The sequence below is a fragment of the Pseudopodoces humilis genome, chromosome 6 (genome assembly GCF_049639895.1).
Source record: "Pseudopodoces humilis isolate 2021_Gansu_Grassland_sample_001 chromosome 6, ASM4963989v1, whole genome shotgun sequence".
Taxonomy (NCBI): Eukaryota; Metazoa; Chordata; class Aves; order Passeriformes; family Paridae; genus Pseudopodoces; species Pseudopodoces humilis.
In genome coordinates this window covers 43,210,465-43,498,822 of record NC_142205.1, presented here as the reverse complement: position 1 = coordinate 43,498,822, position 288,358 = coordinate 43,210,465, and the positions used below count along the sequence as shown (strand labels likewise).

Below are 288,358 nucleotides of genomic sequence, written 5' to 3'. Positions count from 1 at the left end.
GAATCCTGTAAAATGAATTCTTTTATATTGAAAATATTCATTGAAATGCCTCCCAGTTGTCATAGTTCCTCTGTCTGGCTAATACACACATGCTATTTGAGAGTTTATTTCAAGCAGGAAATTCTGAGGCTAGCAGAAGTATTACTTTCATTAAAGGCTAGTGAGAAATCAGGAGAAATTGTAGAATCAGAAATGAGGATTCAGGAAAAATTATAGAATCAGAAACCATCTAGGTGAACTGTCTTGTATAACCAGTGAAGGGCTATGACATACACAATGAGGAAAAGCAGTTTTAAGGAACAATGAGTTGGAAGGGAGAGAGACAGAAAGCAAGGGGTGGCAGTAGAAAAGTGAGGATCAGAACAAACTATATAAAGCTGTACATTCTAGTTTATTTCTGGCTTCTAAATGCCCCAAGCATCTCCTGATCATTCACATGTTAATTCAGGAAATTAAAATAATGAAAAAGACACACTGAAATGCTACTTCACAGAAATTCTGGCCTTATATTTGATATCATAGTTCTCTGTGCCACCAACTATATATTTGAATAATTTCTTACTTTTCTCCTGGTTACATTACCTCTTTTTGCTGTCTACAATAAAAAGTTGTGTTTGTGTATTTGTTCTTTGTATAATAAATATTCTTGCACATTTATGATGAACCCACATGGTCCACAATAACCCAGACTCTGATCTTAAGAAGCTCTGTGTAGGTTTTACGACAGCCTCCAGTTTCATGTTTTCTCCATTTCTCCTGTTGCTCTTGGGAGCAAGTTCAGTGATGCACAAGCACAGAGACCACAGAGATATATCAGCACAGTGCTTCCAGGTGAGTGAGCCTCACTGAAATACTTTAGGGCATTGCAATAATATTGAAGTAATTCTTCTGCACTTTAAATATCTTCAACTTTTTTAATGAGCACTTTATGCTCATTATGATAGCTGGAGTGTTCTGCAATGGGAGGAGGTATAAGGAATAGAAAGGCTGTTTATCCAAAGGCCTCATGGAAAACAAGAGCTGTCAGACCCAGAATCTCAGCTCCAGTGGCAAGCCAGTTCAGACTGCTGAGCAACCCAGAATCTGAGGAGTACAAAGATGGTTTAAAGGCAGTCTTGCTTATCCTCCCCTAAGGCTGTGAATTCAGTTCTCCTACATATGCAGTGTAAAATTTCTCTGTAGCCCTGCTGTATTGTTTATTTAATTTATCAGGATCTTTTCTACATCAGAATTACAGAATCAGAATACATCCTCATATTATCCACAAAACATATACAATGTTGAAGTAACTCAATGGAAAACTACTGGTATTTTCCAGACCTGCAGATTGATTTGTTGTGATCACAGGTGTGGGGCAAAAGGGCCATTCTATTTCAGTCCTTTGCCTCTCTTCTAGCAAAGAACAGGGCTGGCAATTTCTGCCAGCTATGGGAAATTCTGTGATATGAATATTTATCCATTGGGATGTGAAATGAGAGTAATAAAGGGTGGTGCTTCAAAAAGCTGTATTTTGAACAGAAAGAGAAAAAAACACCCACATAATTTTGTAGCAATTTTTAAAATATAAGTCTGAGGAAAAGTCCAACCAGTTTCTTGAAGCTGGCGCTGGCTAGCTTTTTGAGATTTATATTTAATATACTGCTCACAGAATTTATCACATCCAATTCTTTTATGACAGCCAGTATAACTTCATGTTTGTGTGTGATTGAGAGCTATATCAAAATGTGTTCCTGAAGTGTTGCATTGTATTGAGCCATTTTTCTCTTTATACTTCAATAAATTTACTACTGTGTGTACGGTGTCCCCAAAATATCTTTTATAAATAATAGTATAGGAGATTCACCACTGCCTGCAAATTGTGCTAGACTCTATGCATATTCAGGATAAGAGTTTTGCAGTCAAGCCAACAGGAAAAGGAATGGTAGCCTTATAGACATAACATGAAAAGAAATAGTACAAACAGTACAGATAATTAAACAAAGCAGGAAAATCAGGGCTGAAGATTATTTCAATGCAAAACTTGATCTGAGGTAAGAGAGAGAGCAGAGCACTGGGCAGCTCAAGGGGATACTACCTTCGGTATCTCTTAGGGTTGTGCTCTTGATTGGATTGGACAGTGACTTCCACGGTTTTGCAAGGGTGGTAGCAGGTGTCCAGCAGGCTCATTTTAATCTGATCATCCCCACTAAAACAGAGTATTAGTAAGAAGGAAGTGCTGTGAGGAACTGTGTCCAGTGAAATAAAGTGAGCTAGAGTAGCTGAGCTAAAGAATTTATTAGTGTGATTATTCTGACACAAAGAGCTTCCAACTCATACTGGACAGTTTAGAATGGACAGTTTAGCACTGTTCCTACATTGAATAGTTTATTATACAAACAAATATGTAAAAAAACAAACAAAAAGCCTAAGCAACAACACCAAAAAGCAAACAAATAAACAAACAAACAAATGAGAAAAGAGACAAGAAGAAGGAAATATAATGGATGAGGAAATTGAAATACAGAAAAGTGAAACAGCATTTCACCAGGAATGGGAGAAGCAGGTAATTAACTCAGCCTCCCCAGGGCTCTACCCCTTGCTAGTTCAATGATGCTACCCAACAGCTTTTGTGGCAAAGGTCAGGAAGACTGGGAAATCTACTTTTGGGTCCTCTAGGCACTTTCTGTGTTGCCACAACAAGATTCTGGATATAACTAAATCACGTGGACACTGTGATAAATACACTGAATCTGTTTAACTGACTAATTTCTAGTAAACAGAACAAGAGAAAAAAAATGTAAGGTAAAAGCTGTTATTTATATTTTCATGTCTTGACAATAATGTTAATTTGGTTTTACAGGCCTTTTCTCCTTTTGATTAATTTTGATGCACTGGGAAGACAAAGTCCCTTTCTAAGACATTTTTACATTTTCAAAATATTGAGGGCATATTATTTTGTTTTAAAAAAACCATATCAGTGTGGGCTACGTATGGTCTCAGAAGCAGAGCCAAACCAGACAGGTGAAAAGTATGCAATTAAATACAGGTTTTTTATGTGATGCCATTGTAAAACCATAGAAACTGGCATTCTGAGAATAGGCATGGCTCATATTTGGAATTCAGAAGAATAAATAATCTTCTATAGAGTCCTGTTGCAGCCCTATTGCAGCCATATCTGGAATACAGTGCAATGACATTTCCAACCATTTAGGAATAATGCGGGAGAAAAATTATGGTAATTGGTGACAAAGTTTTCCAAAAGTTTCAGGGGTAAAGATACAACACTTTGTACAAGATGGACATTTTTAGGAGCTCCATGTGAAGGAAATAGTTCAGTTTATTACAGCAGCTCAAAAACAGTGTTGGCTGTTACAGGACCAGGTTTGGTTTGCAGTTCAATTCACCTTCATGAACCAACAGTTAAATTAATTATTGCAAATGATAGTTAACCTGGCTTTTGCTAGCTCTGTGTCTCTGCATATGTATTTTGATGTGCATCTGCCTGACAGAGTGCCAACAGAAAATGTGTTGATATTTTTTCACTGTCTACTGCTCTAATTCTCACTCTTTAGCCTGGCTGGTAGATTTGAGCATTTCAGCTGCATGTGTTAAGTGTTAGAGACTGCAGCACTGCAGCACTTTGTAGATTTTTATGTGGCACCAATGGTAGCTGGGGACCTTGGTGCTTCTGCTGCAACAAATAAACTACAGAGAGAGATCTTGTGCTGCCTGCATCGTGCTTCAGGCAAACTCACTTTCTTTTGCATTCTAGCCTCTAGCTATTTGGTCAACATCCCTGTTCTTTGAAAATGCTTTAATTATCTTTCAATATTGTCACTTGGACCTTCAGCATATGGTTTTAAGTCACACTTATGTTGCTCTTGCTTGCACTGACTGCTGTAGAAATACTTTAGAAAATGAAGTAATCTTGTATGTCCTTTTATACTCATTTATTTCCTATATCCATTATGTTTCTTGTCCAACTTTTTCCTGAGCTCCTAATATATATATATATATTTTATCTTCCCCTATTTCTTAATCTCCTGCTCATAGTAAAATTTTCTTGTAATATTCCTAAATGGGGGCATTGAGAGCCTCTTAATATATATAACAGTTTGGATTGTTAGGACATAGGCACTATTACCTTCTTGGCAGATCTAATTACCACTTTTAACAGCTGGCTCTGTTTAGAAACCAAAGTTGCATTATGGCCAAAGATCCTGGAAAATATTATTCTAAGAAGATTTTTCCCTTCTTATAATATTAACCTACATTAACAAAATATATTAAAATGCTGTAGAGAGTGTCTGGAACAATGTTACTAACATGGGCAAAGGTCAGCACCTGTTTTAGTTTAAATCAATGGAAATTGTACAATGGATTTTTATTTTAGTAAGAGAAAGCTGTTTAATTTTTAACAAGCCTTCTTCCTGTCTGCCCTCCAGCAAATCTAGGAGTGCGTACAGGAGAATATTCAAAGCAAAACACATATTAAAACTTCTGAGCTGCTTTTCCATCTACTGGGCTTCTCTGGCCAATAAGACCTCTTTTATTCATTCACATGAATGAATTTGCTTTGGGCTCAATTTTTCAGGTCACTCTCAAACAGTAGGTATTATTTATACAGAAAATAGTATAATTTTGAAGCACTTACAATATTTTAGGTAGAAACTGATGGTCACCAATAAGCTGTAGCCAGGGACTCTGTTCTTTAGAAGTTAACATCTCCAAGAAATTAGATCTCCATCAACCTTGGAGTTTTCCTCTTAACTTGGGTGTGCTAAAAATGAAGGCAGGAACACATCTCAAGTTTGCTTTTGTTCCACTTTCTGAATGGAAACATGAAAAATTGCCTAAGGATGGGAAATAATAGTACACACATATAGAGTGCCACTCCCACTCTCCTAAACATGACTTTTGGCTATGAAAGGTCTTGACTCTATAAGGACTCAAGTAAAGGTGCTTACAGGCAGACAAATCTACAGCTTTCTAACAGTACTCCAGAAGGCAGATCTGGTAAATTTCAATCCTTTCAATTTTCAGATGCAGATATGAAAACACTGACTTATATAATAAGTTACTAGGCAGCATATTCTAACCTTGTGTAAGTGAAAACACTCTTAAGAAAAGTTTAATGCCCCTTTAACCCATTTATAAACCACTGTGTATGGCTACACAGAAATGTCTACTCTTAAAACACTTGATTCACTTTGTGATTTAGTTATTGCACAGACTCAAAATAATCAAAACTTCATACTTATGAAGGATACCAGGCATGAGTCAGTCTAACTGTTTACATGATTTCCTGGCCAGAATATTTTGAAAGCATTATCCTTTTGCTTTCCTTTGAAAATCTAACTCAAATTAGCATTATTTTAGACAAGCCAGGTCAAGCAGGGTCCATGTTAGTGCACTGCAGTATGTGCATTATTAATGATCAAAAAATTTGGTGTAACGTATTTGAGATGGTAGGTGCCTAAACATGATATGGTAGATATTTCCTTCATCCCCTTTTAAGGTATTCATATTCGAGTTGTAGGACATGAAGTCCAGATATTCTCTCACTCATTCCCAGAAACTCCAGTACAACTTGCTCCAGTGGAACTAAAGCTGTAGTTTATGTGCACGGCCATAGAGTGGCAGCCTAGTAACAAAAAAAAAAATGCACTTGAAGTCGCAAGAAGTGGGTGTTTCCTAACGGTTTAACATTTCAGAGGGGTTTCTAAACACTAGAGAGAAAAATGCAGGAGGTATGACTACTTCGTGGAGGGGGGAGTAGTGGGGAAGGGAGGGGGAAATCTGGCCTTGATGAAAGCTCAATACTAAGGGGAGGGAGGGGAAAGAGGTTGAAAATTGGATAGCAAAGGGCGTCAAATTACCTGCCCGCATAAGCAAAGCTGATCAAAGGGTAAGAAATGAAGTATTTGATTTAGGTCTTAAAAATCAAATGCTTTTTCTTCCCTTTGGTACTGGCAGTTAAGCACTTCCATCATCCGTGGAAACTAGTGGACAAGCTAGCATTAACACAAGCTAATTTTTAGTTAAGCAGTTTCACAGATTTTCATTGAAAAAAATACAGCTTGAAAAGTCTCTGAATGTTCACCCAGCATTGCAAATCTAAAATGTCAAAGAACAGTATTTCATTGTTCTGTTGTTTGCCATAGAGTTTTATGTGTGAAATAAGAACAATTACATCTCTCTGCACTGAGCTTTATTTTTATGTGGAATTAAGTGGGTTTAGCAATTTCAAGCACCCTTGAAACAGTATGTAAAAAATCATTGAGGCTGAGCTTTATTTGCATTTATGTAAATGAAAACTAGGGTTAACTCCATTAATGCTGGTGGAGTTTCAACAGCATGAAATTAGTGTGAGAAAAGCATTAGCCACAGCTACTTTTAAAGAAGTTAGTTCCCAGTGCTACTAAATTATACAGCTCATTATCCTTAAAACCGAAATTATTTTATATGAACCATTTATAATTTTACTTCAAATAGCTGCAATTATCAAATTTAGTTGTTACACAATAAATATCTTCATGCTACTATTGCTGGTATTTGAATCTGTGATGTCCACAGATATTACTTATGACCTCTGGACACCAGGAGTAATACAAAATTGACAAAAGTGGAGAGATAAATGCCAACCAATTAGTAATCAAATATTGGCTGCACTATACTTTAAAGTTAACAACTTTGACTTCAGCAAGACTGAAGATTACCTAGTAGACTGAGATACAAATTGAAAACTAAAGAGTACCCTCACACAAAGTTGAGGCAGCCTTTGCTGGCAAACTCATGTTCCTTCAAATTACCACATATCCCTTTTACCCACACACATCCATCTGACTTACTTGGCTGATATTCAATGATTAAAGTTCAAAGAACTGCTAAATACAATACTTTCTAGAACTGTAACAGCTATTTGCAAAAAATTGATGTTTCTAAAGAATTAAAAAGATAGTGGGAACCCCCAACTGTCTCAATATTCTTCTAGTTATCAACACAAAGCCAACATCCTCTTTTCTCCAGCTTCTACATCACTACCTCTTAGCTTCTTGATACTTTCTTGTTTTTAATGTGAAAAGAGATGAAAGTCAAGTAAGCAATAATGGCTCACAAAGTGAGCCACAGATGAGTCTGTCCATCTGATATCCCATCTTCTGCAATAGCTATTAGTCCATACTTCGAGAAAAAGCATGAAAATATCTTGAGTAACCTCTCTCTTTGGCACTATGGTGTTCAGAAATTTTCTGAGCCAAGGAAGTGCCAGAAGTACTTTATTCCATATCAATTTTAATCAGTGAGACTTCTCCTCCATTTTATTTCCTCCCGTTTGATCCTGAGACCTCCTCCTAGGCTTTGGTTACTATCCCCCACACTACCACTGCCTGCTGCTTACTCACTTGCTTTAAACCTGCAACCAGATCTCTTCATTGGTAGCACTCTAGTGCTTATATTACAATAATAATGGTGTCACAGACTCTACTGACTGAAGTTAAGGGAATAAAATCAAAAGGCCTCAGGAAACTCTCTAGGACCAATGGTACAAAATCCAGATAGCTGTGACTTACTACCAGGGCCTTCAGGTAGAGTTGGATACTAGGGTCAATACTGTATAACATCTTTAATAAAGACCCAGGTGATGAGATGGATTGTATGTACAGCATGTTTGTAAGTGATACCAAACTGGAGGGCATAGCTAGAGAGCAGTGCTGCTACTCAGAAGGACCTCTGTATCCTGGATGAATGGGCTGATGGTGCCCTCATAAAATTTAAGTAGGGCAAATGCAAAGTCCTGTGTCAGGGATGGAATAACTTCATGCAATTGGACAGGCTAGAAGCCAGATGGGTAAAGAGCAGCTCTGCATAAAAGGATTTGGAGATACTGCTGGAGTTTGTTTGAAACTGAGTTGAGTTTGAGCTGGCAGCATGCCCTTATCTTTTACTGAAGGTGCAGAGTGATAGAGCAAGCAGCAATGGGAATAGGTTAGAAAACAGAAATTCCTACAGGGTATCAGAAACAACTTTGTTATCATGAGGACAGCGCAATACTCAAACAATGGCCCAGAGAAGTTGTGGAATCTCCATGCTGACAAACTTTTGAAGCATTTGAATCTGGGCTGGAAAAAACCCTGAGCAATCTGGTTTAATTGGTCCTGCTCTAGAGCAAGGTCTTGACCAAGGTGGCTTCCAGAGATCTCTTCCAACATGAAAGATTCTGTGTTTCTATGAGTCTGGTTGACAAAAAGGTGACAAATAAAGTGGGGAACACAAGAAGGATGTGGGTGGACCTGTTGGAACGAGTCCAGAGGAATGCCATGGAATGATCAGATGGCTGGAGCACTACTTCTAGGAAGAAAGGCTGAGAAAGAGTTTGGGTTCTTTGACTTGGGGAAGTGGAGAAGAGAAGACTCCATGGAGACTTTCTAGCAGCCTTCCAGTACCTAAGGAAGGCCTGCAAGAGATCTGGAGAGGAACTTTTTATCTGGGCATCTACAGGACAAGGGGAAAAGACTTTAAACTGAAAGAAGGTAAATTGAGATTAGATTAGATTAGACATTAGGAAGAAATTCTTTACTGTGAGGGTGGTGATGCAATGGAACAGGTTTCCCAGAGCAGCTGTGGCTGCCCTCCCCGCCAGAAGTGTTCAAGACTGTCACTGTCGGACACAAAATGATTTACACAGACACTGCTCAATGTGTGGTAGAGGAAGAAGAAGCTTTTTTCTGTCGTTTCAGTATTTATAGATTCTCGACAACAAGCAGGGATTGGATAGTTAGGTCACTTTCCTAAACACACTGGTTGTAAGAAACGTCCATCAAAAGACATATCTTTAATGGAATGTATAAACATCTATGTTTGTAGTTACTTTCCTGGGAAAGTGTTTAGAAACTATGAAAACAATGTCAGAAAGCTTGATTTTCAGGGTGACACAAGACTGTTGGGTGTGGCTCTGAGAAACCTGGTCTAGTGGAAGGCGTCACTGCCCATGGCAGAGGGGCTGGAACTGGATGACTTTTAAGGCCCCTTCCCACACGAAGCACTCTATGGTTCCATGATTCCCAGAAGAGAGCAATTTCTATCAAAAGAAGCCTGCTTGTGAGTTCCAGGTAAGAACAAATTAACTACCAGAAATTATATTTTACTTCGAAGTGTTTCGAATTCAGTATAGAACTAGTTTAAAATAAATCTGGTTCTGCCATTTGAAATAACAGTGCACTATACAACTTTAGCCCTTTAGCAGCCCAATCATCTTCAGAAGAAGTCTATAAACTTCAATTCTGTTTTAATTCCTATTTTATTATTTATTATTATCATGTATTCCTGGATACATTTGCAAACCCAGTAAGCAACTTCCATTTGACTTTCCAGATTACAATCAAAAAGTGAAGCATTCTAGTTCATTCTGCCCCTTTTTTCCTACATATATACAACTTTCCCAGGTTATTTTCATGAAATTGGCAAGTTACATGTGTCCAGCTGATGAATAATTTATTTTGCATCCTCTTGAAAATTGTACCAGAGCTTTGATTAATTTATGTAGGAATACCAGTATAAAAATAATTGCAGAGGAATACCCATTTTGTCTGCTCTCTCAGATTTATTGAGATATTCATGGTATTGGAATTCTGAGGCATTATTAGAGTGTCTTTTCTTACTTTCTGTGCATGACAACTATCCAGTGCACTCACACACAAAAAAAATTATGTGTATAGTCATATATATATATATGCATATATATACACACACTCACACATTTATACTCTTCTCACACATGTATGGAGTAAGGTATCCTGGATCCAATAATAATGAACTAAAAGAAAAAACTTACAAGCTTAGGTTCTCAACTATGCCACAGATTTTTCTTTTAATAAGATACAGACTGAGACTGTGCTAGCTCTTTGAATATAATGGGATTTCTACTCATATGAATAATGCAGAATAGATGCTAGAGGACTTCAAACTTTAACACTAGTTAGTGTCATCATTTGGCAGGTGAGATATTTCCCACAGGTCACACAATTCTACATATTTATTCCTACTGATTTCACTAATCTCTGCTCTGGAAAGCCAAGCTCCTGTACTAAAGCGTCTCCTCCCATGTGATGCAGATAACTCCAGCAGTAAGCCTCTAGTGACTGGAACAGATGTTTCTGTTTATTTAATTTATTTATTTTACTAATACACAGCTGCCAGGGCCAACAAAGAAAAAACGTTTAATTCTATCAGGACTGTGATTTCCAGTGACTACATCTTAAAGGACAGAGTCCCTAAAATTGTTGTTTTTTTTAAAACAAGGGGGTCAAGCTTGAAATTAAATAATTATTTTGATTACAAATCTCAAGATACTGGTATCTGGCAACTTACATTCTAAATATATGAGTTCTTGGTCATGCAACTTTATTTCTCAGAAACAAGTATATACAACTCATGCTGTATATTTAGGGCACATTTCTTGAATTGTAACAGTCCAAGTTCAAAATTAATAACATCTTAATATATCACCCAAATTATTTAGGATAGTAACTATGCATTGTTTTCATTTGTATTGGTAAATGGCAAAAACATGCAAGTTTCCCTTAATGTAAGTAAAATACTACAGAATCTCATCTTGGGGAGAGAAATGTAAGGAAAAGAGCAAAAGGAGAAAAAAAAATCAACAGAAGTACTCAGAAAGGTAGCTGTAAGACAAATTCCCTTGAATTGTGCATATTTCTGGCTCTATTTTGCCCTCAGCAAGATGGTTAATGGCGAGACCAGATTTCCACCCGCAGTGGCAGTGCCTAACTTTCAGGGGCTGGAGTGAGATTCACCCCTGAGCTATGTGTCCCTTGTGGAGGGTGTGGGGAGAGCCAAGCCCCTACACAGGCCATCCAACAAATGCCACTGAGCAGGGAGCTGCTTTGGGCCAGCTAAAGGGCTGTGTCATACAGAGCAGTGGAACTGCAATTCTGTACTCCATGGAGATTAAGGGTACAAATTAGGGCTGAAAATTAATTTTTTTTTATTTAGAGAGCACCCAGAGTCTAGAAACTGCTCTCAGAAAGAAAAGAGGGGAGCTTCCTTCAGAACATATCTGCTGAGGAGCTGCTGTTGGCTCTAGATATAGTACATTAATAGATCCTTTGCCTGCAATATAAAAGATCGGAACTTAATTTTAATTCAGACAAAAAAACCCTCACCTTTCCTTCTTTGCATCAGTATTTCTTACCCATCAATTTATGCAAATTGGGAAATTAGGGAGTCTTTTAGAGCCGGACTACTATATTGCAAAGAGCACAAGCCTGGAAGAGCAAGAAAGAGGAGGATGATTGTACCAGCTGGCAACTAGGAACTAACTCTCAAAGTGTGAGAAAGAGACTTGGAGCTTGGTCTCTGAAATTTATGCAATGATTTTAAAATGCAAAAATCATTGTGAGTGCTTCTTACCTGCTAGACGCTTTTGAAAAAATCCCAGCAGGATTTCATTTCAAATCATTTAGGCACCTACCAATGCAGATATTTGACCCCCAAATTTCCAACAGCCACTGACCTCTAATTCAGCAAATTCATGAGAATTTCAGTAAAACTTCCTATTGAATACCTTGCAGAACAAGGAGAGACCTTAAAATGCGGGGTATTACATGTATGATTTGGCTGGTAGTCATTCTGGAGGTTTTGTTTCTCTCCAGCTGTCTACTCTGAGACTCTAAAGTGTCTAACCACACACCAAGATAGGTGCTCATCTTTTCTCTTGAACTAAGCATTTATTTGGCATAAATCAAATTATTGGAAAAAAGTTGAAAACAATTTTTCAAAAGATTAAGTAAAAACTATTATCAATTAAGTACTTTATACTTAAGACTCTTAACAGTCACCTACAAACTCTGAAGACAACTTAACCTACAATGCAAAACATTACAACCAACTCAGTTTCAAGGAAATAAACTTTTATTTTTTGTACATCCTATGCAAGAAATGCAAAGCAAAGCTTTCTTTCTTGACAAGTCTTACTTCTGTCTCTTATTTTGTCTGTAGAAAGTAACAGCTACTGGCTATGCAAAGTATCTGAAAATGGTGAAGAATCACTTTATTCCAGACCAAAGCAAGGAACAAAAAAGTCCTTGCAGAGAAACAAAACATTACTAACAACTGCTCTCTGATTTTTAGATTTTTTTGCCTTGCAGCTGAATGGTTCATCTCCTGTCTAGCATTAGCCTATTCATAGAGAAAATCAGCATTCATATACTCACAGAAGGATCCTACTTAATAATATTTCATTGTATTTCAAGTAATGTAAGAGAGACATGCCAGCTTATATGAACTTCCATTGCCTGTTTGTCTCTGCATCTCCCCAGGCATGCAGCTGCACAGTCATATTCAGAGAGCAGGGGGCTGGTACAACAGTATATTTTATTTTTCCTTTCCTCAGTTTCCAGGAGATGAAAAACTATATTAGCTCAGGAAAAAAAAAATTTAAAAAAATAAAATCCCGAGATTCCAGTATGTCTGATTTCACATTTGGTAGACAGGCTTTGTGTAATTCAGACTGGAGTGGGATTTGGCATTTTCCCATATCACAGGTAACTTATTCCCCATTGGCAGTAGCTCAGTAATTAGAGTCTACCAAAAGGTCTATCAGGAGGACAAACTAGAAGGTTTTATGAAAGCAGAGAGAGGTGTGATTTTGAAAGGGCAATATAATGGTGAATACTAAGGGAGATGTTATGGAAACAGAGAACACTGTGTAGGTATTAATAAGCAAGTGCTTCTCTAGGCAATCTCCATGGATTGCATTGTAATTAGCTAGGAAGAGGCTTTGTATTTGCCCCAGTGTGCAGCACTGCTGTCATGGTCTACTAAAGTTTTCCCACTGGTGAACCGTCAAGATTCCTTTTTTTTTTATTATTTAATTCAGGTTTTTAAAGATGGCTTTTGAGGGGGTAGTATTAGAAAACATGGATCTTTTTCACTATTGATTTTGATATGACACAGTTATAGAGAAGTAGCTTTGGCTCTCTTTGCTCAAATACCTTTGCTATAATGTTTACTATAATCACAGCTTTTATAACCAGAACAACAGAATAATGCTGATAGCCTAATTTTCACTAAGAAATGTGTTATGTAGTTCTGTGGACAAATCTCCCACTGGACTTGGAGTACAACTTGTAATTAGAAAAGGAGGACTGAGCCATATTTGTCTACTGCTACTCAGCCTCTAGGGATATATTTTTGTTAAATATCCTCCAGCTGTATTCTTAAGGTAAGGGATTTGCTACAGTCCAGACATAAATCTTCCCTGGCAAAGATGATTTAGCAAATTTCAAAGAAATCTAGATCTAAATCTAAGAGACAGAAAAATTTTCTATCCTGCAAAACTAGCAGCCTGTGGAGAAGGAAGGATGTCTTGACTTGTTTCTGCCAGAAGGGAAGATTTTTTCCTAAGTTGTCAGTTGCTTTCCTCTTCCCCAAAGACACAGCTTGAAGGATTTACAGCACAAGCCCAGGGTTCATCTCTGTGTCTTTAAAGCATGAAGAGAAAAGGTGAGCACCTAAAGAGGACATAGGCAAGTTCTCAGATAATGGAGTGGCAATATTGCATTGTATGCTTTGGGCACATAATCTCAAACAAAAAAACCCACAAAACCTCACAAGCAATAGAATAGAGTACAATTGTTTCTAGATGCCTATCTGTTAAAAGCTATTTTTTAAATCATACTTTCAGCCTTATATATTCTCTTGTGCTAATTTATGGTGCCCCAGTTCATTCTTGCCCTCACGCCGCTCCCTCTCTTGTGCCAGAGTAAGGATTTATGTGGTGGCAGGTGAAGCATATCAAAAAACTGATCCATGTTAAATTTAAGCACAAAAAAAAGGGGGGGGGGGGTGTATTTTTAACCTGGATCGTGGAACTGATCTCATTTATTAAACAGCTGTATAGATCAGGGAAGATGGAAATGTAGGGAGGAACAGAATGGGTGGAGGAAGGCAAGATTACTTCTTTTGATAGCAGTGCTGACCTGTTACATTTTACAGAGCATGAGAAATTACAGACTGTGAGTGGACTGACTTTTGGAGAACAGTGTATTAACGTATTCTCAAAATTACTGTCAGGCCCTTACAATGTATCATAGATAACTAAATCTGGTTTTAAAGAGGAAAAATAATTTTATTAAAGGGGCAGTGAACTTACTTTGGTTTGTCTCATAAATCACTAATTTACAATAGTCATAGGTAAATCCCTTCAACTAAATCCTGTTATATAACTTTTTAAACAAATCTTCCTTTATTTAAAGAGTTGTCTTGAAGCAGGTAAATCAATACATACTAATTAAGATAGATTATGAAATCTTTAACATTTTTTCTGTTCATCAAAGTACAAACACTTAAAGGTAGTGTAGTAATTTCCAATCTATTTACATATTTGCACTAGTTACCAATCCAGACAAATGTCTATCCATGTAAATGCAACGTTTATCTTTCCTGTACTAATGATTTTAGAATGGTACTACATTGTAAATTGTGTGTTGCAGCAAAATATCTGCAAGACCATATCTCAAAAAAAGCTTGGGAACATCTTTTAACGTTAAGGGATGAATGCGGCCTATACCATTCAGATGAAATATTATTTAGGTAGAAGTGACCAAAGGTTTTTCATAGGCATTTAGAGTGCTTTCTTTTCTTAGTATGAAGGTTTTAAGGTGTGCATAGAGAAAACTCTGAAGTACCTTTCTGAAGATTTAAAGCAAACTTTGTTTTTTACTGTTGCTCAGAGAAGATAAGGAACAATGGCTGTAGCAAAGCACATAACATGATTTGGAAAATGCCTGTATTTCTTTTTACTCTTAAATGGGAAATGTTTATCTTCTAACACCTTTCCTGGAAATCAGATCCCTTGCTAAGAAGCAAATGTGGTATAGGTTTGTTTTAAAGAGGTGATATCTAGATAAAATCTAAGAAAAATCTGTGTTAAATGGGGTAGTTCAGGGGTCACTTAATTTACAGTGAGCATTCTGGTTTGTTGTCAGTAACTTGGGTTTCTTTAACCATAACTATTTCTATCTCAGGGATCTTCTCTTTGTAGTACAACTGTGACTAGTAATTGGAGAGTGTAATTTAATTCTTTGCATAAATTTCTTTATGGACGAATGGGTAAAATATGTAACATGAAAGAATGGCCTAGAAATCTATTGTAAGAGAGCTCTTCTAAAAGCTATCTGGTTTACCTAAATAGATATACTTGATCGTTTTTTTTGTCTGCAACAATAGATATCTTTCTGATGCTGCAGGCATGCCCTAGGTCACAGAAAGCAGGAACTTTCTGGAATTTCATTAGAAATGTGAAGAGTAAAGTTTCTAGAGTTTCTGTACAGTAAAACTGGTGACCAAAAGTATGAGCATATATGTTGCTGTGTTCTTTAACTACTGTAAACACAAACTACAAATTAGTTGTAATTATTAGTAACTTCACTAGAGGTACTGCACAATTATATCAATGACACAACTTTGAAGACTGGCAATTGCTGGTCATGAAAGCTCATGTTACCTTTACTACTTGCAATTATGCTGTCCGTCAGTTGTGTTTGGGTTCACGTGTTATGCCTCTAACTCTCACACTTGGATGAAGTATTTCTCAGTAGCTAAGAATGCCTTCAGAACAAAGAGGGTGAATAGGAGGATTAGTGTGAGCTTGTGATAAGCCATCTTTACACTTCCATCTCTTCTAACTCTCTGTGATAGAACAGCTTATCAAATGATTAAGAGATAGGGATGTAAAAGGATGGCTATCTTGCATTCAACCTAATTATCACAGTAAAAATAATTATGGAGTGCTTTAAAAATGCTTAGAGCAGCAATAGAAAGAAGCAAAACAGATTCTGCTGGCATCTGTGAGAGGCAGTGCTCCATGTGCTGCCTGACAGTTTCCGTGCTTCTGAGAGCAAACAATTTAAACAGAAGTATCCTCTCAGCTTCTCCTAAGTCCTCTAGACAATTCTACCAAATTCCTAAGCTGGCTTCTGCTCTGCTGTCCTAGACAGCAGACATATGCCATCCATCTCTGCACCCAGGCTCAACAGCAGCACTTGGAAGCTGCTTCCTGAATTTATGTAATGAAATACCAGATCTAATGCTAGAAAACAGCTCTCCAAAGAGAGACATGCATGCTCAGACATCTAGGCAATAGATTCTGGATTCAGACTATGAGGGAATGATGTTACTAGCTCTGCTGAGCACCAAGCACCTTTGCCATAGCATTTTTCAATAAATAATTATACGGCCTTACTATTTCATCTTGCAGTTCCAAAACCAATAAACAACAGCATGTGAGGGAGGAATTATAGTCCCTAGAAATGGCAGTACTCCCTGCTCTTTAAAGTTTAGATTTAGTTTCAATGTGTGCCAAAATATAGTACAAGAACCAATGATTCTTCCAGTCTTCCTAAGTGGAGGAGCGCAGGAACCTCAGTTATGTTATATCAGTTTTATTTCTTAGTGGATTTTTGGATGACGGTTTTATCCTGGGTTGGGAAACCTTAACTTTGGCATACCTAGGTGTGAGTTAGTTTGTGTGAGTCAAGTTAGTTAGAAATCTCAGTAAACTATCCTTTAATTACATAGAGCTTTGGAAAGAACGCTTCCTGAGCTCAGAGACAACACCGTTACACTGGTAGATTATACTATACATTTCTTTAAATGAGCTGTTACTCTAATAGGCCAGCATCTATTCCTATTTTGAGTCTTCAGTGAAACCATAAGAAGAACACTTACAATCTATTTAATTTATCTGAAGCTTTAAAAAAAAAAAAAGAGACAAAAACATAGTGGCATATTGAACTATGCTTAACTATTCACTACAGCAATCTATCACAGTTACAGTGACATATTTAAAAATAAGAAGTATATAGTATCACAGTTACAGTGAGGTATTTAAAAAGAAGAACTATATAGTATCACAGAACCACAGAAAGGTTTGGGCTGGAAGAGACCTTAAAGACTATCCAGTTCCAACCTCTTGCCATGGGTAAGGATGCCACTCACTAGATCAGGTTGATCAAAGCCACATCCAACTTAGCCTTGAACACTTCCATAGATGGAATACCTAGAGCTGAGAAGAGTGCCTTACCACCCTCTGAATATGGATTTTTTACTAATATCTCATTTAAAGCTCTCTTAGTTTAAAACCATTACCACTTGTCCTATCACTATGTGCCCACCCAAAAGGTCCCTCTCACTCTTTTTTATGAGCCTACTTCAAGTACCACAGAATTGACAGGGTTGGAAGGGGCCTCTGGAAATCATCTAGTCAAACTCTCGTGCCAAGGCAGGTTCACCTCCAGCAGATGATACAGGAATTCCTCCAAATGGGTTTTGAAGGTCTCCAGAGAGGGAGACTCCACCACCTCTGTTCTAGTGCTCTACCACACTCAACATAGAGAAGTTCTTCCTCATGCTGAGGTGAAACTTCTTGTGTCTTAGTTTATGCCCATTGCTCCTCGTCCTGTTGTTGTGCACCACTGAAAAGAGTCTGGCACCATCCCCTTGGCATCTGCCTTTGACATATTCTTATGTATTAATGAGATTTTCTCCCAGTCTTTTCTTCTCTGGACTTAACAGGCCCAGCTCCTGCAGTCTTTCCTCATGAGAGATGCTCCCAAATACTGGAAGGCCACAACAAGGTTTCCCCAGACCTTGTTCTCTTCTCCAGGCTGAACAACCTCAGCTTTCCCAGCTTCTCTTCAGAGGAGAGGTGCTCCAGCCCACCGTGCAGCTTGTATCATTAGGGAACTACCTCTAATTTTCATTTGTAAGATCGGGATAGATTTAAAGTGGTACTTCTGGCTCGCGGGTTTTCCATGTAGGCAGGCAGAGATGGGAGGAAGCTTTCTTAATTGCAGGGTTATTGTTTCCAAAGTCGGGCTCTATCCCCCGCACCGTCTCCCGGCGGGCGCCCGCCCGGCAGGGGCCGCCTTGGGCCGGGCCTCCCCCGGCAGGTCGCGGCTCCTCCCCGCCGCTCTGACTCACGGCCCGGCCCCACTTGCACAAACCCGGCGGCCGGTGCCGAGCTGGGGCCGCCCGCTGTGAGGGAGCGGGGGGGGACCCGGGGCAAGATGCCCGCCCTGAGGGGACGGAGCCTTCGGGGCGGGCGGCCGTGAGGGCGCTCCCGTCCGAGGGAGTAACGACGGCCCCGCCGTCCCGTCGCGGACGGCGATTTACCTGGGTGCCCACCTCCCTCCCTCTTTCCCTCCTTGTTTTCTTTCTTCCTTCCTTCCCGGAGCCGGTGGTTTCGGCGGAGAGGGAGTGGAGCCCGCCTGGCCCCTCCCCGGAGAAACTTTCCTCCGCCACCCGCGCCAGGTAGGGGCTGGTCCCGCTGGGGCGGGAGCCGTGAGGGGACGGCGGCGGCTGGGACGGGCCCCGCACCGGGTTTCGGGGGTGTCGCGCCGCCGCTCGGCCTCGTCGGCGGGCGGGGCGAGCTGTCAGGACGGTGTCACCCCCGGCCGAGCAGCTGCCGTCTGCCGCATGGGCCGCCGCGGGCTGAGGGCAGTATATAGGTCAGTGGAAGTAATGCCCGCCTAATCCCCTTTATCTTTTTTGGCTTGGCTTTTCCGCTGCTGGTTTGTAGGGCGACCCTTGGGCAGCGTTGGTCGCAAACTTCTTCTGGGGGAGAGAGGACCCAGGCTTCGCGCAGGGCTGTGTGAGCGGGCGAGTGCCGAGGTGAGAGCATGGGATACGTGCTTTTATTTTCCGGAAGGCTTTTCCTCCCAAGTGCGACGCCTGACGGAGTGCCAGGTATTCCTGCGTAGGGCTGTCACCCGCGTGACCCTCTGCATGTGCGCTCAGTTTGGGTTCGGACTTCTGTTTTAACAGGTTAGTTAACACTGATTATTTCTTTCTCCTTGCGTCACTCGCCGAATCACCGAAGGCTGTTTTGGCGTTTGCTGTGGATGCCAAAGGAAAGTAGAGGTCTCGGCAACTTCGGGGCCCGGGTAACGGGAGAAGGCAGTGTTCCCTGACAAAGTGATTGCTGTGTTGCTCTCTCTGACCTTTAAGGAACTATTAGCAAGGTCATGTGAACCTTTCTGTTGCACAAGGGTGTAGGTAGCAGCTGGGCATGGTTGAATTGCTCCATGTGGACAAATACATAGGTGCTGGCAGATGCCCACTGTCTGCTGAGATGTCGTACATAAGGCGAGCCTTGCCAGTATAGGAGTTTGCCAGGTTGGGGCATGTGGTTTCTTGTAACTGAGAAAGGCTAAGGCATACTTGATTTGGAGATTTTTATTTCAGTCTGATTTTTCTCTTCCCTTGGCTGTTTGATTGGTTTTGTGATTAGCATTAACATATCTCATACAATGACAATAAGAAGAAAAAATGCATAAAAATGATTGTATAATTTTGTATGCCACCCTATTACTTGTGACTGAACTAAATGTGACTTCAGATTCTGCCAGTGCCCTCTCTGCCTAGGTATTTTCTGTTGATTGATATGAAACTGATACTGTGCAAGAGTTTATAGTTGCCTTTTACTTTAGTACAACAGTGCTTTTATTCTCCCATATAGCAGTAAGAAGGATCTAGGGCCTCATCCTAGTGGGGAAGCATGAGGTTTTAATTTTGTTTTCATTTTTGGAGAGAAGAGGTAGTGATAATGAATTGTCCATTCAAAGAGCTCTCTCATAGACCAAAAAGGTAATAAGTAGTGTTAGGTTCTGCAGTATAGACCCATGTCTCTGCCCATGTGCTTTATTTATATTGTAATTTCTAGAAGTAAACATTTTGGAAGAAGTGTTGATTGGAAAGATTTGTTATACCTGAATGAGTGATGTCAAATTACAGTTTTCACATTATCTGTGGTGCTTTACTTCTGCTGGGGTATATGTGTACAAGAGTCTACCTGATCTGAAACTAATCTAAGAATTAGGACCTAATACTGTAATTCGTTTCTTCCTCTCTTGCTCTGCTTTAATGAACATGGAAGGCAAAGGGAGAAGGACAAGAAAAAAGACAGAAAAATTTACAATCTGTAAGGTGAAGTATAAATAATTGTAGAGGGCAGGATTGTACCAGTGAGATACTGATGTGAGGATGGCACTGTTGAAACTCATGGAACATCCAGATACCTTTTCCTCTTATCTGTCTCAATCAAAACAAATGTTTTCAATTGACTTTTGCTAACAGTTGTTTTAGTCTGTTTATTGACCCATGGTGATTGACAATATGTGCTTTGAAAAGGAAGCAAATCCTATTAGAACAATGAAAAATGTGTGGGCAAAGTGCGTGGAAGAAACTTAGCTTTATGTACATAGTTCCCTTTTTTCTTTTTTAACCTTTACTGTGTGTAAACTATATGGTGGTGCTGGTAAAAACTGGATTGTCCTCTGTAAGGGTTTTGGCTTTGAGTTGTTTTTGTTTTATTTTTGTGGTTTTATTCCCCTAAATAGGATACAAACCTTCATAGAATATGAAGCCAAGACAATCAAAACTGGAGAAACTGCTGCTAATGTGGTTTTACTTGATCCTGGCATGAAACTGAGTTTTAGAAATTTATAGCTATGTTTTCTCTTCAAAAAGATCATAATGATGCATTGATACCTGTCAAGCTTAAGTCTTGAGATTTACAGACTCTCAGTACTATCTGAAGCATCAGTTTCTCTGTTAAATTGTACATTGTAGGATTAAGATTACTTTGATATGCATCGTTTTAAGACTTCTTTTTAACAAAGAATTTATTCATAAGTGCTGCTGTTGCTCCTTGCGTATCTTTATTTATTATATATGGATGCTGCTTTTTGATGCCTGCAGAGGGTTTCATTGCAAAGATCTCCAAATTTTAATTAGTCTGATGGGAATCTTGTTTAGTTCTATAATGTTTGAGTAGCATACTTGACTCCAAAGATGCAGCTCTCCACATCCTGATCTGATGTTACTGATGTGAGCAGTAGTTTCCATCAGACATGAGAGAGATGTGTTCTCTCTCTCTCTGTCCCATAGCATGTTTAGTGTAGTTGGTATGTTCATGGTGTTTGTGCTGCTGAGCACAAGACTTTTTTGACCTCTCATTCCAGTCATCATTTTTGTTAACAAATTTATATTTTGGTTTAGAGACAAACACTCAGGCTGTTCTACTCAGACATGCTGGCTTGGCATTGCTACCTTACTTACGGTCACTTCTCAGTCTAATGGGATAGGTCAGTTTTATATTAAATAGCTTCCACCCCAACAAAATAGTCATGTGCTGTGTCTGCATCAGAATAAGCACCAGGAAAGAGGACGTCAAGGAAGGCTCTTAGCAGAATAGTGCTTTTGGATGCGTTTCTGGTAATGCAATACACAACAGCAGATGCCTGTATTTTTGGTATGTTGTGGTTGCACTTTTAATGCTCTGATAATATTGAGTAGACACAAGAAACCTTGGGGTGCTTCCAGAAGAGACTACAAAGGTCTACACTAGTCAAAAGTTGGGGTATGAATGACCTAGGAGTTCTGAATTTTTTTCCAGTTGTTTTTGCAATACATTATAGTGGCCAAATAAAGACTTGTAAGTAGATGAAGGTATGGCTGCTCTGTAAGAATGTCTGCATTTTTAAAAACTCATGCAAACAGCTTTCTGGAATTTCATTAGAAAGCCTGAGCTTTCTGTAGAGTAAAACTGGTGAAGAAATAGTGCCTTTTCCTGATCTGATTAATTTATTTAGAAAATAGAGCTAGGACTTCATTGTGTCATGGGTAGCAGGTCAGCTAGACCTGGATCAAGCTGCTGAGGCTGCATCTCAGGTCCTGGGTCCAGTTCTTGGCCCCTCACAAGGACATTGAGGTTCTGGAGCTTGTCCAGAGAAGGACAGTGAAGCTTGTGAGGAGTTTAGAGAGTGAGTCCTGGGAGGGGTGGCTGAGGGATCAGGCAGTGTGTAACCTGGAGAAAAGAAGGCTCAGGGGAGATCTCATCACTCTCTACAACTGCCTGAAAGGAGCTTGTAACCAGGCGGGTGTTGATCCCTTCTCCCAGGCAACCAGTAACAGAAGAAATGGCTTCAAGCTGTGCCAGAGGAGGTTCAGGCTGGACATCAGGAAGAATTTCTTCTCTTCAGAGGTGGTTAAGCATTGGCATGGGCTGCGCAGGGAAGGGATGGAGCCACCATCCCTGTGAGTGTTCAGGAAGTGAAATCATGTGGCATTTGATGCTATGGTTTAGTTGCCATAGTGGTGTTCAATCACAGGTTGGACTTGCTGATCTTGAAGGTCTTTTCCATCCTTAATAATTCTGTGATTCTGTTGAATTAAAAAAGCAGTTTTGAATGCCCTTGTGAATGTGTACAATAAGTGCTTCTGGTTTAATATCACTCCATTGTAATAGATGTGTACACACACCAGTACATTTTAAAGAGTCAGCTTTAACTGTGGAGTTGCTGTGATGGTAAGGAAGCACTCACCAGCTGAAGTTAGTGTTTTGAACATTGAGAAGCTTTGGGAATGCATCTTCCCGTACTTTCTGTTGTAGGTATTGATCATGAGACTTCCTGTTAGTACAGGTGGGTATCTCTCAGTCAAGTATGGTATGTTAAGAATGCTTTGTGTGTTAAACCATGTGGCCAAAAAATTCTGGTCTAAGGTGATCCTGAAGGGCATATCCAGGTGAGGCAATTCCATGTGGAATTGAAACAGAGCAGGTAAGATAAGAGCTGGTGACAGTGGTGAGAGGCTTAAGGCATGTGAAGGCCTAATCTATGTTACCTATGATATCAAGTGGGATTACTTTTAATTTGCAAAGGAAAGTTTGGAAACATGACACAAGCATAGCTGTCTGCATGCAGGAGGTCCAGCATGTAGCTGGGATTTTGACTCATGTAGCACCTTTTTCTAGCAATTGGAAAATTGCCCTGAAGTTTTTTCTGTTTCAAACTGTGGTGCCTTCCCATGGGTGGTGAGTTACTGGGAAATCAATGACTTCTTTTTCTTTTCTTTACAAAGAAAAAGGTCAAATTTTGATGCAGTACTGAATTGCCTATGTGTACAGTAATGTTAGACTGTGACCGTTAATTCTGATCTAAACATAATGAGCATGGTGTTACCTACGTTTTGTGTGAGAACATACATAACATAGCTAGATTAGTGCTAAAAGTACAAGGCAAATTCTTATCATGTAGTTTTTGCCATTTAGCTTTAGAAGCACAGTCAAATATTTTCTCCCCTTGTACCTCTACTGTAGTCTTCAAGCATATGACAGACATAGTTTTGTTTATTTAAACATTTGCGTGCCTTAGAAGAACTTGTCTTTTTTTTATTTTAAGACAGGAAAGCTGTGTGGTAATAAAAATGAGCTAGATTCTTTGTGTTAGTAACTATTACTGAAAGACAATTGTGCCCATTGTCCTTCTGATTCTAGCTCATTTTTGCAAGTTGCCTGTATTGTACATTGGTGAAGGGCAGGATTTCTTTCTGTGAAAATTTTTATATAAGAAGACTATTCTAGCAGTAGTGGAGTTTGCCTGCAGAACTGATCAAATGATGGCCTTGAACAAGCTCACAGTTGGAAGGATTTCCTAGTGCATGTGAAAAAAATAAAACTTTTAAAGTATTGACAGTCTTTATATTCCAGTAAATCTTTGGACTGTAACTTAAATTTAGCTGTTGGCTAACAGTTAAAGGGGTAAATTGATGAAGAATCAATCCCATTTGCATTCACAAAATCTTTTGTTAAACCTCAGATACCCCTGAGCAGGAGGGAAGAGAATATTACACTTTTGAGTTAGTTTTATTAACAATTAACAGTTAATATTATTGTAATAACTAAATTATTTTCAGATGTTTAGGTTTTTTACACACTAGTCAGAGAGCTGTAGTTAAAAAGTTGTTACTGTGCAGCCAAGTCCAAAAAATAGCATGGGCTGTTACTGAATTGTGTTAACTCATTTTGCTGTGGCAGGCTTCTGCCCTAGTGCAGCAAACCTGAGAGGGAGAGATAACTTGGGTTTCTGCTTCATCACTGTACTGGCATTACATTGATGAGTGCTTTTGTAAGCATACCTTAAGTATGTCTAGCTTAAACATACAAGGGAGTAAGGAGGTATGCCTTTCATAATTACAAGTTGAAGGTGGAACATCAGTAAATTGCTACACTAGGCCCGCGGCTCTTAGTAAACACAACTGTGCTGCTTCCTCTTTGCACGTTTGTGGCATTTTTACACTTCACTTGCGGCATAAATATGTTTTAGTTCAGTGTTATGAATTCTGTATTCCTGTAAGAAAAGTTATGGAAGTCAAAAGTTTATCTCCCCTTTTGAGGAACTCGCCGATTTCCAGTGCTGGACTTTGCAAGAAGTGCATACCCCGAACCACAGCGTGATGTGGATTTGATTTGGAAGTGAGGGCTCTGTTCCTCTCTGTGAGTGGAATTAGAATTGTGCTGGTTTCTCTGCCTTGTGTGCCTTACCAAGGTAAAAGTGACAACAGGTGCTAAGCAGCCAAAAATTTTACAGCAAACCATAAAGATCTTCAGAAAAGTGTATGTTTCTCCTTTTTTTTTTCTTTTTTTTTGGTTCTGATGTTGTTCTCAAATCACCTAAAGTCCTTGGAATGCCTTTAGTATGGATAGGGATTTTTTTTTTTTTTTTCTTTTAATTGGCAATTTTGCCATTCAGTACACGGAAGCAGAGAACACATAAGAACACATAGTCAGCAATAGGTGTAACAGGATAATTTCCTTTCTGAATTGCTGACTTGCATTAAGATTAATTATGCTTGCCTGCTTGGAGTGGTTTCAGGTAAACAATTAGAAAGTTCTTTATCAGCTTCTTGAAACATATTCATAGGATGAGAAGCCTGTAAAGTGAGAGTGCATTTTGAACGGAGGAAAAGCATGGAGGGCAGAAACTGATTTGCCTTTGCAGTGATTCTGTTCTTAATATTTTGGTCCCCGTAGTGTGAACAACACTAAAAGATATTTCCCTAAACTTGCTGCCAGATAAGACTGAGGTTTTTATGGCTGTCAGTGGTTGCATCCGCTTTCAGCATATTTTGTTGGCATGATTTTTACAGATGTGATGTTTGCCAGCAGCAGCTCAGTGCTTATGGGTTCCTGACTTGATAGTGTTGATAAAAGCAGAACACAAAAGTAGAATTGAGATTATTTTTAAAAATTTCCTTCAGCTAGATAGTTTGTTTTGCTTGGATGCCATTGGAATCCTTGGACTCGGAGAACTTTTTTTTCTTCTTGCAAGAACCTTTACTGTTGGAAAAAATAAAATTAAATGTTCAGAGAGCAACAACTAAGGCAGTTTAGAAGACTCTGCATTTATAATCCATGCTTATTTACAAATGATATCTCCTGCTAGTAGTGTTTTTAGCAACTTACATTCAATAGCTGAAATGCTACTGTTTGATTTTAAAGTAGCAGCAAGTGATGAAGATAAAATTTCATTGTATTGGCAGCAAACCATCTTCTCTTACTAGTGTACATTTGTTTTGCAAACATTTAAAGTAACAACAGTTCAGATTTAAAAGAGGCATCAAATCAACAGCAGCATTTCAGGAGCACTTGGCATTGGGCTCAGTGTCAGGAGACAATGTGGTCTAATCAGTTATAATTTAAAGTACATTTAAATATTCTGAGATAAAATTATGATTTATTCAGAAGCAGGAATATTGGAGTTTGTGGCATATGCTAATGCAGAAATTGAAACTATTCTTCCACAGGGGGAAAATATCAAAAGTAGTGAGAGGCTGGCTTGGCTAATAGTGGGCTCTTCAACATCAAACACAAAGAGGGAAAGGAATACCAAGCTGGATTGCCAAGGACAAGTGTAAAAATAAAACACACACATATATAATTAAGATGCAACATTCAGAATGGCCCAACTCAAAGAATGAGAAATCATTATAGAAATATAAAGTTAGTAAAAAGAAAGAGGAGTTTTACTCCTGTTTGATAAATGGAGCTGTGGACAGATAATACATAGCAGGCTGAGGTATTTTTTTGTTTGTTTCTTCACCTCAGGTCTAATAAAAGATACTGAGACTTGGAGGTGAACATGACGTCCAAGGCAAGTGCTAAAACCCTAAGCTGGTGTGAGGAAAGAGTGAGTTTTAGAGCAGTTAGGTAAGTTTAAGTTTCAAGTGTTTACAAAAACACTGTTGAAAGGGTAAGGGCTGGCTGATGTAATCCTTGAGCTGCTGCAGTTACTTAACGCATGGAGGGTATGTGTAATACTGTGCCACTGAGAAGAGGGGTTGTAGTGTCTGTCTGTACGGGTGTCAGGGGCAAGGGGCAAGTGGAAATGAGCAACTGTAGACTCGGTTGTTTATCTTTATTTGTTCTAGTATGTTTCTTAGGAATTAAACCCTCCCAAAGCAGTAGAAGATGACAAAAAAAACCCCCAAAAACCAGTAGTCCATATGATTCTATTTTTAATATTAACACCGCTAGGCTGATAGAATTTATTTTTCCAAAATGCTAACAGAAGAGGAGTAGTAGATCTCTGGTAGCTTGACTCTGTGATAGAAACTGTCAACATTTCATTCTTATTAAAGAATGTCTGGGGAAATTGACTGTGGGCAAGTTCTAAACTGCTTGAAAAACATTGTTTTCCCTAGAAATGGAGTCATGAAGTAGTGTTCTTGTTAGGGGTGAGAGGTTTGTTTTAGATATATACATAAAGGATTTATATATTTTAGTAGACAACAAAAATAACAGAAGTCAACATTGCTATGGAATTGTAAAATTAGAGAATGTCATATGAAGATACTGTCCAAAAATGATTGAATTCTGCTCTTAGAAGGTTTTGGGTTATTTTAAATAGAGCTGGTTCTTAGGTTGGGATTGAAGTTTGCATTGCAAAACCCTATAGCACAGTTCCTTATTTCAAACACAGCAAGGCCTCTTTAAAGTAATTCCTGGTTGATGGGAGCAATTGGAGAAGGCCAGAAGGACCAAATGCTTCTCCCTGAGGCCTGCTTCAGTTAACCTTAAGGACCTTTCCAGTTCTTATTGTGGGATCCTGTGTCTGCATCACATATGTGTAAATAGAATTATGTTCTACAAGTTACATGAAGTAATCTTTCCAGCCAATATTGATGTAGTGTTATGTTTTGAAGATGGAATTCATTAAAATTAATTTAAAAGGAAAAAAAAGAAGGTAATATGAACCCACTGTAGGGAGTCTGGAGAAGAGCAGTAAGAATACCTGGATGTCTGGAGGAATGACTGAATGAGCTGGGAGCTATTATTTTAGCTTCAAAGAAGTGAAGAAGATAGTGGAAAACTGAGAAAGTGAGGGTTTGTCTAAGTGTATGAGATAAATGTTTTTCAAAGTGATCTGTTTTTTTCCTTACTTGGTAAGACATTGTTGCATTAGAATATATTACCAAGAAAAGTTGTGTATGATTTTAAGAACAAGTAAGGAAAGCAGTTGTTAGTTGTGACAGGAACATGATGTTATCATGGCACAGGGGGAAGGACTAGATGACTTTGAGGTGATTTTTTTTATCCTTTGAGGGCAAAAAGGAGATGGGTACTGTGGTACAGCACGATGTGTAAAATCCAGGGAGAGCACAGTACTGAGAATTCATTTTCTTGGTACCACTACTCTTATATTACAACTCACAAGGAGGATCCAGAATATATCAAAACATTATGCCTCTTTCTCTGTTTTTTTTTTTTTTTTTTTTCCCTTTTCACCCGGAGGAGATGAGGGACACTTGTAACTTCACAGTGCTGTGGCTGTTGAAAACTAGCTAGAACTCCCTGTTAGAGGTAGCGATCTCTAAAAAATGACTGTGAGCATGGCCATACCCAGACTGGCTCTGCAGGAGCAAATCCTAGAACAGGGAGTGCAAGGAAATGTGGTGTGAAGATGGCTGGATTAGCTTTGGAAACAATTTTGTCATATTTGTGTGGTGTTGCATCCAAGCCTCTGGGGTTTTACTGCTTCCAGACCTGTGCAAGTCTGCTCTCTGCCACACAGACTTAATCAGCTTGTACAAGTGAAAATTTGGAAAACTCTTTCATATAATCTGCTGTATGTTGTAAACAACCCTCTATTGTGCTGCCCTTGTAGCCTGTGTTTACTTGAATAAACTAATTCTTCTTTAATTATTTGTCCAGTAACAGCCCAAAACAGAAAGAGGCTCTTCACTTCATAGTTCTTGTCCAAATGATAGGGATAACAACAGTGACATTAAACAAAGGTTTTAATTTCAGCTGCATGTTATTGGACAAAACTGTGAATAGCAGAAGGAAAGCAAAGATTTGAGGAAGTCCTGCAGTGTCAACTGATCTTTAAATCAAAAGAAAATAGGCAGATTTTTATGTAAAATTAGCAGTTTAGAAGATTTCTGGTTTGTTATTCACAGAGGGAGATTTCCCAGGAGGTATCACCTCTATGATGTGTTTGTTATCTTAATTAATGCACATATGAAACTGGAACGTACTTACCTCGTAATGTTTTAAAGTCCATCTGCTTTTTTGAATGGCATCTGTTGGTATTGGGAGTTTGTATTGATTCATATATCTGTGTACTGTGGTTTCTAGGATTATTTTCTTGGGCTCTCACATGAAGGGGAAAGATAAGGAAAGCAATTTGAATTTCCCAAACCACAAAGCTATGCATCTTTCATAATATCCAGCTTGGGTAGTGGTGTAGGTTAAGATGCATGGGATGCGATACAGTCTCCAAGGACAACTTTCCTCTCAAATAACATGCAGTATAACCCTGAGCTCAAAATTAATTGTGTTTAAAAAAAAAAAAAAAGAGGAGAGAGAATGTATAAATCCTTGAAAAGGGTTTTGCCATTCTGAGAATGTCCTGGTGACCTGCCTGTTAAAAGAAAGTTTTACAGTCTGCTCTGCTGTGAACAGAAGAAACATTGAAAACTGCTGTCTGTTATGATTTGATGATCTCAAGATACAAAGTAGAGCATCCCAATTCATGAAGGGTATTACTAAGAATTGATTATGTTCTAAAGCTTTTTAATATGCATGCCTCACCACACCCATTTTAGGACAGAATTTCAGGCTATCCAAGCAATGTGAGCTGAAATATAATATTTTTTCTTATATTCCTATAATTATGAATCATATGACTTGTATGAATACTGTGATCCATAAAATACATAAAATTCATATCAATCATATGAGACAGAAAATATTAGATAAAATATAACATTTTTGTGTCTGATTCAAAGTTTTTAAGCAGTTCTTCTACCATTTCATGGTTTCCTCACCTGTCTCAGTTTTCAGAAATGAGAAGGCAGAAGTTTTTTTATCTCTTCTCTCTCTCTGTTTTCCCTCCTTACCTTCTTGGATACAGAATGCAAGCATGTATTTTTTTTTTTACCTGGTGCCTGGTGTTGCCCGCTTTTAAAAAGTGGTGTATTTGATGCAAAAGCAAAATATTTGCTCTTCCAAGAATGTTACATAAGGCAAGACTGTGCTTGGCAGTAATGGTTTGTCAGTGCCTACAAAGAGATCCCAGTGTCAGTGCTCTCTGGAGATAAGGATGTATTATTTCCTATCTGGCAATACTGAACTGATGATACTGTGTGATTAATATGACTCTCCTGGGCCACAACTACAGGAAGCTTGCCGTTCAATTATCACCATGCTGCTTTTATTTAATTACAGCTTTAAAAAATAATATTAAAAAGGATGATTCAAAATTGGAACTTTCTAAATTACTCAAATGTTTGTTTTTTCATAGTCTTCTTTTGCACTCTAACCTAAGGGGTGTCTGTGTAGGTTTGGTTTTATGTGGGTTTTTGGTTTGTTTGGTTTTTTTTTTTTTCCCAAATTATTTGGGAAGCTAAAAGCACTTAGGTTCTGGACATTTTCCATAGCTTGGTGGTAAGGTTTCAGATTCAGATTTTTTTACATATGTTTGATCAGGGAATTTTTCTATGTTCTGAATGCCTTCTCTCTAAAACTTGAACATTAACTGCATATCATAGAGAAATTTTTTGTAGCCTACAAAAGAACAGACCTTTTCTTTACTGCCTCTGATTTTCTTTACTGCCACTATAGTAGTAACAAAGATTCATTGAGTGAGTCTTGCAGGACTTTGAAGCTGAAACACTGAATAAATTTGGATAATATAGTACCACTATAATATTTTATTAAGCATATATTTGAAAACATGCACTAGCCTTATCAGAAATGGGATTGTCCCTCATGTGACTTTTCTTCATTTGCTCTGGTTTCAGTCTCTTGTACTAATTTTCAATCTCAGGCTTGTGGTTCTAGATAAAAGATGATATTTAGATGGAAGCATGCTGGAGTTTTTAAAACAAATGTGCTGAGAGGTTTTTTCCCCTCCCCCAATGCCCTCTTCATTATGATCACTTGAAGCCCCTCCACAGGTGCTTATGGCATGCTCCTTTCCCACATCTACTGGAAAGAATGATTTCTAGAGAGGCTGTGGGTTACCTTTAGGACTTTAGTTTGGACTCTGGGTAGGGGCAATTTCTCTTTTAAGTATATTTTTTCTGTTCCTCTTTTCTGTTCCCTCTGATGGATTATTTCATGTGTAGTAAAAGGAAATAAAAATACCAGGCTGATAAACTTGTAAACCTCAAACATGAGGATGTAATTTAGACGACACCTATTTTGTTATGTATATGACAATAGTTTTTAAGCTGTGCTGCAAATTAAAGAATAAAATCCCAGGGAGAAAATAATTGTTTAAGCTAAAAGACAGTCCGGTCAAGAACATAATTATAGGCTCCACTTGAAAAATTACCCTGATAAATGGTACAGAAAAACAAAAATAGAGAGAATGTATTTAACAAATTAAACTTGGAACCTTATTTTTATGACCAGATGCAATGGATATATAAAGCAGACAGGAGGAAAGTTAGTATTAATTACAAATTACGGAGAAATCTCCTTTCTTTAGGGCCCTCACTTGCAATTTTTTTGAGTAACAAGAAAATATATTAAAAATAGCATGGTTTAGTGAGGTAGAATTTTATGAACAGTATTTTACTACAGGAAACATATTAGAGATGATCTGGAAGACAGAGAGATTGTCCTGTTACCATTTCACTGGGAAACTGGCTAATTTTTGGGACAAATGTCTTTGTTGTAGTTGAGGAGGAAAATGATGCTGAAAGTCTCTTATGAAATTTCTGGTTACATCTGTGGAGGAACTTGATATAATCATCCCTGAAATTCAGGAGCATGAAATGTGAAGGAATCTCTGGGGTCATCTAGTCTAGCATATACTGAAACTATGTTATATTTGCAATATAAAAACAGTGTCTTCCCATACGCCCTTAGTTTTTGGCTGTTTTGTCCATGCTCTCCTGATGGGAAAGCTGTTTAGGAACCTCTTTTAAACTATGAGTTCTTGGTCAAAAATTATGTTTATTAAATTTTTTTTTTGTCTTGATGTATATACTTTTTAAACTTTTGCAGGCTTTCTTTCAGCAAATTGAAAGCTTTCAGAGTTTTGCCTGCTTGCTTATAAGACACAGAAAAATGACAGTCTCCTTATTTTGAGTTAATTTGTGTAGTCTGGAGGAATTTCTGTCAGACAGGTTAGCAGGATGTCTGTAAAATCAATTTGGAATGCTAAGCACTGTGTAAATGAATAGACATTCTTTTCATACTTGCATTTTTCTGTATGTGTGCAGTCTTGTTACATGTCAAATATAAATTTAATATGAATTACTTCAGTGTTGACAGAAAGGTGTGGGTTTCTCTTTCTCCCTTGCATGTGTTTAGCTTGTTTAACAAGATGCTGTTATGACGCATTTCTTGTCTGAAAAGTGAGTTTTGTAATCAGTTTTTTGGCAGTGTAGCCAGCTTTAGAATTCAGTGTAATGCCACTTTTTTCTACTTCTGTGTTTTATGTTTTTTCCCCAGCGGTTACTTTTTAGCCAGAACAGTTTCTTAATTGCTTCAAACTTATTCAGTGTGTTATGCACGATTGTTTTTGAGTTGCAGCAGTGAACAGAAGGCAGCAAGGAAGGCAAATATGGATTGTTTCTGCTGTGGTGTGGGCTCTTAGTGGCTGATGCCCTCGGTCTTTTCAAGGGCTTCTCACTAAGGTATTGCTGAAAGGCCTGGAAACTCTGACCTTGTTTGTGTGGGTGTGTCTCTTGCTGTGACATAAGCTCTCTTACACCTACTCCTGCATATTGGAGAGTTTATTATCTTGTTCTCTTTAAGATGGAGCTTTTTTTCCTTTTCAGTTTTTAAGCTGTCAGATTTCTGTTAATAGAGAATGATAATTTTTACTTTTCTACTTTCTCTGCCTTTCCTTTTCTCTAGTGGAAAGCTGAATGCTGCTGAAAGCTGAAGAAACTAAGTCTAGATTCTTGACCAAATGGAAGAGCTGCCAGAGCCAATTTTTCCTTGCTGACCTGTTGACATTGCTTTAATTGCAGGTAAGATACGTGTGTGTCTGTGTGTGTGTAATAGGTAGTTCAGAGAAGTCTGTTTGCTGAGCCATGAACTTTGCAGTGCTGGGTGTCACAATCAATTTTTGTGGTATGGACAATGAAAAGTGAGTTTGGGACTTCAGTCTTATTTCAGATGTCTGATGGAGTCTCCAGTAGCATTCAGCTACATTTAGACACGATGGGCTCTGGAGCATCCTGCCAGTGTTTTGTGTTTCACTTTTGTTTGTGTTCACACTTGTACAGTGTAACTGTTGCGCAGTATTCCTGTGGCAATCACAGAAATTGCTTACATGCGAAAAGAATACACAGCAATTATCAAAGGTGCTTTAGCTGTCTTTTAGTGCTCTGTAACCTCTGGAGAACAATAAATACACTGTTATATATTATATATCTACATACCCTGTATGTCAAAAGTAGGTTACCAGTGGCATTTGATGAGAATCCAGCAGCCTGTACACCAGGATTTTCTTGAGTTGCCAAGACTCCCCTTTTTTTTGTTTGTTTGTTTCAGAATATCTCCACATTATTTGGCTTATGGGATAGGAAGTAATTTAAATGCTTGTCATCTGAAGAATGTATGTTTTTTACTCCTGTTTCTAACAGGTACAATGTAGGATACAAAAAGGGTTGATGGAAGAAACGCTAGTATTCTCTATCTGAGCTTAAAAATTGAACAGAAACTTTAGAAAAGTTTTACAACAAAAGTTGAATAAGGGGCAGAGGTCCTAGGCTTTGGCTTGTCATTGGATCATCTTACTTTATCTTACTCTGCAGTGGAACTAGTTAGCTGACAGATGAAAATTCAGATAAGTCTTTCCCCACCCTGATCTACAAGCATGAATATAATTTGGTTCTTGATGCAGCATTATACATGTGTTTTGTTTTATTAGATGAGCTGTTTTACAACGTGAAAAGGGCTGAACACTTATGAGTCACCTCCCCAAGAGATGCTTATTCTCAGTTTGGAAAAAGGGCTGATGAAAGAGCATGAAAGGGGGTGTGGTTTTCATAGCCTGAATGTTTCATAGAAGAGTTGTCATCATTTGGGGAGGAGATGTGGGTGTTAATTGCAATATTGTCATAAGGAAGCTGTGTACAGAAGAGAAGCCCAAGCTAACTAGGGAGGGAGCCTGATATGTGGGTGTGAAATGAGACTGGGATTAGTACAGACAAGCTTAAAATCACAGGAAACCTGACAATGTGTTTGGTTTCCCAAGATGTGTTTGTTGTATCAGGTGGAGTATTTATATCAATCAAACAACTTTAGAAAGGGAAAGAAATACGAAATGATACTTTATAATACCACTAGTTCCTGGTTTTTATATAACCAGATTTTCTTTCAAATTGATTAGAAAAAGTACAAATAGCTGGTAGATTATAATTAATATTAGTCTTCTGGTAAACACTTGTGCTTTCTTTGTTATTTTTGAACCACCAAACACTTGCTTTATGAAAATGAGCACCATCTCTCAGCAGCCTTTCATACAGCATGTGTCTGGTCTTATCCTTCCCTGCGGTGCTTCCACCTCTTTTTTGATGCAGTTTGTTGCAATTCTTGATAGTGATGGGAGGCTGTTTAGTCAAGGGGGAAGCAAGGATCTTGTTCTTCTCATCCTAACCTGTGCTGCTCTGTAAAGGTTAGGGAGGCGTCTGGTTTCTCTGTAATAGCTTGTAAAAGGTTCCAAAGTATCATATCGAAGTATTTTTAGGAAACGGAGGGGTTGTAGATAGTCTTATGCTTGCCAAATGTTCAGTATGTTACTGTTTCCACTCTCTGAATGAATTGGCAACTCTGACAATGTTACAAACCTGTTTTATTAAACTCAGATCATTAGAATATTTCAGAGTATCAAGCCTTGTGTAAAAGCTCACATAGCAGGGTGTTTGGAAGGACTACGTATTCCCAAGACTAATGGCACCTTTCCCAAAATTTAGAGTGTAAGCTTTTACATGTACTGACCTACAGCTAATCCATGATTCTGTGGCTCTATGGAAGTAGCTTTGGTTGCCAAAGTGACTATTTGTCACAGTTGCTGTAGGTAAGAGTTCTTGAGATGGTTTGTAACATTAGAATATCTTGCACAATAAAGACAGGTGTATTTCCTTCTCCAGAGAGAAAACTAAAGAACAATTCTTCATTTAAACTAGAGTCTGGTCTTATTCTATAACTTTATTTCTAGTAGTGTAAAGCTTTCAGTTGGCTGTTTCTTCTTTCCCTGACTTAAAATCTAGTTATGTTCATGGGAAGGCAGTACAGTCATTGATGGCAGGAAGTAACATGAACCAACACAATAATGTGGAGTCTTTCTATAGTTCTCATGTCTTCCTGTTCTCTGTGTAACTCCTTAGTTTTACTAGTATGTTTGAATTCCTGTTGGTTTAGCTAACAGCAGTAATGAAAGGAACCCCTAATTCCTTAACACAAGAGTTTTAGTATCTAGTCTAAGATTGTTAAGTATCTGTGATTACCAAATCTAGTCTCAACTGGTATTAAATCCTTAGAGTTTTTTATTGGAAAATATTAATGCATCTGGAACAAATGTGTTCCCATATATTTTGTTTTCAATAAAAAATTTCAAAGTAAGACTTTAATGGATTCAAGTTGGAATGTCAGAATGACAAAAGATGCAAAGTCAAAAAATTCCTTTAGTTTATATGCAGTACCTTAGGATCATGCTTCCTTTCAGCTGTATTCTTCCTGTGTTGTGGTCTGGGGTTGTTTGATTTTGTGTTAGTGGCTTTTGTTGCTTTTTTTTCCTCCTGATGTCAGTTTGTAGAGTTTTGAGTTTGTTGTCATTATAAAAATTGTGAAAACTCAGACTTGTGAGGAGGAAAATGTCTTCTTCATTCAGCAGGGAGTTTGATCTTAGGAGCAAGCCAATAAAGTCTTGGTTACTGACAGTTATCTGAAATTAATATTTTAGAGAAAGATCCCATTTTACTGAGGTAGGTAATTTTTAAACTGCCTTGAATTTCACAAAATGTTAATAGAAAATAGCTATTACATGATTTTATTCTTTCATAGGATTCCTTGGTCCAGTTGCAGGCTACTTTGCATGGCCTTTTTGGGGAATCAGTGATGTTCTATAAATAATTTAAGTGGTTCTGATTTCTAATCTTTCCTCACTATACACTAGCATACAAATTTGCTCTCCCTGTGATGCCGAGGGAGAGGTCTGTAAATAACACCTGACAATTCACAGAATATAAAGATGTATACATGGCTTTCATAATGCATAAGGTGTTTTTTTTCTTTCTCAGCTCAAGATAAACAAGGAAAGAACTTGTGTATGTATGACACAATGTGAGCTATTCATTGTAAAGGTCCAGGGTATGTCATAAAGAATGTTTTGTCTAACCATCTTGATTTACTTGTCATTGCTTGTGTCTTGAGTTTAATTAGGTGTGTATTTTGCCCTGAAGAACTAAGCACAGTGCAGGGAAGTTAGAAATGTGTAATGGTAGATAGAGGCCACTGACATGAGGAAATGGGAAAGTATGACTGGTTTTCTGATCATAGGGACAAGTGTTTTTCTTAACTTTGGTCTCATGGAAATAACATGGTAAGTAGGTATTGTTCCAAAACTGGCTACACCTTAGCACTAAATCTGGGTAAATTGTCCTTGGTAGTGGCTCTATAAAACCTAAGGGAATATGTAAGCATTCTGAATAAAGGAGATTTGGTTAATGTGATGTTAGAAATTCAGAGATTTTATGGTAGACATAAGGAAGCCGCAAAAAGCAAACCAGGAAAAAAAGTGATAATGTTTTTCATAGTAAAACTGATTATTATCAACATAGTGTTAATGGCCATCATTGTGGTGACAGCTATCTTAGAAGGAGAAAGATTAATACAAAAAAAGAATGTACAACAAAATCTTGAAAGATCAAACTCTCATGTGTTTACACGTTTTCCTGTGCATCATTGTTCTTTAGATCCCAATATTTTCTAAGAAAAAGAGGATTTTCAGGTAAAGCTGGTAGGGATTAGTTAAATAATTTTAAAGTATGCATTATTATTTCAAAATATAAACTTGGAATAAACAAAAGAGAAGAAGAGTTAGATTAGGCCTGCAAGAATGGATTGAATTGGAAGACTAAGTGTTCATTAGATTTTGATTTGGTTTTGCAGTGCTAGAATCTGTTTGGTTGAACACATATCTTACAAACCTCTCTGTAGCTCTTGTTAGACAAGCTGCTTGTTCATGAGCCAAGCAGTGGAGATGTTCAATGTATTTGTTGTGTACAGAGCAGTGGGGATCATTGAGTATTTTGAAGTTGAACTGTCCTCGGAGTAGGAATTGATGGGACAGAAGGGGGCAGGACAACATGTGCCAAGTGTATGGCAGTGTTCCTGGCCATGTGCAGTCTATGGTATTACTTAGTAGTCTTTCCATTCCATAAATTCAGTGGGTTTTGTCTTTTGCTTTCAAAATTGTTTAAAAAATCATCACTGCTTTTGGTAGCTCTTATGGCCGTAACAATGAGTTCCATAATTTGTCACAAATTATTACTTGCTCAGGAACAGAGATGGGAAGAAGAGCTATGCAGTGGGAGGAGAATACAAGATCCAAGTTCTGGATGTCTAAATCATGTATTACATACTAATTTGAATTTTTTTAAGGACTCTGCCTATTGTATGCTTCAGAGCTATGAAAGTGTATTGTCATTTAACTTTCTGGAGTCACAGCCATTTTTTAAAACTCTGGTTTGCTTCAAGTAGAATTGGATTAATGAAAAACTTTTCTGTCACCTACTGCAAGTGTAGTGTTGGACTTTTTGAAGCAGTGTTTGTGGCCTTTGTTTCATATTAAATTCAATGTTGCGAAATGCGCATTGAGTACTTCTGTTGAAAGTCTTTTAAAACAAGGATTTGTACACTGTAAGTATAACATTATTGAAAAAGAAATTTGGAAAAACCTTTTTGCTATCCAGATTAGATAAAGGAAATTTTCTGGCAGTGCTTGAGATTTAAAGTAAAGAAATTGTGTGGGAGTAAAGTAATTGATTCCATTGCAGTATGCATGCTTAAGTTTGAAAAATGCGAGCTAAGCAGAATAATTGTTTCATCCTACTTTGTGGTTCTATTAACTAAAATAAACTGTAGCTTATCTTAACCAACAAAAGATTGAAGTGATTTTTAAAATATAATGCATTCCTGAAGGACATTGTTTCTTGAAACTAGCATGTAGTTGGCAGTATGATTTATTGTAGTATTCTTTTAATGTCCATTCAATTTGAAAGCTTCCCATTTCTTCCAGTGAAGTGCTACAGTGCATTTTGTACACAGGCTGTTCTGTTGTAGGCTGTTTCATGTATTCCAAAGGTGTGCAGCTGACTGCTAGTCTCATTTGAAGATTTTTTTGTTTTGCATCTTGCACAGAAACTGCTTTATGGAACATATGGGATTTTTGCCTCTCTCCTAGTAGGAACATAATATTCAAGAGGAAGGGAAAGTCTCACTGTATTCTAGGTGTGGCACAGAGTCAGTGTGTGTGACAATATGTGAATGTCTTTGCTTGAATCTTTTGCTAAGGGGAAATCTTTGGTAACTACCCTACCACAGAAGGAGGCTAATCTGAAATTATATTGAAACTTTGACCAAAGGTGTTCTTCTAGATAAAATTCCTGTAACTTGTTGACTTGATTGGTGCTACTCTGGGGTTTAGTTCACCAACATCAATATTTTGTTTCAGTGAAGAGCTGTTGGTGTTAGTCAGTTTAATCACTATATCAATTAAAATCTGAGTGCTTTCTGAAGAAGTTTGTGATCCTTCAGATATAAAAAGGGATACTAGAAACTAACTTGGCCTAAGTACCACTTAATATTGATTTTGTTCAACAGCATTTTTTTCACATTATAGCTGTTGCTCACACTTAATGGCTACCCTCTTATACTGAAAAGACATGTAACAACATAATTTCAAAAAACCTTACCCCTCAATCCTATCTCAGGATGTTGATATTTAATCTGTTTTGCTGATTGCTTTTACCTCGTAATGAGCTTTGCTTGAGTTGAGAGTTTGTTCTCTCTGTGTTGAAATTACATTGCTGATCTGTAAAATGTTTTGGACTCTTAAGTGACCTATGCAAAATATACCTTCTACACACCAGCAGCAGAGTATTACTGTTGTAGGAAGTGCTGGAGAGAGGGACCTTCATTTCAGCCTCATGATATAATTGTTCAGGTACACCCTTGAGCAACCAGTTGGAACTGAAAAGGAGAATCTTTTAAAGAGGCTTTGGTAGTAAAGTTTTTACATGTGAATTCAATAACTCTAACATTTAAGTTGCAGTAGAGTCATTAAATATCTAATTACTTACCTTCTAATTTAAAAAACAGACTCCTAAAACACAGACTATAATCTCATTCTATGGGTGATTCAGTGAGTAAGTAGGCTACAATGTGATACTGGGCAAAAAGTGTGTGGACTAATAGTTCACAGCTTTGGAAATGTCATACTATATTCAGTGAATGCAGGAGAATATTAAAAAGCTGGAGCCTCATCAATTTCTGAAGGATTATGAATTATGATAACAGATGAGGAGTACTTGATAACCAAGGAAATCTCTCAGTTCCAAGTCCTAATGAAGGTCACGACACAGGGAAAATCTTTCAAAAACCAAAGTACCTGAAGTAGAAGTAGTATTTCTCTTCTGAAAACACCTTAGAAACTTCAGCATAAATTTTTGCTATTTATGAATTGTAAGACAGAAACTTCATTTTGCTGGGATTAAGGAAGTAATGCTAGGCATCATTCCAGGAGCAAGTCAGAAAATTATTGTGCCTCAGAGAAACAACTTACTTTTCTGTTCCTCCACTTATTTTAAGGCTTCAACATTATCAGTCTGTTTTCCTTTTCAAATCTGTGTCAAGATTTGTCTATAAGTCTGTGTAGACCAAAGTGCATTTTAAGATGGAGCTAGTCTATTTACTGGTGCCACAGTAGATGTGTTTTGGAATTGGTTCCCTCCATGCCAAGGACCTTTGAGGGTGGGATAGAATAGATAAAGAGTTGCTTTCTCCAAGATTATTTTTCTTTTTGGCCAGGTAGGGAGAGGCACACTCCTACTTTTAGCTGCAGAGATACTAAAAGATGCAAGAAGAGATGCAAGATGATCTGCTGGCCTCCAAGGGTCACATTTAGCTTGGAATTGGCTCAATGCAGAGTTGAAGGTTTAATTTTGGAGAAATGAAACAGGAAAGCAATCTTTGAGAAACTAGAACACTTTCAATTCCAGAGGAAAGGATGTGAAAAGTTTACTCTAGAAAAATCATGATTTTTTATTGATTTATTTGCAAAAAGAGATTAATCTCTGGGAATGTGTTCCTTAGTGGTCATATTCAGTATAGCAAATGAATTTTTGTCCAGTTCTGCAAGTGTTTAATATAATGTTTCCTTACATCTCCTTTATCAGTTTGTGTCCCTTACCAGTGGCTACTAGGGCAGAGAATATTGCTCTTACATTAGTCAGTTCAGAATTAGATGAGACCTGGAGTCTGGTGGTTCTTCTGACATGTTGAACATGTTTGCTGCTAATAAGTTTGAATTATTCTAACATTATTGCAGAAGAACTAACACAGCATTAATTACTGTCCTCTAAGTCTTCAGAATCTGGCTTGCTGACTCTAAATATGCAGTTACGGTAATAAAAATCAGGAAATAATTCTAGGAGCGGCAGAGCTGATGGGATCTCTGTCCAGGGTGGGAGCTGCACAGCCTCCCCAGCCTCTGTTCCCAGTTTGCAGTGGGCTCACTCCCTTCTGTTTTACTCTTCATGGAGCTGCTGCTGAACTGACTTGTTTGTGAACTAAGCAGGAGCTACAGCGTGAATGTGCCAGGGCTGTCGGGCGTAATACAGGACCTCTTTCTTGTGTGAGCCATGAACTGTTCTGCTGTTTCGCCACAGCTGTTGAAGCAATGTTTTTAGTAAAAACCTATCAGGGTTTCTCTAAACCATTTTGTCTTAGAAGGACACAGCTGAAAACTAAGATGAATTGCTAATCTCTGAGTATTAATATTCATAGCCTAGAAATCTTTGTTGCCTCTTAAAGTTTAAGACCATGCAACTGCATTCTGTTTTCCTTTCATTGGTGTAAATCTACCTTCATTTCACTGAAAGTCAGCCTAGCATGCAGCTGGAAAGAAAAATTCAGGCTGTTTAATGAGATGCAGTTAAAGAAATCCAGTGAGTCAAACTAAGATGAATGAACATGTATGAAGCAACTACAGTCAAAGTGAGTAATATGCTGCATTTTGAGAAATATAAACAAGTAGGAGGGTAGGAATAAAGTGCTTGCACAGAGTAAGCCAAGTACCTAGAGCTGGGTATCCAACGATAGTTAATTTGGGATCTGAAGTTACTGTCCCATTGCATTGCTTTCCTAAAAGAAATGAGGTAAAACTGGTCTAGCACTTCTGAAAGGCAAGGCAGCAGCTGAATCAGTATCATGAATGACCCTGCTCAGAACTTGAGGCTTTTTCTGAAACACTTCCTGGGTGTGGAGCAGGGAAGAAAACAAAAAATCTCAACCAAACAATAAAAAACCACCTTAAACAAAAAGCAAAACCAAACCAAAACCAACAAATCTGGAGCAGAATTGCCTATTCTCTTTTATGAATGCTTTGTTTTTTTCTATTATTATGGAAATTTTTTTTGTGTTTGCATGATTATCTTACAAATATGTACTCCAGAAAAACATCTGAACTGATATAGGGCAGTGTATCTTATATCTGTGTCTTCTAAAATGCAAAGTAAGTGTAGTTGTTGTAAGTGCAGTTTTTGAAGTATGTGGTGTTCTTTTTGTATTGCCTGGCATGTTACTAATGATAAGACAATGTTCTGTGTCAGCATGTTACATTTACCATGTCACTATTAGCTTCCACAGACATTCTTAAGTGTTCTGAAACAATTTGGGCTTTGAATCTAATTGAGGCAAGCCTAGTCTGGATACTTCTGGAGGATATAGATCCCATTCCCCTTCTCCTGACAAGTTAGAGAATTTGTGTAGGATGATATTTTTTTTATATCTTACCTTTTAAACCTGTATGGTATATCATCTTAGTTGAGTCTCTTAATAAAATTTGCTGTAGTAGCATACAAAAGCAGTAAGCATCTCATGATGCTTATGATGCTCAGAATAATTGTCTTCAAATTATCTATAGGGGAGTGGTTGGAACAACTGATCCCTGCAAGTGGGATTCCCACTTAGGTTTGTCAGGTAAATGCACGTCTGTTATGGTTAAATATTTTAGTTGCCACAAGTTGACTCTGCATCTTTTCCAGACCCTGACTCCTGCACAGTTATTAGCACGAGGGTGTTCACTGAAAAGGAATCTGTCCCTGGGGCTGTGCTATGTTTGTCTGTGGAATATAGGTAATTATTTTCTTGCTCATACACTTACATGTATATTCAAAGCACTCTTTAAGCTGCTTGTACTCCTAAGTGTCACTACTTTTAATCTATCACCATTCTATTTCCATTCACTTATCACCATTTATCTTCATGATGCATAGCATGGATAGATGACAAAAAGATTGAAAGTGTATCTTGGGTTTATAGAAAGAAGAAATTAGTTTTTCATTTTGATAAAAATACCACTGATTTACTATGCTTATACTAGTATCTCTGTATGTTTCAATTTTTATTTTCGTTTTTGGCTTATTTGGTGAGAATCACTCAGAGCTCATTCTGTCTGTATCTGGTATTCAAGGACTTATGCACTTTTCATTAAACTGCATACATGATTTTGACTTGTGGATGATAGAAAATGAAAGGTGAAATGAAATGGCTACAGAGGTTTTTAGAGCTGAATAATTCCCCAACCAAGTTATGCAGTTACTTCAAGTGAAAAATTAACAACCTAATGTGCTTGGCATTTTAATAATGTATAGTAAGCTGGTCCCATGTCTGGGGGTTTTGTTAGTTTATTTGCTTTTTATTCTGTGGGGGATTTGTTGGATTTCTTATTTAATGTTTTGGCACACGAAGAATGAAGGACATTTATGGTGTAAGGTTTATTTGATGCATATGTAATTGTTCATTTTTTTTTTTTTTAGTAGAAAGATGTCTGCATCTCAAATTGCAGTTTTTTATGTTCAAGTTGTAGATATGCAGGACTTGATATTCTTTTTGGGTATGGCACTTAGAGAGTTTGAACGTGGATTTTGAAATACCTGTTCAATAAATCTGCCTCCATATTAAGTATGCAGCAGCTCAACTCCTAACAGCAAGATGCATTGGCTTGGGTGTGTATTGCTCTGTGTGTGCAGGGTGGTGGTGGGGGCTTTAACACTGCTATACAGTTCAGAAGAGGCTGATTAGTGTTTTAATCACTGTAAGTCATATAAGTCTATATTCTGGTTTTCGTTTTTGTTTTTCTTTACTTTTTCCTATCACTTTTTGCCTGGGGGAAAAAAAAAAAGGTTGGTTTTGTTTTCTGCATTAATTCTGTTTGCTGAGTCTGGATAGGAAGTTTCTGCCAGAGGACACAGCAATGATACTTCTTCATTGTGGAGGCTGGAGGGAAGGGGAAAAGGACATAGTTCATTGCACTAGGGAGTCGTTTGAATTGTTGTGGTATGCAAAGTGGGAAAAGACTATTCTGTGCAGAGTACTGAGCTTGAGGGACTAATACTAAGCTTTGCTCTACCTCTTCAGTATCCCTGCTGTGTATAAAAGCAGTTGCCAGGTTGAGAGAGGCCACTGACTGAGCTAAGCCTGACAAAGGTTTCCATTCCCATCCTGGCTGAGAAGGACAGGAGAATGTGGAAGTAGGATTTTTGGGTTTCTAGTAAAAACAGGTCTCAGACCCCTGCTGAAGTTAGAGTGTGTTTGCTCTGGTTGTTTCCTGTGGATTTTGAAGAGTCATTTGAACACATGGGATGTTTTTGCAAGTTGTATTTACCCAGATAGTGCAACACCTCAAAAACAAACAAAACCTCAGTATCAGCACTTAACTCTGATTTGTATAAAGTTACTTGGTTCTTTGACAAAGTGCTCTGCAGGTCTAGGATTTCCATACTGTGCTGGTTTGGGCTCAGGTATAGTTAGTGACAAATATGAGGTTGTGTTTTGGATTTGTGCTGGATGATAGTAGAGATGTTTTTGTTATTGTTGAGCAGGACTTAGAGCCAAGGCCTTTTCTGTTTTTTGAACTGTCTTGTTGGTGAGGGGACATTATCGAGCAACATGCAGAAATATAGACTTGGTTTGTGAATGGTACCACATCTGATACATGAAAGATTCCTGTGGAGCTGAGTGCTTTGTGTTTCTGCTCCTTGAATTGTTCTGTAGAAAACAGTTTGGATTCAATTGTAGTGATGCTGAGCCAAACCTAATGAAATTCAGCCACTGTTTCTCTATTCATTGCTTTTTGGGTTCATCTACTCACTGTTGGCTTGAAAACAAAACACAGGGTTTGTGTTCAGGATTAATTGTGGTTTATGTAGCAGGATTGACTTTCCTAGTGCTCTCAGTTATAAGCTTGTAAGATACAAGTTGTGAGAGAAAATTCTGCCTAAGTGGATTTAAAGGTTAGTGTTTGGATACCTCTATTAATTGCTTAGCGTTTCTTATCTAGAATTGTCAAGGCTTATCTCAGCCACTTTAGCTGAATGCTCAATTGTCATAGAATCATTTCAAGTATTAGTGCACATTTTAAATTGTTCCAACAACTAAGCAGATATCCCCCCTGGCTCCATTATAAATGTGCTTTAAGGTGCTGAATACTTGAAGGTGACTTCCTATTTCCAGCTTGCACTTCATCAGCAAGGTGATTTGTAACATGCAAATGTAATTGATAGCTCTGCCTGGAATCTGGAGGCTTTGCATAATTCTATTCCTTACTGCTAATTAGTCCACTAGTCAGTTGCTTTTCATATGATCCTTTATATTTTGACAGTCCTAAGAAGCAGTATTCATCTTTCACAGACATTTCTCTAAAACCAGCAGATGTTCTGGTAAATTCACAGTCTCAAGTGGGGTACTGAGTGAGGACTCCAAACAGGTTCACAGCCTAAATATCTCTGGTAGATGACCTGACCTCTGTAAGCATATATATAAGCAATACCTTTTGGTATTCATCACACCTGTGCTCTCCAGCACCTATATTTGAGGTACCCTCACTGGTCTGGCTGTTGGGTTCCATGAGGCTGCTTTCTAAAACAGCTTTCAAAGCAAGGTCCCATTCTTTGTACTTTCTGGACATTCTGTGGAGGATGAAGTAATTTCTTGAACAATTCTTAATTAAAGTAACTTGCTTAAGGAAAGCAGACTCTTATTATTTAAGCAGTATTCTATCTGAAGAAGATTATGTTCCAAACACTTCATTATTTTGAGAATTCTGTCTCTGAAGTTCAAATTCTACATGAGTCCCTGTTACAGTAATCTATGGGTTTGAGATTTGATTTGATTATTTCTAGTACCATGAAAATGTCTTTAAGTAGGACTTAGTGGCATTTCAGTGCAAATGAATAATAACATATGGGTGTATGCCAGGCTTACTTTCTTAAAAATGTAGTAGAAGAAATTACTTAAAGCTTTCTCTTGCATTGACATACTGTAAATTGAGCCTATGAAGAACTAAAAAAATCAGAGAGAACAGGAATTGGTTAGAGCTGGGCTGGGTTAATTTTGTGCCTGGATCTTTGTGTTATTCTTCTTAGGTGGTTTCTTTATTATTTTGAATTCAAAGAAAAATGTGAAAAAAGCATTATTTGTGTCCAACAAAATAAGGGACAATAGCTGATAAAAATTAGGAAGAAATCCATCTGGTTGCAAGAGTTGACCTGAGCTGTCATTTGTTTTCACTGTCATTGATTCTGCTATTGCATGTGATGAGGAGAAAATATCTTCAGTGCAGGAAGTGCTTGAGTATTCCAAAAGCTTTAACTCAGGATGAGAATAGTGGCTTACACAAAGATCCTTGCCATCATCTACTGCTTGAGGGAGTGGCACACCATCATCCAAAGTATTGCACCTTTCTCCTCATCATAAATCTGCCAACTGTTGAAGAACAACCATGTTCTGAAGATGTGTCATAGTTATTTCTATTTTCTGTGCATTAGTTCTTGCAACCCCACAATGTAGAAAAATATTTTGGTGATACAAAATGCAAATTAAACAAGTTTAATGACTATCCCAAAAATGTGGTTTGGGACGTAACTCAAATCTCAGTTTGTTCTGGTCACCTTATGTCCTGTGAGATTATTGTTTGTGCTGCTTTGCACAGGGATGCAGATGTGAATGTGTTTTTTAGATGAAGATTTTCAAGGTGTGTTGTTCTGCTTCAGGCTGGAGCCTTCCTCTATACCACTCTGCTTTTTTTTTTTTTCTGAATATTGGTGCTGTTGTTTTTTTCCTAGCAATAAATATGGCTGTCTAACATTCAGTTTTTCAGAACATACCCTGCTCTTAATGAATGTGATCATTTACACAGTGTCACTGTAGTACTGGCATGCTAAATAATTTAGAGAGCTGTGGCAGGTAGATAGCTCTGTGGTGTCTATGTTACTATGGCAATACATTTGCTTAATGTAAATATTAGTCATTCTGACCGTATGAATCTCAGAGCTTCTGACATTATTAGCTGTGTCTTGGAGGTGGGAGTCTGCATATCTAAAAGAAAAGTAGTTCTGGCAATATTAATAGTTTAAAGATTACTTTCTTTTTCATAATTCCTTCTGCTTTGTGACCGAGCTGAATAATCTATTGATTGTAATGAGCAGAGCAGAACATTTCTCCCATTTCTTTATCATGGTTTTAATGCAGCTCTGTTATAAAGGAATGTATAACTGTATTCTGATCCTCCAAAAGTTCAGCTGACTGAAGTGATAGGAAATAAGATCTTGAGGTCCATCAACTTTGCTCCTGATCACACAGTCAAAGCAGTTTAGGAACACAAGAAATAAAATCAAATTTGGAAGAAAAATTTCAGGGGTATTATACTGAGTTCCCTGACTTGAAGAGGAAGCTAAGCCTATGAGGGTTTTTCATTCTCTCTGTGGGTACCATCAGGTCTAGAATTGCTTAAGAAACACCCAGTTTGTCTGAAAATCAATGTAGAAGCAATATGTTAATGAAGTTTGTTTCTTAAATAGTTTTTTATATTTTTTAGTCCATTTTTGGAACCATTTCCAGGGAAAATGAATTACCTTCTGTGAAATCTTCTCTTTATTGCTGACTTATTCTTGATTGTATGAACTATGATTTTGTTATGATTTTGTTATGAGGCAACAAACAGAAGTGGAAAAATAATTAGATCACAGTTGTTAGACTATGTAAAAGCTCAGTCACTTCAAGCCATGAATACTGAATATACACTGGTAGTATTTATAACATTTTATGAACTTTTTGAAACCTCGATGTGTTAAACTGCTAAGCTTAAGATCAATTTTTAAAAGATTTGTCAGGTATGTGCTGCCCTTTCCCTGTGTTTAGAATTGTCCCCACCAAACATCTGTAATGCAGAAAAAAGAAAGCATAGTAAGCAGCGAACTATGCCTTTAATTATTTGTAGGGTGGATTATACTGGAGGTTTCTGTGTGCTGCAGTCTGACATCAGAGCTCAGCATCTATCTGTGTTTGGCCCATTATATGTCAAAGAAGGAAATAATTAAAAAAACAATAGTAGCCAAGCAAAGACTTCTGATTTCTTTGAATTTCACAGAAGAGATTTTGCTGGACTTGTATAAGTGTTCTTTACTTTTTCTATCTCTGAGATGATAAAACTTTCACTGTCAGTGTTTGCACGTAAGGCAAAGCTCTGTGCTGGACAGGAATACAAACTAGAGTTGTTAGTTGCCTTTCCATGGTACTGATGTTCACAAATGCTAGTCTGGAACTCAAGTTAACCTAGGAAAATTAATTATTTACCACATACCTTTTCCTGACAACCCTGCCTGTGGGAATACTGTGCTGTTGGCTGTCTCTTCTTTAAAAATATAGTATGCTTTAGGTGTATCTGTTGATAGTAGATGCAGAGAAGTATTGAAACATTTAGATTCAGAATGCATACCAAATATTAGTGTAGTTGAAATAGTAATTGGAGGAGCTTCTCTGATTATGCTTTTAGTAAACAAACCATACTCATAAAATGGCTTGGGAAAAGCCACATCCAGCACAATGTATTGCAGGAAAAAGACTGCAGAGACACTTTCTACTCTGTGGGAAGACCCTGTTTAAAAGAGAGTTGCTCCTGTGGAATCAGGCTTGCAGGGTTTTTTTCCCTTAGGGAAAGAGACTTGATGGTTACAAGTCTTGATGGACTTTTCAAAGTTACAAGTATCAATTTTCAGTACACATTTCTGTGAGGGATACTTTGAGCCCTCAACAAACATTCTTTTCTAGGTTTGGCTTCAGGACCTGATGTGTGCCACAGGATCCATGTGAAGAGCATGGTAGAGAGGGAGGGAGGGACTGAAGGACATGGTCTGTGTTCCCTTGGTATAACTCATACTAAAGGACTCTGGTGGAGAGGCTCAGCTGGCCTGGTGAGCTTGTGGCTGGCTTGATGAGTGTGTGGCATCTAGAATCTACTACTGAAGTCGATTGCTGGTTTATTTGTTTGTTTGTTTGTTTTTGCTCAGCTGCAGCACAGGCTTGGGGATGCTGGGCGGTACTCACAGCTTCCTGCAAGCAGGGATGCAGTGGAATGCTCCTCAGAAAGCCAAATCTTTTTTTATACTGCTCCACAGTGTACCAAATCTTTTCTTTTTGACCTCCACAGCATTTCGTTGCTCCTGTTGCTGAAACATGGCATGCCTGTATTTTAAAGCTGGGCTGAAGAAAATGGAATGGATTGTGTTACAACCTAAATGTTTAAACTGGGTGATAAATTGAAAGGAACAGAAGTGTGTTCAAAAAAGCAGTTGCATTTAATGTTTCACACATGATTTGCTCAGCTAGTTTCTTTTACTGTCACAGTGCAAGTGCTTTTCCACTTTTCCCCACAGAAGAAAAAAATCTAATTGTTCTGCAGTGCCTTTTTTACACGTGTAATGAATGTCTGCTTTTGAGTATTACCTTACAAGTAAAAAGTGGATATTTTATCTATAGTGTTTTTATGCTTTCTGTTGTCATTCTGTATATTCTACTTTGAAAAGGTAGTGATGGTTAGTATGCAGTCCTGTGTCTGACTCTCCTACAGGAAGGAGAGCTGGCACCACTGTTGTGTTGGGATGGGGGGATCCCAGAGGAACTGTGTATTTCAAGCTTGTGCGGACTATAAATTGTTTTTGGACATGCACATGTGAGTCGTCACACTGGGTACTGTTGATCCACGGATAGCTGGCACTTAATTATCCTATCTCATTTTCTTTCCATTGCTGTCACAGGACAAATACATTGTGGAGATTAAAATGGAAAAAATATTATGGCCTTAGTCCTCTTACATTATCCTTAAAAATATTTTCTGTCAATTCAAGTGCTTGCATAGATGTGGCATAAAAATACATAGGCTAAAGTGTATTTCCAGTACCTTTTCCAGTAAATAGAGGTGTTTTTATAGTTATATTTGTAGTTTTGACAGAAGATGGCGAAATAGGTGAGAAAAAAACAACAGGTTTTGTTGTTAATTTTGTTAGTATCTCAGTTTCTGGTTTTGAGCAAGTGCTTTCTTTTTATGTTAAGGATTAAAGAGTATATGTCAAGTGTAATTTAATATGTTGTAGATACAAAAGTATTTGTCATTTAATGCTTGATGTTACTGCAATAAGACAGACAGACACTGTTGAAATCATAGTAATGAGCGATGTTTATGTTGATGTAGCATTTTTAGAAGAATGTGGCTTTGGGGTCTCAGAAGGATGAGGAAGAAGGCACAGAAGGCTTGTGCTTTCTCACAGCATGACATCAACAGGTGTTTATTTCCAGGTGCAGAACACTTAACTTCAGAGCTACAGTAATACTAAAGGATGTGATTCTAACATCCTGCTTGGGTATTATAGTTTAATGCCACTCAGCATTATAATTAGCTTTACTAGACATTAATAAGTGGGTTTAATATTCAAACCATGGTGTTGGAGTTAAGTGTGCCAATGAACCTTATCAGTGGAGCAAAATGTAAATTTTAACTCATTTATCTCATTAGTCTTTAATAAGGCTGTGCTTCGCAAATCATGGCTGCATCATCTGCTGATTATACCCTCTGATCTGCTAAGCAAAATAGCAATCTAATAATAGCCATACATTGCATGAAATTCTCCCACTGGTGTTCTGAAATGCTTCATGTATCTATTTTTTTTCATTTAGGGGGCCTTGATTGTGTCTTATCTCTTCTGCACAGTGCCAAAATATAAAAATAAAGGTAAGATGAGAAGTCATTACTTGTAGGCCCTGGATTTAAAAGTGTTTTGCCAAATAGGAGTTTATGAGGGTCTGTAAGTGTAAGTGTGTAGTCTGTAAGTCTAAGAGTGTGGTGCATTGGGATTCTGAGGGGTTTTGGGACAGGTAAATGGCCAGACAGCCAACTGAATAATGTTGACTTGCTGCTTTACTAATAATCAGAACTCTCCAGAAATGTGTGGCTCTTGTATTAAAGGAGAAACGGACCTGAGTGGTTTGCCTCAGGCCATGTGAAAGGGAACAGAACTGGAGGAGAAAGTAAAGTCTCATGGCTTGAGCACTTGTATGCAAGGAGTTGCCATTGTAGCTTGTGATGATGATTGCTATGTGCCCTGCGTGTTACTCAGAGCAAGTAAGTGGAAGGTGAACACACTTGAAGTAATTATTCTATCAAGTCCAGTTTTGATGCTTTTCCCCAGAAAGCAACTTTCTGGGGAAAGTATACTTTCCCCAGAAAGTATAGCATTGTCTAAGTCTAAAGAAAGTTGCTCAGTTCTTCTGGAGACTTTGAAGTTTTGAAGGTTTCTCAATAAATGTTGGTAAGATGCACTAACTGTGAGCAGGGATGATTCTGATGTCTGAGGCAGCAAAACTCAGATATTCCACTTGTAAACTGATTTGGTTTGGGTTTGCTTCCATGTGGTCTTTTATTTTGAAAAATTCATACTAGCATTCTCAGGTTGAATTTTTTAATGTTTGCATCTCTTTTTAGAGCAACATTAAAGCAGTATTTCAGATACATATAGTCTGTCATGACAGAATCTGTTTAAATGGTTTCTAGGGGTACAAAGGGGAATCTCTTTTCATACCATAGTGTGTTAAACTGATATTTAAACTTCTTTCTAGTGTTCTGAGGGATGTTAGCAGTGTATTGTAATAGCAACAGATGTTGCCCTCGCAGGGACACAGAGGCTGTTGACTACTTTTGGGGATAGATGGACTATTCTAGTACTCATCCTTCACAGTACTGGGTTGTATTTTCTATGTTGATCTTACTGATGGTTTTGTAGAATACATTGTCACAGAGAAAACTCAGTTTTTTCCCTATTTAGAGAAAACCACGGATTTGTCTCCCAGTCCTACTGAGTTAGAGGATGGAGGGACATTGGCACAACCCCATATGTACAAATGGAATCCAGTGGTTTTCATTTTAAAGTGCTGGCAACCTTGAGGACTGATTCTTTCTAATTAGACTGATTATTGTAGTATCCATAATTGCAGCTGTATGTGCCTTTGGTACTGGCACTCCTGAAGAGAGGCTTTCATAGGATCATAGAATGGCTTGAGTTGGAAGGAACATGAAAGATTTTCCAGTTTCAGTCCTGCCACCATGGGCAGGGACATCTTTCACTAGACAAGGTTACTCAGGGCCACATCTAACTTGGCCTTGAATACTTCAGGGATTGGGCATCCACAGCTTGTCTGGGAAACCTATTCCACTGTCTCACTACCCTCTGAGTAAAAAAGTTCCTACCGCCTAATCTAAACCCCTCTTCTTGTAGTTCAAAAACATTTCCCCTTGTCCTATCCCTGTCTGTCCATGTAAAAAAAATTGCTCTCCCTCCTTTTTGTAAACTCCCTTAAAGTACTGGAAAGCTTTAGTGAGGTCTCCCTGGAGCCTTCTCCATGCTGAACAACTCCAGCTCTCTAAGCCTGTCTTTGTAGGAGAGGTGCTCCAGCCTTCAGGTCATCTCTGTGGCCCTCCTCTGGACCTGTCCTAACAGGTCCATGTCTTTCTTGTGCTGAGGACTGTCGACCTGGGTGCAGTATTCCAGGTGTGGTCTCACAAGGGCAGGGTTTTCTTCTATCCTTCATTAATTTATCATTAGTCATGTATATTTGGTTTTGTGCTGACTTACTAGTAACACCATTTATTTTCAGTTAGTTTTTTCAGCACAGACACTTGGTTGTATGCAAATACTTCATAAAGTCACCGGAGGGCTTCCTGAGACATTCTGTGACTCTCAGGACTGAGGGTAATATATTTCAGAGTAAAAGTCTGCTTGAGATCAGCAGGAATGTCTGAACTGCCTGACAGTTCTGAAACAGCAGGGAAGGGCTTTATTATTGCAGTGGCTTGGGCATTCTGTGCAAGAATAATGTTATCTGTGGGGCAAGGTGAAGATAAAACAGAAAGGAGATGGCAGCATAAGTGGTGATAGTAGAAATACTGTGAGTTTTGTTTTAGCAGAGGGATAGCTGGTAAATGATGTAACAGCTTTGCATATTCTACAATAGTTTCATACCTGATGCATCAAAACAAAAAATTGGTTTGACATATGCTTTCTACAATTCAGAGGTTGGAAAAACAATCATAAATTTTTTAATTCAGTGTCAAGAACCATGTCCTCAGGAATAAAGTTGGAGGTTTCACTTCCAAATGTGCTGTGGTTGCAGCTGACAGCTGTTCAAGGTCTGTGCATACAGACGGACTTTCTTGTGTCTCTTTGAACTCCTTCTGTCTTCAGCTTGGAAGCTCTCTGAGGACTGTTGTGTCAGACCTGACTGTGGGATACTGTAGCTTCTGCAGCTCTGACAGCCTTACATGGTAGGACAGAAGAGGAGGTGAGAAGCCACAGGGCTCTCCCAGGCATACACAGACACTCCTCACTTTCAGAACTGTGCAGGCAGGAATGAACAGCCTGGTGATGGGTGGAACCTGTGCTTTCCCACGCCAGTAGAAGCCTCCATAGGTGTTACAAAATTAGATGGGAGAGGCTGTGGTTTGGCTTTTGGTTATCTATGCCAAGAAGCATTCCTGCCAGGGCTGACATCCATCTCTCTGATTTACTAGGCTTTCAGTAGTGGTGATTCCAAGCGTTAAAAAAGTTTAATTAGTAATTAGATTTTATTTTCACTTGAACCTGATACTTGCTTCACCTTTTAGTAGATACATTTGTGCGGTTCTTTGTTTTTGAGCATGCCTTTTATAAGATGAATTATTTTCCCTTGCAATTTGTTAGGTTATTTGACATCTTTTACTCTCCAGGGTGTGACAGTTGCTAGTTTATCTGCATTCCTTCCTAGACTAGAAAGACACCTGTGTTTCTGTTCATGGTTTCTCAAAGGTTCAAAGGCAAGACTGAAAAAAAAAATTAGACAGAATTATTATCAAAGTGTCAGATTACGTGGACTTTTTTTTAATTGTTCCTCTGATTGTTTATCAGTTTATTTTTTTTTGCATGCTGGCAACATGTCTGAGACAGGTGTTGTATAGGCTATATGTGTTGCATTTTTGGCCAATGCATTCATATGTTTCATTATCCAGGGAAAGGCATTCACAGGAATGGGAGATGCTGTAATGATATTCAGTTTTCAGTTGCAGAAGACTAGGTGGTGTAAGAGTGTAAAATATTTTCATAGTAGAGTAGCCTTATGTTCGGAGATCAGAGATGCTGAATTAATTTGCACTCTGTGTAATGGAAACTTAACACTGTTTACATGACATAAATAATTTTATTCCTAGGAGAGCTGGAGAAGCTTCAAGGGAAAAACATCTGCCACCTGTATAAAATGCAATGTAACTAAATAGAAATGGAAATATAAATAACATGTATATTTTTCTTTGATCTGACTTTTTATGCAGTAAACATCATAAAAATACCAACACTCAATTTTGGATTTTCTTGTTTAATACCATATATATTAGAAGCAAAAAATTTAACCTACATATAGAAAGCTATAATCTGCCAAAGTCCACCCAACATGCAAATCTGTACCAATACTTTTAAATAAGAGTGTCACTGCAGGAGGCGAGGTTGTTTTTTCATGGAACTGTGTTCACAGATGTGTTATTTTATTGAGGTTCTTGACTTTGTTATAGGAATTAATATAACATGAATCTTCAACTTCTGCTTGTCTGCTCTGAGTTGGAATAGAAAGGGAGAAGAGGGAAAGCAGTGTTTTCTGTGCAGTTTCCTATGACACAGATACCTGGGGTTTTGTGCCTTGGGAATGGGGAGCTGGAGAAGTATGATAGGATTTTGTAAGGAAGTGTTCATTTTGCCATTTTTTTCCCAAGTTTGACAATTGCAAATCATAAAAATAATTTTGCAAGGGGCTTTCTCTTTGTCAGACTTGAACATAATTTAGGACAAAGGAGGTTCACCAGTTTCTGGAGCTTTCTCCAAGCTAAATTTGAAATGTCTGATGCAAACAATACTGGTTCACAGAGTTCTGTTGTTTCAATCTTTCTTTTAATTCTTTTAAGGAAGGAAAGGAAACTGACAAAAATACATTTATGTTTAGAAGTATCAATCCACTAAATATAACATTTTGCCACAAGGCCTACCTAATATGAGGCAGTAGAGGTACACAGGGAGAGGTAGGACAATAACCTTTCAGATTTTAGTAGCTCATTAAGTTCACTAGGTTTGAGGAGTAATTTGTGATGGGCTTTTGCCATCCTACAGTGCACTGAAACAGTTGTCCTGAAGCTCTGTAACAAGATGCTTTTGCTCATTCTCTTTGTTCATTAGTTCATCATGTCACTAACATGCTATTTTTTTTAGAGTGTAGGAAATAATGTTGACTTGGTGGATAAGCAGCTTGGGGTGGTAATTATCTCTAAAATGAGTAGTTTCAGTAACTGTGTACAGAAGATAAATGACAGATTCAAGTTATCTAGTCAATTATTATAGTCCATGTACTATAATGAACATATTGAGAGGTATAGAAGGGTTTTACTGTGTTAGCGACTTAAATTTAGATAGAGTTATAAACTGATTTTTTCCAGGAAAAAGAGAACTTTATATTGTGAATGAAGTTTTGGAGGAGAAATAAATATGCTTTTAGATTGAGTATTATGTTAACAACTATGCAATAACTATTCTATACATAACAGTTCTGATTTTATGAAATATTCTGTCCTTTTCTGGGGCTTTTAGTTTGAAAGAGAAACATAAAGAGAAGCATCATGTGCGTGTGAGCAAGACAGCAATTCCATCTGCAGAGTGGAAGTTCTTTTCTCAGTGCAAATTTGGCAACAATCCTCTTGGGAAGCTTGTAGTTTGGTTTCTTTGTTTATTGGTCAAATAATCAGGGTAGGCTTAATGGTGTTTTACTGCTGATTCTTGTGTTTGAACTATATTTAGAACCCACAGAATCAACTCAGAGTGTGGAAATTAAAAAAAAAAAGTTTGTGGCTTTTCTATCATGGAACATAATATTTAGAATACATGTGTATTTGCATTTTATTGTGATTAGTGCTGAAAGCACACATGTCTTCTTCAATGTTACTCAGTACGCTTGAGAACATTATTCTTGGACTTTTTACGCTTATTATAATGAGTAATTTGACATGTTGTACAAATCACTTGAAAAATTGTCTTACATATTACTGCTGTAGCCATAAAATATATAGCTTAATCTTGTTTTCTGTAATCTACGTATGATAATTACAGGTATATTGATAACATTTTTCTAGACCATTTTTCTCTTGGGAAGGTAGTATTTCCTGTTCTGTCTGCTAGTGTTCTGAAAATAGTTTTAAATCTTCAGAGTATGGTGTCTTCTAACACTTTGCTGGTCTCATTCATCTTCCTGTCAGGAAGGCTTTCTAGAAAGGAAACTTAATAATTTCCTATTAATTTATTTTATACTTTTAGCTACAGAAACTGTTTTACCTTTCTCAAAAACAATCTAAACAGCAAAAAATGTTCCATCACTCCAGCATCACAACTTCAGGAAGCCTGTGGTTTCTCTAAATTACAAGCTGGGGCTGGGTTTGTGCATCACACAGGTGTCAGAATTATCTTGGAAAGCAAAATTGATGTGCAGAGTCACTTTGACTTCTTTCTTCCACTAGCATAGTCAGAACATAAAGTAGGTTTTGTCAAATGTCTGCTTTCTGATGTGTTGCTCCCTCCCACTCCTGGATAGCAATGAATTTTGAAATAAACCCTGTACAGATTCTCAGTAAAGATGAGGACTTTGGCTACAACTTTTTAGCAATAATTCACTTCAGTTATGGAAAAATGCTACTAGTCTAGACATAGCATGGGATATTTGTAATTCACTAGATGTGAAGTAATGGAAAATAGATTCTTTCACTCAGTGAGGTGTGCTGTGCCCTCTGGGGTTGTTATGTTTCTCTTTGAAACTTGGTATGGAAACATTTGCAGTACAAAGTTTTAAACTGAGGTTTGTTTTGTTTGTAAGATCTGTCTCACGCAGTACAACACTAAATGCTTACATCTGTGTGCCTTGGACATTTTTATGACTTGGTTTTCTGTGGAAGCTGTCTTTTCTGGGGTCATCAGTTTTGTTAGTGATGTGGGAATGAACCAGCAAAGCTAAAGCCTTTGAGCTGATTTCAGTTCAATGACACCTGCATTCTTTAGTGTGCAGGTAGAAAAGAGCTTTCCTGAACTGCTATTTTTAAGGCCTTTTTTCAAAGTTCAGTTTTAATATCCTTTTGTCTAGTAGCAGACTGGATACCTCAGTCATACTGTGCCAGAATGCTATTGGGAATAGAGAGGTATCTATCTTGGATTTTAAGAACCCTAGCTGCTATTTTATTATTATGTTTTTAACCAATGTAATCTGTGTTTTGAACCACTAATTGTTACTGCATTGTTGCCTTTCTGTATTTGGCTAAGAGGACATAAAATACAGCAGAGAAACAGGTTTATTATATTCCTTATCTCCCATAAAAAGGATCAAGTCATACCATTAGAATAACAACCATATTTTTTTTCTTTCTCTAGCTAGAATTATGACCTAGGGATATGAATGTGTAGTTCATTCCTCCTGGGACTTTGCAAACATGGCTTCAGTAATTGTATGCTCTCAAGTTCCAGTGAAGTTGCCTATGTGCAAATGAGTGTGGTAGATGAACATAGCCTGTGGTGTAACAGGTAAATCAGGCCTTTCCTGAGCAGGTCAAGGTTTCTGTCAAGTATTCTATGTTGCTTAATTCCTGTTTTCTTGAGCAGTCAGTACCATTTCTCAGCTTTGGTAATATGACCTTTGATGGACCATCTTTGCTGATTAGCTGTTTACCTTCCTTGGTACACTGTGTGTAATTTTAGCCTAACCCATCAATGCATTTTGGACCATACTAACTGGCATCTCTGTTTTTTCATTTTGGCTGACCCATGTAGCAAGAGTCTCTGAGGGCCTGGGATGTAGCTTGGCCTGTGTCCCAGTGCATAGTTGATGCACAGTCCCAGTGCAGGAGTTGATGCTGTTTCTTGCCCTTGAAGCAAGCCTGTTTATGCCGGTGTAGCACTGCTGGGCTGAGGCTGTCAGCTAGGCCTTGGAATTTGACTGCTGCTTGCTGCTGTGGGAGAATTGCCTGTTCATGTGTCTGGAGAACCACGGAGTTATTTAATGCTGGAACCTGGGCCTCCTAATGTATAATACCATAGGATTATACAGATCACATGAAGAGCTTAGTGGTAGCCCAATTGAGTTAATGTGAATCTACAATAAATATGTGAGTAGTTTAGCTCCCCAGACATCTGATAAAAGATGAATTGTAGTTTTTAACTAAAGCAGACTGACTGTAGATGGGACAGGAAGATTTTTTTGTCTCATTATAAAATATACTGTGTGTACTTTCTCTCATGAGAGAGATCGTTAGGCAGTCTCTGTGGGGACAAGGCACAAGACATTCTTACCTTCATGTTAGCAGGTTGGATTAAATTGTGCTTGATGAGAACAGATTGATACTTTGGTTAACTACATTACTTTGCAATTTGTGGTGACTTGCTCTCTGTTAGGCTTTTAAGCAGATAGCTTTATCAGTGTAAAACACATCTACACATCCTACCTACACATGGAAATCTTAGCATCTTTGCAAATACTGGGTAGAAAAGCTGGATTGAAGAAAGCTGCCTAAATGTGAAATGCTTGCTTGAGGCAGACAAAGGACAGGAGAAATTGGCACCGTGGCACTGAGATGTGAAAGGACAAAAAAAGAAGTAAGATAATTGTTCACACAGTTTAAATTATTCCTCTAGTAATCTGCTTCAGCTTTCTTGCTAGTAGAGCTTCTGAAGGTGAGTAGGACTTAATGAAAATGAGGATTCCTTGATGCAGTGACTTTTAACTACTGACAGTTTTAGTTGTCTACAACAGACCTACTGCTCTCCAGTGAACAAGCTGCAATCCTTCTATACTCTTGTGGTGATTGTATAGGATCATTAAGGGTGGGGATGTGGCTGTTCCTCATAGGCTTTGCTTTTGCAGCAAAACTTTGCCACAAGCACTATGAATCCTTTTCTTTGGAAGGATTGATGTCTTCCTTTGAAACACTGTTGTTAATAAGATTTAAACCCTCTCCCTGATCATAGTCCCTAAAGAAAATCTGACAAATTCATGCAGAAGGCTTTCTTTTCAATCAAAAGTGAAGAAATCCTGAACAAGGTCCCTTTTAAGTTGAAACTAAGTTGAGGCATGCAAAAATTTGCCACTCGTTTTTTCTCTTACCTTCCCTTATCCACTTATCGGAGACTGCAGAGGTGTGATTGCATAGCTATGAGCATTTCCCTCTGCTTCTTTGAAGTGGTCTAATTTCAAGACCCTTTATGCTACACTGATCCATGAAAAAGTTTTGATATGTGCTGTTTCTTTCACTGCATTCGAGGCTTCTCTGTTGCCTCTGTGGACCTGGACTGACAGGGCTGAAAGCTTTGGCCTGTAGAGAGCAAAACTCTGCAATAATCTGGTAACAGAGGTTTGCTTGTGTTCGTGAATTGTTGAGCATGGCATCTTAATGTCCCTACAGAAGACAACTTTGATAAATTGCACAGCCTTGCAGCATATTTTATGCCTTCTTTACTGTGTTACTGTATTAGGCTGCATATCTTTTGTCTTTGTTATGCATTGCCTGGGAAACCCCAATCCTGCAAACTTTTGTGCTGGTATGTTTTTGTTTTTAATGCAAAAGTGAAATTTTTAAGAAGAGACACTCTACTGTGAGAAGATTTTACAAAGGATTCTCTGCTAGGCTGTTCTTCCTAGTGTACTTTGCAGTAAAATCAGTACTTCTTTTGATTGAGGTGTTTAGCACTGTAATCAGCTGTGTGAAAGGAGCTGATGGCTTCCAGGCTTCTGAAGGAAAACTAAATGCAGATATCCTCCCATCAGCTCAATGACTGAGTCTTGTGGACTGCTGCTTTTCTTCAGCTGAAAATAAGCTGAGTTTTACTAAAGCTTTCTGAAATACCTCTAGAAGGCATATGTAAGTGGGCCTGACCTTGTGATGGGTTTAAACAACTGATAGATAAGATATGAAAGACTTACCTGATAAGAAGGTTCTGTTACTGTATGGCAGAAACAAAGTATTAAACTGAGAAGTGGCTTTTGGAAATAGAATTTTGAATGGACTGCATGAGAGGTATATTCACACTTGTCAGGGTTATCAAATGGTGGAGTAATAACTTGATCAGGACTTAGCAGAGACAAAAGGCTAAATTACTGTAAAATTTTAATCATGAACTGATTAAAATAAATGGTTACTCTTGTTCTTAGTGGCCCCTGAGTTCACTTCTACTGTTTCCTCCATGAATTGGTGTTTCATAAATTAATTTACTTCCTCACCTTTGGACTCATTATGTTCAGGTTATTTGTCTTGTTTAATTGGAGTGAGATTTAATTCACAGGGAATGATGTGATGTTACATTTAGTGTTGCACATTTGGTCTTACAAAATAATCAAGAAAACCTAATCCAGTAACAAAATCTGCTTACAATGAATGTAGTCTGTCTGCTACTGCTATAGCTACAGCATGCAGTTAGATTGAAATGTATCTTACTAGATAGACTCTCTTCCAATGCAATTACCTTTTTTTTAAATAGGGACTCTGTTTTTAGGATCTATTCTGTGACCACTTAAGTTGTCAAAAGCTTTTTGAAACACTATTACAGAGTTTGAAGTCTTTGAAGCCTACACAATGTATTAGTGTTTTGTATTACTAAGGAAATCCCAACATCCCAAGACGCTTTTGAAACTGGAAATATTTGCTTCCTTAGGGGAATTGATTTGAACTTAGAAATATTATTGCACATTGCAGTCTGCAATGCTGTCTTGTTACTTTTAGATTAGAGATGATTAAAAAGCCATAGTTGGGCGGCTGTGAGGATAATGTCTGTGTTCTTCAACTGCTCTGAGATTTCAGATCCAGAAGCTGGGATAAAGGCAAGTGAACTATGCCCTTGTCAACAATGTTTGCTGCAGACAAGTTGTTTTCCACTAATTATTTAAATTTGCTATTTTTGTTCTTCATTTGATGCTCTGTATAGTCTGTTTATGATGGTTTTTGTGAAGTAGGAGTAAACATTCAGAGTGAAACATTAGAGATGTTATTGTTTGTCACTACAGGACAAATTTTTTTTTGATAATTATTTCTTATTAAAGAGGTAAGTGGCTTTAATGTTGGGATTGTATGTATGTGTAGGATATTGCTAGGTGCAGGTGTTAGTTATAGAACATAAATGCTGGAGATGAATTTTCTATTTTGCTGTTGGTCACATATTCTCAAAGATCTTTACCAAGCAATGGGGTGGTGTTTGTGTCTATAGTAACAAATACAGTAAACAGACCAGGCAGGATGCATGAAACATCAGCTTGAGGGTACCTTCCTAAAAGGTTTCTGTGATTGATAGCATAGACATTTCCAGAGCTGGCAACACTGAAAGCCCTTGCTGTTCTGATCTAGACTGATCTGACAAAGATGCAATTTGAACCAGAATGCTGGCAGTTTTTGGTGACCTGTGTATCTGAGAATTTGCTGTGTTGTCATTTGAGTGTGCCCAAACTGGGCCTTGGAAATTGTAAGAAGCTCTTAAGTATCTTGGATAAATAGGACCTTAGGGGTTGTTATGCTGGAGATGAGGGGAAATCTGCTTGTCTTGATGGCTTCTTTCCTTGGGGCTCTATCTGTTCTTTCTATGTGGAAGCTGGACTTAGGATATCTTTGTGTAGGACAAATGTCCATTCTCCAAGTGCAGGCTGTAGCAGTCATCTGCCTAGGCAGTAAGCTGTTAGCAGAGGCAGGACTTGAATGAATGTTCAGTCCCACCATGATGGTTATAAATTCTTACACAAACATTGATAACTAAATAGCATTGTTGTGGAAAGTGAGCTTTCCTACTGGACACACAAAAACATAACAGTGGTTCTATCACTGGACCTCTTGGATCTTGGTGGATTTTGAATGGGTGTCAAGGTATGTACCATTTCTGTTCACTTGAGGTCTTTTCATAGCTGCAGAGAACCAGGTAATATTTCATTAATCTGAAGCACCAATATGGAACTATCCCAAAGCAGTCTGCTTAGAGAGCTAAAAGATAGGGCAGGGTTTGTCTGGCAGTGAGAGACAGAATCCTGTCTTAATGTTTGTGGAGCAGCACCTGAGGCTGGGATAGGAAAGATGCATGAAGAAAAAAAGATGAAGACATGCATGAAAATGCATGAAGAAAATTGCAAAGGTAGGACGGACAGAGAATTAAAAGGGATTAGAAGAGAGGGTAATGAGTTAAAATAGGGTTGGGTTGCCTGTGTGTGGTAGCATCCTAGAGCTTTGCGTGTGTCTGGAGAGTGCATCATCTTCACTGATTTTTATCATAATTTGTGAAGAAAGCTGTAGTCTCCCTTGTTTATTATCTTAAGTACTGGAGGCGGATCTGAATTTTCTGATTTGTCACCTGATAGGTAGATGTGGAATATCAGTTTCTTTTAGTTAAATTCTTAAACAACATGCAATGGCTACATTGAAACAACCTCTAAGTTGTCAAATGAAGGCACTTACAAATTCCAGAATGGAGCTTGCCTCTGCTTGGTTAATTAAGTTCTCTTACTGCACCTTCTGATACCATCTTTAATTACATGATCATATTAGTTTTTCCAAAGCTGCTTGCTTCATGCACAGGAGAGATCTGCTAAAAGGGTGAATTAGGGTTGTAAAGCGAAGGACACTTTTGCCTGGAGGAGTCTGCTGGACTTCTACCAACATGGAAAGATTCTGTTTGCAGGAGAATGCTGGCAAAGAGGAACTACCAAGAAGAGGGCAGGTGATCTGAAGTTTAAATATTCCTTGGATTATTAGCTATGGTATTAGGCAAAGTACTTAAAGCAGTCTTTTTCTACATGGTGTGTAAGCATGGGTTGTGTTTTTTCAGTGTTTCTTGGTGGAAATGTTGAGTACTCAGAATAGTGATATCTACTTAAGTAAGTAATGACAAAAGCACCCAGATCCTGGGTCTCTCAAGTTGGCTTCTCAAATCCGCTTGCTACTCTGATTATTTTTGTGGGTTTTTTTTTTTTTTTGTTGGGTTTGGGGCTTTTTTTATTATTATTATTTATTTTTATTTTCTTCTGCAGGAACATCAGTGATGTAGAACTAGGACATACAATTCATTTTCACAGGGCTGTTTAAGAAGTAGTTGTGTACCGGCAGATACCTTCAAGTAAATGAGCAGATGAGCTAGTTCTTACTGGTTATGTGCAGTCCTCTCCACTGCATCTGGTTCCAGGTGGTTTATAACCTGGAAAGTAGTTTGTATGGAGTGCCAGCTTCATTCTGGAAGTGGAACAGATAAAAGTGTGCAGGATTTATGCTGGTTATGCTGGCTTCTCCACACATGGAATATGTTATCTACAAAAAGGATGGGCTAGATTGTGTTACTTGTATTGTGTGAGAGTGCTTAGCAAATGCATAGGCAATGCATTGTAAATGCTGAAAGAAGTAGGGCTAGGATGGAGGGGGGAGGCTGATCATGCGATTGAATCCTGAACATGTGAATATGTGTGTGTACATATATACAGTGTGGCATGCATAACCTATTTTCTTGCCTCAGAAATCTTAACAGTTGTACCCTGTATATTTTTGGACTCTTTTAAAATGGCAAAAGTTGCTGCTACTTTTGAGACAGGCTGGATGTTTTCCTGTGCTAGCAGTTTCAAGAATATCAACAGAGCACAGATACAGGGAGCAGAGATGTTCACTACAGAGAAATTTTTCATCTTTTAAGATATGCACAGAGAAATCCCTTCTATACTGGCAAAGAATTGCTGTATGGGATTTGGCAGCTTATGCTACAAAAAAATTCTCTTTGTTGTTGGGTGCTTTTGGTTGGGCTTTTTTCACTATGGTCCCAAACCAAAATGAATTAAATGCCTAGTTGGTTTGAAAAAATGAGAATAAAAATTAAAACTTTATAAAAAGAAAAAGGGGGGGGTGGGTGCATGAGGGGTAATATGTTCTCTTAAGTCTCTCAAATATCTGCAGGATATCAATCATTATTTAATTTTAACTTTCCCCTGCAGGTGTGCAACTACTTTGATACTCAGATATCTAGGATATTAAATAATGGATGAGAGGAATGTTTCAATGCTGGATCCTATTCTCAGTCCTTTAATATGACAACTCAATTTATTTAGCTTTGGATACATAAAGATTTTATCTTTTGTTCTTTTTTTTCCTTTGGTATTGATACAGATGCACCCTTCCATGTGAATATGGTGCTCTAGAGATGTTTTCAACTGTTTATATGGTTTCTGGCAGAACACTTCTAAGAACTTGTAATTATATCTATTACTAGAAGATATGAAAAAAAAATACAGAACTGCTATTTTTTTTACCTGTTCAGTCTATGCAACATTAGTTACTAAGCAACTCTGAAGAGACATGGTCAGATGGCAAAAGTGTCATAATGAGAAACTGAAAATGCAGTGATATGCATAAAATGTTTATTGCACAAGCTTTTGTTGGGCTTGTTTATTTCAGTAGCACCTTATTTCAGTCACTGGTCTCCAAAGTTTGAGCATTATAAGCTATTATTGTGAGCAAAATTCTAAGGGGATTACATAAAACATGCTTTAGAAATTCTGTCCTCAAAGTGAATTAAAAGAAGAAAAGTTTGTGTTCTCTTTAAGTATGTTCTTTTCTGTTACACACTAATTTGATGTGCACTGGTATATTTATGTTTCTTTTTGGTTTTTCTTTTTAACAGATATCTGTGGATATGAAAGCTCAGGACACAGTATCAATCTCATAATGATGCTTGAACATCTGTAGCTCACTGGAGGATTTAAAAAAGAAATTCAGCATGACCTAGTTGGCTTGACCTGTGGAAATTTTATAATGTCCTCTGGAACACGTATCAGCAGAAATAGGCAGGCTCCCAGCCTGCAGGGTGTTGACCCAGAAACATGTATGATAGTGTTTAGAACACACTGGGCACAGGTAAAGTTAATTAGTTTTATTGATTGAAGTAAGCTGCATTGATACAAATTTGCTTCATTCTTTTTTTTTTTTTTTTTTTTTTTGGATAGTCCTGAATTGCTCAGGAACAAATGTCTTTCATGTAGAATGTAGTAGATGACACTGAACTATTTCTAAAATGCAGTTGACCTTTGAAGATATGGTTAGCCTTTCCTAATCACACTCGGAACTCTGGATTTGCATCTAAATGGGAAGTGGTAGGACATGGTAATATCTTATTGAAGGCCTAGATCTTCTTACTGGCTTTCCTATTGATTCATTGTGACTTGCACTCTCTTGCAGATTTCTGTGCTTCTTTTCCTTGTGCTGTTTAAGTCTTGTCTATCCTTTGGAAAGTAAATTAGATGCACAGTGCAAAGCTGTATGCACTCTTGTTTACTATGGATAGATGTAGATTATATACTTCAGCATATTCTAAAAAATGTTTGCATGTCATCAGGATTGTAATTGCTTCTGAGCAAAGATGTTTTGCGGTGAGCACCATAATATAAGTTCTTGTTTGCTGCAGTAATATAAATAACCTAACAATTTAGATAAAATTGATTTCTGTACTGCTGTTCCTGTTGTTCTTTGGCTCTCCCAAGAAGCCACCCAGACAAATGGTGGTGTTTCTAAGATGTTTCCTGAGTCACAGGAGCTGTCATTCAAGAGTCACCTTTTCTCACCTAACTAGTGATGTGTTGTGTTAGGGGAGCCACTGTTCCTTTATGGTTTTGTGGCAATTATCCTCCACAGAAAGGCTAAAGACAATGTGTTTTTTGCAGACAGTGAGCTTTATTGTTTGCATGCACAACAGAATGTAGTTCAGGGTTAGAAGTGCTGATATAACTATTATTACTATATTGAAAATTGCAAGAGTATGTGGGCATCAGTGGCCATTGGGTATCATGTAAAAGGTGTCAGGCAAAGAGCAGCACTGTGGGCTGCTGCTATTCTTACTACTGCAAATCATCCCATGATATTGATACTCCTGAGCACAGTTGCTCTGGCTGGAGAACGGGCCCTTGGATTTCAGTCCTCTGTGACAAACTTGTTTTAAACATCGTGAAAACTCAATTTCTGAACGCTAAGGAAACCTAGTTTATCCCTATTTGAGAGAACTCCTGGTTATCAGGAGTAGGAGATACAACAAATTTAGGTGCTTATTAAAAAAGGTAAACAACAGCAGTATATTTTTGCCTTGTACATGCCAAATGTGAAACTTTCAGATTTTGTCTGTCAAACTTCCTGAATTTGAAAACATAGAAAGACTTAATGCTTTTTGTGTTAAATAATTTTGTTAATTTGTTTTCCTCGTAGTGGTAGGTATAGCCTGCTTTTTATGATGCATTCAAGTGCATTAAAACTGGTCTGTCTTTGTTTTTTTCTCCTTAGGTTCTGAAAATCTTAGAGAAGCATGATCCTTTGAAAAATACTCAGGCAAAGTATGGAGCAATCTCACCTGATGAGGCCAGCACTGTCCAGAATTATGTGGAGCACATGCTTTTCTTATTAATTGAGGAGCAAGCAAAAGATGCCTCGATGGGACCTATTCTGGAGTTTGTGGTCTCAGAAAACATCATGGAGAAGCTTTTCCTTTGGAGCCTACGACGAGAGTTCACTGATGAAACAAAAATTGAGCAACTCAAAATGTATGAAATGCTCGTAACCCAGTCTCATCAGCCTTTGCTGCATCACAAGCCCATTTTGAAGCCTTTGATGATGTTGTTGAGTTCCTGCTCAGGAACAACCACTCCAACAGTGGAAACAGAGTTGGTTGTCCTCTTGAACCAGCTCTGCTCTATAATAGCCAAAGATCCCTCCATTTTAGAACTGTTTTTCCACACTAGTGAGGACCAAGGAGCTGCCAATTTCCTCATTTTTTCCCTGCTCATCCCCTTCATCCATCGAGAAGGAACAGTAGGCCAACAGGCCCGGGATGCACTGCTTTTCATAATGTCTTTGTCTGCAGAAAACAACCTTGTTGCAAACCACATAGCAGAAAACACCTATTTTTGCCCAGTAAGTTGTTCTTATTTTACATGATCTTCAGCACTAAACTAACTGTCTTTCCTGCATTATTTCCTCCTTTTCTGTCATTTCTGGTAAAGAAGTATTGTAACACATTTGTTTCTGCTAACACCTATTTCACAAATGGTAATGCTGTTTTAAACCATCCGCGGTGCCAAACATAGTCTTGCTTCCTGTTTCCAGACCAGTGTCTTGTGCTTTTGGGCCAGCACAAGTGTTTTTGCAGTCACACAACAAATTGGATTGGAAAAACTGATGGAAGTTGTAGCAGAACATAGTGGGAGGGAAATCTGTTCTGTCTCACTGTGAGGCACCTTTAAGATTCTGCGGCTGAAGGGAGAAAGGGGGGTAAGGTGTCCTGAGGTGATTGTTTCAGGTGCCAGCACAAGCTTAAGCTGTCTGTGCTTCCCATGCTGACATCAGTTCAACAGTTCAAAAAATTAGTGTGAGATTAGTGAGAGTGTTACAGAAATGTTGTAAATTTTGCAAGCTTAAAGGGAGATTTGCTCGTTGTCACAAAATTGGGTATTTCTATGTCTGTCTCAGGCTAACCACCATCTTGCTATGTTTTTCTCTGTTATGAAACTTGGTAGCACTGTTGCATTGGTACACCTGGCAAATTGATCTTACTATATGAATAGAAAACCTTAACTTACCTTGCTGTTAAGTAAGTAATCTGATTTAACTAACAAAGCTGTGCTACTGCAGTTTTAAAGTTAAAGCAGACTGGAATAACAACACCTGCTTCTTTATGTCTTATTTGTCTGAGATCTGCAGTGGGTGTGTTCAAACCCAAGTATCATGCTGTACAGAAGTTTTCTTGCGGGTCAGTTTTTGAACGGATTCTTTTATATTCTGCATGGCTTGTGTTTTAATTTAATAAATCCTGGAAAAATGAAGTGAAGGAGAGTCTTACATGGCTACTAAAACAGACAGCTGTAGAAGAGAGTGCACTAGAATCCTTGATGCTGCTCAACAGCTACTCCAGCCTTAGGTTTCCATGTATTCTGACATTGCTTTGAACAGTAGGGCACATTTGCAGGGTAGGTGAGGCCTACAAATTCCACAACAAAACTTTTAAATTATTTCTTTTGTCAGTTGTAAATATTGCATCAATTTGAGGCTCCAGTATGACCTTGTTTAATAGGTGCTGCCAAAGAATATGATATTGATTCTCAAACTGTCCCCAAGACAGATACCATTATTGGATCTATGCTATAACTTCCGTAATTACATTTTCCAATTAGTTAAAAAGAAAAAAAATAACCAGCCTTATTACATTGAAGATAAAAGCCAGCTTTCAACAGCAGGGAGCCATGATCGACAATCATTCCAATTAGGAAGGCTTCTTGTCAAAATGTGCTAAAATCAGACTTTTCTGAACAGTAATGAGGTTGGCCTAAGTCTATAATAAACCTTCAATGTAATGCCATATATTTAGCTTACTAGCACAATATCTTTCTTGAATTTGAGTTCTGATGAGCTGAAAAACAGATTTTGTTCTGAATGAGTGTTTTGTAGGTGTCAGTGACATTGCTGTGTATCACTGAAATAAGTGCAAATGTTGCCTCAGGTACTCTGCAAAACAGCTAATGCAGTCCTGTGTTGATTGCAGAGACATTTTAGGTGGCACTGTGTTGATGTGATGTGATCTCTGTTTCTGGGGACAGATTGGCATGTAGGATTTTCTTTACCATGCCTTATTGCATAATATAGGCAACCCCTAGGGTGAGGTCTGGCCTTAAGTCTCAGCTGCCTCTTGTACCCAGATCAGTGTTAGATCTGTGCCAAGGTGAACTTGAAGGTTTTCTTGTTACTGTTTTTTGTCTTTGGTTAACAGCTTTTTAAAAACTGGATTGTCCATAGATCTGCAGTATTCAAAACTTCGGATGAAAAAACTAGAAGGAAAGAAGGAGACTGTTTGCAGTGGGATGCATCACTTATAAATGTTTTTAACACGAAATGTGTGGGCAAACTATTTGGTAAAGTTTTCTTAGTTTACACCAAATAATTTTTATCATGTTTTGACATGAAAGTTTTCTGGATATGATTGAAGATATTATGTGTTCAGCAACGGAATAAGAAGAAAAATGTTTCAAACGAATTTTGAGCAGGGTAACATCTCAAAGTCCCTCACAAAACTTTGTAAATATGTTGCAGCTTAGGAGAGCAACTGTTACAGCAGGAGGAGCGATGGCTCTACAGTGCCCTTAAAAATTGCTGCTGCATAGAGATAGAAAGACAGACTATGGATGTGGGAGGAGAGAAAATTATTAAAAGGAAGTAATTGTCCAGGTAGCAATTGATTATGCATTAACAACACATTATAATCACATAATCTGCCTGGGATTACAAATCATGTAGTCAGTGTCTTCTCTGAGTCAAGAGAAAATAAATAAATCAAAGAAACTGGTTTGTAGAGAAACTCATGATTCAATGGTCAGAAAGAAACGGCTGGAAATGCTTGTAAAAGTATATGAGAATGTAGGGCTGACATGATAAATTCTTCATGAAGTTTAAAAGGACACTGCTTTGCGTAAAACAAAATATAAAACAAATCTTGCTTTTTTTCCTTCCCTTTCAGATTATTTTTTTCATTAATGTTTCATTACTGATTAAAAATCTATTTTGTTGGTAATTTCAGCTTGTAGCCCTATTTATACCTTATACTTCATGAACATTTTAAAATACTTTTTATCTAAAGAGATGAACTTGCTTCCTGTGGCTACTCTGTCTCAGTGCTTAAGAAACATAATTCCATAGAGCCATTTCTGTTGTACTTCATTGCAAAAATAAGAGCTTCCTAAACTTCACAGATTTTAGCATCTGCATGTGTCACTTCTTACTTCAGTAAGTTTGACAAACTCAAGAATTCAGACATTGATTGATTGTGAGTTCACTGCTCCTTTTAGTGGAGAGTAGTATGTTTTGTTCAAGGTCAGCTTCTTGTGCTTAAGAGCTAATACCCATATGAAGGAGAAATGTGGATGGGACAGCTCTGAGAATCAGATGGCATACTGAGAGGGTGCATTTGTGTTTATGAATAGCATTTAAATTTTAAGCAGACAATGGAAAATTGAGTGTGCATTAATTAAAAGTTCACAAGACAAACAAATGTCAAATCCTCTCACTGTTGTAACCTTGGGTTTGTGAGAATAAGTGCTTGTGTTATGTACAGATTATGTACAGGTAGTTCTATAAGAGCTTTTTTCTGAGCTCTTCTACTGTGAGAAGGAATAAATCCCAAAGAGATTCTGGTTGGAGAAGAATGAGATTGTACGAATAAAGCTTTGCTCAATTGCTTTAACTCCTCATTTTTTTAATGTATGTCCAGCTTTGTCCTTTATCTATCTATGCATATAATACTGCACATATATCACTGTACTAAAGCAGTCAATTTCCACAGTTTTCTCCCTCCCCTTTAATATTTGGCTTCCTTACCTATGCCAGAATAAATCCATATTCAAAATTGTGTGAATTAGGAATAAAAGGTATTCAGAAAGACAGCCTTTGGTTGTATGGGTTAACAGTTACAATTGCTTGTGCTTGTGCATGATCAAAACCTGATCACCTTCTGTGAACCCTCGGTCTTTGATATGGACATTTTCAGCTGTTTGTTTTCCAGTGTTTTCTAGCAGATAAGAGCAGTTTCATCTGATCTTTGGCAGTCTAGCCCTGTAGATGTCAAGTAGCCATTTGTAAGAGGAAATAATCTAAGAAGAATCTGATGAATGAAAGCTAAAAAGACTACCATCTGGCTGAGTTATAGTGTTCCCATTAAAATGAGAATCATCTTAAAAAGTTATTGTGAAGTTGTATGAAATCATCTCAGAAAGATTAGAGTCCTGAGTAATACTTAGAAAGTTTCTGGCTTTGAATAACTTTAATAATTAAAAAGTACAGCTGAAAATACAATACTCTAGATACATTCAGCAAAATTTTAAAACCTTTTTGGAAATATGCTTTCTAAATTGTAACTAAAAATGCTCTCAATCTTCAGTGATACATTCTACATGAATCATCTGTGAGGCTTAAAATTACTGGAAACATTGTTTAAATAATAACCAATTTCAGACTTTTTTTAAATTTTTTTGCTTCCCTCCTTCAGATAAATAAGGATGGAAAAAGGGAAATTATGAACAGTTAAATTTACTTTTTTTAAAGTGGATTCAGCTGAGTTTAAGTGCCTGGCAATCAAAGACATCATGTATCTGTGGTCTAAATGGGGCTGAACTTCATTTTTGTTGATGGGGCAGTTTCCCCCTCCATTTCTGATGTTTCATGTTTCTGAGTGAAGTGACTTCATACATGTTTGAGCAGTGACATTTGAATCAGCAGCACAAGACAAGCTGCAGATAATTGCACTGATGCCTGTTTCTAAATGGGACTGAAGGAAAGCACGAAATAAGTTTAGAAAAATTTAAAAATAAATTAAAACTTCGGATTACAAACAAAAAATCACAATAACCTTATTTTCTCCATCACCTTCTCCTAAATACCAGATCTTGAAAGAAGAATATTATATGGTAGGCTTTTTAAAATATTTATGTCTTTCTGCCACAGGACTTTTTTTGAAAGGAATTTAAATTAATCTTAACATTCTCTTTTATTACTAAAACTAATAGGAGAAACCATTTGGGGTACTGCCATTCAGGCAGATGGACAGTTGGAAAGTTAACTTATTTCCTCTTCTGTTTCTGAAATACAGGTGCTAGCAACAGGACTGAGTGGCCTCTATTCCTCTTTGCCTACAAAGCTGGAAGAAAAAGGAGAAGAATGGCACTGTCTGATGAAAGATGACTGGCTTTTGTCACCAGCCCTTGTACAATTCATGAATTCCCTTGAATTTTGCAATGCTGTGATACAGGTAATTGAATGGAGTTAGACTGTTTTTTAGAAGTAGTAGTAAGTTACATCTCCTGCAGAAGTTTGTAAGTTACAGAGTTTATTTATTTTTGTTAATAGCATAAACTATTAAAGTTAGACTAAAACAAGCTGCTTGTAAACACAACCTTGTGCTGGTTATAAGGACGAACTAATATATTTGTGGTTTTCAGGTGCCAAGTGTTTCAAATGAAAGCTTGATATTGCATTATGTAATTGGGACCATCTCCATTTAGGAGGAAAAAAAAAATATTTATTGCATTTTATTACTACTGTTGATCCTAGAAGTAAATTGAATGCCTTTACATGTGGGAAAATGTAGGGTTTATATCTGTATCTGTGTAAGCTCTTGTAATGGCGTCCAAAAGAAAATAGCAAGAATAGTCTGTTTTGCCTTTTGGTGAGTACAACGTAAAAAAAGCCTTCCAAGCAGAATTATTTAGGTCTCCTCTTAGAAGTGTAAATTCATTTTGGATTGGCTTGTTTTGAGTCTATTCTGTTCATCCAAGGCTCATTTTTAGTGCTTTGCTCCCTTATTGTTTTTTTCTGATTTAAATGTAAAATAAAATTCTTGTCTTTATATATTGTTTTTCTTCAATACTCAGTAGAACCCAAATCCAGTATTCCATTAAAACAGGATAAAAATTCTACAGAAACTGTGGATTTTTATTATTTGTACTGACTTGTGCTGGATAGGATTTAAAATTTAGTCACATTTACTGTTAAATAAAAGATATGTTTCAGTGCAATGCATGCTAAGTACAGTAAAAGAACTGATTGACTATTAAAGTCTTGAACAAGCAAAAATAATAGTAGCTGTCATTGTTCAAATGCACTATACAAGATTTTTAGCACGCATGTTTAAACATGAAGAGGAGAAAATATTAATTTTGGTGTCTAACCAGAGTTATTATACAGATCTACATTTGCAGGAGATCATAATTGATACCTTTATTGTAAAAAAATTATAAAGGACACTGCAGAAAAATTAAAGAATGAATTATTTTAAAAATACTGTTCAAATAGATGCAAAATGGTTAACCATATCAGCTGACATGCAGAAAGAGTAGTTTTTGACTGCTGCTTGATTGTGTCTGTATAGTTTTCAGCTAACTTGAAAGATCAGTTACTGTAGAATTTTTGCTTTGCACGTGGAGTGGTCCGTGTTCACCCAAAAATTTTGGCCAGAGATTAAAAAGGAACAGTGTAGCCTAGACCACTTTCCATTTACTACTTTTTCCCTGGACCACAGTGTAGGAAGGGCCACTCTTTTTCTTCCTCTTACCAAATTAAGAGTTACAAGTTAAAGGAAGTCTGGTAAGAATTGCAGGTTGGAGAATATTGGAGGCCACATATAGGCTGTGACACTCCAGTCTCTGTGAACTTCAAACATAGTATATTGGCTTTGAAAGCTTCTGAATGGAATTTTATTTTGCTTTTATATACATGAATTGATGTGTTTTTGTTGCAAAGACAAAATGAATATTTAATTATAAAAGTAAGTTTTTGGCTTCTAATAATATTTTGGGGGTGTTAGTTTGTTTGTTTTAAAGCTCTTAACCATCCCATTGAATAAATTATACAGGTTTTGTTTTAATTTCTGTTTGTCTTACAGTGGCTGGGAGAAGGGCATGTAAATAGTGTATTCTTACCCCATAGCTAGAGAGTGCTTTGGTTAACCTACTCTTGAACTATAAGAAAGCAGCTGTTCTGCTTTTCTTTATTGTAGAAGGACAAGTTAACAAATCCACCTTCAAGTTAGCCCAACAAGGTTGCAGGAGCTGAATTTAGAATTTCAGATCTTGCTTTGATATGTGGCTATATACACTTATCCATTCATCCATCTATCCATTCATCTTTGTCAGCATGCAGGAAGATTGAAAAGCCATGTCTAAGTTTGGCAGACTTACTGTAATGTAATTAAACATGATGTGTGTATTTCTTTGTAAAAGAAACAGTTGTTAAGAACCCAGATCATATCAAATGCTGGTGAGAAGGACAAACCAATGTCTTGTTAAATGGGAAAGGGTTTTGGTAGCGGCATTCTGTGCCCTGTCTTTGAAATCTCACTGAACTGTTCTGTGTCTTTCTCTCCCCCACCCTCTTAGGTGGCACATCCCTTAATACGCAGCCAGCTTGTGAATTACATTTACAATGGATTTTTGGTGCCAGTAATGGCTCCTGCACTCCATAAGGTCAGTGATGTCTGCAAGCTTGGCACAAAAGAATAATGGGGAAAAAGTATTACGGAAATTTCTGTGTAAAGATACTATCAGACATATTGTCAGTAGTGAGTTCCATGCAATTCAATATGTTTCTAGACTAACTTTCCTTCTTTTCATTCTATATGCTTTCTTAAGCAACATATAGGTATTTCTGAAAATGCTTAAAATCCTTAAGTGTAATGAAAAACCAAAATGTTTCTGTTTTTCTAGATTCACATATCATCAAAAAAGCAGTGACATTTTAGACATTTCATCATGGCAGACATGTTTCCATGAGCACTTTTTTCCTAAATGAATATTTTTCTAAAGGAAGATGTCTACAAGGGAAATTTTTAGTCAAGAAATATTATGCTAGTATTAGCAAAAATGTTATTGATCTGTAATTCCTTACCATTTTGTGTAGAGTTATTTTCCTAAAGTAGAGTTTGGTATCAGTTTTCTGATATATTAGAGTGCAATTTATGTTACTTTGAAGAAAAAAATCCATTTTTTCATTGAATTTTAGGGCTTATCCCTTGCAAAACGTGTCACCAATGTTAGTGAATTATGGTTTTTTTTTTTTTTTTTGGTTAGGCTGCAAAAAGCTGCATTTCCAACTGTTGCAGAATATGTCAATTATGTCAATTCCCTATCCCTGAAAGTGTTCAAGGCTAAGTTGGATGGGATTTTGAGCAACCTGGTGTAGTGGTATGTGTTCCTACCATCAGTAGGGGAGTTAGAACTAAATGATTTTTAAGGTCCCTTCCAACCCAGGTCATCATATGGTCCTGTGATTTTATGAGTCGACAGTCTTCATTGCTTTGTAAAAGAGCACCTCTTTTGAGGAGATATGTAGGAACAGCTGAGTGTAAAAATCCACAAAAGACTTGCAGAAGCAAACTAAAAAATTACTTTTGTAAGGTTTCCTAAATCTCACAAAACCTACCAAGCACAAAGCATTGCAGCTGTTCCATTTTCTGGAGGACAGTGAAACAGTGTGCCCTGCTTTCTTGTTCACCATTTGTTTTGGTAGCACACGGAATTCTTCATGGTAAGTAGTCACCAAGAAAGTCATCAGCAATGTAGAGTCTTTTTCAATGATTTAGCAGACCTCAAACACTTGGCAGTTGGGTGAGGGTTGAAGTAAAATTTGACTGTGATCCAGATCAAGGCTGTAGTCTGTCCTGAGGCAGTTCACCTCTTTACCTGGCAGTAATTTTTTCTATTCCTGTATCTGGACTTAATCCCTTACCAAGACTAGGAATTAGAAGTGAAAAGCCTAACCAGTTTTAGGTCAAGGTTATGGATAATGAGGGAGCTATCAGAATGGATTCTAGTCTTAGTGAGTACTATTTTATCTCTGAAGTATTCAACACTAATCTTAGATTGTTTTGAATACTTTCATGCCTCTGAAAGCCATTCTTATCAGTCAGTAAATCTCCTGATGTCCTATTGGGTTGATTACTTCCCTGTTGATGTTAAATAATTTAAAGATGGCTGTTGTGATTCCTTTTTTCCTTTGATGAAAATTCTGTTTCTATGCTCTGAAAGTGCATAAAATCATATTTCTCTTGAAAATGGGGATGTTGGCTGGTAACATAGGTGACTTTCAAAGCCTAGATCTTTCTTGAACCCTGATATTTTGTTTGGTGTCTTGTTCTTCCAATAATAAACCTTTTCTTGATTAGCATTAAAATTGACTTCTTCCTCATTAAAAATGAACTTCTTGTGTATAACCTTCAAATGATTTTAATGGAGAAGATGGATTGCACCATCTAGTGGATCTGATACAAGGCTCTCACTGTCTGTGAGACCAAAACTCTATAGCAAAAGGAATTAAGTAAGTTGAGGCACATTTGACCTCTTCAGTCTTTCTATCCTGTGCTTCATGTTAATAATAGAAAATAAATCTTTTGCCTTTTTGCTTTTGGAACATATGTCTATGCATTATGATAATTATGCTGCAACACCTCTTTCACACATTGAAATAATTTCTAGTTGCCATTGAAGGCATTGATGCTAAGGGGAAGAGTGGGCTTTGAAAACTGTATCTCCCATTTGGGGACTTAATATTGTAATTAACCTTGAGGTTAATAAAAAATTGGAAAGGGCCGAAATGAGAGGCCAGATGTATCATGACTGTTTTTAAAACAGAAATTCTTTCATTTAGTACAATACTAAATGGATCTTGATTTTTTTTTTTTCTTTTAAACTGACTGAAGTTGGTTTGGTGTCATAAAGTCTACTTGTGGCTGCAGATTTTAGTTTTAATTCAGTCATTCAGTTCAGATTGTTCTGCTTCATTCTGGCTTGAGTTCAAATGCAGTGTGTAATGGAGCATGGTATAAATACCTGATCAGGAAGAGAGATCAGTGCAAGGTTAAAGGATGCTAAGAAGAGATGATAATAATTACTGGTACATTTTCCTAAGGTGTTTCTATAAGTCTTGTTTCTAGAATTTAACTGGTGTGGAACAGCTGCTTCTGATAATTCATGGTGATAGGAAGGAATTCAGTCAGTCAGTCTAGACCTCATGTGGCATACTAGTCTTAACATCTCACATCCAATCTCACTCATGGTTCAGTCTTAATGTAAAAATTGGGAGGGAGATGAGCTCCTGGCTCTGCCTTTGAATGGCTTGGGCACACAGACTACTTACAAACCTGTTCTTTTTGTACTATATTCTGGTTTTTCTATATGAAGTATGTTCTTAGGAAAAAAAATTGCTGTGCAGCAAGGCACAGACTAGCATTAATTGTTTTTGCAAAGACAGTTCCAGTCAAGAATGGGATGGGACTAGGTATCTCAAAGGTTCCTTCCAATCCTATCTATTCTGTGATTGAGTACTGTGATGTCTTTAATGTACTTTGTCACCAGGTGCCCATCCCCATTCAGCAGTGAGCATGCATTTTTCATGGTCTTTCTTTTACTGTTGAAGCTCTTCAGCTCCAGCTGGGGTTTGGCTTTCCTAATCCTTTCTCTGCATACTCGGGCACTTTTTCCTTATTCCTCTTGGGTCACCTTTCTATGCTTCTGTCTCTTCATGTTTCAGACCTTTTAGGACCTCTCAATTCATCCACACAGACCTCTTACCTACTTTCTTTGATTTTCTTCTCATCTCCCAACTTAGAACATCTGACTATCAAACAAAACTTTTGGTTAAAGTAGCATAAGAATTTCAGTAAGTAGAATTTAATTAAAAATTGTTTAGAGTTTCAATATGTGGTTCAAAACTTTAAGATATGTTTATGTGTGATCATGAAATGTTTGTAACATTTATGGAACCATGTAGTAAGCTCTGCCTTTTTAAAATTTTTGCAGATTGTCTCCCTATAAATACTTACTATGTACACAGTTCACTGTGTGAATGAAACAGTACAAGACTGTTGAGGATGGAGATGTGTTTCTATGAAAAAGTCAGGGGGTGGGGAGACCAATATATTTTTCTTGGTGTGATCTTTCTGGTTTTATCTTGGGAAGCTAGTATGGAGTTGAAAGAAAGAGTTCTCTAGTTCAGGCTTTTTTCCAGTTAAGGAAGTTTCAAATTGATTGGGCAGGCTAGCTAGCTTGAAATAACCTGTTTTTCGCAGTGAGCTCTGTGAAGGTTATTTTTGGAGCAGATTAACTGTGATGTGCTTAAATAACCAAAACATTCTCAAGCTTATGACTCCCTAACTTCATTTCTCAAAGATAAGTATCCTAAATATAGCATGTTCTTGTAGCCTAATTTATACCTTATCTGTCCTAGTCTTGTCACTTTGTGTAGGTTATCCCACCTACATGTGTAATGAGCGATTGACAAATGTGTTCCTATCTCCAAAGCTGCACACTGCTGAATGGGTAGTCAGAGCCCAGATTTGTATTATGTAGCTGGGGATGTGCATTAACTGACTGTGCTGGTGAGCCCTGCCTTGTTTTTTGGTTATCTGGATGTTATTGTACTTTTTACAGAAGAGTCACCTCCTTTGCTTCCGACATAGGAGTTGTTTGAGCCATCAAAAAGAGTGATTCAGTGAAACTGTTTGCGGAGCAGGGGGGAGAGCGTGTCTTTGTGCAAGGTCACAAATTCATTTGAAAACAGGATAAAATGGTTTGTCTGTAAAGATACAGAGCTAAAGAAAATGTTACTTTGGTAGGTTTTTTCCATTATTTAAATTTTTGCCCAAACCATCTTTTATTCTTTCTGGTGTGAGTGTCTGGGATTTAGAAAAATTAGGACTATCTGACAGAAACTGTTCTTAAATTAAGACTAGTAACTTTTGATGGCATGTCAGTTACAACTTGAAATTATGCAGCTCTGTATGTTCTCCCCTATATTTTGATATGTAAGAAGAAATTACTCATGAGAAGGTGTAGTTCTGTTCAGAGAATGGTACAGAGCCATTGGATTCTGTGATATTTCACTGGCTATTTCCTGCTGCACTTTCAAAACTAACATTGAGCTCTATCAATAAAATACAAGGTCTTCTGGGGCCAGATTATATAAGGGTCTAAGTAATCGAATAAGACTAATTTTCTCCTCGGCTGAAACCTCATTGAAATCCCAGAGTGAATCCAGAATAACCCTGTTGAAGTAATTTTTACTGGTCTGTTAGAGGCTGTATTGTCTTATTTTGGTCTCAATGTTTTTGTTAGTAGACTGTGTTTATTTACCTTATTCTTTTACGTAGTTACAGCACTTCTGTAGAAATCTAAGTGAAAGCCTTTTCAGAAGGTCTTGAATATGTATTTATTTTGCAGTCAAAAACATGTGCTAGATAATTAGGAGCCACACTTTGGTATTTATAAATATTTTGTTTCCTTTGATACAATTCAGATTGGTTATATACATCCTTTCACTGTAAACACTTGTGATTTCATCTTAGGTTGGCATTCAGAGAATTTGGTTGACAAAGGCAGCTATTCAGACCATCTTGTATGTTTATGCAGTTTGCGGTACTTCAATTTATTGAAGAAAGCACTAAAATCTGACAAATTATACGATAAAAGCAAATTTTTAATGTCAGCATTTACTCCTCTACTACATGGTAATTAATTCCTTACTATGATCTAATTATTTTTATACTTGGAAAGCTTGTTTTAATCTGAATAGGCTTGGTTTAGTCTGAATAATGGAAAATTGTACCAGCTTTTTAATATAAAATGTTGCTGTTGGCCAAGTGAACAAAATTGCTCTGCAGAGGTGCTGGCATGGTCCTGTCAAATAAGCTCTATCAAATGGACCTCAAGTCTACTGCACACTAACCCATCCAAAAAAAAGCCTCTGACATGGTGTACTACTGTGATAATTCAATAATACTTGCTTGATGATTACACAGCTCAGCTAGGGGGAAATGACCTGTAAATTATACTCCGCAGATTAGAATGAGCATCTTTATAAATATCCTACAAGACTGTCAGTTCCCATTTAGGAATAATACCATCCTTCACCGTACTGGAAAGCATTTGGACAGCTGCTATAAAAACGTGTAAACCAAGTGTCAATGGAAAACTTTGAATAGCCTTGTGCTTTGCAGAAGCCCATTAATAGCTACAAAACTTAATTTTATCAGCTGTGAGGTGGATTTATGTAAAGATGCCTCTCACTTCTTGCTTCAGCCATGCAGTTCAGTTGAATTTTAGCCTGGTATAAACTGAAGCAGTTTATAAACGTAAGCTTAAGGAAGCTGAAACAGTTTGGGTTTTTTGGGTTTTGGGCTTTTTTTTTTTTTTTTTGACCAGTGGGCAAACATCCTCTGTCTCTGATCCTGCTTGTCCCTCTCTTTTGCCTGGACAGTTGTTCATACTTTAAACTGATTGAGGTTAAAACTCACCTTTACTTGTGGGTAGTTTTAATCTGAATCAATTTCTTGATCCAATTCATTGTGCTACATGAACCCTTCTGCCTATATAAGCAGGGGGCAAGAAGTTGAAAATTAATAGAAGAGGCTGGAAATGGTTGTATTTTTTTTATCAGTGAGGTGAACTTACTCAGGTTAAAACTGCTTGTGGATGGATCTAGAGAATAAGTTCAAATAAGAACATGTGTGGTCTTTTCATGGGCAGTATGAAGTCCTTGTAAGAAGGGATATGTGATGGAAAGGAGGAATCATGTAGGCATATTCCTATAAGTGGGTATAAAGCTGTAAATTAGAAAATACATTGTGTGATTCCCAAGGGAAAATGGCCAATAGTAAAGAATCCATGTGATTGGTCTAACACAGTGAGTATAATACATTAAACTGGACTTTCAATGACAGTAATTTCTAGCTCTTTGCTATTACTTGGCACAGTAACTTATAAAAGCTGGATCTCTTTACAGTGTTCTGCCTCACCATCCAATCAGTCATCAGAGGAGGCAAGAAAAGATTTGCTGAAAATTATTACATAATTATAGAAGGGTATTACATGGCTAAAAGTGGCCTTCTTTTTTCAATAGTCTCCAGACAAGTATCTGTCTGGCCATGAAAACTATCAGCTAGTCCTTTTTATTGCAGTTTACATCTCAAAAAATATCTGTAACAGCTGATTTTGAACAGAAAAACATGGGATGAGGCTTTTTTAATGGTATTTTTAGATAGACACTTTACATACATATTGAAAAAAAATCCAGTGACTTTTAATTGTTAAATTGGTGGATAATCAAACTAAAAATGGTGGAGTAGTGGTGTGATTAATACAATAGACATAATTTTTTTTTTCCTGTTTTTCAGCAAATCCTATAGTTTTATTTTAAGAGCAGAGATATCCCTGGTCTCTGCCATTAACAGAAAGGATCTAATGCAAGGGATGCTACTGGTGGGTTTCTATTTTTGCTGTTGAGGAAGTGGTGGAATTTAGTATTGCTGAAATGACTTTATCAAAAAGGTATTATCAGAACATAGCTTGAAATTTAATCAACATTTTATCAAAAATTTTATCAAAAACAAACTTGAAATTTAATTAATTAAAAAAGGTTTTCTCTAGAAAACTATCATGTCTTGATTTTATTAGTCTCCCTTTGTTACAGTATTTTTCTTGACATTTGAATTATCAAAGGTGAAGAATTTTCAAATTAAATGTCAGATTTTTGTAAGTTTTGGCTTGCTATTTTATCATCTTTTCAAAGATTTTCAATTCTGAGGGCTAGTAGCTAAGAGCTTACTTGGAGAAATGATACTGTAATCAATGTTTACAAGAACAGTTTTTGTAGAACTGCCTCAGGATTTGACTGTAGTGGGCATACTTGACATAGGTAGCACCTGTTTAGTTCTCTGGGAAGATTTGTTCTTTTGTTGTTTATCTAAGTACTGATTTGAATTTATTAGAAATGATTTCCCTCTTCCCCCAAATCTGTCTCACGAGACATTTGTTTAAGAAGAGACAGCCAGCAGGTAGTCTGAATGAAGCTTAATAGCATGGCTTTGGTATCATAGAAAACAGAGATCTTCAATAATAACTGCACAAATTGAATCAGTCTTACTTTCAACACTCCATGTTTTATGTATGATGCAGTCTGTAGAGAAGGTGTGCAGAGTTAAAAGGATTTTTGCCAGGGCTGGGTTTAGCCTCGTCTAACTGATTTCTCCAGTGTCCTTCTCTAGTTAATTGCAAAAAGAGTCAGTTCTCCAGAGGCTCAATCAGAGCAGACTAATGTATCCCATAGAGTAAAAGGAAAATTAGCCTTGTGGAGTTAAAATTGGCTTTCTGAATGCTTCTCTAGGTGCCTTGAATCTTCAGAAGTTACACTTTCCATCAGATATATTAAAAGGGAGAAGCAAACACAGAATGCAAGATGGCAAAATAAGATACAGTAATTGTAAAAGTACAGACATCTGCTTGCCAGGTTAATCGATCTTCTTTCTAAGCTGCATACCTGGCTTGCATTTAAGTGCCCAACAGCAGTATATTTGTTTGACTTGACCTGGCAATGAAGCAGTTTCGTCTCCTTGCCGGTTTGTAGGGACAAGTTACACACAAAGGCACACTGAGAGAACACTAGAACTTCTAGAACATGATAGCATAAAAATTGCTTGTGCAACTTTAACATGCCTGCTTTGAGTGTTGCACAGTGGCCCTGCAAAATAGACCCTAAGTTCATTTATTGAGGAAATTTGAAGGAGTGTTATGTTGTGTTGTGGATAAGGTTTTCACTGAAAATTGAAAAAGATTCTGACAAATCCATTTAAATCTTGACAAAAGTTAGTCATTTTGTCTCTTTCTTGGAAAATGGTTAATCAGGTTCACCAACTTTTTTCCCAAGAAAAAATAAAAATTAAGTGTAACATGGTACCCTTCACAAAACTGCCTAATTTCAAAAAATCAGGTTTTAACAAGATTACAGGTAACTTCTTTGTGAACTATTAGGACTTCATTAATCATCGGTAGGTTCTTCTAGCTCTGCCTAGTGGTACCAGTGAAGTGTTGTCTATTAAATATGATTTCGTTTTTTGTCTAGTGCCCAAACTGTTAGGAGCACTGGACACACTCTCAGAATTTATCATTTCTTTTCTAAGCAGCTCTCTGGCTGGCTTTCTTCTGCTGCTGTTCATTGTTTCGTTCATGATACATACTTTGAAAAGCATGTAGGTTTCTCTCACTGATAGAAATTGTAGGGTGAGTTGTCCAAAGAGTGTGGGTTTTAGAAAAAGGTCACTGCCCTTGTGAATCTGCTGGCTTTTCTTGCTTTCATGTCCAGCTGCAGTATTTGATACATGTACATTCTGTCAGCAAACATTGGTGAAACTGGCAGCCAGGAGCACATTCCCTTTTCTCCATAAAAGATGAAGAAGTGACGTGGAGGCGTAACGATGTATTACTGCTGTCTGGCCTTTCCTTGGCAAAGAGTTTAAACTTGTCCATGAACTGTATGGTGTCATAATGATGTCACATGATGGATTTCTTGGAATTTGCTTTTTACCACTCACTGCTATAAAAAAGGGGGAGAAAAAAAGCACAAGAAAATAGTTCTTAGTTCCCAAAACCTATTCCAAGAAAAAAAAGTTTCTGATTGGAGCCGGGCTGTTTCTATTTCCTGATGAAAAATTTGACTGTTGCTACTTCACTGGTGATTTGTTTCTAATGCCAAAATGAGTTAGTATCCCACTGTATTAATGGTGGTGTAGCTGAGTATTACCATAAAGCCTCGAACTGGGAGTGATTCAATGACCTTAGCTTTAGAGCGTCTCTCTCCGTAAGGTCTGCAGGCTGCGTACCCCATTCCTATGCTCTGTGTAACCACCCAGAAGCAGCTTGTGATCTTAAATGCTTTAAAGAGAATGTTTGCATCATGACATTACTGTGTACATGGTTAACATGCAGCATAATGGAACAGGGATTTTAATATTTACAGCATGTTACGTAAATGTTGCCCTTCTGAGTATTTTCTAAATCCTCTTATGTCTTAAGTGACAGCTTTTATTTTTTTTTTTTAATAAAATCAGTCTTTTCATTTATCCAGCCAAGTTTGGTAAACAAAAGATGTTTAATACTTCCTTTCATATGGACAGATTCTTGTATTTAAGGGTTTATCTTTGTCCACTTAAGCTTATTAGATTCCTGGGTAACTATTTAAAAAATGCTGACTTTGCAAGAGCAGTACATGGTGCAGAGGTGGGCTTTGGAATTTTCTGTGCTTTGCCAGTCTGTTCTGTGAATAGATAATCTCCAAGGGATTGCAATAAGCAGAGCAGTGTGGGTTATGGTATGCAAATGTCACATGGATTGTGAATTCTATTTTGATCTACTTCGGTTGGGCTTTATGTGTGAATATTTCTGTATATATACTCCTTCTAAAAATTGAGTAAAATGAGAAATTGTGCTGTGGCAAAATAAAGAGTAGGAAAATCACGACAAAATTCTGGACATCTATGGGAATTTTCTCTTTAAAGCTTCATGACCATGACTTTGTACTGTGCTTTGATTCTGCTCTGACGTTTATTTTTAATTAAGTGGTAGATGCAGGCATTCACAACATCTGAAAATGCTTCTGAGGGACAACAGAAGTGTGATGCAAAGGAGATGACATGGGCAGAAAGGGGATCTTCTAGCATGATTTGGTCCTTTGCTTTTCACTATGTGTGAGAGGTTTGAGGGAGGATGTTTTTTTCTGGGGATGAAAGACAGGTAGGAAATATGTTCAAAATGCCTGTGAGGCAAATTTAAGAGTGAATACTCAGTGTTTTTGTGGCAGTGTTATGGATGGAGAGCTTTGCTGGATATACCATTGCAGAGGATAGGTGGGTGGGTATTTTGTGTATGCAATATGGTTGTGTTTGCAGTATTTACATTACTTTTGCTTACAGGTGACTGTGGAGGAAGTGATGACTACAACTGCATACCTGGATCTCTTCTTGCGCAGTGTTTCAGAGCCAGCCCTCCTCAAGATTTTCCTCCGCTTTATTTTGCTGCACCGACATGAGAATGTTCATATCCTGGATACACTTACCAGCAGAATCAACACACCATTCCGGGTAAGACAAGCAGAAAGGAAGTCCAGGTACTCAGCATGGATGTAGGTTCAGTGTTTAAGTGGGAGATTTCATATATTACAGTTGGGTTCTTGTTTAACTAGGAATTTTCTCCCCTCCACACACAATGGTGTGATTTCTCCACCCTCTTAATTTTTTGTGTGCATGTTTTGACATTTAGCAACTGCTATACAAAGCTAATAAACCTGTGAGGTAGTTTCACATATGTAGGAAATGGGATAGAGGTAATGAGAGCTTCTGTAAGTCTGAATCCTATTGGAAGATAAAAGGTAAATTTGGAAGCCTTTTTATTCTGAACAGTGCTGGATTAGTGCTATCATAGATAACTCTCCCTGGGACTTACAAATATACTTGTGGTGAGGAGCATTTTTGATCTTTAGAATTTTGCCAAGCAACAAGCATTTTCAAACGGTCCATCTGGGGAAACAATGGGAGCCCTCTAAGGATGACTCCAAATGAATCCCAGTTGTTAACGGCAATCTTGCTGATGTATTTCTCAGGAATCTGTAGTCTGTATTACTGTAGCATGTTTACTTAACTATGATGTTGCCTTCTTTATTTGATTAAAAGAACATGCTTTCTTGCTCAGGTGATGAGGCTGCTGCCTCCTTCTCTTTGCCTTCACTCCCTTGTACAGTAGGGTTTATCTCAGGTTTGTGCTGAGCCCCTTCTCAGTCTAGGCACAGTGCAGCATGGTGGCTGGAGAGCTGCCTGCCAGAGAGAGTAGTTACCTTTGCCAGCAGTTGGATCTTCTGGATGAGAAAATGACTACTTGTTGCACTGGACTACCTTGAGTGAGCCTTGCTTGACTAGCAGCCTTGGCTGACTCTTGGGTGATGCAGAGCTGCATGGATGAAGTCAAGAATACTGTTTTAGTGCACGGGAATGCTTAGAATGTGCAGTAATATTTTAGAGAAGCCAGAACACCAGCATGTGCATTAAATTTGTGTATTAGGGACAGTAGCTTCATCTGAAAATTGTTCTGAAGTGCATGCGAATACCAATGTATGCTGCTGTTAGTGCATTTCTAAGATGGATTACCTCTGAAAACTGAAACAGTTCTGTCAACAAAAATGCAAATGCTGTTGTCTCTGCTAATCATTAATTACTGTTCCATAGGCAAACAAGATGGGAATTGTAAAGAATTCTGCAGCCCTGAGCAACTCAGGATCCCTGCCAGAGTGGTTCTCTGATGCTGAAGGAGTTTTCTGCAGTATAGCTCAGCCAAGTGCAAACATAGCACAAAAGCTGTGTACATTACTATTGATGAAAATACTGATTAATAATTCACAGAGTTAAACTTATTTAGAGACAGGTGCTTGAAAGAACTTGTAGAAATACTATCCTCTTTGTTTCTAGAGTGTATTTTAAATCTTCTATTTTTACACAGTACAAAAAATAGACTTGGATTTAGTTATTCAGAAGATTCCAGATTTGAAAGTAGTTGCAAAGACTAATGATTACTATTTCCCTGTAATTGAAAATTCCCTGTAACTGAAATTTCTTAAATACAGGATAATTTGAGGCAGCAGCATGTGTTTTTGAAGTTTCGCATAATGAAGAAGTTATACTTGACTCCCTGTAAATTTTACAGAGGAAAGGAAATTTCCTGGTTTTCTCATATGTCCCTCCCCCAGTTAAAACACACCTTTCATGCAAGAATCTGACTTCTTCCAAAGGCTTGTTGGGAAGCTCTTCAGCCATTCAGCTTCTTAGTGTGCAGAACACTAATAATTCCTTATACCTAAAGCAACAGAAACCTAAAGTTTATAATTTTCCTTTCAGAAAAGACCTTTAGTTGGTTCAAGTTCTGTGTCAGAGGTAAAAACTAAAACACTGTATTGGAAGTTACAGGGTTCAGTTCATGCTAAGTCAAATGAATACATTTGAATAATATTTAAGACTGCCTTTTTTAATAGCTTATTTGAAGGAAAATTCTGTTTAGGATTGCATTTTGTTAAAATGTAACATATCACATGTATAGCTCTAGACAACTTGAAAAAAAATCTCATAGGGTGCTGACTAAATGAAATATCATTCTAAGAGTGTCTTATAAATCATGATGTTCTGGCAGAGCCCTGTTGTAATGTAGTATGCAGGGAAGATTGGAAAGATACAACTTCCAAATCAAAAGCTGACAATGTTTATCATTTTCCAGCTCTGTGTTGTCTCCTTGGCGTTGTTCAGAACACTCATTGGCTTGCATTGTGAAGATGTGATGTTGCAGCTAGTTTTAAGGTAAAGCCCAAACTCTTCCCATTCTTCATCCTAACTCTGGGACATATGGTCTCTGTCTGTGGATGCAGAGCTGGGTGGGAGTTCTTCAAGAGAGCAGAAGTCCAAGTAACTACAGAGATAAGAATATTTATGGTCCCGACAAAAGTCTACCAGTCCTGACAAAGTATGATTTACGTCCTGCGATGTCCAGAGCAAGAGATTTTTCTTGTGATTTATTTCTATAAAAGTGAGAGAAGCTAAGAATATATTTATCACCTCCGAAGTCCTTATTCCCTGCTTCTGAATGCATAATTCTTCCCTCCTGCATGTTTTCTCTAGTGTATTGTGCACTGTGAGACAGACCTATATACTGTTTGCAGCTTCCACCGTTCTTGTTGTTTTCCACCTCTTTGATTCCTCGCTCAGTGAGAACACTTCAGGTTCCTGCACTATTGTATGTGGATTAGGTGATATACTAAATGCAGTGATAATCTTTGGTTTTAATTTGTGATTCTATACATTGCTTCAAAATACTTATAATTTGGGTACGTTTATTAGATGAGAACTGGTTATTTATTTGGAAATACTGCCGTAACTGACTTTGGCTTTTAGCATTGCAGATCACATGACTATTCCAGATAGTGTCTGTTCCTCCCCACACAGGCATTAAGGTGAAATTCCCCATAGATATGGCAATGGTGCCTGGAAATACTGCTAGGACCTCGTGAACACAAGTGCATCACCACTCTGGCATTAGAGTGCTGTGATTGATCTTTTTTGTTTATTCAGGGAATCCTTTAGAATTTATTTGCATTTTAAGTGGCAGATCATTGGTGCAGTTAACACTGAGGCTCTTATAAAAGTGCTTTTAAAAAGTAAAACAAAAGTGCTCTAAAGAAGTTCAGCATGAGACTGTGCTTTCTCTGTTCCTTAGCTTCCTCTAGCTTCTTCTCTCCTCTGCCTAAGAGCTCAGTGTTGATCTACTGCAGTAAAATTATTGGATGACCCTTCCCGCCTTTTTTTTTCTGGCTGCTTGCCTGACAAACTGCCTCTCTCTGGATTTCCCAGGAAAACAAATAAATTGAGGATTCTGAGACAGAATGTATTCATAGTCAGACCAAACCATTCTGCTGGCCTTTGACATCTGCCTGTCCCACACTCCCTCCATGCTTTTTTACAACCGATTTGCTCTGACCTGCAAAAGGATTCCCTGTTCTGATGCAGCTGTCTCCTATCTCTGTGCATCTGGACAGTTCCTCATCAGTATAAGTATCACAATATAAAGAGTCATGGTTTCATGCTCTTGAGAGGTTTAGAAATGGATCAGAGGGAATATTATTATTGCTGTTTCTTTTCATTTGAGAAGGCAAGAAGGTGGGAAGGGAGTTCTGTGTGTTGTTGCTTTCTCTAACATCAAAGAATGGTAAGTGATGCTGGGCACTGTTGTTTAGGTATCTGATCCCCTGCAACCACATGATGCTGAGCCAGCGGCGTGCTGTGAAAGAGAGAGACTGTTACTCTGTATCTGCTGCAAAACTGCTGGCCCTGACACCCCTCTGCTGCTCCACTGGAATCACTTTGACACTTGAAAGCCAAGGGAAAGACTATATTCTCTGGACAAAAACAGCACAATCTAAAGGTAATTGGTGCTCAGGGAAAGACCAAATCATTAATTGAGTTTGACCTGGTAGCACCTTATGGGAGGAACTGGATAAAAATAGAAGGGGAAGGAAATGTGGTGGGCAGCAATAAACCAGGCAAGCCTGGACTAGAAAGTTTGTTGAATTCCTTCTGTATGTCCAGGTCTATCAAAACCTTACTTTAACAGCTATCCAGCCTGAATATGCATTCAAGACAATATGTACTGATACACGGCAGCAACTCTGGCTACTTCAGAGTGGTTGCTGCATTAAGTAGCTGTTGGTTGCTGCATAATGTAGGCTGCTGTCATAGGAATCTTGAGTTACAGCTCTGTCTTTGCAATAGTGGAAAGTGTGTTTATGAGCAAATCTCACTTGTTGTGCTTTGGTCTGCATTTTTGGTTGGTTAGGATTAAAGACTCTCCCTGCAATGTTGTTGTGGATGCTTTGCTGGAGAAAATTTGATATACTACTCTTGATATGAGTCATCTTTACTTCCAGATCCTGGTAGATGCTCTTCTGAATCTGCTTGCATTGTGGAATATGGAAGGGCTGTGGACATCAGCTACTTGCAGTACCTGGCAGAAGCTCAAGAAGCCATCATCCAGTGCATGAAAGATTGTAAGGTTTGGTCTGCCTTGTATGATGGAGTAAATCCTGATCCAGACACCTTTATCCAGACGCTTGCAGAGGAGAACAGTACAGATGTGGAACACCCCATGTTTCGGCTCCAGCAAAGGACACCTAGCTCATGTAGTTCTGCTCAAGCAACTCCTTTCAGTGAGAAGATACAGCTAGAGCTAGAATGGGATGATAGCTATGACACAGGGATTTCTCCTGGTTCTAATGTGAGCTCACCACAATCATATGATGATCTGGGAAGCACAGAAATGCAGCCACCTGCAGAGCCACCGAAACACATTCAAGAAATGAAAAAAAATGCCATTATGCTCATCAAAGGCTCTTACATAGAAGAGTCAGACTTTCAGGATGATGTTATGGTTTACAGGTTATGTGCCCAGAAGGATACTCAAGATGATGACAGCTCTAAGGAGAAAGCTTTAAATGTAGCCAGAGAACACAAGGTGCAGAGCCAGACCATAGTCAATGGGTCTCTTGCAAAGACTCAGCTGGAAATGGACTTGGATGAGCACAGTAAGAGAAATTCAAGCTCAGCTAAAGGTGTAATGAGAGAACAAATAAACCAGAAAATGACTGAGATTGATCCACAGCCAGACTTAGAGTTAAAGATTTCTTCTCAGGAGGCAGATTGTAACTTAAGTGTAAAACTGCTGAGCACAGATGGTGAGGATTTCATTGCACAGTATGACAGAATTATTAAGGAACTGGATCCAAACAGTGCGAGCTTGGAGGAGCAGAAGTTGGATGTTCCTGATCCTGTCTCTCCAGCAGAAGAAGAGGAGGACTTTGAGAATTTCTCAGCAGATACCCCTTCTGCAGAGAGCATATCATCTCCCTTTGGACCAAAAGAGGATGTCTCTCCCAAGCTCTCTCCCAAGCACTCTCCAAGGAGCCAGAGTGCTCCATTTACAGGTGGAATGTCCTGTTAATTACATACGTAACAAATATAGGAAGGCATGGTGATTAAAGCTGGTCAAATGAGATCACACTGTGTGGCACACAAGCATAGAGCAAGGAAGAGTCCTGGCACTAAACAGGGTATAGCCTAAATACAGCTGAAACCATCACTGTGGTGAAAGCAAAGGGTAGTGTTTCAGGGTTTTTTTCTTGGTAATTGTTTAAAGCATTGAGCAGGGTTTATGTTGTTTGTATGTGAGAACTCTGTCACTCCAGAGGAAGCTTTTTCAGTTGAAAGGTGTTGAGAGTAGCTGTTTTAATATCCAGAGCCCGGGTATATAATTTGTTTTTCTGGCAACTTTGATGGGATGGATGCAGCATCACGGTGCCATTTTTCCTCTCTCTGCTATTCCACATTGTAGCAGAAGGTGTCAGCACTGGTGCCCTGTCTGTACATGCCTGTCTCCCTGCTCTGCCCTGGCATCTTGTTCTCCAGTGTCAGGTCTGCCCTCGCTGTTGGCATGCTTTTCTGTCTAGTGCCAGGCAGCAATTTAAGATTGATCTCTGCTGACTGTCCAAGCTATTCAGGAATGGCATTACTACTGGAGGTCATAGTGGACTTTTGATCTGTATTTGTGCAGCTCCTTGCACTGCAGGCTCCTGGTCTTTAATTAGGTCTCCTAGATACAGGAGTAATGCAAATAATAAAAAATAATCATGTACTAGGCTTCCTCACCCAATGCAAAACCTCTGTAAGATGGCTTCATATTCATCTGGAGGAAGAAAACGTGTTTATTGAAAAGCAGCCCTTTTAGGTCAGCTGTGGCCAGAATGCTTGGCACTGTTTCTTAATTGAAAAATCCAGTCTGTTTTTCAACTAATTTGCTATTTTTGCTGTGGTGGCAATTTCCTTGTACTGGAATCTAATTGTATCCAAATCTCTGTTTCCCATTATCTGCTGTCAGATGTAGCTCAAAAATATTCTCTTTGTCTCTCATTCTTTATGTAGTCACTCTCTCTCCATTTGCTCATTTTCAAAAACTCACCCCTCATCCAAACCCATGAAAACCTCAAAACTGAGGAAAATGTAGATAAAAAGCTAAACACAGTAAGCTTAGATGTTTGCTACCTGTCTACAGTGTGTTTTATTCTTAGACTCCTTACCTTGCTTTAATGGAGATCTTAGTGATTGCATGTAAAGAGGTACTTGCAACAACACCTTGAAAATGTTAAAATTGCAGGGCCTTTCAAAGATAGCAACCTTGTCTAATGGAAGGTATTCCTGCCCAGGACAAGGAGCTTGGAACTAGATGGTCTTTGAGGTCCCTTCCAACCCAAACCACTCTGTGATTCTGTATCTAATTTGAGGTGCTGTATTATGTTTGTAGATGTGTTCTTAAAAGTTTTTAGGTTGCTTTACTGTTTTGGGAGGGCATTAAGGGATGGGGCCTCTCTCTGACAGAAGTTTCCCACAGCCAGTGTCAGCAATGCGAAGATGCTCCCTTCAGGTCTATGGATCTGTTAAGAAAAATGCACTCTCAGTGTCTTATATCTACTGTAACAGCATTAAATGCTCTCATCCCTATTTTTTTCACTTGTGGTGTTCAGGAACAGGAGTTTATATTTTGCTTCCTCTCTCTCCGTTTATCAGTACTTGACTTCATGGCCATGAAAAGAGTAATTTTTTGACTTCTCATCTAGTTACCCTGTTTCTTACAAGGCTCCTAAGTTCTGTTTACATCATCTGATTCCCATTTCAATAAATTCTTGGGGGTAAAAGTCATGCTATCACTTTAAAAAAAAAAAAAGTATGTATTTGGTAACCTTTCTTGCAGTGGCAAGCAGCATTTGTTACACATACCTAGCTGCAGCTTTACCTACTGAGCTTTGAAGTGTTACCTAGAGAAGAGAAACAGTGACACATCTGAGCTCCTTCTGCCATCCGTTTTGATACAATAAGGCTCCCATCGGGAGCTATGTGAAGATGTCACCCTGAACAGGATAGGTTATTTTGGGACAGAAGAAACTGTATCTCAGCCAAAGTGTTTGGGGCTGCTCCACTGGGGACGGGGGTTCTGATGGCTGTTGTAGTGGTTGAAAGGCAGCAGCCACATAAAGCCTTGTCAACAGTGGCCCTCCCACCTTTCCTCTTGTGAGCAGAGCTGTGCCAGCATTAGCCCTGAGAGATGAGTCTGGAAGGAGTGCTTGCTTTGTGCTCACAGTTGCTGTAAAGCATGATAGATTCCAGCCTTCAGAGGAGCTCTGTTAAGTGGAATGGCAACAGGGGCACTCCTCATTTGATCCTTCCTGTTGCTCTGGCCCAGAAGTGCCTTAGCCTCTGCCACAGTTTCCAGTAGGCACATTGAACTGGGCTGCACTGTACCCAGCCAGCTTGGATGGCAGCCATGTGCAAGCTGAGGGGAGCTGGAATGGTGTGGGATTATGGCCACCTGCTTGACCCTAGAAATGCCCATGGCATTCATCTTTTGCCAGATTTGAGGGTGGGATATTCAAAGATAGCAGTGCTAATCATCCAGGGATTCTTCTGCATGGTTTTCCTAGCTCTTACGCAACCGGAATAGTGTGGTAGGACTGTGGGTGGGACAAGGGACATTTCTAAGACTTTACTTGTGAGTAGGTCCCTTGTAGTGGCTGCCTCGAGTGTCTCCCCAGCTGTGTAGTCTAACAGAGTAGTATTCGGGTAAAGTCATTCTCAGCCTTGCAAAGGTTTCTTAAGCTTGAGCACTAAGGGTTTATGTACTTCATGGTAAATGCTTCTGTATTTCAGTGGCTGTCCTTCAGCATGAATACACAAACTAAAGCTATTATTTATTGGTGACATTAGTATGATAACGCCTATGTCTACCCACAATTATGCTTATAAATCTATTTTAATGTCTTCCCTGCTTTGTGTGACTGGTGTACTGAAGATGCCTTTTCTTGTGATGGGGACTATCACAGCTTGATCTTTATGTTTAGAATAGCATTTTCATATTTTCTTTAGAACACCAGTTTTTTGATAGAACAAGAAAGCTAGCAATAATTCACTTCGTCCAGTCCTTACATAGAAATAAGGCACAGGAAGAGTAAAAAGAACAGATTCTATTTGCCTTAAAACTAGTAGTATCCTTGCAATTTATTCAAGGGGAATAGAGTGGTAGACTGTAATGTCCTACTCTAAATCCTTATTGGCACATGCAAGTGGAATAGTCATGCATGTTAAATATGTTATTAATGTAAACTGATTGGCTAGGTAGCAAATGTGCTGCTAACCACAAAAGCTTTCAACACATCTGTTAAGTCTGCTTTCTCTGTTCATCTACAGTTTGGGTTTTCTCCCTGCTGTCTTTAATTAGTGTGTGGGAGGGCTAATTTGCTTGGTTATGATGGTCAAAACTCCCTTTAAATGCTTTTTTCCTGGATCTTAGCGTTTTTCTTCTGTGAAAACAAAAGCATTGATTCCTTCTTATTTTCCTGCAGGACCATTCATCAGCGTAGTGTTGTCGAAGCTGGAGAACATGCTGGAGAATTCCTTGCATGTAAATTTGCTGCTTATTGGGATTATTACTCAGCTGGCAAGTTATCCACAGCCGCTTCTTCGCTCCTTTCTGCTCAACACCAACATGGTGTTTCAGCCTAGTGTGCGCTCACTCTATCAGGTATTTATCACAGGAGTTAGCCGTGCCTACTGGAGCAGTGTCTTTAGTGTCCCCATAAGCCTTACATTAGCTCCTTTCAGTTTCACATGAAGCTTTCTTACCTGTCTGAGATCTTCTTATTTAATTTCCACATTTTAATTACATTTGTGCAAAGAACTGGAAACTGTGTGACCATAGCTTTTGTCAGAACTCTAATGCAAGTAGAGAAAGCTTGAACATTCAGTCTGTGGCTACACTGGGAACAAAGGAGAAAGAAGTAATTGTTACTGTTTTTTTGGCAGGTGCTGGCATCTGTGAAAAATAAGATTGAACATTTTGCTTCCATTGAAAAAGACTTCCCAGGTCTTCTCCTGGAGGCCCAACAGTACCTGCTTTTTCGTGTGGACATGTCTGATGCTGCGGAAGAATTGCTCACCAAAGGTAAATGATAACCACACTCAGAGGAGAGCCAGTTACCCCTGTCCTTTTCTCCAGGTTATTAAAAGGTGTGGTATGTTGTGAATGTCATTAGCCAGCTGTATCCTTCTGACTTTAAAGTGATGATGCTCACTGTGTAGACCACAGTATATGTGTCTATTTGGATATTCTCTGCTGTTTAGAAATTTTTATTTGGTATATAAAACGTCTGTTTAAAGAAGTAACAAAATAAGTTCTTGGCTTGCTATCAGTAAACAAACTCACTTTCAAAGCATGAGGTGAGGTGGCATATGTGCATGATTTTCATTTTATTTTTAGCCTGACCTTCAGCTAGTCATTGGTTCTTTTTTGATAAATGTTAGAGAGGACAGAAGTCCAGGATGAATTGGTTTCTGCAACAGTTGAATAAGGCTTGGTATCATGGTTTGGGCTACCACTGAGGGAGATAAGACACTGAAAGTTTTCTGGCTAGTGTCTTTCTTGTATGACAAATAAAGCAAAAGAAACAGAAAAAACCAAAAGGTGTGTGTCTAAGAGCAGTGGGGAGTTAGACAGGTATCATCCCACCAAGCCAGCTTTGCAGGGGACTCTGTAACATCTGCTGCCTCTCAAGCACAGTGCACACTGCAGCTGTCTTTACAGTTACCTGTACTTGTTTGTACCACTGTGGGTCAAGCTAGTAAAAATAAACAAAATGAAATCTTAGCTGCCAATTAAGAACCTTCCAGACACAGGCAGGCAATGGGTAGAACTGAAGCCCTGTCCTGAGGACATGCTTGTTCTCAGCTTGCTGCTAAGTGGGCAATGTTGGATGCAGACTTCTCTTAAAAGCCAACTTGCCACATGATGGGAATGTGTCAAATTTGGTGAGTCATGAAGAGCTGACTCTGCTAGAGGGTTCAAGAGAGGCTGCATTTACAGGTGTATGCTTACTCTTTGAGAGTCATTAATAATCACCCACTCTGCCCACACTTCTGTGAAGATGTTGATGCTTTTCTTCGATTTCCAGAGGTGTGGAAACCAGGACTCTTTATGTGCCATTTTAATTGTGTTTTCATTTTTCAAGGCTCTGAAGAATAATCTACCTAGTTTCTAGTCAGCATAGTATGTGTTTCTAAGGTTTGCAGTACATCTAGTCTGTAAAATTATAATCTTGCTAAGGCTGCTTCCCAAAGAATTGGTCTGTGGAAGGTGCCTGCTGTAAAAAAGCTGTGTATTGCACATGTCAGTAGTGTTTTAGGCTCTGCATTTTGGTGCCATAGAATAGAAAGCCTTGCAATTAAATGGCATTGTAGCTAGCATGTGGGAGATGAGATTAGGAGGCAACATTCAGAGTCCTTTTTTTTCTCAGATGCTGGCAATAAGAACTTTTACATAATGCATTCCCAATGACATTTATTTATACTTCCTGTTTTACGTCAGTTTTCTTCTGTGGGCTTCAGAATTTGCCAGGTTGACTCATGCTGGTCATTATTTAGGAATTTGAAACAAGGCTGCTTAGTCACCCTGTTAGTACACTTTCTTCCGCATAGTGGCAACTCCTGCAAAGAAAGCTTCTCTTGACGAGTAAGTGGGGAGTAAGTAAATGTCAGGATAAAATGCAGACTTGATTCCCTACAGGACTAGTGATGCAAGTCATCAAAGCTGTAATCCTGGGGGAGTGTTGGCTCAGTAGCCCATCAACCATTCATTATATTGATTAAGAAGCTGCAAGGTAGGAACTGCTGCAGTAATGGTAAATGAAAAAAAAACAACGAAAATACAAAACCAAACAACAAATTAGGAACCTCTCCATGAACTTTTTTGCATTAGCTTGACCACCACCTCTGACTGTCATATATATTGGTTGCTCTCTGAGGGATTTTTCCCCTGAACAGAAGTGGTGAATAAACCCCAGAGTTCTCTGCAGATCTGAGCATAGCCAGCCTCCTACAGAATTCACATATGAAAACCTGAAGCCAGAGTTAGTGAGGAAGGCAAATGTAAAGCCAAAACATTATGGAGTGTTTTCTCTCTCTTTACAGGGTAGGTCTCTGAAGGTTTTTGAACAGAAATGGTACAATTTGTTCTTTTTTGCTTGCAGTAGTGTGTGGTTTCTTCCACAGCAGCTTGGGCTCTGGTTACACATCTTGAGCTGTCACGATGTAGTTCCATGTGCAAGCTGCCCCTCTTTCAGTGTGTTGGTAACAATCTTCAGAGTACTCATTTGCTCGGTTTTCAATTGTATGACTCGGATTGCATCCTGACCCTAGAGAGAAGTGAACAATCCTGATCAAAGACAATAAAATCAAATCTCTGGTTCCTAGATCAGCTTTCTATGCTTTTCTGGTATTTTGAGGGTTTTTTTCTCCCAAACAACCAGTTGAATCAAAACCAAAATTATTTTTAGAAATGTATCAGTTTTGATTATTTTTAAAAGTAAGAGTATAAACAAAAGCAAAGCTTTAGCAGTATACTAGCATTCTGGTTATATTGCCTAAACTATTTTAAAAACTTAAAATCTTAATTATGAAACTTATTGACATTAGAAAATCTGGAAAAAATCTTCAGGGGAAGCTTAAAACTTTATCTTTTCATTGTAATCTATAATTTAAGTTGTTTTTCCTCCCACAGTCAGATTTTCCCACAGAACAGAAATTCCTGTACTCTGTCTCTAGTAGGTAGAAATTTGTAGAATAACAACATGAATGATTGATAAGTCTGGAGTTGGAAAGGAGTTTTAAACTCAAGAAAAGTACAAGTCTGTTAAATGATTGAGATGAAATTTTCTTTTTTCAAATGTTTGGAAGAGTAGAGTAGTTCCACAGTGCCTTGGGTGAAGTACAGGCAAGGAATGAAAGTGCAGAGCTGTTGAACAGAGGGATTGCTGTGCAGCATCGAGTGAGGCCTTCATCTACAGCTCCCCCTGTTTGCTACTTGGAGAGGTTTCAGAGCAAGTCTGGCGTCACTTGAGACTTACTTTAACATTAACTGTGTGTGCTGTAGGGGAAACCCCTTCTGAAGTCAGTGATGCAGTGTTGGGCTTGTCTGCAGTATCTGAGTTAACATAACAGCCCTTTTATTTCTTTTTAATGATTTACTTACACATCTCAGGAGAACATCCTACTTCTAAGTTAGAGAGGATTTTATCTGTCTCTGCTGTTGGCCTCAATGATACCTTGTAGCAGAGAGTTCTACAGGTTAATTTTTCTTTGTAGAGTATTTAGTTCCATCAGCATTAAATTTTGTCACCTTTTTAGTTTCACTAAATTAATTATCATCTAATTAAAGGGCAGTTCTTCTTCAGGTTGAAACAAGGAGCAATTGATTGAAATTTAAGTGCTCTGTCACTGTAATTCCATGCATTCTGATACTTGAGCTCTGATCCTCTGAACTCTGGCAGCAGAGATCATATAGCAGAGCACACAGGGGCTTTCACTTGCTCTCTTTTAAAGGTTAGTTGCTTTACAGGGAAGTAAGTATAGTTAGTGGGGCCTATAGCTGCAGAAAAATCTGATTTTTAAAATTTTTTTCCCTTAGTTTTTAACTTGCTTCAAACTCATGCGGTGAGGTGATAGTTCGGCCTTGAACCCATTGACATGGTAATTCACAGGGTGAGGATAGAGAAAGAGAAGTAAAATGAAAACAGCAGTGTGATCTGGAGGAGGGATAGAGCATAATATTGTTGAAATGGAGACAGCCATGCTGGCTCTAGATGGGTAGATATTATCTGCTGTTTCAGAAGGTAAATCCATATGACTCTTTCCCTTGAGTCCTCTTCTGCCCACGTATTTCTCTCATCAGAGCTGGAACTGAATGATATATAACCTGGGGAAAGACAGGTAATAAAAAATGCAATAGAACCAGGTCACGTAGAACTTTAAAATGCTGGATTAGTGGAGTATCTGCCTGCACAATCTGGGTACTGCAAATTACAGCTCTGAACACAATCCTCGTAAACTGGGTTTGGATACTGTACAAATACTCTGTGTGCTTAATATAGAGAGTCTTTTCTCTTTCCTCTCCCTCTCCTATTGTTTTTAGGTAATGTCCAGCACAGCAGCAACACAGGGAAAGGAAGGAATCTCCCGGAAGCTTACCCGGCTGTACTGCAGCCCTTCCTGGCACAGAAAGGAAAGAAAGGCCTGGCTCATCCCAGCGTTCCTGCGCACGTGAGGAACGCCGTACTTGCAGCTGCCCTTTTCCCAGAGTTCCTGAAGGAGCTGGCAGCTCTAGCCCAGGAGCATTCCATTTTATGTTACAAAATACTGGGGGATTTTGAAGATTATTATTAATGGGTTTTTTAAATGTGTTTTGAAAAAGCTTTTGGAGTTTAAACAGATTTTTAATGCAAAGCTGCTTTCAAAAGAAGGTTGTACTTCAATATTTCCTGAAAATACTTGATTTGGAGGGGGAAAAAGGAGGCAAAATATTATTCCAGTTAGGCCTTATAATTTCCCTCAGTGCTACATAACTTATTTGAGATTTCTGATACTGCTCATACTGCAGCTTCCTTCTTCATGCCTTCCTCTTTACAGAGCCACCCTTCTTCAGTGTCACTAATTCCTGTTGAATTTCTGCAATAGACACTTGTTGGCTGGCTGAGAGACACAAACACGTTGGCTTTTTCTGTTCCAGAAATACTCTTCTGGGTAACTTGTTAGGAGACAAGTTTGCTTGAAGAAACATTGCCCCATGGGAAAAGTTCACAGTATAAAAAGATATGCAGAATCTGCAGAATACCCTTTTATGTGAAGGACTGTCGTTCTCGATGTCATTGTCCTCTTTGCCTCTTCCTTTGCTTCACCCTGAAGCCAGGTTCTTACCAATCCACATCCAAAACCCCTTTTTTAAATATTGGCTCAGGTTTTCTGAATTCAAGTGATCTTATGTGTAGTAAACCCATGAGTAGCTGAAAGCAGGTGCTGGGCCCTACAAATACCATATTGCCTTATGTCGAAGACAGATCTGCAGCTATCAGCTGTTGGGCTTTGAAGTCCAATGAAGTGTGTAAGTGGATGTGGATTGCAGACTGCCTGGAATTTTCCTTGCGGTTCCTCAACATTCCTTGATAACTCTTGCATTGCTACCTAAGCCTGCAAGCATGCCTTATTTAGTAAGATTTGCACAAAGTACAAAACAAAATGTTTCTATGCAAGCTGTTATTAGAGTCTAGTTTATTTGTATGCTTGTTTTAATAAGCTAAAGAAAGATACTCAGTATCTTTCTGTAGTGTTAAATGGACAGCAGGCTGTTTTTGTCTTTTTGTCTGTTTTTTTTAATTAAATGAAAAATGTTTGCTTGCTTATGAAAGGTGTACTGTTTTATTGTTAATTTGTTTTGGTTAAAGGAAAATTAAGTTACTCTTTGTTTACTTTTAGTTTAGGTGTTGACTTTTCCTAATATTGCACTTCTGGGATGGTGAGGGGAGGACCAGGCTATTCACCATCTGCAGAAAAGGAAGGAGTAATGGGGAAATCTGTCTGCTGGTGACTAACTGCTTGAGAAAATTCTCTTCTGTGAGTAATGGGCTTCATTAGAAGAACCCAAACATGATGAATTGGCGCATCACCACTGCATTTTGTCTTATCTTAGCTGCATAATTGTGATTCCACTGTGTTGTAGTTGGCTACATAAAGAGGTGCTTAGTTCAAGAAAGCCATAAACCCTTTTGTCCAGGATACAAACTAACAGTGACTCCAAAAAATGTGAAGAAACAGAAATAGCACTTGCATACATTAGTTCTCCTGCTCATTGTAATTCCATAACGTGGAATTCTGGTTAGTCACATCCTGAATTTGAAACACACTTTCTCAGAGATTTCAAGGAAAAAAACAGTTTAAAAATAAGAACCAAAGACACTCCAGAACAGTCTAATTAATTGCACGTCAAATTCCTCTGGAATGTGCAGTGCAGTTTAAGCTCCTAAATCCTTTAGATAGTTCTGAAAAGTTCTGCCTTTAATCTACAAGGTATAGATTGAAGTGTCTGCATTCATTGTGTCAGCTTGCTGTAGGCTATTCCAAGAAAAAAAATAAAAATCCCCAAGTCTACCTTCAACAAAATCACCTCCAGAACTTCTCTGGGTCCATCTTTATTTGTTTACTGCACAGTCTTCACTTCCATGATGGCTGGGCACCCTGTTGCTTTCTAGCTGACTCTCTGGCTTGCTTACATTTGTGACCTGTTTAGTTTGTCAGGTGCCACTGCATCACTATTGTGTAAATCACCTACTGACCTCCACATGGCCCTCTCTCACCTCACCAGCTTTCTTGGAAGCTGAAGCCAAAGTTGTGGGGTTTTTCCTTAAGTATTATTTGTCCAGGTTGAAGAGAGCTCTTTCTTTTTCAGTTTCACCCACCCCTGCATTGTTGTTGTAAATGGGTAATGAGATGGAGTGATTTATTTTTAAAAAATTTTTTATCTTTTAAACTTGTCCTACAGCACCATGGGTCATTTCCAGCTCTCCCATTTCTGCTGCCTTCCATGCTGTGCTCATAGGCCTGGCCTGAGGGGATTCAGTGTGTGTAAGGGTTTTAGCATTATGGTTGTAGGGTCAGTGCTTGCTCTGCTTCTCACCTCTTCTGCAAGAACTGCATGTGAGCAAAAGGAAAGTTTGATCAGCTGACTTTTAGTGGTTCAGAAACTAGTGCTAAAATGCAGAAGCAATCTAATCCTTTTTTTTCTTTTTTGAGGAATGTTTAGAAAGGAATTATATTATTTCACTTTTTTAAAAATAAAGAACTCTGCAGACAGTGCTCAAGGCAGTAAATTACTACGTGAACACTCCTTTCCTTTCTTTGTATTCTAAACTAAAAATCCTTATTTGCTGGGTAGAAGGGATTCCTTTTGAGATTATTAACTGGAGTTTTCAAAAAACATACAAAATCACTGCAGTTTCATTTTGGCAGGTCTGTTAAGCTACACGAGGATTTCAAAATGTGGACTGCTCATAAAAGCATCTGTAAATTTGAGGAAGGAGAGGATTTTCCTCATAAGTTTTGGTACAGCTTATGTTCTACATCCAGTAGGATAAAGTCAGCCTTTGAAATCTGGAGTTGTGTGGAAGGCTTCTTGCTGAAATGTCAGAGCTGTGTTTGTGCTCAGTGTCCTCTCACAAACAGGAAATGTCCATCAGCTCCCCAAAAGGAAGAGGTGGATGAGTGCAGTGACCCTGGCTTAGAATGTAAAAATGCAGATCATACATGTACCTTTACACTGCTTGGTTTCTGAGTGGGATCAGATTTGCAGCTGTGTCTCAGATGTAATAGCAGTATAATGTCTGGCAGCCAGCACAAAAAACTATTGATGGGAATTGCCTCTTCCTGCCTTCAAAATGCAGAACCTGTGATTTAGCTTGAAAATGTTGATCTTTTCAGATGAATCACATCTGTGTGCATAAGCTCTTCAGCCAAATGCTTCTCTAATAAGCTTCTTCCCTCTAGTTAGATAATGTGTTATCCTGTCTCTCACCAATGACACATCCTTTCCCAAAAAAACCCTGTGCCTGTGGTCCTAGCTGTGGTCCTGCCTATAGGTCCCTGGAGGATAACAGCTTTATGCTGCTCTTACCAAGAACAAGGAAGTGCTTTTTGATCTGGTTTTCCCCACACATTGGGTGGGTGTGTGACTGGAGCAGTCCTTCATTGGTACATTGGCTCAGCATCAGTCCCAAATGAAGTGCCTTGGCAGATCTCTCCCAAAGACTGCAGGTGGTGGCTCAGTGATACCAAAGTGAATTTCCAGCCTCCTACTAGATGTTTCAAACTGTGAATGCCACATTTCCAATTATGTAGCCTTGGAGTGTGTTTATAAGCTGTTCTGCTATAGCAAGGAATCTTTCCAGCATTTTAAACTTGCTTTTTTGTGTGTGTGTGTGTTTTTGGTTTGGTTTGGTTTTTGTTTATTTTGTTTTTGCAACCTACCTATAAAGTGAGCACTTTGTCTTAAAAAATTTGTAGTCATTCTCTTTTACCTTTGGCCATTTTTGGATGCTTTCTGGGTTAGTCTCAGTAAACATACACATGGTTTGTGTTAATTGGACTGAAGCACTCAGCAGTTTCATTGATGCTTGTGCACCAACACACTGGATCTTTGGACATGTATAGTCAGGTGCAGTCCCTAGTGTTGCTGTCTGTGCTTACTACCTTTATTATTGTATTCTAGGCATTTTTCTTAAATTTGATCTTTTTCATGTGTGCCCTAAAGAATATTATGGTATTTTGAATGAGATCAAGTTGTTAGTGTTGCAGTTCTGGGTGTGAAAAATGCATCGTCTTTTTTTTTTGACCTGGTAACTTCTGACCTTGGTTTGGAAGAACAGAAACGAGAACTTCTGTTTTCAGATGTATTCTGTGGAGATGAGAAAATTCCAGTATCAGGCATGGACTGTCCCTCCCACCAGCAGGCCCAGGTACATGCTTCCAAGCATCCAGTTCATAAATTACTTGTTTCCTCTTTCTTTGGGCTTTGTCAGTTTGCAAAAAGTCTGAATTCAGTGGTGTCATGCTGCGGTACAGAACACTTGCCTTTCAGGTGTGATTTGGTATTTTTAGTAAGATTGGTAAGTTTCCTAGGATGGGAGAAAACAAAGTATGATTGAGTGGACCTTGGACATCAGTAGGGGGCCATGATTTGGAATGGCAGCAGGACTGGATAGACAGGAAGCCTAAGCAGCATTCCTGCCACCAACACCGCTCATTGGCCCGTGCGTAAAGCCCGAGTGGTCTGTTCAGTCCTTCAGAGAAAAACATTTGCAAACAAACTTGCAGCATCCTGCAGAGTCCAAGGGTTTAAGTTCAAGAGGTTAAGTTCTATTTACCAAGAGAAGTTCACCATCCAGCACAGCGTGTACACACTCACTACCCTTTTGTGCACTCTGCTTAAGACTCTCAGAAGGTTTTGTGCTTCAGGAAGGTTTTTTAGCTCCCCTAAGATGCTCTAAAATCTCTGGGTTGGAAAGAAAAGGATGGGAGCAGTGTTATTTGTTGCAGTTAAATTATGTCATTGTATCATTTGAATTTGTAGCCACAGCTACTGTTTGAGGATGGCTTGATTTAATAAGCAATTTACTCTGCCGTATTTACTGAAATTGCTATGTCATGCCTGCAGTTCTTATGACAGCTCCCATTACATTTGTAACATTTAAATTGCATCTGTGTTTATGAGTAGAATACAGGGATTTTCCTCTTTCTTTTCTTTTAATTCAGCTCTGGCACTGTACAGTAACGATACTGCAGATCCGATTTAGATAATTAGAGTATGTTCCTCCTTGCACTCTTTGAGCATTATCAGCAGAAATGGAGGATACATGGCACTTGGGCTGGTTACATTAATGAACAAAACAAAGGTAAAATGCCACAGATTAGCAGGGGGCACTTCCCTCTGTGTGAACTGCAGAATTTACATTTGTGTTGCTCTGATTTATCAGGTACCAGAAAGAAAAAGCTCAAACTTGAAAAATGAATATGACCATGTCCTACAGTACCTGTCAAAGTGGACAGCAGTTTTGGGATGATGTTTTGGGACAGAAATGTGCAAAGGAGAGTAAAAATTTCTTCTTGTGAAGGTGGTGTCAGACTTGCATAAATAGGTGTAATCTTGGGTAAGATGATGGTGCCAGCTGTCTGACCGCAGACAGCCACAGAATGCAGCACTATTTCTGTGACTATGTTGGTGGTCAAAGCCCTGCTCTGACTAAATGCACTTTAATTTTCAGTGGCCCCCAGCTTTTCTAAACATGTTGTGGCCCAGCATCAATGTATTTTATTTGTTATATGCTCAGTTGGAAGCCTCTATGAAAAGGAGCATGTTGCTGACTGTGCAAATCTTCTTTTTGTTCATTGATTATAATGGTTCTTGTGTGGCAGCTGGATTAAATTAAGACTGAAGTCTCTGGGCTAAAAGCCCTGATGGAACTTTTGTGCAAAGGCTGCATTTCTCAACTTTGGCACCTCAGCAGACTGCCCGCATACAATTACGTATTGTGGACTAAATACCTGCAAACCTACGTCTCTGATGAAGCCAATTCCACAGCAGCTGTATTTTATTGCAGTCTACTTTAAAAATAACTAGCTTGGATTTAGACCAAAAAATAACGTGGGCGATTCAAATCCGAGACGACTAAACCATGTCCAGCTCAGTGCTGCTGTGTCAGTTTGGCCAGAGCTCAGACGAAATGCCAGCTCGTCCTCAAAGGAGAGGGAGTGGCTCTGGGTCTCAGTATTCCTTGCTGCAGCTTGAGCCAACAACTCATGTCTCGTGGTGTCCAAGCACAGCTTGGTGTTTAGAAACACTGATCAGTGCCTTTTGTAAATCTGTGGGGTCATAGCATTGGTTTCTGAGCTTCAGTGTGAAAACATCTAGCAGCCTCTAAGCCCAGCCTGAAAGTGTGGCCTCTTGAGCAGCTAAAATACAACTTACTGATGGTTATGCCTGCTTAGGGGGTCAGACAATTACAGCTGTGGCTGATGCAGCCATACATTGGGAGAACTTTTGCTTTGTGCTTTCACAGAAGGCTGTGCATGGAGGGAACATTCCCTACAGTGAAGCTGTTGGCTCTTTTGAGGATCACAGCAGTACAGCTCTGCATCTCCAAGTACTGGACTCAGATGGAGGCCTTTCTCCAACAGCTGCAGTGACAAGGCAGGGAATGTTGCATGGGTTACTCTGCTGCCTGTGTATGAGGTGGGATAATGTGGGATCTGCCACAGTCACCAATCTTTTTCTTGGGCAAAGCCAGCAGGCAAGATGGGAATCGTTCACAGAGTCATGAATTGGAACCCCCACAGATAAAGGGGAGAAACCAAAGGCCAAGATCCCTCACCACATATTTCTGCAGCTGGTCAGCAAGTGCTGCAGACAGTTGTGAAATGCCTATACGCCCTACCAGAGATCTTAAGGATCTGAACTAGGATGGTCCTAGAGGGAAGGCTCAGTTCCAGTGGGAGCATGCTCAGCTGTGTTGCTCACTAAACTACCTTCTTTCTGCAGCTTTATTCCCTCATGGTGGCACCTGAAAATTTCTATAGTTTGCTTTATTGCAGTTAAAATTCAGTCTGTCTAGCCTAATGTGGGATGTGGGCTCAAGTACTGTCAGGAGAGAAGTGGTTCCCAGTGGTTTTGTGTTTCCACTGCAATCATCCCTAGTTACTGACGTGGCTTGGCACAGGGGCTCTTGAAGATGGGAGTCTAAATTTTCCATCACAATGGGCAGAAAAATGTGCAGCAAATTACAGATCATGACAACTTGGGATTTTGTATTTTACTGCATTCCTCATACTGTTTAGCAATAGAATCCTCTCTGTCTTGTGTACTACCTACACATTTGCAGCTTCTGCGGGGATGGGAAAACTTGCACTTGAAGTCAACCCAGTGCAGGCAAGCTTCTGAGAATTTAGGTTGATAAATGTGGACCTCCTGTCTGCTGCAACTTGGTTTTAAGTGACCACTGTCTCATTCAGAATCTAATGTGTGTGTATGAGTATGTATAAATAGCATTTTAAGAAGATGCCAGCAACGAGGGTGAACCAACCAGGAGCGTGCTATTCCTTCTTCTGCCTCGTGCAGTTAGAGAACAGAGAGCTGACTGAAAACCCGATTTGTTTTTCTTTGTGTGAAAAAACAAACACTCTCCAGGTTGAGCATGCACACAAGGCCATAAATCCCTGGGAGGGTGCTGCTGAGGTCAGTGGTTGTGTAGGTGTAGGTAGAGGGTGCTCAGAAGAGACATGAGAGCATCCCAGAACCCCGATGTCACACTGCAAAGCAGGGTGGAAAGGGGCCACACTGAAATCACAGCTGAATGCTCCGCTGTAATTTTGTAGTTAAGGTTCCTATCGTGTGCTTCTATTTTTAACAAAGTTAAAATTAAACTCTGCAGCCAAGGCTGAGTGTTAGAAATTCTTTCTTCACTACTTAGAGCATTGCCAGCATCTTTTCAGACAACTTTCTTCTCTTCTTCTGCAGCCTCAGATACAGGATACCTCAGCTATATGAGATAGTAAGTATCAGCTCCCCACCCTCAGGCCTGACCTCCTAAAAGACTTCCAGCAATGAGTAGATGAGACGGTTGTGTCAGTGTCTGGTGTCAGCTTTTATTTGTGAGCATTTTCCTTGGTCCTCTGTTTGTGGATAGTAACTGCTGAAAATCTGCATGAAACTGTCCTTAATTCACCCTGCCTGATGCTGTTGCACAGATGGCATCTACAATCATTAGATCAGAGAGCACTAGAGAAGCTAAATGAGACTTCCAAGTTGGGGTCAAAGCCTCAATCTTCATTCTGGAGTTCCAGCCTCGATACAGCCACACTTGGAACAGCAGGATGTCTGCAGGATGTTCTATGTCCAGCACTTCAGAGTCAGGCTCTGCCTTCTATGCCTGCAGACCCACCTTTCCTGTAGGGTTGTTTTATTTGTCTTTACAATAGCAGACACTAAATTCCTTGAAGCTGCTGCTTCTGCTTTTTTTATGTGCTCATCAACTACTACTAAGCACATAGAAACCAAAGGTCTTTGTTTTGCTCAGTACAGTGCTCCACTTGTTGAGTATTTAGAATTTGCCTTGAGCTCCATTTAGGGAAATGGGAAGGTGGTGGTCCTATTTAGGTTGCTGTCTCAGGCTCTTGGCAGGCAAAAAGGATCCCATGTTTTGGCTGTATTGGTTCAGTCGAAAGGGTATGAGGTGGCTGATGAGCCCCTTAATGTAGGCTGGGATAGTGGGAGCAATGTGAACTGGCCCTACTGAGCTTTCCCATCACTAGGTCTGAGCACTGCCAGCTACCAGTGCTTTGAAGTTGGTAGCTGGTATCTCCACAAATGTTAAAAAGCTTCATTATCTTGATCTCAATTGACTCAAACCACTTTTTTTTCCCTATCAAAAAGAAATTTACATTTTGTGTGTGTCTGCAAAAGAGTTCTTTAAAAATTTTATAAGTGACTGTTTCATATTATAGTGCAAAATTTATAGATTATGGCTGCTCTTCCCTTCCCTGGAAGGGAAGAACATTACAATTATCCCTTTTTAATCTTGCTATCCATTGTGTCTGGCAGGTGGAGATGAAAATAGATTGAGACCTAAAGTAAATCACAGAATGATTTGGCTAGGAATGGACCTTAATCTAGTTCTAACCTCTCCCCACCACCCACCATGGGCAGGGACATCTTCCACTAGGCCAGGTTGCCCAAAGACCCATCCAACCTGGCCTTGAACACTTCTAGTGATGGGGCATATGCAGCTTTCATGGGCAGCCTGTTCCAGTGTTTCATAGTAGAGACTTTTTTTCTAATATCCAATCTAAACCTGCCTGCTCTCATCTTAAAGCTATTCCCCCTCACCCTACCACTACATGCCCTTGTTCTTTTCCAGCTCTCTTGCTGGCCCCCTTGAGGTACTGGAAGGTCTCTCCAGAGCCTTCTCCAAGCTGAACAACCTCAACTCTTCCAGCCTGTCCTCACAGGTCACCTTCATGGCCTCCTCTGGAGGTGCTCCAACAGGTCCCTGTCCTTCCTGTGGTGGGACTCTAGAGCTAAACGCAGCACTGCAGGTGCTCACCAGAGCAGAGGGGCAGAATCCTCTCCCTCACCCTGCTGCCCACAGGATTTTGGATGCAGCCCAGGACATATTTGGCCTTCTGGGCTGCAAGTGCACACTGCCAGGTCTTGACAAGTCTGTCATCCCCCAGCAGCCTCAAGTCCCACTTTGCACAGCCCCGCTTCTCAAGCCTCTCTCCCCTGTAGTGTGCCAACCATACCATGCTTGGTTTTCTGCTTCAGGAAGGTTTTTTAGCTCCCCTAAGATGCTCTAAAATCTCAAAAGTTTGTTGTTATCAGAGAACTTGCTCATGGATGAGGGAGCACTCGATCCCACTGTGCATGTCACCAGCCGAGATGTGAACCAGAGCCAGGCCCAGTGACAACCCACGGACAACCCCACTCATCACTGGCCTATGCCTGGACATAAAGATACTGACTGCAGCTCTTTGAGTGCAACCAGCCAACCAATTCCTTATCCCCTGAGTGGTCCACCCATCAAATCCATGTTGTTTCCAGTTGAGAGATAACGATGCCATGCAGGACAGTGTCCAGTGCTTTGTGCAGGCCTGGGTGCATGATGTACTCACACAGACTCAGACAGAACCTGGCTGGTGATTTTTAACAGATTTTTGCATCATATTAGCAAAGCATAATTCTGTAGTGAAAGAGTGGCTAAGAAGAAGTAGCACAAAGAATTATCAGCAGTAGCCTTGCTACATTAGTTGAGATCCTTCCTTCCTTTACATCACCTATGTAACTATTACTAAGAGTAAATATTACTCTTCTAAATACATTGTTGTTTTCTCTTTTTAAAAGGCACCCACAACAGCAGTGGGGAACTCAGCACAGCAGCATCCATCTGTGCCACAATAAACACTAACCTTGGAGGACCACCTCTGGGAAACAACTGTTTTTCTAAACTGAGGGAGGATCTCTAAGATTCAAGATTTCCTGAAGAAACCCTTGTGCCTTCTTGTTTCTTGCTGCCATGGCAAGAGTTGAACAGAATTAAAGTATTTTGTTGTATAATCTAAACCTTTATTGACTGAACACTTACCTGAAAACTCACAACACTCTAAGTAAAAATGGTAGGTTTTGCTCATGATGTGAAAAGTGATAGTAGACATCTTAGTGTGAAGGTCAAATTACATGAAAATCCTGAGCGTGGTGTAAGTTGGGGAGTTTTGGGAGGTTTAGGCTTTTTGTTTGTTCAACTGGTTTTTGAAGGGTCACAGTTTTTGACTTGCAATCATTTTACTGCTTTTTGTAAGCTGTATGATGATGTTTGAATTGTAAAGGTACTTTTTTTTTTGAATAATGGCTATACATTTTATTCATTAAATGTATTGAAAACCAAAGGGTTTTTTTCCTTCTAATTAAGGAGTTTGCAGTTGAACCTCAGCCAGTTTGTACAGTAGTGTCCTCCTCAAGACATAACATCAGCTGCAACTCAGGGGGAGGAACTGCCATCAGCCTACTTTGAACTGCTGCAAGCATTACATTTGCCAAAGATGACCTAAGTCCCAGGGCCACACCTGCTGCACTCCTGTGACAATGTTGCCCTGCAGGCACATCCTAAAGAACAATTCTGAAGAAGTAGCTATGAGGCCTGAGGTAGGTGTGATCTTTAAAAAGTATGGCTTAGCAGTCTCCAGGAGGGATTTAAAAACTTCAAGCATCTGGTACTAAATGGGAGTTATCTCCCTATTACATGACAATTTGACAGGCTCCTTCTTGTTGCATTTCCTGTTAATGGCTCAATCAACTAAAGCTGGTTGGGATGGGGAAGTTTATTTCAGATCCCTGCATTTCAGTGAATACTGAATGCCAGGAACTGAAAAACAAATATAAAAACTACCAGCACAAAACACCCCTTAGAATCAAGTAGTGGAGAAGGACTGAACCCCAGCTGAATCCAGCTCAGTTTTGATAAGCCAACTGCATGTTCCATTCCTTCCTCAAAGCAGTGAAGTTCCAGGTGACAGGAGAAAACCACATACCAGAGAAGCAAAAGCCCTGGGCACTGGGCATTCGTAACATGGGGCCAAGTTCTTGCCTGCAGAATAAAAAAAAAACAAACTGGAGCTGGGGCTGTCCAGCTGCAGGGCCAGCAGCTGAACTCCATAGATCTTTCTCGGTCCCTTCCAACTCCAGCTATTCTGTGATTCTACTTGTTCTGCTGTAGATTGTACAGGGCTGGCAGAAGCACATCTGCTGTGTTCTGAACTTCTGAAGCCATAATGGGATGTGACCCTCAGAAGGGCACAGGCACACACCCCTCAGGCATTCCTCAGAACTAAGAGCAGGCACAGCAGGTATGTGGGTGCAGAACTGGGAGAAGGCGAGCAAACAATCTGACAGGGTGACATGCCAGCACTTCTGTCTATGGCACTACTCCTAGGCACACAGTTAAGTGGCTCATGGCTTCATCCTTTCCCCTTTCCTCAGAAAACAGGAAGAATGGTAGCAGTGAACTTTTTTTTCCCTCCTGTTAGGCATCGAGGCACACATGGTCTCCTCAGTTACTTCTGGGTGTTTTAATCATTGGTACTGTTGTGCTCACACCACAGTGAGTTACAGAGTGTACACCCAGACTGAGTGTTTGAGATTGTGAATGTCCCTTCTCACAAACAGGCAGACAGAAAAGCTGAGTTTGTACCTGCTTTATTAGAAAACTAACCCATGCAGTTTCAGCTCTCTGCATACTCACAGACACCTCTGGGAGCTTGTTTCCCAGGGCTGTGTGGAAATCACATTTCCTAGTGCCACATCAAAGCGTGGGAGATGCAAATGGCTGTATCCTGCTTTTCTCTGGCCCATCTGCCTTTGGCTGATGTATTCAGGGAAGACTGGGACTTCAAGCTGCTTGAAGTATAACCAACAAGCACGATGCTGCACAAGGAGACACCGAAGTTCATTTGCAGACAGAATGAAGCACGTTTCTTTATGTATTTCATGCTTCTTTGTGTGCTTTTTCTCTTGTGGCTACTCTGATAGCTTCTTCTCTAATAATTGCTTCACCAGAACAGGATTGGACCGTCCTTGTGTTTTCCTTTGTACCAGACCAATTAACTTATTTAGAACTTTTCGATTTCCTGTCTTTATTGCCATAACCTTTAAAGAAAAAAAATGCAACAGACACAGTTGTTACAGGAAAACCGAACATCTTCACTTATTCCCAACCAAGGTATGAATATTTTTGCTCTTTGGACTATTGTCATAAAAGACTGCATTTTGGGCTAAAGTGTTATTTATAAAAACTGCCTTCAGCCTTGCAATAAGCTCCTGCTCTGCTCCCATGAGAGAACAGCAAGTCACTACAGCAGCAAGGCCTTATAACTAATAGGAAGAGCTCCTCTTATTGAAAGAGTCAGAAAACACTTTTGGATTTTGCAGTGTCTGCAGCTTAAACAGCAACTTCCTGGAAAAGAGCCAGAGAAATGAGATGGACTTTCCTTGCTAATAGGATCTACCATTTCCACTGAATATAATGTCCTGTTATAACAGATAATTTGCATCAAATCAAAATCTATTTGATAATATTGGTGAGGTCCTGCACAGACGTAGGTGTTTCTTACTTCCTTTAAGTGCAAAAGCTTTGCAACATGATGATTAATTAACTGGTCAAATATGACCTCCTATCAGACAGCCTTTGATGCACAATCTCCTGGTACATTGTAAGGGCCATGTTTAAAAGCTGAAAAGATCAGAAATTTCACCTTTGGGCCTTCCTAAAGGAGATGCTACTGTTGAAAGACAAGCATCTGGCCTTCCTACTGTTTGTGTGGCAGGGAAGGCATTCTCTACCTTGTCAGAGTTACTGGGCAGAACACAATAAATGCAATGCAATGCTACAGGATGACAGAGTTGCAGATATTCAGGGAAGGGTTGCAAACATAGGATCTGCACACTGCCAATACCAAATCCATATGCAAATACTGCTTCTCATTACAGTATCTGAATTACTGTCAGTCTAAAGTCTTCTCTGTTATGTTGCACAGTGGAAAGGACTCATTACTCTGGATCTGCTAGAAATTACCTATGTGGGGCAGAGTGCAGTACAGTCCTGGTCCTGCATTGTCATGAAGTGCTCAGTGTTGGTTTGAGCAGCTGTTAAGAAGCTATTTCATTCTGAAGAAAGTTACTCTCAAAACACATTGAAATGGGAGTGTGGTTATGGACCTTCAGCTGTTGTACTTCCCAGTCAGTTCTAATGTTCTTTCCCTCCCTGCCTTTGCTTTCATACCAGCCTGGAAATACAGCAGCACTTTTATCAGGCTCTGCAAATGAGTCAAGTCGGATGGAGGTCACGCCGACCTACTGCAAGCTCATTTTATCAAAAGCTCTTGCAGAGCTGTTAGCATCCCCCAATGAGATCTGGAGTGGGTGGTATTGTTCTCAAAAGATGTTAATGTTTTTTTCCAAATGGCAAATGGAGCTAGACATTGTTTATATTAGAAGTAAGCTATTCACTTCTGCTTTTACATTTTTGCTCCAGAGAACATATAAGCACTTGTTTTCATTTTGCTTTTTATAAAGCAGATTATATAGACTCTGTCAAGATCCCTTCCCACTCCTCCCTTTCATGATCAACAAGGGTTTTTTCCCTTTTTTTCCAGCTCAGACCTTGTTAGACTGAGCCACACTGGTTGCTGTGTGTCTTTCCAAGGAGATGGGGAAGAGCCAATCATCCCCCACGGGGAAGTGTTTGTGTTGCTGCCACAGCCCAGCAGAACAGCAGAGTGGGCAGCAGCTGTGGAGCTGCTGCTGCTGCCAGAGGGCTCTGGCTCCTCCCCACCCCACAGCCACTGTCAGGCAGCAGCCAGTGAGGCTCCTCTCTTTGGCAGTGGATGGAGACAGGGACATGGCAAAAAGTCAGATGCAAGTAGAATTTCTGCCTTGCCAGCTCTGATACAGTCTCTAATTCCATAACTAATATATGCCTTGCTGGCAGGTAACTTCAATCTCCAGCTTCAGAACAGTTTAACAGTGTTGCCCCAATATCACAACAGATGACATAAAAATCAGAATTATGTGGCTGGGTGGCAGGGTCAGGTTAATGGCAGTACAGCTGGAGAGGGACAGGGCCCTGCAGTTTTGCTTTCCTGCATTAAAGTTTTATAGGCTCTCAGAATGACTTAGCACATTAGCCAGACTGGTAATTTGTTTTGCAGATCATTTTGCGTAAGCTTCAGTTTCAAAAAACCCACTTAGTAAAATAAGAAAGGAGAAGAAAAGCCTGATAATATCTTGGCAGCAGCTTTACTGCTCTGGCCCTAGAGCTCAAATGCCATCGAAAGGGAAAAAAAGAGAGGTTATTTTAACCCCCTTTCAGTGCCACAGTGCAGAAGGTTCCCAGCACCATCATAATCACCTCATTTTCTTGTCCATCAATCACTGCCTGACAGATCTGTTCAAGCTCTTTTTGATCCTGTAACAGTTCAAGTTTCTGTTCTTTAACAATTTCAAGGGGAGTCTTCCCTTCTCCCTTCCACAATTCTGCAAGCACCTGAAAATCACAATAAAAGGCATCAAAGGTCAGTGGCTTGACTTACCAACATTGTTTACATGCAATATTTCAGTTATGAATCCAAGAAACCCTATTTTCACTAAGAGCAGACTGCCTAAACATGAACAAGCCAGAGATTTAATCATGTGCCTCTCTGAAAGTGCCCTTGTACCTCTTTCCTTTTCTGCCACCTGTACTGAGACAAAGCATTGCCAGTTCCTGCACAAGTCCAGGTTAATGGTTTGCAGCAGGTGCCGTGCAGCCTCCTGCAGCCCAGGCCCTGCCCACTCCCCCATGCCAGGAGCTCTCCAGAGGGGTTTGCTGAGCACAGCCCCCTGTTCCTCATGCCCAGAGCTGCCACTCCCTGTCTGGGAGAGGAGTCTCCACAGCAGGGATGGCTGCAAGGCTGCTCCTCTGCCAGTACACTCCTGCTCTTCTCACATCATTCACAGAACTGCCTGGGAGCAGCAAGGAAATGCATCTCCATGAGCAATGGCTCTGCCCGGGAACTGACGATTAGCTGACTATTGTACCAAGTCCAATCCCAGGTAACTCATCCCATTACCAGTCCTCGCCAGCAGGCTGTAATGAGGATACGTATGACAAAGCAGAAGAAAAATGGTGCCAAGCAGAATGAATGCATGAGGCCCCAGCCCACCTATGCATCATCTCCAAGTACTGGACTGCTGGGCAAACCCAGGCCTGTGGAATAATCACTTGTTAATGCTAGTGTTTTCCTACACTGCAGCAGGGCTATTGCCCTGGAATACACTTGAGAGGAGAGAACATTTATAAAAAACCAATTTCCTTGGGCAGTCATTTTCTGTATTCCCTTTGCTTTTATTTCAGGGCTGTGGGAGGAGAGTAAGAAAACCCTTATTAAAACAGCTCGTTGTGCTCCATCCTGAGCTGAAGATATAATTGTATGTTTGGGCCATTGCTGTGTCCCAATATGGAAATGAATGTCATGTCAAAGTTTCAGTATTAAATATTCCCTGTAGGATGAAGAAGAGGCTGGGATGGGAAGACAAGGAGGGGCATTCAAACTGCATGTTAAATAATTTGTAGGGCAGCCAGAGACCACAGAATGAAGCACATGTGATGGGATTTAAACTACCCCAGTAATTTGCTTCAGCATGACAAATTTTTGGGTCCAAACCCAAACCAAAAGAAGTTTGGTTAAAGGTCTTTAGTCACAGCAAGTATTTACGAACTGTGCATTCATACAGCTGCTGCAAGAGGATATTTGTTTGCCAGTGGCACTCTGAAGCTTTTTATGGGATCTTATCAACTCTTCTGGAGATCTTGTGAGAGGGTAATGACACATGGCTATATTGTGGCAGCTACATCTTAATTTTTCCCTGTGAGAGGGCCAGAGGGCCAAAACTTCACAATATTGAAGTTACTGATAATCAGACAAAGTTACAATAGCTGTAAGTAAATCTTTCAGATCTTTATACTGAATAAATCAGCGCTGCATATGATGTCTTCTACAAGATCTTTGTTCTAGTGTGATATTTAAGAATCATCATGCCAGTGTTACCTGGAATAACCCTAGAAATAAATACATCACATCCTACAGAGATTCAGCCTGTCTGCAGCTGCTTGCCTTTTTTTGTGGTGGTGTTTTTGTTTTTGGGTTTTTTTTTTGTTGTTGCACTCCATTGCTACTCCAGGCAGCCCTTCTGCTTTTCTTCCCTGAGGGATGAAGCAGGAAAGTTTCTGTCCTGGAGGCCTCCCAAGGCACCCAGACTGTATGTCACCCCTCAGAATGAGCCCTGTCCTTGCCAGGCACAGCACAGCCTCTAGCAGAACACCCTGGACAGTCTACAGTGGACAAAGAATAAGCCCTTTAACTCTCCTGGAAAAAGGCAAATGGGATTTTTAGGACTGGTACGTATTCAAGCAGGATGCCATAGGCTGGAGGAAGGGGAAATCTGTAACGAGCAAAATCTATGCAGCCAACCATGGCAGAGTTACCCAGGAGCAACATGTACATCAGGCTGACTTAGATCAGGGGCAGGACAGCTTTACACTCAGAGATCCAGCTCTGATTCCCTGTTATGCACATGCCAAATATTTCCTGGCACAGAGGAAAGCTTGCCCATTAGAAACCTTGAAGGCACCAGATTTTCTCTGTGACAGCTGCATCATGTATCCCTTCCCATTTGGTAACAAGCATCTCCACTTAGTAGAGCAACAATGTTATCAAGGCCCTTGCTTGTTTACAGGTATGTAGGAAAGCAGAAAGAAATGTGGCCAAGACCTGTCAAAGATGCACTTTTAAAAAATGTGTTTCTCCACTTGGCAAGGAGTACAAATCTAAAGAAAGCAGTTTAAAAAACGATTTCAACTCATTTACACAAACTGCCTGTACCAGCACAGGAGGATCAAATTATGAAGTCTTCAGAGCCAAAAAGGGAATCTCAAGCCTCATTTCCATTACTGAAATCTCAGTAGCTTCTACTATTGATTCTTGCCTGAGCATGATTAGATTTTAATGATGTTCTGTGGTCTTCACCTATGCAGGCATAGCAGCATTGGTCAAGATGAATTAATCAGGACTTGCACGTCTGGCTGTTGTGGGCATCATCAAACATTTTGCAGCTGGTGACCATGCCAGCTGACTGCTGTGCCTAAGAATGCTCCAACTGGAAACCCTATCTGCAGTGATTTGCTGCCAAGGGCAGGATGAAAGCAGCAGGCAGCACCACTCTAGCAAGTCCTGTGGGCACCTCTCCTTTCCAGTGACGGAAGCCTTAATGTCTGGCAGGTGTCCCTCAGCCTCTCAGAGAACTGGGGGACAGGTTGGGTCCAGTCCCCCAGATGGTGTAGTCATAATTGTCAAAGCAGATGGTTCTGTTTAGATATGGGTACTGTACTAATTTTCCTGCTACCTTCTTTAAAATAGGGATGCCAAGCAGGTCTGTTGAAGTTATTCTTATGTGGATGACCTAAGCAACTGCAGCAGCCAGCAATACCCAAGGTCTGCTCTGTTCCATGGCCTGCTGGGCATGGATCCCCCATGAACCAGTGACCAAGATGTCCACACGGAGTTGCTCCAGCACGGCTCATGGCAGCAGGGACGAATTTCCACTTCCCTGGCCCAGGAACCAGCCTCCTCCCATAATGCTCACTCCCATAAAACTCACAGGCAGGTCTGTTATGCCTGACATAGACCTGCTGCCAGCCTGGCAACTTGAGGAGCAAGGCCCCATTGCAGGCACACTCCCCATCAGACTGATTTCAGCCCTGGATGAGCAGCACTGACTCCTTGCACTGTGAGCTTCAAAACGGTGCCTCTGGGCTGGGCCACAGGCAGTGTGTGTGATCCAGGATGCGTTTGCCCACAGCCCCGCACGCCAGCAGAGCTGGAAGCTTCTCCCTCCTTTGCACAGGCATTCCAGCCTGGAACTGCTTTGGACACCTCTGGAGTGGGACGCTATGTTTGATGGCAAGTTGGGCATGAGCTCTTTAATTACCTACATGGTAATTATGTGAGCACACAGTGCCCTTAGCTTGGCACTGCATCCCACCACACAATGCTCGGTGTGTACAGCCAGTGCTCACGGCTTTTATCTGCCTGTTTTACTGCCTTAGACAGCAGAGCCCAAACACAAAACCTTTTAAATAATTTAAGTGGTTAACAGCTTCCCGCAGCGAGCACGTATGTGTACACATGTCTGTATGCTTACCCCATCGAACCCTTCCATCCCTCCACATTGGATCAGTGTCTGCCACTGCAGATCATGTTCCCCTCCCCAAGAGCTGCAATTCATCTGCTGCTGTGTATATATAGCCCTTTCTGCCCTCGGGCCATCCAGCTCCTCTGCCTACTGCTGAGAATTGTTATAAACATTTGTTACTCTTCTGACATCCAGGCAACCAAAATACTTTTCTAAATGTGGCAAGGTCTCTGCAGTTTGATAGCATCATCACTCGGTGAGGGCAAACAGTACTGCGATTTCTGGGTCCAGTTTCAGATCACTGAGGACAACATGCACGTTACAAGGAGTTAGTAATTAAACAACAAATGCATTTCTGAAATTCTTGATGCTTCACAACCTGTCAGAAGTGCCTGGCACACAAATATATCACAAAGCAGAAAATGCCATAGAAGAACATTAGTACCCTGTCCCTACCTCCACAAGGAAGAGACTTCAGACTGGAGTTCTGAAGCTTCCTTTTCAAACGCAGACACCAAACTGATGGGTGTGCCACAGCCCTGCAGGCACAGAGCTGCTCTGCATTCCAGTGCTTTTCCTATTAATACTTTATCTCCTTTTTGAAGCTTTTACTTTCCCAATACAAAATTTCCAAATACACATGCCTGAAACCAGGCACTTAAATCCCTATTTATGATGCCTGTCTTATGCAGCTGGCTATCCACAGACACAGACCAAATTAATTAAGAACCACATGCATATCCAAAAAAAGAAAACAAACCAGAAAGTTCATTCATAGTTCATTAACAGTTTCACTGTTAATGATAAACACTGAAACAGTCACCTAATGCACTTATCTAGAGTATAATAATTAGTCTGAAAAGACAAATCATTCCATATAAATAAGCTTGCAGCAATTTAAGGTGAATGACTGATTATGGCCCATCACAAAAAAGCCTCTAAATTTTGTTTACAAACAAATCAGTACTGTTCCCATCATATCCAGTTCACAGTTTTAGATATAAATCATCAAGAGATGATTTTTCAGACTGTCCTAGGCAAGATGAAAAATAAACCCCAGCTTTACTTGCTTGAGAGCTTCATGACAGCACTTGCTCAAAGAAGCAAGGTTAAAAGAAAGGCCAGACCTCTCCCCGTTTTGAGTCAGGTACACCAATGCAGAACTCTTTTTGTGACTACACTTGGATGAATTCTATCCTTTCCCATGTGCTAATGCTTGGGAATGTAGACCTTACTGTCCCTAGGAATCTAGTAACCGATACTCTGATCTTAACTGCAAGCCATGGATTAGCTCCCACTGACCTTTCACGCAGACCTGACTAGAATAGTGAAATTGAGATCTACTGTCTGCTCTGTCCAGAAGCAGGATTTATTTAAGTTCACATTGTTTAAGTCTCCTATTTGGCTTCTGCCCTCTTCTAAAAGTGAATATGCAGATATATCTCTAAGATTATATATGAACGTAAGGCATTTGCATCTATTATAATTATATAGTATAGATACAGAAGTTGTCCTTTATCAACACTGTAAATAATTTCCCTTTAAAGCAACCATTGTACTGGTACACAATGATTATAAAATCCCTACACACCTGAAGTAAGCAGACACAGATGCAGAGTACAGCAAAATCAAAAAAGTACTTACCCGCTTTGCTGCTGTAGAAGAAATTTCTTTTTTTTCTAGAAGGTTCAAGAGGTCAGCCAGGAGAGAAGAACTGACTGGGCTAAAGGAAAAGTGGGCAGAAGTTACCTCAGAGAATAAGGTGGTGTAATGTATCTGTGCTACTGCTGCTTGCATAAAGATCACACAGTTCAGTGTGACAAGCTATTTTTCCTCATGTTCAGTACAAACGGCCTGACCATGCCTTACCATCATCACACTCTAAAGACTAACTGCTACTCTTAACTACATGATCCTCTTCTCTGCCACATATTTGTCGAACTCCATTCAGCAGGACAGAGCCAAGGCCTGTGCACGACTGCCTGGAGTAACAAACTTCACAGGTAGCAACTAAAGCAGCCCTGAGCAATGGAGTGACAGGGTGCCAATCATGAGAAACTTTGTGTCACCACTGTAACAATGAAGAAGACTTACCTTTCCTTTACTGTAAGGGAATGTTGTTTCAAGTAACTAAGCAGGTCATTTAAAATCCAGCCGATCACCTTCTTTGGCTTCATCTGGGTCTGTTTTACCACACTTTCAAAGAATTCTGCTAGTCCGTCTTCATTCTGTTTAAGAAAAGTTAAATGTATCAATACTGGAGTGCAAACATGATCACAGAATCACAGAATCGTTACGGTTGGAAGGGACCTCTGGAGATCATCCAGTCCAACCCCTCTGTCAAGGCAGGGTCACCTGGAACAGGTGACATGGGTTACAGGTTACAATTAATTATACAATTACACTCAGCATATAAATGCTCAGTCCTAAAGTAAACATCAGTTGTGAATTCATTGCAAAGTCACGAGACTTTGGAGCAATTTTATTAACATAACAGCAAACAATCTTACGCCTAGAGCAGGAACATACAGTTTATCTGTCAGCCTGCCTGTTTCAGTGGAACTTCCAACAAATGAGCGATCATTTTTCTCTTAATGCCTCCCTAAATTAGCATTTGGACAGAAGCTTTCTCATCTTTGCACGTGTATTATGTATAATGCTATAAAATACAATGCTGCCATCTCACAACTGTCATGCTACCTTTTACCAAGAAGAGGCTTTTCCTGAAATTGTCTGCAGCTACTTGCCTCTTGATCTTGAAATCACTTCTGTTTATTTTGGATTGAATTAGTAAGTTTAGCTTGCATTTACCCTTCAGTGATATAGAAAGGTCATATGTAAGAAGCAGTTTTATTTTTCCTTTTTTTTTTCCTGAGAAGCTATGGTAAACTTTTACACAGCACACTAAAAGCTCAGAAGATATGACAGTGGGAGATTCAATTTATAGCCTAAGTGAAATCTGAGATTGTTTTTAGAAGAACAGATACTGCACAGTCTGTTGAATGCTGTGGTGTTTGTCATCAAGGCATTGATGGACCTTTAAATACAGCACAGAACTCATTAGGTTTACTGGAGGCTGAAGAGGTATGAAGTGACAGCTCCTACCTTTTAAAGGACGCATCAAAATTCAGCATGCCACTGAACTTCTGCAGTATGTGCCATAAACACACAGGAGGACAAGCCAGCTCACAGAAGTCAGGAGGTAACAGCTTAGAGATAGCCAAGGAGCTATTCTAAGTATACAGTCATCACAGCAAAAACATTTCTCAAGCAGATACCGCCTGCAGCCAGATCTCTGAACAGTTATGAACAAAAAGAAAGCAGGGTAACTAAAAAACAAAGCCTGAGTTCTCCACTCAGATCCCATCAAAACAGTCTCATTTGTCCTTTTTTTAAAAGCCATTTTCTGCCATAGCCATACAGAATTTTAGACTTTCCTTCTCTGCAGTTTCATAGCACAAACTTCCAAAAGCTCCGGATACCACATTTTTCATTGATAATGATGTATGGCTTTTGAGAAGACTGCAAACTACTGATCTCTGTTCTGTGAAACCGAACAAAATGTACCTAGATTAATGTCTGTGCTGTAAAACTGGTGTGACAAAAATCAGACCCATTCCCTTCACCTTGAGACCATGACCAAAGAAGCCAAGTTCTCAGCCTGGGAAACCACTTTTGTGAACCAAGGTAAACCTTTTAACTCCCACTAGTTATCTATCTAATACACATAGACATTATTCTCTCCTTCTCCGGTGTTCTATTTTAACTAGCAGTTACTCTCTAATCAAATTATGCAAAACTAAGGCTAAATAGACTAAAGGAACAAATTTGACTTAAAAAAAAAAAAAGTAAAGGAATGACATGATTACCAAAGCACAGTAAACTTGATTAAAAACTGTGTGTGTTAAGCAGAATTCCTGGAATGATGTATTGCCAAGTACTGTACTTTCTAATTCACCTCAGGATTCAATAGCACAAACAAACACTCATTATTTAAATGGTGGGTTCCTTTACACAGCAACAATTGTCCAATCTACGTAGGAAAAAGTGAGCATCTCTGAATGCTGGTTTCTCTACACATGCTGCAGAAGGTTTTACAAACATTCCAGGCAGAGAAGGTCTAGCTACAACATTATGCACAGGCAAATAATATCTGCAGATGCCACATGTCTGAATGCAGCTACACAGCTCAGATGCAGCACATCCAGCACTTCCATCATGTACACGCTACAGAGCATATCCCTAGCAGTGGGCACATCCAGATTTCCGGATACTTACAGCCTGGCTGGAGTTACAGTTCTGATCCTGCTGCCAGACCTTTGAAAAATCAAGGACAAACATACGCAGCCTTCGCATTTTAATCAGATGATTTCTAGGCAGCAAGTGCAGAACAGCCCAGGAAAACTCAGGGAGACAGACTTACATATGCTACCAAGTCTCTGAACCCCATACTCACTACTTGTGCACACATAACCAGACACATTCCCCAAAATTCCTTTGTACTTCGTTTTGGGTTTTTTAAAGTGACTGTCATTTTCTGTAGCCAAAGAGAAGGAAAACCCAGTAATGCTAGACTGAAATGAATAAGGCAGTGTGTCAAAACATCAGAATGACTGACAGAAATTAAACATTTTCCTTATTTTCTTGTCACATTAAAAAAAATGTAGGCATAACTTGATTAGTTTCAATTTCTAGATACTGCACTACTTGACTTTAATTAGGTTTACATTTTGGTAAACTCTCTTCCTGCCAAATTCCCTCCAACTACCAACACACTCACAGACCTGTCCCTTGCGGCAAATCTGAGCTGAAAACCACTCCATGCTCCAACATGCTGGATTTACAGGAATGCTGACTGCCTGTTCTCGCTTCATTCTGAATACTCTACTCTAAACTTCATTGAAACAAAACCAGAAACCTGGAATAGTAGCATCATGTTTGTGATCCAGGCCACACCATGCTCCCCTTACACACCAAATATGCTGTAATTTATTCATGCAAGTCTCACTGGCATGAAACTTGACATACCAATATTTCAATCAGATGCAAATTTCTTTCTTAAACATGGTTTAAAATGATCATTTCATAGCACTGAGATATAAAAAAACCCAGTGGTGTACTGGTTTCAGGTTCCTTTTAAACAAGTTTAAAACAATATTTTACAGAATACCATGGGTACAATCTTTAGGGACATTTGGAATGTAATGCAAACTTATTTTTTAAAAGATCTGAAATGTTTCCCAAAGAACTAAGGAAGAAAACTGCTTCAATGTTCACAAATAAAATGTCATTTGCTGCTTTGTTATTCCTGTTTTTACCATCACAACTCCTACAATAACCATCTGTGAGGTAATAAGTGCTGCAAAAATGTACAAAATTGTCAGGGGAAAAAAACTCAGAACATCCAGTAGACAAGAAGATCAGTCAAAGAAAGTTCAAACTTTTTCCTATAGCTTCTTGTAAAATTATTTTAATTCTAAAAATAAGCATAAGTTCACCTGCACACTAACATGTATGACAATGGCATGGCATAAAACAAAATGGTCAAAACCAACTTCTCCAGCAACCCACTTTTACTGTTGGAAGGAGTTGCCAATGTGATTGTTCCACTAGGGCAATCAGCCCAAGTGGAACAGCCACTTTTAGTAAGCAGAGGAACAGCAGATGCATGGGAAGACTTGGAATTCACATGACAAAGGAATTGATCAAACTGGTTTTTTCTCATGCTGTACTGTGTCAATCAATGTATTTTCTGGTTGAACCTCCCTGGGTGTCAGCATGCATTTTGAAAATGAAGTGTTGCATTAACACATTAATGTCTATGCCAATATATCTTATTTTTTTACTCAACAGATAGCAAAATGAAAATACTGTAGTACCATAACTGGCAAAGTTGTCAGAGATCCTTCTTGACTGATATATTTGCCAGCTTACCAGTTTACAGAGCAAAGTAGAAATTACATGAAGAAATTAAGTACTCAAATACCATGGAGTCTACAAGGCTCAAAGAATTATATTCTTATGAGAAGAGTAGTTCTGCATGAAGAAAAATCAGAAACATCATTTATTTCTGCAATTTATATAAAACTGCCAAAAATGAAGCCGTTTACACTTAAGGCATTTTGGACACCAAGATATTAATAGAGTACTTCTTCCCTTTCAGTACATCCTGTAATGAGGCAAAGGAGGAATCTCAGTTTCTCAACACCACAGTATGCACAAGCAGCTCCTGTGTAAGAGGACAAAGCTCTGGAAGCAAGCTCAGGAGGTACCCTGCATGCTGAAGTATGTATGTTTGTTTGTAACTTCGGCACAAAATGCTTTCTCTATCAAGTTGGTGCAGAACAGACTTTGCATTTTAGAGCCATTCTGCTACAACTGCCATTTATTTAACGAGTACTCCTGGGCACTCTAACCTGAAAGAATGCTCATTAGATGTGTGCATCTGGCCCTATCAGCATTCCTGTGCAGCCTCTGATGCAAGCTGAACGCAGCCACGGACACGGCGCTTCCCCATGAATTAAGGTTAACGGGTGTCCCAGTGCACAGGCAAGCAGCTCTGGTGGAGAGTGTACAGGCTGACATTCTAATGCACAATAAAAGGAGACCCGCAACGAAGAGCGTGCTTGCTTCATGCATTCAAATGGATGCATTAGCTTATTATAAGCTGAATCCCAAATTTCAGCTTGGAGCTCGTTAATTGCTTACACGTCACAAAAAGGAAAAATAAGGAAAAGGGGAAAAGCAAAGGCAATAAAAGATTTGAGAGAACAGCTGAAAGAAAGGTCAGATGAGGCAAATATATAGGGCTAGTTGGCACAGATGACAGAAGTCACCTGTACCAGCAACTTGATACACACTAAAGGTGGGCTGATACCAAGTGAAATGAGTGGATGCCCTGGGTGTGGCTGCCACAGAGTTTATGTTCTAAAGACGGTGCTGTGGTTTGGATTTGTGACCACAGCAATGCCGACAACACACAGGTGTTTTGGCTGATGCTGAGCAGCACTTTTCTTTCTCCACTCTGTCCCCCAGAGCAAACAGGCCAAGGATGAGCACAAAACCAGGTGTGGACATAGTCTAACAGCCAATCCAAACTGGTTATATTCCATGCCCTGCTCAACAAGGAAAACCAAGGCAAGGGCATTTTGGAGGATGTAGTCAGTGTCACTGGCTGCAGACTGGCAGCACATCAGTCTACTTGTGGCAGTGGTGAGTGATTGTATTTGCATCATTTTTAGGTTTTCCCCTACTCTGTTCCTTCACTTAGGTGTTTCTCTCAAAACACCAGCCTTACTTTTGCTTTTCCTAATCTCCTCCCTGTACTACTGGCTTGGAAAATGAGCAAGCAGCTGTAGTACTTAGCAGCTGGCAGGACCAATGTACTACAGAGAAGAACTAGAAAAATTCAGAAAAAAAGGATGCAGGACCTATCTACCCTTTCTACTATTATTTTTATTTTAATATGTTAGAAATATGTGAACAAATGAATGCATGAACAGGAATACTGGCTGTAAAAGCGTATTTTGCAGCTTATACAATGAAACAGAAAGGTAAGAACTGCTGACACCTCTCAATACTATGACTGCAGTCTTGTGACTTTGATGAGAATTATGACTCACCTGCCCACCAAACAGTCTGCAACTCACTAAAATGGCACAGCAGCATAAAAGCAGTTTTCCTAACAGCTTTCCTCAGAACACAGAATCATTTTCTTCCTGTAGAATCAGCCTCTGTACAAGTGTATTAAATTACAGACATACAAAGAAGGGATATGAGGTAGTTATCTGCACTGCTTTCCCTTAATTTATAGTCAAAGGAAAGGATCTCCTCCAGAGGACAATTTAAAGTACTTACAGTTCTGCTCTGAATTTCACTCTGAAAAAGTCCTTTTCCTTCTGTCTCCACTAATGATAGTGCTAACCAAAGCAGGACATTCTCCTAGCTTCACTGGGTATGTGAAATGTCTAATCTGAGTATAGCAAGTCCCTCCCCAGATTTACCACTGGCAAAGAGAGATGACATTTTGCATTTAAGAAGCTTGTAGTCCTCTAGAATAATTTTGGGAGTTACGAGATTTTGCTGTCACTTCCCTATTTATAAGTGTATTTGCCACATCATTTCCCTTCTCATCCCCTCTTCTGACGGGACAGTTTACCCCATCCCTGGTAAACTGCACTATGAGGTCCAAGATGACACTGTACAACCATTTGGTATATTACCCTAAAAATAAAGGGAAAGAAGGGGGGAAGAAGGGGGAGTGTTTCCAATAATGTGGAAGGTAGGAGCACATGAAGCTGAAAGATTTAGACTTTGGATTTTGATTTGCATTCATTAAATACAGTCAATGTGCCCAGCCCTGCAGCAGGCCCAAAGCTGAAGAGCAGACACTTGCACACAAGGGTCTGCATCCACAAGCTGTACATTTGTTGCAGTCAGTCAGGGGTACATCAGTGTCTAGACAGACTAGATCAATATTAAGTACCAGTTATTTGACTGCACTTTGCGTGAGAAACACTTCTTGGCACACTGTGTCTGGTTCATTTTTTCCACCATTTTATGTGTATGGCTCCATGGTACAAAGTATGAATTGGACACACTTCCAAGTTAGAATATTTATAAGGACTGACAGCCAGTTAATATGACATTTGTAAATCTTTTCAAGAACTGTGCAACTTTGAAGTTTCTAGGCTTATTTTAGCACTTGATCAATAGACCTACCAATAAGGTGAAGCTGTGTTCAGGAAGAATCCCATACTGTTCAACAAGCTTTTCTCTCTTCACACTGGGGAGGTCAGGCAGTCTCTCATGAATCCAATCTATATTTATCACTTGCTGATGGTTCATATTAGCTGGCAAAGATTTTGCATCGTACAGAATCAATGGGGGAAGGTTTGGCTCTGGCATGAACCTAGTAAAAAATGAAGAAAAACTCCGTTATAATTATTTTCACTCAGAAGCTAAACAAGGAATGAAATTTATATCACAAGTTTATACTTCCCTTAAAGTTCCATCACCCTTTCAACTAAACATAATATTAAAAATTAATGACTTGCTATATCACTGGTAAGTAGTAAGAGATCAGGCCCCAAACTGTTGCAAAGCCTCTATTTTTTTTCTTCAGGAATTTTCTACCAATTGTTAAAGAGTTCATAATACAAAAGGGGTAATTCAAACAATTCTGCACCAAAAAATAATAATAAGTCCCAATAGCACCAGTAAAAGATACTGAAACAGCCCACTCTTTTTGACATCAAGCATGAATTACAGATCTGGACAAAAATGAGAGTGGGCTGGCAGGGAAGAACTTGGATTGACAGCCAACTGCCAGGAGTGATCTGGGCAGGTTGTAACCTTTTCCAGCCAAACTTAAAAAATCTTGATGAAATCTCATGCTGGGCTAAAAGCAAAGTTACTGTGCTCAGCAGGGTGCTATCACAGAACAAAAGGCTCCCTTAAAGAGAAGGCCAATTCAAATGACTCAAATAACTGCGATTGAAGCAGAAACTTCACTCCTACATGATCAAACGAGGGGTTCAAAACCACCAGAATAAAGGGCATTAGGCTATAATGATTTCTATTTAAAATCTACCTAAACATAGATTTTAAGATTAATGCATAATGTGCAGCACTAAGTTACAAAAAAAACTAAAAACCAGTTTACAGTTCAATACTGTTCACAATTGTAACACCAGTAATAATCTTTACGGTCTTTTTTTGAAATATCTTAGACTCATCAGTTCTGTCTAGGTTTTAATTAAGCTTCTTTTGCATTTTTTCAATGTCGTCTTTTTAAATAAGTGTCATGCCCGCCCCTACCATAACAAGGAATTCACAAAATGATCACTGCTGCATTTCTACAAAAACAATCTAAAAAGCAGATTTGAATTCAAAGTTTGTGGGATGTTTTCAAAATTGTTGCTCTGCTGTAGCAAGTGGTAGAAAAGAAGATCTAACAGGAGCACAGAGCTGACCAAGCTAAGTGGCTCTGAATATTGCCCTGCAGAACTACAAGTCTCCTGCTGGAAAGTGAACTCTGGAGTACCAGGAAGCTCTCTCTGGGATCCAAAGCTCGGAACTACTGGAAGGATTGGCACTATGATGGCCCTAAGCAGCTGTGCTGCTGCCTTTCAGTATTCCCTCAGAACTCATTCCCAGCAGCACTGCTTCCCAACAAGGCTCATGCCTTGTCCCCTCAGCCCTACAGCTAAATCCCTTCCTGGGTGACTTTATGGTTCAGTGACTGTCATCTTACACTTAGGGAAGGCAAAGTACTTAGCAAGGTAACACCTTCACTAGGTCTGCGAAGAACTTCAAGGCAGAAATCTGCCCATGAAATGCTGACACCTTTCAATAGCAGCTAGGATTTTCAAACAGCATTTGTGATCTGTGATCACAGAATCTAAGCATGAAGAGGCAGGACCTGGTAGCTGAAAACCATTTCCCTCTGTATTTACTTAAAGCAGGTGCAATGCTGAACTCAGAATATTCTGATGTTTTATGTCAGGCACTCTTAAGAATACACTTATACTGGCCACACAGTAAACCTTCAACTTTCCCACTTTGAGCTGAAATACTCTCACAGCCTAGGTGTGAAAGGTCCAAGGGTTTCACCAGAAATGAGACACAAATCCAGATCTCAACTGTGCAGACAAGCACTGATTTTGACAGGTCTCTGCCCCTTCCAGTAGAAGGTAAACTTCCAACACAGACTCACTGTTCTGACTGACTTTACATCCTTATTACATTGGATACACTTCAGAAATTTAGTAAATTCTCAGTTTGTGAAATGTTAAGTCTATTTAAAAAACGTACCGGTAATCCTGTTTTCCTTCTTTGTCTCTCATTGGTACTGTGCACCTAAAATAAAAACAGAACAAGATGTGGTAAGAGAGACACCACAGAATCAGTTTTATGGCAAAACCACAACCCAGAACCTCTGCCTCATGAAGGTTAGGAGAGCCTCTTAAAACCACTTCAAAGAATAAGTGCATGTAAGAGGGCAGTCATTTTCACAGACACTGCTTGATGCAGCACACAATCTGTTGTGAAAAAGCCTCAGCCATCAATTACTCCCTATGAGAAGACTATACTTGTGAACATTACCTTTAGAAGACACAAGTTGAGCAACATTGTATTACAGTTCCTGATCATGTCACTATGTATATGTGGGCACTCTAAAGCAGCTATTCCTACGTTCCTCCGAAATAAAAACTCACCCAAGCTTGGAATCAAAGGCTCTTGTTTCATTCAAAATTGTCCCTCCATTTTCAAGTTCTTCTATTTGCCTCTGTATTTCATAGTCTAACAGTAATAAAAGAAAAAAGAGTAAGCTTGTTAGACTACACTATTAGCTTTACTGCACTCCACTATTTCATTTTTCACTGCCATGCCATAATGGAAGACTTTGTTGTTTTAACCTTAATGAAATCAACAGCAGTAGTTATAGGCAGAATTATCAGTCACTGTCTCTCTCCAGCACGGTTTCTTTCTTTGTGTGTTTTCCTCATCTGCTTTCATTTCCTTTAAGTGGAAACCATTTTCTGCCAGGCACTGCAGTCAAGCCATACATTCCTGGTGACCTTGTAGTCATCCAGTTCAGTTTTCTTTTGGAGTTGTAACAATCAGCATTTTTTTCCTCATACCCAAGCTGCATCTGAACTTCACACACATCACACACCATGCTCAGTGGAAAGCAATCATCTCCACTGGAGGACACAAAACCACTGCTACCATATTTTAGTACATGCTAGGCACTTAACCACCTGCTTTGTCCTTCTTGTAGGCAGAGGCTTTACTGCAAAAAACTTGCAAACTAACATACCTGCTTTTTCCAGAACTTTTCACACTAAGATTTATTCTGTCAGAGAGCAACACGAGTGGGGCTGCTCCATAAAGAGGGATAAGCCAGGAGTGAAGGGTGACCAGAACCGAGGCCATGCCCTGATGTTCTGGTGCAGTCCCACTAGTCTGAGTGGGCAGGGGCAGGTGCTACTAAGAGTCCTCTGACAGTACCAGTTGAGGTGAGGGGATGAGCTGAGTCCAGGGTTCATTCAGGGAGCTCAGGGAGAAGCAGAAGAAGATAAGTCCTGAGATGGGACTGGGAACAAGGCTACAGAACAGGTCCAAGGTCCTTCAGAAGACAGGACTAAAACTGGCACACCTGTGACACAGCCACTCAGGCAAGGTCTGAAGGTCCCAGCCTGAGCCTAAATGGGACTCCTGTACCCACAGGCAAGGCACATGGAGGAGTCACTCAGGTGAAGATCATCAGGCCACTTAAGGCCAATTACTGCACTCAGGAACCTGCCATCTTTCAGCTCAGCAATGCTCTTGTAATGAAGCAACCGTTTACCTACTGCTTTTGCCAGAAATCGTATGCTATTGATATTCTTCACTTCAGTCCTCACTCCATAAGGCTCTCCAGGGTGATGCACAGAAACATTGGCATCCACTCTCAGCTGACCCTCTGTAAAAGGAAATTTTATTAAGAGAACACTGTACACTAGAGTTAAAAACCATGTCATGCATTAATAAACTGCATGTTATGTGCAGAGCCTTAATAGTAGACTTCTCTATGTTCAGAAAGGAGTAACAACCATTTCATCATAGCTTTCTGTTTGTGATTCCATCTCAAGGCACTGCCTTGAATCATTCAAAATACTTTTAAATCATTGCTCATAATTCCTCTCAGAAAACTGCGTGGTGCAGTGCAGCAGAGATCCTCTAAGCCATACAGTGAAAAGAGCTTCTGATTCACAGCTCTTTAATAAAGGGCAGAATTAGACAAGCAAAGTGGTGGATTGTAAGCTTCCATTCCTCTCAAAGCAGCACAAAAATACCTTTTGGAATTACAATTTGATGGATATATGCTACCCTAGCATGGAATACAAGAACTTAAGGTTATGTTGAACAGATTTACTAAGGTGTTCTTGGAAATTTACAGCTCAAGGACAAAATGTGAGAAGCAGTGGATTTTTTTGGTAATTTTCTTCCTCTCCTTCAAGAAATTGCAATCTTACCCTCCGAAATGTGCCTGGCTGCCAAAAACTGTACAAAGTTTTATATAAAAGCATCATGCACTCTCAGTCCAAAATGGACTAATGTCCTTAAAAATTTTTAATTACTCAACCACAAGGAAATCATAATTGTATCTTTCTAAGTATTGTCTGTCTAAAGACATCTCTTCCAATAAGAAAAGGCTTGCCACATTATCAGCTGCTGGGAATACACAAAGAGGAGAGGTTGTATTACATCCTGGAATGTTAAGAAACATTATTTTCCCCATATTACACAGTGAACATCTGTAGCCTTTCCCTGTATTTTTTTTAAATTCATTTTTTATTTCAGATACAGATAAAGAACAAATGCCTACTGATTGCATACATTATAATATTATAGAATTATAAATGAGAGTGCAAAATGGCTCAGAGTTAAAACTGAAGATGCTAGGGCTTCAGAACCCATTCCGGTCAATGGATTTGAATTGACCGGCAAGGCCTTGGTACAATTTGTAAAAGCAGGCTGGATGACAGCACACTAATTTCCTCTGTCTTCATAGAGCCTTGCCAGCCATGCAAATGAGACAAAGATGCTGGAATGACCCAGTATCCCTTTCACGGGAAGTGTTTTGCATGTGCACCCTCTTTGGGGTGAGACTTGTACTTGTTCCAAATGAGGAATAGTCTTGTCCTGCCCTTGCTTCATTTGAGACATGACCTGTTTCTACTTGGATGTAGGTGTCACGGTGACCAGACAATGAATTTAATCAGGCATAAGCAAAAGACCCAGGCTGCAAAAGTTCCTAAAAGAAACAAAAAAGACCAAGCCAAACAAAACAAAAAAACCACCACCAACAAAAAACCAAAACCAACCAAACAAAAAAAATAAACAAAAAAGGGCTTTTTTTTCTTTGAACCCAGCTTAGTTTTCTTTCATTTTACAATAAAAGCATCTTTTCATGTATTTGTTGTTAATTAAATAACATCTGACAAATCTGGGCACAAGTCTTCAGTGTACATGCAAAAGCCCCAAAAACCTTCACTTAGAAAAAAAAAAAATCCAAATACTTTTATAGCTAACTATCCTGGAAGAAAAATATTTCCAATACTGGGATTCTCATATAAAGTCAGAAATGTCCCTGCGATAAAAGATACCACAATGTAATTCCAATGGCAATCTTAGGCCCAAATTCAGTAGTGAAAAATGATTGTAGAGAGGTATGCCCATGAAGGCCCTTGAAGAAGCATCCAAACTGGCTGCTTAATATTGACAAGTGTGCCTTATTTGACATGTGGGACACTTGTATGAGAAAAGATTCAGAGAAACAGATAATGTCTAGCTATTATTATTTCCCGCTACATTAAATTAAAGCTGCATCAGTAGCCAACATTTATTGGATCCCATTTATTGTGTGATGCATGGAGCACTCTGACTCAGTTTTCCAGGAGACATCCACTTGTATAATGGACTGAATTTGTTGCCAGACACTGAGGCCAACTGTCACAGGCAAAAATATATCTTACACTGTGAACATTAATAAGCAGCTGATAATTGTGGATATGTATGGACAGAATGAATGCCTGAAACCACTTTTAAATTCTTAAGCAGATGTCTGCTATATGCTACCTGTAACCACGGGCTGGCTGTAAATTTTGGTAACATTAAGACTGAGGAAAAAGGGCATGATCTGAATCTTAAAATTAATGAGACACAATCCCCAGTTAGGAGGCTGAATGTAGTCTATGCTTCTGCACACCACCTAGTGTGAAAATCAGGGCCTTAAAATTACAGAAAGAGCTGGTACCAGAAGCAATGCTTCCTGCAAGAGGAAGTGGTCACAGAAAGATAGGTAATCTTGGCTAAAATCAACCCCAGCACCCATTTCTGTACATGCTGTTGTTTACTCCATCTCATCCATGACACCAGCACAAGTTTACTGCCTACATCAATTTTATGACTGAGTCCTGACATTTAGAAGATGATCCATGCTCCCACTACTTTGTCCCTTTGATACTCTACAATTAATCCTTGCTACAGATCTTCTGTGCTGCAGCGCTGTAGCAAGCAAGATGGAAAGAGATGGGGAGAAGCACCACAAGAACCCTGGGGACATTTCTTCCTGCCTAGCTTTATCCTGTAAAATTATTGTGTGAGGAAACATAACATCTAGCACAGCAAAGTTCTGCAGACAAAGGCAGGCCTATAAGCATGGCAGGCATCAGGACAGACTCTGAGGATCGTAAAAATAACAGCTAGAAAGGGCTATGCATTATAAGCAACCACAGAGCAAAATAACCAGAAGCTGTAAAACTCCTGCAAATGCAGAGAATTACTGGTGACAAGGGAACATGCCTTTCTCCCCTCAGTACCTGCCATGACTGCTTGGCTGCTCCCAAGTGTTTGCAGAATAAGCTGAAGCTCTCTGACTGCTGCAGCTGCTTCTTCCCCACAGCACATATCAGGCTCCATGACAACCTCCATGAGACCGACTCCTATGAAGGAAAGAGACAGGATTCAAAAATAGCTTTTGATCTTGGCACATGAGAGTGCAACTGGCTAACACATGAAAGAGCTTGGGCTTCTTAAAAAAAAACCCAAAAAACCATAAACCCCCGTGTATTATTTAGTAACTGTCACAAAGGGCCTAGCTGCTATAAAAAATTTTTGTGTATTTTTTTAAAGTAACGAACTGCACACAACCCTCCACCCTTTGAGGACATGCAGATCGGAAGGACCCATTCCTCTTCTGCCTTTCTCTAGAAGGACTTTCATTTAAAGCCAGTGGGATTCCAGATGCAAATTTACTTTATCTTAAACTAATTTTGGAGCAGGCAGAACTGTTAACAGATGTGGTCTAGTTTTTAGCTTCAGGACATAGCTTTCAAGGTATCTGAGCAGCCACAGCCCTCAGCCTCAATAGACACCAGAGTACTTCATCCCAATCAGTCTAGGCCAGCCATGCTGTACACTCCTTTGGATCGCTCCATCTACAATTTCCAAGTTAAAAGAGAAAATCTACATTTCTTCACAGCTAATAATTAAAAGAAATGTCTGACTCATGCACCAAGAGATTCCAACAGCTGCTCTTTCTATATACAAATTTGATTCACTTGATCTGTTACATCTTATTTTTTATAACAATACATAAGTACAGAGCTTAAATAGCTGAGTGGCTCTATGACTGACACAGTTTTGAGCAAACTGAAGCCAAGAGATTTCTAACATGCTACTGCCAATTGCCAACAACCAAGAGCAAATGGGAAAGGTTTACTGACCATTAAAAAAACCAAGTATTCATCTGTTTCAAGCGTAACAGTAATTTTCATAAATGATTTTTTCAAGGAGAAAGCCATAAAGCTGTTTTTATTTTTTGCCTGTTTCCTGTCATCTATTTACCTTTAAAGACCCATCTTAACCCAAAAGGAAGAGAAAAATAGGGAAGTAATCCAAGCCTACCAGCCCTGTTCAAGTCCACAAGTGTTTGACTCCTTGTGTCATCATGGAGACTTTTTCCACTGTCTTGCTCCAACTGAATTTGTTTAATCCTCACAGTTTTGGTCACCATCTGGCTCATCTTGTTGTCTTTGCAGAGACTGTATGACAGACTTCCATTTACTGCAATAGGAACTCTTTGCTGAGTGATTTGATAGCCAGCCTGTCAACAAAATTAGCTTTATAATCAATTGAAACATTCACTTTTCAGAAAGCAGACCAAGCGCAAATATAATTGACCAAGGACAAAACTGAAAATGCAACATCTTTCATAGCAGCCTACACAAGAGAATACATGCACGTGTAAATTCAAAAGTTACTTTGCTTAGATGGAAAGGAAGCAAGCTAGAAGATGAGTCTAGAATTCAACATAACTGTAAGAAGCTGGAAGTCTTGAAAAAATACAAGGACTTCTCAATAATAGACAAATATAGGACACCATACTAATGCTGAAATAATCAACTCCACAATCTCTTGCCAATTCTCCGATACTGCCCTGGGGCAGGAAATGGACTAGAGGAGGTTCTTCCACGCCTTTAGTTCCATGACCTTGTTACATCTTGTTTGAAGCCAGTTACTGTATTTCCATCCCCAATCTGGGGCTATCACTCATCCTCCCAACAGTCTGCATATCCCTCTCTGTCTGTTCCAAATTGTTCTCATTAGAGGGGAAGAGAGGGAAGGGGTGGAGGTCTGGAAATCAAGAAAATGAGAAAGCTCCATTCCATTAATGTAGCAATTTAAAAGATAAGACACTGCCAGCCCACATGAGGCACATGGCTGATAAATGCCACCTCACGCCTGGGACTCCACTCAAAGGGGAAACTGCTGGCCAAAACAGTGGCTGACAGTGACAAGGTATTGGAATAACTGCAGTGACGTAAAAATAGAGAAGGGAATCAATGGCAGCTGAGGTGGGGTCCCCCTTTGCTTCCTCCTTCCTCACCTACCTATGGCAAATTAAAAAATTTTAAAAAAATTAAAAAAAGTCTGCCAGACACAAATTAATTGGGAGGAGTATTTGTATATTTTGTAGGGAAGATGAGGTTACTCTAAAATGCAGAGATGGTGAATTCCAGGGCACTGGAATGGAGAACAGTGGTCTGGCCCTGTCAACACCCCAATTTATATATGCAGTGAAGTGCATGACCTACTAGACATGATCACTGTAAGAAAAATAATAACTGACTCTGCAGCCTATGCTAATCACAGGCTCTTCTCAACTCCTAAAAGTTCTCATTAAAATGATTTTTTAAAAGGCTGATATATTGAGTGACAATAAATAATACGAATCCCATTTCCCATCCAAAGCCCTGTTTTCAGGAGTAACAATAATCCCATTGTCAAATGACCCTAAGAGCTGGATTTATCGGTTCTATTCAGCTCATTAGCCTAAACTCTGCATCTTATTACAGGGTTCCTGACTAGACTGCTCACTATGAAATGCAGGTCGGGCAGTTTATTGTCAGCGCTTAAACTGCAGAAGTCAGTCAGTAAAAAGCCAGAACAACATGTTTCAAGCTAATAAAATGTGTCAGCATCTCCCTGACTAAATCTCCATGCTTATGTGACCAGATGATTCTGTAATTCATGTCTGCAGAGTCCCACAGTTTCTTCCATCTCAACTGCTCTCTTGGACACATGGATGTGGATTCTTTCCCAGGACAACATTCACCCATATAGCTGCTATCAGTAAGCTGACAGCAGCAGACATCACAAGAATATGAGTGATTTCAGTTTAACAGAGTAAGTGCTAAAGGTAATTTGCAAACAATTTGTCTATGATGTTTTTGATGTTTCTTTACGACATGTAAAGGAATTTCGAAAGTCATATTTATTTCCCACTATTTCACCTTTTTACCCTTCAGGTCTTGAAATGGGTTTTAAGATAGTTCTATATGCTTAAAAAAAAGTATTGGCAATTCAAACCGCTAAGTTCGCTTTTCACATTCCCAGCAGGTCACTGCATAGCTCCCAGTAAAAGGGCTTCTAAATGACTTACAAATATTTGCAACATTATCCCCAGAAACCAAATCAAAATTATAGCAGCTTCACAGAAGAGCCAAAAGTTCCCAACCCAGAAGAGAATAAAACAAATCTCTTCTGAGATCCAGGTCTCCAGTGGACAACTCTAATACAATTCTGTTTCTAAGGTGGGAAGCAATTGTATTTGAAAATGTTTTCTTTAATCTCAAAATATTTTCAGTGCCTGAACAAGAGTGGGAAAGAAAGTAATTTGGTTAATAATACAGCACCTCTACAGATTCACCTGGGATCTGAGAGGTTTCCCTTCTGCTTCTCTGGATGTCTGAGACTCCTCACCTAAAGAGAGGACAAGCTAACATGCCTGATTTTTCCTCAATAAAATAAATGCACATATTTTTCTTTTAATGTCATCAAATCTTCACCCCCAAAACACCAAAACTAAAAATAGCTTCCTCCCTTCGACAGATCAGTGTTAAACTGAACATTCAGTACAAATAAGCTCATGCAAAAAAGAAGTTAAAAATCAGCAAGGTTTAATACCATTACAGAGAAAAAAAAGGCTCAAACACTGCTGCATCCTGTTGCAAGGACTGAACTCAGGTTCTTAAACTATTTCAATATTTCTGCATCCATATCAAATGCAGCAAAATACATCCGACTTACCTTCTACACAATATGAAATCAACCAAAAAAACCACACTGCAAAGATTCAACTTCTCAATAGCTTTGGTTTTTTCATTTATTGGAATCATGACCGGGAAAGTTTTGAAGGGAAATTAAATATTTTTAGGTCCCTAAGCACACACAATAAAGACACTACTGTGTTTATTCTACTGGAGCCTGTGTTACTTATACATTCACTTTAAATGAAGGACTTTTATCAGATTGCTTTTACCCTAACAGACTATTAGTACAAAACACCAGGAATGGACAACTTAAGGCACAAAGCAGCTCCAGCTCCCAATCTAATTACATTAGGCTACTGGAATTGTGCAGCTAAGAAAGGAGTCAGCAATCAGAGCAATCATATTCAATCAGTGAGCACCAGGGTACAGCTGCCTATTCCATCAGGGCACAGTGCAGCATCCTGTTGGGGTGAGCAGAGCACTGACTGAAAACAGAAAAAGCATCTCTGCACTCCTCCCCTACTGCCATCCCTACTCCAGACTTGTCCCTCCTACAGCCCAGGAGGGACCAGCCATGCTGCATACTTACAGGCAGATCTGCATAGAAGTAGTGCTTTCTGTCAAACAAGGACTTCTTGTTTATGCTGCAGTTGAGAGCCAGGCCTGTCATCACTGCTGCTTCTACACATCTCCTGTTGAGAACCTAAGGAAACATGACACATGGTTTTGCTCAGATACTCAGTATGTTACAAATGTGTCTCCCACACACTGCCTTATAAGGAGCATATATTCAATTTCACTTGCCTTCAGTCATCATTAGATCTCTTTCTTTGTGTAGGTAGTTCTTATTCATCATTAAAGTTGTGGTAGCTATAAATCTGCAAAGCTTTAAGATGAAAAAACAAGCTATTCAGTCATTTTGTCATACCACATATGGAGGTGTGCACTGTTCTGGCTTGCTACTTTTGCAAACACTCAGTGCTTTTGAATCTTTGAGGGTACAGGAGACAAATCACAGCCCATGATAACTGACTTGTAACCAGCTGTCAGCTCATACTGGGAATTTGAAACACAGGGGATTTGCATTAGGGACTGCAGTGCTGTTACAATAGAACACTTCAGAACACCTGTAACCACAGAACCACAGTGAATTTATGAGTAGCTACACATAGCATAGATTTTAATGCTTTGCTTAACCAGGATAAAATGATGCACACTTACACCTTTGCTAAAACAGAACCCAAAAGATAGCAACTGACCCATGGCTGCAAGTATACACATTTCCAGCACCCTAGAAACCCATGTCATTAAGGTTTTTTGCAGAATGCCATGTGATCTAAAGATCCAGCAAGGTCTTCACAAAGAAATAAAGAGTTAAATGCAGTTTTTCACCATGGGCTCATGATTCTCAGCACTACACCCTTCCATCTTCTCAGCAGGGTCAGGATCCAGAGGAGAAAGAAAATTTCACTCCAAAAACTACTGACAAATGATGTTTTTTTCAGATGTGCTCTCATTAATTTAACAGTTCGTTTAACTAACATCAAATAGATGAAACTGAAAAGGAAAAAAGACTGAATTTGTCTTAGTACAATTCTGACATGCTCACACTTACAGCATTTTGAAACAGGAACAGAACTTTATCCATCTTGTTCTGCACTGTACAGCTGCCAAGAAGTCTATTTCCAGCAGGACCATTAAAGGAGCACATTATGTAAAAGAATGTACATGACTTCATCTGCATTGACCAGAACATAAAAGGCTTAAATAATGTTTTCTTCCATGTTTCTGACAGTATTTACTTTTTATATTCTCCAGCCTGATTTCTGAAAACATATTAAGCAGCTGTACATTTCCCATCATCCCACATCTTCAGCCAGAAAACGGATCTCTTTATTTTACTCATTTAGTTTTCAAAAATCAAAATAGTACGAGAGGATATGGGCAACTCTTCATGTAACAAAAACTTTAAAATTGCTTATACAGAAAAGAAATTAAATATTTAAGACATTTAACAAGGGAACTTTCAGATCTTTAGTGTAGCTATATACGGCTAACTAGAACACATCATCTGTTCAGGCATATTTTACTTATTAAAAAATTTAAGAGATACATAAAGCAAATTCTAGACAAGCAAAAAGAAAGAACAATCTCCCTTTGAAATACCAATCCACAGCAAAATGCACACAATTAGTCTTGACTCTAAAGAAAATTGGTAACTACAAAGTAATAATTTATTTTAGTAGCATAACTGCAGTTCATTGTATAGTAGATACTCCTGTTTTCAATAATTAAATGCTTCCAGACAGTACAGACACTTTTTTTTTTACTGTTTAAGGAATTCTGTAACAGTGGTAGTCAAACTGTTCAATGTTTAAAATATCTTCATATTTCTAAATACACAGGCAAATTTCCTCTTACTAAAGCCTTATGGCACAATCCAGTTCAGCTTTACAAATTAGTGAGGCCCTTGCCAGTCAGTCCTTTAAAAACTGGCCACCAGAAACCCATTAAGCTTCCATAAGGAGTGGGAGACTCAAAACATCACTGCTTCAAAGCAGTGAACAAATACCTTGCTACAGTTCCTGATGGCGTGGGGGTTGTGAGTGACTGCAATCAGCGAACAAGACAAAACCCAACTCCCGAGTCACAATTAGTGAAAGCTTCGATAGCACTTCACTGCTCTTCAATTTTTACTTCCAACAGGGTAGTGTGGATCTTATTCATTGTCCTAAGGGATAACACTGTTTTGAGGTGAAAAGAAATAATCCCCACATATATATATTACTTAAACCAGAGAGAATCTTTTGCTCTACTGCTGATGAAACATTTTGGTGGCTCTGGGGAAAAACTGGCATAAAAACATGAAGTACTGATTATTTTTTATGTAGTATTACTAAGCATTTAGGTGACTCTGATGTGTAAGTGTCCCCAGTGTACCAGATCATAGTAGCCAAATCATTGTTTATGCACCATTACTCATTCAACTTCCCGTGCTATTCCTTCACTGATGTCAGTGGTGAGAGAAGGCTTTGCAAAGCAGATCTTTCCTGCTATGGCACACTGAGATGGCTGCCATGCCAATCCGCTTCCTCTGCCCTGTTTGCCTTTAAAAAAACAACCCAAACCCAACCAGATGACCTTCTTCTTCAAAAATCAAAACCTATCTAATACTGCTTCATATCTGAAGTGACTTTTACTACCCACTGCCACGACCAAGGCTGTAAGCACAAAGCAGAATTGCTTAAGCAAACTACTACCTTTCCTTCAAACAAGCCTTGCTTTTCAAATAATCTCCAGTGATAAACATCAATTCAGTTCATGAAACTTCCCATACTAATGACCCAGAGTAAGTCCTCCAGCTTGTTTATGCAGTAAGCTGTTATTAAGTTGACAGCTTTGACTAGCACCAAAGATTTAAATTACTGGCTTGAACTGACAAGCTGCCTGTCTGCTATGTTAGCAAAGTGCTGGCCTTGAAAGCAAGCTTTTTAGTTCCTGCAGTAGCTATGGACAAAACACAATAGTCCATAAAGACTTCTTCATAATTTCTGCTCTTCTAAATTGGAAGCATCCCTCCTAGTATTTGAAGAAAATCCTAGAGAGCTATTACAAAAGGAAATGTAGATTGTTTGTATTGGAAACTCATTAGAAACCTTAACAATGGCATCACAACACCAGCACCATTTCCCTTGTAGCTATGGTCTCCTGCCACAGCACCATGGTAACTGAGCACTAAAGGAATGAAAGAACAGTCCAACCAAGATCTCTCTATTCCTGCTACTTGTCTATTCTTTACATCTAGACCACAAGTGGAAAGGCTCCTTTTAAAAATTTATCTTTACTTTCAAGATCAGTTTAGTCAAGACCTTAGTTTTAAATACAATATTCAATAGCTATTCAAAACTATACATAATACCTTCAGCAGAAAAAATTCCCACCAAAATCAATTTTCTAACATCTTTTTCTTTAACAACAGGTTTAATCCTTATAGAAATATATTAAAGAAAGCTGGCACCTTTTTACATAAATATGTATGTTTCTATATTTAATAAATTAGCATGTTTAGATTTTATAGAGGGTAGGTAGGATAACTGGGAAAAAGAAAGAAAAAATATCTAAATTACTCTCCTGGAAAAAGTTTATTTTTGCTACCTTTTGCAAAAAAAACCCCAATAATCTCTGCAGTAACATTTGCACCCAGGAAGCCTATCTTACAGAAGAAAATATTCCTTGTACTAAAAACGACAAAATCAAAATAATTCCCCCAAAATTTGTGAAGTTTTTGATTCTAGGTCACACATTTTAATAAAATAGACTTAATATTCACTGGCTATCTTAAGACCTTCAATCCTACTTACAATCATGAAAAAAATCAGCATTAATCAGATTACCTACAGGACTGTTTATCTAAGAAACATTTAATTTTAGCTCCTTTTCATTCAAAATAATATCTGAAGGAAGGAAGTAGTACAATGTACTCAGCCAGCTCTCTGTAGACCAGACAGTAATCTTTAGAAACCTCAACAGATATATCTAATCACATTTTCAAGTACTTCTATTTCATCTCACTCTGATTTTTATTTGCTTCTACTAATGGATATACTCAGTCTTACTATTCTAGCTGAGTTAAAAGTACCAAATTGCTGCAATATATGGTTCTTTGAAGTGCAATCATAAGTTAAACTTCAAAATAGAATACCCTTATATGTACTTAGTCCCAGTGTAATTGTGGCTGTTCAGTCTGACACTGTAGATGAGTACTTACTGCTCTGCAGCATTCTGCCTTGGCATCCTCCCACACACAGAGAAGGGACCAACTGGAGCTATGCATGTACAGAATGTACATAAAATAAAACAAGAGCTGACTATTTCTTAAATTTACTTCAATAGGTTACAACCAGACTCCCTCCCCCAAAGCATGCAATAAAAAATTAAAAATCAAGATAACTTAAGTCCTGTCATTTGTTAGGTGTTTAAAGAACCTACATTCCAAAACTTGAGGAATCAAATTTCAGAGAAATTTTTAAAAGCTTCAGTTTAGTGTCCTCTGCACTTAGTCCAGTATGCTACTTCATAGCATGTTTGCTGCCCTAGTATGAGCATTATGTTATTTCCCCCAAGGAAGGGGTTAAGACAGAAGGGGAAGAGGCACCAGACATTTTAAACTGAGATCTTAGCTTTATCAAAAGAGATTCCAGCTTAAGAGAACAAAATGGCAGCTCAGAAACTGAAACAACGAAAGTGAGGAGGGGCATTAAACATACTTATTGCACTTTGTAACTTTACTTTTCCATAATCCGGTACCAAAGCTATACATTGCTATACAAAACATATTATTGCTAACCTTGTCCAGTGGCAAAGTTGCCTTGTGGTGAAGCAGCACACAATGATTCCAGTCATATCTAAAAACCAAGCAATTCTGCCATCAAGAAGTACTCAACTGCCAAACACACTACTTCAGGTGTACTCAACAGAATAAGAGGGCACACTTTCTCAAAGCTGAAGAGCTTGGCTGAAAGCTTGTTTCACAAGGCTTAGGATGAAGGAAGCACCTTCCAGTGTTAGCGATGACCAGAAAAATGCAGCAGCAGTAGGGAAAAATGCTGACCCCCTGGGAGCAAGAAAAACAGAAGGTAACACCAGATACAAACATATTTCAATAATGACAGACTTTAAGGTTTCTCAGCCCAACAGGAGTTGCTAGAAGAAACACAGAAGGAAAAGCCCATTCAGACCACTGAGTGGGCAAAGTGCTCAATGGTGTCAATAGAATATATTTGTTTTCTGGGTAGCAGCCAATCCAGATCATATTCTGATGTTTTCTGATCAGCAACATCTAAAAACAAATAAAATTCTACCCTGCAGAACCAGTTCCAAGGAGAGCCCACAGAGAAGACAGGACAATGCAATGGTGATATAGTGGTTCATGAAACTCATAACTAAATGCTATGCTTATGTGGTGTTTCCATAAAGAATTCCAGGACCTCTCTAACATCCATGCTCTCCCTTGTTGATATTAGTCTTCTGCATCTGCCACATGGCATTTTCTGACTGCTCATAAGGATGCTCCCTCTCTAATGCCAGCTGTAATTTAAATCACTGCTAATGCTATATGATCCAGGGCACATTTAATGCAGGAAGATCCAGTGATAACATTTCACTGCTGCTGGAGGTAGGAAACTGAGCAATGGCTAAAACTTAAATTACAGACTATGAAGAAATCCAAAGGGAAGAAGATGTTTAAGGAGAACCATCTCAGACCTTTCTTCCTACACTGAGTTTCAGGAAAAAAAGGCTTTTGAATGTGCATATCATCTGCCTTCTCCAACATAACATAGATTTTTTTAATTTCTTAAATGAAGACAGAGCATTTAGGACAAAATAGCTTGTAAACCAACTCCTACCCTGTTTCTCTTTGCAGATGGTCCTTTGCTCGTAGGCTTGGTGAGAGCTAACTCCATGGTTTTCTGAGTCGTAACAAATTCTGGTCTTTGATACCCATTTACTGTCATTTTCTATTATTTCTAAGTCTTGGCTATCTGCCCTCTGCTCCTTCTTGCAATTTTTGTGTGTCTGAGAGCCCACACTAAATGCACATTAAACTCTCAGCCGTTTGCTCCGACTCTCTCATTCCTTTTTTCTCCAACAGCTATCTCCCAAAACATGCTTATTTGTTCTCAGCCATCAGGCTGACCCAGATCTCTTAAGAGAGCACAATATACAAATTTGGAATAAACCACTAGTGGTATTTTACACATAGGTAAAAGATTCTACTAATTCAGGAAAACATAATGCAACAAGTCTTGCCAAAAGCTATTAAGAAATTATTTGAGAGAAATTGTAACAGAGAAAATGGTAATTATTTGCTTTTAATAAAAGTTGTTTTGCAACAGCAGAACCAACAGAGATTAATTTCCTTTAAATAATATCCCTAGTTTTTTTTACCTAAGCAGTGACTCCAAAACTCTCCTGTGACTCACCCATCTTCTCATTTCATCAAAATCCCAAAATGAGTATAAAGTGTCACAAGTATCTGAAGAGCAGCAGCCCAAAATAAACTGAGATCACAGGGGAGACTAAATTGATAATTTCTTCTTTATATCCTTGCTATAATATTCATAACAACTCTCTACAAGCCTAAAATTTTTTTGAGGAAGATTTGGCAGAACTTGGCAGCAAAACTGCGTAACAAGCATTTCTGTGTAGAAATTAACAGCCCTTCCTTGTGGCGAAATCTGCATATGTAACTAATAAACATCACTTGCAGAAGTTTACACAATACTCTCAAAATCAAATACACTCATATTTAAGGTGGCAAGGTAACTGATAATCAGAGAGAACACAAAGAAATTAATTTTACCCCAGGAACCAATTACAGTCTAATTGTGCCAATATAAGTTTCAAACAAAATACAAAAACCTGACAGTTATGCAACATTACTCACCAGACAGCTAACCAGGAAGATAACAAAGGCCCAGTCTACAATTATCCGTCATTACTGTTGGACAATGCTTCCCTAAACACCTTTTAATGAAAAACTCTTCAAAGAAATAATTGCTAAGAAGAAGAATGAAGTATCAAGAGGTCCATTTGCAAAGTTAAAATGCTAAGAAATTGGTAGAACCTCAAAACTTTTGCTTAAGAGAGGGCTGTTTACATACACATATAGGCAACATAGCACCTCGGATTTCCTCAAATGGAGTCATCTCTAGATTCAGACTGTCTACATACTGGGAGAAAATGAAATAAAATCAGTATCTTAAGGATGCCAGAACACCTATAGTGACTGATAACAGAGGTAATAGAAATTTGCAAAAATAAATCCCCTCTCAGGTCCAACTTAAAGAAATTCCCAGCCCAATGAGAAAAGCTAATGCAAAAAGCTAATGTGCATTTCAGCAGCCATTTCCAAATGAATTCAGAAAGCGGGTACATTGATATGTCATGCAGGGGTTGTGCTGTCCAAAAGTGTCAAAGATGGCAGAACAACTGCAGTAATAGGACTGTGTGAAATAAAGGAAACAAGATACTGCCAACTCCTGCTCCCACATGAAGAAGTAGAAAAATACCTGTGTAAAACAAAAGGTAAAGCAATTAAAAAGAAACAACACAAGAGGTAAAAGAAAATACACAGGCAACATCACTGGTGCATTGAAGGATCTGCTGAAATAGGTGATAGCTAGATGTTGTATCAACTTCATGCCATTCTAACTGGCAAGTTTGCATCAGCCACAGGGACCTGTTAAGGATGAAGAGTAAAGCCAACAAGAACAGAGAGCTCAACACTTACTGAGGTGCTAAGGAAACAGCCCAACCTGAATTGTTAGCCTTGACAAAAAGATTAAAACACCCAGAATGAGGGTCAGAAATACTCATAAATATATAAGACATAGCAAAAAGTGAGAGAAAATGTTACAAGAGACTCCTTCAAAGCTTGACAGAGAAGAAACAAATGTCACAAAATACTTCAATACACAGCAGAGCAGAGACATCTCCAGAAAAAATGGCCTAAGTATGATATCAAGTTGAGCTAAGCAGCTGCAGCAATGGAGGAAATATAATATTTCTCAGACCCCAGTGAAGAAGTTTGGTTTCAGAGGTAAACCTGGGGCTGTGAATGATCCTATGGAACACAAAGAAATAGAATGAGAAACAACCTGCACCATAACCCAGTCCTGAAAGTCACCTGAAGCCATCTAATGATCTTTCAAAGGCCTCTTCTGACCAATACAACAGCTTTGAACTGATTAATAGTTTGAAATTATGTAGGCAGACTTAAACTCATCATGAACTTGGACATTTAAGGGTCTGTGAACCACAAAGGCATCCTCAGGGAGGATGGTTTAAAAGGCTAATTCACTCCTCTAGTCTCTTTCTAAATTATTTGGGATTTTCTTTATAGAAGCTTTCTGGACTGAAAGCCCAGCAAGCTGGGACTGTGTGAGCAAGAAAAGGCTCTCAAGCACTGACCATACAATGCATGTTGCAAACCCAAATATTATCAGGAAAGAAAGGACTGCAACAGAAAAGTACCATCAAATTCTATTAAAAAAAAGTACTCTTTTTTCTCCTAAGTACAATTACAACAGTTTTAGTAAAATAAGTAATGAGGAGTTTAAATGAATCTAGACATAGGTAAATGGCTAAAACAAGCATGAACTCACTTTTTTCATCGGGCATTGACACTAATTTATTTTTAGAGGAGAGCTCATGGATACAAAAACCTAGCCATCATATGATTTCAAAGAAAAGAAGAAAATGTATGTAATGGAAGCTAAAAATCATCCATACAATGATCAGAAGATTGTTCAGTTCCCCATGAAAAGTGCATGCAATTAAAACTGTAGTTATCAAAATCAAGATATGAAGCAGGCTTTTTTTTCAAAACAGAGTAGTACAAGAAGGTAGTAAATTCACATGCATGCCAGCAAAAATGTCAAAACAAAACTGAAACCACAAGTTGGTAAAGCAGCTGTTGCAATCACCAGACTTAACAGGCACAGGATATATATAAAAAAAAATAAATCTAGTTTCAAGCTGTAAAATATAAATTCTGGTCTCAAATGCTGTTTCTGTTCCAGTATGAATAGCTGACAGACAGATCCACCAAAATCTCACACAAACCTCTCAGAGCCTTTGAAAGCAAATGCATCAGATAAATCCGATATATTCTGATGAACTGTAGATGTTATTTAAGTCTGGTAATCCATCACCCAAAACATCTGGAAAAACACTGGGTACCTGCCACTGCTAAGAACAGATGGAAACACCCTCTATAATCCCAAACTGGGTATTAATCCTGTCACATGCCTGGGCAGCCCCCTCAGCAGCCCTGCACTGCAAGGCAACAGCCTGATCCAGGTGCTCTCAGTGACTGTGCAGTGCTGCGCCAGCTTCGGACAAGCCCGAGCCTGGAGCTGAAAGTGCCAGAAGTGCAATGCCAGAAGGAACAAGGGCTGATAGCTGCTCTAGCACTGCTCTTTTCCATGAAAAGGAGTGATTTGATTGCCCAAGTGTTTCTGAAAAGCCTATTGTAAAAAAAAAAAACCAAAAAGATAAAACAGATGCTGTTCACACTAAGAGGAGAATGAAATTCAAATGCGTGAGAAGATACAAAAAAATTCAAAGTATTTAAGACTGTAGGTCTAATATTCATTCAAATCTTATTAATTTAAACTTGGGTTATGTAAATCCTAGATTATTTCTTTATATTCTTGCATACAAAGGATTGCCTACAATAGGATCATGGTTTCACTTCAGTCATGCAGGAGACAAACGTGAAATGTGCGACAAAGACTAAACACTGACAAAAAGGTTTCAGCCTTTAGCTGCTAGATCTACTATTTTATTTCTCTGGCTGAGCTATAATTAACTTTTAGTCAACCACCTTCATCATGAAAATAGATAATCATGGATTCTTTCTCTGTGAGCCCAGTTTTAGCTTTAAAAAGCTTTCTAAAGCCTCTCAGAATTTTCATATTGGGAGGGCAACCACCTTTATGGATTCTCAGAAGAATTTTAGTCCAGTCTGCAGTCTAGTGCACTATTTGCTAGCATGTATAGAATAGGTTTTCTGAAGATACCACACCAAGATCATTGTCAAGTCCATTCACAAGGTAAAAACCCCAAGCTTTTGCAAATTTCATTACATGAAATGAAATGAAATATACATAGTCAGATGTAGCCCAAACTGTCAGTGAACAAGGAATTGGCTGGATGGTGGCACTAAAAGAACTGTGGTCAACAGTTCAATGTCCAAGTGGAGACCAGGGAAGAGTGGTGCTCAGGAGTTACTTTAGGGACTGGAGCTGTTTAATGTCTTTGTCAGCGACAGGGACAGTGCGATCAGGTGCATTCTCAGCAAGTTGGCTGATGACAACAAGCTGTGTGATGTGGTCAACATGCTGGGGGGCAGGGATGCCATCCAGAGAGATCTGGGCAGGCTTGAGAAATGGGGCTGTGCAAACCTCATGAAGTTCAACAAGGTTAAGTGAAAAGTCCTGCACCTGGATTGGGGCAATCCCAAGCACCAATATAGGCTGGGCAGAGAGCCCCAAGGAGAAGGACTTGGGGGGGTTGGTTGAGGAAATGTTCAGCATAAGCCAGCAAAGCAAACTTGTAGTCCAGAAAGCAAACCATTCTCTGGGCTACATCCAAAGCAATGCAGGCAGCAGGTCAAGGGAGAGGATTCTGCCCCTCTGCTCCACTCTTGTGAGCTCCCACCTGGAGTGCTACATCCTCCTCTGGGACTCCCAACATAAGAGGAACATGGACCTACTGGAGAGGGCCTGAGGAGGAAGATGACCAGAGGGCTTGAACACCTCTCCTGTGAAGATAGGCTGAGAGTTGCAGTTCTTCAGTATTGAGAAAACTCCAGAAAGACCTTACAGCACTTTCTAGTACCTAAAGAGGGCCTACAAGAGAGCCAGAGGGACATTTTACAAGGACTTGTAATGATAGGACATAGTTTTAAATTGACACAGGTTAAGTTTAGATTAGATGTTACAAATAAATTCTTTACTGTGAGGGTGTTGAGGCACAGGCTGCCCAGAGAAGCTGTGGCTGCCCCATCCCTGGAAGGGTTCAAGGCCATGCTGGATGGATCTCTGAGCAGCCTGGTCTAGTGGAAAGAGTCCCTGCCCATGGCAGGGGGACTGGAACCAGATGAGGTGTAAGGTCCCTGGCACTCAAACCATCCCATGATTCTATAATCATTTTTTTCCTTCTCATGCCAAATAGGAGGGCACCTGCATAGCTCCTCTTGCCTGTAGCTGTCTCTCAGAGGCACTTTATGAGAATAACACAGTGAAATGGCCACTGTGATGAGCATCCCAAGGCCTACTGGCAGCAGAAGCATAAAATAAGCTGTAACCTTACAGGAAGCAAATATAAAAAGGAAAGCAGGAGGAGAGGAGAAACACATTCTTCTAGTTTCACCTCTCCTGTGTAAAGCACAGCAAAGGCTCTCACCAACACTGTGACCCAGAAATGCACAGCAACATGAAAAGCTCCCTTCAGCACCATCACTTCTGGTCCCACTGTGAAGGAGCAAATACTAGGACAGCTCTCTATCACAACCATCTTGTTGTCACACAGTAAATTTAAATCCCTGTGACACTGAAATTTCAGCATAGTTGTCAGGTTAAAATAGCAGTCATTCCCTTCTAGAGACAGCACAACTACGGTATAAAAACTTTGCTGCTTTTTTTTTTTTCATTTTTCAACAAAATGGAGTCCGAAGGAAAGGCCAAATATTTATCTTCTAAGCAGTCTTATTAGGCTATAATTTAACATTTATTAGAATTGCTTTTGTTGTTTTGTTTTTATTCTACAAGTACTCTGAATTTTCAAATATTCAATCTTTCAAAATTTACCAAAATCCAATTCTGCTTCAGACACTATTGCCATGTACAAATTTACACAAAGAAAGCAAACCCATCTGATTCCAGAACAAATGCTGGTCTCTCAGCAGCAGCAGGTACAATGGGAAAATAAAGCTATGACTACTGACTGGATTTTGCATCACATTCTAACATGCAGGAACATGTATTTTGTAACATCCACTTTCAACTCTATTTTCACCAGTAAAAAAGAAAAATCTTTTCTTTGTATAGATAAAAGCAGCTAGAAGAACCTAACATAGAATCACTACTTTAAAATTAAGCCAACCGTTCTGGATTTTTTCTTCTGAAGTACAGTTATTTTCTCTACCAAAGCCCACATGTACTGGGGTCTTCTTACAAAGGTCATACCGAGCCACATTTTAAAGCCTCATTAATAAAGAAAAAAGACACACAAATACTCTGCACCCTTGATACACAGTAACATACAGAAAAATTAAACTCCTCACAAATGCTCATTTTTGTTCACTCAAGATCAGTTTTTCTACTTGACTGAAGATAAGCATTAGACAATTTAAGAGAGTTTCTGTGCATTAACAGAAGGTTAAGTAGAAGGTCCGAAACCAGAATCTTGAACTCTTTTGGATTTTCTGACTAACCTAGCTGTGTCCCCAAATGAAAGGAACTAATTTTCTGTCTTAAAGTCTAGCTAGACTCTTCTAAAACCAAATTATTGCATAAGATTCCCATTATCTCTGCAAAGTTTTCAGAATTTCCATATAGTTAGATCTGAAACTCAGCTCTGAACTGCCACTGCAACCAGAGAGAAGTCCCAATTTTATCAGCATCTAAACTGCACTTCCTTAGTTTTCAATACCTTTGCAAATACAGAAATAAAAATAAAATAATAATAACAACGTAATTTTTCTTTTAAAGGATCATAACATATATCAAGACCCTAGGAATACAGCCACAAATTAGTTCTCAATTTTAGATTATCTGAGGCTGTTTTATGGTGATGAAAAGCTTCAATTAGATTTAAATACATCTCTGTAACTGAAATTCAAATCTGCACTTTAATGAATATAGTCAGTACTTTAAATAATTAGTCTCTATTATAGGCTCTGCAGAGTTGTTGCATGTGGCAATGCTAAGTCTATTAAATATTTATTTCCAATGTATTGTAAGAGCTTATGTTATAACTTCTTAACTTTTATTTTTATATTAAACTTGTTAGATACTCAAGAGAATTCTACAGCAGTACTGTCATAGCCATCAGTTATAATTAAGCTGTGAATTCAAACACTTATTAAGTTTTCACTAATAAACCTTATTGCTAAGTGCTAGCTAGTTATTCTGACCTATTAATCCCCAATGTCTCACACAGATTACTTTTTTTTAATAATTGCTTTGCTCTGGAAATAGGAATGGTTAACACTTTCCTAAATTGGAGACTTTCTACTCAGGAAGCAATGTAACTCCTCAGTGAGACATTCCAAATGGCAAATGACAGCTACATAAACAAACATGTGGCAAAATAACATCAAATAGCCACTCAGAAATCTAAGATGGTCTTCTCTCACTGGGCTTTAGGCATCTCTCCTATTTAAGGAATTTCCTGTGTGGCATACTAACTAAACACACCCACTCTAGCCTCAAAGAAATACCACAATCTATTTCACTGCATTGAAGAGACACTCCTGATTTTTTCTCCTTTGCAGGGGATATAAAGTATCTGAGGCAATAACTAGGGAGTGAGGAAATTGAAAAGAAACAGTTCTAGGCATCTCATGTTATGAAACAATCAGAAATTAGATAAGTAAGGAAAAGTAGTCATATATATGAATTTCGTCAAGTCCTGGGAAGAATAAAATATTAATTAGAAACATATGCAAAAGTTGTCTGACATTAATACTGACATAAATGAAACTGCAGCTGAACTTACTGGTAAAGTCCCTGGTAAAGAAGCATCAAAGAAAGATACCAAAGAGTTGGGAGGTGCTGCAAACTGGACTTGGGAACCAGAGAAGAGTTTTGAGTTGGAACTGATCTGTGCATGAATTTCCAGACCCACAACTGGTATCCATAGAGCAAGGCTGAAAAGGAAAGAGAAGAAGGGAGAAACAATTTAAATACAGATGACATTAAAACCCATGAAAACCTAGAAACAGAAGAATTAGGAATGCTTAATTTATTAAAAAAAACCCAAAACTGTAATTGTAAAAGCACTGTAAACAATGTTGCAAATACATCTACACTGTAATGGGAAAAGCTGTGCTGTGATACTGGAGAGGCTACAGGGACTACATGGCAGTGTTCATTATATGCAAAAAAGAATGTCATAAAAAAATGTAATGGTTTAAAACTTTTAACTTTTCCTTACACAAGAAATCTCAGAGAAATTAATGAGGCACACTTGCATGCTGGATGAACCCTAATTTGGTGCCTTGTGAAAATCCCCAAATCATCATAAATATGAATTACTTCTCAGGTAGTTTGATAAATCTCCAACAGACAGGTGGCACAATAAATTATGTATTCTCTGTCAGATAGACACTTGCATGCTGGGAAAGGTGGCTCTCCAGAGCAGCATTAGTAGAATATTAGCATAAACATTAGTAATGTGGTAATAGAGAAATCATCATTTCAACTAGAGAGCTACTGTTCTCTGAATGTATTCCACAGAATAAAGCTTCTCCATATCATCTAAAAAGTAATTGCAATTCTCACATCCATAACCTTTATATGGACAAGAGAAAAAGGTCACCTTTACAGTATGAATTGCTTGACAGTTTCTGTAAGTAATTATCTGGCCTTGTACAAATGAACTGGCACAAATAATATTTCACTGATTAAATCACATTTCTGTGGCAGAAACTTCAGCAGTATGAGTAGCCAGATAGCTATGGGAGATAAGCAAGCAACGGAAAAACATGAAATAAATATATCAAGTACAGCATTCCTTCCAAAGGTGAACATTCTACATTGCCAAGATTTTACTTCTCCATGTGCCCTCCAACAGCTCCAACAGGAGGACATCCCTACAAACATCAAACTAGTGATGCAGATGACACTTGTACTGATGCTTTAGGAAGAAGAATGTTATCATGAAAGATTAAGGTTCAGATGTTTAAACATTCAGATGTTTACACATTTTCTTTCACTGAAATAATATTATTCTTCGGTGTTTTCAACTGATCATACAAATGCTTCAAGGTTTAAGAAATAATGTGAGCTTTCTTTTACATTTTGGTGGAAAAATGTATTCCATTGTTTCCTGTACTCTTCAGAAATGCCTTTCTGTCATATCATGGCATTAAAAATTACACCAGGCTTTCCTTAATCAGTGTATTGGCTTACACTCAGAGAGAAAGATACTTGCACCAGTCACTCCTTCAATCCTACTAACAACACTGATGAGGCACCTGGAGCTTCTTGCCGTTTGTTCAAGGATTTATGTTTATCTGTGTTTCTAAAGAACCAGCAGCACACTTCTGCCGGTGTCTGCACAACTTTCTTGAAGTGATCAGCTGTGCAGAAACTCGTGGGACACCAGAGAACAGGAGAACTTGTTCAGCCCGTGACTTTCAGTAGCAGCAGAAATAAAATGCTCTGTTTCAGGCACACCGCCCGGATCTCACAATACTCCACTCCAAGAGAAAGCCTCTTCTGGACTAGACTAACCCTCGAAAACACGCTCATGGAAGCTGGTGCGGCCCTCGCTGTTGATTCTCGGCACACGTGAGCGCACACGCCTCCCGAGCTGCGGGCCCTTATCGCAGCCAAGCGAGTCAGAGGGTCACGGCCCCGCGATTACCGTCAGCGCTTGGGGAGGGCTGCGAGATAAACGCGTGCTGAGCAGGCGCTGCCAGCAAGCCGTGCATGCCTTACGCCGCTCAGAAGCCGGAATTTACACCGGGCCCCGCTGCTCTCACCGCCGCTGCCCTGCCCAAGCCCCGAGCCCCAGACGCGGCCCCAAGGCGGGATTACCCCGGGGCAGAACTAGCTCCACCGGCCCCTCTCCCCGCGCTGTGCCGGCACCGTACCCGCTCTTCCCCGCCGGCACCGCCCCGCCTTTCGCGATACAGGCGACAGCCCTCTGCCCGCGGGGGAAAGGACCGGGCCCGGGCCCGGGCGCCGGCCGCCCCGCGCCGCGCTGCCGCGCCCGGCGCCAGGCCCCGCCGCCCCCCCGCGCCGCCATGGCCGCCTTTGCCCTGCTGGCGGCTGCAGGCGGCCGCAGCGCCCCCTGGGAAATGCAGTCCGGGCTGGCTGCGCGGAGCGCGGGCTATGCGGGCGGACTACAACTCCCATCAGGCCGCTCGCCGTGGCGCTGGGTCCGCATGTCCTCTCCTTATCCCGGGAATGCTGGAGCCAGGGATGGGGATCGCTGCTTTGCTGTTGTTTAAAACGCATTTGGTGGCTCATGTCCTCCAAGTGGGTTGTATGTGGCTTCCTTCTGGGCTTACGCTGACACAAAAACAGCTGCTGTTTTACTGGCGGCCGTTTGCAAGCCTTGGGCATCAAACGATGCAGTACCATGCGGCTGAGATCTTGGGGCTTAACTTCTCCTATGTGGAGCAACAAGGTTCAGTCTCGGCAGGGCCTGGGGATGTTCTGTGGTAATAAAGGGTCTTGTCCAGGGCATATGCAAACATCTTTAATGTTTACATAGCTACATTGCACAGATAACAGATTTAATGACATTCCGTTCCAAGCCGCAGGCGTGTGGAGCCTAAATGGGAATGAACATGAGCTGCTGTTGCTTATGTCATCTGTGCACTATGTCAGCACCTGCCAACAGAAGCTGATCCGTCACACACACATCAGTGAGGCTGATTTCTTCCAGCAGAGGATACTGGTGCACACAGGCACTTCAAACTGTCTTAGAACATTTATGGCCTCTTGTCTTCCCAAGATCCCGTATGAGATGCTGAATGGCTCTGAATCATGCCCAAGATAATAAGATGTCTTATAGACAATGTTTTGTAGCACTAATTTTCTGATATGTTAATATTTTAAATAAATTGCCTGGAAGTGCTATAAAAGAAGAAGCAGTTGAGAGATCCCATCAGCAGGCACTGACCTATAGTTACTTGTACAATATATCTTGTTTCAGTTAGTTTGTCACATTCCTTTTCTTGGGAAATATCCTTCCCTTGTACAACAAAGAGTGACCAAGAAAAAAAATCCCTTTCTAATAGAGAAGAACTGACCACGGGTCATCTTGTACATGTTGCAGAGATGGAAAACATTAAAGTGGCCTTTTTCCTTCTCTCCTGAAGAAAACTTCACATAGGAGGTAAACTAAGATAAAGCCTGTGTAGTAGTCTTTAAGCCAATGAAATATTTAAGAATTTTGATAGTTCTGATTTGAGGAAAATCCCATTTTCATTTGGACTTAGCAGGGGCCATGCAATGTCTTGTGATGAAAAATGTTTTTCAGAGTGAAGCTACAGCACATGGTTTTTATTTCTGAAACAAATTTATTCTCTTTACAATTGTCTTCCATGAACTCTGGATTTAGGTATTATTTGATCCTGTGTAGGGATTGGCAGGTCATTTCTACCCAGCTGTCAGGATAGGTTCTAAATATAGCTCTGAAGTGTCTCTACTGCTGTAAAAGTGGTAAATTTCAGATTATTATATTTCTTTTAATCCTGTTATCCTGATGTTATAGAAGATTTCATAAATAGTCGCTAAGAAGTTAAAACCTAATGAATTTTAAAATCATGTTACTTAAAGCCTTACTCTGCCTTGATTGCACAGACTTCTGCCCTTTGCACATATTATTTAGAAGGGAGTAGACAGCACAAAAGGATTGAAATCCATCCCAAACAATTCCTCTGGAACTTTTAGCTGTATTAGGGTTGTCTTACAGAGAGAGGAAGACTGGGAAGTGTCATTGTTTGTGATTTAAATTGTCTCAATGTTATTTTAATTCCTTTCTCAGGAAAAAATCCCGTCAGAAGAACATTTGCAGCCTTTTACCAGTAGCCGAGTAGGTAATAAATGAAAGCCCACATCCATATACAGGAAGCTGGGAATAATTGCCTTTCTCAGCAGCTTACTTTGAGGTGGGAAAGGCTACATATTTATTCCTTATTGCAGTGTGTTTATAGATCATGCTGAGGCTTGGAATAGGAAAATAGCACTGCATAAAGATTTGTGCTCTGATAGTTCAGTACTATGTAGACTCATATCTTAGAGAGGGTAGACCCAGGGGGCAGTTTGCTCTGAGTCTCTTGTTACTGTAGGAATTTAACCAATGTCTGAGAGGAAACTGGAATTTTATTGAGAGCAAAAACCCAACAGCATATAATTTAGTCCATAAACAATCAGTCTATTCCATTTATTTGAAAGAAGACCCCTCTGAATTTTAGTTTCTAGGGTTTGAGCTCTAAAATCTGATTTTTTGCAAGTCATGCTTAGCAGGCATACTTACTCCTTTTGTGGACTGTGAGGTCTCCTTTTGGTATAGCAGGGAATGGGTTATTCAGACTGGGGTGTTTGTTAGATACTTCACAGGCTGCCTGCAGTGTCTTGTTTCAGCATGTGAAATAAGGAACAGATAAGAATCTCTGCTAGATTTTGAAGCAGGAGTTGTGACTTTTGGAAGAGCAGATCCATAGTCTATCAAAAAATCACACATTGGCCTACAGGGAAGAGTAATGAAGCCAATTGCTAAATTTGGAAACAAATATGGTAAGGGGTGTTTTCAAACTTCTAGGCCCCTAGGATCACCTGTATACCTTGGAACCCTTTTTTTTCTTTTTTTTTTTTCTCTGCAGGTATAAAGAGAGAATTTTTTCCTGCGACTTTGAACTAATAGTGACAGTGAACTATTTTAGTCTGGAATATGGATTCAACTTGCTATCTACCAGTAATGGGACATGGCAAATACAAAAATGTGTACTTGATCTTGAGGATTGGGAAAGGATATTTCTATTGACCACAGGAAAGAGTATTTAAGGACCTAATAGAGCTGCCTTGTATGATCTGCTGATCATGTGTGTATGCATGCATGCAGTGATAGATTGGGTAGTATGAACAGCCTCATGATTTGAGGGTTCTTGTGTCAAAGTGCCATCAATTTCCTAATTGGAACATAGTGCCATTTTACTTTATTTACCAAAATTGTAACAACTCAAGGGTTGAAAAATAAGGGCCAAACTTGGCTAGGAAATAAAACACCACAAGAAATATGTATGTACAAGCAATTTCTATAAACAGTAATGAAAACATGTAAGTTACATCTAAGTCCTGGTGTAGAAGGTGAATTGTTATTCCTCAGAGGCTGTGTTGTTGAAGAGAACCAGTATCCTTGGTTCAGCCACGAGGAACCTGTGTGTTACCACCTTTCTGTACTGGTTTCACCTGGTGTGCCTTGCCTGGGAGTGAGCATTGGCTACACCTGTGATTTGAATCAGGTGCTGGCAATCCTGAAAACTCGCTTAGGAGCTGGAAGTGAGGTGGTTTCTGGGCTTGTTTTAGCTGAGGCTTGTTTAGGTCTGGGTAAACCCATTTGGCAGAGGCAGTGTTTGAAGAAGGCTAGTGCCACTAACCTTGTCTGAGGGCAAGTACCATCCTAATTTTATTATTTAATAAATTAAATCCTTATTTTTCCTATGTGAAGTTCCACTGTTATAGGCATAAGAGGATTTCCTAGCATATCACTGCTGTCTTGGTATTGCATCTTGATTAAGTTGGAAAATCTACATTATGAGCTTATGCTACCTTTAGTATGACTCCTAGTTGCCTAAAGATTTGTTTCATTTAGTTGAAAATCAGTATGATCTACCTACAGGCTGATCACTCCATTAGACTTGGACCTGCTATACTGCACAATGTTTTCTAAATGTTGGAGTTGTAATTCTGGAACAGTGTCAGGTTTATACTCAGATATAGTTCAGTCTATAAGGAATATGTTATAGTGGTTTGCTTTTATAGTGTATTTTCCAAGCAATGGAAACTGCATGTGGGAACAGCAGAGGCTAAGCTAGATCATCTATAATAAAGTTAAATAAACTTACTGTGCAGAATGTCTGTAATGATTATGCAGAAGGAAGTGATTGATAATATTTCCGCTGATCTAAATTTTGCTAGTGTGTTCTCTCTATTCATACTGGTATCTGCAAGAAAACCTTTAAAAGGTCTTTGTAGCTTTTGGTTTTTTTTTAACTTTGGTCCATTTAGAACCAAAGAAAGAACAGAGGGAAAAGCAGAGAGAGTAGAAGTGAGACTAATTTATTCTTGTATTTCATTTGCATTGCATTTCTGTGTAATGTTCTTCTTCTGATTATAATTTTCAGCTTGAAATTTTCAAGGAGCTGTTATGTCTGAGGCCTGTTATTTCCTAAATTAAGAGCCATAACTCTTGTTGCAGGCTGTCTGTGACTTTATATATATATATAAAAGTCATGGATCTAACATTTAAGCAGCATATAGTTTCACATAACTGATACTCAAACAAGAACTGTCATATTCTCAGTTATAAGATTCCAGCTGATGGCCCAACCTAGGAAAAAATAGACACAAAGATCTATGCTAAATTTGTTAAAGAACAAAAATTTTAGCTGAACAGTCAAATTAGGAATACACATCAAAGTGTTTTGCCCTTACTAAGAGACAGTATTAGGAATCAACAAAACCTTCAATTATTATTGACTTCTCTGTCATGAATAAGGTGAAGGAATAGTTTGAAGGAGTTGTCAAGCAACATAATGCTGGGAGTAAGCTGGTTATAATAATGTCATTAGTTTAGTCTAAAATTAATTTTTTAAATCAAAACCAATCTAAAGATAGTCTGAAATGTTAAATTCTGTCAAGCTGCTGCTTGTAAGAGAGGGATTTCTTTAAAACATGAGATTACGAGTAGGTTGAAGCCAATTTGAAAAGGCGATATTTAAAAAAAAATTATTCCACAACTTAGCACGATGCTTCTAAGGGCTGCTTTTATTGTTCTTAACACTAAGGATTGATTTTAATTGTCTAGAGCAATAAGGATGCAAACTAAAACTGTTGCCCAGATGGAACTTTGTGATTTATTACTTCACTGAAAGCACAGTAGAAATGTAAATGAAGGAAAATACTACAGATAAGTGTTCAAAAGCTTTGAATAAAGTTGCAGATCCTGAAGTGAGACAGCCCTATCTTTTCCCTCTGTAGGAACACAGACTTCTGTTTTACTTATTTAGGATTGATTTACGAGTTAGCTAGTTATTTTCAATTTTTTGCATATTCTTTGCCTTCAAATGTATACAACTATACATTGAGTTATATATAACCCAGGTGGGCTTGAAGAACTCATGTTGAAACCTTTGTCCTGCTGGATATAATGTTTTCACTCTGGAGCATAAATTTTTCTCTCTTTAATTGCATAGTTGCACTGCTGTCTTCATCTTAACACAGTGCCTTTGGCATTCAAAGCAAAATCTGGTTTATGTTCTGCTTTTTAGTAATAAGTGACAAGAATGTTTATGATGTGTCTTTGGCTTTTTTTCCCCCTTGTACTGTATTTATGCCATACCTATGCGCTTGGTAACTTTTCTTAGAGCGAAATAAAAAATGTAAACATTGATTCTTCCTGAGAATGAAAGGAGAATGGCAGCACGCTTGAAATTAAACATCCATCTCACAATTTGATGTGGTTTTGGGGTTTTTATGTGTTTTGGGTTGGTTTTTTTTTTTCTTTTCCTGCAGACTCATTGCTTTTGCATCCAGATTATGATTTCTCCATGGATTTGGTAAAGATAGTGTGTTAATCACAGGCAATAACTGAGAGCGTGCAAGTGGAGACAGATTGTGACAACCTGGAGGAATGAGAGCCTTTGGGTATAAAACAGGCCAGAACATACAAAAACAGTGCAAACATATTTTTTTTTTCTTTTGTTACTTGCGTATCTAGTTTCCTAATGGAAAGTTCTGCCAAAAAATTTCAATCAAGGGTTTCCTCTTGAGTCGTTTATTCTGTCCTTGGGCTTTCTGTGGTGCCATCAGTTCTTGCTGACTGGTGTGAATTGCTACCCACCAGTAACCACAGCTAATATGAAATAGGCTGGTAACTAACCAGAGCCCTTTTATTTTATTATGAACTTCACCTGGGAGTTGTACCTTCTGTTGAACTTGACCTGAGTTATTCCTTGCTCATGGGATAACTTGGCCCATTGAAGACTCTTGGTGTTTCGTACATATTGTATCACAGAGTTTGTTTTCCAACTTATTCTTTGCAAAAAGTATGAATGATTGTGCAGTCTTGTGGCCAACAGACATTTTAAAGTCCTGTGCCGGTGTATAAAATACATTGATAGTGGAATACTTAATTTAATATTATTTTAAAGGTAAGGAAAATAAATTAACTGCTGGTATTTGGTTTGGTTTTGTTCAGGCATTTTTTGGGGGGGAAGAAGTTGGGGCTTGGGATCTTTTTATTTTACGTGAAGTTTGTCCTGTATGTAGAGTTGTTTTTTCTTGTTTGGGGGTTGAGGTGGGTTTCTTTTTTTGTGTGTGTGGCTTTTCTTTTTTTTTTATTTTTTTTACATCACCTTAGATTAGATGAGATCAGATTCTTCCATTGTGGAAGTGAAATTTTCTCTACAGAAACTTTTATTAACTGGTTAATCAGTAACTACTTTGGGACTGAAGTGCTTGAGCAAGTGATTTCATCATCTCAGATTAGATGAAATTCTTCTGTTATGGAAGTGAAATTCTCTCTATAGGAGCTTCTGTTAACCAATCAGTCAGTAACTGCTTTGGGACTGAGGTGCTTCAGTAGCTGATCACTAAGTTGCAGTCTGAAGCCAGACTGTAAGAGGTGTTATGTGCTTTGCACATACTGGGGCAATGGCTCATTAGGTTTTAATACATTGGATAATCTTTGAAGTTTGTGTTTCCTCCTTGCTTTGTCCAGGATAGCAGCACGTGCAGGCAAGTCACAGCAGCACAGGATACTCAGACTGTGTCAAAGGGCTGGTTCTACAGGACTTGTTCAAGCAGAACTCTGGGGATTTGAGTAAGAGTTTGGGTTTGACTCCCCAAACCTTTGATAAAGGAGGCAGCATGTATTAGATAACTGCAATAACAACTTTGCCAAAGGGACTTCAGAGACTAACCTTTCCAGCTTTGCTGTGTGTCCTTCTCTTTCCTTTCTAGATGCTAACATTTATAGTATGGTAGCATAGCTTTCTCTTTAGAAGTGTTTGCTTTCTGCTGATGCTCACAGTAGTGGCCAAAAGTAGTGGTAATGGCATAGGAATACATTGCTGGCTTTTGTTCTAACAATGCTTTTGATCTCTCTCCTGTCATTTTCTGCTACAGTGTAGATTAAGGCAATGCATGAGTGATGGCATAGGAAGCCTTTTTCATCAGGGTGGTATCTGTGGGAGAAAGGATGCTCTGCCAAGTCATGAGACTTCTTTACATGCAGTAAAAACACAAGAATTATCTTCCTGCTGGGCCAGGCCTGCAGTAGCAACTATATCTGGAGGTTACAAGATGTACCTGGCCTCAAAGGCACACTTGGATTAAGGCTTCCTGGGCTACTGAGGTGGAAATTCAACACCTTATTTTGATTAGATATGCAGCTACCTTAGCTGGCTGGAAGAAATACATCTGTGTATCAAAACATTTTTTTTCCAGATCTCCTGTCTCATGGTACTAGATGGAAACTGTCTAGTTCAGGAAGCATTTTATTTACTTCTATGTGGGTTATGCAAAGATTGCTGTTTCTTTTAGGTCCTGAGAGGGAGAGATATTTACTTCCTCTTGGACTCTTCTTTCAGCATGTCTGGTTTTGCTTTGTTTTGTTTTTTTCTTCTTTTGAAATATGGACACTTATTTTTGTGTCTTACTTGTGATTGTTTACTTGGTCTTTCCCAGTCTCCATCTGTTTAATTTTAAATCAATTTTTATTGTTACATACAGAAAACAAACATATACCTGTAGCCAGGATGATTTTTCTCTAACATAAGGAGAAAGAAGAATGAGAATTTTCATAAAAATATAGTCAGTGTATCTGCTAACCTCTTCAGAACTGAACAAAATTGAATTTTTTTGTCTCCTGTTACCACAATGCTTGAGAAGTTTTCAAATGCATGATAGCAGCTTGGTAAATAATCAGCATATTGTAAATGTATCTTTTAAAGGCCAAGGAATAGCATAAATACTCTTTCAACTTGTGGATGATATAAAACATTTCCAGTTGGATCATGTATAGAGTAATTACTTTTGACAAGTTAATTTTGCAAGTGTCCAATTAAGCTATTCATTCATAGCTTATCTCTTCACAGTGTGGCTGTATTCACTTAGCTGTTCTGGCTTGAATTTCTATTGTGCCTTTAAATATGGATCCAAATTCATGGGATGTGAATTCATTTATAGGGCAATTCTTAGTGTTGAGAGTTTGAACCCCCTCAAATCACATCACAAGACTGACTTTAAATCAAGAGGGATGTAAGGCTATGTTTTTTCTTTTTCTTTTTTTTTTTTAAGTAGTAGTGAATGTTTGTTAATTACTTGGCTTCTATTTTCCTAAAACTGTTAAGATTTATAGTCTCAGTTTTTCTTTAAACTCACTTTAATTCACAATTTGAAGTCAATTTTAGGGGTACCAAACTCCCAGTTAAAGTCTCAAAGCTGTGACTTTAAAGTAAAACACCAAATATTGAAAGGTAGCTGAGAATGATAAGATACTGAACTAGCTCTTATGAATGTTACAAAGTAGGTATGATGAGAGTATGGAGAATTGAATATTTGAGATCCCAGGATGGCACTAGGTATTTTCAGTTGATAATGGAAGCTGTTGATTTAATGCTCTTGATAGAAGTGGAAATAAACCAAGTTGAGAGCATACTGTGATTATTCAAAGAGTTCAAGGGCATCTGTAACCTGCTTCAATCAGCCAGATGTTTGGATTTTAGGAATGAAGTAGTAAACTGCATTAATGATGGACTTGGGCCTCTAGAAGCTTCTTTAAAAAAAAAAGCATCTTAAAATATTAGTATCTAATGCTTGTTCTGTGTGTGAACAGAGCAGGATTAGGGAACTGCTACATGATTAATCAAGCTTGAGTTTATATCAAACTGTAAACTCTAGGGACCAAATTTACTAGGCAGATAATTTACACAATGTGCCCTGGTATCAGTGAAGCAAACTCAACAAGTTGTGTGATAGTGGTAGATAGTGTTTCTTCTCTGCCATCCATCCTGTTTTTCACTTGCACAGAAATGCCTCTAGCAGTAATTGGCCTAGGTCAGAGCATAGCTGAACCTTTAAAGTTCTTTGCAGCTACACAGAAGTCTGTAGGTTGCTATCCTAAATCCATCTAAGGAGGGATAGGGAGGCATGATCATCGTAGTAATGATGAAAACCTGGAATAATTGCACTAGATTTCCTTCCTTATCCATTTTTGCAAGTCAGCGGTCCCAAACTGAGAGCACTGATTGAGCGATACATGCATGCACATCCCCTCAAACTCCCTTGGCTGAAGTTCACATGGACACTCAGACTTGAGTACTTCTGAGTTCTTTCAGTTCCTTTGTCTATGTTGACACTTTAGCTGTAAATGGATTATGACTGTGGGTTTCACACAGAGTTCTAGATACCAGGCTGTCTCATCCCACACTTATTTGGGTTAATTACATATCTGTTCTACACCTCTCACACTGACACCTGGTTGGACATGAAAGAAGTCCAGCTTTCCTCTGCAACGGCTGGAAGCCACTAATATGAGATAGAGGGCAGGCCAAGCTAGGCCAGAAAAGTACACTTTGGGATAGAAAATTGAAAGCTCTTAATACTACCTGGATTTTTAGGATGGAAGAGTGAGCCCAGCAGATTTCCATCACCAATCTTCATTACTGCCACTCAACAATGCAGTCTGTAAGCAGCAGCAGTTCTTTTTCCCAGACTGTGTAACTTCACTTTCTCAAAAATTCTGCACGCTGGAGAACACCCTCCACTATAACTTACCAAGTGGCTCAGGAGACCAAGAAATACTGTCTTCTCTAAGATGTCCGAGTCTGTCTATCCAGCACACCACACTGCTTCTTAAATACTGTTGACTTAGGTTTCCTAAACAAGGCTTTTCTAATGCTGTTAATCTACCTGCTTATTTAACAAAAAAAAAAAAAAAAAAAAGACCTTCTGTATTGGTAAATTTCTCTGAGATTAATTTTGTAGAGATAGCTGAAATTCACTTAATATTTTGGCTTTCATATCCCACTGTGGAATTATCTAGAGGATAATAGTAATATAAATCTTCCACCCAGATGTTATGGAATTGTCTCTCCTTTTTTTTTGATTGTTTTTTCATCACAGTTACACTAGGTCTGGGTTCAGACTCACATTGTTTCCAGTAGCCTATATTTCAGTAGCATTAACAATGCAAAAGAAATATATTGAGGGCCTGGAGTGGGGCCTTCAGAAAAGCACTCAATCTATGAGGATTTTCCAGTTAGGAAAGCCTGTTCAGATATTGCAGTTGTAAGCAGATTGTCACAAAGTTGGTGTGAGAAAGCTGAAGAGGTGGTGTGGTATGGTTTTGACTAAAGAAATAAAGCATTATTGTTCTTCCTTTGAGTGTTGATAACCCTGGACTTCAGTAAAACTGGTTAAGTCCTATTGCAGGAATGGAACTGGTGCTGCTTCTCAACAGTTCTTTGTGCCAGTCAAGTGTGGAAGTGGAAGAATGTTTGCTTCCCATGATCAGTGACAGTGAACAGAACTGTGGTGTGGTTGGAGCTAGGTGAATGTAGTCAAGGTGGAGATTCAGTCCAGAAGGTTTGTTTATTGGACAGAGGATTTTATGAATGGACTGCATCGGCTCTGCTGCCTGGAAGTAAACTGGTGAAAGCAGTGCTTGATGTCCTATGGCTTGGGCTGATCCTGCTTGGATTGCTGACTTGCCTCAGCAATTACTACTGGTGCTGTGCAGTCATTTGGTATTGCATGTTGTGTATTTATTTTTGCATATTTTGATTTTTGCATATTTTGATTTTGGTCAAGATTCAAAGATGTTTTAACCTTCAGTTTCAATTTGTCCACGTTTCATAAATACATCGTTAGTAAACCTTAGAACTCTCATTGTGTTTCCTACCTCATGTCACTGCACTAGTACTAGAAATCTTCATTTCATTGTTATGTATTTATTAGTATAGGCAAACACTCAGGTATGGGGTAATGTAATATGTAGTAAAATTATTTAAATATAGAAAAAATATCACTCTAGGGAATTAAAGTAAAGGGGGGAAGTCTAATTTACATATTGGCACAAGTCAGGGTTAGCCAGTGACTGACAACCCATTCAACTAGGCTGAAATGGAAATAGGGAGAAAATGTAGTCAGCAGAGCAAATGTGGTTTATTGAAATGTGTATACATTTATATATGTCTATAGGCCCTTAGGGAAATTCCTTATGAGTAGGGAAGTGAGTGCCCTGTCTCTTCTTCCCTTTACACACAAGAGAAAAAGAAATAGTCTGACCCACAGTCTGACTCAATCTGAATACAGTCACCTAATGAGTGTCTGGTTGGTAATATAAACATTGTCACCTCTGCTGCAGCTCCTGGGGAGGTACCTTTTGCTGTATCAGCCCTGTTCTCCACCAGTGTGCCAGGCGTGGGCACCACCTGCCCTGCAGCAGGGAACGAGGCACGTGTCCGTGCTGTGCCGTATTGGCACATGCCATGGCATAGGGTAGGTTTGTGCTCATGTGCTGGAGGGCTGCCTGAGATACGGTCATGGTTCTGCCATCCTGTCTGATTCCACTTGTGCTGCTTCTCCATTTGCTCTAGCAGTAGAATTACGCTATTCACTTATTCCATGCCTCACTCTGATCCCTTAAATCGGTGAGACTGAGGTGTAAATTACTATTCTTTATGACTGTGTTATTCGACCCTGTCCTTCACAAAAGTAGATGAAATTTCATATTTCATAATAGTATTGGACTAGAATTGTTACCTCATTCCACAATTCATCTCAAAAATGGAGGAAAAAATATTTTTGGATGAAGCCTTCAGTCTTTTCTACCCTGGATAATTCCTTGACTGCACAGAGTCCCATAAGATTTCACGTTCATAGAGACTATTTAATCAAGTGGACATATGCATCTTGAAACATTAAATAAAACTATGCTTAAAATGTAGCAATATTTTAACATAAAATAATATTGATTCTCTTGCAAGTTGTGTTGTGCCTAGCTGCCTGAAACTTTGTACTGTTCATCCTACTGGAGCCCCTAGGAATCCTGTTGTTTTTTAGTTCTTACTGAAAGGTGGAAACATAATTGAAGTAAGTGGTTAATCAGTGCAGTGGTGCATGAGCTTTTTTTATAGAGACCCCCAGAGACTTCTTGCCTGTGTGTGCAATGCTTCAAATAATTATTATTTATTACCAAAGTATTTGCACCATCTGCCCCACACTTATTAGTGCAACTGTGCTATCCATTGATAAACCTTTTCTTTAACTCCTGTTTCTCTGCCACCAGGTCCTTCCACAAATAAATGGTAGAGCTGGTAAATAATGTGCAAGGGATGAAAAAAATTCTTAAATGCTTTGAGAAGGGAGTCAGATTATCTGCTTGATGTAGTGATTTATTTGACAAATGAAGCCAGAGAAGGATAGGGCATACAAATATTGTTGTGTTCTTGCTTTGTCACTTTCAAAATTTCTCTTTCTTAACTTCCTTTATTTCAGTCAATTGAGTAAAATTAGTAAGTGCATGTGTCAGGTGCCAGATGCTGTATATCTCTTTCTGGAATTCACATGGCTTTTCAAATTTTTTGAAAGATAAATAAAATACAGTATACTGTATAAGTTGACAAGTCTGATGTATTGTATCTCTGCTGTAGTATGCATATGTTTGGTTTAGCAAGAATATTCTCAGGCTTTTACTAGCCCTCAAGAAATCTCATAGTGGATTGTACTTCCTAAGTTATTACTTAATTTTTTGTATTACATTTTTCCCCTCCCAAATTCAGGTATTTTATATATATATATATATTTTTTTTAATCCAATAGGCTCTGTTTCAGCTAAAACTAGGCATGGTTTTTCAGTCCTCAAACCTAGTGGTTCTCCCTGCTACAGCTTTCAGTGGAATGAACACTTGTATTACCCTAGACCAAAAAGCGGAGGTGGGCTAAAATACATAACTCCTACATTCTGCAAAACACTTTGAACAGGAAAAAGAGTATGCAGGAAATCAGGAGATTCTGTTGAATCACGTAAAGTCATCTGTGTCTTGGCCTGTTCTCTGATGGTGTTACTGGCATAGGTATTTCCTACATTTTTTTAGTCCTTCTCTATATTCACTAATGCAAAATTTTGTTTACCACAAACTTCTTTCTTTTTTTTTTTAACCCCTGTGATTTAAGACAGCTTCTTGTTGTCCTGTCCATAATGGATAAGCAGATAAATTAATCCCTTCCTCTTTGCAGCAGTCCTGTATAATCCGGTAAGACTCTCACTAGTACATTTCCATTGATCTCTTCAAGTTAAATAGTCCTGTGTCTTTCTTCATATCTGGTATTTTTTAGGTTCCTGATCTCTGTTCTTCTCTGAACTCTCTCCAGGTGGCCTAGGTTTTTCTTGAAATGTCATACCTTTATGGGAATTCTAGCTTAACTGGTGCTGAGTAGAGATACTTCACTTTTCTTTCAGCTTATATTTATGGCTTTAAATGGCATAAACATCTATGCTTTTTATTTTATGGTACTGAAACAAAGAAACAATTATTAAATTAATATTTGTGATCTGATGTAACTAACAGATTCTTCCAACAGAAGTGATATCTAGTAAGATATCCTCCACTGTGTGCTTTGAGCAGTTAATTATTCCTGCCTAAGTGTATAAACCATTGCTATTGGAATTTATGTAGGTTTTCTGAATGGACTAATTGTTCTGCTTGAGAGAAGGCAGATTCTATTAATTTCCATGTAAGAGAAATACTTGCAATACAGATATAACTTTAATGATGGCAATAAAAAAAAAAAAAGAAGGTAAGTCAGGCTTCTCTAGGGAATTCTCCTGGTATTTAAGTCAAAAGGACTTTTCAGTAGCACAGTAGGATTTCTCTTTTGAATAGTGTGTTTTTTCCTTTTTCCCCCCACCCCCTCATACTCTTAAATAGTTGAAAGAGGAGACTTGTTTTGAAAATCTGTGCAAGCTTACAATGGACTCCCAGGCAGCAGTAGTGCCTGCAAAATTTCCTGGAGCAACCACAACATGGGTTGTCCTGTCAGGTACATAACTGTCTATTAGAATTTCAGAAGCAAATAGAATTTTAGGGATATGATGACCTTTTCAACTAATTTTTTTTTTTCTGCTGTTTCATTTTCAGAATGTTCCCTTGTAGGATTGAAATACAAGTGTAGATTTGAGTGTTAGAAAATGTGTGTATTTAAAAAGCTAGTTTTAGAGAGAATAAATTCTTCATGGAAAACAAGAGAGGGATGAAAATGATTAGCAAAGAGGATTGTAGTGAACCCAAGTTTTTGTAGCTCACCTGGCTGGGGCACTTGAACTGCATATGATAAATAGATTGTAAGGCCTCCTGTGCCCAAAGTACTTGAGAAACCCATGCAGTGCAAACTTGATTGATTTGATAGAAAGAACATAACCTCCTCTCAGATCATAGCATACATAGATTTTGTTCAGAGGCTTGACTTTAAAAAGAACAGCAGCAAGTTTTTACATCCTCTAAGCAGGGTATTAAAAAAAACCAAAACAGCACCACAAGCAAACAGCAAAACTGAAGAGAAAAGCCTGAAGTGGACCCAGTTGACCCAGGAGTCTAGCAGCTGTCCAAAACCTTAAGTACTTTCTTCTCTCTCAGTAACTTGGGTGTTTCCATCAGCATACTTCATCAATAAAAGATGCTATTTTGAGCCCTCCATAGGGACCAAGATGTCTGACATATTGACTTGCACTGCCCAACTGATCTCTGATCTGAGGAGGTGTTGCAGGCTCAAGAGACAATGTTGTGGATTATTAATCTTTTATTATTATGATTGTGATCCCATGGATTTTGTGGAAAAGGACTTTAGCTATTGTAAAATTCAGTGACAGATTTGCATAAATTATTGCATAATTGCAAAAATAAAGATTGAGGTGAGATGCAACAAATTGCCCTAGTAATGATTTTTAAAGCACCATCTGTGGCCTGATACTTCTGGCTCTCTAAAAGTGGTATTGTTCAGAAATCTGTTGTGTGGCATACAGGTGGCTCATTCTGCGCTTGCCTGCTATCAGCAGTAGCCTGTGTTGGTGGGGGATACCTCCACAATGAAAGACAATAGTATTTATCATATTTTTGGAGCAGAAACACTCCCCACAGGCTATAACATGGTGTTTTGTTTTGGTTGTCAATTTCCCATGACACCAAGTTTCCTGAAAAGGATGAACAATAAGCCAAATGCTCATTATTTGGCTTCATGTGTTTGAGCACAACACAGCATCTGATATAATTGATTCAATTCCGCTAAGCAGCATATGATGATGTTGTTATTTTAGGTGAACTGTACAGGGAAAACAGCAGGAAGAAAAACACTCTAGTGTCATGTCCTTATCTAGTGACCTTCAAAGCTGACTGCTCTGTGTCACTGACTCTTAACTCAGAAAAACCAACAATAGAGTAATCAGGCACAAATAGCATCCCTCTCCACTAAACCCCTCAAACAAACAAAACCCCTCCAAGCCTTAATCCCTTAGGAGTAAGTCTTGAGTCCCCTGAATACATTAGTGAAAGTTAATGTCAAGTAATCCATATTTAATTTGTATACCCTTCTCCTCTCAGCTCCTTCTGCTAGCTGTCGCTCCTTTATTGGGCCCATATCGGCATAAATTATATTGCCTGCTCTATGCCATTTTTACAAACAGAATCTTAAAGGGTGGTAGCAGATTAGAGGGGGAAATAAGTTCTATTCCAAGGAATTCGGAAGAGTTGTTAGCATTTGTCCAATTATCCTTAAAGGGCATGGTTTAGAGTGAGTTTTGCAATCAGTCGTTGTCCTTGCTGTGGTAGTGAGAGGTATGTTTTGCTGTCAGCCAAACCTTCCAGCACCTTAAATTATCATGTGCCCCCATGGGAAGCCTATCACTTGGAAAACAGAGATTACCACATGGGGAAAGCAAAATAAAAATGTTAATTTTACTGTGTTGCTGTGCAGTGGCAGGACTTGGCAGTCAAGCTAGCACCCTGTTGTACTTCAATGTGTTGTTTTACATGCACCGAAGCATCAGACTGGAAAGTGTGAGTAGAAGATAGGGGCACAGTGTGGTCAGAGCAGAACTTGCAATTAGTGTATGTTACAGTGTGGCATGTGACTATACTATCTCTGATAACCCCAGATCTCAGTAGTTTTCAGTTTAGGCATTTGCTGTGGTTTTCACTTAGAAAAAGCAATGCTTACTTCTATTGATACCTCACTTATTACTGCTGGACACTAACTAAACTGTAGTATTAGTTACAACAGTATTTCTATCATATGTTAATGAGGTGGAATTTTATAGCAATTAACAGAAGAGGAGTATTGATATGAGCTTTGAAAAAGTTTCTTTCAGTTTGGATAAGTTTTCTAATTCACAAGGAATGCATTAAAAAAAAAAAAAATAAAAGCTCATGTAGTATTTGCCCAGAGCCTATCACCAACCAATTGAAAACAACTTTCAAGATGCTTCGTTAACGTTAGTTAGAATTCCTGTTGAGTAGTGCTGGTCAGTTAGAACTTGGTTACTGAAGAACTAGATTCTCTCCCCTTTCCCCTGTACATTCTGACAGTAAACTCTGAGATCTATAAAAAAGAAGGATTTTAGTAGAAGGTATTTGTTCACCTGTATAATTTGAACTCCATTGAACTACTTGCAACAGCTTTCCTTCAGACACAAAAGCTAACCCTGTGTCAGTTTTATTTTGAAAATATTTTGGATGTCACTGCTTTCTGCCCTCCAGTTACACTTTGACTTGTTTATGCCAAAGCTTGTTTCAGTAGTTTCTGAAATTAGTATGCTGTTAAAAAGGATAGATGAGACTGAAGTCTCTGAACAAAATCTGGTGGAAAAGGTTAAGGATTTGCAAAAGCAGGGTGAAATGTCTTACAGAAATCTTTATTGCTGATAATCTTAGTTCATTGCAGAATAGAAACTATAGAAAATAGCATTAAATCCTACAAGGATGAGCAGTAAGTGCTGGAGATTCTGTATTGTATAATAATCTGTCTTAAATCTTAAGATATGTTTTATCTTATTTCAAGCGTTCTTGCGTTGCTTCACTTCGTGTCTTTTGCTATAAGCTTGAGTCAAAACCCTTTAAAGTCAATGAGAAAATATTTCACCTTGACATCAGTCGGCTTTGTATCCAATACTGTGACTCATGAAGATCTGTGGAGTTCTTATTATACTTGGCTGATAATACTGTGGCCATTGAAGTAGCCAGGAATTGAAACAGATTTTAAAAAATAAAACTCTCCTCAGCTTGCACACAATAAAAAAAATCCATATTGTTTTCTAAGTGTTTTGCATTTCTTTATAAAGATGTTCTTTGGGCATGATTGTACCATTGTGGATAATAGAAATGTAGTGTCAGGCAGCACTTCAGTACCTGCCTGAATTATTTTATGTGAAGATCAAATCCTTAGCTTTCTTGCCCAGACTTGTTTTTGATTTTGGTTTTTCTTAGCTCACTGTAAGTCAAGCAAAATAAAAAATGGTTGAAGGAGAAAGAGATGATTTTGGAAATACTCAAATGTGTTTAAGGCCTCTTTTCAGAACCATTCTGTCATGTTCAGGAATGGCTACATCTTGTGCATATGTTCTTTCGTAGACACCTCCATAGTGCATGGCTCCTGTGCCTGAGAGTGTTCTGACATCCAGCAGATTCATGGGGAAAGCAAGAAATTATTTTATGGGAGGAATGTCACTCACCATCGGATCAAGCTTCAGGACGCTAACAACCTGACTTTATATGCAAAGGACAAATGAATGAAAACCAGGCTGTGGCAACATTCCTACTACTTTCAGGAATTTGTTGTTCTTTTTTACCACAGCAGAAGCAGGTGTTCCTTTCCTTTTGTTTGTTCATATTTTCTTTTGTAATATCAGTGGTGAAGAATGCTGATGAGATATGTGTTGCCAGTCTACTGTCCGGTGTTTTGTGGGTTTTGGTGTGGGCTTTTATTCTTTATTTTTTCTTTTTCTCTCTTTATTTTTCTTTTTTTTTCTCTCTTTTTTCTTTTTCTCTCTTTTTTCTTTTTCTCTCTTTTTTCTTTTTCTCTCTTTTTTCTTTTTCTCTCTTTTTTCTTTTTCTCTCTTTTTTCTTTTTCTCTCTTTTTTTTCTTTTTCTCTCTTTTTTCTTTTTCTCTCTTTTTTCTTTTTCTCTCTTTTTTCCATTTCTCTCTTTTTTCCATTTCTCTCTTTTTTCCTTTTCTCTCTTTTTCCTTTCTCTCTTTTTTTTTTTTCCTTTTCTCTCTTTTTTTTTTCCTTTTCTCTCTTTTTTTTTTTTCTCTCTTTTTTCCTTTTCTTTCTTTTTTTTTTTTCTCTTTTTTTTTTTTTTTCCTTTTCTCTCTTTTTTCCTTTTCTCTCTTTTTTTTTTTTTTTTTTTTTTTTCTTTTTCTCTTTTTTTCCTTTTCTCTCTTTTTTTTCCTTTTCTCTCTTTTTTCCTTTTCTCTCTTTTTTTTTTTCTCTTTTTTCCTTTTCTCTCTTTTTTTTTTCTCTCTTTTTTCCTTTTCTCTCTTTTTTCCTTTTCTCTCTTTTTTCCTTTTCTCTCTTTTTCCTTTTCTCTCTTTTTTTTCTCTCTTTTTTTCTCTTTTTTCCTTTTCTCTCTTTTTTTTTTTTCCTTTTCTCTCTTTTTTTTCCTTTTCTCTCTTTTTTCCTTTTCTCTCTTTTTTCTTTTTTTCCTTTTCTCTCTTTTTTCCTTTTCTCTCTTTTTTCCTTTTCTCTCTTTTTTTCCTTTTCTCTCTTTTTTCCTTTTCTCTCTTTTTTTTTCCTTTTCTCTCTTTTTTCCTTTTCTCTCTTTTTTTCCTTTTCTCTCTTTTTTTTTTTTCCTTTTCTCTCTTTTTTTTCCTTTTCTCTCTTTTTTTTTTCTTTTTTTTTTTTTTTTCCTTTTCTCTCTTTTTTCCTTTTCTCTCTTTTTTCCTTTTCTCTCTTTTTTCCTTTTCTCTCTTTTTTCCTTTTCTCTCTTTTTTCCTTTTCTCTCTTTTTTCCTTTTCTCTCTTTTTTCCTTTTCTCTCTTTTTTCCTTTTCTCTCTTTTTTCCTTTTCTCTCTTTTTTACTTTTCTCTCTTTTTTCCTTTTCTCTCTTTTTTTTTTTTTTTTTTTTTTTCCTTTTCTCTCTTTTTTCCTTTTCTCTCTTTTTTCCTTTTTCTCTTTTTTTTTCCTTTTCTCTCTTTTTTCCTTTTTTCTCTTTTTTCCTTTTCTCTCTTTTTTCCTTTTCTCTCTTTTTTCCTTTTCTCTCTTTTTTCCTTTTCTCTCTTTTTTTTTTTTTTTTTTCTTTTTTTTTTCCTTTTCTGTCTTTTTTTTTTTTTTTTGCTTTCTCTCTTTTTTTTTTTTTTTTTTTCTTTTTTCCTTTTCTCTCTTTCTTTTTTTTTTTTTTCCTTTTCTCTCTTTTTTCCTTTTCTCTCTTTTTTCCTTTTCTCTCTTTTTTTTTTTAGTTTTTATTTTTTTTTTTTTTTTTTTTTTTCCTTTTCTCTCTTTTTTCCTTTTCTCTCTTTTTTCCTTTTCTCTCTTTTTTCCTTTTCTCTCTTTTTTCCTTTTCTCTCTTTTTTCCTTTTCTCTCTTTTTTCCGCTATTTCTCCTTTTTTTTTCCACTTTTTTGCTTCTTTCTTTTGTTTTTTTGCTTCTTGCTTCTTTGCTTTTGTTTTGTTGGGTTGTTTCTTTTTTCTTCATTTTGATTGCTGGTTAGTACTTCAAGCTTCACTCTCCCAGCAGCTGTGATTCAAGCACTAGTATATAATCCCATGGGTCACTGACTATTGCTGCTGCTGGCTTGTGAGGTGCACCTGAAGGAAGTGAAAGCTCCTCTACTTTCTTCTGCTGGAGAGATGCTGTGAACTGCCTTCATGCAGCATTTTGTATACACTCTAAATCTGCATCAATTCAACTTTCAATCTGCAGCACTCAAGTTCAGTACAAATTACACGAGAAAAACTGTTATTTAGAAAGGTTTATGTTTGTAAGGTTTTTAATGTTGGGATCTTCTGAGTGCTTGTATCTGAGTAGAAACCCACAAAGCTTGGGGAACACAGAAATCCCCACATGATACCATCCAGCCCTTGCTCAGACACACTGCACACCCTGCACATGGACACCGTCCTTCTAAGCCACTGTATAATGCTTGCACCAAGCTCTTCCTTTGTTCTTTGAAGAAAAAATTAAGTTCACCTTGCTTGCTCGAATGAGAAGATGATGCTTCAGTCTTATGAAGGAATTTTTCCCATGTGGGGTAATGGTTTAACTTGACTAGTTTTTCAGAGCTAAGCAGAAGAGTTGCTTTGGACAGGTGGATATTAAGATGAGTTTACAATCCTGATCACAAAGCCGTCTCCAGACTGCATCACACCAGCTACCTAGAAGAACAGTGTTTCCTGTTATGAATACTGTAGTGATTTGAGGGAAACCATAGAACTTTCTTTGTTCCTTTGGCATAAAAAGGAACCTGTTGTTCTAACAGTTGCTTTGTTTCACTAGGAGGAGAGTTGGACTGGAGTGATGCTGAAGTTTCTGCCTGCGTTAGACTTTCATGACAGTATTATGTAAGCAGTTATATCTCCCCTGAGCTGTCAGTAGCTCAGAGTCTTCTACTTTGATTAGACCCGTGACTAAAAAAATTACAATAATCCACTGACAGGCATGAAGAAAGCCATAATAAGACTGATAACAATGTGTCAGTTAAGAGGCTATTATATTTTACTGCCTTACTACAGCAGACTAGAAAACCATTCAAACTTACTATTGATATAACTAAAGCCTTTTAAAAATCTGATGTCTGCCCTCATCTGAATAATACTTATTATGCCTGTGAGACAAAGAATTAAAATATGTACCTGTTTACATGAGTGTTTAGATGTTGACAGTTTGACTGCAGGCATAGTGTGTAGTTACAAACAGAGGGCCTTGGGTTTTCCTTCTGAGTGGGAGACTTACAGATCTGGGCAAGAAGGGAATCAGAGAAAGACTGTGGCTTTGAAATGTTATGCAATGACAGCTCAGGCCTGCAAATCCTTCTTTGTGGTAACTTCACAGGATATTATGTATGTAGAAAGGGTGACATGCTCCCTATTTCAGTCTCTACTCCTTTTTCCTGTGATCCCCTTCACAAAAACATTTTCAGAGTAAATCAATACAGGTTTTGGGGGCCTTAAGCAGATTGAACTTTATGTAATTCCTTCTTTAGAAAGGTATTTCAGTTGGAGATGTTTGGCCTATTGAATCTAATCCTCAGATAGAAGCTCAGTTTTAACAGAAGGGCTGGTGGCATCAGTGTCTGCACTTTGTACAGGGTGGTTGACTGGGAAATCTGTTGATCCTCTAGCATAAATTTAGGAGCTCTAGGACACAAATTTGTAATGTGCTTTTCCTCATGTCCAGTTGGAATCTCCAAAGCTGCAGACTGTGGTCAAGACAGTTGGTTACTTCATCTGCTACTGTCAAGGAGAATTTTACTTCATTGGCATTGTACTTCTAGCAATCATTAGCCTCCTCATCTACCTACAGAAGCCCAGCTGCCTCAGTTGATTCTTAGGAATCATGTTCTGTAAGGCCATGACCATCTTGGTGATCATCCTCTGTGTGTTCTCAAATTCTCCACGTCAACCTGGAAATGGGCACAGATTCCTGAAGCGTTGCCAACACCATGTAGAGGAGGATAATAACTCCCATTATTTTTCTGACCATGCCGCTGATACAGTCAAGTATTCAGTTTGCCTTGGTCATTGTGAGTGAGCACTCGTAGCATGTGTTCAGGGTGGTGTCTGCTGTATCTCATGGATTCTTTTCTACTGAGCTGAAACTTACCCATCTGCTTCCCAGCATGGGTTTACTCTGCCCCAGGTACAAAGCTTTGCACTGTTCTGGAGGCTCATTGTTATTGCCCAGGTGTTATTAGACAATACAGATCTCAGTACCAATCACTGGCAAATATTTCTCACTTTTGACTGCCAGACATGATCAGTTGGTGCCCAGCAGTTTTCTTTGAGCCTAGCAGTCCAGCCTATTTTCAGCCTACCTAAGAGTCTGTTCTTCCAGCCCATACTTGTTCAGCTTCCAAAAACTTTACTAAACTCTAGAGATTATTTTCACTACTCTCTCCAGGTAGTTAGTCTGTAGGTTGGCTAAGTGTGGCTTAAGCTTAATAATTCAATGCTGATTTTCCTGTTTCCCTTCCTGGGGAATATGTGTGTTTGGAAATACAAGAAGAGGTGGTCCATGATTTCCAGGACTTCAGGTGAGATTGTTCATTGGATTCTATTCCTTACTTTTTTTAAAGATCAGCATAGCACACTTAAAACAGTTGTTTTATCAGTGGCCTGATCACAATAAATTTTCATAATTATAATAACAGTGTTGTTATCAGATTGGCTGGCTCAGCTGCCTCAGGGCTTCAGGTTCTGTCTGACTTTGTGGACATGAAAAAAATCCTGCTTCTCTAAGTAGTCACAGGCTGTTATGGAGCTATCAAATCTTCAGCAGCTCTTGCATTGTCCACTGCTACATTCCAAAGGATTTGTGATGCAAAACCCAAAAAACTGCCTGTGGTTCTAAAATAAGGTCAATTTAGATTAGATATAATGAAGCTTTTTTTTACAATGATGGTGGTAAAACATGGAAATACGTTGCCTGGAGGTGATGGATGCCCCATGCCCTTTCATGCAAAGTCACACTGTGATTCTGTAAAGCTCATGTAAGAGATACAGGATGTAGGAAACTGGTGACATTTGAGAGTTTCCTTTTTTTAAAAAAAAATTTCTTTTACTAATCATTTTTAGAAAACAGTTTCAGTATTGACAAGCAGGTTACATTCTCTGTGGTCTGGTTTGTTAAAGTTCTTTTGCTTTCCCTGTGTTGTTTACCAGGTTCCTTTTTTCAGTCAAGAGTTAGCAGTCTGTTAGTTGAGATTCCACTTTCTCTCTGGTTGTTAATGCATGCACACACAAGCATGCAGAGTGATAGTGAGGCTCACACAGACTGAGAATTAATAAGGATAACTGCTATTTCCTTTAAGTGTATTGTCTTGGCTCTTACATAGAATGCACTGAATTCTTGTCTTGTACTTCCTGAATCCTCATTTTGTCCACCCCTCAAAACCATCATAATTCATAATTGGATATTCATATCCAAAAGCTTCCCTCATATTAGTCATCTGTCTTCTAGAATTTTCAGAATAGAAATGCACACACTTTAGTTTTGTGTCTTGTCACCATCCAGGTTCTACAACTTCCATGATGAAGCTGAAGTCTTGTCCTGTCTGATCTTTGCTTGGGCCTGTATGTTCACCTCTTGAAGCTCTGCGTAGCTGGAACAGAGCCCTTAGCCTTCCTGGCCGTTCTCATAGCTTTCTCTTGTATACCTTGATTATGCCAACAACACTCCTAGTTTTGGAAATGCAGGTTTGATCCACTTCTGTCAGTGATAATTGCTGCTCTAAAGAGAATTTCCTTAGCTCTCAGTTTGACCTCTGTCACTTCTTTCCTTGACTTCATCAGCTATCTCCACCTAACCTGTCATATTAAATGTAGGATGTTTTTCTTTTGTTTTCAAGGCTCTTTATTCTCTCCTACATATCTCATCTCCTGCATTATTAAAACATTTATTTCTGCCTTCAGTTGGTAATCTCCATAAACCATTTAAGTATTTTACATTTTTTAATGCTATAATTCTGCAATTTCATAAACAGTTGCAGAACTGCCTACAAAATCTCCCCCGAAGCCTTTCTAGAAAGTTTCTATATTTCTTGTGCCTGCAAAAGTTACCTACCATGTAAGCAACAGGCCACTGTTATTCCACTGTTTTCTTGGGGTTTACCCTTTTGCTACCTGCTGTCTTGTTCAGGTTGTGATAGTGGACTAATATTTCCTTCTTCATCTTTGTTCATACAATGCTTAAGAGAATGGCCTCTGTTGCACACAGACTATGGTAACTTTTGCTATTAGGGGCAGTATTTACAACTACAGCTTTCTTTTCCATCCATAAGCTGCCACTTTGTGTGCTGAGTTTGCAAACCTCCCAGAGGACACAGGCTGCAGAAGAGAAGTTCACCTGATTGTTTTTTCTCTCTTAGCATTCCAGCAGTAAATTCATGGCTGTAGCATGTGCACAACTTGGGCTCCATGGTCCCCTTAGGAGCTTTGCTACAGCACTGTCTTCAAACAGGTCAGATTGCTGGAAAAACTTAGAGATCACTTTTCCAATGACTCCCACTGAAAGAAATTCAATTTGCTTGTACCTATTGCCTTTTGGGCTTTGTCTTTTATTTGCAAGGCAGAACTTTAACATCTCTGCTTCTGTATATGAGCACAAATGAGAAATAGCTAATGATTTTGGTTGTGGTATGTCAGTTAGCATTATCCCATTTTGCAGGCCATGTGAGAAAGTACAAGTGTGTGGCAGATGTGCCACTCAATGAAGCACTACGAGATGGAGCACTTCCAGAAAGGATATTCCTTAGTTGTTGTCTTCTCATGCTCTTCTGAAAGCTCAGAATGTTAAATATGTCAGATGCCTTGATTTCATGGCGATGCATAGTGAGAGCTCAGAGCCACTCAGTAGAGCCTCATTGGAAGCATAGGAAATCGGAGGCAGTTCTCATTTCCTCCACATGCAGTTCTTTAAAGGGGGACATTTATGAAAACATGATAGATTTTCACCAAGCCTGCGATTATGTGAGTTTTGTACCAGGTAGGTACACCTCACAGGCAGGTGTCACTTTTTTGTCTGGATAGATTGCTGGTGGAAGAAGCCGACGCTTGATGTGCTTTAATATTTTCCCATTTCTCTTGTGTATGCTGCTTGCTATTTTAGATTCTGAATCCTCTGAAGCACTGATAGAATCTCTGGAAATTATCCTCTGGACAATGGGTGCAATTGTAATTCAAATGAAATAATGGAAATAATAAGAAGACTTGATATATTCTGACTGTATGTAATGCAGCAGACAATAGCTTGATATGTTTGTTACATTTGTGCAAATTAAAGATTTCATTTTTCCTGTAGTGGGCTGCATTTTGCTTTAGCTGTATTTGGAATTTCACACGTATCAAAGCTTAATGTGAACAAATTACAATGTTTTAAATACAGTGCAATTTCCAATTCTCTTCATTTTTTTCTTCATGGTCTTTTCCTTTGTTCCTCTGAATAAGGGTGTTTTTTCCTTTCTCTCTCACTGATTACTTTTGGATCCAAGCATAAAAATTCTTTCTTTTCCATTTCAAATGAAAGTACCTGAACTTACCTGGGTCTTTTGTACTCAGTCTGTATCCTTCAGTGGACATTATTCATGTATTGAAATGAAAATAAAATTCAAAACAGAATTCTGTTTTGGCTGGGATGCACAGTGTCATTATTACATTCTAGTTTTCATACTTACTTGTGATTTTTAGGGGCTGTGACAAGCTGCATATTAGCTGCAAGAAATTTATACTGCTATTATCATAACTTTTCTCTGCTTTAAGCTACTGCTTTATTTTTCAGATTTTTTTCTTGCACCATATGTGCTCCTGGAACAGCTTTATTTTGTCCTTCTCTCTACCACAGTGAAAAAAGCTCCCAACATCTTAACATTCTTGACTCTACCATTAGCTAGATCCTTGAAAAGTGGTGGAAATACCTTACTGTCCCTAACCCCACCAAAATCACAAGTCTAAACTGATTCACGTCTTGTGTTTTAGCTGAAGGATGTCATTCAAGACAGATGGAGGTAGAGATCCTACAAGCAAAAAACAACAATGAGGAAAAATATGACTACTGTCTGTGTAGAGATTAGGCTTTGTTTTCTTGAGGTAAATCACAGCCCAGGAGGAGCATATATATTAGCTATAGAGCATGGGTGTATTTTTCAGAACGAGATGGGAAATACGAACCTTTTCTGTGCCATCATATGACCTCTGGGGTACCAGCTGGGCTCAGCAATCCCTGTGTGTTCTGCCACTGCACATCCTTTCTTGTGAAGTCCCATGAGTTTTCCGCCTCTTCATTTCTTTGATAGATTCCTTGAGCCAGCTCTTTGGATTCTTCCAGCCGCCCAATAGCATGCTTGCCATGGCAGGTGCTCCAGCTTCATTCTTTAACACATATTCCACATGCTTCCATCTTCTGCTTTGGAGATAAAAGTTGTCAAACACCCCACTAAGCTTCAACCTTTATTGACAGTTAATTCAGTTTGATTGAGTACCTTTGATGAATGTTTGCAGTCTGGTCTGTAAATAAAGCCCATGCTAGGAACAGCTATGGGTTTAGCTGTCTGTTTTTGACTTCATTACATTATTTCCTCTGGTCATTTTCAGTGTTTTCCACTATACATGCATGGGGGTAACTGATCTTTTGTATTCCTTTGTCTCCTACTTTCTGAGAGGCAGTAGGACACCTCAGTTTCTGCTGTTGATTCCATGGTGTTACATGAACTACGTGAGGGAAGGGGGCGTGGTGGTGGTAGATTTGACTCTTTTTTCCTTAAGATTTTAATTTCTTAAGAAATTTCCCGATTTATTTTTGAGATGTTAAGAGGCAGGTGTGCTACTAACCTGGGGCATTGAGTGTGATAAATAAGCTTCTGGAATGTGTTTCTGCTGCATTAAGTCAGCTGTCTTCGTGGTGGTCTGCCTGTCACTATGCTGTCACTTTGCCATTGCATGTGGCTTCCCTGGGTGTTTCAAGCAGACAAATGAGAACTTGCTGGCGTGTTTTAGTCTCTGAGCTGTGTCTGCAGTGCCCTTCTCTAATGGCTGCTTCGGTGTCTGGCGGACGGTGCATGTTACTGCAAATGGGAATGACATTCCGTACATGTGTGGTGGCAGCTGGAGCATGCCACAGCTTTACAGAGGTAAGGCAGCCTGGCATGCACCCGGAGGGAAAGCAGTTTCAAATCCAAGTGCATTTTGAGGTCATTAACTTGTCCCTGGCAGCACTATAGTTAGGGGGGCTGTTTAATTAACACTAATTGCTCATCGCTCGTTTTGCGGCTCATAAAGGATTTGCTGAAAAGCACCTCCTAAGATACACACAGCTTTGAGGGAAGCATATCATCTCTCATGTACTCAAGCTCAATTTATGTGCGTTTTTCCATGCATGAGGAGGTGGTATCGATGTTATTTTTATTTGCATAATATTTATGGAATGTTTGAGGTATTTTAAGTACATGGTATGGCAGAATAAAGAAGAGCCATGGGCAAAAGCCATATCTAGCATACATTGTGTGTTAGTGTTGTGGGTTTATTTATTTATTAATTTCTAATGGCAGGAGAGTAGAATGTCCTTTGCAGAGAGGGTGAGCAGATTTATCAATCTCTTATCTCTCTCTCTTCACCTTCCCTTCTTTGTTCAGGTGCTCCTTTCAGCTCATTTTTGTACGTGTGGTTTTATTCCCTGACGGAGACTGCATTTTTTTCCCTTCTTACAGCTTGTTGGCTACAAAGAGGAGGAACTGACAGGTTTGAAATAAAAATAATGATAGGTAATGGTTCATATAACTGCCAGTGCAATCAGAGAAAAGCACTCAAAGCACTTTCATATGATAGTGCCAGCACAAAATAAAGTTAGCAGGTTCAGGTGAGAAGGAATTTAATGGTGTAAGGGAAGAATTTTGCCATTTTATTACAAGAAATAATAATAATAATTTGGAATTAGAAATGTGGAGTTTAATATTTGAAACTTTAATCCCACCTGTCTGCTTTTTACAGACTTTCTGCTGTTCTGTAAATTCCAACTTTTGACTTGAAACCTGTTCCAGTTCTGCGGACCTGTGAATATGCCTGATGGCACAAACAAGATTGACTTTTTTTTAATTGCATATTTTTGCCTTTTAGTGTGTGAAAAAATAACAAACAAAAGGCCATAGTTGTGACTAAATAGGGATTTTTTTCATATATCCATGCCATCTTTTCCAGTGAGAATGGGCAATGGCTACCTGTACTTGTCTGCATTAGTTTCATTGTCCTGAAATGTCAGTGATCATATGTAGTGACATCCTTTAGGTGTAGCTATTTGTAAGTGTACCACAAATCCCTCTTTTTAACTTAGCCTCTCATCTTCACATTTGTATTGTATCCATTTTTAAGAGGACCACTTTGTACCAGGACTGGCAGCCTTGCAATACTTTTTACAGTGCTGGAACACAGAATTGACTGCTTTCTTTGCTATCCTGATCTGTCTTTTTAGGACAAGACAGTGCTTGTAACCAAGCATCTATTCCCACATGAATTTTTTTTGTACTTTGGTGATCCTTGATGTTTATAACTAGAGAAAATGGGTGTAAATTTTCAAGGCTTTCTGAAAAAAATTAAATTTACAACCTTTCAAATGACATTTATGTTAAGAAAAGGGACCTTTGCTTTAGAACAGAATTGGGAAACTCACTCTGGAACAACTGATCTTATGGTCATTAGGACTATGTTTAGAGTCCTTGATCTGCCTAGTTTAGATGAGGACCCTGCATTTTTGGTGTCATATACAAACACACTCCTAAGTTATTACTTCATTGGGATATTGAATATTAATCAGGTACGTTAGTGTTTCTTATTTCATCTTGGCTTGTTTTTGTTCGTGGTTTCAAACTTCAAAAGGTCTTAGTTATATCCTACTGCACTTGATCTTCAAAGAACTTTACTGACTTCAGAATTAATACTATGTGATGCCAAATATGTCCTGTTAGGTGTTGAATGGTTCTGCTTATACTTGCACTTTCACACTAGTTGGTTCTGTTACCTAATTATATAATTTCCTGACTGAATCCCTTGATTGGAAAAAATGGTTCACATGCATTATACCTTGTAGTTCCTAATAAATTCTTTTTACCAAATCCTTTTAACATTTTTTTTTAATTAGCTAATATATTGATGTCTTGGTTTTAGCTGGGATAAGATTAATTTCTCCTTGGTAGCTGAAGCAGTGCTGAGTTTTGGATTCGGTATGAGAATAATGCTCACGATGAGCTGATGTTTTGGTTGTTGCTGAGTAGTGCTGCTCCTAGGACAAGGACTTTCAGTTTCCCATGATGGCTGATGAGGAAGTAGCAGGGTAGCATGGCCAGGACATCTGACCAAAACTGACCAAAGGGTTTTATTCCATACTGTTAAATGTGCTCATAATCCAGGAGGAGTTGGCTGACAGGGTCCAATTGCTGCTGGGCAGGAGCTGGGCATTGGTCAGCTGGTGGTGAGCAATTGTATTGTGTATAACTTGTGGGGTTTTTTTGAGGATATGGGGCATTTTGGTTTGGTTTTGGGTTTTGTTTTTGTGTTGTTGTTGGTTGGTTGGTTGGTTTGGTTTTTTGAATTTGTTTGTTTATTTTGGGGTTTTTGTTTTGTTTGAGGTTTTTTTCATTACTACTCTTATTATTCCTAGAATAGTTTGGGTTTGAAGTGACATGTAAAGATCACCTAGTTCAATGCCTCTGCAATGTCCAGGAACATTTTCAATCATGTCAGGTTGCTCAGAGCCCTGCCCAACCTAACCTTGGATGTTTCAAGTGATGGGGCATCCATCTCAGCAGCCTGTTCCAGCGTTTCACCACCTTCACTATAAAAAAAATCCCTCATATCTGATCTAAATTGACCCATTTTAGAATCATAAAGTTGTCAAAATTGGGAAAAACCTCTAAGATCATTAAGTTCAGTTCTTAACCTAACAAATACTGACATCTTGACCACTAAACAAGGTCCCCAGTACCACATCTATGCATTTTCTGAGCACTTCCAGGGATGGTGTTTCCATCACTTCCATGGGCAGCCTATTCCAACACCTGACCACCCTTCACAGAAGAAATTGTCTTGACCTCCCCTGGTGCAACTTGAGGTCATCTCCTCTTGCCGTGTGGGAGAAGAGCCTGACTCCCATTTGCTACAACCTCATTTCATGTAGTTGTAGAGAGCGCTAGGGTCCCTCCTTAAGGCTTCTTTTCTCTAGGCTGAACACTCCAGATCCTTCAGCTGCTCCTCAGGTGATTTAGCCTCTTGACCATCTTCTTTGCCTTTCTTTGGACACGCTCCAGCACCATTATCCCTCCTCCCAGGGCAGGTGAGGTGTGGAGTGAGCAAGTGCATGGTACTTAGTTCCTGCGTGCGGCTAAACCACACCTTTCTCCACAGCCTCTTTCCCTCTTGCTCTGGTTTATTTCCCACTCCCCCCAAAAAACAATGCTTTTTCTTATGTGATTGTTCTCAGCACATGTTCCCAGACCAATTATTTTATGTTTTTCTATATTCAACTGCATTTGCCATCTGCTAGCCTTATTACCAAAATGGTCCAAATGAAATCTGATTGTGCTACTCTTCATTATTCAATCTAACTCTAATTTTAGTATAATTTAAAAATCTGGAGATCTTACTGTGATTACAATTATGTAAACCAGTGACATGATGATTTGACTAGTATTAATATTTCCCTTCTAAGTTTTGAAGGTAAACTTTGCCTTCAGATTTAATTTGGTCACTATGTATCTGATCTTCAAGGAGCTTAACAGGTGTGATCCTGCAAGGTACTAGCATTATTAAGTGCTGGAAATCTTCCACATATTTTGGTACTCTCTAGATTACACAAGGCTTATAAATTGATTCAGTTTCACAGTGCTTTGTGAGGTGAGTAGATATTTCCCTTCTGGGGACACTGAGGCAGAGAGATGTGACATATCACAGGATGTGGTAGAAAGTATTAGAAAAATAAAGATCTCACATTGAGAATTTGATTTGTCATTCAAAATCATCTGTCATAGCATTAACCATAAAATCTTGTAACAGTGCTTTCCCTCTGACTTGTCAATACTCACAGAAAAGACACATGCCAGCTATCTGTTTAAGGAATATAAATGTCAAGTACGTTAACTTTCATATGATGAATGTGTGATTTTATCTATGGTTTGTTATTGATTTGAGAATTAATTTTGTGATGGACCTAACTGCAGTTGGCAGTTTTGCCAGTTAAATTAACTGAAGGTACCTCACAATTTGGAATCATAGAATATCCTTAGTTGGAAGAGATCCACAAGGATCATTCTGGGTATATTACAATTTTTCATGTAGTGACACTATCAAGTTGAACAACAGGAAAGGTAACTGTTCATACCAGTTGTTTTTTTCAATAGGATGGCTTCTGCAGACTGGAAATGGGATATCCAAACAAGTCCTGTTTTTTTCATGTAAATAGGAAGCAGAAATGTGCAATAGAAGTGCTGGGCATCCCTGTTAACACAGACTCTTAGCCACAGGGGGTTCCTTATGATTAGCTATGTGATTCTGGCTTCTGCATTGATTGACAGCCAAAGGAGCTATTTCCAGCCCCAAATTCAAGGACCTCATTCTCCATTGTTCCACTGCATACTGAAATATAAGGGAATTGTTGTGTATGGGAGAACAAGGGATCATGGCTCATGATCTGGATGTGCACTTCCTCTTAAAAGCAGTGTGGCATTTGATACCCCTCCACATTTTTTTTCCTCTCTAGAAGAGCAATTTGTAGTTTCTGAGGTGATGTGTAGGCACATAACTGCAGATTTATGGAAGAAAGAAAGAAAGAAAATACAGCCTAGATAGGGCTTTTCAGGTGACCTTCTGTTAAGACCTAAAATGGCTCAATTAAAGAAATACTTCGGCTTTATTTGAAACTTGAGCATATTCAAATATGCCAATTTAAAAAAAATAATGAAAGTCTGCAGGATGAAGCACTCACCAGTTCTTCTCCTCATCATTTTCTAAAATTCAATAATGTGATATACATCAGCAAATAAGAAATGAAAAAGGGATTGTGATGAAGAGAATTTACATTGTGTTTTCCTCACTCCTGGATATAAGTCATCAAGAAGACAAATGGCCCTTATTAGATTTAAATTTAATTTAAGGTTCTTCTGAATGAACATTTTTGTCATGTTTTATCTATTGATATATAGTAGATTGAAGAACTCTTGAACTGATTTTTATTTTTTTAAAGCAATTTTGCATATAGTTATTCATTACTGGACATAAAGTTGTTTTTCATTGTTTTGGGCTGTGTTCTTTTTCTAAATCTTTCCTGCTGCATAGAATAAAAATAAAGGAAAGAAGACCTTAAACATGCGTAGGAGTTTATTTTCAGAACCATTTCCCCATAAATAATAATGTTCCTGTTAAACAGTGTTTGTTAAGAATGCCAGCTCTGATGCATTGTAGGTTTTGTTGCAATCTTAAATTTCATTTAATTGCTTGAGTACAAACCCCTACTCAAACAGATAAGCCTTATTACAGTCATTAAGAAAAAAAAGAGTTAAAGGAAATTAAATGTGCTGTAGCTGTGGTGTGATGGGAAGCTTCAGGTGCTGTACAAAATGAGGTGAGCTGAGGTCACTGCATGCTTTAATATCAGGTGGGCTAAAGAAGTAAGACTTAGTTTGCAAGGTGCTCAGCATCTGCCTCTGCATGATGCAGAGATGATGTTTTTATTGTTTCCCAGGGGGAACTGAAAGCAGTGACTGTTTCACAGGAATAATTCCCTCCCCTCTTGAAATGCACACATTCCCTTCTCTCTCAACCATAACCCTTTAAAATGTAGTTATGTGACGTATATGAATCCCTGGCTCTAGGCAAGTTGAATCTGGCATTTTAGGAAGAGAACAAGGCATTATAAACTCCTGACCTTTGCTGCCCATAGTTATTGTAGCTGAGGTCATCAAGCCAGTCAAGCAGCAAGTGCACATCCCAATTGAGGCTAACAGTCAAACAAACTCAGCAAACAGATGAAGCTGCTGATAAGAGACACCACTGAAGAAAATAATCACTCTCCTGAAGGCTCTGACACAATTTCATTAAGGAAGTGAACACTGTTCTTCATTCTTTTTCACTTTCTTCAAGCACTGCTTTTACAAAGAATTCATCCATTTCATCATCTCTCTAACAACACTGCTGAGATTATTTGGATACATTCAATGGATATTGTACCTGGAGTTTTATTTTACCAAAGGTCAAAGAATGACACGGGCATTGCATGATTCTCTCTGATCTTAAAGGAAAGGTCTTGGTCTTTTATACAGGAATTTGTTTGATAAAGAAATATGTGTGTCTGTATGACATGCTCACTCCTCTCAGAATCAAGTATGATTTGACTGTATAGGTACAGGACTATGAGGAAAAAGACCCATATCTTTCTAGCTCTTCCAAGTCAACAGTTTGCTTCCTCCTAGTTTGCAGTAAATGCTAGCCTGATTGCTTCTTTCACACCCTGATTTTGTGGGTCTTTTTGTTCCCCACAAGGTGCTACAGTGTTCAGCTCCATTGCATACAATGCAGAGCTGTGTCTGCATGGCATGACTTTCAAAAAATCTCTTCCTGTAAGAACCCAGTTTTTTGTCAGGACTCCTTGAGCTGTGTGTGGTTACCACGTGTGCCCTCACAACACTGATATACAACATTGGATATATAATATCCAACCTATATAGGTTTGATATTAGGAAAAATTTTTCATGGAAAGAGTGATGAAGTACTGGAATGGTCTGCCCAGGGAGGTGCTGGAATCACCATCCCTGGATGTGTTTAAAAAAATCTTGGTGCCATGGGTACAGTTGAGGCGTTAGGACTGGGTTGGACTTGATGTTCTTGAAGGTCTCTTCCAACCTAGTGATTCTGTGAAAGTTATATAATAGAAGAGGTTTCAGTTATTGTGAGAATAAGTGTTTCAATTTGTCTACCTGCCTCGTTTGTATGGCCTGAAATAGAGCAAATGATAAAAGCCGCTATTGGGGAAACGTGGAGGAAGATCTCTCTTAACAATGTAGTAATATTTCCTCAGGTGCAGGGAGGGGCAGGTATCTGAGTAGTCAGTTTTCTGTCTTTGTTATTCTTACTGTTTTAATCTCACTTTGGAAGCAGCAGGTTGGTTGTGTTGCTGCTCTGTGCTTTACTTGCTCAAGGAAACCTGAGTATCATGATCAACAAGGGCAGAAGAAAATTCTGTAGTGTCTTCCCACTCTGCTCTTCCAGGATTGAAGGAACAGCAAAGATTCAGGTGGAGGTTTCTCAATGATCAAAGAAACTAAGTTGCTATGGCATCTGAATGTAATAGTAGTCATCACTTCATGGGTTGAAAAAGAGGCAAGAGAGGGATCATCAGGAATCACTGTCAGTGAATAAGAGGAGATAAACACTGAAGTCTCCAAGCCTGTAGTCACTAAGTTTGTTTCAGAAGTCAGATGGGGTATGCTAAGGGGGAGGAATTCCAGCAGAACCTCAGGAAGTGCAGGGGTGGAGGCAGGGGCAGTAGGGGAGGAAGGCAGCTGATCAAACTTCAGAACAGATTAAAGTGATCTAATGGATCTACTTAAGTCACCCAAACCATTCCCACACAATGCCCACGCAGAATGAGCAATTGCAACACAAGAGGAATATCTGAGTCAGTTGAGAGATTGCTGAAATTGCTGGCTGAATGTGCAGCAGCCAAAAGAACCAGCAAAATGGGGTCATTAGAATAAGACATAGGGCAGGATCTTGGCAGTATATGAAGGCCTGGCATTTTACACAGCAGGCAGTGAACTTGTACAAGCTCCTTTCAGCATGTTCCAGAAGCAGACAATTTCAGCAAATTTGCAAGAGATTAGATTAAATGAGATACAACAGGTCTATAAATGGATACCAAAGGGTTAGGCAGTGATGTATCCTTTAACCTATGTTATGCAACCCTTTCTGATGTTGAAAAAATATTAGAGGAATGAGTTGCAGGCAGTGTTACTCTTTGTCGTGTTTTCTAAATAGCATTCCTTACAGTCATGCTCAGGGACAGGATCATGGGTGAAATGGACAACTGGAAAGGTGCTCCGCTGAGAGTTGAAAAGGATGAGTAACAGGATGCTGTTAGGAAGCACAAATGTCATGATGGGCACAGTGGTAGGGAATGAGAGTACTGTTTTGTGAGTTTGGAGGATGGAAGCAGTGAAAGGAGAGATAGGCCAAAAATGTGAATGCGTGCAGTGGAAAATGTGCTGTTAACAAATTTGCCATCCTTAATAACCTGTGCACACTTAACAGTGCTGATTGTCCCTCTGAACACAAAAAAGGGTCCAATAAGGTCCAAAATGAGAGAAAGAATAAAGATAAATGTAATAAATCTCTAAGCTAATATACAACTTTAATTTACCATGGTAATACTTGGGTTTCTCTAGAAATGGAAAAAAGTAATTTTTAAAGTTGCATTGCTACTGCAATATTAGGACTCATAAGTTATTCAGTCAGTTACTATAGCTTAAAATGTACTTTTTATAAACGTTCATAAGTGACAGTTGCTGTGCCATCTGACTGATGCAAAGGTGAGGAAATAGATCAGAGGCGTAAGCTTCCATATAAATGATATAAAAGCTGCCATGACTGAAGATTTTTGAGAAGCCTAAATGCTAGTAAGTGCAGAAAAACAAAAAACAAAATGGTAGCTTAATGAGCTTGATGGAGCTGGCTCTTCTGTATCTGCTCAGCTTGAGGTGTGAGGGAAATATTGTAACATTCAGAAAACAGGTCCATGAAACAGAAGATCAGATTGTTCAGAAACAGGATGTAATAAATAAATAGCCTTCTATCTGGGCCCCAAGCAAGCCTAATGAACCTCCTAATAGCATTTGCCTATGCTAAGGCACACCTGCAGTGTTACAACTCCCAAGGTCAGTGATGTTTAGTGCCAGAGTATTTGGAGAGATTCACAAGTAGCTGTCAATAATAGGATTGTCAGTCGCCTGCATTCACAGGCACAACATTGACTGGCATGGTGCTTTAAGCTGATACTTGTGCTAATAATATGAAATGAAACTTTCTCCATTTTTGAACTCCTGGCTTCCCCTAAGTTAGCTAATGCTATTGGCTGTCAGATTGATGCCGTGATGTGCTTTTGATGCTTATAGGAGCCCTCTCTGGACTATGTAACTGATAGCTCACACATTCACGTGTTGTTGCCATATGCAGCTTGGAGCTTCACTTAGGTTCTGAGGCTGTAATTTTCTTTTCCTGCCTCTGTTTACTAACTTTATTTCACAGGCCCCCCCCTTGGTTTAACTGGTTTTCTTTGATTTTTTTTATGTTCCTTGCACTATTGTAACTTGTATAGGCAACTATGGGCCATTGCTTCTCCTGGAGGCCAGAGAGAGAAGCAAGAATACCAGCATTCTATATTTTCTCTGAGACAAAGCTGTTGTGAAAATGGTGTGAGCAGCTCCCCAGTCAACACCACCTTATCTGGACAGGCAGAAAGGAGAACATCCTTAATAATTTTATCGGTTCTACCTTGCCCTGTTAACAGCTCTGACTGATTTCTCTGCTTCCAAAGGAAAAGGAACTGTCAGAAGGAGAGGCTGTACAAACATCTATACACAGTGTTTTTCAGTAGGGCTTTAAATTCAAAAGAGCCTGCAGTAGATTTGTCCTTTTCTGAGTCATACCAGAGCTCTACGTGGTCAGCATAGTTTTCTAGATGTTTCAGTCTGAATTCTCTGCTTACCATCAGCATTGGGGATGAAATTTGTTCTGAGACCTTGGACCAGATCCCCAGTATATGTTGGAGAATTTTGAGGTTTGCTCTCATAGTTTTGAGGCCACCTGGGGAAGGGTCTTTAAGATCTAGAACATGATTGAGCTTTGGACATGTCTCCAGTATCAAATATATTATGCCATGACATACCAGAGCCATGCTGTGCTATTACTTGGTATTATTCTATTCCATTCCATTCCATTCCATTCCATTCCATTTAGAACTCCTATGTGTGTAGCAGCTAGAGACTGCCAATCAAAGTAATTGTTATTATTCTAATCACTAGTATTGTTGAGTCAAAATTTGGTTGAATTTAAGTGATGCAGTGGCTGAAGTCCTAAAACTCAGTCCTTCGCTTCTGCCAATATTTCTGTACAAGGAGCTTTTCTGGGGTTATACTCAGTGGGAGATAAAAAATGAAATGCTGAGATATTGTGTAAATAAAACTACAAACTAAGGCTATACATGAAGAAGAGACTATTTCTCTACCTGTGTCTTGTATATGTATTTTAATAATTGCAGAAGTATATGACATGCTAGTAAATATAAGTGGGTTCTATTTAAAAATATATTGGCTAATAATGTTGTTGTCATGCTGTAAGAGAGTATTTTCCAGCTGTATTTTGAGGAAGTCTTGAAGAACTAAATGTTCCTATATTCCCTTTATCTAGATTCCTAGACATGGTATGGAGAAGATGGCATGCATTTCTCCTGTACACCATGAGGTCCCTACTCTTCTTTTAGATGAGTGGAGGGAACAGGGAAAAGCTCCTGCAAGGACAGACAATTAAACCTGCTAAAAGTAGAAGGTTGTGTGCAAGGGATCTTTTTATTTCTTGGCCTTTTTTAACTGCTAATGGTAGATTCTGTGGGTGTACAACCACTGACAGCCACATATAAACACTGCTGCAGAATTTCACTACCCCTGCTGCAAATTTTCGGCCTGTGCTGTAATTTTAGAGCTTCTGTTTTTATATATCCAATTTTAGTTCTTATTTTGGTGTTGAAGTTTCAGCAGGTGGCTATAGTAAGCACAGATCTAGCTAATTTTTATATATGGAATCATAAAACCAAGTGACAGAGACAAAGCTTGGTTGTAAACACTGTGATTTAGTCTGTTTTCCTATTTAAAAGAAAAGGCTTACAAACCCTTATACATTTGGACCCCTCTGAACAAAGGTTAGAATTATATGCAAACAATCTGTGCTCCACACATAGACAAACATTGGAGGTATATAAGAAATGATAAACAAGTTAATTGTGTTGTAACTGTACATAATCTCATGAACTGTTCTCCACTGAAGTCGTAATTAAGTGACTGCATGCTCAGAGCTGCCCAGTGGTGTTTCCTAGCAGCACTTATCATTAAGGACTTGGCATTAGGTGAGAACAGTTTACACAGAGCCAGTTAGGAATTGTAATTTTCATCAAATAGTACAGTACTTTTATCTGTTCTGATTAAGAACCACACATATTTTCTAGCTTAAGATTCAGGGACAAGTGTCAAAGCAATTTTTTCATTTAACAACATATTGAAGTATCAGCATTACCCAGTGCAAACAGGAAAATCATAATCCTAATGCAGCAAATGACAATTATATCTATTCTTTATGTCCCTAACCTGGGAATTTTGGACAGTAAATTTGAAAGCTATGTAAATTGAATAGCTGAATGATCTTTTTTCTGTCTCTAATACCACTCCTATTTGAAGGGAAAATGATCTCTAGTTTTGTGTTGCATATTATTTTAGCTAACTAGTGAAGGGAAGTAAATGGTAAGAAATAATATTGAATTTTCCAGTGCCACATGCTAATTCAGAGACAGAACAAAGGCATTTAAACATTTTTGTAAGTAGTTCAAAGGTAATCTCTCTAGTGATCATGTAAAATTTAGACTTCAGCATGAGTATGCTTATGAAATGCCTTCAGATATCAGCCCACATTACAATCTGCTATTTTGTTTTGAATGAATGTGTCGTGACTAGAAGTTTAAGTGGTAACTACAGATAAGATTGAATTCAGTGCTTTAATGATATCCCTTTTCAAGTCAGCTGCTGGAAATATTTTCATTTAATTTGCTGAAGTCCATTGAGAATATAATTTTATTTTGCTTTACATAAAATTAACAAACTTGTGATGTTCAAAAGCCAGTGCCAAAATCTTAATTAAAACAGGCTTTTTTTTTTCTTTTATTTTTTATTTTTTATTCTTTTTATTTAGTCTTAAGCATGTTGCCTGGAAAAGAAGCATCCTGTTTGAAATAATTTTATCTTTGATCTTTAAATACTGAGACAAATTCAGTTGGAATATTTTGCATGTGTTTCAATTGGGTGGAGTATTTGGGTTTCTTGCTACTGTTCTAATATGTTATACCATAACACCATTTATTTAGAAGAGTGCCCTTGCTGGGTTTTGTCCCAGAACATCAATTCTTATTTTCCCTAGTGGGATGGAACTGGGTTTCATTTGTTCTCAAAAGTTTTAGTAAATCTGGTATGGAATACTGTATTTGTCTTGCTACTACTAAGATCAGTTCAGCATCAGTATTTTAACCTTTATGAAATGCATATCTAGTTTCTGGTCTGTAGGAGTACAAAAGTCTTCTGAGTGGTATTGGCATGGTTTCACCACGCAGAAACGGAGTGTGTGGGAGGACAGGAACTGAAAGTTATAATCCAAAGAGATCAAAAAGAAGGATATACATATCTTTTTGTCAAATCTGAAATAGCATCTTTTTGATCCTGTAAAGGACAGGAGGAAGGCAGTGAAGTGAGACTGGGGGAGCTGGCACAGCATTTCTTCTGATCCTTTCTCTGCCATCCTCTGGGACAGATGTAAGGTACAAACGGACTTAGGTTTGCCCTGCTCATTGTCACAGCTGGCCACACATGAGCTTGGTTTAGTTTAAAATTAAGGTTTTAATTAAAATTAAGACTCTTAGTCTTTTTGGAAGAGTTTACATAGGTCTACATGCTTTTTTTGTAAACAGGTTCAAAAAACAGAACCTGCACATTTTGTTTTTAACCATGAACAGAGCTACCTATGTATGATGGAGCTGTGAAGGGGAGCTGAGGCTGAAACACAAATCTTGTAGTTTTTGTTCTTAATGTAGATTTTTTAATAGGAGTTTTGTGTATGGTTTTCAGATAAAATCCTTTCAAGAAGTTTGTCTCTTAAATCTAGACGCTACCTTGCTTTGAGGGCCATATAGCAGTGGTATTTCCCAAATTTCATTTTGTTTGATACTTCATACAGTACTCTTAAGTATTTTTGAAATGAGGAATAAGGGTCCACTAATTTGCAGTCCTCGCTGGGACAGCTTCTTTGGACTGCTGCCTCCAAATAATCCAAGTAGCAGTTGACATATGAACCTAGTTGGCAAGGATGCCAGTGCAGCTATTTCTTGACTGTGATGCTAAGACAGTGAAAGCATTTCCTTACTGCCAGCTTTTCATTATTTGCCCTAGAGTCACATTCAAGTAGCTTTCCAAAAACATGTAAAAAAAAACTTATTGGGTTAAAACCAGGTCTGTCCCTTAGTTCTTGTTTTTTCCCAGGCTACTTCTAGATACGTAACAATAAACACTAAAAGAGGAAGTATGTTGATGTTTTGCCCATGAAAATCCTGTAAGACCCCTTGAAACTGCATTTTGCCACTCAGAGAAGCAAGATGTGTGTGTGAAAACCGTTTTAAGAGCCCATGTGGGGCAGAGTGCAAGGGGGGAGGCATGAGGTCACACCATGAGCAATGAAAGGCACGAAGTGGCAATATTGGTGTTGCCTGACTGGAGATATTGGCTGCGGGTACAAAACTTTACTGATGAGTACAGAATTTATATGGGGTTGGCATATGCATGTTACTATTGAACTGGGAAAAAGACATGTACTATATTAGGGCAGAGAGGCTGTAGTTAAGATTTTGGGGGAAAAAACTGAGAGGTAACATATGCTCTTCATAGAAATATGTGTGCTGTCATCTCCATTGAGATTCTTGTCAAGATGGTTGCAACAAGGGTAAAAAATTGCATTACTCAGGCTATAATTGTGAGGGTTCCAGTACTGTATTTGTTACATATGCTGTGCATGAAGAGGAGGCATTAAAAATAACTTTAGACAAGCTACAAATAGGAGGTATTTCTAAAGGCCTTTTACTTTGTAATAGTATAGTAATTTTCAAGAGACTATAGTGTATAATAAAACCAGTCTCTCCCCTTTGCACTGTCCTCTGTAAAGTTAGAAAAACCTCCTAGACTACGTGCTGTGGAATCAGTATTGAGGTGAGTGTTTTCCTCTTTGCTGCAGGCTGAGGTGCTCAGCACAGCATAACAAGAGGTAGCTGCCAGTGCTGGAGCTGTAGAAACAATGAGAAAGCCTTACATCACAGACCAGACGTGCCATGTGGGTGTGTTTTGTGGGTCCCCTGGTACATTGCTCACTGAATCTCAAGAGCAGAACATCACATTGATAATATAGACTAAAGAGAAAAACTATCTTTTCTGAAGATAGATTAAAATCAGTAGCTTTACACCACTATGATTCTCTTCTATCTGACAAACCCTTTTGTGCAGAAACAGTCTTTGATCAATGCAAGCCTTATATATAATGTATATACTTCTATTTCTGGCTGTACTATCTTCCAGGAATATTTCTTCAGCAACTACTATGTACAATACTGATTTTTGTTTTAAAATTATGAACATTTCTGTTTTAAATTGTTGTACTGTGATACATTTCATATAAGCTACAGTATCTTTGCTAACTGATACTCAAGTGCATATTCAAGTTTCTCAAGAATATCTTGTTTGCTGCAGGGAAATTAAACTCTGTCTTTCTATCAAGTACATGCAATCAAATATCTGACTGAGTTGACATTTTAGCCTGCTTGTACAGCATGCTCTCTGCTGTGACTGTAGGTGAGACATTCTCTGCTAGGGTAGGATATCTTTGTGTTAAGCTACATGCATGGGGTCAGGAGTAAAAGCAGCACTTGTCTTGCAAAATACGCTCTTGAGCTGTATTGATTTCTCATTTAGCTGTATTGGGTGTTCGCCCTGGAAATCCAGCTGGGTTTCTAGTTGCTCATGAGAAGGCTGATTGGTATTATGTTATCTAATGAGTGCATATAGACACTAAGGGCTTATGCATGTTTCATGTGCTCTGAACAAACCAGAAAGGACATCTATATGAAATAATGAACTGTCCAGCAAGTAGATCATGGAGGTTTCTAGACCATTCAACTAAGTTATTTTTCAGTTTTTAGGAAGGCAGAAGTAAACAGTGGATTATTAGTTTGATTCTTTGTCTGTGTTTAAAATCAGCTGTGTACCTTAAGATTCTACAGTGTAAGATAAAACAGCAGAAGGATACAATTTGGAAACCTGATAAATCAGGTGAAGCCTAAACGGCTAGAAACCTTCAGGTCCACTTGATTTGGTCTCTGATTCAGGTTTTGGAATTATAGGAACACCCAAGATTTCCAGATGTCTGCTGAGGATTTTCTGCCTTTTCACTTTCCAAATATTTCTCAAAGGCAATGTTGGCACCGATTCTTAGGGATGAGGTTATTTCTAGCTGCCCTGGCTGTGGGGCTGGGTCTGTAGGCCAGCACCTTTGCTTGTCTCCTTTTCCCATGATGTAGATATCAGAGGTAGGTTTGTTGTGACTACCTTTTAAGTGGGGTCACACAGCTAGTGATGAACTCAAGCTGGACAAAGTGTTTTTTGAAAACCAAACCAACAATTAGTTTTCTGGATTATAGAAGGTCAAAGTGGTTTGTTGTGAGTGCCCAAGTGCTTTCAGAAATACAGTGATGGAACACTCATATTTCTCACTGAAATCCGTGATGAATTTTTTTCATTCCATCTCCTGCTTTTTTGTTCGCATGGTTCCTTTGATCCTTGCTGCAAAGAGTGCTCCTGACTTTGAAAGCTGATGTCCAGTTGTGCATGTGTGGGAAGAGGGGAGTCCCAGTCACTGCAAAGGTATGCTTTTATGAGTGGGAGAGTTTCATACTTTTTCTAAGGACAGATTGCATATCACATCAAACAGGACACACACATTTTCAAGTGTTTATCCTAATTTTAATACAAGAATTTTGTCTGTCATTTGTCTTAAAAGTTACACCAAAACAAGTAGGAAAACTGAGACTTACACTATAATCATAACAGCATTGCCAAATGTTTTCACATTCTTTCTTCATGAAGCATGCCCAGGAAAATGTTGACAAGGAATGTCAGCAGTCTAGCCTGGCTGTGTAATAGCTATAACAGTAAATACTTCAGTGGTATTCTTGTCCAGATTGGACATATTATACATAATTTTTAGGTTCTTAATATCTGAGAATTTATAATTTCTCTGTCATACTTTGCATTTCAGGAATGGGCTTGGACTTGATCCTATTTTACTATGAAAAAGATTTTTCATTTATTTAATGAGAGCTTTGTTGCTGTTTATTAAAGTAGAGTTGTGCTTAAGAATACTTCATGTAAGTGCTGTATTATAAAACCTTCATCTTGAAGCAATCCAGAAAGAAGGGAAACTACTGAAGCAGAGAAAGTGATTAAGAGGGAGCTGAGGAAGTTATTTGCATAGACAGGGAAGAGAGGGAGACAACAGGCATTGAGAGTGAGAGGTGCTGTGAAGAGAGAGATTCTTGGAGCAAGTTGCATGTAAATAACACTGAAAGTTTGGTTTTATTCAGTTTTGAAATACTAAAAACTTCTGCACACTTTGTATTGACGGAACATCACATAATCTCGCTGACAACTGTGCATCCTCTTTAATACAGAGAAAATGGGTGAGCTTGCAAACAAGTTTGAATTTTCATTTTAAATGACAGCTGCTGTTGATGAAACAATGATTTTTACATGGAAAAAAGTACAGCTAAGTCAAAGACAATATACAACAAACTGCATACCTCTACAGCTTGTTTCATCATGCTGTACTGTCCAATAGGAAAGTTCTTCCATTGTTTTCATGGTACTTTGAATCCCTTAGAAGAAATTTTGTACATTATAGCTGCCCCAGTCATCATGACAGCTCAGGAAGCAGATTTTTATTCTAGAAACAATTGATTCTATAAACAATAATTTATGTAAATTATTATTCTATAATAATTTTAATTATTATATAAATAATTGCACAATGAAGCTTAATATAAGCATAGTGTCAATGTAGAAAAATATTGATCTTGTAAAATGGGGCCTCTGTAAGTTGCTGCAATGGAAATAAAATGACAAGAATGAACATCCAAACCTATCACTTATAAAGCAAATAAACTGCAGGAAGAAAATCAGTATCTTGAAGAAAAGAAGGATTTATAGGATACTATGGAGAATCACAGAGACAGTCAGAATTGCTATCAGTATAATCAGTGAGTCCAGCAGTCAAACTATTCCCAAGCATTGGTTGTTTTGATTTCATTTCACACAATCAAACTGAATTTTGCTAGCCACTAATGGTGGGGCTTCAATAGCTGGACAGCTGCCTCTTTGTCCTGCCAAATGTGTTTTCATCTCTGCTATCACCATCTGCTGCTCTAAATCGGAGAAGCATTGTTAGCGTCTTTTGCCAGATGTGGTTTAAATCTCTCGCTTACGCTGTGGTAATAAATGTGCTTTTATAGGCAACTGATGGGGTGTCAGACTTGGTTTGTATAGGTGAGACAAGGTTTGCAATGCTGCTGCTGTTGAAATGGAGCTGAAAATGGTGATGCCTGGACATAGTGTATACCATATAGTGGAGTTATGCCTGCCTATCAGTATCATAAAATGTTTGCAAAAAATTATGCTTTAATGGAGAAAATTTTTCAAATAATTGAATGGAGCTTATTGCTCATCCAAAATTTAATTCTCAACTTTTTTATTGTTTAATGCATGGGATGTTCTTAAGCTACTACATATATTTCAAAGTAAAAAAAAGTAAATATTGCATTGTTCATAATAACTTGTAAAAAATTAAATGAATTCTGCATTTTTTATGTTGTTAGACTGAGTAATTTTCAGATTGAAGAGCTCTTACATTTGATTGGAAGTGCATTCAATCTCTAGAAGAAATTACTTTCTTCCTGGGTTGTTCTTCTTTTTCTTTCTTTCCTTATTTTCTTTTCCCCTTTCATTCTGCCTCTGGATTTCATGTTGACTAGAGTAGTGTTGGTTTTGGTCATTTTCAGCACTGTGACTTGGGGTACTTGCTGAAAGCCCTAAAATAAGAAAGAAGTTCAAAGTTTAAGCAATTTGGGATTGCTATTCTTGCTGTGTTTATATTTATGAGCTCATTATGGTGCATATCCAACCTGTAGTCTGTCCCTTCAGTTCCCTGAGAGGTCTCCGGTGTGCTCTAGGTTGAGCCAGCAGGCTGCCATAGGCTGTGGAGACAGTGGCAGAGCCCTTCCCTTTTCACCTTCTCCTAAGAACAGCCATCAGGTGACGTGGTGACATCTCATCTCAAGGTGAAACAGTGCAATCCCTCTCTGGCTGAATTTAGGCATAGAGAGCAGACCTTCAGTTTGGCCTTTTGTACTGAGGGAAATGGCCCACAGTTCTACTTTCTCCTTTGGCAGCCAGAGACTGGTAGCTGATTAGAGTGACTGAAACTTTTTCAAAAGAAAGTATGATTTTTTTATTTATTTATTTTTTTACTTGAGGGTATACAGACTGGTACTATTTAACCCTTATTTCTCATTGTTTTTAACATAGTTTGACTTCCTTTGCCTTAATCTTTCTTTTAATCCTTAGCAATATGGGGACAGGAGAAACCCAAACCTCTTGGGACAGCAGCTGTTAACCTTCCTTTTCCTTAGGATGTATTTTCAGTGTCTAAATTTTTTCAAGACAGTAGTGTTTGGTTCAGAGAAAAACACGTGGTCTAGCTCTTGTCATCTTCCTCCTGCACAGATTCCTGCTTCAAATAAATGCCTTATTTCTGATTTTTCTTGTTTTAATTGTGATTTGTCTCACATCATTCTAGACTAGCAATTTAATAAGGAAGTAAAACTGAAATACATAGGGTGCTGTATACTTAAAATACAGATAATACCTCAGTCTTTGCTTTAGTGGGTAGGGTTTTCTCTCATTGCAGGATTACTGTTTAAAACAGTAGAGTTTGGCAAAAGAAAAGAAAATGTGACTGTACAGCATAAACTCATAATGGACACAAGTTCTGTGTTATCTATAGGAGAGCCCAACACTGAGTATCAGACAATAACTGGACAATAAATGTGATCATTAACAGATTGGTTTATTTACGAATTTTTTTGTCACCTCCTTGCTCCTTTTCTTAGAAGGAAAGGTCTAGTCCTATAAATTCTAAACAAATAATGTCCAGGCCAAAAAAACTTATTCTATGGCTGTTTGTAAATCACACTCCATATAGTCAGTCCCTTCTTGGCATCTCTGAAATCATGTCTGTTTTTCAAACATGCTGGTGGTGAGGGTATTGTTCAACAAATCAATTTCTATTTCATGTCTGTTTGTGCCATGTCTCTGATTATGTGTGTAAATTATAAAATTGCTTGCTTTGATGCATTCTGTCTGAATTCCAGCCACCCTTATATATCTTTGCTTCTGGTAGTCTTTGGATTGTCTTCATTCTAGCTAGACTAAATTGTTTATTCCATGTAAAACCAGGCATCTTACTTAGCAGTTTGTTTGTAGTATGTACACTTAACTAGGATTTCTTACTAGGAGAAATTCAGTTTCAGTTTACAAATAAATGTCTGACTTTCAGGGTAAAGATGGAATGTCTTATGCAAGGTGTTGAATGTCTTAAATCTTTAATTAAATGTACAGGAACAAGCCTAGATGATTCAGTTTGAGTTTTCTAAGAGGAGTCTGGCCCATAGGGAACTACTGTCCATGTTACAATTCCTAGGGTTTTTTTCCCCCTGTAATTCTAAGAATAGGAATTTCTAAAATTGAAGAAATTCAAGTATGGCAAACCTGAAGTGTGGCTTCAAATGCTGTTTGCTCAACTAATGCATCTTCCCATGCAATAATTACAATAGACAACATAAATAAGCACACAAACCCAAAAAGAACAGATTGTAAGTGGGTTTTTTAATACAAGCAATTATTAAAAAACATTGTTTTGCATTAGTCAGTGCAGTGTTAGTGACAGAGCATCCTTCTTCTATGACTGATACCTGATTATCATTGGAATTTAGCAGACAGAGCACTATACAGTAAAGCTAGAGTTCTACTGTTATAAAAGATAGTAGTAGAAACCTGTCCCAGCATATCCTACTAAACTTTTCTGAGATGATTTGTGGTATAAAAAGAAGTTTATAATCTTGAAATGTACAAAAATTATTTTGCTTTAAATAGAGCTGTGAGAAACATATTCATTAAGTGGCTAAGAAAGAATGAGACTTATGGTCTGGGAGGGAAAAAATAATCAATAGGAAAATTAGTTTTTTGTGGTATTTGAAAAGCTAATAGCATACTGGGATATGAAGTCAAGTGATATGTACAGAAACCCAGCATTTTTCAGCTGGTAAAACATCAGACTTGAGGAGGTATGGCTGTATGCAGGAAAATTCTAACAGGGTTCAGTCAGTTGTGTCAGTTACAGCAGGTGTTACTTTCTCCAGCAAAAACAAAAAAGGTGGCAGGTTTTGAAGTTTAGGAATTTGGAAACAGATTATGCTCAGCTTCTCAATTAAATTCTGTCTTAGCAATTCTGTCTTTTAAACTCCAGGTGTTTGCTGTTCACAAAACCTTGCTTAGGTGTAAGAAAAAAGAGAATTAGAGATAGTCTGGTTGTAATACTGTATGGCTTTGGAATAGGAAATGGAATGGCAGGGCAAAACTGTCTTCAGTTGAAGCCTGTTAGCACACCCACAAGTATCCTGTGTTTTATAATTTATTTTTCTTTTTAATTTTCAACAGCAATGGCATTTGAAAGGTTTATGTTCTGGCTGGTAAAGAAATTATTATGTCTGATGTCAAAACACTGGAAAAATGGTCTTGAGCAAAGTCTATTGCTTAGGCAGTTGATGGGACCTAGCATAACCAAGAGCTGTAGTAATGGAGTTGGAAAGTATTTTGGAGACTGCCCAAACCTTTAACCATGTCTTTCACTGCTGGGTATTAAAGGTAAATGTAGTTTTGAATTTTAGCCAGCTCATTTCTCCTTATGTGAGACACTCTGCTGTCTTTTCAAGGTGTGTGTTCATTCTTTTCACTATTCATAAGACACATGGAAGGGCTTAATGTGATTTAAAAAGAAATAGGATTAGCCAAACTGTGAAAACTTAAAGGATTTGAACAGCACTGGAAAAGGGCACTATCAGCAATGGAAAATGCTCTTTAGTTTAATGGTCTGTAGCCACAAGTATACTTGAAGAGCTCAGAGTAAGTACAAAGCATCCTGACTTTGCGCAATAGTATTTTGCCTTTTAGCCCCTTTTCACTCCTGATCAGTCAGACAAGGCACTCCAGTTTGTGACCTGGAGTTACTTTTCTGTAACTCATGTCATGCTAAGATTTGGGAGAGATATTTTAGCACCTGAATGACAGAATTCATATGTGAATTTTGTCTATCATGGCTTTTCTTAATGTAAAGGGTGTAGGAGGGGAGAGATCCTCATTTTGCTGGCACTCCTTGGGGAATATGCTGAATATTATTACTAATACTTTTAAGAATTCTTGCATGCAACAGAAAAAGGGGTCTTGTATGCATCTTCTGAAACACTGACTCCTTCTGTGGTCCTGAAAGTCATCCTGCTTTGCTTGTGGTGTAGCATTCACTTTTTGTCTGTAATGAACACAAAGAAGTTGTACAGCACTGACAGCAGGGTAAATACTAAATGCTATAAATATTGGATAAGAAATTATGTTTTATGGACTACACCTGCCACATCAGCATATTCCCTTGTGCTTTGCAATCTTTCTAGTGATGGGGAGGCTTCAGACTGAATGCTCAGATATGGTTACTTTGCAGATGTCCTTCTTAACTCCATCCACTGGTTCCTTTATAATATCATAGAATTATATAAAAATGGTTTGGGCTGGAAGGGACCTTAGAAACCTTCTGGTTCAAAGTATCCCCTGCTATTGGCAGGGAGCCTTCCACTGTGCTTTGGGTTGCTCAAAGCCCTATCCAGCCTGGCTTTGAACATTTCCAAATATGGGGCATCTCCAGGCATTTCTCTGTAGAAGCTGTTCCAGTGCCTCACCATCCTCACCATGAAGAATTCCTTCCCAATGTTTAATCTAAACCTACCCTCTCTCAGTGTAAATCCACTCCCCTTGTCCTAGTCCTAAAAGCCCTTATAAAAAGTCCCTCTCTGGCTTTCTTGTAGGCCTTCTTTAGGAACTGAAAGGTCTCCCTGGAGCCTTCTCTTCTCCAGGCTGAACAAATTCAGTATGCCTTCATAGGAGAGGTACTCCAGCCCTCTGATCAGCTTTGTGGCCCTCCTCTGGACTTGCTCCAACAGGTTCATAGAGGCAGACAACAGGTCCCTGATCCAGCTACTTCCAAGCAGTGTTTATCCTCACAGACACTGGAGTAAGTTTAGCAATAAATTTTTCTTTTTATAGCATGGGAATATATGTGCTTCAGATATTGCAGGCAGAGAGAATTCTTTTAGCTTCAAGATTAAAAGGCTCAGGCTCAGAAACAGATGACAAACGTGGTCATAAACTCCATTGGTTAAGGCAGTATATTGTGGAGGGAGCAAGGAGTTCTTATGTGGAGGACCAGATCCCAAGAATTAACCTTGTCTTCTTTGCCCATTGGAGAATGACAAATATCAGCCTCAGCATCCTCTGAGCAGTAATGTCTTTTGTGCTGACAAATTATTGGTCTGTAGGGAAAACTGCTGAGGACAACTGTCTTTATTTCAGCTAACCTTGCGTTTACATCATGATGAAGTGCTTGGATACTCAGGGCACACCCTGCATGTAGTTTATTTTTCCAAATATCCTAGTTCACTATTTTTAGAGCATTCATTTCTGTCTTTTTGGAATTAATATACATAAACACACTATTGTAACAAAAGTTCTGCAGTGACAGCCTTTGTCACTATGCAGTTTTAAACCAAGACAGTGAGACACTAGCCTTACAGATTTTATTTTGTGAGCTGCTTATGCCTTTCCTTTTGCTAAAAAAGCTTAGCTATACAATATGAAGAATTGTTCAGAATTGCCTATTAACTCTGCCTGCCTTGTCAGAGAAAGGGGAGAAGATCTTCTCTCTATTGCATGTACAGAGGAAAAAGTCCTGAGAAGGAACAAGCATCACAAAATTCAGAGTACTGTATTCTTGAGGATTGGTTTTAGTTTCTGAGAAAAGCAAGAACTTCTCCCCTGAGGTTGAAAGAAAGAAGCAACTCTGGAAAAGCAGAATAAGCTACATTTCCTAACTAAAGAGTAGTAGGGGGGGAGCTGTAAATGTCTCCTTTCCTTCTGTCTGTCCTATTGCTGTAACTTCACAATATGTATCGTGGTCAGAATAAAAAATTTAGAGCTCGTGCACCAAAATGAGCTTTGGGTACTGATTTGAGAAGAAGTTCCAGTTATTCTAGACTAGAAAAGCCACATAATTTAGGTAATTTCTAATAAATAAATTTTTAAAAAAGATAACATCGGATCCAACCTTGAGCATTAATACATAAGGAACAACTTAAAAAGTATTTTTATAAGCAAGGATTCTTTCATAAAATACTCTTCAACAAAATTCAACCCTTCAATTCCTATTGATATTAGGGGCAACTGCTTTTGCCACAATTGGATGTGAATCTGGCCTATTGCCAATTTTTGTAATAAAATTTAAGACCAAAAAAATTGCCTAAGATGCTGTGCAATGATAAGTCATGTTCACTCCCCCTTATTTGCTTTTACCTTCATAAAACTCTTGCAGAAATATCATGTACTACTATATAGTCCTCAAGATGTACAGAAAAAGTCTGTACACACAGTAAGGAAAGCGTGTTAATATATTATTGAGGTGCAAAGAATGCTAATGATGTTGATCTCTCTTTTTCCATTTGTGAGTGCTAGAAGGCAAGTCAACGGAAAAGAACAAGAGTTTATCTGGGTTCAAAACAAGCAAATCAAAATGCTGGAAATTTAATTAATCCCTTGCCAATTTTTCTGAAAAATACCTAAACTTGGTCACCTCTGACTCCAGAATTTTGAAAGATCATTCAACTGCTGATGCAACTGAATTTAAGCAATTGTATTTTAAAGTACAACGTTTTTAAGTACATGTAATTGGTAGAGTTAGGAAATATAAACAGTAATGGGTAAGAAACAAGAAGAAGGATGCAGTTTTTAAATGCAGTGATTCAGAAATTTGTAGAACAGCCTCTTTTGAATGCTGACATTAATTTCAGATGTTCCTTAACAAAGTTCCTAGCAAAGAATTTTGCTCCTATTGCAGTCTATGCAAAGGTAGCAGCTGAGTGTTTGTGTGGAGCTCAGTGGAGTAAAAGATGTACAACTGCAGTGATTTAAAGAGAGGATTGAAATAATTATGCTCCTAGGGCACAGTACTCTTGCATTGGAAGAAATGCTAACATAGATTAGAAGAAGAAGAAAGTGCCTAATTTACATCATGGATAATTCTTATTTTTTTGTCACAGCCAATGTTCTGGTCTCAGGAGGGAGATCACCTACAACTACTATTGGGTTTATAACTTTTGTTTATATTGGGCATTCAAGAATTAGGTTGTATGCAAGACCTTCTTTCATTCTTATCCTTAATTCTGTCCAAAATTGAATGAATTGTAGCAGAAGGGTCTTCATCTTGGGATATATGCTCTGAAAAAAGTAAGTATACATATAAACCTTAGATAAAAGGAAGAAAAGATATAAAGAAGAAATTCTGCACTGTCAGAATGGTTGGACAGTGACACAAGTTGCCCAGACGAGTAGTGGCTGTCCCACCCCTCAAAATGTTCAAGGCCAGGTTGGATTATACTTTTAAAATCAAAAGGCCAGGACTATCATCTTACTACAAAGATGAATTTATTATAGTATGTAAAGCTTGGAATTCACTGTATGACTGTTGTTTGGTTTTGGTTGGTTGTTCTGGGCTTGCTTTTCTTAAAATTGGTTTTATTTTGGTGGTCCTAAACGTTGGTCTTAATTACACCAATGAAAATTTATAGAAACGCTACTGGAGTTAATATTGTTCTGAAACTATGTACCTGACACTGAGGTCAGGAGATGTGGTTACATTATTCTTGTCATTTTGCTCACATTATGCATATACAATATGCTGTCTGAAATAAAAAAAAAAATAAATAAAAGAAACAAACATACAAACCCCTCCTCCTCAAACCACAACCAATCTTCCCAAAAATATCCAATCAAAAACCCAAATGTCTGTTTTCAGTAAAGAACCCAAACCCATCCAAACCTGTACATACCTAAAAAATTCTACTGCAAGTCTAAATAGTCTGGCATTTGGATCAAAGAGAACAAACTGCAGCCCAATAACTAACAGAATGTAGAGGTGCAGTCTGTTTTAATCTAAGATACAGAATGACCACATTCACATTCACATTCCAGTGTCTGTAGTCAAGTTGGGGAGCATTACAACTCACTTCTATTGTTAGGATGGTATAGACACGGTCTCACACTGGAATTTTTGGCTGCATGAGGCGGGTCTGAAGACCTACTCCCGCTGAACTATCATTGAGAGAGATTTTAGCAGTAATATGTACTTTTTTAGAAATTAAGAAAAGGTAAAATTAATATTTACAAATCTCAAGGGTGGACACAATCCAATCATGAGTTTTAAGAGATCTCTCAGTCATGAAATTAGTGAGCGAAGAGGTGAAATCTGTTACTTTAAGTGGCCCCAGAATATGGAATTGAAAATCTATGCAAATTTTAAAGCACTTGTCGCAAAAAACTCCCCAGAAGATCTGACTTCTCTGGTCATATTAGCAGAAAAGAAATTAAATTTTGTTTTAATATCACAGCTTAAAGATGCTTACAAAAGGGATTTGTTTTATTCCATGCACACCTTGAAGAAAAATTATACCTCACTAATCAACTGGATATTTTTTCCCTAGAGTTTTAAAATTGTCAATGAGCATGAATGTGTGTGCTCTGCTCAGGGCAGTATGCTGAGATTCTTCGAAGGCTTTCTGAAAGGAGTCCTCATAAACAACTCTTGAAGAAATTAAGCTTGATGAAGTAGGTGGAAAGGCCTTCCTGTGGATGAATAGTTACTTGACAGAAAATGAAGCTGCGGTAAAAATAGTCAACTTTCACAATGAGGAGAGGTAACTGAGAATCTTCCTTCTAGCATTTTGAGTCTGAGAGCTTGCCATTTAACTTATTTATGAATCAGCTGGAAATGGGATGAAGTAGAAGTGTATTTAACCATGCTTAACTCTGAAAAACATGCAGTAGAACAGAAATAGATGAAGAGGCATATGGAATAGTTTTTACATGAGTAGAGACTAAGGCTTCTTCTGCTAGAAAAGAGTCAACCTTGGAGAATATGACTAATAATAATATTAACTAAGACTTATAATATTAGAAGATAAAAACTTGCCAGAAAAGATCACTATTTTCTATGGCACACAAATTAGGAAATTGTTGATTTGAGCACTTAAGACAAATAAAAGGAAGTGGGTTTTGTTTGCTTTTTCTTGCACTATGACTGGTTGCATTTTTAGATTCCATCAATTGCCAGAGGATTTCTTAACATTCAGAAAAGCTATAGAATGGTTAAAAAAAAAAGAGAATTTTATGGAGGACTGTCCATTGAGTGCTATTAAACATGATGATCTGGAGGAAAAAAAAACTACTCAGAGAAATGCCACAGCTAACTCCTATTTATATGTATTATTATAATAAGGAGAGCTGCTCTTAAACCCTGCTTCTGTTCTTTTTGTATTCTGCTTCTCCACGTCTTTCTCCCTCCGAGGGAAGTTCAGAGTCTCAGCACTGCTGCAGTGCATGGAAGTTGTTGAGTTACCTCAGCTTTCCACTGTTTGGAACTAGTAGAGAGTGTAAACAGCTTTTAAAAAACGGTTTAAACCTTTGTAAGCAGTTGTTACTGTCATTATTGCTCCATAATTTGGTTGATACTTTCTGTTGTGCAGTACTTAGGTAGCCCGTGCTTATTACATAGATGCCAGATTCCACAGAAGGAACATGTAGTTAAGGAACTAACAAAATCATAGCTGGCAATAGTATTACTAACTACACATTGATGTCAATATGGCTGACTTTTCCAGACCCTGAAATATGTAACATTTTTCAGAAGGATTAAAGTGACAGTGTGAAGTACCACAGGTTAAACTCATTTAACTGAGTCCTTTAGCTTTTTTCCTATGTTTTTTAGGTATAGGCTTAAAAGCCTGAACAAATATACTAGATTTTGAGTAATATGCCCATGGACACAAATGTTTTAGGGTTGAGTCTAGCCTTAATGGGGGAAAAAAGCATGAGCTACTACATTGAACAAAATGTGCATTTAGGATGTAGCAATTAAGAAAATTATTTTCCTTTCCTTTCACCTTAGTGTAATCTCAGTGCTAGAAAACAATATAAGGAATTACTCTTCTTGGCCACCAGTGGTCTATAAGAATACATTCCACTGTGCCAGGTATTCCACAGTGCAAGGTATTCTCTCCTGCTCTGTGCACATTGACCCATAAGAGAGATGGTGCTGGGATTGCATTTCAGAGGTGTTTGTCAAAAACAAACAAACAGAAAAACCCCAGACCATTAGGTTGTATTGAAATTTAATCCATATATGATATGGCTCAGGATCTGTAAGAGAAATGCTGTGGCAGCCCAAGCTCTTCTTTTTGCACTTTTAGGGATGTTATGAGCTCTTGTCAAGTCTGAACAGCTGTAAGAAGGGGAGCTTTACAAAATTTGATTTTTGTGGTACAATCTTGTGACTAGAAATCTTATAGAAAGCTTTTATGTCCAAGGCTTGAGATGAGTGAATACTAATTTGCATGGATAAATACTAATCTGGAATTTAATTTTGTTAGATTCAGTTTATGTTCTGAGGCATGGTAATGGACCAGTGCTGAGCTTCTGTTCATGAGGTTCAAAACAGCTGAAACTTGATTGTTATATTTTATTTTCTTTGCCCAGGCTAAAGGTGAGGGCAGTCTTTCCCGCTGGAAAACTGCCATTTAGTTGGCAACAAAAACATTTAATCTTAAAAAAAAACCAACTACAAAACAAACAAATCTCAATCCACAAAAACATTCTAAGAGAATGTGCTGTATACAAGAAGCACTAGCCACAAAATACTCCTCCCTGTGCATCTTTACAAAAGTGTAATGCTGCCTAGGCTACTCATGACATTTTTGCAGCCATGCCTGCAGTTTCTGGACATGAGCTTAGCTGCTTCATTTAAAGAAAGCATGCAACTATGGCTTTCTTACAATAGATGCTGGATGCTGTAATACTTCCTTAGAAAGCTAGTGTATTTTATGGCATGAGCTGGGCTTGTGGTAGTTCAGATGCCAAGCTATGACAGTCAGATCAGAGGCATCTTAAAAACATACCCACTAGGCTGCCCCAGTAGCTCTCATGCTTTTAGAATAGTCCACAGTTAGGAATATCTCACATTTGCAAAACTTCCCTAATGTGGAAGAGTAAGGATAGATGAATACTATGGAAAACCTTCATTCCCTTGATATGAAGGATACGAATGAAAGGAAAATACTTGTTTTTTCTCCCCTCAAATATTCCAGGTTTTATTTCTGAAATAGAAATATAAGGGCAATTTTGTGGGGCATTAGAATTAAGGATTATAAAGTTGGGGATTATTGTATGTGGCTGGTTGAAAAGATATTTGAAATTAAATCCTATGTTTTTCTTTCCTATTGTCTCTCATTTTTCTAGGTAAATGAAAGCAAAAGCAGTAAAACCTTCATTCAGTCAAAGCTGAATGGAGAAAGGGAATAGGTTGCACTGCACAGAAGTAAAAGTTTCTTATGAAATCACTTGATTTTGAGAGTAGAATCACTGTTTAAATAAGGAATACTGTGTTCCTAGTTTAACAGGGTTCATCAGTTTGAAAATGATTACTGTAGTCTGAAACATCTCTAATGAATTGAAACTTAAACCTGTCATATCTTTTCTCCTTTTTTTTAATATATTACTAAGTTGGCATTATAGTTGTGTTAAAACATCTGCCATCTTGTGTATGAATTCTTTTCCCTAATGGTCAGCTTGTCACAGTTAATTAGTCTTTAGACATATGAACAGTCATAAAGCAATGTGACTTTGAAAATTATGTTTCTAAACACCCATAACTTTAAGCCCTAAACAGACAATGTACTCACTAGTTATTTGTGCTCCATGGCAGACTGTAAACCACCTTCAAATCACAAGGGCTAAGGGAGTATGCAGATTTCTGTGTGAAACACTTGTTGCATGTGCTTTTAAATTTGCTGTATGCATGGGTTCAGTTTTGATTTCTTCACAGGTATGAAGAAATCTACACCAATAATGGTGTAGAATAGCACAACTGATTTTCTGTATTTTTGAATTTGTTCCTGAGTTTTACATGTCCTTTTTGCCATCAGAAAGCCCTGTGCTCTGAAAACAAGAAGTGCGTTACACGAACATGAGGTTGTCCCCTCAGTCACTGACCATCTGTAACAATTTGGAATTGCCATGAATTTACTGTAGGATTTATTTTGATCAATTGGAAAGGTATGATGACTTCAAAAATTTGAACATATATTTGGACTTAAGAGAAGTCTGGCATTACATTTTTCATTCAGGCTTCTCTCATGTTTTTAACTTCCTGGTGTTCCACACAATGATTGGTACAATGCTGGAAATATAAATGGGATTTATCTTGGAAGAATGTAAATGAGCACTAAGATGTGCTGGACCATTAATCCTTGTTTGCTTTAAGCTGAATAAAATCTCAGGGAATTTCAGAAACCTGCCGCATACATGTCATTTTCCTATTGGATTGGGCTCCATGCTGTAAGAGAAACTGGGGAAAAGAAAAGGAAACCAACAGAATAAGTCCATTCATAAAAAAGTATAGCAGATGCTATATCAGGCATCTTAGTTGCTTGATGTTTTTGCAAGAGAAATTTTTTTTACCAAATGTAATTCATGCTGTCCTATACTTTATTCTTCTTCTTTTGGATAAGTTAGTTTCCATTTCACAAGTATTAATGCCTGAGCATATAAGAACCAGTTTTTATTAAAACCCTCATTATGGTTTTCTGAAGAAGAGGTAATTGCAGGAAGATCAGAAGCTAGTGGGTAATGTATGTCTCTAATGAATTCTATTTGGTTTCCAAACACATAGCAACTTGTATGTCTTAAATTCTGATTCTTCTTTTTTCATTATAATAGTCTTAGTAAACCTTAAAAATATTAATAGGGATGGAGGACTGTGTAAGACTCCCATAAGGGGAAATAGCACAAATAGCTGATGCAAGAAGTTGACAAAATGGGCTATGGGCACATAGGTAGACTTTTGCTTTTTTAAGAGTGTTCCAAATTCCAGTAGACAGTGTTTGATCTTCCTTTATGTTTGGGAAGAATGAGGAGCTGGTGCCTTTCATGCCCTCTTCTCTCACTTTGCAACCTGGTAGTTAGCTGCCTTCTGAGTTTGGGATTCTGTATGAGCCTGACAAAAAGGAGGGGTTTCAGGTACCATTCACTACATGCTGGTAAATGCTTAGAAAAAGCAAGATATTCTTTAGCATCTGTCCCTGGAAGTGAATGGGAGACGATGCTTCCAAAGGGAGTCACAAACTGTGGAAGTTACTAGGAGAGCAAGTGAGGTGTGTATGTATGCCACAGGGAGATAGCATCTGAAGTGGTGTGGAATCAAAGTGCCTCCATGCTGAAGGACCTTTGTCCAGCAGGTTTTGCAATTAGAGGACTTGGGAAAGTTGTGGCTGGCCTTTGAAAGGACCTCTTGTGAGAGACCCAGCCTTGAAAAATCGATGAGGACAGATCTTTAGAGGAAAAAGAGATAATTAGAGACAGTGTCATTAAATCTATCAGGGGTGTTTACCCAAGGCCATAACACTGTGTGGAGCTGCAGTTTCTCAGCACCTGTCCAGCATTCTACAGTATTTTAATGTTATACAGTTATTCCTTTCTTTGAATCAAGCTTACAGACTGCAGCTTGTCTGCTTTTATGAGAGAGAGATCCATGATAAAATTACAGAACATGCCTAACTAGTTTTAGGAAACTCTGAGCTTTCTTACAACTCCATTATACATACACCCTAACAAGCAATAACACAAAATGTGTTGTACATGAAAATAGTTTGGTAAATGCTGTGGTAACAGAATAAACAAATATTAGCAAAATGGAGTCCTGCTCTGATAAATATACGGTACATTACATTCTGAAAGCGAGACTCTTGGGACCAGATTCTCCTCATCTGATTTAGACCAGTTCAGCATCATCAACTGACATGAATTTACACAAGTTCTGTAAAAAATATGTAACTAAATTTATTATTTTTTCCCCCTCCTTAGGGATGATTTTCAAACCATGTTTCTTTTGTGCCATATAGTGTTTTGAGATTACGGTGCAGAATTCAGGCTTGGCCTTGAGAAAAGCAAAAAATTTGCAATTTGCCCAGACCAGATATTGTCCATAGTCAGGGAAGCTCTGCTGCAACATGATGAATCAAGAAAATGTAGTTAGCTAGTGAATAGCTAGGAGAGCCTCAGGTGTCTTGTGAATGCTAATTTTGCATGGGTACATAAATGCAGATTTTCCTGTAGGCAGTGAAGGTCCTGCTCTGAAATCAGGGCTGGCAAATAAGCATTCTAAGCTGTTCTGACTCTGCAGAGGTAAGATATTAGTAGTATTCATATAATCACTATTAGACATAGCTATAGGTTATCCTGTAGCTTCTCTAAAATCACAAAAATATTCTTTGTACATTGTGGTCTGTTGAGAGCTGTCAGTTATGGAGCTCCTGGCAAGGCTCTTAATGCACAAAATCTTGACAGGAAATGGAGCTAGTGAGTGTGTGAATGCATCTCAAGTCATCCAGCACCATTCAGGTTTGCATTTACATTTTCTCAATGCATGAACATCCACTAAATATATCTTTAAAATATGCAGATTGGGAGGCACCTCTGAAGGTCAAATGGGCAAACCTCCTGGTCAGTCCAGAGGCAATGCAAAGGCTAGATCAGGTTGCTAAGGGCTTTGTTCAGTAGTGTTGAGAATCTCCAGGAAGGGAGGCTCCTGGTGTCCCTGTGAAAACATGATCTAGGTCTTAACACTCTCTGACTCTCTGTGAGTGTTCCTTCTTCAGCTGGGGATAGCTGTCAGCTTCAGCTTCAACCTAAATATTGGAGGACATCTTGCTGCTTGTCTTGTGCTGGCATTAACTAATCTGTGGCTTCAGAGCTTTTTAGGTCTTCTCTTACAACAGTGTATTGTGGGAGTCAGTAAGGATTTGCAAGACACAGGTTGCAGAGGTTTTTTTTAGTGGTTTTAGTTGACATGCAGAGGTTGAGGAAAAAGCCAAGTATTTGGCAGAAATTTCAAAGCAGGTAAATCAGAGATGTCTTCAGGACAAATATGCTTGTTCTGAATCTTCTTGAACTTTAGAAAATTAGAGAGCAAGGCTTAGAAACTTTGCTCAAAAATAACTCCACAAGAATTAAGGGCAGGGTGAAGTAAACCTTGTATGGTATATGCTATTTCAGCTTGTGGGTGGTTAAACACTTCTGTGCTGCAAATACATTGTGCAGCATATAGTGTACTGCAGTATATTGTGAGATTTAAAGTGAGGTTACATACAGCTAAGAGAAAAAAATAACTGCAGTTCTCATGTTTTTCTTTGCATCTGATTTAGGGGAAACAGACCTATGAGTTAATCAGCTGCCAGTCTGAACTGTGGAAAAGGATAAATCCATACAAAAGTAACAAACTCTGCTGCTAAAATGATACCTCTCATAATTCAGGCTATGGATATGACTTGATATCTTGAATATTTCTCACCAAGAAAAGTGGAGAAGTACTTGTGTTGCACCACTTTTATTTTTTTTTTCAGGGGTTTTGAGGCTGTCAGCTTGGTCTTGCAGTGTAACTCAGAGGTTTTTCTTGCTTTTGTTAAGTGACTGCAATCTCCTGAGTGCACTCTGCAGTTTATTCTCGCTTTTGATTATGCAAATTCCTTTGAGATATTTAAATGATAACGTGCTCTGTTCTGTTTTGGAGCTATGTATACTACAACTGGCACCACGCTTTCTCATAGTAGCTAAGAATTGCCTTTTGTACAAGTAAATCTTCCTTATATTGGCTGCAATTCAGCACAAATCCATATTCTGACAGAATTTTCCATGCTTGCTCGTGGAAAATATCATTATTTCCTATAAAGAAGTAAAAGAATTTCCACCAGTTGTCTTTAGCATAAAAATGCTTACACATGGAGGCCTTACACCCCTTACTTCAGAAAGATAAAGAAATGTGCACCCTCAAGGTGATCTCCTGAGGTTTCTGTGAATCTGAGGACATGACATGAAGGAGGATGATGTGGAAAAATTTCTGCATTGGCTGTAGTTCTTCTGCCCTTCTCTGTACCTGTCCAGACCATACATCTAGACTTAGACAATGTACATTCTTATAGGTTCAAATAATCCACTACTTCAGAAATTTCACTAGAGGAAATTCCCCAAAATGCAGCATTTGAATATACCACAAGTAGCTGATTATGCTTCTAGATTCCTTTTATGAATTCTCTGGCATTTTTGAATATAGTTTTGAATAAGATTTTTTTTTATTTTTTTTAAAAATAACATATATAGAATTTGGAGTTGAACTCTAGCTTTATTAAAGCAAACAAATCCAGAAAAACCTCCCTCTCCCCCACTTCCCCCCAGCCAAAAAAAAAAAAAAACAACCAAAAAAACCATCACCCAACTCCCACCCTGAAAAAATCAAAAACAACAGGTTGGGTTTTTAACATAAAATAGATCCTCTCAGAACTGGGTTAAAAGAATCTTGACAGCCTAGACTAGGATTCAAGGTTACTGTAAAATGTGAAATTCTGTGAGTTTTGACAAGGTTTGATATTTTGAAAAGAACATTCTGAGCACTTCTGAAGATGCACACACTTCATATATTTGACATAAAGGACTGTATAAGCTACATTTTCCAAGTCTCAACTGTGTGTTGAGAGATTAATGAGATTTTTCACCTTTGTTGCTGTCATATTTGTTTGCTAGAAGCAAATTGATTTTCCTTATTAGCTGAGCATTACTGATACTCTTACTAAAACAAAACAAACAAAAAGACCACTAAATGAAAATACAGGAGAGTAACTGTTAGGGACAGTAGGCTATTCATCTGTCTTCATCCTAATTGTAGGTAGAGGGAATTTTCCCTGTTATTTTGCATGAAAGAGTTCCCTTCCTCTGCAGTCTTCTCCTGGCATCCATAGGGAAAAAAAAATGTTTTGTTACTACAGTGTAAGCCATAGAACATGTACACATTCTGTGTAGTGGGGGTGATTTCTGGATGCCACATGTGACCAAAAACTAAGCAGCTTCTTCAGCTCACCCCATGTCCAGATTCTGCTTTCCACACGGGAGAGATTGTGAGCAGCTTCTGTTCTGATACTCGAGCCTCAGAGAACGTTTTAAGTGGTAGCTTGCCAGTTCATTCACAAAGTGTTGTAGTTCCACACCCTGACCCAGCAAAACTGCCCGTGGGATCTGCTGGTTGTTGGCAGGCTTGGACTGTTTGGCAGCTGTGGCTGTAACCTCAGCTCATGGCTAACAGTGCTGGATCCAGAGCTTCAACTTGTTTAAGCCTCATGAAGTAGTCTTAGTGTGACTTATCTACCCATAAAACTTCTAAAATCTGTCAGAGTCTTGTAATTAGTCCTGATCTCCAGAAGATCATTAAATCCCTCAAGAAAACTTTACTTGAGGTTTGATGGAGAAGTCATTTTTGAGATAAGATGGAAAATTCTTGCTTTAATAAACCCCGGTAAAAGATACGCTTCCTCCCGAATTCCTATTTTAAAAACTCATCTGAGAATCACCTACAGTTTGAATAGAAGAAAAGTCTCCAGTATGACCAGAGTCTGTTATAACATCCAAAACCATTAAAGCAATGTAAGATAGTCTATGGAAAATATATTTAGTTTTCCAGTTTGGTTCTTCTGTATAAGCTAGTTTGACTTCTTTGGGTAATTTTTTTTATTAGTCCATTCATGTTTTACTGTCAGGAGATTTCCAATAGATAGCATTACCAAAGGAAATTATTTTGGGTAGAATTAAGGTGGGTAGTACACACTGAATTTGAAAGGGAAAATATTCTGACTACAGAAGTTATACAAATTAGCTGAAGGACTCTGGGAACATCATAATACTTCCAAGGCATGTTTTGTCTAGGTAGAAAATTTGTTTGTTTTCCTTCCTAGCTCTGAAAGCATTAGAAATTCCCTGTGGTAAGCCCGAAGGGAAGTTTGCCCTGGAGTGTGTTTCTCCCCTGTAACACTTCCCTGATGCAAATTATTGATGCATGATTGCGATCTCCAATTGTGACAGCATTTCTATGTTTTAGCTTTAATGAACCTACATGATAGTTATTTGGCAACATTAAGGCTCATTTAAAACACTGTATTGATGATTAAGTGGCAAATACCATTGTATCACTGGGAAATCTGTCAGCAATAGTTACTTGTTTCCATGCCTTCAGCACATTCATCAAAGGGATCACAAACAGATACATTTTTGAATTTTAATGAAAAAATTGTAGCACAGACATGAGGCTTTAAAATTCAAAGGTCTATAAATAATGAAAATTTTCAGCAATGGTTACTGTTTCCTTATCTTTAAGAGAAATAACGGCTATATGTTGTACTTTGTTGCTAACAGCATACTTTAATATTTATGAACTTCCAGTTTTCTATAGACAGAGAAATTCAGTAGTTGTCACTGTAATGGTTTGTTATTTATATGCGTCTGAATTTTACAGAAGCAGAATGCTATTAGTTTATTAAATTTGCACTAACCAGAAACATCCTCTTTTACTGTTACATTCAACATAGAGCAACTTGAAAGCTACAGAAGTGCTGTCACAGATGGCCTGTCACCAGAAAGCAGCCCACAAGCTTTGGCTCAAGAGGGGTCACTGGTACTCTGTGTGTGTGTGTGTGTGTGTGTGTGTGTGTGTGTGTGTGCAGGACTGCAGCCTGCAGGCAGGAAGCAAATTAAAGAAACAAGCCTTTCTGCTCAGTGTAATTTCATATCTTGGGATGAATGGAGTCATTGTGGCAATAACTAGATTATCTGATTAGGAGATGGATTTTACTGCAGTTGTATAGCCCTATTTTCTAAGAGGAGTTAATGTCTTTTGAATTTTATGGATACTGCCGGTGTTTTGAGAGGCTTCTGAACATGTTACAGAAAGACTGTGATTCACTTCCTCTCAAGCTCAGTTTGGACACTGCAACAGTATTACATTCAAGCACTTGTGATTTTCTAAATTACTTCAAAACCTTTTAAATCTAAGAATGTCCCAGGCATCTGCACTTATTCACAAGTTTCAATTAGCCTCTGAAACTTAGGATTTATTTGATTCCACAAAATGACATCTCAGAGGTGTATCATGAACCTTCAGTATTTATTGAAAGAGTATTTTAGCTGTCTTAAGGTGATTTTGTTTTCTTTTTTGTTGAATTACCAAAAGAACTGTAGAAATTTATCATTGCTTGACGGTGGTAGTTGTGTACATGCCCTTTGTGAAATTTGACTGAGTCATTATAAATATATATGCTCTCTATGGGAAATGCTACTTCACTTAAGGAGTGTCCAGATGTTTTTTTAATAATTTTTGCCTCTGGATAAAGAGCTAAATCACTGACTGTTCCTTTTGTAGGTGAAGAAAGATGTATTGTCACTTCTAATGTACAAAATGTTGGTGTATACCGTCTGCTTTATTACTAAACAGCTTTCTTCTCTTCCTCTCCATCTTTCTAAATGTAACTTCACTGGTGCCACTTAAATGGATGTTTCTACAAAATATGGATTGTCTGAATAATAGCTTCTGAATCATGTTCTGTGAGGCCTAATTTTTAGACATCTGGCACAGGAATTAGGAATTTAGAAGGAGTTTGTCAAGTCACTTAAAAAGGGTGCAGAAAACAGGAAGGAAGAGCATCTCTGAAAGGCAATGTAAAGAAACTTGCATGCAGTGTAAGGAGCAATCTAGAGCAAATAGAAACCACTGTGGTGTCTTCTGTCTTTATTTCCACTTTATCTTAATCTCTGCTCTCCTCTAGAGTATAGCTGCCTCAGCAGCTCCAAGAAATGTGGTTTGCTGTCTGTTCTCTAAAAAAAAAATTTTTTTTTATGAAAAGGTTCCTGCCAGTTAGTTTTGTTTTATTGCAAAGAGTTTAGAAAAAGTAGCATTTTAGGGGTTTTAGGATAGGAATTGGAAATCTACAGATTCAGTTTTTTATTTTCTTTCTTTTTTTTTAATTTCAATTGGATGATTATGTTTTCAGGTACCTGAAAACTTTGTAGTTCTGGCACAAAATGCCACATTAAAAAAACCAAACAAAAACCCAAACAAAAGAGTGAAAAAAATCCAACATCCCCCCCAGGCATTTTTGAACATTATACTATTTGCTTAACTAAGGTAAATTAGGGTACACAAAGTCTCAAAGGTTAGTATTAACAATAATTGATTTTAAGGGTTTTTTTTTTGTTTTTACTGTATTTACTTGTTTGATATAAATGTATTTACGTTAAAAAGATCTCTGAAGGGCAGTCCACATTATGAAAACAGTTTTATTCTCTTTGAAAATGGATGAAATGTCCATTTACTTCTATTTCTTTCCACAGTTGCAAGACCTTTATCTGTTCTGTAATTTAGTTTTCATCTTAGTGCGTAATATGTTACAATATGAATAATTTGAATTATGTTTCACTTTGGTATTCCATAATTCATGCCAAAATTTAATTTCCACACCTGTGTCCATAGAGATTTTGCAGAGCAATGTTTTTAAAAGTAGGTTCCCATGCGTGTTCAGTGATTCTTCCTGTGAGTACTACTTGAGACAAGAGGTAAAAATAAAATGAAGAGTGGGACAGATGGAAAAAAAAACCAATCAAAATCAGAGGAAAAAGGAATTAAAACAAATACAGAGACACTCCATAAAAAATATACTTGAGGTGCTAATTCAGATCGTCACTACCTGAACAAGTGAAGATTGCATCTGTGTAAAGAAGAACCTTACTGCTTGATTTTAGCACAGTTCTGACCTTTATTTGTGTGCAAACACCTGCTTGGATGAGAAATATAGTTCTCACTATATTCAGTCTGAAACTGTCATTCAGTGGCCTTCTGGGAATTTTGAACAAGGTTCATTGGGTCAAATACAAAGGCAATTGTTCAGATGCCCAAGTTTCTTGCATTGTATGGTCACACCTATGATAGGTTTCCAAAAAAGAAGCCTTGGTGAATGACAACCAAGATTCAAGAGCACAGTTCCCATGAGAGGTGCTAAACAAGAAGAAATTTCTGAAGTGAGAGGCCATGGCAGATGTTCTGTTAATAATAGCAGTAAACACTACAGTCAGTTTTAATCAAATTAATTAAAGGAATTAAATTTTCTCCTCCTCTAGCATTGAGTAACCAGCATTTTGAGGAGCACTGCTGCTCATGACTTTGATACAGACTTGTTAACTGGGTGGTTCTTTATCTTTTTGTTAAGCAGCAGTGACTACAATGCCTTCAAATGAAGGAGACTTTCTGCTATAGGAATGAAGAATTATCAAAATGTTGTTACATGGAGATGTCCTGGGTTTTGTGCTTGAGTCTGTACAAAGAAATTAGATTTGACTGAAGCTGTACTCCATATCATTCAGTGGAAGTAAGTGGTGATGTAAGATATCTCAGATAAAAGATCTCAGTACTGATGGATTTTTATTTTTATTTTTTTTTCATTTAAAGAAGGGCCTTGAAGTATTGGAATCTTAAACCTGAGGTGAACTTCTTGGTGCCTTGTCAGGATTGGAAGTTCTTGTGCTTCCACCCTCCTCAGTGGACCACAGCTACAGCACTTAAGCAGCAGTGAATCCTAGAATTCCCACAAGCATCCCCTAAGAGATCTATCTTTTAAAAACTTTGGAAACAAAACACTGTTCCCTGTTTGTTTTGATATTTTTCTCTTAGAAAAAAAGTGTCAGTTACAACCTATTTCACTTTTCACTGATCACATTTTCTGACAGCCAAAGTGTTCAACTGGGTAACTTCTAATCAGTCTAATTGTCATCTGTTAAAGCATCCCAGACTATAATGAAGCATCCCCAAACTGCATTCTCCAGAGACATTTCTGTAGTGTTTATCTTCTAGTGTAATCTAAGTGTTCAGTAAAAATTAAAGTTGATGGGGTTTATGTTTGTTTCTCTTTGACTTACCTATATCAACAGAGCTGGATTCATCATTTCTTAAACACCTTCTAAGTAGGAATTTGTTCGGATCAGACTGTAAACATAAGGAGGCAGGCAAAAGTGTAAATTCTTTTATTCAGGATATTTTTTTGGTGGCTTTTTGCTTGTTTGTTTTATTTTAATAACAAGAACACAACATTTCAGGGTAGCAATATGGTTATTAATGTCAGCCTAATACTCATCAGCCATTACAGACAGCTTAATTAACATATTGCAGAATATCAGAGAAAAGACAAAGCAAAAGTTACCATAGACACAAAGAACAGGTACTGAACTTCATGGATCTTGAAGGGAATGACTTCAAACTTCCAAAAACTTCCAAAAATTTCCAGTTTTTAATAGCAGCAAGGGCCTCTCTATCAGTGCTTTTTAAAGCTGGATGGGGACACACCGCACCATCAGCTTTGTCAGAGGCCCTTAACGATCCTTGATCTTTATTTGCCAGAGGCTCTTAATCATCCTTGATCTTTATTTGACAGATAAACGGCTCATACCTTGGTTCTTAATGCTTTGTTTCAGACTCTGAGAGAAGAGACTGAAGTACAGCATGCTCTCTACTTTGCCTAACATACATATAGAATACTTTGATCTGGTAAAAATATATTGTGTCAAACAATTCTCTGTGAGGACCTTAATAAAGAGAGCTGACACGACTCTAAGCGTTGTCCTAAATTTCTCCAATAAAGAGGTCTCTGTAGGAGCACCGAGCAGCGCTGTCAGCTGAGCTGAGCTCAGCCTCCCTGCAGTGGCAGCACTCTGAACCTGTGGAAAATGGCTCCTCTCTATTTCTGCATCTGCAGGATGTCCGAATTTTGGTTAGATCTAATTAGCTGGCTTTCATGCAATTTATGTTAAGCAAGTAGTTAAAATTACTGATTGTCTTACCTCAGCTTGGGCACTGGGATTGAAGATGGGTTCTTGTTCTTTTCCAGGCATGTTCTTAGAATGTCTTTCCATGTTTAAGGCTCTGACCAAGAGGTGTAGCTGGTGCCCATCCTGACACTCGCTCATTGCTCTGTACCTGTAACCTGTTCTGTATGCAGGTGTCTGTTTGCTGTTTAAAGGGCATGTAATCACTCTATTTTGGTTTCCATAATTAAGTCTTTTAGAATATGGGAATTCCTTTCAACTCAGCATGTTGTTTCACTCAGTTTCCTGCTGAGGAGGCTGGAGCTGGCTGTGAGGCCCCCACCATGAACAATGACTTCTCTGAGTTTACTGGTACTGTGATTCTTGCAGGTTGTTACTGTCCTTTGTATACTCTAACACTGTTTAAATATTAGTCACAGAAACAACACTGTCTAGCTTGTAGCTAGTCTTCTGCCAGCTCTTGCTTCTTTTTCTTATTTTTCTTATTTTTTCTTGTTGTGTCTTAATTGATTTCATTTTGTAAGGCCCAGCTTCATCTGAAAACTGCTGCTGTCGAGAGATTTTTTCCACTTCAGAACACAGGGGAAAAGGTGTGCGTGTGTATGTATGTAGAAAATACTTAATGACTGCAGGGCTTGAAAAATGCCAAAACTCATGAGCTCCTGTTTGGAAGAAATGAGTCTGAGTCGTGGCTGACATTCTTCAGTAAAGCATCTATTAGCACTAGCAAACAGGCTGCAGTTATTTGCCTTGTGTGAGAGAGTTTTATTCCTGTAGGTTAGTGCTTAGAAATAAATTCTAAAGACCAGTTAAAAATTGTATTTGTTTTAAAAATAGAGGTGTAGTAACCATTTTCAACGAAAATTTAGGTATTGCACCAATGCACAGTGCTATTGCTGGTTTAGAGGGGGTGATGCCTTGCTAAAGGCATTAAGAAACCTTTTCATTGTGTATGAAGTAGCATCCGCTTCTGTGAAGTTGGTTTATTGTGAAAATTCAGTTGTATAAGCTTTGTTTCACGATTGCAGTGTAGTGGTACAGAAGGGGTATTGTATTTTAGAGATTTGTGTATTTTTAATGTTACCTTAAGGAGCCATGAAATGTGAACTTCTGTTGATGTGGTGATACAGGTTGGTATGAAAAATGGCTGGGTTTGTGTGTTCTGCACAGAGGTGAGAGAGGCTACTCTTCTGAATGTGCAGGGGTCAGCCAAGGATTGTGAGTAGGGAGATGCACAAGATTGACTGTCCCAACTCCTCCCTCAGGACTTGATTGGGACTTTTCACTTTCCTCCTTTGACACTGTTGAGTAATTGTCCTTTTCCTGTTAAGGTGAGAATGGTCTGAGTTCTGCTGTGATTTATGGCCAGAGCTGAACTGCACAAAGCCTGGATTGGTCTGGGAGCTTTTACCCACACATTTGGAAAGAGATTTCTGGATATGACTCTGCAAACTGAATTAAACTTTTTTTTCCCCCTACTATTATGGCACGTTGATCATATAAGAAAACACTTTTTCCAGAGAGAAGTGTTACAAGAGATTCTTGTACACGCTGTCTGCGTTTCCTGCTACAAACTCAATCGAAAGACCTTCAGTTCCTCTGTAGTAAGCTAGAGTAAAAACTTCTTCTGTGGCTTTTGGAACAAATTTATATAAACTGAAATCTGCTATTTATGGCCATTCCATCTGATATTCTCCACAATATGGCAGAAAATATAAAAGTATTTAAGAATTTTCAGGGTTTTATTATGCTGTGCCTGTTATTTTTTTCTGTGAGCATTCAGTTTTACACACTATATGGTTAAGTTATAAGAAATATAGGATGAGGTTATATATAAAAAATTCCTTGTCTTTGCTGAGAAGATGCTTAGCCTCTGATTGGATTATGGATTTTTTTTTTTCAAGTTTTAGATGTAGGGGTATTAAAAAGTATTCCTAAGTGAGTCTTTTATGCTTGAGATGAAACTTAATTCTCTAGGGATAAAAAACAGGGGTCCAAGATTTGGTTTTCTCTTCTGAAGTCTCTTCACCTTTTCCCTGTGAAACTCTTGCTGTCAAACCTTTGAAAATCAGGTCTTAAAGATTCTTAGATGTGATGTAAGTAGGAATGCCTGAAAAGCCTTTGATTAACAGAGAAAACAGGTTTCAGTTGAAGTTTAGGTGTATATCTTGAACGTGAGGTTACCTGGGTTTGTTATTTGGTGTAGCTGTACTGATATGAAGCCATTGGTAAGAGCTCTACTGCTGCAAACCTTTAAGATAAGCAAGAAGATCATGTTTGTCCTAGTTGTGGTTATTTCAGCCTTAAAGTGGAGTAAATTCAACTAATTTAGTGTAAAGTGGCAAACTTGTTACTGCTGAGTTCTTGCTAATTCACATCCAAAAAGGCTTAAAGAATGCAGACTAAGTAGTTCAAACTAGTGCAAAACTCTAATCTTCAAGAGTAGTTCTCAAATCTCTTCTCAAATCTGAGAATAATTTTTAAGGGATTTGTTAGTTTGAGGTTTTTGTGTGGTTTTGAAGGTTTTTTTGGGGTTTTGGTGTTTTTTTGTTTTTTGAGGGAGGTGGGGTTTTTTTGGGGGGTGTTATAGGGTTTTTTTAGAGAGGGATTTTCCTTTGGGTTTTTTAGGGTAACTCTTGATTCTTGCCTTCTCCGACCTTAAAAGTTGACATAAACTGGTGCTGATCTTGAAGAACATGAGCCCCTTCTCCCTTCATAAACAAATATTTGTGGGACTATGGAACAGATGAGATCTGGGAGTTGATGGGGATTTAAAAACTTGAAAAATATCCCAAGTTGTTTACATTACTTTAGGACAGCTCCCCTATCCTGCTCCCTGAATGCATGTGCCAGAAGAGAGGCAGCTGTGCAGGAAGGTGACACAAAAAGCTGTGGATGGTCCTTCTGCTGATGGTGTTATGCCCATGTAAGCTTTAAAGTGCCTAACATGTGCATTGAACTGGAAGTTACCTTCCTGGAAGAAAATAGAAAAATTACAGTTATCTAAAATCAGAAGGGTCTAGAATCTCTGAAGATCAAATCATTCAGTCTAAAGGTTTTCTCCAGCCAAGAAAGCTGAAAAGGTCATGGGGAAGAGCAAGTTGAGATTTAAAAACCTGGTTTTTGTGAATCTGAGATGTTTAGAATGTTATAGTCACATTTAGCTTTGGATCCTGGGTTTTTCTGAGTTCTTATCCTATAGAAAATTCTTCCTTTTGAGATGGATTCAGTGTCAATATTTAGAGACTGGTGCTGTTGTCTGTGACAGGTCTGCTGCTAGGCATAATTGGTAAGCCATTTCCTCTCCCTCATCATAAGCAACTCTCTTTTTATGAAATGTAATAAATATTATCCTTATATTGGGTAATATTTTTAATAAAAAAAGCTTTCCAAAACTTTCTGTATAAAAAAGCTTACACATTTTCTGTAGAAGGCTTCATGCACTGAGAATTATAGAGGACTACTGTATGTAGAGTAGTTAATTTTTAAATTTTTGCTAAATACTAGATTTGCTAAAGATACGGTTTAAAATTGTTGTAACATGGTGAATCTGACCTAGATTTTTCAAGTTGTTTACAATATGCTAACTTGTTTACAAATATTCCCTGTAAGAGAGGAAAAGGTGAGGTGTTTCTATGCCAAGAATTCCCTCCACAATGCCAAGGAAAATAGGTGTGTTTTCTTGAGCCTGCAAGTAAATCAGAGGCAGGCATGATGGAAGCAGTGATTTTATTGACCTGTGCAAACTGTGGTGATCAAGCATGTGACTGCTTGTCAGGTAAATTATGGTCAATTATAACTGGCTGATTTTGTTCTCTTAGTCATCTTCCCCCTCTTCCACTTGCCGATTCTCTCCCTATCACTTTTGTCTCCTCCAAAGTAAATATTGATCCTGTATCATTGGTCCTGATTTTTATGGGTTTTTATGGGGTTTGACACCTTTGATATTTCAGATATTATTGCCCAGGTAATTTCTGCCAGGGTTTAAAATTCCCATAAACCGCTACCCCTGTTTGTTGTTACATTGGGTTTGTTTCTGTGTTTCTCATTCTGTTCTCACGTTAGTGTAGCCTCAGGGTTACTTTTGCTTGCATATTACTATTTCTTTGATGTGAGGATGCTACGGCAGTGTCATGTTTTTAACTTGTTGGTACAGCTGTACATTCAGGGTGGACTATTTATTTGCATCCCTCAACAGTTTCAGTGGCCAGTCTTTGGAGAAAGTGCCCAGTGGAAGTTCTGCCTTTTGTGAATGCAGTGGATAAAACATGCAGCAAAATAACAGGCCTGGGTTTTTAATCTATCTTGAGGGAGTTTGTATCTCTTAATGCCGTGGGAAATGTGCTCTCTCAATGAAGTAAGGTATTTGGAGTCACCCACCTTGTCTTGCTTCCCAGAAACAAGTGCTCAGTTGGAACCAGATGGAATCTAGATGAGTGAAATATGTACATAGGTACTTGGTGTGTGTTTTTCCACACTGGTTGTGAAAAGGAAAATACATTACAAGCACAATCCTAGGTGTAACTTGCCAACAGTAATCATCTGCTACAAAAAAGGAAATTCAAAATTCCAGGAGCCAGATGATACCAGGAGTTAGAAGTCACAAAAAATACAAAGCAGCTGGAATGTATCTAATAATCTGGACCCAAAGTGTTTGGTGATTTTTTTAGTAATTTAGTAGTCCCTATATATCTAGCTGTCGAGACTTGTAAATGGAGACAGTGAGGAGATTTGAGTCTCACAGGGTGCATTCAGAGCAATGCAGAAGCAGCAAAAATACTGTGCAAAGAAACAGCCAAATATGAACATGCATTTATCTTCATCTTTAGTGATAGAAGAAAAGGTGTCAACAAAGCACAAGTCAATCTCTGTGTGTTTAGTTCTGGCTTATTACATGTGTTTGAAGATAATCAGTTCCAGCAAAGATAGAAGGTGAATTTAGATTCTCTCATTAAATTAAAATTATTTTATTCATAGAAGCGTATCTTCAATATAGAAATAGGGAAATGTGAATATCAGCCTAAAAATGCCTATGGCTTAGGAATTACCTATATAAGAATAGGTGAAGTGGATATTATTCACCTATCCCACTCTGTAGGCATCTGTAATCAGTGTTAAGGGAAGGAGGCTGTTCCAAAGAGTGGTTTAGTGCTTTCTCAGGTGTTTGGGTTTATTCTCTAAACATTTAGTGAGCATTTTAACTAGCTATGAACCTTGGAAGGTAGTTAATTCCCTTAATAGTCTTAAGACTTATTTCTCCATTTCGGTCTTTTCACTTCTGAGTGTCCTTATTACACTTAGAAAATTGCCACTGATCAGGACAGCAAAACTGAATACACATTTGTTTGTAGGTTAATAATTGCATATTTATTTAAACCTTTTTTTAAAAAAAAAGTTTCAAACTATTTTGGCTTTTGTTTAGTTGTTTTTGGTTTTTTGAGGGTTGTTTTAGTCCTTCTCCTTTTGGAAGGTTTGGAGTAACATGCAAATAATACACACACACAGACAGATCTAGCCATTAAATGACTCAAGAACTTGGAACTGCAGTATAGAGTAATGAAGTTTATAATGCATTTTAAAATTAAATTAGTCCTTTCCTATTTAGCAATAACAAGGATCCATTAGTCATGTCTTGTCCTGCCTATCTGTGCCAAGGAAATTCTGGCAAAATTTTAGGAACAGTAATCTTCCAGATCTGTTCTCAGCTTTGAAGCAAAGCAGTTAAGACTCCAGCATAGGTGCTCTCACATCGGTTGCATTAAGGAGCAATGGAAAACAAGAAACCATTAATACAAAAGAAGAGTACTGCCGTGGGGGCTTCCTTGAGAGCTGATAAACTAAGGAGAATATTGTGACCACTGGTTTTCACCAGGCTAGCAGTACTGAAACTCGTGGTAGCTCTTAATTCAGTCTGTATACTTGAGGGATAATTAATTCCTTGGAAATATATTTTGTCCTGAAATCTTTTGGCATTAATATAAAGAATGTTCTACTGACAAACAAAAAAAGTGTGTGAATTGCTGTTCTTCCCATCTGGAGGCATTGCTGCTAGACTATTTTCTAAGGGTAATAAAATAAGTTTTGTAAAGAAAAATAAGACCCAAACAAAATAGATTATTTCTGCTAATCCTTTGAAAGTTCTTAAATACGTGGTTTAATTATTGGGAGGAAACCTCAGAGGTAATCTCAGCAATGAATCTCTTTGTAAGTGTCGGGTGCAGTGCATTAGTGGCAGGGCTTTCAGCTTCCAAATGTTGTTCCTCAGACATTATTTTGTGGGAAGTGGGCACAGACTGCCATCCCCCCATGGTGTATTTGCAAATACATTTCCTGCCTGCTTCCTGTTCATTTGGATAAGGATTGTGTCTGCTGTTGGTACCTTGAGTCTTGCACCAGTTCCACTGCTCTTGAAGAAAGCAAAATATAAAAACAGCAATGGCAACAAAATGAAAAATAATTTCAATGAATTTAAAATTATGGAAAACCCCCAACAACCACAAAACAAATATACTAACAAAACCCAAGCAAAAAACAGCAACCAAAATACCCCAAAAATCTCTAAAACCACAAAAACCCAATCCTTTTTTTCTCAAAAACTTTCCTCAAGACATATCTAAGCTAGTTGATTACTGAGGTGCAATAACTTGGTATATTGGAAGGTTTGTGGTGTTAGATACTGCCCCACTGTAGTCTTAGACTAGCTTAGTTAGAATATGAGTAAAATATTAATAGGTAAAATCTCATTGCAATTGTTTTGTAAGGAGGACTTTGCATCCTTACACCTCAACACAGTTAAGTTCTGTCACAACGTGTTGTTCTTGTTGCAGCAGATGTGTTACAGGTGTGAGTACTTAGAGAATTATCTTGCTAAGCTTTCTCACTTCTTTATTTTTTTATTTTTTTTAAACCTATATCTTGTCAAACCAGATGATTGTGGGAGCATTTTGGAGGCTGCAGCAACCTGAGCTGCTCCTAAGTCCTAACTGCTGTCATTAGAGGCAGAGACAAGAGAGGTTTCTTTATTTTTGCCTTCTTCCATTTATCTCTCCTTTAAATCATAAAGATTTGAGTCCAATAAAGAGAGTGACTGACTCGTGGCTATCTCTCTTTTCTAAGCCTCTTAAAGAAGAGAGATGTGTAGAAAGAAAAAGCTGTGTGATACTCATGGAATTTTGTACCGCTGAAGTAGTAATTCCCTGAAAAAGAACACTTTACTTTCTTGGTAGAACCAACTTAGAGAATAATTTTCTAGATTGTTGCTGAAAGTTGTTGCTTTCAAGACCTTCAGGGCTGTCCACTTCCCTATCTACTGTATTTAATTTGGTTTTTGAGGCACCTGCTGCTGGTCTGCCTCGTCACTCATTCATTTCTACTCAAGCACCTTTCTGCTTTTTCTGAGTGTTTCTCATGATTAGAAGGTACTTCATATAATTATCCATAAAGCTACCTTATAATCATATTTCAAACCCTGTCTTAAGTTCTCTGTCAGGATGCCTGTAAAAAAAAAAGAGGTAACATTTTCTCACAGAACCAAGAGCACTGCTTATTAAACTGGTGTCTTACTGATCTTGTAATTCCCTTATTATCTGCTTTTTGTCTTACAGATTGCAATTCTTAAACATGAAAGCTTTGTGCAATATGTAGCATATTTGGTTCTTGGTTTATTAGCAGAGTCTTATAGCAGTGTAAGGGTATAACTGACTAAAATAATCCAAATTTCTACAGTGTTCCTTGCTTTGTCTCGTATGCTAAATGACAAGTCCTTTGGAAGCTACAAGATATCATGATTTCAAACTCCTGCCATGCAAAGTGACAAGGCACATAGCTAGTTAGTTAAGAAAGGGGACCAGTTCATCCTAGCTCTTTTAGCCTGATGGTTTTGTCAAGAACAAAGCAATTTATTATATCATTTGGTATAACTAAGGCTTGAGTCGAATCAGTGTTGCATTCATGGTTACTTTGTGGGCAGGAGTATGGGTGCTGTGTCTTTACATATCTGACTATTTCTGATTTTCTTGCCATTTTTTATTTGAATTTGTAAATATTTCAAATTCCTGATACTGATGAATTCTAACATGTACAGATGAATTCAGCTTTGCATTTAGAAATTATGATTCGAGATATGACATTGTTAGTTTTCAAAGCAAATGTGTTATAGTCACAGCTAAGGCTTGGTTTCTTCTGTGTAAGACTTTATTTTAGAATTAAATAACTGTATGTGCAATTACAGAATGTAGACAATTTAAATCTCATGAAACTGCTGTTTTGCTGACATGGTATGTTCTAGATTGGCTTGACACACAGGGTGAAGTATGCACCCAGTTTGTATTTCTCTGTTGTTGGCCTCAATATTAATACCCACACAGCATGTGTGAAATACTTCTGAAAGATCACAGACCACAGCTGATCCATGATAAAAGCACATGAAGCAGAAAAATATTATAGAAATTATCTCTTCTTCTACTGCTCAGGCTAATTCTCTATTTCACTTTGTTTATGAGGGAGAATTGATACTAATCTGTCTGAAGTGTCTCAGAACATGATTTTTCCTCTTGCTGTAATGTGTAGCTTTAAGCAGAGCACTTAATGTGTTTGTGTATAAGTTTGTGAGGACTTGAAGTGACAGAAGAACACAAATTTTAGTCTCAGCTACATTAATTTGCTCAGGGTTGCAGAGTAATTACCCAAGTGTGAGGGTTCTGCTGTTATATCAGGCTTGTAGTAAATTAATGTGATCATGCTCCTCAGAATTTGGCCAAAATTTTGCCATGGAGTGATTCTAAATTCTTGTGGAAAAGTTGTAGACTTGGAATAGTTAAGTCCAGAGTAATGTATGGCCAGCTTGCTAAAGACTGTCTTTTAAACCTCACTGTATTAGAAACAGCCATGGGAAAATTCCTGAGCACAGGAATACCAGATAACTGAAATACCAGAACCTGTAATTTTGTCTTTGGGCTGCAGTAAACAGGATATATGATACAATTCTCTGCTACAGTATCCTCAGCTATTTAGCCAAAACATCCACCAAAGCAGCATTTGATGTTTGGATAATATTTCATCAGGTTACAAATGGATTCAACGGCTAAATGTATGGTTAGGTGAAAGATCAATTATGACAGATTAATTCAGTTTCCATGTTACCAAATATCCTAGTAAATTAATCTTGTTTATCTGTCACTGTAAAAATGTTACTAAGCCCTAGAAAATGCTACTATCTTAAAAGTTACTATTTAAAAAATAATGGTAAACAATTTTATTTCTTGGATTTAAACTAAGAAAAGGAAATCTCTATACTTCACCTTTTACACTGTGTCACCTGAAATAGGAAGTCTCCATTTCTTTCTAATTAATATTATTAATGGCTTTAGAAACTTACTTGATATGGTCAAAAGAAATAATAATTTTAATACCAATGAAATAATTATTAAAATACTGGAATTTTGTGGTCTGGAATATGTTAGGGTGCTGATTGATTGACATGATCATGTGTTTTTGTAGATACCATTTCCTATAGCACAGTAAATTCTTCAGGTGCAGAGTTCATTAAATGATAGGGTAACTGAGTTTCAGCAGTATTTAGAGAGTGTAGAAATAAATGTAAAATTTTCATGGCTGTTCACTAGGGCTTTTATGGGTTGTGTTCAGTGTCCTGTATCCTGATGATCAGCTGAATATTTATGTGGCTCACCAGGGTTACCACTGAATGCAGACAGGTTTCCAGGTGACAGCTTGCCCCTACTTGTAACACCTTATTATTACAATTAACATGATTTTAGCATGACTGTCAAATCCTAAGTGTGTAGTCTGTCAGTGAACAAAGACATTTAGTATATTTTGAGATATAGTGCACCTAGAAACTCCTGAAAGCTAATCCAGAAACCCCATTCTGGACTTATTATTCTGGACCCATATTATTTTCTGTAGGAGCAAAGGTAACTTTATGATCGGAGCCATTTGCTAGGATTGCCACTGCAGAGGCAGCAGACTGTGCCTCCTGTGTAATGTTGGAGTAGGTCTTAGTCACATTGCTCAGTTTAAGTTTTTTGGCTTCTTCGACCAGAACAGAACTTAACCTTAAGATTTTTATGGAAATAAATTCCCATCAAATGTGAATTTTCAAAAGTGCTTGCCAATGAGGTGGGGGTCATGATGCTATCCAAACAAATGTGCGTAGTCAAGAGCAAGCTCTGAATCCTGCCATGTGAAACAAGAGATCTGCAGTACAGTTGCAAAGAAAAATATTGTTTATACTACTTAATACTTTGGAATGCATATAGTCAAGTTAGAGCTCTATGGCCAGTGTTTTGTTTTGTCGGTATGAATTACAAATTCTGGTATCATCATCATTGTGTTTTCCATACCAGTCTGGTTCAGTGCCAGGCTGGCCTTATCCAGCTGCTCACCCAAATGCTCTCTGTCCCCCTTCTCAGCAGCAGGATGAAAATACTCAAGGTTTTGAGGCAAAGACAGAGTACCTTGCTATGAAGCACTCCCAGTATGCCTCCTGTTGCTCTCTCTCCATCTTAAGTTTAAAGGTTCAATCATGTTATTGCTAAAACAGATCTGTTATGGTTAGTATTCATACTAAGTCTAAATATGCAAATCAGATGCTGACATTAGATTCATTTTACAGAGGATGAGCTCTTATGAGGAATGCAGAAGTTAAATGCCCATTATCCATCATACCAAAATACTGCTGGAAAAGTCCTTTTTTCATTTTGTCTAGCAGATGGCAAGGTTGAAGTAATGTAGAAGTTTACTGCTGCTAGTGAGATTAGTTAGACATAATGGTCTTCCTGAATTCAGGACAGGTTTATAGGATTCAGTCCTGTCTGATCAGTTTCCATGACTGAACAGGTAAATGTTCTGTTGTGTTTTTCAGTCAAAATTATTCAAGATAGAAAAAGTAATTTAGGGTGTATCCATACTAACCCAAATAATTCTGGAACAGCCTTATTAGGAAGCGACTCTAGGTACAACTGTGCCAATAGATCTTAGGAGGATGTACTTTCAACCAAGGGAGATGGTGGGAAGAAGGTAGGGACAATGATGAGCAGCCTGAAGACGATCAGTGTTCAATTAACTAACATATCTTGGTAGATAGTGTTAAGCATTCAATTATTTCTGGTAATAGATGGCAGATGGACTTCTGTGATGGAAGTTAGTGCTCCAGACTACTGGCTTGATTAGCAACAGCAGCAGTAAAACTGGTGGGCTATTTTAGCCCTGATTGCAGTACTGATACAAAGAAACAAATTAGTCATAATGGGTGTTAGTACACTGTTGCTGATGGAAAACTTTCAGTTGAAGATTGAATGTTCTGTGCGATCAGGAATGGGATCCCACTTTACCAATGGCATTCATGCTGTGAAACTGTGAGCACATCTCTAATAGTCAAAACAGAAGGGAAAAATGAGAAGGAATCGGGAGTATTTTGAGGGCTTTTTGGTATAGATGTCATCTCTGTAGCTGTCATCATTGAGCTATAAAAGAAAGAAATAGCTGTAACTATCAGATTTTGGAAAGTAAGTGAGCTGCAAGACCTTAGCACATCACAGCCACAGAAGACAGTCTGTGCTGATGGCAAGTTGTCCTTGCTCCTTTCTCATGCTGGTGACATGCTCATTCTTCCATCTTCCACCACAGTTTTGCTCATTTTGTTTCCCATTCTCTTCATGATGTTTTTCCTCAGTATTTCTACTTCTTTTTTTATAAATAGAGCTGTTGCCCACCAATAAGTCAATGCAGTATAATCTCATAATTGTTTATTTTACTCTGTGTTTCCTACCCTTCTGCTGTACTGACAAGCATAAAGCTTTGCAGGGATTCAGGTAAATATTATGGAGCAGGCAGACTCTTTTCCATAGAAAATATATTGTGGGGCCTGTGAAAGGAAATAAAGTTGACATTTAACTGTGCATCTATGTATTCTCCATAGATTGTTTCTCAATGATTTTTATGATAAAGTGTGGCAGTCCACATTATTTAACATCTTTTTTAGAACCTGGATGATAGGACAAATTTTCACCCTTTCCAAATTAGCAGGTTATACAAAATTGGGAGGGGTGATTGATAGACCAGATGATGGTGCTGTCATTCAGATGAGCCTCAGTAGGCTGGTGAAATGGGCTGTGATCAGCAAAGGGAAGTGCCAAGTCCTACATCTGAGAAGGAACAGCCTTAGGCACCAGTACATGCAGGGGGCTGAATGGCTGAAAAGCAGCTCTGCAGTGGAGTGGACCTTGGGGTCCTGACAGATGGTAGGGTGACAGCCAGCAATGCACCCTTGGGGCAAAGAAGGCCAACAGAATCCTGGGCTGTGTTAGGAAGATGCTTGCCAGCAAGCCAAGGGTGGTGATGCTTTCCCTCTGCAGAGCTGGAGTGCTGTGTCCAGTTCTGAGCTTGCCCATGCAAGATACAGATTTCCAGGAGTGAGTAAAGCAGGAACTGTGAAGATGCTTAAGGGACTGGAGCATATCTACTGTGAGTCGAGCCTGAGAAAATCAGGACTGTTCAGCCTGTGGAACAGAAGGCTTGGGGGATCTCATAAACCTATTTAAGTGCCTTTATGGGAGGGAATACAGATGAGGGAGTCAAACTTCTCAGTAGCACCCAAGAATACGATGAGTGGCAATGGGCACAAGAAAACACTTTTCATTGTACATGTGGTCCAGCATTGGAACAGGTTGTCTGGAGGGATTGTGGGATCTCTGGCCTTGTTGATGCTCAAAACTTGGCTGGGCACCTCCCTCAGCAACCTGCTCTAGGTAACCCTGCTTGAGCAGTGGGTTGGACTAGACGCTCTCAGGAGCTCCTTTCCAACCGAAATGATTCTGAGAACACAGATAGAAGTAATAATTAGGCTGAGCTTTGGGAGAGAATCTTTGGATTTAAATGATGTGGAGATTCATGATAGAATAGGTCAGAATATATCTCTGAACAATGAGCTTAGTGTCTCTTTCACTCTGTATACAGTTAATTTGGAGTATGTCTTATTTCTTTTATCCTTCATCCCTTATGTCTTTGCTGCATTCTGATTTTTGTGCCAGGAGGGAAAAACCTAGTATGAAAAAACAGTGCTAGAACTGAGCTCCTGCTGTTAAAGAAGGGAAAAAATAGTGAATGGGGGAAGGGAAAGAATGTCTGGCACAGCTGTTCCCAAGAGCTTTTGCTCACCTTGAGCAGAGCTAATAAATATGACAGGAGCATTAAAGGATTATTCATCTTTTGGTTTTAATGTAAGGTTAAATGTATCTAAATGCAAATGTTTTTATCCAAAGACTTTTATGTTTCAGGATAATTCACTGAACTGTGAATTAAAGAAGGTTTTAAGGCTCTGGATCTTAGGCAAAAGGCAGAAAATCTTCTAATATCTGTTACAGAGTTTTTCATCTATACATCTTGACTTGTTTTGTAAAGGAATTATCTTTTTTTAAATTTTATTTTAGTTTATTTAAATGGAGGTAAATCAAAGCAGACAAAAATTTGAAGAACTTGCAGATATTCCCAGGGTGCATGAAGGTAGAGCCAAATCCAGAAAACTGATTTCTGAGCTCTAGCATGGCTCATTCTATTTGATGAAAAGGTTTTCCTTTCCTCTTTATATGCTTCGTTGTGAAGTAAACATGAATTGTCTCTTCCCTCACGCACTATGCTCTCAGAGACAATATTTCTCCTAGGATTCAGCCTCTCAAGTGTAAAGAACAATTTGTTTCTGTGCTTTTGGGGCTGGGGACCAAGCACCTTCTTGCTAATACAGCTCAGGGATTAATGTTCCTAGATTTTCTGTGGTAGAAAGAAAGAAAAAAGTTGTGTCAGCCTGTCAGTGCTGGAGCTGGAATGATGACAAATATTTAATCTCTTTGCAATTTTGAAATCTATCTCACTTATTTAGGGAGTTAAATGAGTCTTTGGTAAATTATTTTCTTTGTTATTTGATTGGTTTTTAATATTTGAAGGTCTTTAATATAAATGGAAGAAAAATTCAAAATAAGTCAATCAGAATAATAATTAAAAATACATTTAGAAAATGGTGTTCAAACAGCTAAGCTTTTACAATTTTTTTAAGGTGCTTTTTTCCCCCTAAAGCCATTTGATGAAATTAAATTGAAGAATGCTGAAGTGTTGCTAAATATCACCTGGAGTGTACAATTTCACACAGTTCTGCTTAACTTACTGGCAAGATGCTTGGAGGACTGGATACTTCAGAGAACATCAATTCTACTGCTTTGCCTGTTCCCTCATAAATTTTTTACTTTTGTGGAGTGATTGTGACAACAAGCACTTATAGTTTATCTGTGAAGGTAGAATCAATGGCTCATTTTTTAATTTTTAATTTTTTTTGCTTCAGCTCCCTTTTGGAGCAGGACATGCTTGGCTTCTCCCTTGTTCCTTCAGTCATCTATTTATTTCTTCAACCTGTGTTATTCTCTGAAGAACAGGTATGTTGATGCCAGTCTATGGAAGTTGCATACTACAAACACAATTAATTTCTGTGGAGAGGGGAAGTGTCAGTAGAAGCAGTATTTTAAAATTCTTTTGTTTCTGCTAAGTGAAGAAACTTGCAGGGATTGTGAGTCTGATGCTTGGGAGTCCTGTTCAGGGCAGGCTGGCAGGTTTTCCCTTTTACTCTGCAGGTTGTCTAAGCCTCCTCTTCCTGTTGCAGAGAGTAGGAACAGTATTGATTTACTGTTTCAAATATCCATGTGTGATTCATGACATGAAATGGGGTTCAGGATGGGTTTTGATATCCTAGGCCAGACAAAAGAAGTGGAATCCATGCAGGGGTAGAACATTCCATTGAATACTCTAGGTATTCATCCAAAATCTGATCCTAGCACTCATTCAGAATTGGAAGACTAAAACCAGATACGAAAATCCAGCTTGATATCAGACTGTTGCCTTTATTACAAACCCCAAAACATAGAAAAAGGAAGTCTTCTGCCTTTTTGTGCTCTTTCTTTTGCTCATTCTGTCTTTGGTGCTGTTTTGTGCATGTTCCTACAACAGGTTGTGGTCCCTGATTTTCCTTTCACGTTGGCTGTGCATTCCCAGCTTTTTTCTTTGAATTTATTAATTAATTTTAATCTTTGACTATAAGGTGCTGAACATCCATGTTTGCTCTTATAACCAGCCTCCCTTCAAACACACACACACAGACACACACGCTCCCCCTCTCTGTGGCATATTTCAGCTCGGATCCTGAAAGGTTGGTCAAAAGGAAGGGGCAGAGGGGAGTCTACAACAAGAAGGTGAGTCTGGAGGAAATGGAAGGAAATACTTTTTGCCTTTGCTTTCTGACAAAAATCCCATATTATGCTGCATAATTATGTAGAACTACAGTCCAAGATCTCTGTCCCTAACTAGGGAAAGCTACACTGTGGAAGAGTGGTAACATTACTATTGTAGTGTAAGATTGATTCTGAGACACAACATTGTTACCCAGCACAGAGTTGGGGAATCTGGAACTTCTTGTGTTTGATACTTATGAACCCTTTCTCTTCAGTTGACCCAAAGATGAAATGATGGTCAAGGAATCGTCATGCATGTTAGAGAGAACAACTCAAGTTTTAGCACAGAAAGAGGGAGAAAAAGTGTTTCAAGCTGTCTTTAGCTGATTTATCTAGGAAGGTAAATTTTACTAAAACTGCTACCTGAACTTTCATATATCTTCTCTTTTTCTGTCCCATATTTCCACACTCCTGGTATTGAATTATTATTCAAAACCTTATTAATCATTGGTCTTCATGTGCAAAGACAGTAAATCAGAATTTGTGGGATAATGTTTTGTTTCATCATTTTTATTTTTAAGGCTGATGCTGACAAGATTTAGGTATGGGATTAGAAAAGTAAAAAGGGAATACAGCATGTGTATGTTCAAGGTGGAACATATGCTATGCATTATATCACACTGTCTTGGAACGAGCCCAGACTCTCCCATTATTTTAAGTAGAGCATGAATGAAATTACCAACTAGCCCTTCCAAAATTGTGGAGGAAGATATTTGCATAAACCTCTCAAAAATACTTGTGTATCTTGTTCTTATTTTTTTGCTATTTGAGCTAGCTGAAGTGTTAGAACCTTTGTTTTCTAACAATTGGTGAGAGGTAATTGAAAAACAAAAAATTGGAGGATTTTTTTTAATGGATATTTCACCTGGTGTTACTATTTACTCAGTGATTGTCTTCCTACTGACAAACTACTGACATCATTTTCTTTCCCTGACTGCCTTTCCAAGTCAGGGCTCTTTTCTTGATGCAACTTTTGGTCTACCTGATGCCTAAAACTAGCTTCTAAAGGTACTATCAATGTTTTCTAGTGTACACACAACTTGACCTAAAATAGTAACACTGAAACTTTATTTTATGTGTGGCAGGAATCATAAAGTGAAGTGTATTATGGTCTAATGAGAAAACTCATGAATGTCTGTGTTGACAACTTTAATATCAATCTGTGGTCTTACATCCTTACAGTAAATGTTAGATCTGTTTTTGTTGCCAATTCAAGATGATTAGTCCTAGGACATAGGACAAACGAGATTCCTAAAGAAATACTATGTCACGGCAGCACAATAAAAATCTAAAATTTAAAGAGTTTAATGTGTATGAGTATTGGGACAACAAGATGTACCCCATCAACTCTTAGATTAAAAAAATCTCAAGATTAAAGCCTTCCAGATGGCATGAGAAGTGTTTTCATAGCATGGCTATATGTTTAAGAAAACATGTAGTTAATTTAACTACAGTATTGAATTACTGACACCCCCAAGCAATACTAGAAATCATCCCATGGAGGCAGAAAATAGAAAAATAAAAGAATGTCTCATGAACCAGAGAGAACTATTTATTATTGATCATCAAAGGGCTGTAGACAGGTTCTTCATGTGGAAGCTAAGAAAAGACAGCCGAACAGAGGGAGTAGTTATATAAGAGTATTTAACAGCACTTTCATTTTCCAGAGATAAAATTAGAAGTGCCAGACTGTTCAAAATTTGCCTCTGCTTGTCAACTTTCTATGAGGACCACATTTCAGAGGGTCATTTTAATCAAAATGAAAGACACATCCTATTAGGACAGCTTTGCTGACAGATTATTAAGATGAATTACTAGCATACACTTGTCCCAAATGCCTTGTTGATGTCAGTTAGTAGGAGGCAATGGGAGGACTTACAGTATAGGCTTTGCTCTGTAAGAGCAATTTACAATCAAAGTTAGCAATTCTAACTAAGTGAGAAGAGCTTAATCCTAGAGCTGTCACTAGGCATTATTTTCAGATTCCTGACACATCTACATTAAAACAGTTTATATGTAAAAGTTAATAGGGTCTAGGGTATTTCATTATACAAAACAATCAAGTGTTTTTATTGGAACAACCACATATTCTCAGTGTGGAAGAGGCAGTGGCACAATAAAATAGAACTTTTAAGTTGCGTCCATTTACAAGTTTTTATAGTATCTATCAAAATAATTCTGAGTGACTATTTTTATCCTGGACAGCAGCTGGTGGACCCTTGGTCTGCCTATATAGTATGTAGACTTTGATGGTTAGTGGCTGAGCCTACTGTCTTGCTCCCTCTAACCCCACAGTTCAAATTTATGTTGACATTTTTTTCTCTCAAGGCAGTGAATATTATATTGTAATTAACTGTGGAAGCTGGAATATTTGACAGGTATTTGATGACAAGTTGCCACTTTCAAATATGATCAGTGTGCTGCCATGCTTGAGAAAAGATCTCATTGCTGCGTCTCCAGCTAGAAACAAGAAAAAAAAGGCTGTTGAATCTGCCTCATGAGAGTTTCAGGTGCTTTACCTGTTTCATTTTCCCCAAACACAGACCTTCAGGCATATTCACTAGAACAGCTATGAGTCAATATTAGAAACTCCTACGTTAGGGGAACACTTCTCTAGGTATGCATGTCTCTCTAAATAATACAAAACAAGAGCAGATATTTAATTCAGAACACATCAATTATCTTTCGTTTTATAGCTGGCCATGTGAAACTTTTTCTCTGAGAGAACTAGGGGAAATGAATGTTCTGTACAATCTAAACAGAGTTGCTAAAAGTACGTATGATGATAAGAGGGTAAGTACCTTTTAAAAAAAATAAAATTAAATGAGTTAGCTTCTAGCAGTATGTGGAGGAAAGAGATTTTTGGTAGGCTAATACAATGCCATCATCTTTATCCTACATTTTGCATAAGATGTCTTTTTGCTGTGGTATCCCTCTAAGCTTGTTGGAAATACTGCTGCATCCCATAGTATTAATACTCGCTTTTTCTCTTCAAAGCAGGGCATGAAGGCAAGCTGTAAGAGCACAGCTCCCAGGGAAATTGTGGTGCTGCTTGGTCTGGAATGCAGATCTTAGGTTCTCACTGTGGTTCTTGCTAGTTCTGTGGAGGTCTGTCTGCACATCTGGAGCCAAGGGAAGCGTTTGACAGGTAGGACCCTCCCTTGGAGCCTTCTGCTTGCATCTTTCATCCCTTTGCAATGAAGATGCAGCATGCGTCTTTCCAATTTCTCTTCTAAATAAGAAAAGGGGTCTGTCAGGAACTGCTCAGTTGTTTCTGATAACTCCAACCCTATGCTAATCATAACTCTGGCACGGTGTTTCTCCATCTGTGTGGAAGAGAAGAGCATGGGAGGAGCGGGTGGCGGCGGTGGTGAGGATACACTAAAGCCGAGGCATGCGCCGCAAACGAGACTTCGTTGGCATGCCGTCACACATTGTTATTGTGATTAATTATGCCCCTCAGTGTGCTTAGTGTATCCTGACACAAGAAATAAAAGGAGTGACACTGTTTACCCTGCCTTTCCCTACTGTGGTACCTGGGAATTCTCTGGCCTTGCTGTGGCTGCATTGTCTGTATCTTCACTAGATTTGTAGCATATTTATTTTCTACAGGGGAAAACCTCTGTCTTCTCTAGAGATATACTGGGGATCATGCTTCTTCATACAGAAGCTTTTAGCTTCTGTTTTGTTGCCTGTTTCCTTCACAGGGGAGGCTCTAATTTTTGTTGCTGCATTGATGATCACCTTTGGAAAAACTTCAGTCTAATAGTGCATAGCAGAAAGAAACAAAAAGGGTAATAAATTCTAGTATATTGTCTTACTTCATGGCAAACAGAACTTGACTCTTTGATGCCTCCTTCACTGAGGCTCAACACAGGACCTTTCTAAAGTTAGAGTGAAAAGAAAGTGTACTTTACACAAAGGAAATTGTGGAGAAAGCAATCAGTGTGGTAGGAGAATGATGCTTTTACTGCATTTGTGATGGAATGGAACACAGAGACCAAACATTGGATGATGTGAAAGGCTATGTATGAAGTGCTATTACTGTCACGATGATGACTGAATGCATGTTGAAATTACCTTTACAGGAATAGCAACAAATGATCTCTGTATCTTCCCCTCCTACTCATCCAAAGCTCTCAAGGCTGCATTCCTAATCAACGAAAAACAGGCATCCCACACCCATGCCAAGAGGAATAACCTGAGCATGCAAGCTCTGCTTTGGATTAAATGTTAAAATTGTGTACCCTATATTGTCAGGTTATAAGAATTGATGAGATAACGATAAATTCAGTTATAATTCTCTACGTCAACCCTCATGTCCTGTTACTCAAATTCCAGTGTTGAAAACAAAATTCTCATTAAGTGCTAATGATTATAATCATACAACACTTCATAGCATATCATTGTCAGTAATTACATACACACATTCTTAAGTTGGAATCTTTATTAAAAATACATTTCCTTTTAGGGGCTTCAGTCACTTGAATGTGGAGTGAAAGTAAATTAGGCTGTGGTAGGCATTGCAGCTATAGTTACTACTTCTTCCATTATTGCAAGTTATTATAAGCTTGTATGATTGAAACTGCTATAGATAAGCATGCAATAATATTTTCACTGTCACCATGATCACTGACTGAGATAAGAACTTGATGCTCTATTTTTGTTCTGGATAGAGAAAAACAAGGAGGGGTAAATGGGGGGAAAGGGCTTCAAGTCTTGCAATGATATGCAAGGAAAAAAATTTCCAAGCCTAAAGGAGGCCCACACATACGTCAATGATGACATGCAGCTCTCAGAGGATTTAGTGTTAAAGGGACGTCTGCTAATTCTGTTTGCAAGAGAGAAGAGAAAGCATGCACATTCAAGATACTTGTTGTATCATTTTTAAATCAAGGCCATCTTTTTCTCGGTGGTAAACGTGAAATGTTTTTAAAGGCCAGACTTAGCATAAAATCTATTGGTTGCTATGGAGACCACTTACCACACAGGACTGCACTCTGTGTTCGACTCTGTGATTTTCTCTATTCAAAGGTTTGCCATTGTCAAAAAACAAATTAGTTTTTCTGTTGTTTATTACAAAGTTCATTATGAGAAAGGTAATAAATAATATGGTATTTTATTAGTGTGAGGAGAGATGCCATGTGTGAATTAACCAGGGCACTATTCCTTAAATTTGCCATTTTAAAATAATTATAGCAAAATTTGCTATTGTTAGGAAATAAAACAGAATTTGATCAGTCTGTGTAAATGAACATGAAGTGAAGCAGGTAGTTGGAAGTCTGATCCCAACAAAATTACATGGTAATACGGCTTTTCACACCTACACAGCACTTAGTAACAAAGCACTGAAAGAGAAAGAAAGATTAAACCCTGTTAGAGTAAAACTTTATACCTGAGGCACATTACTTCTTTCCTTATGAAAGAAGAGGTGGGTTCAGGACCCCATGCTCACTGAATTATTCATGCTGTCTTTTGCATCTCAGATCTTTAGGGTTGAAACTGGTAGAGGTTGTTATTATCAGGAGCACAAATCTAACTAGGTACTAGGTTCAGTGAAAATCTGTTCGGCTGTTTCTCCTGAAGTGTTTATCTAATTACAGCAAATGCTTTCTGCCAAACTGTCCAGCATACCCACCCCCAAAAAGAACACATTCAGGGAGGATGTGCAAAGTGTTTAATTTCTGGAATATATTTGAAACTGAGGCTAGTTGACACCTGGGATCTGGGTGAGAGAGACAATTCATTGAAGTATCATGGGAAGCCCTTCACATTACTTAAAGATATTTCCAAGACAAATTGATGTTAGAAAGTTCTTTCTCACTTCTTTTTTTAAATAAAATTTTAGTCTAATTTCTAATTACTTGAGGAATGCATGAAAATATTACTTTCAGCACTTGAGACTGGCTCCTATCCCCTCCTTGGTGAATTTTGTACCTTAGTGAGCCAAATTCAGAGCTGCTGCAAGAGGTACAGTTTCTCTGACTTCAGAGAAATGCTGGTACTGCTTTTGGTGTGTGGTCTCTCTCCCATTGACAGGCCAATGATGGGACTCTCACACAACACAGAAACAGGTCTCAGTTCAGCTTGGAGGTTTCTCTGTGGATTTTTTTTGTGTTTAACTATTAGTTTGTCTTTTATGTGATGGGTAGATCTTTGTGAAGCGTAGGTTGTCTCTAGTGATTTTGTAGGACCCCCTAGACATATGAAAGGATATCCAAGACATGGTGGTTTATGATGGTCATTTTTAGAAATGCTGAGTTTGTAGGCAGGTAATGCAGCAGAGATTACTTAATTGCAAATCTAATTTTTTTGCCAAGCGTTTGTGTGCATATAAGTTATTTTGATTTCACTTTCCTAGTCAAAGCACTCTCCTACTAAATACCAACTGTACAGTGTCAAGTCCTGATAATTAACGTGTTGCAAACATGCTATTAAGACAAATCAGATTGAAACACATAAGAAAAATGAAAGCATAATTCAATTCCAGCTATTGTCAGTCTCTTCAAGAATTATTATGCAGTTGGCCTCCTCCTGTGCAGCTCTGTTTTAGCAGAGCATGCACTGTTTCGCACTGCATGCAAAGTGACTAAAAAAGAAATAAGTCTCTAAAAAGGAATGCTCCAGTTTAAACAAGCCAGTGGGGACTACTTAGGCAAAACTAACTGGTGACACTATGTTTATAGTAATGGACAAGAGAATATGACTCACAAATGGTGCAGAAAACATATGTTTAATAAGCTTCTACTGAAAGTGTCATATTATTATTTATAATAGAAAATTTTACCCCTTAGAATAAGCTTTTCATTTTTCTTTGTGGTCAGGTTTGTGTTTGAGCTCTCCTGCTTAACATCTTGCCCATGTTTTCCCTCTGTTTGACTCCAGCTCCTTCAGAGAGCTCAGTAGGGAACCTGTTTTCCTTCTGTGTTCTGCCAGATTTCATTAGGGTGGTATGGACTGTTAATAGAGCAGAATTTTTTGCCTACCGCATAAAATGGAATAATATTGTCTTTAATCAAAAGTAAATGTCTAGGAAGCTATCCCTACCTGAATCAGCTCTCCTCCTCTACTTCTAAAGCAGCCTGACAAGGGGCACAGTTATTAGACAAAACATTGTTTCTGGAACTGTTTTCAGATGAATGAGGCATTCCTCAAAGGCACTGTATGTACAACATGAAAGAAGCAATCCCGACATGCACAAAGAGACCATTCAGGATTCCCATACAAAATTACTAGCCTAATAATATGACCTGAATCAGACATAAAGCACAAGATATTTGTTCATGTTTTTTGAATGCTGTCAAAACTTTTACAGGAATATTCACAAATAGGAATCTGCTTCTTGCCGCATTTTGCAGTTCTCAGTCTCTCTGCTTAAACCAGTAGCTCACTGAAATAATCTGGGGGCTTGTTTTAGTATCATTGACTGTACTCTGGGTTCTGCAGAACATCTATGCTGTTGACAAAATAGTGACTGACATCCTAGTGAGAGGTAAGGCTGGTATTTTCAGTCCTCATCAAAATGAAAATCAGTGCATAGTTCAATTTGGAAGTTTCATTTAGGTTTTCCTGTATCTATGCCTGTTAGTAAATCTTACATTTTTCCTTAAGAGAAATTTGACAGGAATTCCAAGGCTTGTTTAGAGTGCATTCTATTTATAATGAATCTCTTCTTCTGATAAAGCGTTAATGAAAACTGTGATACCATTTTTAGGCTGGAATTTACCTGTTTCTAGTAGTTCAGTGCAGAACTCAGTCATGGACTTTGTACTGGATTCTCTTTCCAACAGATATCAAGAGCAATCCAACTCTTTATGTTATCCAATGCCTTTATTCAAGAAGAAGTGATGGTTTTTCTGTTAGACTGTCCCAGATCACAGTTCTGATTTTAAAGTTCAGTAATTTGAGTGAGTTGAAAGCAGGGGAGATGCTGTGTGCATGAATTAAAGGTATTTCTAGAAAACAGCCATCAAATGATGACCTATAATGCAATGATAAAGAATGAGTCTGCCAAGGTTTGTTCTGTTATTATGGGCTTTAATACTTTTATATAGAAAAAATAGTAATGAGAGAGACGAAAATGTTGAGAAATGGGAGCTGAAAATTTAAAAATGGGGGAAATTCCTTAGGAAGGACAAGTAATATATGAACCCAAATAGTTGAATCGTCTAACCCAGGCTCAAAGTGGCAAAGTACAGAAACTATTCTTCAGTCCTTTGCCAAGTATTGAGTAATCAATTGTTTTGATCCAGTTGTCTTCTATTTTTTCTATTATATTTTTATAGTTAAAAAGTAAGATGGTCTATTAGGATAAACTAGGCAGTTTTCTGAGTCTGTAATGCCATAATACTTAGTAAACTATTTGTTGAATAATTTTGAAATGTAGCTCTGGACAGTTACTTTATTAACAGAGCATAACATATCCTTATATGACAGCTCTTCCTTAATCTGTTTGTTGTGGTTGTTTAGTAAGCCAGAATAAACTGTAGCGTGTCCCTGCACTCAACCTTGTATCTTTGTGCTGCCATGCAAACATTTTAGTTACATGAGATTTTCAATAAAAATTCCACACAGGCACATTTGTTTGACCCAGTATTGGGCAAACAAAACACTGGCATTGCTTGTATGGTGCCTTATCCTCCTAGAACAGGTGAATCAAAGAAAACGTGCACATAACAAAAATGCCCAAAGCTACTGCAGGAAAAGTCCTTACCATTTTTCCTGCCTTATGAGGGGTGGGTCTTTCTTAGGAATGATTCTGTTTCCCTTTCTCAGCCCTTAGTACTATCCTTTGTCTATCAGATCTGGAAGAACAGTGTTTGTAGTCAGATTTTTAAGGACTGTGGAGACTCAGGGCTTTAGAATACAAGTCTAGGTTGCAACTTTATAACTAAATAGTGAGAAATCATGGCGTGTTTTTTCTCCTGTGTATAATGTTTATGAATGCCCTTACCTTTATGACCTTTCCATCTCTAGAATTTCAGAGTAATGGTCATTTTACTTATTACCCACATGTTGTATAGAAAATACTGGCTTCTGCTTTTCTGTGAGGAACCTAGGTTGTGTGGGACTTCAACAAAAGATGGTGTTAATAGTGGAATAGTGTTAAATATAAACGAATCTACAAAAATGTGGCAAGAGTGGTGTTGAAAAGACATTGAAATAACCAGTTATTTTTGTGAGACTTCTGGAAGATTTTCATTATTTTGGGTTGAACTTTGGATCTGAATTTATATCCAGACTGCCCTTGGGAACTGCAATTCAGCTATCAAATACCACTGGCATTTAGCCTTAGTTTGGGGAGTAGATAGGAAAAGAGCCAGAGCTGCAGTGAGAGAAGATAAAAAAGGAACTGAACAAAGTAGACAGTGGCCAGCTCTAATTTATTAAAAACATAAGTATGCATTTGTGATGTTTCTTGTAATGTTTATTGTTTCTATTTGGTTACAATTTTGCTGCCTTTTTCATTCCATTCTTTCTGAAGGAATTCTATCCCCAAACTACAGCCCAGTAGTGAGTTCTGGGATACAGAAGCCCCTGAGAGTGCAATGTAAGTAAAAATTGAATAACTTCACTCTTTTGGGGACTGAGTGGGATTTTGTCTTGTCCAGGTTAAAAGTGGGAAACTGTTTTTCCTGCTTTTACTGTTACATACACTTCTCATCAACAATACTTTAAGGTTAAATGTACATATTTATAAGAAGTAACTTTTTATCCTACACCTGCTGGGCAAGGAAATCTTTTCATGGGCTTTAGTTATCCAACAAGTTGTGTAAGCAAAAAAAGTTTCCCTCTGTCTAGTGGCCTCTACTTGTGTTGAACAAATGGCTAATTTAGTATATTGAACATTCAAATCAAAACAGAAGTAATTTTTAATGGTTCTGAAGAGCAATGGAACACTGAAATATGGATCCATTGGTTTGTGTTTTTCCAGGTTCAATATGCAATGATTTCTAAATAGCTACAATTCACTTAAAGGCAAAAACCACAAAAGAATATAATCAAAATAGTTTATTTTAAAATGAAGACAGAAGCAAAACTTTATCAACTGCACTGTAAAGGGACAGGAAAAAAATTACTGAATTCTGTGAGTTATAATTATTGAAACTGATTTGTTTCACTTCAAGAACAATTGTTAATCATTGATTTGAGTTTGTACAGTCTCTGACCTCACTATGCCAAAAAAATGAAGATGAGTTTAGTTAGATTTACTTGTACCACAAGGGTCATGGAAAGTACAGAAGAAGGAAGTATTGAATGTATATTAAAAGATTTACATTAAAAATTTATGTACATCTGTGTTTAAACCACGACTACTTGAGAAAGACTGCGTTGAAGTGGCTGGTGTTCTGATGCACCATACTGAACTTTGTGTGCTGGACCCTCTGAGACAGAGGGGTGTGCATACTGTGCAGATCCCAGAGCACTGTACAGTTCAAGCATATCTTCTGTCTATTTAAGGCATAAGATTTTTTAATTTGTATGTCTTGGATTCCTTTTCCTGTCAAATGACAGTACTTATTTTAGTTGCTATCAGATTTCTAAGTAGCTCACAGATAAGAATAACTTTTCCCTAACTGAGAAACGTGTAGGTTTATAGGCTCTGTTTTGTGTCACGACACATTTAAAAATCATTTGAATTTTCTAATGAATATGAAAATTAAAAGATGGATTATTTCAGGAAGATATGTCAGTATTGATGACAACATCCATTACCTTCTTTGTGCCAATGCGTTTGCAAGTTTAATACTGCGTGACCTTGAAACTTGCAGGCTAAAGAGTACTGCTGTTTGCAGTAGAGGGGACCTGACTCTAGCAAGCACTGTTTGGCACCAAAGTAAATGGCATATAATTGCTTGAAATACTTCTAAAGGAATAAAAATAACATAAATTTTCCTCCATGACCGGCAAGATAGACCTTAGTCTACAGAGGTCCTCCCTTCCCTTCCTCTCATGTCCTTTTATTTTGGGGCAGTTCGCTGTCCACTGAACTAAGTGCTGCTTTCCAGAAATCATGACACACTAATTAATTCCTCAGTTGAGGCACAGCCTGCTGATTTGTAATGCTTTCTATTCATACTCATTTCAAATGATTGTTAAATCAGAGCACTGAACACCCACATTTCTGCCGTGTTCCTTCAGCAATGTTTAACAAATTGGTTCTCCAGAGTTCTCTGTTCCCTTCCCTGAAGAACTGCTGCTCCAGTGGGCATGATGTCAGTCCTGTCCCACTGCAATAATGACATTCACCTCAGCAAAGTCTGTTCATAACTGAGTGCTGTAGTATCCCCTCTCACATCACAATTAGCCACCTCTGCTTGCAAAAGTTGTCATCACGTTTTTCTATGACTGAGCAAGGCTCTGCATATGAGCGTGCATGTATCCATGGTATTGCACTTGTCCCCATTTAAAAACAGATTTGATGGTGGAGGAGTATTTCCTCCCAATGGTATTAGAAGCTGTATCTAAACTACCATGCCAAAAATCCTCAATAATTCTACAAATGATGCCTAGCTGCACTTACTGTACCTTCCTGTAATGTGTATGCATGAAAGAACAGGGCGATGATGATTTTATTGTGTCAGAAGATGTCATCACATAACTAGACCTTAAAATAGCAGCAAATCTAGCTCTAAAAGGAGTAGCTGCAACCAGTGTACTGCTACATAAAATTGTGTATTTGAGTGCTGAGAAGTTTGAACTAATTCCTCTGTTTGTAAGTATAGGTACAATTTTGTAGCCCATAGTAATTTTGTTTACTGCCCAGAGCATGTTTCTGGATGTAGATTCCTTATGCTTTCGCAGAACAGCCCCTTTCTCTTTAAGCTGAAGGGTTGGGGAAGGGGAAAGCAGGCTCAATGCACGACAAGAAAAATTTAGCCTGTGCAAAAAATGCTGGATTCTACTAGACAGTGTAATTAATGAAAGGATTTAGAAGAAAGAGCCTATGGAACTCTTTAAAGCACAAAAAAGGGACATTTATCTGGATTATGTCTCTTGCTGCAGTTCACATTTTCAGCTGGCTCCGTGTCAATAGTAGCTTATGATTCTGTTAGCTTTACACAGAGAGAAATCATACCTAGATGATAGATGTCACTTGAGGAATTTTCTTTGTTGTTTTTTTTTCCCATGCTCTCAGGCTGCAGTGTATTAGCAGGTTATTGTCCTGTAACATTGAGACAAATGTAACAAAGTTAATTGGTAAATAGGTGAATATTCATTTACAAGCAGTTCTGGGTTGTTCAGTATTCTTATGACTTCTGCTTACGGCAAAAAATTGAGGTGAACAAGTAGATGGCATAAACTCTGAAAAAAACCAAACAACCCACCTGCCTCATTTTAATGACTGAGGCACAGTGAGACATGCAAGACTGGCAGCTCCAAGAGTAGCAGATCATACTCTTGTGTCATGGAGTTAATTCAAGAAATGGGTTTTAAAGGGGAGATATTTGTTATTTTATGCTTCAATGAGTTGGTGTTTCATAGAGATACCTGAACTAAGGAGATAAACTTTGTAACCATTTGATACAAATACACTTTTCTCTTTTCACCTTTCCACATAATGCCCCTCTGCCAGAGTTTTTGTTGAACAGTGAAACCTGAAATTAAATTTTACAAAAACACACACTCGCTGTGTCAGCCATGTTTCAGTAATGTGAATTCAGACAGATAACTTGTGGAAGATCAGATGGAGAAGAGTTTGTATACTGTAGGTGTTGCACCAAGCACCATTGTGGTGTACAGCTCATCAGGACTGCTTGGCCTCTTGGGTTGATAGAGTTATGAAGTCTTCAGTTGCTGATCATCACAGCAAAGAGACTGTTTGTAGACTAGAGACATGAAAGGAGATTGTGCTGGATTGTAAAGTGCTTGGAAAATACCTCCAAACACAAGTCCCTAGTTCTGATTGCATGTTCTTGTTCAGTGTGATTTTTTTAAGAGTCCCTGTTTTCATATGTTTCAGTACAACTGTGAGAATATTCTAGTTGCAGGGACTTCTGCAAAGGGTTAAACAAAAATAGAAATCTTCACTGTATCATAGAAGCTTGTTTCAAAGTCCAAATCACCTTTTGTCCTTTTGCAGACATAGCTTATGTTCCTTCTCTGAATTCTGGGTACTTGAACTTATTCCTGTAAGTATTAGTTTGTGCTGTTTTCTACTGATTTTTCTTCTCATGGAGTGAACTGATGAACTTAAGGAAGGCCTTTGTATGTAATTTTTGCATTGTCTTTATGTACACAACCTATACAGAAGACAGCTGGACAGCTATTGTGTACTTTGACAGCATGCACTGAAAATGTTGGAGTCTCACTCTTCAGTTTTGATACTGTTTTTCAGATTTTAGCTTCTTGCAGCAATGATTGGCTTCATTGCTAATTCATATGGAGATGTAGTAGTCTGTTTTGCAATGCTGACTTGAAATTGTAAATGCAATATAGACCACACACAGTTTACTGTAAGAAAAATTAATAAAATATCTGTCTTCATTTCCAGGCACTATTTAAAAAAAAGTAATAAATCAGTGTAACTCTCTGTAAAGTTATAAGATTTATTAAAGACAGCAGCTTTGTTCAAAATAGCAAAAGTGCATCTCCATTAACTCTGCTATATGTTGTTCTCAGATAAGACTTGTTTTCCACGGGACAGGAGTCCTAAACTTAAGCATGTTTATTATGGATTTAATATTGGAGGTGTTTATGTTCATATCACAGAACTCAAAACTGAATGTGAATTAACTGTAAATTTTGACACTGTCTTAACTATAGAGCAACACACAGACTCTGAAGATAAAGGTGTATTAATCCTCTTAAAAGTGGTTGAAGCTCAGATGACTTCCTATTTAACTTGCTTAGGCCTTGAGAATGATAAAAACTTAAAAATTTCTGGAGTCCTGGAACCACTTCAACCAGTCTGTCAATACATGAGATAAACTGATTTATGTATTGAACTTTCCCTTGGCCCTTTTCAACATGTGTCATGGACCCCTCAGGATCATTGACTCCAACTCCTGGCCCTGAGCAGGACCACCCCTAGTCACACCCTGTGCCTGAGCATTGTCCAAAAGCTTCCTGACCTCTGTCAGGCTGGTGCTGTGACCACTTCCCTGGGGAGCTGTTCCAGTGCCCAACCACCCTCTGGGTGAAGAACCTTTCCCTGATATCCAACCTAAACCTCCCCTGACACAACTTCAGGCAATTCCTCGAGTCCTGTCACTGTTCACCAGGGAGAAGAGATCAGTGCCTGAGGTCTCCCCTCAGTCTTTTCTTCTTCAGGCTGAACAGGCCAAGTGACCTCATGTCTTCTCACACCTTCCCCTCAAAGCCCGTTGCCATCCTTGTTGCCCTCCTCTGGACACTTTGTTAGAAAGTAATGGTGTTGTTTTCTTTTTTTACATTGTGGCACCCAGAACTGCCCCCAGCACTGGAGGAGAGGCTGCCCCAGTGCAGAGCAGAGCGGGACAATCCCCTCCCTTCCCTGGCTGATGCCCCCAGGACAGGGTTGGCCCTCCTGGCTGCCGGGGCACAATGACTCACATTCAGCTGCCATCGACCAGGACCCCCAGGTGCCTTTCCGCAGCGCTGCTCTCCAGCCTCTTGTTCCCCAGTCTGTATGTGCATTCAGGGTTGCCCCATTCCAGTTCAGTAGGAGAGAGCTTTAACGTTTTCCAACTGTGTCTTCTTACTAATATTGTTTTTCCCCTCTTTTTCAATGATAATCCTTAGTTTCTAATGTCCCCACTGCATAGAGTTGCAGGTAAATTTGTGGAGTTACTTTATTTTCCATGCTGAATCAGATTGAATCTTCTGGATTGTAGCCAAAAGACACCTGCAAACATTTTTACTATCCGATCTTCTTAGTCCCTCTGTTGTTGTGACAGTTTGTCTCCTATGGTATCCAAATTTTTTCACTTGTGATGATAAAGAGCTTCAGCTCCAGCTCAGTTTCCAGCTGGTTCCTCTTGTCGGGTTCATAACATAGGCAATGCACTTAACCCAGTTATTTAACTATTACATTTGAAAACAGTTTTGCTGAATGAAATAACAGCAATTCTTCAAACCTCAGTTAGGCCACTGTGTTGTATTGTTTCTGCTAATCAGGCTGGTTCCTAGCAAGCTCTCTTGGGCCAGCCTCACCGCATCTTTTATCTTTTATACTAAATCTAGGGCATGGTGTGGTGTTGAGGACACCTTGTCATAGCTGCACTTTACTGGGTTTAAGATGGCTAAATCTTGGTGGTTACAGAGAAATGTGACCAGGGAGAAGTATGTGGATTTTGGTAGCAATCCCCATTGTTAAATAAGGCAGACAGCAGCTGCTGGTATAGGGTTTTGTGAAATGGCTGATGGGTTTTTTTCGCATCTGCTATTGAGTCTGGCTTAATCATTGGACCAGGTCATTTGTTTGAAATGGTAAAGTATAGCTTTCAGCAACTTGATCCATGTAAACGGCAAAGTTCATGCCTAGGTTTTGTTGTGAAACTTGCCCCTTCATTGTCTGGCTTTCTTCTTGGATATTGCAAACTGGAAAAAATTTTTCTGTCAGCTATTACCTTGGCATTTATGAGATGTAAGGATAGGACCTCAGTGAAATGGGAGAAGCTATTTATTACAGTACTGAGTCTGATATTCTGCTAAATTCTTCTTGAACAGACTAATTGTATCCATGTTCATTTTCTCAAAGGGATGAGAATTATATGTGGGATTAGAAGGATTCAGGGAAATTTTCCAAAGTCAGCCCTTGTCAATTGAGGCTGTACAGGGAGAAACTCTGTATGTTCTTGTAAAATATTGTTCTTGTAAAATACTGTTGAAGTAACTGGGGCTTGTTTAATCTCCTGGCCTTGCCAGTGTAAATGTTTTAGTATTTCATGTGTTCTTGTGATTTCTGGGATTCAAAAAGGACTGTCGACTGGATCCTATTTTGGCTATCAGCAAGAAGCAAAAACTAAAGACTTGTCCATTCCTCTTTACTGCTCTAGAATTTCTACTGGAAGGTCCTAGAAGATTGGTACTCTGATAAGGTTTCCTTTTCTTCATTCTACCTGACACCTTATCTCTGCTATCAACAGGTTTATAATCTTGTCCCTGGCAATTATGTCACTGGCTTCTGCCCTGTTATGATGGAAGAGGTTTTTTCTCTTGTGTTTATAAGTGTCCACAGAATTCATGTCAGATGGCATTGGGAAAAATATTACACTGAGAGGGACCTCTGAAAGTGTCTAGTCATGGGACCACTCTGCAAATAATTACAGTAAGCACAGAAGCCTGAAAAGGATGTGTGGAAACACCTCATGATAACAGTAAATGTTAAAAAGCAAAATTAAATAACCTCTGTATGTATGCATACACATCTGCATGTATAATCATCTTAATTCCTCCTCTCCAAAGTGAGTAATTTTGATGATCAAACAGGTTTTCCCTTACCCACATCTTTGCTGCTTGAACAGCCCTGATTATAATTAGTCCCTTATGCAAATGGCATATGAAGCCTTGGGAGGAGAAGAGCCTTGGAAGCGGGAAGGGAGTTCCTTGAGAAAATATCAAGAGATAAAGAGAGGTGTCCAGATTCTTGGACATAACAGATATTTGCACTGCTGGCAGAGCTTACAGACCTCCTGTGTCATGTGGATCCATTTGTTTATGCCTGTGCCTGCATCTGTCACAGACACACACCTCTCATCCAGAGAGAAAAGATTCACAGGTTCCCTGCCAGCCTCGCCCCCACATTTGGGGCAAACAAAGCAACTCAAGGCAGACACAAGGAGGAATGCAGACAGGTAGGGACCCCCTCAAAGTCTCTGCTCAGCCCCCTGCTCAAAGCAGGGCTACCTCAATACTCAATCAAGTGGCACAGGACCTTTTCCCACAAAGCCTTGAGGGTCTCCAGAGATGGATTTTCTGTAGTTGCAACTGCCTGACTCAGGGCTTATCCACCTTCTTTGGGAAAGGTTTTTTCCCCATTTCCCAGACAACTCTGTCCTTGCTCCAACTTGTTGGCTCCTGTCCTTTTCCTCTATGCACCTTGGAGGAGAGCCTGTCTTCTCTGTGGCTCCTGGCAGGTATTTGAAGGGAAAAAATTCCATTCCCCCTGCGTGCTCTTTTCTATGCTGCACCACCCTTGGGCCCTGCTCTGGATTTTCTCCAGGCTGTCAAGATTGGTCTTGCTCCAGGAGGTCCCACATCTGGACACTCAGCTCTTCAAAGATCTTTAGTGGGTACCACCATTTTCTCTGTAGTGCTTAGATTTAGTACTATGTTCACAGGGATTTCTGGGAAGAGCTTTCTAATACACTAGATTCTACTTAGACCAAGATCCTGATTATGGGTTCACCTTGCCAATAAGATGATTATGATCAATTGTCGTCCTTTACTGTGCTTTTCCAATGGTAGATGAAGTGTTTATTTCATAGTGTTTATTTAGCAAACTCAACACAATTATAAAGCTTGGAGAGATAACTAAACAGAAAAGAAATTAAAATTTAAAGTTTAAAATGCCTCTATTTGACTCACATTACCACCCCAATTTCTTTTTATAACACAGAGCTATTTATGAGAGCCACTTGGACTTACTGCTTCTTAGTCATTATCAAGGAGCAATTTTTACCATTCTGCTAGGTTATGTTCCCTAGTTTTGGAAAACCATATGTCCTTTTGGCAAGGCCAGATACAGCTACTACTTGTCTAAAAGTGAACAGGATCAGTTTACTGTTATACTAGCTTGAGGCTAAGCCCTGATGCAGGAGTGAGGTATAATGGATGAAGTATAATACCTTGCACTGTGTTCCTGACCTCAGGCCCAATCATGAGTTGGTGAAGGTCTCTAAGTTCCTTTTTTTGATAACCTGCTTGAGCAGGATCCAGTTGTTTCTGAGGAGCAGCTGCCACTCTTACTTTGGATAATGCCTCGTTCTGTTCTGCCCCTGCTGTCTCCTGTGTGGGAGAATCTGGCTGGGTCAGTGCCTGGGAATCCTTCATGGGACCCTTGTTTTTCCTCTACAGATGCTGGGATGTCCCCTGCCTCAGTAGTTCTGTTAATGTTTTGCAGTTTGTGAGGCTTTGAATGATGTTTGCTCAGTGATAGTTCCCAGTACACTCCATTGGGTGTATACATCATTTTGTGAAAAGCATTTCAGCTGAGGAAAATTGTTTCGTCTCTGGACTTGTTGCAGGCTTCTATTTGTTGCTGTTTGTTTCTTTGTTTGTTTGTGGATTTTGTTTGTGGTTTGTTTTGGGGTGTTTTTTTTTTGTTACTGTTGTTGGTTGTTTGACCTATTTTAAAAGACAATCTTCAGGGAGAATCTTCCTTGATGGCTAATTATTTGTTTGCTAAAATATTTTAATTTTGTTTCATCTGTTAATTCCCTCCTGGTTAAAATTTCAAAGCCTCATCTAGTGGTATCTTCTAGAAGCCCTACTATCTCCTAATTACAGCTTATCTTCAAATCCCTACAAAACAGCTGTAATCAAACTTCTATTGAATGTCCTGGTGTTTTGGGGCTTTTTTTGAATTAAGGTAGATGTATTGATAGTTATTCCTAGATCTACTTATGATTTGAAAAGTTGACTTCAAAACTTATGTGAAATTTACCCTCACAGTTAACTGCAGAGACAAAATAACTTACTGTACCTTCACTAGCATATAATTTAAGGTCTTTTGAGATCAATGTAACAATTTCATTTGCACTCTTTTTAGAGTCACTGATAAAATAATTTATTTCTGTTAGATTTGATGCTTTATTTGGAGTGGAACCTTTCATACTAGTGTAACTTTGCTAACATTATGGTGTTCTCTCTCTGTTTTTATCTTGCTTACATCTTAAGTAAATTCAAATGCTGTTTAATAAACTGCATTCCATGAATTCCAGTAGTTGCATATCATGCATGGTCATCACTTGTAAGCAGAACCTTTCTCTGGGGAAGTCTGGGATACTTTTAATGAAACCCAACCAAAACTGGGGCTTTTTTCTCTTGTTAGGTTAGTTTAGGTTGATGTTGTCTCAAGCTGTTATACCCATAGACATACTCATGTTGTGGAAAGATTTCTTGGTTCCAAACAGTTTCCTTCTGTATATGGACTTCATTTTCTGCAAACAATCATTGTCTCATCATTCCTATACAGCTCTGTAAAGAGTTGAGAGTAAAACATCTCTTTCAGGAGCTAGGGGATTAATACAGGCAATTCTATCAGAAATTGCTCTTTATTAAAGAGTGATGTGCCTAAGTCCAGGAGAATAAGCAAAAACCATCTTTCCTTCCTAGAAAATGCTATTTTCATTTAAATCTGATTTGGTTTTATCACATTTTTTTTTCTGTTCTGGAATAAACCTTTCTGGAACTAAATGACAAGAAAGCTCCCTTGAAGCAAGGTTTTGCTACTACTTTCTTCGCAATTTTTGAAAGAGTTTATTCAGGCTTTTGTACCTTACTCATCACCATAGTTTCTCTGAATGCTTTCCAGAGGATGCCAATTGATGTGCATAATATCTGACATATGTGGTTTGTTATCTGTCTGATTGCCTTCCCAGAAGGAAAATTCTAAGTGCAGTAGTATGTTTGCTTTTGAAGGACTTTGGGGATAGGAGACAGTTTCTCTAGCCTTTGATTAGAAATTCTTGTTACTTTTCTGACCCTTCAGCAAATCTTGCTGAACTACTAGGCAGTCAGTGGCTGCTACCTTTTGCTGTTAATTCTAGGAAAAAGCAGAAAGCAGTAACGTTTCAATATTTATTCATGTTCCTTTAAGGAGCCTTAAGTGACAACTGACTTCTCTGTTAACGGAGGCACAGTAAAGGAAGCAGTGAGATGACAAAAAATCCAACTAGCTGATATTAAATAGTTCACCTTAAGGTACTTACTGTTTATATGAACTCCTGGTTTCTGCTAACAGTCATATTATTGGACTGATGCAAGACCTGACTTGTTTCCATTGTATGTGCAGGGTGTGTAGTTGCAGGGGAGGAGAGCCATGGCTCAGGTGAGCCACTGGCAGAAAAAATGCCACGTGCAGACACGTTTCACTTGCATTGCTCGTACTTTTTGGCAGCAAGGCTGTTCAACTTATCAGTATTGAACTCATGCATTCTAAATGTTTTCTTTCCATTTTATTGTCTAGATGCAGGGAACTTTTTCTGTTCTGGCATGGTAATGACATTTCTTGTTGATAATAATCTCTTCCTTCCCACAAAAATCTGTCACCAGTAGCATGGACTCCACCTTTCAAAAAAGCAGGAACAAAAGTGAGACCCAGACAGGGCAAAGGTTAGCAAGTAATTTCCTATTCTCGCTTTAGATTTTCTTTGGTGTTTATGTACATGCTAACTTTAAAACCTGTTAATATTCTTACACATATCTTGGATCCTCTTGTCTTTCTCAGTTTTACTTTCCTTGCTTTAACTCTCTGGTATTCATTACACTATGGTTTGGTGTATAGCCAGGCTTTGGAGTCTAAGAAGGCCATTTTACAAACTATTAAACTAAGAATTAATCTGGTTTTTGTAAAACCACATGCATTTCCCCATTTCTTATTTTGTTTCCAAAATTAGCCTTGCAAATGGAGCTTTGGGGCTGAACAAGAAATTGTTGAGATTTCTTCCTCCGCACCTACTCCAAAGGTTGAAGATGAATCATTGTGTTTCCTGGAGGAGCGTGGGGCCTGGCAAGTCTAGTGATTCAAGGTGAAGCCTTCGTAGACATTACCAGTATTTTTTAAGCCCTGCTGTCTGGCACAGATCTGGGTTGTTTTCTAGAAGGTTAAACTGCTTAACTGGTCTCTGAATGGTGACAGCTGATCAGGAGTTATGGCCCAACTTGGACGTATTGATCATGGGGTGGGAGTCTGGCAGCGAAAACGGGAGGAAGAGAGAGGATGAATCCAATGAACAAGAAGAGGTTGCACTTTCTGTAGGTGGGGGTGCTGCATGGGAATCAGGGATTAGAGGGCACAAAGGAGACAGGGAGTTCTAAAGTCAGGTGAAAGAAGGCATTTATGGAGAATAAAGGGTTGGTCATAGGATGGCAGTATTGGTCAGAAAAGGAAAGGAGAAATAGTTTGTACAATATGGAGGAGGAAAATAGAGGTGGCAGTTCTCAGGTATAAGTAGCCTGTCATGCTGAAATGTGGAAATAAGTTAAATGCCACATCTGCCTTACAATTATTAATTTATTAGAGAAAGACAATTGTGATTAATTCCTGCAATAAGTGTGAAAGTGTTTTTGTAATTGTAGCAGTGTATGTATGGATCTGGATTTACTTTATTGGTGGGTTTTTTGCTTAATCTCATTAATATTCTAGGAAGGTCATTCTGGTGATGTACTGCTTCTGTATGAAATTCCCTTCAGTCTTTACAGTGTCTTCTATCATGAGATTCTCTGGAAGGACCTGAGGGACTGAGTAGATAATATATTAATTCAGGTAAACATTTATTATGTTTTTCTTTTCAAAAATGAGAGAGTAGTTTTGGCTCCAACACATCCTCACTGGGTTTATTTCATACACACACACAATTGTGAAAAGTGCTAATCTATTCATCTCATGATTGAATTTTATGTCCTTTCTATTAAAGTTATTCTGTAAGTGATGCAGTCTACTGGATTAAGGGATTGTGAGTGCTGAATAGGATTTGTTGCAACATATTGTCAGAAAGGAAGAATTTCTTGATTTAAAGCTGATAATCAGATAAGCTCCAAAAATAGTCCTAGGTGACTCTTTTTAGTACTGTATGCTTTTCATTTACCTGGCTGTGTGCATGTAAAGCTCTCCTCAAAACAGGCACTTTTTTCTTTAAGGGTTTCATCTGACACTGATTTGTACCAAGTAGTACCCTACTGACAATTGATATCATACAGAAGGTTGACACTGGGTTTTAAATTAAGATGAGAACAAGAAGGGATCACAGAAAAGAAAGAAGAACTATTAAAAATTAAAAAAAAAAAAGAGACAAGAACTAGAAGTTAAGATCACACAGTCATTTGGGATTTCAGTCACCTTGAGTTACAAAATGTTCTTTATTCATACTGTTTTAATTGGAGTGTTAAACAGTTTAACAAGAACAGTTCATGCATAAGTCTTTTTAAAGAAATTAATTTTGAAAGGACATATGCTGAAAGAGCTTGTGAGAATACAAAAGAAACTTTATGAATATGAGACTATGGGAAGCACTGTGAGACAGGTAATTTACCACTACACTGTCTAGGCAGTGGATTTGCCTCTTTCTTTTTTTTTCCTTTTTCCTCTTTTAGACTTCTTGTATTTTGTGTTCTTCTTAGGCATCACCTTTCTGCTTTTCACGTGCAATTCGGTTCCTGAATCCAACTTGTGCTTGTTTGATACCACCAAAAAGCATTTTCAGATCAGTTAATTAATTCCTGGTATTTGTAGCCTAATGGCATGCAACTTATGTATATTACTGTCAGTAAGCATTGAAAAGACCTAACAAATCAGCCCTGCGCCTTGGAATTCTATATGCCAGCACTTGTGGGAATCATTGCTCATTTCTTCACTGTGCTACATGCCAGCAATACTAACATAATTCACCTGAGTGGGTTTTTTTTGTAGGAATGCTGTTTCTTGCATGACAATACAATTTACAAGTTAAAATATGTGTTTCAAACAAACAGAAATAAAACTTGTGCATATTATATCCACTTTTTATTACTTTATCCTTCCTCTCTGGATTCTGGTTCCATGTTTTTGAATTCTAGGTCTTCCTAATTTTTCTATAGACAGATCCCCACCTGAAAAGCTCTGATCTCCACCTGTCTATTGTATTTTCACAGTTGGCATATTTGGATCATTGCTTGCTTCTTGTTTGCTTAATTATTTGAGGTTCTGAAATATTTCTGATTGTCTCAGGGGAGTTGATGCCAACCCATGATACACTATCACTGCAGAAGAGCTTACAAAGGGAAAGTCTTGTGTTCCCCCTTGGTGAATGAGCTCTGATTTCTGTAGCCAAGGGAGTTCTGCATGTGAAGACGACGAGTGTCCTACCCTTAAACCAATTAAATCTACCTTACATTTAGATGGTTCCAGCTGCCTGTGGACCTTGACACCTAAATGCACATGCTGTTTGACCTTAAAATCCCAAACACAAAACAACCCTGCAAAAGTTTATCTGAGCAGACCAGAGATCTCTGTTCATGGTTAGACACAGGCAAATTAATCCATGGTGTCATTTGACTGACGCAGCTGCAGTTGCAACAGAGGTTAATTTAAGTATATTTTGCTTCCTTTAAAAAGCAGTATGAGGAGAGAAAAGAGCTTCACAAATAGTTAGGTTGAAAAACTGGCCAAGATCTACGCAACTGAAGTAGCAGGGAGATGAGGGAATGGGGCATTAGGTAAGAATACTATCTGCATTTTCTTTGCACTTGGATAATTTTACAAGTATGACCTTAAAAAATCTCTTTTTAACAATTGTATGATTTTCCTTCCTTCTGGCCAAAACACAGGATCTTTGACCATCTGTAATTTTATGCTACCATGTACAGTTAACATTTAAAAGTACCTAGTTGTTTAATGCTGACTACTCTGTATTCTCAGCTACCATGCTTTTAGCAAGAACAAGATATGCAAGTGCGGAACATAGAGAACATTTTACAAGAGATTGGGTTAATGGACGTGATTTCACAGAGGATCTTTTTTGTTTTCTTAATACTTTATTATAATAATCTGAAAATAAGACTAAATGCAGCTTCTACTACCCTAAGTGATGAATGTAGCATTTTTTCTTAAGATGCTGACCCTGATACTAGTGAAGAAAGGCACTTAAATAATGCAGCACCCTGCTGCTAATATAGCTTTTTCTTTTTCCTCATATGAGGTCCATCAAACATGTTACATACTCTTGGCTGGATAAATTGGTGGGGGACTTGGGTTCTGTAACAATGTTATAAATTGTCCATTTTACAACCAATAAACATTTTCATTCCACACACCAGAGTAAGTGTGACTTCTATGATCTGTTTAAGATATGGTGATCTTTTGCTTCCCTACCAGTCCTGGTAATAGCACCTAGGGTCAGGGAGTTAATTTCATCAAAACCTAATGGATTTTTGACTGATCAGGGTTGCATTTATTTTATTTCCCCCCTTCCCCACCCCTTCAGAACTGCACTTTTTTTGTCAGTTCTGTTTTTCAATCTAGATGATGGCATGCCCGAATAAACAAACTGCTGCCAGTAAGGAGGCAGTGGGATCAAGCAGGCAGGGAAAGTAAAGGCTCATCCTTTCAGCAGCAGCATTACTGTGGTTATTTTTTCACATTTTGATGCTGTACATTAAATTATACCAAAAGAGATATTCTACATATCTGCCTAATGCAACATATAAAGACAGGAGTACCATTATTTTAATATTTGTCACAAACTTTACTGCACACAGATCAGATCTTAGTCGACATTTCATTGATTTGTACAACTGTTAAATATCTTACATGTCTGTGATGTATAGTTAGAAAAAAACCCATTTGCTTTGCATATTTCAAGACATTAAAATCAATACACCGTATTCTGTGCTAAAATGACTATATGAAGTGAAATTTATACTTTTTGTTCTGTCTACAAGTACATAACCAATTTTTAGAAACTCGGGGGTTTTTTACAGAGAATATTTTATGTGTATAGGGAGCTGTAATGACAGTTTCATCAATAACTTGGTAATCTCAGGGTTATTTTACCACCAGAGCTCTAGGAAGGAATTAATTTTCTCTTTCAGTAGTTCTTTTTGTTGTTTCCTAGCACCTTTCTTAATGGAATTGAGATAGGTTTCAAGTTCCAAGACATTTGATAAAATATTTGCTACTGCATGATAAAAATAATTATAACGATTCTGGACAAAATCCTGCAAACTATTGAAAAAACAGAATTTGGAGACACTTGAGTCCTGGCCTCCTGAATAATAGAATTCTTAAGTTTGGAAAAGACCTCTAAGATCATCAAGTCCAACCATTAACCTGGCATCACTGTGTTCACCAACAAACTGTGTCCCCAAGTGTGAATGCTAAATGTAAAAAGCAAGCAGGGAACAGAGCCTGTGTGAAACTAACTCACACAGGCTTCTCACTCTGGCCTGAGAAAGCATGAGAAAGAATCCAAACAGTCCTTGGTAAAGGACAACAATCTTTGCAGGTGGTGTTTAGGAAACAGTCAAGGGGTGATGTTCCACTTAACCAATGATGGCAGATGTGTTGCTTTAATGACCAATGAGAGTTTTACCTCTTGGACCTTCTCAAATGTGTGTATAAAAGAGGATCAAAAATAATAAACTTTCCTCTCTTGGACAATGCAGCTAAGAAAGTTAGTGTTGTACTTCTCGCCGTTCCTAATATAGTAGTGCCCATCCACAAACCTTTTATAACACTTGCAGCCATGGTGATTCCACTGCTTCCCTGGGCAGCCTGTTTCAAAGCCTGACCACCTTTTCAGTGAAGGAATTCTTCCCAATGTCCAGCATTCTTCCTGGTGTAGCTTGAGGCCATTTCCTCTCATCCTGTCTCTGGTTACCTGGGAGAAGAGGTGGATCCTGACCTGGCTACAGCTTTCTTTCAGGTAGTTGTGGAGAGCAGTAAGGTCACTCCTGAGCCTCCTCTTCTCCAGGCTAAACATCCCCAAGATCCCTCAGCTACTTCTCACAAGACTTGTGCTCCAGACCCTTCACCAGCTCCATTGTCCTTCTCTGGACATGCTCCAGCACCTCAAAGTCCTTTCAGTAGTGAGGGGCCCAGAACTGAAGACAGGATTTGAGATGCAGCCTTACCAGTGCTGAGTGCAGAGGGAAAATCATTGCCCTGGTCCTGTTGGCCATGCTATTCCTGATAAAAGCCAGGGTGCTTGGGGTTGTTGTAACCCAAGGGCAGGACCTGGCACTTTACCTTGTGGAACCTCATACAATTGGCCTTGGGACATGGATCCAGTCTTTCCAGATCCATTCTCCAGCAAATCAACACTTCCACCCAGTACTGTAAAGGCAAATATTTTAAATGAGTCTTGATCATATTATGGAAATACAGTCATATAACCAGAAGAGAACATTTCTGACACAAGAAATTTGCAGTGGGTCCCTGCTTGTCTGACTTTGTTTGTTTTCCCTTGGAAAAGACAGGTTATCTTCCTGGACTGAAGGGTTATCTTCCTTGAAAGGAATGTGAATAACTGGAATAGTTTTGAGGATTTATGTTTTTTTATCCCTGTGCATCAGGGGATCAGGGGTTCTTGATGTTCTTCTGTGGGTCAGGAGTGATTTCTCTTGCCTCTTTCCCAGTGAGGCACAGGGCTGTTGCAGTGAGTGCCTGCTTTGAGGATTGTTTGCCTTCTGTTGTCTCCTGAGTCAATCAGAATGGTTTCGTCTAGAGAGGAGCTGAAGTCGGGGTATATGGCTGCTCCTTGTGACACTGAATTATTACCTGATTGGTGTGTTTTTGTTTAGACAGTCATTCTCTTATTTGGGCTTGGGAAGAAGTTTGCTCTGAAAATGGTACAGCTGTTTGTTGTTTGATTTTTGTGACTTTTTTTTTTTGTTTGGGTTTTTTAGCTGTTTGGTTTGGTTTTTGCAGAGCTCTATAATATAAGTCATGAGCTTTTTCAGACTTACTCTAAGTGTTATCTAAATAATCCAGTGCCATTTCATGGACCTTAGTCTCTTCTACACTGTTCCTTTCACACATTAAATTTCTGTGGGGGTGTTTTTGTGTGTGTGAAATACATTATTTATGGTGTTGTCTGGAACAGATGTTGTGAATAAGATAGCTATAGTACTCTTGCCCATGATTGTGAAATTCTAGTCTCAGCAGGCTAAGGGATCATTTCCACCCTTATGGGAGATTTGTTTGGCTAAAATTTACCTGATATTGAACTCTACTGCCTCTCGTTAGACTCGTACAAGGAAAAAAGATGAGCCTATTCTGCATGGAGTATGGAGATCAAAAGGTATTTCCTTCCATTACCTGCCCTCTTCCCCATCCTTTGTTAGTCCATCCAGCTGTGTTTCTAGCATCTATGGGAGAGCAAAGGGTAGTAGTTTAGAGGCAAATATGGGATCCCACTTAACCTGCTTCACATCTTTGATTTGTACTTGCAGAGAATCCTTGCAGAAACAAGTACAAAGTTACGGTGCATGAATTGTTGAGGGGGTCTCCATCACAGCCATAAGAATCGGAGGTTGTGGGGCAGCCTTGGCCTGAGCTTGCTTCTGGATTGGGAGTTACCCTGGCATCCTTCATGGCATTTTGAAGAAGGCATAGGGAATGCAAACTACATGAGGATTTTTCCAAACAGCTTCCAGCAGTTTTATCTGTGATAGGCGATAATCAGTGGCTGTTAAAGTCTGAATGCAAAAAAAACACTCTGGCTGAGATTTGACATCATCTTTCTGAATGGGGGATAAACAGAGAAATATTAGCTTTGATCTTATAAAAATATGGAGGCTGGAGGCTGGCTTTTAACCGAAGGCATTCAAACTGTATAATTCCCCAAATATTGTGTAGCAGACACTTGTCACTTTATAAAAGCAGTAAATAATCCTATTATGTGCTATAGTTCAATTTATAAAGGCTGAGTTACGGACCTAATTCAAACCTGTTTATTCAGAAAAGCACAAACTGTATTTTGAAATTAAGTCTGCACACACTGGGATCTGAATCCATAGAAACAGATACTACATCTTGCAGTGAGAAAAGCTTCTGTTGAATCATACTGCTTCACATACTGAACATAATGCACTGGGTAAGGAGGTGTGTATTCAGTGGTGACCAAGTTTATAGCCCCACCAGGGGCTTCCTAGAGTAAGTGAACTTTATTGGAGGTGCTTGTCTTTTTTAGATACAAAGTACAGCAAGAATCTTAGAATAAATTGTGGCATAAAAGACATTAAAGGCTGGAAAATATTCTAGTCACTTTTAAAATGTCTAAGCCATCCTCACTCTGTAAACTGTTTTCTGGTGATTGATGGCAGGTGGCGTGGGGCTGTTAGCTGATGGAGTCCTTAAATAGAACACCAGACAACTTCAGATATACCTGACATTGGAAGGCAGGGCTTATCAGCAGCTCTCTGTCTTGTTTCCTGAGGAAAGGGCATAAGTAGTATAGTATAGGAAGTATAGATATTAGGAAGTTTCATTTTTTTTCCCCCTGTGTAACAGTCAGATCTGAACAAACTTTGAACACGGATGGGAATCCAGTCCTAATTGCTTAAACAGAGGCAAATGATGCTCTAAAATTTTGTGTATAATTAAAAATGTCCTGATAATCAAAGGCATGGAGTGCATACAGTATTAATGTACTCACTTCATCAGTACTCAAAATTAGTTCTGATTTAGGAATTCAAATAGGAAATTAAACCACTTTTGTTTTGCTAGAATTTATTTTGGGCCATTCTTAGTGTCTTTTTGCTTCATCGCACTTTTCTTTTTTTTTCTCTTTCTTTAAGTTTTCATGCTTTGGGGTTTTTTCTTTTTTTGTTTCCTTTTTTTTTTTTTATTTGGGTGGACCTTCGTGTCTTGTAGCATTTAATGTCTCCGTAGGGTAACACAGCTCTGTTCTTTTAGCTGTCACCTGCTGTCAGCCTTCACTGCCACCATCATCTCTCTCTTTTCTCTCCTGGTTCTTTGCCATGCCATGAGCAACAGTTTTGATGCAATGTAGACTAAAATGACAGTGATGGACAAAATATAACTTCTTTTTATAACCAGAACAACCATCAGGCACTGCAAATTATCCATAGTACTTGAGATCAGCACATGGCTGTAAGTGCAAAGTGCTGTGCACTTTTTCTATGATGCAAACTTTTTAAAAAAACCAGTCTGGACTAATTTCCTTCTTAATGCCCTGCATATTCAGTCATAGGTCAAATTCAAGTTTTTGGCCCTGCACTTAATTTAAAATTAAATGGATTTATAAGAAATGTCTTGAACAGTATCATGATGTCAGTGGTATGCCAGCTGAACAATGGTAAACGTTGAAGTGGAAATGGTGTTTGTGGGAGACGGATGAAGTCCTCTGGGCTGTGATCAGAGTACTTACAAACTTGTGTGTTTAAACCTGCATCTCTGCCTGCCTTTCCTGTGATATGGACATCAGCCACGGTGACAGTGCTTCACTTACTCCTTAGCCTTGTCCATGCCAGTCCAGTGTCTGACCACAATCAGTTTTTACACATTATAGCTATCCATGGAGGGTCATTCTATTAATAAGCACATTTCCAGTTGGGTTAGATTTTGAGTAAAAACTACTGTGAAGTCTTCTGCTGTGCTTTATAAAGGTGAACAGGTTTCAGTGGTGGAACAACCCCTAAGGTAGAGCCAATTTCTGCATTGTGGTTGCAGAACAGAGCAGTTATTCCTGGGGAGGATACTTTTTGTCTGCTTTCTGCGGTCGGTTGAACAGAGGTCAGGTTTGTTGGAAGCCGCTTAATTGTACAGGCAGCACTGCTCAGACCATGGAGCACAGCTTCATGCTGTTCTCTCAGCTGTCTGCTCCTTCTGCAATGATTGGCTCCACTTTTTTTCAACTGCGAACACCTCGCTACAGGCCTTCCTTGATCATGCTGCCTTATGGCTTGAGGCCAACATGCGGGCAATAATCACCATCTGGAGAGAGAGGGAGATTCAGGGCCAGCTGAACTTGGCTGTAAGTAGCATTTGAAATGGGACATTGGAGGCTCTCCACCAGGCCACCGTTCTATCCTGAAAAGCCTTATTCTACCCCTGTCCCCTGGCAGGTGGTGGCTCTGCAAGTACCTACAGGAGCTGCTGCTGCTGGGGCAGGAGCAGCTTGTACTGATCAGCTGCTCCAAGCAGGGCAGCCTTTCCTGCTTCAGCCAGTTCCTGAGGGTGCTGAAAGCAAACTGGTATGGAGTAGGAACAGCCCCTGCACAGAGCAGCCAGATAACTTGAAGTAAGCAGGAAGCTTTTGCCTTAGTAGAGGACCTGGTGGGCTGTATTTTGTCTCTGCAAGAGACAGTGCCCCTGCTGAGTTTGGGATTGTGTCCCCATCTAAAACACACATCTTCAGACTACAGGTTTCAGGGAACACAGTAATGCAAGGCAGAGTATCTCAGTGCCTTTGAGTGGAATGGGCAATTTCCCCACTACTGTTATTTGGGATGAGGGCTAGTATCACATTCTTGTGATTTCTTTTTGTAATCCTACTTTGGATGCTTCCATAACTTAAAAAGGAAAATAAAGCTGTATCGAGTATCACACCACTAGTTTCCATTTGTTAAAGACATACTTTTACATCAGAAATAACTTACTGCCTCATGGCTTGTCTTACGATCTGCCTGTTTTCCTTTGCTTATCTGGGTCCAAGAGTATTTGCAGGGGAGAGGCAGGAAAGGAATGCAACTTCTAAGCTCCTTATGGCCCACATCACTGCCTGGCAGCATTCTCCAGCTGTTAAGATGGATGTTTTATGTAAGTGGAAGTAGAGGTAGATTGTTTTCTGTGTGAGATGTATGGTTTTATTAGAAAACACATGCGTCTCATTGCATGGAGTTCTATGCTTTCCAGAACAGAAGCATTTGAATTATGTTCTAACAATCCATCACATATCCTGCTTGTTCTGATTTCAGTTAAGTTGTGATAATCTGTTTTTCTGAGTACCAGAGTTAAAATATGGCACCATCCATATTCTTCATTCAGCATAGATACGTACCTGAAAAGTAATTTTTTTTCAAGAGTTAAGAATGCCTGTACTCTTGATAAATCTATCCTGAAAAGCAATGAATAACCTGCAGAAATTTTGAATTTATTCTGGTATGTTTTATCAGAAGTATGGACAAGCCTTTCTCCCTTTTGCTTTCTTTCTCCTGTTCTCTCTCTCTCAAAGGAATTCTTCTGCAAGGTGCTTTGTTATTGCTGTCTAGGTTTTCTTCCAATATCTAAGATGTAGTGCTACTTTGGAAATGGAATTAAATCACTTGGATTAAAAGCAAAGGTGCCTCATGTCACCTCTGATGAAATCCCATATAACTAAGTGGGGATTCATGAAGACATGCCTCTCTGTTTTCCTACATTGGATTTCTTAATTTTTGTAGATTAAGTAGAATGTTTGATTATTTACAGGTAGTACTGCTGGAAAAATCTGTGATTCTGTTTTCTGTAGAAAGATCTAATATTTTTAATTTTGTGAAAGATGCACTACTCAAGCTGCAATTAGCATTCATTCAGTCTGCCCCAATGTCCCTGAATATGTGCAGTCCCAGGATTACACTGATCAGAACTTCTCCTGCAATTTCCCCTTGTACATATCATGCATCATGCCAAGTGTGAAAAAAAGATTAAAAAGTACAGAAGGAAGCAATAAATTAGAGCATATTCCTTCTGAAACCTGAGACATTTGAAAAATGCTGGAGTTTTTAATTTTAGCATCCTCTAGTACTAGTAAATGGTTATGAAATCTACTTTAAATGTCTGTCTTCTAAACACACTTACTACTTGGTCACCTGAGAAATAGTGGCCTGCTACCTCTGTGGCATCATTAATTCAAGCAGCAGAAGCTTGTACTAACTATATCTAGAGCTCTCACTATGAAGTATTTTTCTGCATAAAGACATTTATATTAATAGTTTAGGCACTTTTACTGTGATTTCATACATTAAACCAATGGTAATGTTGTAAAACTTAGAAAGCCAAAAGTTAAGAAATACAGTCAGTATTCTCTGCAATCTTAAATTGATATTCATGTGCATAAACACCATAATGCACTATTTTATTACAGGTTTCTTTCCTCCAAAATGCTTTAGCCTCATTAAATACATAGAATAAAAATGGTATCATTCACTGTTGCAAAATGAGGTGTGTGGTGAAAGAATGAAGGGTTTATTAGGAGAATGATGTCATGGAAAAAGCAAATAAATGCCATTCTTATCCCTTGTAGTCTTTTCCTGCATCTGCCACAAAATAATTGGGGGAAGTTTCTTAAATTTTTATAAGTGTCACTTATTATAGATCTTACTTTCTACAAACCTAGCTCAGTGGTATAAAAGTGCTGAGCTCTCACAATCACAGCTGATGTCTTATTGGAGTTCTGCTTTGAAATACAAAGTTCTTTAAAAGGCTATATAAGCAGATAAATAAAAGTTTGTGTTATCAATTTAAGATATAAATTCTTGCGGTTTTCACTTCTGCTATACCTTGATTGCTTTGTCTGAAAAATGGGGACAGTAACAAAATTGACTGGAGTAGTAGAGGTGTTTGGGGGAGAATACTGTAGAAAAAAACAGGAGAAAATCAGGAACTCTATAGACAGCATAGGAAAGACTGTTGTGTAAGTAATAAGGTCAAAATAAGGGTAAAAGTAACCAAAGGGTTGTAACAACTCACTCCTTGAGCTCTATCTATCCTGAGTGCAAATAACACAGGAGTCCAATTGAAAAATTCTATGCATATCATTGATAACAATATCATAACCTCTATGTACAGTGGAATTGAAGTAAGACTTCTGTTATTGCCTGTTCTGAACCCTTGACTCTTCAACTTGATGGCCTTTTTCACCTTGCACACTTTTTTTTTCCTGTAATGAAAGCTTCATACATATAAAATTTGAGAATATAATAGGTATGCATCTGGATATAAATTCTCCTGAATTTTTATGGATACCTTCTACATGCAAAGAATATTCAGTGTGGACACAGAATATTCAGTGTAGTCTTTCTTCCAAAGGAAGTCCCCACTTGCTAGTGTTAATAACCAGCTCGCATCCATTCTGAATGAGCAGCTGCAGAGAATCAGGATATTGGAGATGATGCTTCCCTCTGGGTTGCTACAATAAACTCTTGTTTTGGTGCTTTGATTCAAAGCACTGAAAATCTCCAAAGGAATGTGTCAGGACACCGAAGGATTCTTTTCCACTTACAGTACAATGGAGAAAATATTCTCAGGCTATCCAGAGAGATAAATATGAGATTGCAATACATTAATTGTATTTAAAATGAAAGTGTGTTGAAAGCACTCTATTGAATATTAAGTAGATCCTATTATAATATACCTCAGATCAGAGTATAGGATTTTCCCTTAATACTTTGCGAGCTACTGCTTATCTTAACTACAGAAGATATTCTATACTAAGGCTTATTTTGGCTATAGATTCAAGGGTCCCGAGTCTAATATGGCCTGTAAGATGACTGAGCTGCAGTAGTACTTGCTGAATGATTCATTGAACAGTGTTCAAATCATCCTCAAAGAAAAATACTTTTCCTTTCTGCTCAGTGAACAGAAGCAGCTGCTGTGAATATGGGTATTGACAAGAGGCTAGCGGAATCAAATGAGTAATATGCAGAGGGAAGAGAAAGCACATCTATCGTGTTCATGCAGGAGGTAATAAGTAATATTGCTGTAATACTTACTTTTCAAAAAAAAAATTGTTTACATTAATATGTACCTCCTATCCTGACTGAGCCCAAGGTATTTTTTTTTTAATTCATAGCCAGTGTAGGATCTGTATATGTATGCAGGAAAAATATATGCAGCCAAGTCAGGAAACCCAAATGCCAGAAATGGACTCTGAAAATTTGTGTATCATGTAGCAATCAAATGAAGCACATTTCAGATAATTAAGTACATACTATTTCAATAAACCATTTTGACACATGGCATGCTATGTAGGGTTTGAATCCAAAGCTTCAGGGCTAGATTTACAACCTTTGTTATTTTGTGTTGATGCAGTTACTATCAGATTGCAACTAGTATTGCTTTTGCTGACAGTAGCAGCAGTAAATCATTACTCTGTGTGAAGAGTCACAATGGAGAGCTGCACAGCACCACAGCAGGGACATCAATTCTGCAGGTAGTGTGGAGAAGCTTCTGGATTTGGGAACTGGAAAATCAAGCAGCTGAGATTTGAACCTCCCATGTTATCATCAGTGGAGAGGGAGATAGACAGTGGAAATAGAATGTAGAAAAACCTAAATTCCTTGTTAAGAGCTTCCGTGTCTCTGAAACAGGATGTTTCATTTGTTTGAATTGAGCCAAATTTGGACATATTTTAATAGGCCCAGAAAATACACATATTCTTTTCAGGATTGCTAAATGCTAAAGTCCTCTTCTGCCTACATTCCCAGAAAGACCGAGTCACTGACATATGATTGAAGCTGCAAGGTCTTGAATGCCTGCAAGCTTGGACGTCTCCAGGGTGGATTCATTCAGGCCAGGTGCTCCAGCCTGCCATTCAGAAGTGAGCTGGTATCATTATGAATTACAAATTATCTTAACCAATATCAACTTTCCAGTAACGCTTGTGTTGAATTTTGATTCATCTCCATAGTATTTTTTTTTTCTTCTGCCGAGTGGAGATGGGAAAGCTGCAACTTGTGTGACCCCCAGCCCTACCACCAGCACTCAGCTGTAAAAGTGCTAGGTCTTTATCCAGGAACTGGGACAGCACAGTGTTTCAAGGCTCTGGGCTTTTTTTCTTGATTAGACTTCCACAGCATTGCTGGCTGTTATTCATTAGTCTTCTCTCAGACACACTAATTTTCAGCCTTTATATCAAGCCTTAGTGACCCACCCTGTAGAAGCTCATCCCCTTTATACAGTCTTCCAGTTATTATGCCCGAAGCTAGCAAAGTCAAACGATGTATGTTTCAGACAGGCATCTAATCAGAGTGATTTGTAGGCACTTTGAGAGGAACCAAAGTCCAACCGGTGCCCCAGTGATAAAAGCCCACTGATTAATCCCAAGGCTACACTTTGCTGTGATTTGCCATTTGTGCAGAATAAATAAAACATGATCCATTTCACGGTCAACTGCTGGAAAACAGTTGCTTGTTAAATTCACTCAGAGAGATGAGAGAAAGAGAACTTGTCTGGGATTCTACCCCAGCCTTTTCTCCCCAGCTAAAATTGTTAATGGGTGGGTTTGGTGTTCCAGAAATGTTTCCTAATGAGTACATGATTTAATATAGTAGATGCTGGTGGATTGATTTAATTTTTTCTAATCGGTTTAGACAGGATTATATATCCATCCATAAATAGCTTTAAATGCATGATAAGCATATCAAAGGCCTGGCTGGCAAAGAGAAAGCCATCTTTCAGAGAGGCCTGAAAACTAAGAAATTCAGAATGCGACCTGCAGCACAAGCTACTGCTTTGTCTCTATGGATGTTCTTTTTTTTTCTTGAGAGACCTTTTGCCAAAGGAGAAGGAAAATATTTATTCAAATATAATTTAAATTTCCAGGTTGTTTTTTTTTTTTTTTTTTTAATAGTTTATTTATAACCTCATTGCTTTATAGACAAAGCTAAAAAATTGTCTCTTGGGAATAGAGGCTCCTTCTTACCTAGTCTCCCACAGTTGCACTGTGCAATTGGCTGTATTCTTTGGTTTCAGAATCAGAAGTGATTCTCTCTACCATAACCAGTAAAGAAAGAAGATAATTTGATCAGGTAATTAGGAGAAGAAACTAGTTTGCCTTACTTTCTCTATTTATTGTGCTGAACTGTATATAAAACTTTTTATATAGATAGACAGGAACAGGACAGTACTTACTGCATCTTAAGAGAGAAATATATTGTTGAGGAAAAGCCATCCATTGATTTTTTGGGAAGTTTTATATGCAAACAGTATTTTGAAGAAACTAGTTTGCTGTTAAGATGCCGTCATGGTTCAGTGAGAACTGGCATCCTGAATCCAGGATGCTGGTGAGAGATTAGAGAGCTCTCTCGGGATACAACTAAATGTGAGATCTCTCATTGCAAAGATATTTGGCTTTTTGTGAACAGTAGGAGAAGACAGAAGAGTGAAAAGGACTTCTGTGCTTGACAACCACATGACTGGATGATATGAAAGGCAATGTTATGTTTGGAGGAAAGAGTGCAGAAATGGCATGTTTTTTTATGGCTTGAAGCTAGAATGCATCTTTTGCAGATGACAGGTATTTATTTCTCCTATTAAGTAAACGGTACCACTGGCCAGTGAACTTTTTACTGATGACAGCAAGCCATGACTGGGTGTGTCACAGAGAAAGAAATGAGAAAAAGAAAATTTTATTTTTCCATTAAGTGATTTAGTAGAAAGGTAGGTGGAAAAAGAAATCAAAACACCACGATTCTAAGAACTGTAAGAACATGGGTTGGCTTTACTTTTAAGCATACTCTGAATTTCCATTTTGTTTCATTTTGTTAGATCTATTTTATCTAAGTACAGCTGTGTTTGAGAATTAAAGGTCTGTAACAATCAGTTTAGTCTGACACTCCCACTTAGTGTTGTAGCATGAGAGAATAATTTATTTAAGTGCCCTGAGCAGATGAGTTTTCAGTATGTGTTTAAGTTTGTTTTATTTTTTAACTTTATTTAGGGCCCCTAGGTTTTGAATCAGTCCTTTGCTCTTGCCAGCAGTGCTCTTTGGCAAGACATGAAGCTTGATGTGGAAGGAGTCATTCTTAACTCTGAAGAGACTAATTCAACCATCTCCAGCAGACATGACCACCTCAGCCTCTAGATCAGCCCAAGGGGCTTTCAGATGCTGTGGTTAAAACTGAAGACTGAAAGGCCTGAGTCAATTTTCATGTCTGAAAATGTTTGCCTTCTATGTGCCAGAGCAGAACTGTAGGGAAGCTTTTCTCTCTCCCATTTTTCTCTCTGCTTAGTAGCTAGAACAGTAGGTAGCACATCATTCAGAGCTAGCAGCGTGGATGCTGGTGATGGCATGTCATTTTAGAGGAAAAGAATTCTTTGTTGACAATATAACTTTTTGTTTTATGATTTGGTTATGTTACGTGCAGCAAGATGTATTTAGCAATGTCAGCTACTAAAGCAGTATGAGGGCTTCACCTAGGTTTGTGACAGCTGCCAAAATTTGTTGTCAGACTCATACCCACATTTTATTTTTCTTCAGAGTGGTTCAGTCCAGTTTTTTAGAGATCTTTACATTCTCAGCTAGGAATTTTTGAAAATTAAAACCCTTTCCCCTTTTCACACATCTGCACATTCAGCAGTTCTTTGTTTCATACAAATGAAGAATATTATGAGAAAATTAAATTTTTCAGGGTTTTTAATTTTGGCCATTAAAAAGGTGAATCTGATTTTTCAGTTGATTCTTGGGGTTGCTTGGGCACCTGTACACCAAATTGTTGCTGTTAAAACAAATTTTATTGAAGATAAATTCTTCGCTGTGACCTGCGACACCTGCTAGTAATACACAGCTTCACTGGAAAAAACATGCCAGTGTGAGTTTGGTAAGCATCAGTATCTCCTTTCTGCTTTTCCAGCTGAGTACCAATATGCATGTCTTGTGATGGAAGCTGTTCCTAGCACAATTGTTGCAATCATTCCAGGATTTCCTTCCAGAGAGCTTAATGCCACTGTCCAAGAGTAACATGGTGCTGCAATACCCATCTCCCATTGCACAAGTAGCAAACATCATTCATTAGGAAAGAAAAAAGCATTTTACTTTTCCCTAAGGTCCTTCCTATTGACAGGCACAAATGAAACTCCACAGACAGGACAGAGAGAATGTGTGCCTTAGCAATGGTATTGAACTTGATATTAATGTTGTTAGTAGAGAGAATCTTTGAATCTGTAGAAATATTTTCCCTTTTTAGTTTGGCCTCATGGGTTTTTAATTTCCTTGTGTAGATGTTTGCTGACACACGTGTTAGAACATAATAGGGTTTTTTAAGGTTTAGAGTGCTGTTAGCAGCACTTAACATTTGACTAGAAAGACTAAGCAATGGGGCTAAGCAATTGATCTTTGCAGAAGGGCATTTTTAATCCATGGTAATTCTAAATTACTAATTTAATTCGCAAAAATTAGGTGTCTGTAGAAGTTTAGTAACTAGCTGGCAAGTATTTCTGTCCAGCATGCCCAAATACATTTTAAAAAAATGTATTTCTACCTACTAGTGACAGAATTTTGAATGCTTAACTTTCCATTTCCCCTCATCTCATACGCATCTGAACTAAGAGTGAACATGGCATTAATGTTGTTAGTGGGAAGAACCTTTGGATCTGTAAAAACATTTTCCTTTTCTGTTAGCCTGTGAAAACCTCTTTCTGGGTAGGTACTAGCAGGGAAAGTGAACCTAACTGAGGCACTAACCACATGTTCTCTTAAATCTCTTGTAAGGACAAGATCAGACCCAGAAATAATTCTGATTTCTACTTAGTGTAATTTCTCCTAAGCAAAACTACTGATTTGGCTGTGTTTTCATTTGTTTTCTGAGCTGCACATCTCTTTCCATGACTGCTTTGTTCAAAACATGAGATTTACGTTGTCTGGTTCATACTAGCAGTGCAAGTGCTTTAGGAAGACTTGTATTTTTGAGTTTGTTACCAACTGATTAAGGAACCATCTGCTCCAATATGGAGGGTTTCTCCCTGGATGGCTAATTGTGTGAAAAGACATTGTGAGGTAGCTGGGAAGGAGCATCCTGCTTTACTCAGCCGGAACTGAAACATCACGGATGACATCCTTGAGGAGTGCACCCATAGCTGCCATGTGAGCTCTACTCACACTTCTGTTGCATGCAGTGCTCTTGCTGAAACACAAAGTGATGCTGTTTCTGGGAGGTCAGATTATCAGATCTTCAGTCTTTTTTCTTCCCAGGAACTCTGCCATCTGGTAGGTAAATGCTGGGGTACTGCTTGAAATCAGACACAGTATAAATCTACATGTTAGAAAAACACTTAGATGTTAGTTAACATGTTAGAAAGAAAAAAAGGAAAAGGATGTGTACTTGAAGGGTTTTGTCATGGTGATGTGTCTAATTACATGCTCACTTTTTAACTGCTACTCCCTTTCATAGGATCACAAACTCCATGCTTAATGAACCATGACTTCAGATAAGCTATCAATACTGGTAAGTTAACAAAGTGCCTGGCTTCCAGGATTTGCATCATGTTGCAGCCATAACGTAGATATACATGTAGACAGTACACATCAAAAAAGAACAAGGTCAGGCAAACACCACGTATTTTTAATAACTAGGTGTATTCTGAAAGTGCAGAAACTGGATTTTTCATGTTGTAAGAACTTTTATGTCTTTAAAGTCTATCTTGTCTCAAATGAAAAATAAGAATGGTGACTTTGGGGGAAAAGCCTGTGAAATGCCTTCCTAAAACAGTGTTATTGTAGAAAAAACAGGCCTATTTTAACTCAAATGTAAATTGAATTCTAAATTTTATTTTGTTTTGAGCAACTTTTTTGAAAACAGAATGGCTTGCAGCCTAATCTGCATATTTTTTCCAATTTGACTACTACTGTAGAAAGATTAAATATCTGTGAGCAGGCATTATCTAGTGGGGAAAAAAATGCAGCTAACCCATACAAATCCTCATTTGGGAATTTTTGAAAAGCCCTAGTTTTATCCAAGAGATATTCTCTCTTGTAACTTATTCTTGAGCTCCAAAAAAGTCTGGTTGCAAAATGTCAGCATGGTACAGGGGAAGGTCTGGAATCCCCAGAGCAGCCAGTGGTAAGAACACACAAATTCACATGGCTCCCAGGCTGGAGGGAAGAGAACTGGTATTCCAGGAATTACAAATGAGAAATATTAGCTGGGTTAAGTAAATGGCATTCTAGTTTCTTCCTGTCAATATAATGGAGCAGTTGGGGACAAAAAGAAAGGTTACTTACAGGAACAGACCTGCAAGATAGAATTTTCTGAAGATTTGTATGCATTCATTACTACGTTTAAGACTTCCAGCTTGGACTATTTTAAGAGACACCTTTTATCTTTTCAAGATCCTTGAGTCTGTGCGATAATTTATTTTTAACATGAGTTTTTGGCCTTTAACCCTTGAGAGAAGTCAGATGGATTTGGTGAGCTGATTTAGAACTTCTGCTCTTGGATGCTTCATTTGCTACGCAGAACTGTAGGCAGAAGCTTTTTGTAATTTTCCCAAACTCTACCTGTGTGTGTTCTAATGTCTCCTCCTACCCACTTGAATGATTCTCTCTAGTGATGCTTTATGCAAGCCACAGCACAGCCAAAGTCTTCTCAGAGACTGAATGAGTGACAGCATGTATTTTCAAGGTACACTAAATGAGAAATGTGCAGCTTAAGCAAAGCATTCACACATTTGAATGAAAGACTGAAACTGTTGAAACTGCAGCTGCTGGCAGGAAATTGATGTACCAGTTGCTATTTACCTAGCAGAAATTAGTTCTCTGTGATAAGTTTTATTAAATGGGATGGGAAAAGTAAGCATTCCCTCAAGAGGGTTAAAAAAATGTTCTCTGCAAGGTTGAGAGAGTTCAATGTGCTTCTTCCCTGTGCCATTGATGCTTTCTCGTTCGTGTCCCCTATTTGTTTTTTTTCCTGAAAAAGTTGCACCATAAAATAGACTACTAATCTTTCCTAGATGGCATTTGACTGCATCCAGAGCTTCCCCTTGCACTTTGGAATCAGTGAGTCAGTGACAGAAGCTCCCCAAGAGGAGATTGTTCAGTCAGAACATTCTCCTATGGAGCACAGGCATATGCACCAGGGCTTTACCTTTCATTTCCTGAGCACAGGAGCCAGACAACACGCAGTACAAAGTAAAGTTATATCTGAATAAAAAGGTGGGTTTCTATTTCTAACAGGTAACTTTTTCATAAATCAGAGAAGTCCCTAGGGATTCTTGCTGTCGTGGAGAGGTTCAGTTGGTTTCACACTCAAATGCTTCAGGGTTGCTTGATCTGTCAGAGTTTTCCCTGTTGAAGGGATGTAAATTGTTATTGGTTATTAATATAGCACAGCAGTATGCAAGATGCACCACACTTGTTAACTTTGCCAAGTTAATCTGTATCTCAAAGCACCTGAAGCCTGTTTCTAGAAGGAAGGTCTGCATGTGTCAGATACTGACAACTAGAGAACATAAAGGAACCTCTTAAATCTAAGGCTGAAATAAAGTTTTTAGGAGAGAGTTTTCTAGTAGCACGGACCTGGTGTATAGTCCAAAGCAAGGGCAATCATTCCCCTTCCTGTTAAGCAATCAAAGACGGAGCTGGAGCCACAGTTTTGTTTAAGGGGAATCCAGTGGTCACAGCTCCTTCTAATTCTGCCCAGGCTCTCATACACACATGAGAGTAGATGAGTGATACTAAAATGATAAAAAGTGCCTCATATTACTATGAAAGACCAGACTAACATTATGTTATTTAAGCCAAGATATCTGTTACCTGGGAGATGTTCCAGAATCTGGTGGTTTGCAGGGTGAAGGCTCTCCTGTAGTTCACTAAACCAGCTTTATCTTCTTACCTGTCTACTTTTCTACTAAATTGTAAGGCAGATGGATTGTGGATTTTTGTCTAGCTATAGTAAATCTATCTTGGAACTAACCCTGGAACTAATCACTTGTATTTTTCAAGTCTGTGTGCCTAAAATTAAACACATGCATCCGCATCAGTCACTTCAGGCACTGGAAAAAAGAAATAGGTCTTGTTTTTCAGAGCAGTTAATTCAATGGCAGGACTTGCAAGCACCAAGGTAACGGCTACTGGCAGGTGAAAGTACTCAGCACTGAGAAAATTCAGGATTCCAGGAAAATTTTCAACAAGCATGTTTAAATGTTTGGGCCACTATGTTTCTTTATAATGAAGATTTTCTTCCTTTTCTTCTTTTTAATTCCTCCATGCAATTATTTTAGGGATTTTTCCTTCCATTTGGTCTCTTTTTCAATTTTTATAAATCTAGCTTATTGTTAGTAAATCACAGGAGAGGAGAATAACAGAAATATGGCTGAATGGGATATTAAAAGGTTGCCTAGTCCATCAGTTTTTCCTGCTGAGGAACACCAACTAAAGTCAAGATATGCAACAGAGCAAAGTAAACACCATTTTAGCTTAGGCTGAGCATCCATTACTCTACTGTCAGAGGAAGGCAGTGCTACCAGGAGGTCACAAAGGGACACAGTCTGAAAGAAAACCACGTGGAAGCAGCTGTGTATCCCCCCTGTATCTCAAAGGTAGGAGACCTCAGCATGCATCAACTCTTAACATTTTTTTTTTCCCCTCGTAATGCTATCCCAGTTTCAAGGCACTACTGGGAGCAGGTACCTACAGGTACCATGTGTCTCTACCAGAGAGAGGGAGAGACATGGCCTGAGGGTTGGGCATGAGACTGAGGAAGCATGAACACCAAAAGAAGGCACACATACAGGAGACTGGTGGAGCAGGGGATAAGGAGTGATGAGGCAGGCAGAGTAAACTGGCAAGGAGCTCATGTTGGTTACCCTGGAACTTTACCCAGGAAAGGCTGGAGATGGTTGGATCTTGTTTTCTTCATAAGAGGTTCAGCTTTATCTGAGTATTCTTCACAAGCATTTGACTATAGAAGTAGCATTTGAGAACAGTTTAAGCAACTTATTCCTTACTTTACTATCCTTATTATTCATAAAGTTTTCTCAGATATGCCTCTCCACAGCCTTTTTATTGTTAGTGCCATTGCCTTCTGAAAGAAGTGTTTTATTTCTGTAATGGTAGTCAGAGCACAGCATACTCTCACTTTGTTTGCAATGTTTTAGCATCTTGCTCAAGTCATTCTAGTCTTTGACAGTATTTTTGATGTGTATGGGCATGATTTTAATGGGCCAAGTTGTTTCTGGCATTGTGACAAATGAACCTATGAACCTAATTTTTCAAACTATTACATTTTATAAAGCTAGATTATAGGTTTTCAAGAACATCTAGAATCTTGGAAAAAAATATGCATTTTATTAATTTAAAGCATTAAACAACCAAGGAGTATTTATATATATACTTGCCATAAAACATCACTAAATAGACACATACACAACTCATGGTTATGAGATTTTCAGCATTGCTTGAAACCCTATGAAATTAACATAAATTTAAGGCACCACTTCCAGAAATTGCAAGCGCTGGTTACTTGCTAGTGTTCCCTGTTGGCCAACAAAAGCAGCAGGCACTTCCATGAATGTCTTCATGGTGAGTAACATGGTAGCTATGGTAGCTGAATTACTTATGCTCAACTTCACTGCTAAGCAATGGGTCAAGGTTGGTGGTGTGAATGAGCAAGTGCAAGCTTGTTTCTAAACAGATGTGTAAACAAGTAGTGTCTTGTCTGTTTCCTAAATGGCATTTTTTTCCCCCCACCCAGACCAATTACTTCAAAACCACTTCATTCCATCACTTCAGATTATGGTGAGCATGTTCTTTTCAAGCAGCAAAAACATGGTCAAAGCAAATGTGGCAAACCCTGTTCTAGAAAACATCTGTGAGGTCCACAGTGTGCTCATATTACTGTTTGAGAAGCGCTGCTCTCTTAGTGTAGTTACTGAAGAGAGAAACGGTGGTTTGATTTTTTTGTTGTTGGTTTGTTTTTTTTTTTAAAAAAAAAGCAGTGAAATAATGCCAGAAAAATGTTGAGATGCTCATGTTAGGAACATCTTAGTGTGTGATAGTCAGCTACCTGCAAGTGAAAGTGAGGATAAGGCAAATTAGATTAGGGCTGATAAAAAGTATTGCAGGCTAGCTTTCATTCATTCCAGGACACAAAGAACGTGAAACCAAGAACATCTCTCAGTGCACAGCAGCAGAACAAAGGCATCTAGAGAGTACATGAAGCAGACGCCCTCCCTAACAGTTTCCTCTGCTTTTTCAAAGGATCAGAGATTCAGCCTGAAGAAAATCTGCTTAAAGGTAGCATTCTCACCTATTTAATTTCTCCTGGATACTATTGTGGACAGCTGTTTTGATCAGGTCCATTGGCAAGGTAGGACTGTATGATAACAGCAGAAAATGCAGCAGCTTTTGAACAGCAGCTACAACCTAACAGACTCCAGGCAAATATGGCCTAGGTGAAAAGCAGCAAACATTGGAGAACAGAGTTGTGCTATCAGCATGCTTTTAGTTCTTTACATTTGGGAGGAGTTGTCTATTCATATCTTTGATGGACTGTGGAAAAGAACACTGAATGTAGCCTGGTACCTCAGGATGCTGTGGTTGATAAACAGACCTGAGGCTTAGTGCAGGATTAAAGGAGGAAGTGGATGATACAGATATATATGCCTATCATACATGGTTTGAAAGCAAATCAGATGAATGTTGTACTTGTAATTCAAAGGGTGATAGCGAAGGTCTCAGGGCAGACAGCTGTTGAGAAGCTCCCAAGAACCTGGCAACAGTATTGAGCAGGAAACTGTCACCCACAGGATCCTCTAAGAAGTGAAAAGGGAGTTGTCTCTCAGAGGGTAAGATATTGCATAAACTATTTCATATGCTTACTAACACCATGAATCAGGAGCATGGAGACCCTTTAGCAAAGGGTGTTTATAGGCTCCAGATACACAGTTGTTATTTTTGAGGTATTAGTACTGCTCTTTGTTTTGCTGCAAGAACATTGGGAAGCTCAATTATTTTTGTGTTGGTTTCCCTATCTATAGTCCAAAGACTGTGATTTAGAGAAATTTAGAAATACTAGTGAATTCAATTGCTTAGCTGTCTGTAGGTTTTATGTGATTTAGAAGATTTTGTTCTTCAAAGCTTGAGAAATTTCTTTCTTGGGAACAAGCTTCTCATCCTGCTGTAGTATGTAGAGTATAAAAAAGGATGTTGTTTGCTTAATAGTACTTCTCTAAAAGTTGTCAGTTGGGTGAGACTATGGAGGAATTGAATTTGAGCAATTTTTAAAAAAGTGTTTGAGTGATATGAATTAGATTTGGGAAATTATTAATTCTCATCTAAATTAAATAAACTTCCTAGTTTTGCCAGGTCATATGTGGTACTCCTCCATACAATTACAAGCAGAAAAAAATGCCTAAGTACCACTTTCATAAATAACAACGGAAGATTAAATTTTCTCCAGTATTATTCTTTGGGGCTGTAGAGGATACATGCTTATCTGTGTTGACTGTGTGTCTGAATTGGCAGACAACACATTAGAGCCTGGTTTCTTTGCCAACCTGTGCTTAAATGTAATGTTTCCTACAACAAAACAACAGTAAGACTGCATGTTTAAAGAAAAAAAAACAAAACAACAACACAAAAGCCTCAAAAACTCTATTTGTAGAGAATGATTGGAGCCTCCCCTTATATTCTTAATTCTTTGAAAAGAAGGCTGAAATTAAGGGCACAGCTCTTCCCTGCAGCAAAGAGTCTTAGACCATTTCCCCAGTATTTTGCTTCAATAATTTTGCAAGACTGAAGTGGCAATAGGTAGACTTGTAGACCACACATGAACTCATGTTCAAGCTGTGGAGGTTTTCAATTAAAGAGCAAGGGGGAGCATAAGAATAAACACATCCATGTTGTAAAACACTTCTCAAAAGCATTCAGATGACAGATGCTGTAGCAACACATTGGAGAAAGGATTTTTTTTCTGTTGTTTACAGTTTTAATAAGTATTTACTTGGTTTTCTGTCTGCATCGGTCCGGTCACAGAAGAAAGCCAAACAAAATGTGTGCACTAACTCAGAGTGGTTGGTTCATGGCCACTGTTTGAGGTCAGGGTTCTTTCCTTGTTCCCATATTTCTGCTCTCTGGTCGAGCTCCCTGTTCCCACACTGACATAACAGATACAGATACCTCGGTTCACACAGCTTCCTTGTCATTTAGCATTTTCACTAAGCTGAAGCACAAAGAGCATTTTTACTCCTGTGAGTAAATAAATGCTAAGGCAGTGTCTGGTGATTCCTCTGAAACCTTAAGATGTCTCAGAGCATAACTGATAGATTTGATTAAATGGTACCCGTAAGACTGTTGTTGCAGAAGAATGATTAAGCCTAAATTATCTGAAAGAGTCTGACTCAGGATATAAACAATGCAAGAGCAATTGAGAGACCCTGAATCATGAACTGTGACATGATATATCCTGGAGTTCAATAAGCTAATGGTGCTATTAATGACTAAGCTGAATTAAGCAGAGGTTTTGTTTGCTTCTGATTTCATGTCTTCCACCCTCGATCTCTGCAGGTGGCTAAACACACAAAAGTACTCATGAAACGGGGGGAAGGGAACTAGAGAAGAGAATAAAGTAGGAAAAGACAAGAAAAGGGATTTATGCTTTTGTTTACATCTGAAAAATTTCCTGATGTCCCTAGGGTAATGGTATTCACAATGAGGGAGGGAGGAAGGCCCCCAAGCTCTTGTGGGGGAGGGGGACGAAGAATAAGGGGCAGATAAGAAAACAGAAAGAATGTAAAATACAGCCAAAGGAAAGAGGACGCTTTTTTTAGACAGGAAAAGGCAAAAAGAGATGTGGGGGGGAGGGAAGAAGAGATGTCCGAATGGTTGTCAGGATTCTTTATTATCTCTTCTCAAAATTCTCTGAGCAGCAATGGCAGTAGTGCACAGAGGTTCTTACAGGGGAAAAATAAGCCAGTCAGTAGGTTGTTTACAAATTGCTGTTCTGAAATTTTCACATTTATTGGCACAAAAAAATTTATTGATCAAAATCAGGTAATCCCCCCTCCCTCTTAGTATATAATAATGACAGGAAAAGCTGAATAGCATGCTCCCTTGGAAAAACAACGTTATTCCATAATAAATAAACTGAAATTTCAGTGACAGGCCTGACAGGTTTTTTGTCTTATTTTCATTGTATCTGAAAGAGAGGAAAAGAAGTGGAATTAAGTCTCTCTTATTGTTTTCCTTAAATTAAATAAAAGGAGTAGGAAGGGGTTGGGAGAGAAGAACCCACTACTGAACAACGACGTTATCTTTCCAGTCATTTCTATGGCAAATGAAAGTGCTTCTCAAGGATAAGTATCATAATGAAACCTTGTGCAGTGGTCATAGGGAATTGCTGCCAGAACCAGAGAGAAGTGAGTACAAAGGACTCAATATTAATGAAAAGTGCCATTAGGTATTTCAATGTAACAAGCAGGTTTTTCTCCTGTAGTGACACGGTAGTGACAAATGGCTCGTCTTAACTCAATGTCCTTTAAATCATGGCAAAACTTAATACTAAGGGGAGAAGGATGCTCACTCATCTCTTAATGAAAAATGTTAGTAGCCAGGTCCTTATGTTTGCCTTCAAGTTGGCTATGAATACATAAAAATGTTGGCTGTGCATGAAGAATGAGGAGATATTCATAATGTGGAACTGTCTCTTTTTATTAGCATTAAATAAAGATAAGACTACCCTGCATGACTACATGCAGACAAAATGAACAGTGAGAGAGAACAACTTTTTAAATTTTTCCTCACATTAGATTTACCTGATTAGAGGCTGACCAGGTATCAAAATCATAAAGCATTCTCTAAAATGAAAATCCCTAATGGCTTCATTAATACTGTGAACTGACATGAAGCTTCAGGCACAGGGCTTTAGTGTACCTTGGCATCTAAAGAGGGGCTCTCTGAAGAGCAGAGAAACAGTGAGAGTGGGCTTCAGAAGTGCTGTTGCCACTGCGGTACTCGGTGTTGAGGCAGAGCAGGATATTATTGTCTTTACACATCAGAAGTATGGGAGTCTGTCCCCCTTGCTGGTAGAAAGCAGAGCTTTACTTTGCACACCCACGTCAGAGCTGCTGCATGTAAGGGATAGCAACAGCCTAAGCTCATCAACTGCTTTTAGCAGGAGTTATTTGACTGCCACAGAGTTTGTTTGCAGAATTGGTGCTGGGAACACATCTTCAGTAGAGCCATCGCTCCTGCAGGGAGTGGTGGTTGTTTGTTTTTTTGGCTAAGATGTACAAAACTGGGAATCTTTTAATCTTTCTGTACATGCAGTGGGCTGTGCCTTAATCCAAACTAGCATGTTTTTTGTTCTAGTTCCTCTTGTTCCTCCTAGTGAGGAACTAGAACAGAAGTCAGATAAAATCTGAGTGCAGATAGTGTTTTCAGTTGCTGGTCAGAATCGCCAACATGTGGTAATGCTACTCTGACCATCTTTGCAGGGGAGGATCAAAAGGAAGTTGAGTGTTGGAGGTAGATTGGACTAAACTGTAGGAATAAAAAAAAAAAAAAAAAAGGCTGCTTTCAAAGTTCAGAGTGCTTTTTAGGAAATGATGTTTTTAATTATGATGTTGATGTTGTGATAGCTACTGGAAAATCAAATTAGTATGCAGGATATTAGCAAATGTCCATGGTTTTTAGAGAAGAGACACAAAATAAAGGAACTCTGCTGGGATGAAACTATGCTGGGTCAGCCAAAATCCAGCAGATTTGGGAGCCAACCATATCGCCTGCCCTGTGGTTTTCCTTTCAAATGTTTTCAAGTTGGGCATCCAGGAACTGATCTGGGGTGCCAGCTGCATCAAGACAGAGTGTCAACATGCTTCAAACACAGAACACACGCAGGGTAACAGAGTTTGGAAAACAAGAAAAAGGCACAGAATCCAAACTGAAATTTGTACTGGCGGATGCCCAAATACGGGTTCATTTCCTCAGTGTGAGATGCACTGACTGGACAATAATTCAATCATTGCAGGCATTCACCCCTATGAGTGCTTGCACACAAGCAGTGCCCCCTATGAAATATCAGGTTGCATTTATTAGTAGTTACGTATAAAGTCATTTGGTGTCAGATAGGTTGTTGGCATATCTTTCTGCTCTCAGGCCTTTCTTTAGGCCCGTATCCTTGTACTGGCAAAGTCCCCTCATGCACTGTAAGCAATTTTAATTAAATCTCTTGCTGTATTTAATTGTCTAGTATAGTACCACTGACAGGTAGACAGATTTATATAAATATATATATATATATATATATATATATATATATATATATATATACAGTTGTCATTTGATTGAGTACTCTGCATGTAGTGTCTGAGTGTGTATTTACATCTAAATATGTATAGGCCTCCCAGGTCTCTAGATTGCACCTAGCAAGGGAGATTTTTGGGAAGAGAGTTTCTATCCATGGTAGAAAAGACCAAGTTAAGTGCACTGGATGTATAAAATCCATCAGATAAGACAGATGACATCTAAGGATGCTGATGAAGCTGGCACATGATATTGTAAAGCTAAGTTCTTATCCTGAGAGGTGGCAATGTGGGGAGGTTTCTGTTGACTGGAAAGAATGAAATGGTGCACTCTTTTTCAAAAAAAGGCAAACTACAGTCTTACATCCCCTAAGCCCTGAAAATTTTGACATGGACACTATTTCTAGGCACGTGGAGGATAAGATGGGGTCTGGAAACAATACAGATTTTGAAGGACAAACTGAAGGTGATCAACATGAATGCCTCCTGTGCTGAAAAGATTGGCTCTGTTAATGAGGGAAGAACAGTGGATTTATTTTAACAAGGCTTTCAGCACTGTCTCTTGTAGTATCCCCATAGTCAAATTTAGAAAATACGAATTACAGAATTACAAAATGGGAAAGAAAAAAGAAAAAGGCCGAAGCATCAGGCTTAAAATTCCAGCAGCACTATCATACTTTAGCTGCAGGCTCACTATGCCTGGCATTCCTGGTATGAGTCACTTCTGGGCTTGCCATTGCTTCACATCTGCAGCAACAACCTGATCAACAGGACAAAAGGACCTTCCCTGAGGAGCCTTGCAGAGGGACTCCTGGCACTGCTCCCTGCCTGTCACACAGAAAGGCCCTGCCAGCTGATGGGGCTCCTGTAGATCCTTGGTGAGCTGGAGGCCAACCACATCCTGAGCACGAGTGTGGCTGCCAAGCACAGAAAAAGGATGGTGGCCCTCTGCTCAGTAGTTGGTGAGACTTCATCTGGAACTCTCTGTGTCCAGATGTGGGACCTCCTGGAACAAGACCAATCTTGACAGCCTAGAGAAAATCCAGAGCAGGGCCCAAGGGTGGTGCAGCATAGAAAAGAGCACGCAGGGGGAATGGAATTTTTTCCCTTCAAATACCTGCCAGGAGCCACAGAGAAGACAGGCTCTCCTCCAAGGTGCGTAGAGGAAAAGGACAGGAGCCAACAAGTTGGAGCAAGGACAGAGTTGTCTGGGAAATGGGGAAAAAACCTTTCCCAAAGAAGGTGGATAAGCCCTGAGTCAGGCAGTTGCAACTACAGAAAATCCATCTCTGGAGACCCTCAAGGCTTTGTGGGAAAAGGTCCTGTGCCACTTGATTGAGTATTGAGGTAGCCCTGCTTTGAGCAGGGGGCTGAGCAGAGACTTTGAGGGGGTCCCTACCTGTCTGCATTCCTCCTTGTGTCTGCCTTGAGTTGCTTTGTTTGCCCCAAATGTGGGGGCGAGGCTGGCAGGGAACCTGTGAATCTTTTCTCTCTGGATGAGAGGTGTGTGTCTGTGACAGATGCAGGCATAGGCATAAACAAATGGATCCACATGACACAGGAGGTCTGTAAGCTCTGCCAGCAGTGCAAATATGTTATGTCCAAGAATCTGGACACCTCTCTTTATCTCTTGATATTTTCTCAAGGAACTCCCTTCCCGCTTCCAAGGCTCTTCTCCCCCCAAGGCTTCATATGCCATTTGCATAAGGGACTAATTATAATCAGGGCTGTTCAAGCAGCAAAGATGTGGGTAAGGGAAAACCTGTTTGATCATCAAAATTACTCACTTTGGAGAGGAGGAATTAAGATGATTATACATGCAGATGTGTATGCATACACACAGGGGTTTTTTTTACTTAACATTTTAACATTTACTGTTATCAAGATGTGTCCACATGTCCTTCTCAAGCTTGTATATTTGATAAAGTTATTTTAGAGTGATCCTGTTTTCAAGCATTTGTGAATTTTAAAGCCTACTTAGCATACTTAGATGCACCAATGTTGTAGTATTTTCTATACTTTTAATTCCTTGGGCATGAGTCTTTCCAACCCTATGATCATGCTCGCTCCCATTCTCCTGATTTGTTGTTGAAAAGTTTTCTAAAAGCACTGTTTATTTCTATAACTCATAAGGGATTTTGCCATTCTGCTTGTGGTTTAGTGAGAATAAAGAAAAATAAAGAGGTTGTATAAATGTAACTCCATTTAAAAAAGAAACACTAATGCACTAACATGTTGTAATGAGAGCTATTAAAATAATTAGTCCCTATCCTAGGATGATTGCAAAAGGAAATAAGTAAAGAGAATGAAACATATAACAACTGGATTATAAAATTAACAACCAGCATAAAAATTAAGTTAGTCAAAAGTTTAAACCAGAATGTGACTGAGTTGCAGGGTAATATAGGAGGAGAAAATGTAATTTTGCTTATTCCATGGCAGTTTACTTGAACTAAATGTCCCTGAAAAATGCCTGAGACGTGTGGATGAGGTTGTACTTTTCGAAAATATACCACCGTATTTGATTTCAGGACAGTCAGTGGGTCAAACTTAGCCTAAGGCAATCACAGCAGCTTTAACAATCAAGGGCTTAGGGGAGTGGGATAAAATGTCTGCATTCTTTCTTTGATTTGATCTCACTCCTTATTTGATTATTGCTGGCTGGATGGGTCTGTGTTGGTTCATTCATGTCCGGTGCTGCCTCACACCAAGAGAAGAAAGCTGGGTACTGCAGGTCCACACCCAGTTTCTTCAGCCTCACTGGTCTTCCCAGCCACTGTCTCACTCTGGTGCTTGCACTGAGGCTTCTTTTTGTTGCATGCTTCTCCTTGTATAATTGCCATACTCTTGCCTTAAAACAGTATTGAACAAGAAGGATATTGTTACGTTGATGCTGATGGCTCAGTATAACCAGTGTCAGAGATGTCAGGTCCTGGTAATGTGTTGTCTGATAACTGTCATAGGCTTCAATATGAATATTGCAATGTGAAGCTCTAATCAAGGCTTACATGTGCATCCCTTGTCTGGTTGTGAGGTTACAAAGTATATACTGATCAGACCGATATCTTGTAATTTGGAACCTTAGCTATTTAAATTAAATATTATTGCTATTTATAATATCTTGTATAAAACAATTACCTTAGAAATAATCACAAGTCTTATTTCATCTCATGCTGCAGAAACCTTTGTTCAAAGGCCATCTTTGCACTGTCAACCTGTGAAAGGGACAGATGTGTTCCTGGTCTGTCATCAGTGGGTCGAAGCAAGCTAGACCAACCATGGCCCAGAATGTCCATCGTAACCACATCTCCCAAAAAAAACTGTCTTTTGGACAGTATTGTGTTCAATATATAACAATGGAATTAAAACAGTCTATTTGGAAAACTCTCTATGTACATATTTTGCAGAAAAGATTCTAGGAAAAACCATCAGGCTGAAGAATTTCAAGAATCACAAATAAAAATTCCTGAAGAGCTGAGACCCAAACTTAAAAGGAGATTTTTAAGGGCACTTACTTAGTCCAGATTTTTAAAGGGAAAGAGTGCTTATGCTAATTTCAGGGGAAACATGCTATTAAGAACAAAGTTTTCTGTGATTTAAAAAAATCTAGCACCACCACATACTATAAATAATGGTTCTTATACATTTTATTCCTGAAGATAGAAAGATTATATTAATGCAGTAATACTTACAGCTGTGTAAACTTGTTCCACTTGTTCAAGGTTGTCTTTGAAGTTAACACCAATGAAGTGGTTCAATACATTTTTTGTCTTGTTTAGGGAAGCAAACCAGCTGTGACAGGTTTAATCAGAACTAAACCTTGTTTGAGTCAAATGGAGGCTACAAAAGCAAACATGCTGGACAAGTTACAGCAGAGTTAAGGCCTGTTCTTTCAGCTGTTCCAGGGTGTGGTGTCTGGGGAGGGGGAGAGTGTCTATGTACATGCTTACAGAGACTGGATTAAGTATCCCTAGAGCGTAGGAGGCTGGCAGTCATCCTGTATCTACTTGTCTCTGCTCCCAGGGAGATGGACTTCTGGGGATGCTCTGTTTAGCAAGGTAAACCAGACACCAAACGAACAGGAAACGAGAGCTCAGTAGTAGAGGCTGTCATTGAGTTGGGTTGCAAATAGTGGTCTGCAAATTTGTCCCAAGATTTTTTAAGTGTCACAAAAGGCAAATACTCATTTCTCTTCAGGGCTTGTTTCCCAGAAAGCTAGATAATCTTATTTGGATCATGATATGTGAGATAAAATAAGTAGCCTTATTTCATTTAAATTGATATGTTTCTTGATAGTGCTGTACTTTCCCTCTTATTTACATTCAGCCTAATCCTGTGGCAAAATCAGCTCTCAGGGAGGTAGCTACAAGCACACTGACATTTACATTTCATTTGTTTATACTGGATCTGAGTTTATGTCTATGCATTTTACCAGTGGCTGCAGAAGATGAGAATAGCTTTAGGAAAGAGTCTGCATGTTGATGAAAGAGTGAGTTATGCGCTGTAACTGTATTCCTGACTCATTATTCACAGCAAAAAGAATTCTCTTGTGGCATTCCACTTCTTATGTGGTTAGTGTACCACTCCCACCTTCCAAAAGTCTCAGCCACTCAAAGACATAATTTTCTAAAGTATAGGCTGTAAAATTAAAGGTTACATTTCAGTTTTACAAGTGAACCAAGTTACCTGGCAGTTTTAGAAAATGTACATCTGCGTAATAGTTCAGAAATTAGACACAGGAAAACCCACGTTAAAACCACCTAACAATAAAGTTCACTTTTAAATCCAACAATAGAGAATTCAGAAGCTGATACTCTAATCTGTAATTCCACTTACTGTCCTGTAGTGTATGTTTTACTGTTGGATCAACTGGCATCCTAAATGGGCTCCCCAGCTAGGGGAGTAAAAGCCTGAAGTAAATACAATTAAGCCTGTTAAAACTTTGGGGTTCTTGGTTTTCAGTGAACATTTGTGAGTAGCCAGGGAATGTTAAAAAAAATATTTTATTTGTCAAAATTATTTTTTCATACAGCCCTCTATAGAATATTTATTATCCCTGTTACCTTGTAAGTTGGATGCCTTGCGGTTTTGATTTTCACATTCCCATGAATTAGGGAAATAGCTTTATTCTATATAATAGCTTTATTCTCATTTTATGGCTGGAGGTTCTGAAGGTTCAAGATGCACAGTCACCTTCTAGGGTAGCCAGCTTTTAGCCTTCAGTAAATTATACTGCAAAAAAGCCTGTAGGCTCAAGGAGCCTCAATTCCCCTGGGAGTTCTTTATTGCCAGTACAGGAAGAGCTCTGTATTACTCATTTTTCAGTAACATATATACAGGGGATGTGTGAAAGGATCCTACATCAGGATGGGGTCCTTAATTTGGGTCAGGTCAAATGTTCTGGTGACACAGCTGTGGTGGCCGCAGCACCTCTGCAGAACGCTTCCCAAAGCACCCTGCTCTGGTGAAGCTCTTGTTGCAAGCAGCAGGGTGGAGAGGGCAGCCTTGTCCACAGGGAAAGCTGCATGTCTTAGAAGCTACAAAATGGAAAGGGCTGATCTGATGATCTACAGGAAGGAGTTAATTTGGTCTGATCCCTTGTGTGGTTTGAGGGATTTTTGGAATGTCTGGATACTGTTCAGATTTTTTGAATGGTAGCCTAAGTGCCAAACTGATGGTGCACTATTGATAAAATGTTGGAGGTTATTCATAGACATTAAGATTGAATCTGATGTGTCATTTTAATGGAACTGCTGTATGTTTTCTATTTTATATTTTAATAGTTTATCCAAACACATAAATGAAATAATTCAGTGAATGCAACGGAAGTACTTTGAAGAAAAGCTTACTAAATGGAGGAACTTTGAGATCTGAGCCCAACCAAAAAATCCACAATCCTACCTTAAAAGTCTCTTCAAAGTGGTGTTTCACAGATTTTGAAATTCGTCCTGTTTTGCTGCAGAGGTCAGGGGACTTTATCAGTGAGGAGTTTGATGGATTAGAAAAGGACAAGAACCGGTTTAAGTACTTGAAGGCCATTTGCACATCAAGATTCTTCAAGTGGCTTTATTGACTGGACCATATTGGATACAAAGTACAAGGACATAGGATCAAAACAAATAATCTTTAATCTTTAATCTGTCATCTACCATGGTTCTGCTTCCACTTTTATTGCAAACTGGTTATGCCCAAGATGTTGTTCTCTCCCAGCTCTGCTATGGGCCTTCCCCTTGTGAGCACTCATCGTGGTGACTGAGAGAACACGGACCCCTCTCCCCAGGAGAGGGTACCTGAGCAAGGTGTTTGTGAGCAGACCACAAGTCAGGTCGAGCTTTTAATCACAGCAGAACAAGGCAGTGGTGTCAGAACTGCCGTGCTGGCATCCCTTTGGAATGAAGAGAAGAGAGGAGACCCTACCCAAGGACAGGCACCGGTTCCATGGCAGACT

At 38.6% G+C, this 288,358-nt stretch overlaps 2 protein-coding genes and 1 long non-coding RNA gene across 13 annotated transcripts; 2 read left to right on the top strand and 1 right to left on the bottom strand.

Annotated features, from left to right (window-relative positions):
• Window positions 1-13,892: 13,892 nt before the first annotated feature.
• FHIP1A (FHF complex subunit HOOK interacting protein 1A) lies at window positions 13,893-98,236 on the top strand. Of its 11 annotated transcripts, XM_014263182.2 has the most exons (16): window positions 17,963-18,312; window positions 18,581-18,825; window positions 32,219-32,334; window positions 41,638-41,728; window positions 49,604-49,658; window positions 63,655-63,887; window positions 65,301-65,927; window positions 70,645-70,803; window positions 72,929-73,015; window positions 83,287-83,454; window positions 85,631-85,710; window positions 87,141-87,328; window positions 87,831-88,883; window positions 92,349-92,527; window positions 92,809-92,947; window positions 96,968-98,236. In XM_014263182.2, the coding sequence occupies exons 6-16, from the start codon at window positions 63,786-63,788 to the stop codon at window positions 97,216-97,218; spliced, it is 3,033 nt and encodes a 1,010-aa protein (XP_014118657.2). In that variant the 5' UTR covers window positions 17,963-18,312; window positions 18,581-18,825; window positions 32,219-32,334; window positions 41,638-41,728; window positions 49,604-49,658; window positions 63,655-63,785; the 3' UTR covers window positions 97,219-98,236. The 11 variants fall into 11 exon arrangements, with proteins under 11 accessions (XP_014118662.2, XP_014118657.2, XP_014118659.2 ...); XM_014263184.2 differs by lacking the exon at window positions 41,638-41,728; XM_014263183.2 differs by lacking the exon at window positions 49,604-49,658.
• A 10,868-nt stretch (window positions 98,237-109,104) lies between these two features.
• GATB (glutamyl-tRNA amidotransferase subunit B) lies at window positions 109,105-151,302 on the bottom strand. Its single transcript, XM_005517554.3, has 13 exons — window positions 151,148-151,302; window positions 149,047-149,197; window positions 135,347-135,460; window positions 132,110-132,308; window positions 131,023-131,145; window positions 128,007-128,120; window positions 126,871-126,955; window positions 126,467-126,511; window positions 124,373-124,562; window positions 117,746-117,879; window positions 117,296-117,374; window positions 111,831-111,965; window positions 109,105-109,570 (listed from the first exon to the last, which is right to left on the bottom strand). Exons 1-13 carry the CDS (start codon window positions 151,300-151,302, stop codon window positions 109,442-109,444), a joined length of 1,653 nt encoding a protein of 550 aa, XP_005517611.2. The 3' UTR covers window positions 109,105-109,441.
• Window positions 151,303-154,582: 3,280 nt separating this feature from the next.
• LOC148184160 (uncharacterized) lies at window positions 154,583-288,134 on the top strand. Its single transcript, XR_015772785.1, has 3 exons — window positions 154,583-154,674; window positions 236,328-236,475; window positions 287,694-288,134. It is a non-coding gene; the product is annotated as an uncharacterized LOC148184160 (long non-coding RNA).
• The last annotated feature ends 224 nt before the right edge of the window (window positions 288,135-288,358 follow it).

Excerpts from the sequence above, each read along its gene's own strand:
- FHIP1A (XM_088056464.1), top strand. The coding sequence starts at position 63,786 with ATGTCCTCTGGAACACGTATCAGCAGAAATAGGCAGGCTCCCAGCCTG. Across the intron at positions 87,329-87,830 it reads AAAAACAGCACAATCTAAAG|ATCCTGGTAGATGCTCTTCT; the intron begins GTAATTGGTGCT and ends CTTTACTTCCAG. Across the intron at positions 92,528-92,808 it reads GTGTGCGCTCACTCTATCAG|GTGCTGGCATCTGTGAAAAA; the intron begins GTATTTATCACA and ends TTTTTTTGGCAG.
- GATB (XM_005517554.3), bottom strand. The coding sequence starts at position 151,302 with ATGGCGGCGCGGGGGGGCGGCGGGGCCTGGCGCCGGGCGCGGCAGCGC. Across the intron at positions 128,121-131,022 it reads CAGCCAAGCAGTCATGGCAG|AGGGTCAGCTGAGAGTGGAT; the intron begins GTACTGAGGGGA and ends TTCCTTTTACAG. Across the intron at positions 126,956-128,006 it reads ATTTCTGGCAAAAGCAGTAG|ACTATGAAATACAGAGGCAA; the intron begins GTAAACGGTTGC and ends TATTACTGTTAG.